This window comes from Gorilla gorilla, chromosome 16 (genome assembly GCF_029281585.2).
Source record: "Gorilla gorilla gorilla isolate KB3781 chromosome 16, NHGRI_mGorGor1-v2.1_pri, whole genome shotgun sequence".
NCBI classification, from domain to species: domain Eukaryota; kingdom Metazoa; phylum Chordata; class Mammalia; order Primates; family Hominidae; genus Gorilla; species Gorilla gorilla.
In genome coordinates this window covers 21,866,106-22,154,463 of record NC_073240.2, presented here as the reverse complement: position 1 = coordinate 22,154,463, position 288,358 = coordinate 21,866,106, and the positions used below count along the sequence as shown (strand labels likewise).

The following is a 288,358-nucleotide window of genomic DNA, read 5'->3' as shown; positions in this document are numbered from 1 at the left end:
ATGAACTCAGCCACAAGACTATTTAATAGATTGATCTAAAGAACATTACCAGCCCCTAAGTTATTCTTCCTTTTAAACTTTCTATCAGTTTTTGACTTTGTTAACTGAAGAGTAATTAGTCCCCTGACTTCTAACAAAATGGATTACATTTGCCATTTTAGAATTTATATAAAGTAATACAGTTTGTTTTAACTATTGTCTGACTTTTTGCTCAGCATACATCTATGTTTTGGTGTACAATTATAGTTCTTTTATTCTCGTTGTTACGCGGTAATCTATTTTATTAATATACCAATATTTAGTCTATTGTTGATGGGCATATGGCTTGTATTACAGTTCTGCTACTAATAGAACTGCTATGAATATTTCATACATGCCTTTTAGTATATATTGTATGTTGGACATACAACTAGGAGAAAAGTAGTAGAATTAGTGTGTGGTAGAGTAGTATATGTGTGTTCCCTTTTGGTATATTCTTCCAGCTTTCCAAAACGATTGTATAAATGCATGTTTCAGTAATAGTCTGTGAGAGTTTCTGTTGCTCCACATCCTAACTAACATCTAGGAGAGTATTACTTTTTCAGTTTAGCCATTCTGATGTATATAAATAAATATTGCATTAAAATTTCAATATGTATATGAATAATTATTAATACAGTTAAGCAAACTTTCATATGCTTATTGAGCATTTGAATATTTCCTTTTGTAAAGGGCTTATCAAGTTTTTGTCCATTTATCCATTAGTCTGCTTTTTTCTTACTGATTTATGAGCGGACTTTTAGTATTTTCAATATAAAGTTTAAAAGGAGGAATATCTTGGGGGCTGCGTATATGCTTAGTAAATTTCTTTTTCCAAATTATTAGCTGCATTTTCACTCTCATAATGTCTTTAATGATGATTGATAATGTATTTTAATGAAGTCTAGTTTGTCATTTTTTCTTCTAAGTTTAAAATAATTTGTCATATTTAAGAAATCCTTGCATATACAAAAGTCATGAAAACATTCTCCTATATCTCCTATATCATCTTCTAAAAGCTTTATTTTTATTTATATAGAGATATATATTATTCTGAATTGTTTTTGTGAATTTTGTGAATTTAGAGCCAAGCTTTTTTGTAGTTGTTTGCTCAAGGTAGGAGTATAATTGCCAAGCATCATATTTTTGTTTCTTCTCTTCATTATCCTATTCCTCATAGATCAGGTGACTATATACTTTCTTTTTGTTCCCAGAATCTCTAATGTGTTTCACTAGCATGTTTCTTTTTTCTTTACCAATACAAGATTTCAATATATAGTCTTTCGTTTAACTTTTATTTTTATTTCAGGGGTATATGTGCAGGTTTGTTTTATAGGTAAATTATATGTCACAGATGTTTGTTATACAGATTACTCTGTTACCCAGGTAATAAGCATAGTACTCAATAGGTGGTTTTTGGATTTTCCCCCTTCTGCCACCCTTCTCTCTGTAGTAGGCCCCAGTGTCTATTGTTTTCTTTTTCATGTCCATTCCTACTCAGTGTTTAGCTCCCACTTATGAGTGACTACATGTGGTATTTGGTTTTTTGTTTCTGTTTCTGTGTGTCTTTGCTTAGGATAATGGCCTTCAGCTTCATCTGTGTTGCTGCAAAGGACATGATATCATTCTTTTTTATGGCTGCATTGTATTCCATGGTGCATATGTATCTTGTTTTCTTCATCCAGTCTACTATTTATGGGCATCTAGGTTAATTCCATGTCTTTGGAAATGCAAAGAGGCAAGAATAGTCAAGAAAGTTTCAAAGGATGACATAGTCTACCATATATGAAGACTTCTTGTGTCTTCTTTCAAAATTTGAAGAAAGTCTTGATATATGTAGTGTATGCCTTCCTTCAGAATTTCTTTGGATATTCTTACCTCTTTGTACTTGCATATAAATTTTAGAATCAGCTTGTTAATTTGCTCAAATATATTATTAGAAATGTGATTGAGATTGCATTAAATCTATGGATCAATTTGGGAAAATTAACCATTATCAAACAACATTGCTAAATGCACTAGTTAACTTTAATAGCTTAAAATATTTTCTACATATATACAGATATACAGAAATGTGTATATATAAATATATATATATATATACAGAAAAAAATGTTTTTCTAAAATTATATTCAACTCTTTCGGTTATTTTTAAATACACAATGAATTATAGTTAACTATAGTCACCCTATTGTGTTACCGAATACTAGACTTTATTCCTTCTGTCTAACTGTATTTTTGTACCCATTAACCGTATCCTCTTTATATCTCCCTCCCCACTACCCTTCCTAATCTCCAGTAGCCATCATTCTACTTTCTCTCTCTATGAGTTCAATTTTTTTTAGCTGAGATATGAGTGAGAAATATGAGTGAGAACATGTGATAGTTGTCTTTTCATGCCTGATTTACTTCACTTAACATGATGTCTTCCAGTTCCATCCATGCTTTGCAAATAACAGGATTTTATCATTTGTATAGCTGAAAAATATTTCACTGTGTATGTGCACCACAGTTTAATTGTCCGTTCGTCCACTGATAGACACTTTGGTTGATTCCATATTGGGCTATTGTGAATAGTGCTGAAATAAACATGAGAGAGCAGATATCTCTTCAATATACTGATTTCCTTTCTTTTGGATATAGACCCAGGAATGAGATTACTGGATTATATAGTAGTACTATTTTTAGTTTTTTAAGGAACTTCCATAATGTTCTCCATAATGGCTGTACCAGTTTACATTCCCACCAAGAGCATACGAAGGTTCCCTTTTATCCACATCCTCACCAACATTAGTTAGGAAAAAAAAAAGAAAAAATACAATGTATGTTTCTTTAGTCAAGCTGTTCAGAAGCTGTCTATTAAGCTGACTTACACAAATATCACATGTTCTCACTCATATTTGGGAGCTAAAAAAATTGAACTGAGGGAGAGAATAGAATGGTGGCTGGGAAGGGTAGTGCGGAGGGAGAGAGAAAGACGATATGGCTGATGGGTACAAAAATACAGTTAGAAGGAATAAGGTCTAGTATTCGGTAGCACAATAGGGTGACTATAATTAACAATAATTTACTGTATATTTAAAAATAACTAAAAGAGTTGAACTGGAATGCTCCTAACACAAAGAAATGATAAATGCTTGAGGTTATAGATGCCTCAGTTACCCAGATTTGATCATTACACATTGTATGCCTGTATCAAAACATCACATGTACCCCATAATATGTACAAAAAATTTCAACTTTTACGTTATATTGAGAGGGTACATGTACAGGTTTGTTTCATGGGTATATTGCATGATGCTGAAGTTTGAGGTATAAATGATCTCATCACCCAGGTAGTGAGCATAACTGACTGCTAAAATATCACTTACATTTTCTTATTTTACCTGACAATACTTAAGGTGTTCCTATTGCCCTGTGTAGCTGAGATTATGTCATGAATGTTGTAGATCTATGGTAAAATACTTAAACATACACCTAGTTATGTGCTGCATGTCTTCCTGACTAAATTGGAAGATTCTCCAGACCACTAGATTTTGCCTTCCTTTGCATCCTCCACTACTGTTGGCACAAAGTTGGTACATTATTTTTGCTGAAATTGTCATGTTCATAATTAAAAATGTAACTGTTTAAATAAAAAAGATATTGATAAGAAATTCTATAAAGAAAGGTGTATATCAGCTTTGATAAGAAGATAAAACTGATGCATGACATAATACTAAAATAAAAATAAGGTAATATAATAAAAAAATACCAGAGTAATATCAAAATATATAAAATTGAAAGTGTGCTTTCCATCCCTGCTCTTATCTCTCCAGTTTCCCTTGCATGTATGCATACACATGCACAAACATACACGCATCTGAATCTACTTTATTAATTTTATTTAATTTTTATTACCATATCCATGGTTTCTTTAACCAAATACAAGCAGATTCAAATATAGATTAATACTTTTTGCCTCTTATCATTTAAAATGAGTATTCATTTTACATATCTGAACTTTTTTTTGTTTACTTAATAGTATGGAAGAGAGCTTTTAATATCAGTACAGAGAGTTCTAATTATTTTTACCATTTCATATTATTTCACTCTATGGATAATTTATTTAATTTTGTATCTTATTGATAGGTAATGAAGTTTTCTATTTATTTTATTATAGTGCCACGATAAGTAATAGTGAACATATACCATTTCTTGCGTATCCAGACATATTCATAGAATAAATCCTCAGTAATAAGATTTTATTTCAAAAGGTATGCACATTTGTAAATAGAAAATTGCCTTTATAAGTAGTTTAATGTTTATCTAAATGCCTAAATCTTTAGCTTCATATCTTACCAGTCTCCTAACCAGCATCTTTTTCTTCTAAACTGATGGATGAGATCCGCTTCTCAGAACACATCATGTTGTTTTACCCTCCACATTTTGCATATGCTCTTCCTTTTGCCTAGAATGCTCTCCCCTCAACCCTGCTGTCCTAAGATCCTATTTTAAGATTCTACTAGACTATTACCACATTCTGTTACATCAATTAACCTTCCTTTATACCTGTCATAATTGGCCAATCCCTCCTCTATATTCCAAAACTAACCTGCAGATACTTCTATCATTGCAGCTCATTTAATATTTCAACAAGTGCACGAGTATCTGTGTATGCCAGGCCTTCTGTTACTTGTTGGCAATAGAGAGTAAATATGATGTATTTCGCTCTACCCTCAAGGAATTCCAGTCTAGAGGGGGGATATAAAGGTATTCAATAAAGAATAGCAAAATCATTTCTAATTATAATTATGTTGTGCACTATTAGGAACATGTATAGAATAGCGAAAGAACATATAATGCCAGAACCTTCCCCAGTTGCTGTGGTCATTGGAAGACTTCTTGGAGAAATTCCATCAAGGTTTAGTCCTGAGGGTACATGTACAGGACATGGGCAGATTGAGCAAATGGATATCATTATGTAGCTATATAGCATTTGGAAAAGGCCCCAACAGCAATGGAGCCTGGCACACTAGAAGACAAGGGAAGTTAGTGTTCAAGGAAGAGAAAAATGCAAAATAGGGCTGTGGAGGTAGGCAGAATCCTACATTGTAGTAATTTGTTGCTTTCTATTTCCCAGCCTCACTGCTATTTTTTCTGTAATCCATAAAATAATGCCCATCACATTATAAACTTTCAGTAATAAATATTTGAGAATAAATAAATATATGATATTCATCAATAGTGGATGAAAATTGTCAAAATTAGTATCAAGTCAGAATGTTTCACACCTGGAAAAACAAGTGCTGAGCAGTGCCTCCCTCATGAGGGATATCTAGATCTCTTCGGCAATCCTTCCTGCTCCCCTCCAGGTGTTCTATCATCTTAAGGTCTAGGCTTCCACCAACTGCCACATCAGTGAAAATGCAAGAATTGCAATGCAGAGGAACAGATTTCCATAAACCAATAAGGTCATTTCAGAGTATGGGAGGTAGAGAGACTCTGAGAAATTGCTTCAAGACATAAGGCGTTGAGGAAAGAAGGTAGTAAGAGGGAAAAGAGAGATTTCGGTCTGGAAATTACTTAGGCTAATAGTCCACATAACTCCACATAAGCCAAGTCTCAGTATGTTGGTCAAAACAAGCAAATTCAAAGTTATACAGGAGGGGTGGAAAGAGACAAAAAGAACAAGGATAACTTTTTTTCTGTAGCTCCAATACAGTCTTCAAGTGCAGACTGTATGTTTAGCATCCTTTTATCCACTACAGGGAAAAATAAGATAAAACATCCTAAGCAAATCACCCGAGAAGTCTGTAAAAAGTTCTCACAGCAGAAACTGGATAAAAGTTAAGCAGCTGCTGATAGTCTGCCCCCACTTAATCAATGCTTCCCCATTACCTCTACAGTACGCCTAATGTCTTTATTATAGTAGCATCCAAGGCTCTGACCACCTCCTATCAGCACAGATTCTCTTTCCGCTACTACTAACTTAATATCGTGTGCTCCAGAAATAGTAAACCAAATGTAGGTCCTGAATTCATTGGGCATTTTATGCTCCTCTGCCTTTGTCCATGCTGTTCCCTTCCTGGCTTATTTTACTCCAACCTCTCATCCAGATCTCAAATTCAGCACTACATCTGATCTCCAAGCTTACTCTGACTTTGCCAGGGACATTTAGACTTGCCTTTTCCTAGGTTCCCATATCACTACATGCAAATTTACACCATGGCAATTATCTTTCCTCTTGTTAGAATATAATCTCTTCAAGGATAGGAAAGTTGTGTTATCATTTCTGTTTCCTCAGTACATCTCACAGATTCTGATACGTAAAAAGGGCCAAAAAACATTTCTTGGATTATCTTTACTGAGAGTAGCCTAAAAGGCAGAAAATCCAACTTATGACAGTCATCTCCTCCCTACTAACTAATTCTAAGATACTTCACCTAGAGAAAAATCCTATCCTCTTATAATTAGACATATCCTTGGAAGAGCTAGCATAGCTCTTCAGTGTATAATGAAATGCCAATGACTGAAAACAGATTTCTGCTAGAGTACAAACAGAAAACGAATCAGGACACAAGGAAGAGAGGTATAAAACAAGAAGAGGATAAAAGTATAACAGATTCTATGATCCTGCTTGACCTAAAGTCTCATATAGGAATAATTTGTAAAAACATTATATTCCTGGTGATTCAACAAATGCTAATGTTTGTTGAGAGTAAGGCATGAAAGGCTAGGAACAAGGGTGGATTACAGTAAAGTGAGAGTTAGAAATCCAAAAAAAGTTGTAGGCATGGTGGTAGAAAGGGCATGTTCTCTTTTGCACGAGGCTGCTTTATTCATGTAGGCAGAACTGCTGGTGTAATATACATGAATGGAGTGGCCTGGTGCAAAACAAAACAGAGAGATGAGGTCTCTGGTTATAATTCGATCTAAAAGCTGAGCTCCAACTTGGAATTCTGGCCAAATATTGTCGGGCTTATATTTGTTTGTTTCATTTTTCATGAAAATAAATAAATCTGTATTTATTTGTGAAATTTTCCACTATCTAATTTTGGTAATTAACTTGATTTCTTTATAAATCTTTGAGGGAACACGAAACATGTTGGGAATAGAGGACAGTTATGGCTTGCAGCCTGGTAACTTACAAACTCTGCTTACAAGATGATGAGAAAATTAGAATAGAGAAGCTAATTAACATTCCCCAAGCCACAAACCTGGTAAATGGTGAAAAGCTAGATTCAAATCAGGCAATCCAGTTTCATTTACGGTGCTCTTGATCCCCACTCCAGGGATTCTTAGCTCTGTGTGTGTGTGTGTTTGTGTGCGTATAGAAATACATCATATATCCCTTTGGAAGTTTGGTGAAGTCTGGACCCTTCTCAGAATAATATCTTGTACACATAAGATAAAATATACAGGGAATTACAAATGGCCAATAAATATGTGGAAAAAATGCTCAACATCACTTATCATCAGGAAAGTGCAAATCAAAACCACAATGATAGGCTGTCTCACCCCAGTTAGGATGGCTATTATCAAAAAGACAAAATAATAAATTCTGGTGAGGATGTGGAGAAAAGAGAACTTTTTTTTTTTTTTTTTTTGAGATGGAGTCTTGCTCTGTCGCCTAGGCTGGAGTACAGTGGCGCCATCTTGGCTCACTGCAAGCTCTGCCTCCAGGGTTCATGCCACTCTCCTGCCTCAGCCTCCGAGCAGCTGGGACTGCAAGCACCCGCCACCACGCCCGGCTAAGTTTTTGTATTTTTAGTAGAGACAGGGTTTCACCATGTTAGCCAGATGGTCTCAATCTCCTGACCTCGTGATCCGCCTGTCTCGGCCTCCCAGAGTGCTGGGGTTACAGGAGTGAGCCAGAAAAAAGATCTCTTATACACTATTGGTGGGAAAATAAACTAGCACAGCCACTATGAAGAACAATAGGAGTTTCCTTTAAAAACCAAAACAAAAGAAAACAAAAAAACTACAAATAGAACTACATATGATCCATCTATCCCACTACTGGGCATTTATCCAAAGGAAAGAAAATCAGTATATCAAAGAGACATTTGTAGCCTCATATTTATTGCAGCACTATTCACAATAACCAAGACATGGAATCAACCCGTGTCTGACAGCAGATGAAGAGATTTTTTTAATGCAGTACAAATATACAATGGAATATTACTCAGCTATAAAAATAACAATCATGTTATTTGCAACAACATGTATGAGACTGGGGTACATTATGTTAAGTGAAATAAAGCAGGAACAAAAAGCTGTTCATCACATGTTCTCATTCTTATGTGGAAATTTTAAAAAGTTAATCTTGGCCAGGCGCGGTGGCTCACGCCTGTAATCCCAGCACTTTGGGAGGCCGAAGCAGGCGGATCGCCTGTCAGGAGTTTGAGACCAGCCTGGCCGACATGGCGAAACTCTGTCTCTACTAAAAATACAAAAATTAGCCGGGCATGGTTGCGGGCGCCTGCGTTCCCAGCTATTCCGGGAGGGTGAGGCAGGAGAATCGCTTGAACCCTGGAGGCAGAGGTTGCAGTGAGCAGAGATCGTGCTATTGCACTCCAGCCTACGCAACAGGGCGAGATTCCGTCTCAAAAAAAAATAATAATAAACTTGATCTTACAGAAGGAAAAAGCAGAATAGAGATTACTAGAGGCTGAAAAATGTAGAGAAAAAAGGAGAAAGGAGACATTTGTTAAAGGACACAAAATCACAGCTAGATTAGAGACATAAGTTCTTATGTTTTATAGCACTGTAGGATGACTATAGCCAAAAATAATATTTTTTATATTTTTAAATAGCTAGAAGAAAAGATATCAAATATTCCCAAGAAAAAATGATAAATGTTTGAAATGATGGGTATGCTAACTACCCTGATCTGATCTCTACATATTATATGTATCACATCACTATGTACCACATAAATATGTAGAATTATTGTCAATTAAAAATAAATTAAACTTAAGAATATAAGAACACAAAGAAAATCAATTATACTAAACTGTAGTATTCAAATATTTTTTCAATGGTGATATAGTAATACAAGTGCTTTCTGAACACACTGAATAAGATCTAGTGAGAATCTAATAGCTAAACCAATTTTAAAATAGTAATGTTCCATAAACAGAACTAAAAACAAAAACCACATGATTATCTCAATAGATGCAGAAAAGGCTTTCAATAAAAGTCAGCATTCCTTCATGATAAAAACACTCAACAGACTAGACTTTGAAGGAACATACCTCAAAATATTGAGCCATATATGACAAACCCACAGCCAACATTATACTGAGTTGGCAAAAGCTGGAAGCATTCCACTTGAAAACTGGCACAAGACAAGGATGCCCTCTCTCACCACTCCTATTCAACATAATATTGGAAGTTCTGGCCAGGGCAATTAGACAAGAGAAAGAAAAATACAGGGCATTCAGATAGGAAGAGAGGAAGTCAAACTATCCCTATTTGCAGATGACATGATCCTGTATCTGGAAAACCTCATAGTCTCAGCCCAAAAGATTCTTAAGCTGATAAACGACTTTAGCAAAGTCTTGGGATACAAAACCCATGTTCAGAAATCACTAGTATTCCTATACATGAACAACAGTCAGGCTGAGAGCCAAATCAGGAATGAAATTCCATTCGCAATTGTCACAAAACAAATAAAATATCTAGGAATAAAGCTAACTAGGGAGGTGAAATATTTTTACAAGGAGAACTACAAAACACTGCTCAAAGAAACCAGAGATGACACAAACAAATGGAAAAATACTCCATGCTCATGGATAGGAAGAATCAATATCGTTAAAAGGGCCATACTGCCCAACGCAATTTATAGATACAGTGCTATTTCCATCAAACTACCATTGACATTCTTCACAGAACTAGAGAAAACTATTTTAAAATTCATATAGAACCATAAAAGAGACTGAATAATCAAGGCAATCCTAAGCAAAACTAACAAAGATGAAGGCATCATGCTCCCTGAATTCAAACTATATTACAGGGCTACTGTAACCAAAACAGTTTGGTACTGGCACAAAAATAGACACATAGACTAAGAAACAGAATAGAGAACCCAGAAATAAGACCACACACCTACAGCTATCTGATATTTGACAAACCTGACAAAAACAAGCAATGGAAAATGAATTCTCCATTCAATAAATGGTGTTGGGATAACTGGCTAGCCATTGTCTTAGTAGCCTAGACAACTGCCTTGTCTAGGGAGATGGCAGCAGAGATGAAGAGACATAAATTAAGTCAATATATATTTTTAAAATAGGAAGACTATTTAGTGGATTGTATGGAGTAGTGGATGAGAAAAAAGGGGGAATCCAAATTGTGAATTTATTAATAGCTAACTATTTATTTGACTGCATCCATTTTTCCTCTCATTCTACCTCCAATTTCTTCTCTTTGTACCTCTGACTCATCTTCCTTCTTTGATGACAAGGGCTCTAAAGTGTCACCTAAACTGCAGTCTGAGGAGGAGTCAAGGGTACTGCAAATGTGAGAGCCATATTCAGATACTGGCATGTGGAACAAGTTGAAGAATGGCTAATCTGACGTGCTGTATTTATCCAGAAATTTTAACTAGGCTCCATGAGTAAGGCTTTGAGGGCACAGTTCAGGGCTTAGCTGATTCCCCCCAAATGAGCTCTACTACCAGAAATTCCCCGGTAGAGATTATTTATTCTCCAGCTTTAGGGCTTTTATTAGATGAAATGTCTTACTTCATGCTTTAATTTTATGGTTCTATTTTTAACAATTTCCTGAACAGTACATCCTACCATGTCTCAAAATAAACAATTTGTTATATTTTTATAAATCTGGACAAAGTCTGCCTTGTTTATTAATCTGTTTTTAAAAAAATCAATAGATAACTATTAAGTCATTTACTTCTCAGTTAATTTATAGAAGACAGCATTTCCATTACTATCTTTTGAATAGGTAAGAGATGAAGGACAAAATACTTCAGACTTTTAAACTATGTTTATTTTATTTAAAATCATTGCTGTGAAAAAAAAACAAAAAACAAGACATTGACCTATTGAACATAGTGTATTTATTATTTTTCCTTTTATGCACTCTTGGCATATTCTTCAATTCAAAATAAGAAACCCCAAAAATATATAATACTTCTTTGGAAAAATATGCAAAGGCCAACACATACAAAGGACAATGCTAGCTACAGAAATGCATCAAAGACTAATAATAATTGACAAAAATCCAGTATTTTAACAATAATTAATACTAGGTAAATTGATACATCCTATTACAGTATGAAATTCTGCCATTTAATTTCAAGTAAGAACACTTATTTCCATTCTAGTACCTGCTGTCTTATGCATGTTTAACACAACAGCAACAATAATATAAGTAGTTAGTATATATTAAAGCATTAACGAACACCACGCATTGTTAAATATATTACATGTATTTTTGCTTAATTTTCACAACATTACTAATGATTAAATATTATTACCACATTTTGTAGGTAAGAAGACTGGGGCTTAGAAACATTGAAAAAAACTTGCTCAACGTTGCAAAACAAGAAATTTGTGACACTGGAATTGACATCTACAAGGGACTGATGTAACTAATTGCTGGATACATGTCCCTCAAAGACACAGAAACAGATCTTGTATTCTAGTGTATCTCCGGCACCCAGTGAGGGCCTGAAACAGAGTACATGTCCAATAAATAATTATTGAAGTAAAGATTGACATTTCAGGAGCAGAGATTAATATTCAAAAACAAAGATGAGAATTTTGGCAGAAAAGTGAAAATGAGGTAAAAGTACATTTCCACCTTAACCTTTTTTTTATTTGCTTACCTGACATAAGGAAGAGTTTATAATTTGTTTGTTTTTTTAAAATTTTATTATTATTATACTTTAAGTTTTAGGGTACATGTGCACAATGTGCAGGTTTGTTACATATGTATACATGTGCCATGCTGGTGTGCTGCACCCATTAATTCATCATTTAGCATTAGGTATATCTCCTAATGCTATCCCTCCCCCCTCCCCCCACCCCACAACAGTCCCCAGAGTGTGATATTCCCCTTCCTGTGTCCATGTGTTCTCATTGTTCAGTTCCCACCTGTGAGTGAGAATATGCAGTGTTTGGTTTTTTGTCCTTGCGATAGTTTACAGAGAATGATGATTTCCAATTTCATCCATGTCCCTACAAAGGAGATGAACTCATCATTTTTTATGGCTGCATAGTATTCCATGGTGTATATGTGCCACATTTTCTTAATCCAGTTTATCATTGTTGGACATTTGGGTTGGTTCCAAGTCTTTGCTATTGTGAATAGTGCCTCAATAAACATATGTGTGCATGTGTCTTTATAGCAGCATGATTTATAGTCCTTTGGGTATATACCCAGTAATGGGATGGCTGGGTCAAATGCTATTTCCAGTTCTAGATCCCTGAGGAATCGCCACACTGACTTCCACAATGGTTGAACTAGTTTACAGTCCCATCAACAGTGTAAAAGTGTTCCTATTTCTCCACATCCTCTCTAGCATCTGTTGTTTCCTGACTTTTTAATGATTGCCATTCTAACTGGTGTGAGATGGTATCTCATTGTGGTTTTGATTTGCATTTCTCTGATGGCCAGTGATGGTGAGCATTTTTTCATGTGTTTTTTGGCTGCATAAATGTCTTCTTTTGAGAAGTGTCTGTTCATGTCCTTCGCCCACTTTTTGATGGGGTTATCTGTTTTTTTCTTGTAAATTTGTTTGAGTTCATTGTAGATTCTGGATATTAGTCCTTTGTCAGATGAGTAGGTTGCAAAAATTTTCTCCCATTTTGTAGGTTGCGTGTTCACTCTGATGGTAGTTTCTTTTGCTTTGCAGAAGCTCTTTAGTTTAATTAGATCCCAGAAACCAGCGAGAACAGAGACACAACATACCAGAATCTCTGGGACACATTCAAAGCAGTGTGTAGAGGGAAATTTATAGTACTAAATGCCCACAAGAGAAAGCAGGAAATATCCAAAATTGACACCCTAACATCACAATTAAAAGAATTAGAAAAGCAAGAGCAAATACATTCAAAAGCTAGCAGAAGGCAAGAAATAACTAAAATCAGAGCAGAACTGAAGGAAATAGAGACACAAAAAGCCCTTCAAAAAATTAATGAATCCAGGAGCTGGTTTTTTGAAGGAGCAACAAAATTGATAGACCACTAGCAAGACTAATAAAGAAGAAAAGAGAGAAGAATCAAATAGACGCAATACAAAATGATGAAGGGGATATCACCACCGATCCCACAGAAATACAAACTACCATCAGAGAATACTACAAACACCTCTACACAAATAAACTAGAAAATCTAGAAGAAATGGATAAATTCCTCAACACATACACCCCCCCAAGACTAAACCAGGAAGACGTTGAATCTCTGAATAGACCAATAACAGGCTCTGAAATTGTGGCAATAATCAATAGCTTACCAACCAAAAAGAGTCCAGGACCAGATGGATTCACAGCCGAATTCTACCAGAGGTACAAGGAGGAACTGGTACCATTCCTTCTGAAACTATTCCAATCAATAGAAAAAGAGGGAATCCTCCCTAACTCATTTTATGAGGCCAGCATCATCCTGATACCAAAGTCTGGCAGAGACACATCCAAAAAAGGGAATTTTAGATCAATATCCTTGATGAACATTGATGCAAAAATCCTCAATAAAATACTGGCAAACCGAATCCAGCAGCACATCAAAAAGCTTATCCACCATGATCAAGTGGGCTTCATCCCTGGGATGCAAGGCTGGTTCAATATACACAAATCAATAAATGTAATCCAGGATATAAACAGAGCCAAAGACAAAAACCACATGATTATCTCAATAGATGCAGAAAAAGCCTTTGACAAAATTCAACAACCCTTCATGCTAAAAACTCTCAATAAATTAGGTATTGATGGGACATATTTCAAAATAATAAGAGCTATCTATGACAAACCCACAGCCAATATCATACTGAATGGGCAAAAACTGGAAGCATTCCCTTTGAAAACTGGCACAAGACAGGGATGCCCTCTCTCACCACTCCTATTCAACAAAGTGTTGGAAGTTCTTGCCAGGGCAATTAGGCAGGAGAAGGAAATAGAGGTATTCAACTAGGAAAAGAGGAAGTCAAATTGTCCCTGTTTGCAGATGACATGATTGGATATCTAGAAAACCCCATTGTCTCAGCCCAAAATCTCCTTAAGCTGATAAGCAACTTCAGCAAAGTCTCAGGATACAAAATCAATGTACAAAAATCACAAGCATTCTTATACACCAACAACAGACAAACAGAGAGCCAAATCATGAGTGAACTCCCATTCACAATTGCTTCAAAGAGAATAAAATACCTAGGAATCCAACTTACAAGGGATGTGAAGGAGCTCTTCAAGGAGAACTACAAACCACTGCTCAAGGAAATAAAAGAGGATACAAACAAATGGAAGAACATTCCATGCTCATGGGTAGGAAGAATCAATATCGTGAAAATGGCCATACTGCCCAAGGTAATTTATAGATTCAATGCCATCCCCATCAAGCTACCAATGACTTTCTTCACAGAATTGGAAAAAACTACTTTAAAGTTCATATGGAACCAAAAAAGAGCCCGCATCACCAAGTCAATCCTAAGCCAAAAGAACAAAGCTGGAGGCATCACACTACCTGACTTCAAACTATACTACAAGGCTACAGTAACCAAAACAGCATGGTACTGGTACCAAAACAGACATATAGATCAATGGAACAGAACAGAGCCCTCAGAAATAACGCTGCATATCTACAACTATCTGATCTTTGACAAACCTGACAAAAACAAGCAATGGGGAAAGGATTCCTTATTTAATAAATGGTGCTGGGAAAACTGGCTAGCCATATGTAGAAAGCTGAAACTGGATCCCTTCCTTACACCTTATACAAAAATCAATTCAAGATGTATTAAAGACTTAAATGTAAGACCTAAAACCATAAAAACCCTAGAAGAAAACCTAGGTATTACCATTCAGGACATAGGCATGGGCAAGGACTTCATGTCTAAAACACCAAAAGCAATGGCAACAAAAGCCAAAATTGACAAATGGGATCTAATTAAACTAAAGAGCTTCTGCACAGCAAAAGAAACTACCATCAGAGTGAACAGGCAACCTACAAAATGGGAGAAAATTTTCACAACCTACTCATCTGACAAAGGGCTAATATCCAGAATCTACAATGAACTGAAACAAATTTACAAGAAAAAAACAACCCCATCAAAAAGTGGGCGAAGGACATGACCAGACACTTCTCAAAAGAAGACATTTATGCAGCCAAAAAACACATGAAAAAATGCTCATCATCACTGGCCATCAGAGAAATGCAAATCAAAACCACAGTGAGATACCATCTCACACCAGTTAGAATGGCAATCATTAAAAAGTCAGGAAACAACAGGTGCTGGAGAGGATGTGGAGAAATAGGAACACTTTTACACTGTTGGTGGGACTGTAAACTAGTTCAACCATTGTGGAAGTCAGTGTGGCGATTCCTCAGGGATCTAGAACTGGAAATAGCATTTGACCCAGCCATCCCATTACTGGGTATATACCCAAAGGACTATAAATCATGCTGCTATAAAAACACATGCACATGTATGTTTATTGCGGCATTATTCACAATAGCAAAGACTTGGAACCAACCCAAATGTCCAACAATGATAGACTGGATTAAGAAAATGTGGCACATATACACCATGGAATACTATGCAGCCATAAAAAATGATGAGTTCATGTCCGTTGTAGGGACATGGATGAAATTGGAAATCATCATTCTCAGTAAACTATCACAAGAACAAAAAACCAAACACCGCATATTCTCACTCATAGGTGGGAATTGAACAATGAGATCACATGGACACAGGAAGGGGAATATCACACTCTGGGGACTGTTGTGGGGTGGGGGGAGGGGGGAGGGATAGCATCGGGAGATATACCTAATGCTAGATGACGAGTCAGTGGGTGCAGCGCACCAGGATGGCACATGAATACATATGTAACTAACCTGCACAATGTGCACATGTACCCTAAAACTTAAAGTATATATATAAAAAAAGATATAATCTCAGGCTGTGGACTCCCTCCCTGGGGAGCGGTGCTGCCGGCGGGCGGGCTCCGCAACTCCCCAGCTCTCTAGCCAGCCCTCCCATTCTCCTCGGTCGTTGGCGGGGGCCAGGACTGCGCTGCTCACAGCAGCGGCTCTTCTGCGCCCAGCCTCGGAGGCAGTGGCGGTGGCGGCCATGGCCTCCTGCGTTCGCCGATGTCAGCATTTCAAACTGAGGTAACCGGGTCATCTCATTGGGACTGGTTAGTGGGTGCAGCCCATGGAGGGCGAGTTGAAGCAGGGTGGGGTGTCACCTCCCCCAGGAAGTCCAGTGGGTCAGGGAACTCCCTCCCCTAGCCAAGGGAGGCCGTGAGGGACTGTGCCGGGTGAGAGACTGTGCCCTATGGAAGGGTGCACTCTGGCTCAGATACTACACTTTTCCCACGGTCTTCAAAACCCGCAGACCAGGAGATTCCCTAGGGTTCCTACACCACCAGGACCCTGGGTTTCAACCACAAAACTGGGCCATTTGGGCAGACACCAAGCTAGCTGCAAGAGTTGTTTTTTTTTTTTTTTTCATACTCCTGTGGCACCTGGAACACCAGTGAGAGAGCACCTTTCACTCCCCTGGAAAGTGGACTGAAGGCAGGGAGCCAAGTGGTCTAGCTCAATGAATCCCCCCGTACGGAGCCCAGCAAGCTAAAATCCACTGGCTTGAGATTCTTGCTGCCCGGACAGCAGTCTGAAGTTGACCTGGGATGCTCGAGCTTGGTGGGCAGCGGGGCGTTTGCCATTACTGAGGCTTCAGAAGGCGGTTTTCCCCTCACAGTGTAAACAGAGTCACCTGGAAGTTCAAACTGGCCAGAGCCCACCACAGCTCGGCAAAGCTGCTGTAGCTAGACTGCCTTTCTAGATTCCTCCTCGCTATGCAGGGCATCTTGGAAAAAAAGGCAACCGTCCCAGTCAGGGGCTTATAGATAAAACCCCCATCTCCCTGGGACAGAGCACTTGGGGGAAGGGGTGGCTGTGGACACAGCTTCAGCAGACTTAAACATTCCTGCCTGCTGGCTCTGAAGATATGAGCAGATCTCCCAACACAGCGCTCCATGCTGCTAAGGGACAGACCGCCTCTTCCAGTGGGTCCCTGGCCCCCATGCCTCCTGACTGGGAGAAACCTCCCAACAGGTGTCGACAGACTCCTCATACAGGAGTGCTCCAGCAGGCCTCTGGCAGGGGTCAGAAGAAGAAGCAGGCAGCAATCTTTGCTGTTCTGCATTCTCTGCTGGTGATTCCCAGGCAAATAGGATCTAGAGTGGATCTCCAGCAAACTCAGCAGACCTGCAGCTGAGAGGCCTGACTTTTAGAAGGAAAACTAACAAACAGAAAGGAATAGTATCAACATCAACAAAAAGGACGTCCACACAGAAACTCCACCCGAAGGTCACCAACATCAAAGACCAAAGGTAGATAAATCCACAAAGATGAGGATAAACCAGTTCAAAAGGGCTTAAAATTCCCAAAACCAGAACACCTCTTCTCCTCCAAAGGATCACAACTCCTCATCAGCAAGGGGACAAAACTGGATGGAAAATGAGTTTGATGAACTGACAGAAGGAGGCGTCAGAAGGTGGGTAATAACAAACTCCTCCGAGGCAAAGGAGCGTGTTCTAACCCAATGCAGGGAAGTTAAGAACCTTGAAAAAAGGTTAGACCAATTGCTAACTAGAATAACCAGTTTAAAGAAGAACATAAATTACCTGATGGAGCTGTAAAACACAGCACAACAACTTCGTGACGCATACACAAATATCAATAGTTGAATTGAACAAGTGGAAGAAAGGATATCAGAGATTCAAGACCAATTTAATGAAATACAGTGTGAACACAAGATTAGAGAAAAAAGAATGAAAGGAATGAACAAAGCCTCCAAGAAATATGGGAGTATGTCAAAAGACCAAACCTTCGTTTGATTGGTGTACCTGAAAGTGATGGGGAGAATGGAACCAAGTTGGAAAACACTCTTCAGGATATTATCCAGGAGAACTTTCCCAACCTAGCAAGACAGGCCAACATTGAAATTCAGGAAATACAGAGAACACCACAGAGATACTCCTCGGGAAGAGCAACTGCAAGACACATAATCTTCAGATTCACCAAGGTTGAAATGAATGAAAAAATGTTAAGGGCAGCCAGAGAGAAAGGTCGGTTTACCCGTAAAGGGAAGCCCATCAGACTATCAGCAGATCTCTCTGCAGAAACCCTACAAGCCAGAAGAGAGTGGGGGCCAATATTCAATATTCTTAAAGAAAAGAATTTTCAACCCAGAATTTCATATCCAGCCAAACTAAGCTTCATAAGCAAAGGATAAATAAAAACCTTTACAGACAAGCAAATACTGAGATTTTTTGCACAACCAGGCCTGTCTTACGAGAGCTTCTGAGGGAAGCACTAAATATGGAAAGGAAAAACCAGTACCAGCCACTGCAAAAACATACCAAATTGTAAAGATCATCAACAATATGAAGAAACTACATCAACTAATGGGCACAACAATCAGCTAACATCATAATGACAGGATCAAATTTATACATAACAATGTTAACCTTAAATGTAAACAGGCTAAATGCCCCAATTAAAACACAGAGACTGACAAATTAGATCAAGACTCAAGACCCAACGGTGTGCTGTAGTCAGGAGACGCATCTCATGTGCAAAGACTCACCAAGGTCTCAAAATAAAGGGATGCAGGAATATTTACCAATCAAATGGAAAGAAAAAAAAACAGTGGTTGCACTCCTAGTGTGTTATAAAACAGACTTTAAACCAACAAACATCAAAAAAGACAAAGAAGAGGATTACCTAATGGTAAAGGTATCAATGCAACGAGAAGAGCTAACTATCCTAAATATATATTCACCCAATACAGGAGCACCCAGATTCATAAAGCAAGTTCTTAGAGACCTACAAAGAGACTTAGACTCCCGCACAATAATAGCTGGAGACTTTAACACCTCACTGTCGATATCTGACAGATCAATGAGACAGAAAATTAACAAGGATATTCAGAACTTGGACTCAGCTCTGGACCAAGTGGATCTAATGGACATCTCCATAAATCTCCACCCCAAATCAACAGAATGTACATTCTTCTCAGCACCACATCACACTTATTCTAAAATTGACCATATTATTGGAAGTAAAACACTCCTCAGCAAATACAAAAGAATGGAAATCAGAACAAACAGTCTCCCAGACCACAGTGCAATCAAATTAGAACTCAGGATTAAGAAACTCCTCAAAACTGCACAAGTACATGAAAACTGAACAAGCTGCTCCCGAATGACTACTGGGTAAATAATGAAATTAAGGCAGAAATAAATAAGTTCTTTGAAACCAATGAGAACAAAGATACAATGTACCAGAATCTCTGGGACCCAGCTAAAGCAGTGTTTAGAGGGAAATTTATAGCACTAAATGCCCACAAGAGGAAGCATGAAAGATCTAAAATCAACACACTAACATCACAATTAAAGAACTAGAGAAGCAAGAGCAAACTAATTCAAAAGCTAGCAGAAGACAAGAAATAACTAAGATCAGAGCAGAACTGAAAGAGATAGAGACACAAAAATCCCTTCAAAAAATCAGTGAATCCAGTAGGTGATTTTTTGAAAAGATTAACAAAATAGATAGACTGCTAGCCAGACTAATAAAGAAGAAAAGAGAGAAGAATCAAATAGACAAAATAAAAAATGAGGAAAGGCATATCGTCACTCATCCCACAGAAATACAAACTACCATTAGAGAATACTATAAGCACCTTTATACAAATAAACTAGAAAATCAGAGGAAACGGATAACTTCCTGGACACATACACCCTCCCAAAACTAAACCAGGAAGAAGTCAAATCTCTGAAGAGACCAATAACAAGTTCTGAAATTGAGGCAGTAATTAATTGCCTACCAACCAAAAAAAGCCCAGGTCAAGACAGATTCACAGACGAATTCTTCCAGAGGTACAAAGAGGTGCTGGTATCATTCCTTCTGAAACTATTCCAAACAACAGAAAAAGAGGGACTCCACCCTAACTCATTTTATGAAGCCAGCATCATCCTGATACCAAAACCTGTCAGACACACAACATCAAAAAAATTTCAAGCCTATATCCCTGATAAACATTGATGCAAAAATCCTCAATAAAATACTGGCCAACCAAATCCAGCAGCACATAAAGAAGCTGATCCACCACGATCAAGTCGGCTTCATCCCTGGGATGCAAGGCTGGTTCAACATACACAAATCAATAAACATAATCCATCACATAAACATAACCAATGGAAAAAAACACACAATTATCTCAATAGAAGCAGAAAAGGCCGTCAATAAAATTCAACACCACTTCATGCTAAAAACTTTCAATAAACTAGGTATTGATGGAACATATTTCAAAATAATAAGAGCTATTCATGACAAATCCACGGCCAATATCATACTGAATGGGCATAAACTGGAAGCATTCTCTTTGAAAACCAGCAAAAGACAAAGATGCCCTCCCTTACCACTCCTATTCAACATAGTATTGGAAGCTCTGGCCAGAGCAATCAGGCCAGAGGAAGAAATAAAGGTATTCAAATAGAAAGAGAGGAAGTCAAATTATCTCTGTTTGCAGATGACATGATTGTATATTTAGAAAACCTCCTCCTCTCAGCCCAAAATCTCCTTAAGCTGATAAGCAACTTCAGCAAAGTCTCAGGATACAAAATCAATGTGCAAAAATCACAAGAATTCCTATACACCAATAATAGACAACCAGAGAACCAAATAATGAGTGAACTCCCATTCACAATTGCTACAAAGAGAATAAAATACCTAGGAATACAACTTACAAGGGATGTGAAGGATCTCTTCAAGGAGAACTACAAACCACTGCCCAAGGAAATAAGAGAGGACACAAACAAATGGAAAAATATTTCATGGACATGGAAAGGAAGAATCAATATTGTAAAAACGGCCATACTGCCCAAAGTAATGTATAGATTTAATGCTATCCCCATCAAGCTACCATTGACTTTCTTCTCAGAATTAGAAAAAAAAAACTACTTTACATTTCATATGGAACCAAAAAAGAGACTGTAAAGCGAAGACAATCCTAAGCAAAAACAAACAAAGCTGCAGGCATCATGCTACCTGATTTCAAACTATATTATAAGGCTACAGTAACCAAAACAGCATGATGCTAACACCAAAACAGATATACAGACCAATGGAACAGAACAGAGGCCTCAGAAATAATGCCACACATCTAGAACCATCTGATCTCTGACAAACCTGACAAAAACAAGCAATGGGGAAAGGATTTCCTATTTAATAAATGGTGTATGGAAAACTGGCTAGACATATGCAGAAAACTAAAACTGGACCCCTTCCTTACACTTTACACAAAAATTAACTCAAGATGGATTAAAGACTTAAATGTAAGACCTAAAACCATAAAAACCCTAGAAGAAAACCTAGGCAATACCATTCAGGACATAGGCATGGGCAAGGACTTCATGACTAAAACACCAAAAGCAATGGCGACAAAAGCCACAATTGACAAATGGGATCTAATTAAACTAAAGAGCTTCTGCACAGCAAAAGACACTGTCACTGGAGTGAACAGGCAACCTGCAGAATGGGAGAAAATTTTTGCAATCTATCCATCTGACAAAGAGCTAATATCCAGAATCTCTAAGGAACTTAGACAAATTTAAAAGAAAAAAAACAACACCATCAAAAAGTGGGTGAAGGATATGAGTAGACACTTCTCAAAAGAAAACATTTATGCGACCAACAAACATATGAAAAAAAGGTCATCATCGCTGGTCATTAGAGAAATGCAAATCAAAACCACAGTGAGATACCATCTCATGCCAGTTAGAATGGCAATCATTAAAAAGTCAGGAAACAACAGATGCTGGAGAGGATGTAGATAAATAGGAACGCTTTTACACTATTAGTGGGAGTGTAAATTAGTTCAACCATTGTGGAAGACAGTGTGGCAATTCCTCAAGGATCTAGACCTAGAGATACCATTTGTCCCAGCAATCCCATTACTGGCTGTATACCCAAAGGATGAACAATTAATCCACTATAAAGACACATGCACGTGTATGTTTATTGCAGCACCGTTGACAATAGCAAAGACTTGGAACCAACCCGAATGCCCATCAGTGATAGACTGGATAAAGAAAATATGTCACATATACATTATGGAATACTATGCAGCCATAAAAAAGAATGAGTTCATGTTCTTTGCAAGGACATGGATGAATCCGGAAACCATCATCCTCAGCGAACTAACACAGGAACAGAAAACCAAAAACTACACGTTCTCCCTCATGAGGGAGAGTTGAACAATGAGAACACATGGACACAGGGAGGGGAACATCACACAACAGGGCCTGTTGGGGGGTGAGGGGCTAGGGGAGGAATAACATTAGGAGAAACACCTAATATAGATGACGGGTTGATGGGTGCAGCAAACCACCATGGCATATGTATACCTATGTAACAAACCTGCACGTTCTGCACATGTATCCCATCACTTAAAGTATAATTAAAAAAAGGTAACTTTGCAAAATATTTAGAGAGATTTATTCTGAGCCAAATGTTTGGACCATGCCCTGTGGCACACCTTAGAAGATCTTGAGAACATGTGCCCAAAGTGGTTTGATTGCTGCTTATATCTAATGTCTTAGAGAGACATTTGACATCAATCAATACATGTGAGATATGTGTTGATTTGGTCTATAAAGACAAAACAGCAAGAAGTGAGGCAGTGTGGGGAGGGGATTACAGCCGACAGGTGGATTCAAAGTTTTTCTTATTGGCAGTTGATTAAAAGACTTAAGGTTTTATCTAAAGACCTGAAATCAGTTGAAAAAGTTTCTAGATTTAGAGAGCGGGCTTTGGAGAACAATATTCTTATTATGCAGATGAAGTCTCTTATGTGGCCACCCTTAGAGGCAATAGATGGCAAATGTTTTCTATTAAGACCTTTAAAAGATGCTAGACTCTCAGTTAATCTCCTCCATATAACAAAGACACCTGGAAAGGTAAAGCGATTCTCTACAGAATGTAAATTTCTCTCCCAAAATATAACTGTGCAGGGCAATTTAAAATATGTCAAAAATATACTTTAGGGCAAAAGACTTTGATTCCTCTCAAGGCCTGCTGTCATGTGATGCTATTCTTGAGTCAGGTTAGAATTTGGTATCTTACTGCTACAAAGAATCTGTTTTCTGAGCCTTAAGATCTGTTTGAATGAAAATGCTGGTTAGTTGTGCTTGAATTCCAAAGGCAGGAGTGCATAATGAGGCATTTCTGATCCTCTCTTTCTAACATGGCCTAAACTAGTTTTTCAAGTGTCTCTGGAACTCCTTTTTGAAGAGGAAGGGTCCATTCAGCCAGTTGGGCTGCTTAGAATTCTATTTTTAGTTTATAGGACATATATGAGACTTATCCTAATCAGGGGTATCAGAAAATATTCATTGAGGTAATCACTTTAAAGTTGAGACTTGAAAGATGGTCCCAGATTCCTCCCTGCAAACCTTCTCTCCTGATACTGGAAGAAGAAAAGTTACAAGAAACAAATGTTAACATTTCGTCTATGTTCAAAATTGCCCATTAGGAAAATAATTAAACTTGCAAGACTTATCTTTAGAAACAAGTAATCTAGTTGATTTCTAAAGTCCTTTTACAAACCCACAGATTCTGATTAGTTTACAGATTATACAGAACAATCCATCTAATGGGAATCTGCAATTAGCTGCATTCCCCTGCATTTGATTTTTAAATGTTGAATTTATACAGATACATAATAGTTCAAAACCTTTATGTGGCACATGTGATATTTTGATAAAATAATATGTGCAGTGATCAAACCTGGATAACCAGGATATCCTTCATCTCAATCATTGATTATTTCTTTGTGTTAACATTCTAAATGTTCTCTTCTAGCTATTTTCAAATATACAATAAATTATTAACTGTAGTTGTCTATGTACCATTTTAGCATTCCCAACAGCAGTAAGTGAAAGTTCCTGATTTTCAGCTTTCTCTTCACCATTTGGTATTGTCTATATTGTTTATTTTGCCCATTTTAGCAGGTTAGAAGTATTTTTTGAATATTAAATGTACATTTACCTAATAAAAATCAAACTGATCACTTTTTATCTTGACTTTTAGATGTGGTTTCTCTTCAGGTCTTTGCCCATTTTAAAAATAAATTTTGTGGTTTTGTTGTTGTTCAATTATAAGTCAATTTATATATTTGTGATAAAAGCCCTTTTCCAAATATCGGATTTGCAAGCAAATTCTCCAAATCTATGGCTGATCTCTTCAGTCTCAGTTAACGGTTTATTTTCAAATATCTAGGTTAGTTTGTCCATCTATGAAAAGAGGATAATCTTAATTCTAAATTCTTAGAATTATTAGAATAATAATGTAAGTTGAAATTATTCCAGTATCTGGCCCTTCACAAGTTTTAGTATAACACCAGTGAGAAAAATTTGCAGATTGTTCTGTGTAGACCAGAAATCCGAAGGTGATAAAGGGGCAATTAGATTTGAATAATCTGGAGATATGAAGTGTATTTGGTATTCACCTCCTTCTATTTCTCTATGAAGACAAAATGGATAGATGACCTCTCCATGTGAAATGGGACACATAAGTTTTTAAGATGATTCTGAAAGAAAGTTCCTAATAAAATCACTCAGGTGATGTTCCAACACAGGGCTGTGGAGGGGATGGTGGCCGCTGGTGGTTGCTGTCAGCCACAGGGTTGGTTTGTTTGGCCACCGTTTTGTCCACGAGAGACATTTGGCTGTGATGTACTACATGCAGGCGAGTTTCTTAATCTCAGATGAGAGAAACATGAGAACACAGAAGATGGGAAAACTGAATATGTCACTACATCAGCCACATTCCACTGAGGAGAACTTGTCACTGAGAGACCCGGGATATGCAGGAACAGAGAGGAGTTTGGGGGATATTATCCATGAAAGAACGGATCCAACCTAGTCAACCTCCCCAAGGAAGGAGGGTTTACATGTTTGTTCACAGATAATGATGGCTTATGTCAGGATCCCCACATGTTCCAGAAATAGTTTCTAATAACAAATGTCATATTTTGTTTAGAATTGATTTATTTTTTATAATTTATTTTCTTCCTCTAGGCAGCACTCAGAAGTATGTTCTCAGAATAATTCCTGATCCTCTGTGAGTTCCTGGTGCAGCTCCTGGAGGAAAAGCCTGCATGGGGGAGGGAGCCCTCCTCACATGCAGCCCTGAGGCTGTCACGTCACTTCACCCACCGTTGCCCTTCAGTCACTTCGTGAACGCTTATGAGTTAATCTTCCTGAAACATGTGGTATATGGCAGTGTCTTTCCCAGGTAAGATAATACTGCCGTTCTGTTTATCCCTGCAGGCGCCTGTCCCTTTCTGGAATATAAATTGGTTTCGACTGTGTGCTAGTGGATAAGTGGGGGGAGGAGGTTTGTGTGCATCTTGTCATCTTCCAGAGTGCACCCCTCATGGGGTTGACAGTGACAAGCACGCAGATGGGCTTGCTCATCTGGAAGATGACAGGCATTTTGGTAACCTGTGACCCCAGTGAGGCTCTCCCGCTGCAAGATCAATCAGGCTCAGGCCTCTGGCTAAAGTGCAGCCAGCAAGGGGTCCAGTGCCCAACCCTGAGAGCTCCTTCCAGGTACCAAACCACTTTCTAAGGGAAGCTTTTTTCCTGCCTGGATCCCATGCATGTGTTTGTATTTTCTTCACAAAGGGCTTTATCCAGAAACACCCCCCAAGATCCCATAGTGTTTTGAATTCAACTGAAGGGCATTATTCACGAAAGCCCTCATGGCCAAAGTCTTCACTTCTCATTAAAGGACATTGATTATGGGATTCACCAGAAGCTGCTGGCCTTTCACAGGCACAGACCTTCCTCTACACCAGTGGTCCCCAACATTTTTGGCACCAGGGAACGGTTTCGTGGCAGACAATTTTTCCATGGATGATGGCGGTGAGTGATTATGGGATGAACTTACTCCACCTGCATTCATCAGGCATTAGATTCTCATAGGGAGCACTCAAACTAGGTCCTTTGCATGCTCAGTTCACAATAGAATTTGGATCCTAGGAGAATCTAGTGCACAGCTGATCTGACAAGAGGCGGAGCTCAGGCAGTGATGCTCACCCACCGCTCACCTGCTGTGCGGCCTGGTTTCTAACAGGCTGCTGACCAGTTCTGGTTCACTGCCTAGGGGTTGGGGACCTCTGCTGTAAATGCTTGGAGACCTTACCGTCTGGAAAGGGGCATAGAAAAATAAGAGTCAGATGAGCTCCAAATCAATGTACATTTTATGGTTTCTTGAGGAAAGAGTGCAAAGAGGAACGTCCCCACCCACTTTCCCTCTACCTGGCATCATTCCCAGTAATCCGCTTGAGGAACCCGGGGTGTTTCAAGATAGTTTAGGCTTGTTATACTAGGGGACGCCAGAAAAGGAAACAATTAATGTGTCCATGCGGGTTCATCAGTTGCAAGTTATTTATTACTTCAGTGCAGGGTATTGATCATGGAGAAGTCTGTGCGTGTCTTGGGCAGGAGTACATGGGAACTCTGTTTCTTCTACTCAAATTTGCTGTGATCCTAAAAGTGTTTTAAAATAAATATAATGTAGAAAGAGTGGCAAAGACATAAAATGGAAGAAATGTTGGCCACTTCTTAGAAATTATGTTTAGTCTTACCACATGATAAAGCAATCCTGCTCCAAATGATTTATCCACTCGATTTTAAAATGTATGTCCCCACAGAGCCTCCATGGGAGTGTTTGCATCAGCCTAATTGATTGCTGCCTTTCCCACTCTGTGAATTTTACTTACAGGGTGAAAGTTGAAAAGACTATTTCCTATATAATTAGAGTGTATACATCTTTCTATTGCTTCTTTTTCTCAATTACTTAACCCATTTTCTAAACACGTTTAAACCTCATAAATCCTGTCATCTTCTCACCCCCAGCACAGCTGCCTCCTTCCTCAAGGTTTCTGACACTCTCAGGATGTGGGTTTTCACACTGTGTGTCTTGCACATTAATATACAGCCGTGTCCTCAGATCTCAGTCTGCTCAGCTCCATGTAGGCTGTGCCTGTAGACGTGTCCCAGGTCATGGTGACTCTGCCCTGGAATTCTGTGCATATATTGTTTCACCATCTTCAGGATCAACACGTCCCATCCACTCAAGCCCTTTTCCAGGGGCCTGTCGCCCCCAGTGTATGTAGTGGAAGGTGAAGGTGTATCTGGAATCCTTGCAGTAGACTTTCACTGAGGACCCAGGTTTCCTCACCTCAGCCCCAGACTGCACCTATTGGACCTGGGAATGGGCACCTGTGGAGAGGACAGAGAAGAGGCTGAGACCCCACTTAACTGGACCCAGTCCCCTCATCAGCCCTGGAACTTAGGATTCTCTTCCCAGTAGCTGCTGTCACCAAGAGGAGGATCCTCCCGGTCCAGTCCATGGTGAGGTGCCGTGCTCTGGGGGCTTCTGTAGGGGAGGGATGTGGTTGTCGTGTGATGCTGTCTGGGCAAGGACAGATCTGTATGTACCTCGGTAGACAGCAGTGTATTTGCATATTCACGAGGCAGGTATTTCATAGCTCAAGCCACCTCAACCTGAGGAAGAAGATAGGTGACACGTGGACCACACCACAGTGGGATGCAGAGCTCCCTGCCCTGAACTTTGTTTAATGATATTTGCCCTCTGTTATGCTCAGAAGTCCATGATGACAGAACTCGTTTTACAGAAAACCAGAATCTCCCAGGACATTGTCCTCAATGTCATTTCTTGTTCATATGGCACCCTGACAACCTGAACTTTTCCTGGGCCTTGACCTCTGCACATCTAACTTCTGGGATGAGTGTATCTTCCGACAGTAACACCCATTGAATTAATAAAACCACCCTTCAATTCCTAACTATAAATACATTTGAAAAGACTAGACATTTCTCCTTTTAAATGCTGCTTGCATTCAATTATTTGGTTAGGTATAGGCTACATATATAATAGAATACTTAAAGACACATCAGTACTTACTACATTCTTATTTAAATTTTAGGTCATTATTGCTTTGAAATAACATTCAATTCCTGAGAGAAAACCCCTCCCCAGCCTCATGTGCACCTGCTCCAGGGCTGGATCCTGTGCTGGGTGCGCCCTGAGCGCCCCCTGCAGCTCAGCTCCTGCCCTGCAGGAAAGTTCCTGTCTGGGCTCATAGAGAATTCTCCTCCCAGCGTCTCAAGCACAGTATGAAGTGGCCTTGCCCTGACTCAGAATGCTCTTTCGATGGCAGCAATTGCTTCTCCTACCATCTCTTACAGTAGGAAATAGGCCTTAGAAAACCCGACATAATCTACCGGGAGACCTCAGCACAGCAACAAGGAATCACTAAAGCCAGCAGGGAGCCCCTTTCCTGGAGTTCTAGGTGCACTGATAGGGTCCAGACACATGGCAAGTCTAGGAACCGATGGGAACTTTGGGGCAGCCTCTATTTTTTTTAGGATTCTGTGGTTGACGATCACATCAGATTGTAACTTTACACAAAGACCCTATGTCTCAAAGCACCCCCCCCCCACACACACACACATACACTCACAGTGGCACATTTGCACAGTAACGAGACTCAGATTTGCCCTCCTTCCAAGTGTCTTGTCAATGAAAAGTGCTTCCAACACTGGCCATAGTCCTGCTTGTGTTTGTTGTTGTTATTTTTTCCAGACAGAGCTAAAGCAAGCTCAGTATTACTGGAGATTTGGAAAGTGCCTTCATGTTCTCTTTGCCAGTTCTCACCTGGGAACCCTGCAGATGCCCCATGAGAAGTAAATCTAAGGCCATTGAGGGAGAGGCTGTGACCTTGGTCCTGAAGCTGTTGTTCTCAGAGGCTTTGAATCACTTCACTGTCCTTGACTTGTTCTCTCCCACTGCCTTTGGTTTCCCTAAGTTGTAGTGTTTGGACAGAGTCTGTGCATTACCACACTTTTCTCTTTAATCCAGATTAATCCTATTGGTGAGGAGGGGAGGTGATGTAGTGGACAGGGGAGCAGTATATGTTCTGGAAATTGACTTCCAATGTTTTCTTGCTGTGTTTTCTCTAGGCTGCACCCTTTACAAGGAGTCTCCGGTGGTACAGCGGATTTTCCTCCATCCTCCACTCCCCCTCCTGGCTGCAGCATCCACAGATTATTTTCTTGAATCTGACCCCAGTTGTTTATTAATTATACCCCTTTTCATGACGTGGGAAGGCTAAGATGAAGCTGTCTGGGATGGAAAAGAATCCCTTCCTCTCACATAGAATAAAGATCTTGAAAAATATTTTGTCTCTGTAGCATCTGTTAGGAGAAAGTTCTGGGCATATTTATCACAGAATAGTTCTCCTGATGACAGAGCTACGAGTGATTCTGTTTGGACTCTCATCTTGAGAACCCAGAATTTTCTGGAGGGAAATTCCATGATAGTGTGGGTGGGGTGTGCAGCCCCCCGGGAGTTCTTACCCCATCCCTGTCCACACCTGTCCTCCAGACATTTATGGAATTACCATCTAACTGTTTCTGCCAGCTTGTGCTGTCAACTGAAGAATCACCCAATTTATTGATTTAGAAAGAGGACTTCCTTTCTGAGAAAGGATTGAAGCTGCAGGATGGCCATCTTAACAGGCTGGGAAGCAAAGCCTCCCAGAGACGTTGAGCAGGCACTTCAAGACAGGGAAAGACGAGAAATGAATTCATGTGAATGGATTGGCCAAGTGTACACACTCAGCAGGCTATAGAAGGAGCTGTGGATATTCACATGGCAGGTATGCTCTCATGTCTAATAAGCAGACACACACGTTACATGCATTACTTGTTTGCTTTGGGGTGAGGACTTAAGAACTAACTGAATTACAGTTGGGCCCTGCACATCAAAAGGGCTTTGTGCAGGGGCAGAAAGACACACAGTGCACAGCCTCTGGAAATTGGTGAGGCCAAGTCTATGGTCAGTGGTCTCTTTTCAGGAGAAAGTTACTGAAATCTGTCCCTTGTCCAATCAAAGCTCTATTATGGCTTGTGAAACAAGGTCACAATTACTCCATGTCTGAAGTTCCATGAACTGCAAATGTTTTAATATTGCTTATCTCAGGACCAGTGCTTGTTTAGCTGTTAGAGAAAAACAAAAAGCCCTGTGGCAGTTACAACATAGTCTATTTTTTAAGTGTAGGGGTGAGTGACTTAATCCCTGCCTGGCATGGCCTTAGGTCTTGTTTATAATTGGGTATCTTATTGCCACAGAAAGTTTGTCCCGTCAGTGTTATCATCTCTATTTTAATGTCTTTCTAGTTTTTGGGTCCTGGTTTTCCCTGCAATTTCATTTCTTCAATAGATTCAAGAAATCATTGATTATCAATTTTCCAGACTTTTATTATGGTAAGAATGTGGGTGATGATTTTACATATTAAAGCAGAAATCTGAAGTAGCTTCAGAGATCACGAGTGACGTGAAACAAGTAGAAGGAATCTCATCTCATTAAGTGTGGCACCACACAGATATAGTTCAACATGCAGTGACACAGAAGAACCACAGCACATGACACATACAAAAAGTTTTTATGATTCTGAGCCTTTCCCCAGGAAGCTGCAACTCAGATGGTACTACAGGGATGGACTCAGTTCTCTCTCAGGTGATACTATGTTTTGGAAGCTTACTTCCACTCTTGCACTTGATTCAGTAGCTGCACCTGGGCCCACACACCTAAAACAAACTCTCATTAATGAAACACAAGACCCATCAATAAGAAAGTTGTCCCAGGGAAGGTGCACAGCAGGGACCTCTGCTTTTGGGAACCTGTGGCTATGCAGGGAGGGTCAGGAGTGTGACCCATTTTCTTCTGCTCCCCCTGCCTGCTGCACAGACAACTGAAACCAGGAGCTTTCCATTGCTAAGTATATAAAATACGTGATAGTTCCAGCGAAATGTAATACACACATGAAGGAATGAGGAACCTACATAAAATAAAATAAATATATTAAATATACAACACTGTAAGAGAATCATGGAAAAGACAAATATAAAAAACCTGTGTGTATATGTGTGACATAATTTGCTTATGAAGTCCTTCAAGTAGGTACAGAATCTTTGCCTTTTGATTGCCACAAAGATGAAGAATCTGGCACCAGGACTCCAGCGCCATGCTAGTGACTTTCCCTCCTATCTCCTGAGGACACGGTGCTTCCAACTCTGAGGATCAGGATACTGAAATTGTGTGAGAAGAGAAAGTGGGATTTTCTGTGGGAAAAGACTGTTTTGAGCATAATTTTCAAGTAATATATTCTACCAGGAGACACTCTGCCATCATGATGACGGTGTATGTTGCTTTTGACATTAACATTATCATCATCAACATTATTGGGGTGTTCCCTAGAAAATGACCAATTATCACAGAATTAACGAGTCATTTTCATTTTAGTTTTTTTTCACACTTCCAGCTAAATCCACTGAGTTTACTGAGTTTGAGCATGGAAATTTCAGGGCATGGGTTACAAATGATGGAGTGGAAGTTTTCCTGGGAGTTAGATATAGTTTCGCTAAAGGAGGACCAAGGATTTTGCTAGAAGCTCCCCTCCTGGTCTATCCCAGCACCTGCTCCTCAGTGTGCCCCTTCCTGTCTCCTAAGCATCTCTGTGGTCCTGGACAATGCATGTCTGGGGCATCTGTTTCCTAGATGTGCATCCACAGGGAAGGCTGCTGTCCCTAATAATATTCGGCGGTAAATTCATAGAATAATATTCAGCAATTATAAACAGGAGCTATCAAACCATAAAAATACATAGATGAATTTTAAATGCATATTGTTAAGTGAAAGAAACAAGTCTGCAAAAGCTACATAATATGTTATTTATTTGATATTCTGGAGAAGTCCAAACATACAAAGTGAATCTGTATTTGCAAGAAATTTAAGGAGATGATGAAAATGGGTAAAAAATAGGAGATTTAAAAGGGTGATGAAAGTATTATGTATAATATTGTAACGGTAAATATGTGATATGAATTTGTTGAAATCAACAGAATATACAGCATAAAGGGTTAATTCTAATTCACAAAAATATAAATAGGAGATTAGGAATTCCAAGATAGAATGCAGACAATATAGAAAATATCTAATGTCATTACAAATGTATGAAATCAGAAGAGGTGCCAAGTGACTTCAGAAATAGTGTAGTCAATAAGATAAAAGAATAAAGAAAGTGCACATCAGCACTGTACCCCAGCTGATGATGTTCCACAAAAGAGCAAAACATACACAATCTGGTTCCACTCTACAGAAATCCTGGAACTGGACTACAAAGGGAATAGACAGTGTGTGGCAGGAGGGGGTTCCTCACGGTTGGAGTGCGAGGTTAGGGACAGGAATAGAAGGCAGGTAATGAACATTCATGTGGTATTAACTTAGGGCAGATATGTCAATATATTTGCAAGTTTAGCATAATATAGGTACAAACATTAAATAAAAAATAGTTTAGATGTGTGTGTATATATGGGTTAATACACAACACATACCTCCTAGAGTCATTACCTGAGAGGTTCTACAAGAAAAGACAGCAAATTAACAAAAAATACACCCGGAATCAAGATTTGAGTTTTGCATACCATTCTGCTATGAAAGGAACCAACATTTCTTGGAGAAATGGCTAATTCTAGGGCTTGGAAAGAGAATATAGGAGTAAAGTCTACAATTTCTCATGGTACCCAGAAAATAATAAAGGGTTCCAAAATGAAAAATCCTTTTGCAAACCTTATGGTAACAAGTATAATATTTATAAAAAGTGAATTAGATAATGTTAATGGAGAAATAAACATCATTATGAAATGCTATCTTAAACAAAAAATAAGAGAAAATATTAGTTTAAAAATAGAACTTATAGTCGATTTAAAAAAGCAAGACCAAACACTTAGCTATGCACAAGAAAGTTACTTTACACATTCACATATATAAAAGGATGAGAAAGCATGGATTATGAAAATACGAACCGAAATAAAGCTATAGTAGCTGTGCAAATTTCAGACAAAATAGACATCAGAAAAGACTTTTAGGACTTAACAGGGATATTACATAGGATAAAGTTACCAGTTTTTAAAAAAGATGCTAAAAAAGAGTTAACAAATATATAATAGAATACCCCATTCATTGTGATTTACAGAACATGACAAAAGAAAGATGTCAGTGACACCATGCACGGAAGGGTGTCCTGGGTACTGTAAGGCTTCTTTGTACTCATGGAGGGCACCACCAAGAACTTCCTCTTGAATTTCTCCCTGTAGCCACCCACACCAGCCCTGGTCTTGGAGGCTGCTGAACCACGATTATGCTGCAATCAGTGAAGGAAGCTGAAATTGTGAAAATGAAACACCATGGCTGGTCATGTGCCAGATGATGTTGTGTTCTGCTAAGTATCTCCAGTCCTGGGTTGGATCCAGTAGGTGCACTTGGGCACCAAAACCGGAAACAGGGACTCTCTTGTTCCTTAAACACAAGACATTCCAATGAGAAAGCTGCTCTCAGATGAGTTGCAGATCAGGGAGGAGGAGATGGAGGTGTCCTTGGCTTCCCAGAATTGCTGAAACGACGACCAAGGCCACCTCTGCGGGGCAGAGACCCAACTATGAGTACATCACATCAGCTGTGTTCAGGAATCTTTGCCTGTGTGGGAGGATAAAGAATGTGATTTCTTTCTCTCACCCAACGTGCTTCAGAGACAATAAAATGGAAAATTAAATAAATATGTTTTCTTTCCATGTTAGGGGAGAGAACGTGTATAATTCATGGCAATACAAGTGCTCACTTCAGAGCCTGCAGGAGCAGCAAGTGCACAATTGACAGTCGCAAGTACTCTGCACCCAGGAAGCAGCTGCCCTGAGATCATCCCGAGTCCTGCCCTCTGGATGCCATGCATCTGTGGAACATGGGCTTGTGCCTGGGATCTTGTAGCTAGTGTGGAGAGCAGAGCACAGCTCCACTCCTCCACACCGTGTGACCTAGGATGTGGTCTCTTCCTCAGAGCTTTATTCTAATAACGTGTTAATATAAAATAGCAGCAGTAACTTTACCTGTAACGTTTTAGGTAGGAGCCAGTGCGGTTCAGAATTGTTAACCACCGTTGCTGCCTCCACCCTTAGAAACCGGAAAAATACCTGTGTGACCTGTCATCTCAGGCCTCAGATGACCACATTGCAGAGAGCACACCTGCTTTGTTTCTGTCACTAACATTGTATTGGATACTGGAAAACATATGTGTACCTTGCTATAGAATGTATCTTAATTAGGTTATATTGGATAAAATTAGAATTAGTAGGTGACACTTAAAACTTAGCTGAGGGGATTTCTAAGCAAAGTGTGGATGGTGTGTTTTGATTTCTCCTTGCTTAATATAATGAGAGGAGATAGATAAATTAAAGAGGAAACTGTTGAACAATGTGGAATCAGGTATTTTATAAGGAAGGAAGGCTCTCACATCTTCTGGAAACCCCATAAACTTTTAAAAAATAAAGGAACTTTAAGACACATTTCTACATCCTAGGTACACGACTAATATAAACTTGGATTTTAGTGCAAAAAGAGGTTAATTTTCACAGATGAAAATTAGACGAATATTCATACACAATCTACAATTTTGTCTTTACATATTTTTGAAATTTAAATAAATTGCATCAATATTATGTATCCTTCTGCAACTTACTTTATATTTGGTTTGTGGAAGGGGAGTTTACATCATTCATTTTCAGTTCTGAATATATCCAACTGTATGAATATATCTTATTTATCTGTTCTCCTGTTGTGTTGTTTCCAACTTTTAATTAATATTAACAATGTTATATTGAACATTGTTCATACACATGAGAGTTTCTCTATGTCAAGGAGAGAGTTCCTTAGTCATAGAGTGTTAAGTATCTTTATCATTTTTAAAAATTGTAAATTATTCTTCAATCTGATTGTACCAGTATATAATTCCACCAGTGGTTGGAGAGAATTTCCACTGATGTACATCCTTTGTCAAACACCTGATACTGTCAAGTTTTAAAATTTACCATCCTGATGAGCATTAAATGCATGTTTTATTTGCATTTTCTTGATTACTACTGAAGTTGAGTATATTACCCATATGTTTACTGCTAACTCAAGTTGCCTCTTCAGTGAGTCATCTGTTTATATTCTTCATGATCCTAACAGATGTTCTTTTTCTAATTTATTTGCACAATTTTGCATATGTTTAGGATACAAATCCATTGTATCTTAGATAAACTGCAAATATCTTCTTTCACTTTGTGCCTTGTCTTTTCACTTTTTATGGTATCTTTTAAAGTACTGTTTATTCTAATGGTCAAGTTTATCTTTTTCCTGTATGATTTATGTGTACTTATTGTTTTAGAAATCCTTCCTTAATCCAAGGTGATAATACTATTATCCTGCACTTTCAAAGAGTTTTAAATTTTGCTTTCACATTTTTACTAGCTTTACTGAGGTATACTACACATACCGCAAAATTCACACACGTTGTAAATGAACAATTGACTTTAAAGAATTACAGAGAGTCATGCCACTATCATTACAATAGACTTATAGGTCATTTTTATCATCCTAAAAAGTTCCTTGTGCCCACTGGCAGTTAATTCCCACTCCCATTGCTAGTCCCATTTAACCACTTATTTGCATTCTGGACATTTAATATAAACAGAAGCATACAGTATACAGTTTTTTGCATCTGGCTTCTTTCACTTAGCATTAATAGTTTTAGGACTCATTATGCCATAGTATGCATCGGCAGTTTGTTTCCTTTTAATTGCACAATAGTATTCCATGTATGGCCATAAAACATTTTGTTTGTCCATTCATCAGCTGATTGACTTTTGGATTGTTTCTAGTTTGGAGCTATTATTAATAATAGTACTGGCTGGGCACACTGGCTCACGCCTGTAATCCCAGCACTGTGGGAGGCTGAGGTGGGCAGATCATCTGAGGTCAGGAATTCGAGACCAGCCTGACCAACATAGTGAAACCCCGTCTCTACTAAATATACAAAAAAATTAGCTGAGTGTGATGGCGCACACCTGTAGTCCCAACTACATGGGAGACGGAGGCAGGAGAATCGCTTGAACATTGGAGGCGGAGGTTTCAGTGAGCGGAGATCATGCCACTATACTCCAGCCTGGGTAACAGAGTGAGACTCTGTCTCAAAATAATAACAACAACAACAACAACAGTACTAAGAATATTCATGCAAAGTCTGGCTATGAACATGTTATCACTTCTTTCAGATACATTCCTAAGTACTGTAATACTTTTTAAGAAAATAGGAAATCCTTTTGGAACATGGCTGCAGGATTTTGCATTCCATCAGCAATACATAAGCATTCAATAAGTAGTCTGTGCTGTGGTTTTGTTTTCATTCAGTTCTAACTAACGTCTAATGTTCTTTATGATTTCTTTTTTGACTCAAGGATTAGTTCTTTACCTCCACATACCTTGCAATTTCTCAAACCTCTTTCATTCAAATTTAATTGTGTGGTCAGGTAATATACTTTGTTTGATTTATTAGTTTTTAAATTTACTGAGACTTGTTTTATAGCCCAACTCATAATACATTTTGGAGAAAGCTGCATGTGCACTTGAAAACAATTTTGCTAGCTTTAGATGGAGTGTTTTATAAATGCCAAAATATTGCCCAATAGGATGTCGAACAGGGGTGGTGAAAGCAGGCTTTCATTAATTGTTAGTTATTCAAAGGGGATGCTTCTAACATTTCATTACTAAACCGGACTGTGGAAAGTTTTCAGTAGATGTATGTTACCAGATTTAAGAAATTATTTTCTATTTGTGGTTTGCTAAAAATTTTTATGATGAATGATACTGGATTTTATAAAATTTTTTGCACACGTCATAATTATATAGCCATTATCCTTTGTTAATAAATAGACGAAATGTTGTCCTGATGTTAAACCACCTTTACATTCTATCACTACCCTCAACTTGGTTAAGCTGTATACTTTTAAAAAGTAACTGATAGACTCATGTTCATAGGGGAGATTGACCATAAATTTCCCTTGTAATTCCCTTGTAATTGGATAATCCACATCCAATTTTGGTGAATAAAATTTCATCTAATTTTATTAGGTGAAACAGTGGCTGATTCCTTCATCCAGCTAGGCATGGAAAATTATTTTATAAGTGAAAATACAGATTTTTGGCCTTGCCATTACTCTGTTTAATAGTCTCGCTTTGTGTTTCATTCCCTTCTGCCCTTTATTTCTTTTGCCTTCTTAGGCTGACAATTAATGAGGTAAGCATAACTGAGAACCTAGAAAAATGAAAATCTAAGTGACTTTCTGCTTTTAATATAAATGTTTACAACTATGAATTTTCTCTAATATCATTTAGACCTAATCTCACAAGTTTAAATATACATATTTTTTAATATTTTTACTGCATTTTATAATTTGCATAATGAATAACTTCTTGTTATAGTTATTTAGAAGATACATATTTCTATTTTCTAACTTTAATTTTTTTCATTGATTTCTTGTTTAAGTCCACTGTTTGCAGAGAAAGTCATCTGCATGACAATTTATTTAAATTTATTAAGCCTCCTTTATGGCCTCATTTAAATAATTTCTATAGTTTTGTGTGCTTAAAAAGAATGTGTATGATACTCAAGCCAATGGATTTTTTTTTCAAATTATACTTTGAGATTTTTTGTAATTGATCTTTTAAGGAGATAAATATGTTAAAATGTGTAAAATGCTCTTCCAAATTTAGTCAATAATAGATTTCTATAACTCACCTACACTAAGTGTATATGCATTTGAAACTGTTTTACATTCCTAGTGAATTATACCTTTTTCATAATGGTGCCCCCCTTCATCCTCATTAATTTTTTTGCCTTAAAGTTTATTTTTATATATTTAAATAATGCAATACCAGCTTTTATCATTTTATTTTTAGAATAAGTAGTACATATACCTAGTTAAAAATATATGACATAAAAAGATACACAAAGAGATTTTACAACTCGTCCGTTACATTTCCACATCACTCACAGCTCCCCCATACAAGTGAACACTTTATGATTTCTCATTTCCATACCACTTTCCCCTTCTCGTTTAAACGCACTTGATTTTTAGAGCAGTTTTAGGCTCACAGTAAAACTGAGCAGAAAGCAGGGAGTCCCATATGTCCCTACCCCTACATACACACAGGTTTCCCCACTGTCAACATCCCTCACCAGAGTAGTATATTTGTTATAACTGCCTATTGACTTTTTAAATGCAAATAAAAATACATCATTTGTCCCATTTCTTTAACAGACAGCATATTTTTTTAAGTATATCATCACTCTATTCATCAGAGATGGCACCTTTATTAGCACTAAAATCCGCTAAGTATTTGGGTCACTCTGTGGACTGCACTTTGCTCTGTTTATTCACAAATATGTACTATATTGTTTTTATTAAATATTATATTTCTTTTATTATATGGCTAACTTCCCTTTGTTGTTCCCCTTGACCTTGTGTTCTGGAGTTTCACTTTGTGATAAGATTCCATGCTAATTTTCCCTGATTGATTTTACTTCCAAAATCTGAGAAATCAGCTCTTTCATCAATTTTGTAAAACTTCAGTAATTTACTTTGAATATTGCTTCTTCATTCTCTCTTCCTCTTTTCTGTAACTCCTATTATCCATATTTGAAACCTTTCCTTCTTTCTCCATCTCTCTTAATTTCATGTTTGTAATCTTGTTTATTGGCATTGAATTCTAGGTAATTTCTACAGTTCTATTTCTCAGTTCACCAATTCTTTCTGAAGCTTTATTGAATCTGTTTAATGTTTCCATACAGGTGTTCATTGTAATTACTACCTTTTCATTTCCACAAGTTACTTACGGTTTTTTAAATTACATGGTTTATTTTAAAATTACCTTGTTTTTAAAATCTTGTTTCTTTTAATATGCTTGATTTTCATTTCTGGCATATGAGAATTTCCTTTACTTTTGTGTGCCCACCTATATATTTAATAGGATTTTTGACATATTTTTATCCAACATTTGTAAGTTTTTAGTAGTTCAAAGTGTTTCAGGATATCTAGTTTTTACACCCATCAGTTTTCTCTTCTAAGAACTCTCAATAGTCACATGTGAAGTCTCTTATTTTGTAAGGCTTTATCTTTTCTCTCACTCTATTTTTCATCCATGCTTTGTGATCTTCCAATCCACTCATCAGGGTGAACTGGTTAAAAAATCATCAGCTAAAAGAGCAGAATATTATCTTTCGTGCTCTATTTGAATCTCAAAAGCTCTTTGTATAAATGAAATTCAAATGTTCCACAATAGCCTCTACCATAGTTCTACTTCATTGGGTACATAGTTTGATGATTGTCTCATCCTGCCTCTGGCTAGTAGGCCCCTTTAGATGAGTTGCTATTTTTCACTATCCGCAGAGTAAAGGTCAAATCTCATGGCTGTGAATTTTAAATGATGAGATCCCCACAGGTGGTGTCAGGCAAAGCACCCTCTAAACTTACTGACTTGTAGTATAAAACCTAGCAAGCTGTAAGTCCTGCACCATGAGCCCCTGGAGCCAGCATCGTAGCACTCCAATCTTCCTACACACCGACCCACAAGTTTCAGGACAAGATGATTTATCCCACCATTTCAGATACTTCTTGGCTTTTTGTGGACTGAAATAGGTCAATTAAAGTTTGTTTTAAAGTTTTAAACTTTAAGTGACTGTTTCTCCTGTAATTTCTCTTTTATGAATGTTTCTATTTTATCATTATAAAGAATTCTTTATTTAATGGTTATTGCTTTTTGGCTTGTATTCTAATTTGTCCAATATTAAGATCATGATTCCTACTTTCTGCTTTCTTTGTACTTACATAATAAATCTTTACTCATCCTTTTACTTTCAACCTTTCAAAACCACTTTGGTTTTTTGGTATGTTTCTTGCATATAGAACTGGGTTTTATTACTGTGATCAATTGTGATATTTTTCTTTTAACAGGTGATTTATAAAAGCTTTTACATTTATTTTTTATGACAGTATGACTGGTCTTAGGTATATCATATTTTATGTTATGCTTACTGATATTTACAGAGTTTTTAAGGCTCCATTACATATATTGTTCTTAGTTTCATCCATACAGATCTTTAATATTTTAGAAGCTCTGTAATTTTATAGAACCGCTTATCTTTTTAACTATGAAAGAATAAGCAATCCTCCGTCTGCTTAAAAAGGGTATTTCCTTACTATGAGAAATGTAAATGTCAGCAAATTTACTTTTTTCCTTTCATCTACATCATCAAATTTTAGTCAACAGGCCTGTATTTGTAATATTTCATTTGTCCGCTTACATGGAAATTCTGACTCTTTGCTCTTGCTCTACTTTCCTTCTTTTCTCAATCCCCTCCCAGTTCCTTACGGTTGAATCATTTCTACATTATTAGCATATATAAAGAGTAAATTCTGGTCTGTCACAGTAATACGAACATGTATTTTAGTCTTCTCTTATGGTTAAATTTATTCAGTGCTCACCAGCTGTCCTTAGCAATAGCTTCTCCACAGTCATTCCTAGTTGGTTGGACTTCATCCCCAGCAATTTCCTGAAGATTTAGTCACAGAAATAATTTGCTGTATGGCTAAAAAATATTTGATGGCATCTTTTTTACTTAAAGGATAGTTTGGCTTCCACTTTCTTCATTTAAGTATCTTACGATTGTTATAGTTTTTTGTATTTAAGGTTATTTTAGAGTCTAAAGCCAGACTCATTTTTCTCCTTATTTGTGCACTGTTATACAAAGTATTCTTATATTCAAGTCCAGTAATACACCTTCATGATAACCATTCCAGGTCAGTCTTCCTTAGCACAAAGTATGTCCTCTAAAGAAGAATGGCAATATCTAACATCAAGACTTCATTAAATTACAGATTTAAATATTTGTTTTGTTCCATTGTTCTGCTTTTCTTATTTGGGAACTCCATTTATGCCATTATTATATTTATTTATTTATTTATTTATTTATTTATTTATTTATTTATTTTTGAGACAGAGTCTCCCTCTGCTGCCCAGGCTCTGGAATGCAGTCGTGCAGTCTCAGTTCACTGCAACCTCTGCCTCCCGGGTTCAAGGGATTCTCTTGCCTTAGCCTCCCGAGTACCGGAGATGACAGGCGCCCGCCACCATACCTGGCTAATTTTTGTATTTTTAATAGAGACAGGGTTTCACCATGCTGGCCACGCTGGTCTCAAACTGCTGACCTCGTGATGTGCCCGCCTCAGTCCCCCAAAGTGCTGGGATTACAGGCGAGCCACCTTGCCCAGCCGATTTATGCCATTATTGTAATTTGTTCTTCTCTCATGTCACTCATTTTCTTTCTAATCCTAAACTCACATTTTCATCTATTCATATTATTTGCTTTTTTTCAGTTTTATCCTTCTGTGTATTTCACTATGATACTAGCCAGTTTTGCCTTTGAGCAATTTCCAATTTTATTTTTTTGTGTATAGTTCTTTTCCTCCAATATTTGTCCAATGTTTTATTAGCTCATAATTAAATACTTCCATGCTATCTGTGTTAGTCCGTTCTCACACTGGTATGAAGAAATACCCAAGATTGGCTAATTTATAAAGCAAAGAGGTTTAATTGACTCACAGTCCTGCATTGCTGGGGAGGCCTCAAGAAACTTACAATCATGGTGGAAGGCAAGGAGAAGCAGCCACCTTTCTTCACAGGGTGGCAAGATGGAATAAGGGAAAGCAGGGGAAATGCCAAATGCTTATAAAACCATCACATCTCATGCGACTCACTATTACAAGAACAGCAGGAGAGAAACTGCCCCCATGATCCAATTATGTTCCCCTTGTCCGTCCCTTCACACATGGGGATTACAATTCAAGACGAGATTTTAGGTGGGGGGACACAACCAAACCATTTCACTATGTTAAAATTTCTAACAACTTTTTTTTTTCCAGATGGGGATCTTGCTACATTGCCCAGGCTGGATTCAAACTCCTGGGCTCAAGCAACCTTCCTGCATAAGCCTCCTGAGTAGCAGGATTACTTCTCCAAATTATGTTTAGTGGTTCTTTCTCAGAGGCTACTTTACTTATTTATTTATTTATTTTTAACTTATGATAGTAAATTTTTAAATCAAAATGCTATATATTCCATAGCAATATTTTTCTGCTAAGTGCTATTCATCTACTGGTTATCTTATTTTTGTCCATGTTTTTTATCTGATACACATGCACTGATGATGTGCCAATTCTTTGATACAGTCTAATTTGCTTGGCCCATCAGTCTACAGGATGCTTCCACGCATATGTGTAAAAGAAGGGACAAGGGTAACCTTTTTGCTTTCATAATCCAAAAACTTTCTCTTTCTCTATAGCCACAGAGATAGACTGCTTGCCACAAATACAGCTCATCTGTGTAATTCTTTGTGATATATCTTCTCCTTTTCTGAAACCAATCTGATTAAAAAAAACTCTGCTATCAGGCATGATATATGTATACCTATTATTTCAAAGAAATGATCTATTTTTGTAATTTAAGGTGGGCCTCTCATCTTCAGAAACTGTACTTTCACTGACAGTTCCTATTTGCTATAATTGAACTCTCTTACCATGCTGTTTGTATTTTCTCTTCTCTTTAGCCTTAACAGCTTTTACACAACCTTAGCAACTTTAAAAGCAGCTGATACCCATATTCTGGAGTTCATATATTTGCATCTGTCTTCTATTTGTGATAACAATTGTGATTGTACATTTTTTACTTCTTGCTGTATCATTTATACATTTTACAGAAAGAGGGGAAAATAGGACATCTTAAACACCATGTTTACACAGGAAATTGCCTGCTTGTTATCTTTAATTTTGTATTAACTGAGTTTCCACCTTTTTGTAAATTTTTTAATGTGCTTTCTTGATATTTTGAAGAGGTTGCATCTTGGGCTACAATCCTTTAACTTTCTCCAATCAATTTATTTTAATTAACTGAAGTTAAATAAGTGATCTTTATCTCTTAAAATAAAAAGGGCATATGCTTCTTCACTACCAGTACTCTGTCACTAAGTGTACTTAGAGTTCCATATATATATATGTATACGTATATACACGTACGTATATCTATATAGATGTATCTATATAGATCTATATAGATGCATCTATATAGATGCATCTATATAGATCTATATAGATGCATCTATATAGATCTATATAGATATATACATATCCTTCTCTACAACCCTGGCTTTGAACTATTCCTTATATCCATAGTATATCTAGTCTCCCTTAATTATTGTTTGGTACCAAAATTTTAAAAGTATTTAAACTTCTAGGCTATACAGCTTGTTAGACATGTCTTGTCTGAATTTTGTGCAGTTCTCATGATTATTACAAATAAGCGCTTTGCAAATTTAAGCACCAAAAAAAGGGCAACACTGAGGTTTTCATAGGAACCCCATCTAGTAACATTTAAATTATAGTTGTACTACTTCCTTGGCTTCATTTGTAAGGAAATATACTCTTAAAACTATATTCATACACTGGATAGTGTAGTATGAACTGCAGTCATTAAGCCAGCAGTAGTTTCTTACACAAAAAGTGTTCTTAGAAAGTATTCAAATTCTGGATTTGGGGAAAGAAAGGAAGTATTCTAGCATCTTGAACTCACAAAATTAATCAATAAGCCCTACTGTTAGAAACTAATAACAAAAAACTGACTCCGCATGTAAGCATAAGATCAACTCTCAGAAAGACCTCAACATACACATGGTATTTCCTTGTCAAGAAAGCTTTCCTTGAAATCACAGTCATATGTGCATCATTATATCTTGACAAAATATTTTATTACATCTATAGATAATACTTTCTTTTCAGGAAGCATATAGAAATAAAATCTTATTACTTAAATCGCAATCTTGTTCCATAATCTACTATTAATAAAATATATTTTATAAAACACTCTTACTACTTCTACCACATAAAGCTATTATTTTCCAGTGTTAGATTATTCAAGTCAAATTTCATGTTACATTACATATAAAACTCATAAAAACATAATCTCAATAGTTATTTCTAGAATGCATTACGACAAATATCAACTTACTTCTGACCTAAATGCTTCAGAAAGTATCCCAGAACCTTCAAAGCTTGAACTCAAATACTTTCACTTTTAGAAGCCAATAAATTGTAGATCACCCTAAAAAATATATAAATAATGTTTTAAAAACTTACTAATATTAAAAACAAAAACACTATATACTTTACAAATAAATTATACATATTTGAAATATAAAAATTCTCTGAAGATTTTATTCTCAGGATTATAATTCCTTGGAAAAATTAAAAACTGGCATGCTTTAATAATTTTTCTTTAAACATGTCCTTCAACCATATACTCAAAAGGGCAATGTGACTGGTATTCATAAGTACTGCCTCCCAACACACTAAACACGATTTTCAGTTTTAAGACACATTGCTTGGTTAGGCCACATCTCTTCTCTCTAATAATTGGCCCCAACTAAAACTTGATGACCCTATTTTCTTTCTTTTTTTAAATTTTTTGTTCTTAATTTTAATATAGAGGTGAGGTTTTGCCATATTGTCCAGGCTAGTCTGGAATTCCTGAGTTCAAACGATCCGACCACCTCGGCCTCCCAAAGTGCTGGAATTACAGGCATGAGCCACTGCACCCTAACCCTCTTTTCTTGGTATGACTAATTAGATGATAGGCAGGCACCTGCCTAGTTATTGCTCTTTTTTGAGAATTTGGAATGAGGTCCAAGAAACAATATCTCCTCTTTGCTGGGCTCTTGGATTTGAAAATTGTTTAAAACAGAAACTAGAACAGCAATGTTTTGTTTCTGTTCAGAAAGGCTAGTCAACATACAGAAGGAAGGATTTAAACAGCTTACAGAAAGCAGCAGAGAAAGCAAACTTGTTTCCTAATAGCCCTACAATTCCTGGTTCCTACTCTAAGATTTTTTTTTAATGAATATATTATTCAGTTTTTACTTTAAAAGTTTGAGAGGTTTTCTGTTACTTGGAGCAAAATAGCCTCCACTAATACACAACCTAACCTATACAATCACTTCAAGTACTACATAAAAGTAGGGCGATATTCATTATAATATTCGTGTTTAGAAATTTTATTCCATATTTTTTCTATTTAAAAAAGTAATTTGTTTCCATAAAGTAGAAGAGACAATGACAACTATATACACTGGCAACTAATTCTAGAATATAAGAAGGTTCTTTAGGGGCTATAAAATTATAGTTTGCTTTATTTTATTAAATGTGTTTCTTAAAAAATGAAATGCCATGGTATATTTTGAGGTAAAGTACTCAGCTGAAGAAGAGAATCTGGTAAAAGATGCAATATAATTTTCATAATTTCAGTGATACTTACAAAGGGGCACAAATAGCTTAAACATAATGTCATTATTTTTAGTTTTACCAACAGCTTATACTATTAAAAAAGAAAAGATGTTATTGGTACTGTTTCTTTTTCTCTTTTTTTCTTTTATGCTTTGCATTTCATCTATTAAAGAATAAACTACAAGAAAAGTGATTATTTCCTTTGGAAGATTTTTTTTTTTCAAATCACACATTCATAAATATGTATGGGTTTACACTGAAATCCATTTTCAAAACTTTTAGGAACCAAGATCAGTATGAAAAAAGACAAGTTTGAGAACAGCAAAGTCAGACATGTCAAAAAAATACATTCAAGAAATCATAAGAAGCAACATTAAACAGCAAAAATAGTCTTGAGAACCAAAGTAAAACTCACAGTCTGGGCCAGGCATGGTGGCTCACGCCTGTAATCCTAACACTTTAGGAGGCCAAGGTGGGCAGATTGCCTGAGTGCAGAAGTTCAAGAGCAGCCTGGGCAACAGGGTGAAACCCCATCTCTACTAAACACAAAAAAAATTAGTCGGGTGTGGTGGCACATGGCTGTAGTGCCAGCTACTGGGGAGGCTAAGGCATGAAAATTGCTTGAACCCAGGTGGAGGTTGCCGTGAGCCGAGATGGTGCCACTGCACTCCAGCCTAGACAACAGAGCAAGACTCTTGTCTCAAAAAAACAAAGCAAAACAAAACAAAATACTCACAGCCTAAAAAATGTGGTTACACTCAAATATAGAATTGGAAGTTCTCAGAGTTTCTACTGCCTAGGAATAACTTTGAATAGGAGAAAAAAGTTATTAGACTCCACCCTGGGTCAAGAGAAATTACGATTAATGTGGAAACATGAAAATGTCTAAGGCCATCATACCTGTACATATGTAAGGATGTGATACAGTATGAATAAGAAATTTGTTAATGAATGTTTACTTGTAATATACATTGTTACTAATTAATAATAATCCTAATTAATCTGCTTAAGCTCACTATATTCAGCCAGCAAATGATCTAAGCTATGTAAGACAGGTAGCTGTCTATTCTTTTCTTTAAACATTTCAAGATATGAAAATATCAAATTTTTAGCTGCTTAGTTCAGTGTTATCACAAGGGCTTCCTTAAGCTGAATTAGCATACCATCAGAATTAAACTCAGTTCATTCTTTTTGTTCAGATGTTATACTGAATTCTATTGTACGACTTAGAACAGACAAGAATTTTCCTCCCAAAATACTTCATATACAACTGTTAGCCTTTAATGGCTGTTTTCTAGAATAAAGACATATAAATGCTTTAGCCACTTTCAATATTTTCTTAGATCTAATAAGGCTATTTTTTTCACCTTTTATACTATTCTGAACCAGCTTTCTCCCCATTTCCGAAGTAGAAAAGCTGAAGGGTCAAGGAAAGGCCATTTTTTAATCTTTGTGATTGTTTTTAAGATACTGGTAACAATCTGAAATGTTCTGCTCATGGTCAGACATGAGCACAAGGCCTTTTCATCTGTTGTGCTTAATCAATTCTTTCGTACCATACATTTAAAACGCTATGTCAATCCTAAAGATCTTACCTAATAGCACTCTCATATGTAGGATCATATTTCCAATGTGTCAAAATAATAGAATTATATTTCTGCATTTCATCATATTAGACAATCTAAGTTTGGTATCCTCCAAAAGGGTAATGTGGATATCTTCAACTGATTCACTAAATTTATCAGATAATATAATAAACAAAGCAAAATCTCAGGACAAGGACACTAATTATTGAATCTAAATATAAGTTCAGAAGAGTGAGTGTAATTGTACTACCTTATTAGATCGAACCATATGAAATTGCCATTATTTGGTAAAATCAGTTAAGTATCAACAGTTTCATATAGTTCAAACTCAGAGTAAAAAATTATAACAGTTTTTAATCACTAAATGTATAATCTTCTTCAAATAGATTGGCAGGCCTATGATTTACAAACTCAAAGGTAATAGTGATGTCACAAGGGAGATATGCATATAGAGATAGTGACTGCTTCTCTAATTTGAAAAGTTCTTCAAGTCTAGAAGGTTGTTACCCATTGATATAAATGGCCAAGTAAAAAAAGCACTTAAATAAGCCCTTGACAGTCACTGATATATTCTTTCCAAACTCTTTTTCACAATAAATCTGTAGAAATTCACTGAGTTATACATGGCATAACCTTGATATCCTGCTTATCCCACTAATTAAAACTCCAGAAAAATAAAAAGGAAGAATTCCTTAAGAAGCTAAATTATAGGGTTAAGTTCATAAAAATACTAAGAAATTATATTTCACCTGTCTACCAAGTTACTTTTCAATTGCCACAACAAAAGTTGGTTTTCAATTTCTTTCGGCTTTGGCCTCTTACTACGAAACATCTTTCATCTCTATTATTTCCATTGCACTGCTACGGTCTCAGGTCATCATCCTTAATACTGATGAATAAAATAATCTCCCTGCTGATATTGCTACCTCAGTTTGTCCTTCAACTCATGTTTCACACTGGTGATTGTAAATCTAACAAAATAGCAATCTGAGCACATTTCCCCTATTTAAAATTCTTTAATTTTCATCACCAACTGAAAAAAAAACAAAACACTAAAGTTACTACCATTCTATGAACCTTCCAAAACTGTCTGTAATCTCTCTCAGGCCTAATATCATAAAATTTCATTGTATCCTCTTTTGGTAAAACATACCTTGCTTTTTCATGTCTTCTTGAAAAAAAAATTGCTCTATTCACAATTTGTAATGTCCTTACTATAGCAAAAAACAATTTACTCTTCTTGATTCCTGAGACTACTGTTTATACACTTCACCAGTTTCCTGAGTATTGGAGGATCAACAGCAGCATGCTCCATTTATACTCTCTTATCTGTAAGATGCTATATTTATTCAAATAGTCATAGAATAGGAATTATTCTAGGAGGAACAACTGTGCTCCATTAAAGTCTAATAGTAATACTAATATTATAATCATACCTTATTCCATTTCTTTGATTAAATACTGGTATCATTGAGGCTGGGTGTTCTGACATTAAAGCCACCAGTAACTGTAGCACATCATGAATATTTTCATCCTGCATAAATCACCAATATTGATTTAAATTTTACTCTAAAGATTGGCTTAAATAATTAAAAGGTCCATAACATGTCCTACCTCATGTATTGTAAGAAGGAAATTTAATATACTCTGAAGTTCATCTTCTTTGACCCTTCGATCTTAATTTTCAAAAAATTTTATTATTTTACATCTAAAATTAAAATTTTAATTTAAAAGACACCAAAATAATCATTTTAAAAGAAAAGTTTAATGTAGTGATATTTTAATTAAAATCTCCACACATTTCACAATTTATAGACTGTATTATTTCAGGTTAAGTATTTAGAAAATTATATCAATTTTTAAGTCATTTCTATTTGATTGACATTCACTATAAAAAGTTAGCATATTTTGACCATCTAAGTATTCTTATGACTATTTTCTAATCATTCTTTCCTTAAAACAATACAAGTGCAAGACTATACAGTATCAATTTTTGTGTATTACCTCACAATTTATTTTCACTTTGTTTTCATCTTAACATTTAAAAAATCCTACTCCAATAAAATACATTATGTAAGCCTTCTTAAACTGGCACACAGACCATTTTCTAGAATAATGGTCAATTATTGTAAGAATAATGGCTCAATTCTTATTCATATGTTCCTTGTCCATTTCTGTCACATCCCTTAATAGAGAAGATTTCAGAGAGCATTTAACCACAAGTTAGTTAAGTTCAATAAAAGTTAATATTAAGATGTGCAGAATTCACGTATGTTTATTGCGGCATTATTCACAATAGCAAAGACTTGGAACCAACCCAAATGTCCAACAATGATAGACTGGATTAAGAAAATGTGGCACATATACACCATGGAATACTATGCAGCCATAAAAAATGATGAGTTCATGTCCTTTGTAGGGACATGGATGAAATTGGAAACCATCATTCTCAGTAAACTATCACAAGAACAAAAAACCAAACATCGCATATTCTCACTCATAGGTGGGAATTGAACAATGAGATCACATGGACACAGGAAGGGGAATATCACACTCTGGGGACTGTTGTGGGGTGGGGGGAGGGGGGAGGGATAGCACTGGGAGATATACCTAATGCTAGATGACGAGTTAGTGGGTGCAGCGCACCAGCATGGCACATGTATACATATGTAACTAACCTGCACATTGTGCACATGTACCCTAAAACTTAAAGTATAATAAAAAAAAAAAAAGACAAACCCCCAAATGTTTTAAATGGGCAAAAATATTTGAACAGACACTTCACAAAAGAGGATATGTAAATGGTCAAAAAGCACATGAAAAGATGTTCAACACCATTGGTCATCAGGGCAAAGAAAACTAGAACCACAATTAGATGCCTCTGTACACCACTTAAATGTCCAAATTAAAGAAAACAAGTTTTGGCAAAATTGTGGAGCAACTGAAATGCTCGTGTATTGCTGGTAGAAAAACAAAATGGCATAACCATCGCAGATAATTTGTTGGCAGTTTCTTACAAAGTTAAACATATACTTATTGATATGACAGTTCCATTCCAAGAGAAATGAAAACATAAGTCCACACAAAGACTTGTACCTGGGTGTTCATGGTAGCTCTATTCATAATTGCCAAAATCTGGAAACAAATCAAATGTCCATCAGCAATGGAATGGATATACAAATTGTGGTACACATGTACAATAGGAAACTACTCTGCAATGGAGAGAAATTAACCATTGACAAACATAAAAACATGGACAAACCTCAAAAACATTATGCTGAGCAAAAGAAGCCAGACACAAAAGACCTTTCAGCGCATGATTCCATTCATATGAAATCACAGAAAGGGTCAGTTGAAGGTGCAGAGACAAAAAGCAGATCTGCAGTTGCTTGGGGATGGGGTGGGAGGTTGACTGCAAAGACGCATAAGGAAATTTGGCGGTAGATGAGGAGTGATGGAAATATTCTATGACTTGATTTGTGTATTAGTTTCATAAGTTATATATTTGAACCCAACAGTATCTGAGATAGGTCTCAGTTAATCTAGAGAGTTTATTTTGCCAAGGTTAAGGATGCATCCGTGACCCAGCCTCAGGAGGTCCTGACAACCTGTGCTGAAGGTAGTCAACATACAGCTTGCTTTTATTCATCTTAGGGAGACATAATACATCAATCAATGCATGTAAGGTTTACATTGGTTCAATCTGCAAAGGTGGGGGAACTTGAAGCAGGGAGCTTCCAGGTTACAAGGTAGATTATTATCAACAGAAAGGAATGTCTGGGTTATGATAAGCGGTTGTGGAGACCAAGGTTTTATCTTGTAGATGAAGCCTCCAGGTAGCAAGCTTCAGAGGGAATAGATTGTCAAAGTTTCCTATCAGACATAAGGTCTGTGTTGATGTTAATGCTGGTCAGCTTTTCCTGAATTCCAAAAGGGAGAAGGGTAAACTGGGGCATGTCCAACCTTCCCTTCCATCATGACCTGAACTAGTTTTTTCAGGTTAACTTTGGAATGCTCTTGGCCAAGAAGAGGGGTCCATTCAGATGGTTGGGGGGCTTAGAATTTTATTTTTGGTTTACAGTGAAGACTTATCAAGCTATACACTTAAATGAGTATGTTGTTAAATGTAAACTATACCTAAATAAAGATTATTTTAAAAGAAATTAATGCAAAAAAAAAAGATGTGCAGAATTTTGGAAGCAATTCATTAATTAAAGGTAGCTATTACTAATTTAACAATAATAATTTCAAAACATGCCAGAAATTCCTTTCTACCTATATACTGTAATTCTAAATTATATAAAATTATTTTACTTTTAGTATGAGCTGTTTCAGAAAAAGTAGCATAAATGCCCTCAGTGATATAATTTCTTTTTGTGATGGCTGGGGACCATCTAGAACAAAACAGAAAAAAAGTAAAAATAAGAAATACAAGATATTAAATAAGCTTAATGCAGTTATGTTGGGATACTATGGCATTCTTGAATAATTATATTTATTAAAATTACAATATTTATATTAATGGTATAAAAATTTTAATAATATATGGGTATCCAAAAATTAACTTTCAAATTTTTGGCAATTTCAAATTATTTACTGAATGTCTGATTTTGTGGAAAAAAGAATTGTTTAAAAAGTTCTAACATATTAGTATGCATTTATAAATGTATAATCCCCCAGTATTTACATTAATACCTGAATACTTTTTTCTGTTTTTATTACATTAATAGGCTTCCCAATATGTTTTCCATTCTCAATTAAACTTGTCTTCATTTAAGGACTAGCTCCATTTTCACCCTGCACATTATTTAACAAAGCTCAGAAAAAGTGACACTCTTTTAATTATTTGTTTTGCAGCCTATTTCTTCTATGTCACTTGTATAAAGAAAATACATATTATGGTGGGCATTTAATAAATGCTGCATCAATAAGTGAAAATGAGCATAAAATGTTCAAATGTACATATCAGTTCTATCATAATGTAGAAATTTTAAAGTAATTTCAAAATATCTACTAATAAAAATGAAAATATAAAGTAATATATGTAATATGCATAATATACAATAAAGTATACTTTTAAGAAATGTAGCTAGATTCATAAAAATCCTTTAACATTAAGCCTTTCTTGTAGCAGCTAGTATTTATCTACTGCTTTAAAAAATTTTTTTAAATTTTACTATTATTATACTTTAAGTTTCAGGGTACATGTGCCCTTCATACACAATTTATAGCATCTGCTTATTCACTTAATATTTACATGAAGATTACATCTGCAAGCAAGTTATTATCCAAAAAATCCATCCTGCCTATTAGAATAAAAGAAATATCTTCCCTATTTCCCAGACTGCTCTCCACCTTTTATTGGCCCACTCCCATCAAGATGCACAGAGTACTCTTCCCCTTCTATTGACATTTGGTATTACTTAAAAAAAAAACTTTCCATTGTAAAATATTGCCTACGTACAGAAAACATACATGAACAACTTAATGAATTATCATAAAATGAACACCTGTATAAACAGTTCTTTGACCAAGAAATTGAACACTGACAGTAGCCTGACAGGGAAACCCGTCAACTATTGGTATGCTGGTAAAGGAATTATCTGCAGAGTGGAGGGATGAGGTCCTGATTTTGAGCATTTACTATTTCTGATTTCTATCATATTAATAATAATCTGATTTCAAGTTCAAGCTACCAATGGTTTAACAACCAGCTCATAAAATTCCTGAATATCTAACAACTGATTGTGTTCCCATCCTGCCCTGCATGCCAAAGCCCTCACCATGCTCCAGACCTCAGCTCTTTGCCACATTCCCGTTCCTGATCACATCCCCACTCTATCCAAGAAAAGACAGATTCCGTCTTAGTAATAATTTCTGTAATCTTACTTCTATTTCTGCCACCACTTAATAAAATTGGACAAGTTTTGTAACATCTCTGTACCTAAGGTTTGTTTTCTTCTTTATTGTTAGGGTAAGAATAATAATACTGCTTGTCATAGGACATCTTGTGAGGATTAAATGGATCAACATATGTAAAGGAATTAGACTAGTACCAGGTCCATTTTAATCATAAGCACTCAAATGTTAGCAATAATTACTTTTATTGTATACTGCACAATACAAACAGCATGTTGCAAAGAAATATATATATATGTGTGCTTTGTGTATGATATAAATCCATTTCTGCAAAACAAAATACAAACCGATTTATCTAACAAATATAAAACTCAATGAAAAAACAAATCCCAAAATACTATTTATGTAAAATAAAATATAGAAGCTAAACAATAAATTAATACATACATAAATAGCAAAACAGTAAAGCATAGTAAAAAATAATAAGCACCGAAGTAAAGAAAAGAAATAACGTAAAATTTGGGATGGAGTGATTTCTATGACGGGGAACAGAAAAGAGATGTGGCCACGCAATAGAATATTCAGACTCACTGGTAATGTTCTGTTTCTTAGGCTTAGTGATGTTTAAATAGGGTTCATTTTATATTTATTTCATATTTATAACATGTTTATATATTACACATTAGTGTAATTATACCACTTTGTGTATTATACCACTAGTGTAATTATACCAGTGTAATCAGTGGTAATTATACCACTTTGTGTTCGTGATGTATTCAAAATAAAGCTTTGAAACACCTATGTGTATACATGAGTAAGTTCATGTTTGCATGAGCAGACAAAAAGCAGTAGAAGGACATGCAAGACCGGCAACATTGGCTACCTAGGAGAGTAGTAACTTTTTATTCATAAACCTTTGTATTATTTCACTTGCTACCATGAATATGTATTACCTGTCCTATAATATTTTTAATATATCTCAATGTTTTTACAGCTAACTATATATAATAATAATTTAAGAGACAAAAGTGTTAAGTAAAAAAAAATCCTACTTCTCAAGGTGAGTGCCTACACATGAATAGTTCTACGAAAACTAGTGTAGTGCAAATTATCTTTAGAGTGTCCTTAAAAGAAAGCGTTTGTTTAAAATGGTATTGAAAAATGCTGTCATTTAGAAAACTACATACTTCAAGTCAGAACCTTACATTCTACTATATAACAAAATTAATTTCAAAGTATTAAAATGTTAAAGTAATAATTTAAATGATAAAAGTAAGTGTGCTCATTCCACTTTCCTGTCACTTTCACTTAAAATATAGGTACTGGTTCTCTTCCTTTCCCTCTCTTTGATGTAGCTAGAGCCAGTGAGGCCTCAGGGACACGGATTCTATGGAGGGAGCAGAGGCCCTGGTGATACCCAGGGTCTTATAGAGCCAAAGAGGCAAGTGAGTCTGGAAGGACTTTCAGGGTCAGGGCCAAGGAGCCAGTAGAGGTCAGGAGGGTGGCCAGCGCCAAAGAAACAACTGGGGCTGAGGAGACAACAAGGACCATTAAGAATCAAATCTGAGGGTATGGTTAGAGATGACTAGCAATGTTAAAGCTGAGAAGGTTATGGCATGTGTATGAAAACACTGGTTTTGTAAAGTAGAATAAGAAAATATATAAATACATTAAAGACAATAGGAGCAAGACTTCTCACTGTTGAAGAAGAAAGCTACACATTTAAGAAGTTTGAGGCTAGGTCAAGCCATGTGACTTTGGACTGGAATTGAAGGTACTGCTGTGAACTCATGGTTTTAATATAGATAAATCAGTTAAGATGTACCTATATACATAGATACAAACATCATTTCCTAGATCTGTCCACTAAGAGTACGTAGAAGCAACGACATTCAAAAACCAAGAAGCACACCTCACATCCAGATCTTGGTTTCTAAAAACCATATCCACCAAGCAAACCAGGGCTTCTTGGAAAAATGGCTGATTTCAGGGCTGGGATAAGGGAAGTGTAAGAAAAGTCAAAAACATCTTGTTTCAGAAAGTAATAAAGTATTATAATCTTAGGGGCATTTGTCCCATAATCCATGTGAAGGGTCCTACTGGCCAAATCTCAAGCATCAAAATAATGATACAACCCAGGAGACAGATAAACCACAGCCCTAGGACTAAACCCATCAGGCCACTTGTTTTTGTAAGTTTCACTGGAACAAGCCACACCTATTCATTTACATACAGTCTGTGGTTATTTCTGCAATACAATGTCAGAGCTAACTATGTGCAACAGAGACCTTATGGCTCCCTAAGCCTAAAACACTATCTGGCCCTTTGCAAAGAAAGTATGCCAACTGTTGATATAACACATTGAATACATGAGTCCATACAGATATAAAAGATGATAGACAGGTAGACAGATAGGTAGATACATAGATATAGATAGATAGATAGATAGATAGAGTGCAGTAGTAAAACAAGTTCTTCCTTCCAGTAGATATGCCAACTTAATAAATGTCTTAGAAAACATCATTTGTCAGTCATCACAATAAAGATAATTTTTAGTAAGAATCATCAGCGCACTAAAACAAGCAGGTGAAATTTTGTTGAAGAACAGGATATTTATATAGTTTCAATGTATTTATCCATCAAATACTGATTAATTACCAAAGAGAAAGGAGTGATTTTTATAATGAAGAAACCTGGAAGATAATACCTTAATCAAATGTTTAAAGTTGACATCACTTGTAAAAGCACAACTCAACATCATGCGTCTCCTTGACATGATACAAGGAGAGAGACACAATATGACCTCTGTGTTATTTCTTGTAAAAATGAAAAACCTGAATCATCATGAATAGAAAATTCAAATTTAAGGGTATTTGAAAAAATAACTGGTCTGTATTCTTCAAAAATGTCAAGGTCCTGAAAGACAAGGAAATAGTAAAAAACTACTCTACACTGAAGAACATTAAAAGTAACAAGGCAACTAAGCACAACATATGGTCCTCAACAGACTTAGGACAAAAGAAGTTTTTTCCTAGAAAGGACTTTATTAGTGTAATTAGTGAAATTTGAGTGGGGTCTTTGAATTAGACGATAGTATTGTATTAATGCTAACTTCCTGATATTAATGGGTATCCTTTGGTTATTTAACAAAGTGCCTTTACCTTTCAGGAAATACACAATAAAGTATTTAGAGGTGAGAGGGTATCATGTCCACAATTTATTATCAATTGATTCAGAAAAAAATATGGGTATGTGTTTGTAGGTGTGTTTATCTATATATAAAAAGAGCATGAGAGAATAGTAAAGCCTAAAGTGGTAAGATGTAAAATATTGAGAATCTAGTGAGGGACATATGAGAATTCTTTCTGCAGTGTTTGCAACTTTGTAACTTTTCTGTAAATTAGAAATTAATATTTTAAGGCAGAAATTATTATGTGTGAATATATGATTTGTTTAGACTAGAGAAAACTCCATCATAGAGTAGCATTTAAGAACGAGGTCTCTGAGTCAGATATGATTCAGATTTTGGCGCTCTTTGGTTTGCACCAACTTTCAGTTTCCTAATCTTTAAAATGAGGATGATATCAAAAACAAAGTTACATATAGATGCAGTCTTATGTATGGATATGAATGTCTATTTATCTATAATTATATTATATATATATATAACTAAACAAATTAACATGTAGAGTGCTTGGCAGAAAATTCCAATAAATTTTAGGCATTACCAACTTAAAAGCAATGGAAGAAGCCATAGAAGGAGAAAATAACAGATCTGAATATAAATAACTTCTAAAGCCCCATTAATAAAATAAAAAGAGATAAAAGTAAGCTTATATAAATATTAAAATAGTAAACTGGGAGGCCGAGTTGGGCAGATCACGAGGTCAGGAGATTGAGACCATCCTGGCTAATACGGTGAAACCCCTCTACTAAAAATACAAAAAATTAGCCAGGCGTGGTGGCGGGGGCCTCTAGTCCCAGCTACTCGGGAGGCTGAGGTAGCAGAATGGCATGAACCCGGGAGGCAGAGCTTGCAATGAGCCCAGATAGCACCACTGCACTCCAGCCTGGGTGACAGAGGGAGACTCCAATTCAAAAAAAAAAAAAAAAAAAAAAAAACATTGGAAACTGCTATTTTTCCTTATCAAAGGGATTATTATAAAACTATAATATTCAGTGTTATTGTGAGCACGCTAAAGGAAGTACTGTAACATTCTACTGGTAAAACTAAAATAATATGACATTCCTGAAAAAAATTTAAAATATTTGTCATTAGCCCCTTTTTCAGTAATTTTAAACAAATCAAAGATGGAGGTAAACACATATATATATGAGAGAATCCTCTAATATGTATAAAATCAAAACTTTAGAAACAATGTGAATGGTACATCCCCTTACATTACTACATTGAGCTGAGAAAAGGACAAGATAGAAAAATTGAGAAAATCTCAATTTATAATTAAAAAGTTTAAATATTTTTATATATGTATGCAATGAGAAACACTGGAAGAAAACATGCCAAAATCGTATCAGTAATTATTCTTGGGGTTTGGGCCATAAACATATATTTTCTTCTGTATTATTTATTTTCTTTTTTTTGTATAATTAGAAAAACTGGCTATATTTTCAAAACAAAAAAGAAATCACAGTGAAGAATTAAATTAGTTTCCACTACAGTCAGAACAAAGGATAAATCTGGAATAAAAATATGAAAACATGTAACAATCTGAAAATGTTGAAAGCAACTGATGTACTAGAACACACCAGTTATAACTAATATCATTTAACTGTTTTTAATATTATAAATGTGTCTTCCTGAATGAAAAAAGGCAGACAGGCTAAAATAAAGACTATTGTTGCTTTTTACCTGATTTTATTCCAAAATAATTTAATATTGAAAAGCCCTAAACTTCTTTACCACAAACAATTCTCAATATGCCAGTTTGCCACATAAGAAAACATTTCAGTGATTTCATAGTCATGTACACTGCTCACTGTAACAGTACTCAGAATACAGAATATTCATAGGCAAATGTAAATACAGTGGAAGTGTTATACATACCTAATCCTTTAGGTGTAATGCCACTACTGTCAGCAGGATTAATAACCCAGTAGTAATATTTTAAGGTGTGCATTATCTTTAATACTGTTCCTATTCTGCGTATGGTGGTGTAGATGGTAGCAGTTCCAATAAATTCAGCAGACAAATATGTATATAGGGAAAGTTGAACCTAATACAGAATATTAAGAGATCATTAAAATGAACTTAAAATGCCTCAAGTGCTTATATTATAAATATACATTGTTTTAATTTAAACGCAAATTAGTAAAGGCCAAGAAATGATCATTTATTAAGAGGTTAAAAATAACTTTCTTCTTCAATATTATTTATATTTTAAAAATATATAGCCAGGCGCGGTGGCTCAGGCCTGTAATCCCAGCACTTTGGGAGGCTGAGGCGGGTGCATCACCTGAGGTCGGGAGTTTGAAACCAGCCTGACCAACATGGAGAAACTCCATCTCTACTAAAAATACAAAAAAATTAGCCAGGCATGGTGGCACATGCCTGTAATCCCAGCTACTCGGGAGGCTGAGGGAGGAGAATGGGCTGAACCAGGGAAGCGGAGATTGCGGTGAGCCGAGATCGCACCATTGCACTCTAGCCTGGGCAATGAGAGTGAAACTCCGTCTCAAAAAAAAAAAAAAAATTATATATATATATATATATATATACACACACACACACACACATATATATATACATACATATATATACACACACACATACACCCACAAATAAAATCTGCAATTAACATTTTCTAATAAACTTATAATAAAGGTAGTCTAACAGCTGTGGCAATTAAATAATTTTAAAATGATTAAATTATTGAAATTAATCTGATAAAAAGATTAATATTTTAAAAGTCAACTAAAGCTCTTAAAGTATATTTCAGTAGCTTTCAGTGTATAAATTTCTTCATAGCAACAGAACATCAGTCAGCTAAAGCCTATCTGAAAACCTATATATTTTTGTCATATATCCTAAAAGTTCATGCAATATCAAATTCTCCTCCCCTGTGGCCATAATATATACAGTTCGCTTTCACAATCTGACCATGTGAGCACAGAGATGGCATGTCAGACATCTTGCTTAAAAGAGTTCTCAAAATTAAGATTTGGGCTTAGGCAATAATTAATAACTCAGGGAGATATTATTAAACTGTAAAAGATAGCTCAAAATCAAAATATCCCTCATTATTGACTTCCACTAAGACTAAATTCTGGTATACAAAATAATAAGAATTTTCTGTTATTACCTGGAAAAATATTTATTTCATGTATATATTTATTTTTAAGTGAGTATTATTTACATGTAATGATATAAATTCTGCCTTCAAAATGAAAGCGATTTTCCAGCAAAATGATTACAGTCATAATACAATTAGTTATCTGTTCTCTTTCCTAGTCTTTCAAAAATTGGTATAGCAAATTCTCTTCTTTGGAAAAGTACGTATCACATCTAAAGATGTTAGAATGCAGTGTTACACAAAGATTCTTTTTTACCTATAGTTTCATTTATTTTACTACTTATAAATATTTTGATCTCCTGATACTGCCTAACACAATTACTGCAGATTAACTATAAAATAAGCTAAAATGTTCAAATGTTTTCCACTGGATACTTTAGATCCAGCAACTATAATGTATAACATTACACTAAAACAAACTGAATAAGTATAAAACTCATACCTTTGCAGGTGTATGTATCCAGATGGCTGGGTTAATAAACAAAATATGATCACAAAGCTGCTTCAGCAAAGGTGCTCCATGAGATAAACCACCAAGGTATTTTGCAAAAGATAAAAATTGCTCCAAGACAGGTCTAGTTACATGAACTCTTGATGACTAAGAAAGAAAACAGAAATTCTAGCTTGAAATATCCAGAATATTAAATTGTATAATTTCTGACTTAGCATAAGCACACATGAATTTTTCATATGCTATCACTAATAAATATGAAATACACATTTATATTATTTGCTATTAAAATATAATTTTATTAAGAGATCTAAAATTTTAGCTATTTCTTTGAGTGATAGCTTGTTATTTGAAGCCTAATCTAAGACAATTACAGATAAATAATTCAAGTTAAATAATGCTACTATTAGCTAAAGCTAAAGAAATGAAATGTTATAAGAATGGCTTCATTTCATTTTTTGTAGAAATTGACATATAAGAAGAAATCTTAGACATATAAATAGAGATCGTTTAAAACATGTAAAAATATTGCTTAAAAATATGTAAAATATTGCTTAAAATATTATTTCCTTGGTCTGCTCTTCATAAATACCGTATCCCTGGATGATATATTATGCTTTCACAGCTTCATATAACACTATGTCTATGCTGAGTACTCGCTTCAACAATTTTCAACTGCTATCACCATATACCTATTACCAATGGTATTTAAACAACAGACTCTCCAAAATTGAAACCAAACCTTAAAGCTGCACCATCTCATACAGTAGCCAGAAGCCCTATGTGGCAACTGAGCTGCTGGAATGTTGCAATTGAAAGTGAGATGTGTTGTGAGTATGAAAACACTGGGTTTTTCCAGCTCAGAATATTTTTAAAAATCGTATTTTCTTATTGAATAGATGTTGAAATAATATTTCGCATATTATCAAAATAAAATACTAAAGACATTATTAAGATTAATACAACCTGTAATTTTTTACTGGAAAATATTAAATTGCACCTGAGGTTTGAATTGTATTTTAATTGGACAATGCTATCCTAGAATACAATTTCAGATAAAAATGCTGTAGTATTAAAAAATGCTCTTCACAAAAGCTGATAATTCAAACTCAAACATCAAAAAATATATCTTCCGACACAAATCTTTTCTTCCTCATCTGGTGATACAGTTTTGTAGTATCACCATCCTTTCAGTCACAGGGTAAAGAATCATCTACCACTCAACCCTAAAGCACACATCACACAACACATCTTTCCTTCCTATTCTTCACCGACTGAAGTCTGAATCAGTTTAAGACGATCAAAATTTAAAAGGGATGAAACTGTCTTACCAATTTTACCTCCCATATGATTTAGCTACATTTCTCATGATCATAAGGACAACTCAGTAAATTTGACTTAAGCACATCATGAATTTTCACACTTCTACATAAAAGGTCACAAACTAAAATGATTGCAAATAACTAACAACAACGTGTAAACCAGAGTAGGAGACAAAAAAGAGTGGTGAGGACCAAAACTAAACCTCTTTGTTGAGTCCCACAGAATATTACTGTGGGCCAGTTTCACCCACAGGACACGTTTTCTTCCCCTGCTTTCTCCGTCTTGCTCCCCCAGTTTGTAACACCCTTGCATACATTTCCTTTACCTTAAAGGTAGAGCTCAAGACTTTTATTTTAGTCATTTAGAAAATATACATGCTGATTGCTCACTGTTAGTCAAATACGCTCCCTGGCACTGTCAAAAAAGCAGCTAACAAAATTGAAGTAAAAACTCTGTCTCACAGAACATATTCTAAGAGATGATAAGGCAGGAACACACAGTAAATAAAATAAAAAGGTACAATATGTAACATGTTAGAGGTTACTAAGTTCAGTGAAAGAAACTATGGAGCAGATAAAACATTTGTAGAAGGATGGTGAACAGGTTTTACTAAGAAGGGGGCATTTAATTGGTTCAAATTATTATAAGGTTACAAATAATTTAGTATTAATATAATAGAATTCTTTGACAAAATTACCAATGGTGCTTACATAAGCAATAGCCTACAAAATTCAAAGCAAACCTTAGTACATAATTTTCACTGAAAATTTTAAGAAAGATGGTGGAAATTAATCTAAATAAATAGCTGAGTTAATAAAGGAGGGGAACCAAAACAAACATTTGAGTTTAAAAAGTAAAGATTGAGTATTCATATTTAAAGGAGTATCAGTGAAAATAATATAGTACTTTAAAAATATTTTATTTGTAAAGGAATAAAACTAAAATAAGAGATCAATAGTTATTTAAAACTTCAGCCAGCTCCTTCACTAAATATAATTTCACATAGCTTATCTTATACATTCTATTTTTATTCAGTAGTAATGATTTCAAGAACATGATCTGATAACATTCTACTCACACTTAAAACTCTAAAATAAAATACAGTCAGATCCTGTTAATAGATAAACGTACTATGTGACCAGACTGTAGCTCATAAAAATTATTCATCATGTCCTTATAAAGAACATTAACCTGTATTATAAAATCAGGCTGACCATTATAAACATATCCACTTGATGAATTCATAATATAGAAACAAGTTTGGAACTTGGACCATGATATTAAAAGGTATACTAAAAGCATCACAAGGCCTTCCACATTACTTAAAAAAAAATGGGGGGGCCTGCTGTTTCCACATACCAATTAATGCTGTTGGGTGGCAGATTTTCATTCTAAAATTATTCTTTAGAAAATATTTTACTGTGTCTTTTTATTGATCTCCTCAAAATCCTACTATTCTGGATTATAAATAGTGTATAAATGTACAAATGAATATTCTCTTCAACAGCATGTTACCTTTACCTCTTAGAAGTACTTATTCCTCCTTCCTTGTATTATTGTTAGTAAAAAAAAAATCTCTTTCGTAATATAAGAAAGAATATTATCTTATTCATCTTTTATCTTCCTGGTCCCTACCCTAATTTCTCAGGGAACATTTAACTGAATTAATGTCAAATTCAAAAATAAAGTAAGAATAGAATAGGTAGGAAAAAACACAGCCTGGGAAGAGAAGAAAGAAGACTCTAACTCTGCTTTTAAATGTATTTCGTTTGATTAACAGTTTCAAAATATTTTTATATTTTGGTATTTGTTTTCATTTTCTCAAGTAAAACTACTTTAAAAACAGATCTATACTTGGATAATTTATAGTTACAAATCTGTAACCTTTAGATGGAACAATTTAAATCTCATAGAAAATGTAAGCCCTGGAATTTGATCTATATATTAATTTTATGTGGTGACAGAATACATAATTTTTAAGAAGTACTATAATGTGACATGGCTAACCATATTTGGAAATAATACCTGAGAAGTTATAAAAATAGTTGCATTATAGCATCCACTCCAGAATTAACTAAACCAAATAGGAGCACTGGCGGTTACAAAGAGAAACTTCTGTTCAATAAAGAGAGATTGTTCCAACATTTAGATTAGCCTATAATGAAATAGGTTATCAGAAATGTTCGTTTTTATTGTAGAAAGCATTATACATACACACACATATACCCATAACATGTATGATTATATATTCAATAAATTGTGTAAAACGATTTTAATTGTAGAGGTACACCATAGTCTATTATCCATTCTGCTCCTCCCAGGACTCCAAGGTTGTGCTCCAAATAGCCTAATCCAACCAGATTAATCATTTGTTGTTGTTTTGGTGGAGTGATGGGGAGGGTGGCAGGCAATGATTAGTTCAGAGACTCAGTATCAAAGTGTTGCATAGCAACAGTTGATTCAAAAGAAGGCCAGCCAAGCTCTAAGCTAACCAATCAAATTGGAGAGAAGAATCTTGCGCAGTAATTGACAGAAAGGAGCTTGCTTTCTTCACCTGGATGTGAAGGTCTATAGCACTAATTCTCTCTGGCAGCCTTGTGACCTCAAACAGTATCAGCTTTAGCATAAAATCAACACTGTAGCTGGTACAGCAGAGACATAGATAAAACCTGGGTCTCTGATGACATTATTGAGACTCAGATAACCCAGCCCTGAAACACAATTTATGTTTGCTGCCTTTCCAACCTCCCTGTCCTGTTTTAATGCTTGGGACGCTCCCTTGCCTACTGGTTTCCAGTTGAGTTTGACTAATTGAAGACATTAGCAAGAAATTAAGGGACAGAAAGAAAATGAAGTTGGGTATACATTTTCCAGATTTTACCCCTTCAGTACACTTACACTATACTCCTTTCTCGAAGACCACAGTCCCATCAGGTACCCTTCTTCTACAGCTACAATAACTTTGTCTTTGGGTTATGCTAAACACTTATTCCCCTCATCTCTTCAAATCTTCCCAAGCTCCCTGCTTTCAACTTTTTAAATACCCTTGCATTAAACTCTTCTCAAAAACCTAGGTTGAGTACGCCCTCTGTTTCCTGCCAAGAATATAACTGATATGCCATCTAACACTAGACTTTGTTACATTAGTTAGTATATTTCCTTAATGTTTAAGATACTTTGAATCAAATTTTCTACTAACCACAATCAAAAATATCCTATTGAATATACTGGATAACCTCTAAGTTTTCCACAAGATCATATTTTGGCAGAACAAAACAAAAACACCTTAAAATTTTTTCATGGAACAGTAAAATTGTTATTAATAAAAGGCCTCGCATATACTATCTTCCTAAGATATCTTCTATGACAAGGAGATATAAAAGCTAAGTGGCAGTTAACCAGTAACCTGTTATTAAGAAATTAAAAAATCAAACTTCTATTACCAATACTATTAATACTAACCTGGCCACTGATTATTTAAAAATAACACAATATGAGCATTCCTCTGAGAAAGGTAAAAAAGTTACTGTTTCTTAGGTAATCAGACAAGCATGCAAGGACTTTTCATATACTCAATTCAACAACTATTTACTGAGCCCAGCACTGTTCTAGGTGCTGAAGATACAACAATAAGGGGAGACAAAAAAGAATAAAAAATATATAGATACATATATATACATACACATACATATATATATGTATATATTGCCCCTTCTTTCATGAAGCCTACATTCTAGCAGGAGGAGGCAGAAAATTGGTAAAAAATATAAAACACGCCAGAATGGTGCTGTAAAATTAGCAGAGTAGGTAAACACTGATGGTTATGGAAGGGATACTAATTTATTTAGAATGATCGGAGAATATTTCTGTGATAAGGCATCATACAAGCAAAATCCTGAATGAAGCATAGAATCAAATTCTGTGAGTATCTGAAGAAAAAGTGATGGAAACAATGGGGGAAGTAAATGCAAAAGTCCTTGGGTAAATTCTTATCATTTTAGTTCTTAAGGGAAAGGCAAAAAGACCTTTGCCTAAAACAGAGAAAGCAAGAGAGTGGGGAGAGATGATGTGAGGTATAAGGCTTATGACTTCATTATGAGAAGGATGAAGACTTGAATAAGATTTGGCACATTTTAGGACAACTAGTCTAACTGCAAGTGAAAAACGGACTGTAGGTAACCAATGGTGAAGGATGATCATGGTTTGAACTAAAATGGTATCAACGGACATAGTAAGGAGTTGAGAAATAAAGAGGAAGTAGTAATTGATTCTGGATATGTTTTGAGAGTAAAACAACATAATTTCCTGAGAGTCTGGATCTAGAGTGCAACAAAAGTAGAGTCAAAAACAATTAACTTTTTGGTTTCAACCACTTGTTGAATGGTAATGCCACTAAATAAGACAAACAACTCTGAAGGATGAAAAATTTGAGAGAAAAATCAGTTTGGATAATTTAGTCAAGAAGATTACTAGAAATCCAAGTGGACTAAAAATAGAAACAACTGAGGGTTATTAGTATTTACAGGATCACGGGAGCTGTAGAAGTGGATAACCTCAGAGTAAGGTACTGTGTAGATGGAAAAGTGAAACGCTTTCCAGGATTAATCACTGGGAAAGAACAGTCATCAGAATTTAGAAAGATGAAGCAGAACTAATGAGAGAGAATAAGTAAGAGAAAAAGCAAACCATGGCAAAACACAATGCAAGAAAGCATTTCAAGAAGGAAAGACTGTTCAACCGAAATATTCACAGGTCGAATAAGATAAGGACTGAGAAATAATCCCGGGACAGACTATGAAGGCCACTGGTGACAAAGACATGAGCCATCTTAAAGGACATGGAAGAACGAAAGACAGGTTGGAATAGGAGTAGATTTAGGAGTAAGCGAGTGCCCAGGAATATAAGGAAGGTTTAAAATCTGAAAAATAATCAATGTAATTCACTAAGAAAAATGAGAAACATCATACTCATCTCAAATACTGCAGGAAAGATGTTTGATAAAATCCTGTTTATAATAAAGAAAACTCTTAGAAAAATAGAAATAGATAATTCCTTAATTTAACTAAAAAATCTACAAAAACTAATTATTAAAAATATCATACTTAGTGGCTAATTATTAACAGCATTGCCCATGAGATCAGGAATAAGACAGGGATGGCCACTATCACAACTTTTATTCAACACTGTACTGGCAGTCTTTAGGTGGCATAACAAGGCAAGGAAAAAAATAAAAAAATAAATATTAGAAAGGAAAAAAAAACTATCATTCTCTGATGTTATTATTGTCTACAAAATTTTTTTTGAAAAAATCTACAAATGACTAGATTTAATAGAGGAATAGAAAGATTGGTATATAAATATCAATTATAATTCTATGTACCAGTAACAAATTAAAAATCAAAACTTTTAATTGCTTCTTGGCCTTTTGGGTAAAATCAAGTGCAAAGAATTAAAATTTTAAGGGCATCAAATAATATCAAATATCTGGAAATAAATCCATCAAAAAGACAGAAACTGTTCTATACAGAAAACTACAAAAGAAAATCTAAATTAATAAAAGAATATACCAAGTATATGACTTGAAAGATTCAGTATGGGAAAGATGTCAATATAATACAATAAAAATCCTCATGTTTTTTGGTGGAAGTTGATAAGCTGACATATATGGAAATGCAAAGACCCAGAAATGGGCAAGGCAATCGTCAAGAACAACAGTAAAGCTAGATGACATACTCTTCAATATCAGGCCGCACTAAAAAGCTATACAAATTAAAATACTGTTGGAATATTACTTAGCAATAAAAAGGAATGAAAAAAATATGCTATAACATGGATGCACACTGAAAACATTCTGCTAAGCAAATGGACCAAATACAAAAAGACAAATATTGTATGATCCCACTTACATGAAATATTTAGAATAAGCAATTCATAAAGCCAAAAAGTGAATTATGGATTGACTAGGGGTGGGAATCATGAAGAGATATAGGGAAAATTGGTAAAGGAAATGAATAACAAAGAAGATAAAATATTCATTTTCCATAATTATATATGAAAATCTTATTCAAAATCTAGGAAAAGTGCAAATTAAAACCACAGTGAAATAATATTTTGCATCCACTAAATTGACATTATAATATGAAATATTAACATACATTTTTATTTGAAGGCTTTTACAAATATTTCTAATTATAAGCTAAGTTTTAAGTAAAAGAATGTTTAATTTAGGATTTTCTGATACATTCTCAGTAAACAAATGAAAGCACATTTAAAGGGGTAAGTCCTCACAGAAATCCTGTCACACACAGTAATCTTACAAAGGCATTTCATATGTTATCAAATTCATGTTAAATGTAGCTTATCGTACATCTTCTGAACAATTCTTAATACTCTAGATACAGAAAGAGTATTCCCTTATTTTAAAAAATAAACCAAAGAGCCTTAAGTTCTTAATAATCTTATGAAAAAATCATCTCAATAAAGAAATGCTACCAATGATCAATCTTAACAATCTACCACTCTTCAATGCTTAATCCTTAAGGAAAGGTCAGCACTAGTTTCAAAGACATATTATATATATATATATATATATATATATATATATATAAAACATATATATATGTATAAAGACACGTAATATATAAAATATGGCATATTTTAGAACTTGACTCTTTTTGTGACTAAATAATATTCAATTGCATGTATATACTACATTTTGTTTGTCCATTAATCAACTGATAACATTTCAAATGTAAAACAATTGGAGGTAAAATTAAAACTGCTTCAAAGTATCTTCTCTTTTTCCAAAGGAAATATATGTTTATCCCTTAGTTGAGATCTCACTTCTAATACTTTTCAAATAGTTTCATTTTCAGAGCAGCTGAATATTATAGAGTTAACTAACTGATAAGAGGGTTGAGAGTGCTAATAAAGGGCACAGGTATTTGTTATTAAAAAAAAAAAAACATGCTGGCTGGACGCAGTGGCTCACGCTTGTAATCCCAGCACTTTGGGAGGCTGAGGCGGGCGGATCACGAGGTCCGGAGATCGAGACCATCCTGGCTAACACGGTGAAATCCTGTGTCTACTAAAAACACAAAAAAATTAGCTGGGCGTGGTGGCAGGCGCCTGTAGTCCCAGCTACTCGGGAGGCTGAGGCAGGAGAATGGCGTGAACCCGGAAGGCGGAGGTTGCAGCGAGCCGAGATCGCGCCACTGCACTCCAGCCCAGGCGACAGCGAGAGTGTCTCAAAAAAATAAAAAAACAAAAAACAAAAAAAAAAAAACGCTTATTCATGAAATCTCACTAATTTTTAAAGGAAATCACATGATACAACTAAACTCTTGTGAGATCATAATCAGAAATTCAGCACTCATAAAAGCACAGATGTGACTGAAGCAAAAGAGGTCATAAAACAACATAAATGACACAAAATATTAAAATGTAAACCCATCTAATTTTTATTGTTTATACTATGTATAGATGAGAAAAACTAAATAGTCATATATATTAAGAGTAGGGAAAAAGAGCACAAAATAATGTTTCTATTACTACAAAATAAAAATTTTGACCGCATAATTAAAAAATAACAAAACCTAACAGGTAAATCCATGTATACTAAAGATTTTTATCTTAATAAAAAAGACTTTCAAGAAACAGTCTAAGGCCAGGCGCAGTGGTTCATGCTTGTAATCCCAGCATTTTGGGAGGCCAAGGTGGGCAGATCACTTGAGATCAGGAGTTCAAGACCAGCCTGGCCAACGTGGGGAAAACCCTGTTTCTACTAAAAATACAAAACTTTAGCTAGGCATGGTGGTACGCACCTGTGATCCCAGATACTAGGGAGGCTTAGGCAGGAGAACTGCTTGGTTGAACTCGGGAGGTGGGGGTTGCAGTGAGCCAAGATCGCACCACTGCACTCTAGTGTGGGAGACAGAGTGAGACACTGTCTCAAAAATAAATAAATAAAATAAAAAGTCTAAGTGAAAAGATACCAAAGAAACAACTACAGTACTCCTTATCCAGAGGCGATACTTCCAAGACCCCTAGTGGATGATATATACGATTTTCAGTCTGAGAACTGAGATAGCTACTAAATGACTAATAGGAAGACAGTGTATACGGCATGAAAAAGCTGAGCAAAAGGAGGATGCATGTCCAGGACTTGATGAAGAGGGACAGTACGAGATTTCATCACTCTACTCAGAACAGCACACAATTTAAAAGTTATAAATTGTTTACTCCATTTAATATTTTTGAACTGCAGTTGTCCATGGGTAAGTGACACCTTAGAAAGAGAGAGTAGAAATAAGGGGTACTACTATAGAAAAACTTAAGAGAAATGATACTTATTGCTTGAATAGATATAGATGAAATTTTTTTCTTTAGTTTTTTAATTCAAAATTTAATTATGCTTCCAATACCCAGTTAATTCCATGTCTACACTTAAATCTGAGATGTTTGTGAATTAGCAAATAGTATAATCTCTACACAGTCAATGGAAAGTGAAATTATAGAAAAAATATAATTAGTGATTGTCAGCTGTCCAACTGTGAGGCTACACAATAAAACCATCAACACATCACTTACCTTTTCAAGTAATTAGCCAATAACTAAAAAGCCTTTTCCACCCAGCACCTGTTCTTGCATGGCGACTGAACTTTTAAGTAGTTCAACCAGGAATGTCGAAAGAGTAGCACTGCATGTAAAGTACAGATATCATTATGTAATCATCACGTTTATTCTAAACACAGTGTTCCATTTCAGTATTTTATTACGCCAAAAGATAACCATATTCAAATCTAATCTCTATTTTACTGACAATGACTATTATGCCTTATATTATGAAAGAATATATTTCCTCATAAGCATGAAAAACCAGTGTTGTCCTTTACAAATTAAATATAATAAACCGAATCATAACTGTGTAGTTTTTTTACATTCCAAAGTAAAACATCAAAGTTTATCTCTACATATATTTATAGGTCTGGCTTCAAGTAAACCTAAGAAACATACACATATCATTTTGCATAATAAAGACTGTATCATACTATTCTTTTGAATAACAAGCTATTGTAGAGAATTTTAAATATAGATGCAATACTGCTTTGTAAGAACAAGCCCTATTTTTAAATAAACTTTTCATTTAGAAATATTCTTCAAAAACACTTTGTTAAAAAAAATCCAGAGGAATATGTAACATGTCACTTATGTCCAGGTATGCCCTAAGAAAAGCTCATGAGAGCAAAGAAATGATTTATGTAATATTGAAATGAAAAGTGACAATTGCACAGTATATAAACAAATACATAAAGGCAGACAAAGAGGTGTCAAAGATTTAGCACTTGATATGTCTTTGGAATGAATGAATGAACAAAATAAAAAATGATTGCATTGAATTAAGCTTTGATACTGTATTGCTTCATAGACATATGATTTTAACCAGCAACACTGATATATGAATATAGTATTCTGAATAATGGAAATACATATTCCTTCATTGTATATGCTTAATGTAGCTCATAATAAATTGTTATATACCAGATTTTATCAACAATTAAAATAGTATCAATTTACAATGTTTTATAATATACCCTAAATTATCTATTTATATTCATAAGAAAGGGTAAAACCACAAATTTCTAAACATATTTTAAATGCAGAAGTACTCATTCTTACAAGTAATTCAGACAATTTGGTAATAAGGAAAACTTGAAAATTATTAAAGCCCAAAAGGAATCTGAAGTTATTCTAATTTTTGAATTATTCTAGCTCTTCCAGTTTCAATAGGGATAATATATTTTTCTCATAATGTGGCTACTTTTGTTCAAATCAGAAATGTTCTCATAACAAGAACCAACAGCAAAATTATCATTGTCATTATTATAAAAATTGATAGTTTAATGAATTACATACCAGCTAGACAAAATATAGTATCTAGAAATAAAGTACTTCATTATAGGAAATTAAAATTCAATTATATTAACTGACCCTATATCCTTAAACCACAAAAAACGTAAACTATCACATATCAATGATTTTTTTCACTTTGTCCTTAAGCCAAAGATAGACACTTACAAGAAAACTACAACTACCAATGAGTCTCTTGGGATTTTAAAAAACGTTGCTGTAAAGAAGCACAGCTATTAAGCAATCTAGTCCATTTTAAATGAATTGAACAGTCAAGGCCACTTCACGAATAATTGCTAAGTACTATATTACACATAACACATCTGCCTAGATGTGTAAAAAGAATAAAGAAAACCATGCATAGAGATTACACAATTTCCTAATCTGTTCATAGAATTCTTACATACACCAAAGTTAGTGATTGAGGGAAAATGGATTCCTAAACATGAGCACTGCCAAAAAGAAAGACTAGAAATGCCTCACAGTGGTCCTTATGATCCATGAAAAAAGGCAAAAAAGTATTTTACAGTAAATCACCCTACTATATAGAACCATATACAATTGCAAGGATGACACAGATTTTCTCATTCTTTTATGTCAGAATAACTACTCATTCTCAAATATCTAATGAGTTAACTCAGACCTCTAAACACAGTGGAGCTCTATTACAAAACCTGAAATATTATTACTCCAAAATCTTAACAAGACTCTGCTATCCATGAAGTATTAATTTCACTTCAACATTAACTAGGACACCAATTGAAATGTCAAATGCATTCACTAACAAAGGTAGTTTCAATTTATACCTAAAACCCAATGCAATAGCAATACCGCATCTTTGCAAAAAAAAAAATCTTTACAATAAGGTATAATTGACATGGTGGACGTAATAGTAAATAGATGGCCATCTTCGAAGAGGTACATTTTCAAACATAATTCAACAAACTTACCAGTAACTAAACTGCATCGGATTGTTGCAGGGCTCACAAAAAACTTGCAAAATTCTGTGTACTGCCATTCAAAATTTCTCTCCATTCTTGCCTATTTCCAACTTCCCTAGATACAAAGGCAAATACAAAAGATACTTCAGCCCATTCCTATATCTCCTACATACAACTTCCTGTCTAGAACGCATCAGTTCATCTGCAGAGGATCTAAATATGTACTCTAGGATAAACCAAAAAGCAAGTATCGGTGTCAGCCAAGACTAATACAACATAGAACACTCTCTTGAAAACTATATCAATACCTAGGAACAGATTTTCAGAGGAGTATTTTATTTTATAGACCAAAAGTATGCTGATTATTATGTCATGATATATAATTGCTCAACTTTTCAACAGACAGTACTATAACACATGTTCTATAAGTAGCAATTCTACTTCAGGAATGGATGAGAGTTTGTAATCCTGTATCTTTTTAAGGAAAATGATGCTAATAATCTAGTGGGTGTTTTTTCTTAAAAATAATTACCATCTTGTAATTCTTAATAAGCTTAATTTAAGTTAGAAAATAATGTTTATTTCAAGTATCAGATCGTAAAGGGCTAGACCATGGGAAAACAATGAAAGAAATAGTATAATAATACCTCTTATAAATTAGCATATTTATTATTTCTCCAGAGCTTTTTGGCCTTTATTGATAAAGAATGCCACAACAGTCTTGGCCCACAAATACCTGAGAATATTTATTAACTATGTATAAAAACATAACTAACCTGTTTATAATATACATATATTTATATGCAATTAAAATTTAAATATAGATTTTGACTTATTTTACTATAACTTTATCCATTTCAATTTGTATTTAATTTTTTTAAATAACTAATGTAGATAACTCATGTAATGTGATCCATGAAGTTTTATTATCTTTGAGGTACTTTTATTATTTAGAATTCAATATATCATAAAGATACACCTAATTCATAACTAAAATGATTAAGAGTGAATATATAAACCTAAGTTCTGTTCAAAGGTAGCTCTCTGAAGACATAAACTGGCTATTCAATTTGGTTTTTACTGAAAAAGCAAAGTACCACAGCTAGATTGGCTTTTTAAATAAAGATCTTTTTATTAAGAAGACTGGAAATAACTTACGTAAAAAGTAAAGATTCCCCCTAAAATCCAATACCTCCTCCACTTTTAAAAGAATGTTGCAAAGTAATCAAGTAGATTAAGTTTCAAATCGGATTTACGGTATCAGTAAGGGGGAAAAAAATCTTTTGACATTTTCAAAAGGTTTCATCTCTTAAGCCTAATTTAGGACTGAATTACAGTGAAATATTTTAAAAGATGATTAAAATTACATAAAATATTTAATATCATAGTTTCTATAGTATTTCTCTCACTACAAAACTCTTCCTAAATAAGAGTGATCATAGCAGAAATTGACTTCACTGTACGTTAATCAATTCAATTCCACACCCAAAACAATTTTGCATCCAAGAATAATTTTCAGTGACACAAAAACTCACAGTAAGTTCTAAGAGTTAATTTCCTTCACAGTTCAACATTAGAAAGGGCTAAACCATATATGCTACAATAGACCTCATGTGATATTTCCAACATGTGGGTTATCTTAGAGTTGGTCTATGATGATTTTCTCTTCCCTTGAGAATAAGTCACATTTTCCTGACCATTTTTAGAATAAGTACTTTTGGATTATATGCTAAATAGTGTGACTATTACTCTGTACAATACTGTAGGAGAAACTTTCTGGCCAGAAAGTTTCCTATAAAAGCAAAAAATGGCGATATCAGTCCATGCAGACTGACTGTTCCATATTTTGACTACCCTCCAAAGCTCGCCTGCTTTTACTCAATCTCCACAATCCTCAGATAGATGTTATCTATATTATGTGCAGAGTTTACAAATGGTTATTTTTGAGAAGATCAGTTTGTTAGGAGCTCACCCCTCTATACAAGTATCGGAAATCCTCTGAAGTGATTTTTAATTTTGGAGGTTGTGTTATACTTTTTCTCTTATCAGTTAGAACTTTTTTATGATATAGCAAATTATAAAAACTATTATACTATCATATTCATAAATGAAGGAGAGAACTCAAAGCTAAATTTTCAAATATCTGGCCATGAAGACTAACTGCTTGCCACACGGGATTAACAGAACAATGAGAAAATGTCTAGTAATAATTATAAAATATAAAAACTTTGTTAAAATCTGATTTGCAAGCTTATGTCAAAGGGCCACCTCACACACAATCTTGAAGACATTAAATAACCCCAAATAGAGAGCCACTGTAAACTTATCTGGCAGTAAATTTTACTATACTAGACAAATCTACAGTGAGATTTTCTGTTGTTTTAAATATTTTCTGTATTTCTGTATTTTCCAAAATGAATGGTTTATTAGTTAATAAGTGATACCCTAACTTATTTACTGTTTCCAGAAAATAACCAAGTACAGAATATATACTGATAAGCTGCAATGCAAAACCAAATATCAACAGAAAAAAATTTACCTAGCACTACAGTGACCAACAAGTCAAAATCATTTGTGACAGGCTCCATTGAATATATAGTTTGATGGCATTATTTGAAGGTAGAATTAACTTATTTTATTAATTTTGAAGCCCATATGTTGACATGCTATCTACACTAAGCTCAGAATCATAAATATTGTCTGACCATTACAATGAAAAGTTCCATATAACTGAAGGCAATAAATATAAATACTAAGTTATTATACAACACTAAGTAATTTAAACTCCATTTCTGATTTATCCAAATGTCCATTACTTATTATATTCTCTATACCTTAAAAGTTCCGCTGTAGCCCTCTACCCCCCTTCACTCAGAGAGTGACTTTAGCAAGATAATTTTGACTACGTGTGAACTACTCAGCTTTTCTTCTGTCAAAACACAATCTGATCATTTGCATTCCTCCTTCTCTATGTTCTCTGAATTTCTAAAAAAAAAAAGGTTTTTAATATAAAAAATTTTTGCTGATGCCTGTTATGGTGCAATTGTACTTATAGAATTTACAAATTGAGAAAATGCATGTACCTGTGGATTTATCATCAACCCCCACTAACAACAAGGGGTGCAGTAAGCTGAGAACTTTCAAAACTTAAAAAAATACTATCTGATGTAATGCCCAGATTTACAGGTATATCTCTTAAAAGTTCTGACTTTAGGTACTCTACACTGTGGTTATTAAGGATACACTACGTCACATGAGCTGTGCACATATAATGACGGGGTTACTGCTCATTATCACTGTTGTTAAAAAGAATGACGAGAAAGACGTGTGAAAAGAATACTACCAACTACAGAGATTGCAAAGCTGTTCAGGACAAAGTTTGCTTCTCTGTGAATAGAAGAATTACAAAATTGCTTATATTCAGCCCTTTTCCTTGATGTTGCCAGGAAGCTCCCATCAATTCTGAAATTTCACATTAGCAATCATATTGGATTTGTATTTTCTTCATACTCTACCTTTTTATATTTCATTTGTTTGCTTGTCACTCTGTTTAATGTCATTCTATTAGAGCTTAAAAAGACACTGCAAGCATTTTATGAAACAACTCAAAGAAGTAGAAAAGAAAAGCAGGCAGCATATTAATAAAAAATGTGAATTACAAAAATATTCCTATGCAAGATCAGCAATGGCAGAACCAGGATGCAAACTCAACAAAAAGACCCATGAAAGAAAAAGTAGCTGGACAAGCACAAATTCATTTCTAGAGCTAGTAAGACAAAAACAAAAATGATATGGAAAATATATGATAGCAAATATTGTTACCTTGACATAAAAATAATAGCATTATTATCCTTCAATTTTATCATGGTTATTAAAGTCACTGAGAAAAAAAGATCTTTTAATATGAGTAAATTCAAACTTTCCTCTCTCGCTCTATATATATATACATCCGTGTGTGTGTGTATGTGTGTGTGTGTGTGTGTGTGTATATATATATGACAAAAAAACAGAAATACCAATGCAAAAATACAAAGGCCAAAGAGGGAATTTTTTAAATGTTTTTCCTTTCCATTACACAATCTTCACATTAATTAAATTGAGTTCAATAAAAAAATCCCACTTCCATACAAGACAAGTACTCCTTCAGAATTATAAACACTTTGACTATAATGTGTAATTCTTTCAGCTCCAGGTAGTTTGAGACTTCACAATTCCCAGTGTGATTTAAACAGAACCCTTATATGTTCCCCTAGCCAGGTGTACCGCGCATTTAAAACTAACTCATATATGTGCATGCTATATCTTACCTAGTCTTTGTTCTTAAAGTTTAAAAAACAGAAAGAATGATAAATTACATTACATAATTGGTTTTGCTAAATTAGTTTACTCACTACTGTACCTACTTCCTCACTGCAATTAAATCAAAAATATAAACTAAAATTAAATAATTTCAGGCCCATGAAATATATTATCTTAGATTCCTTCTAAATCTTTAACTCTTCTTTCCGAGTTACCAGTAATATTAACAAGTTCTTTATTATGTTCATTATGTAATATATATTTCAAATTTTTGTATTTTAAATACTACATTAAGCAAAACAGTTTTATAAGATTATTTCAGAATTGTTAAAAGGCATGCTATCAATATTAGAAAATATTCTGAAGAATAAAACAGTTTATAGAGAAAAGAGTTGAGAAAAACGCACCTTTGAACCGAAAAGAAACATATAATAAAAAGTGACTACATTCCAAAAAAGTAGAAATGACTCTTAAACTGTATTAAAGATTTTCACTAAAAATTATATTACATCACATTTTACATCTAAAACGCTCCCTAGAATTTATAAAATTACAGTTATTATTACCTTATATCTAGGTCCTAACTGATGAATTGCAAGTATCTGTGCTGGGCTGAGTGCTTCACTGAACGGCAACAGGTTGAGCACAGAATACGCTATTTGCATCAGCAGTTTCTGATGATCCACGAAAGCACTTGTCATAGCTCTATTTCTAAAAGTCATTAAAAATGCATTATTTTTAATGATGAAAAGGTTTGAATCCTTAAATCGGCCTTTATGAATATTTTAAAATATAACAATAATAATAGAAGAAAGCATCAATTAAGACTTTATTATTTAAATAATAAATGCCAGTCAAGTTTTTTGGGAAAAATTACCAATTACATGTTTTACACTTACGTTTAAGCAAACAAAACAATAGCCACCTACTCAATCTTCCGACTTACTTTTCAAATATTATAAAGGCAAAAGAGCTTATAATTATTTATTTACAAACGTTAAAATAATTTAAAACTGTCATGATGTATAATGATCCATATATAGAGACATTGATCTGAATCAAGGGAATGACTATTCCAAAATGTAATCATGAAAACATAGGGTCTAATTTTTTTATTCAACTTTATTTTTGAAATTATGAATCTATTCCTCTATTCCTCCATATTTAGTGAAACACACAAAGAAAATAAATCCCCGCTCGTGTGTGAGTAGGAACTACACAGAATGAAACACACAATAAGACTATAATCTGCTGCTTAAAGCAGATGGTACAGTGCTCTCCACACTGAGGAATTCAGCACTGAAGAAGCCAAAAGCTTAAGATCTTTCCAGCCTCTGCATCTTACACCCCACCCACCCAAACCAGGGAAAGCAGTCATGGCTCAGTTCCCTTCCCCTGTCCTCAAAGGCTATTTCACACCTTAGAATGAATAAGCAAGAATTACACATGTAAGAAGTACTTTTGGTCCTTCAATAAAGTAATAAAAAGAATTGTGAATGCATACAAAGGCAAAAAGAACTGTCGTCATTAAATACCGAATCTTTAATTAGAAGTATAGGAACTTAAACTTTAACTGCATAAAGTATGTGTCATTATCTAGAATTCTCCACTTCTTAGGGCACTATTACAAATAACCAAAACACGAAGTCTTTTCTTTCCAAGATACTGTCTTATCACTGAATGAGTCAAGAAGACCACTGGGATTTCTTCCACTCTATAATAAAAAGACTCTGCAGAGAAGATCTCCTCTGGAGAGAAGATAAAAAGCAGAATTTCATCTGTGTATTCTAATTCTGAAAACAACATTCTATTAAATATTTATTGGTTGTGGCACAACCATGAGTTCTACGGCAGGGAAAAGCAACTTTTTCTATAAAGGGACAGACAGAAAATATTTTAAACTTTGCTTGCCACACCTGGTTTCTGTCCCATTCTTCTTTGATTTTGTTTGTGCCTCAAGAAACAAACAAACAAAAAACCTTTAAAAATTAAAAGCCAAGATTCTTAGGCCCCAGCTTACACAAAACCAGAAACAGGGGGAGGCTCAGATTTGGCTCATAGGGTGTAGTCTGCCAAGCCCCGATCTAGGGGACAAACTATGGACCATACACACAGTGCTAGTTAAAAGAATACAAGACACGATAAGCAAATCCCCGCCCTTTGGGAAATTAAAGCCTAGAGAGATGCAAACAAAACTGAGAAATGAATTGTGTTTAAGAGGTAAGTTCTTATAAAACCAGGTATGCTTGAAGGGTTGTATATTATTGAGCTTGGAAGTACTTTCAACATTAAAACAAACCTTTTACTTTGACTCTGACAGGCCAGAATGTAGACAATGGAAACCCCAAGTAGAGAAACCGTAAGGACCCTTGAGGTTTTAATTCAAGTTGTTCTCTACCTAGAATCCAACTGTGTCACTTCTTCCACTGCTAACATACTGGTAGAAACTCATATAATCTCTTTGTTTTATTGCAATAAGCCATTTAAGTCATCTTCCTGCTTCTGTAATTTCCCTTCAAAATATTCTCAATACTGCAGGCAGACTGATGTTTTTAAAATATAAGCACACATCACTTGTCTGCTGAAAACCTTCCAAGGATTTTTAAGCTGAGTAAGATGCGAAAGCCCAGGACTTATGTTTGCTTATGAAGGTCAAAATGATTTCTGCCTAACCTCATCTCTTAAAATTATTCTGCCTCTACCTCCCTCTGCTTCAGACAAACTGCCTTTTCCTTGAACTTTCCTATTCCGCCTCAAAGCCTTTGCACTCACTGTTCCCACCGAATAGAAGAAGTTCCCCACATATCTCGCTTGCTCAACTCTTCGTACTAAAATCATCTCTGGACCATCCGGCTCCTCCCTTCCCTACAACTACACTTTCTGTATCCCCAATTTATTTTCTCCATAGCATTTATCACGATGTAATTAATAGTGACTACATGTTATACTTCTGTTTAGGGTCTTCTTTCTGTATCTAAATAAGGGGTAAACCACATTTTGTAGTGCTTGATGCTGGAATACATAGAATACAGGATTCATGGTTTTTTTAATCTAAAAAACTTAAAACTTTGGCCAAATGTTCCTGTTTTTGTATCACTAATCATGTCTTTTAACAATTTTCTTACACTAAATTTAACAATGAAAGATTCGTTTAATAAAGAAAACTTTCAAAGTTTTAAGTTTCTACCAAACTATTTCATTATTAAATTCATATTGTAATGATAGATCATACTCTCAAATTAAAACAGACAGAAAAATAGACTTACATCATTTGTGTTAACATGCCAAGCCATATCACCATAAGATACCAGTTGTCCATTAACGTAACACTGAATTTCATTGTTCCTCCATCGATTGTAAATGTGGACAATGCTGATCATGTACCACTTAAATAAAAAATTAAATATGTCAATATGTAATGTTTGGTTATTACGGTCTAAAATGCAATTATAACATTCATAAAACCCTAGAAGAATATGCTGACAGAACCTATTAATGATCATCTAATACCACTTCCTCAAGCTCCCCCTCCCATCCCTCATTTCACAGATGGTACAAGCGGCACATAAAGAATATTCATGGAGAAGACAAGAACTACAGCCCCTTGACCTCCAGAGTGATATTCTTTCCACTATACCAAGATTCAGAATTGTGGAAATACAATTTATTTGTGTTCATTCGTTTAAAATTTACATTGTGCCAGGCACCGCAGATACCCAAGGCTGACTAGTTCTCCTAGAAATTATGAGCTATAAAAGAAATACATATGACACAATTAAACAAGTGTAGAACTATAAATCATGGTGATTACAGTGAGGAGAAAGAAAACAAAAACAGGAGAAGAAACAAGAATACAAACATGAAATAGAAGCAGTAGCAAAAGAAAATGAAGAGGAACAAGAAAATGAGAAGAAAATACACAGTGGAAGAAAAAAAAAAAGAACAGGTATGGGAATTAGAAGGCCTATAATACCTTTTATCCCCTTCTCGATTCATAAAATTTGAGTAACTCAAAGAGTATCACAACAAACAAGCAAAAGGATACACAAATAGTCATCCCCTAAATTTTGTTAAGAATGAGACAATGCTGCCACTCACACCTAGCTCAGGCACCAGCAGGAGGGCACCCTCCAGAGATTGCAGGAGAAGAGGGAGGACTCTTCTTTGCCCTAGGTGTACCACCACCACTGCCACCGAAGCCTGTGTTACAGCACCCACAGCTTCCTCCCCACCCCAGAGTGGGATGGGCCCTGCAGTGCTCCTATTTCCCCTTCCCGGCCCCCAGACTTCCTACTGCTACCACCACTAGCGCCAATGCCAATACAACCACTGTCGCCCTCAATGTACCAGTCCACCCTACCAGCTCCTACCACCTGGCCCCCGTGGGTGCCCTCCTCCCGCTCCGGTGGATCTGTGGTTTCCATCACCACCACCAACCGCATGAGACAAGCTGCAGAACCACGTCATCTGCAGGCTCGACCCTACCACAGGCGACTCCTCGCCTTCTCCTCCTTCAGCCTGGCTTGGAGCAGCTGGGCAGGCAAAGCCAGAAAAGCCCAAAACAGGATTCAGACAGTGGAACCGTTAGAGCCTCACCTTGTCACGCTGGTGACTGGGTGGCAGAAATGAGTTTCATTGAAGGCACTCACATCCACCTTCCAAAGTCCAGCCTCTCCTTCTGGCAAAAGCTGGCCAGGAACTGGGGTCTGGGGTGGGAGTGAATGCCTTCACTCAAACCAGCCCCTGGCCAACTCCAGCTGACCAGGAATTGCTGAGCCCACGAGGGCTGCCCTCCTCAGGGAGCCCGAGTAGGAGAAACTCAGCACCAGCCAGCCCTCCCCACCCAAGGGCTGGTTCCCATTCCTGACGCCTCCATCCGTAGTGCCCTGTCCCCTACTTCCCCCGTGGGTGCGTACTACTCCCTGCCCGGTAGTCCCAGGTGGTCTCCGCAACACAGAGCATGAGGGCGTGCCGGGAAACCACAGTGGGTGTGGGGGCCCTGCCGTGCAATCTAGCACGAGCAGGAGAAGATTGCCTTCTAGAGTCTGGAGTCCGGGAAGAGAAGAACGATCCCTTACCTGGAGGCCACCAGAAGGAAAGAGGCGGCCACTACTGTCGCTGCTGCCACCTCAGCTCGCCAACACCGCTGGCAGTGTAGCCCCCGGATAGCACATCCAACACACCCTAGTTTCAGGCAATGTAATCCCAATACCTCCCCCAAAGCACTCCCCCACACACTGCAGGGAGTGTACCAGCCAACAGCGCCCAAAATCTGACCCAGCCACGGGAGTTGCTGCACTAGACAGCATCCCAAACCCACCTCCTCCCACCCCGCCACGGACAGTTCAGCTCTTGATGGCGCACCACCCCGAGTCAGCACCCAACAAACAACGCCCCAGGCAGTGCAGCACCCAACAACGTCCCTAAACCACCCCCCACTGCCAGCATTGTAGCCCTGGATAACTCCACCCAACCCACCCCCTGCCGCTGGCAGTGCAGCAGAAGATAGCACCCCTAATCCTTCCCCAGCCACCGGCAGTACACGCTAGTGTACACAATCTGCTTTCCCCGACCACCCCTGCCACCGCAGGCAGTATAGCCCCAGATAGCCAGCCAACCTGCCCCACCACCAGCAATGCCACCCCAGAGAGTGCCCCCAACGAGACCACTGCCACAGGCAGGGTAGTCTCTAGCAGTGAGCCCCAATAGAACACCCAACCCTTTCCCCCAGAGGCGTGCAGGGCAGCCCCGGGAAACTTACCTACCCCATCACATTTCTACCACTGTGGCCGAGCTGCAGTCTCCGACGTCACCACCAACCACAGCGAGGCGAGCCAACCACAGCGAGGCGAGCCAACCACAGCGAGGCCAGCCACGGTGGCACAGGCTCCAGCCTCCAGCATGTGGCAGTGCCTCTTCCTTCTCCTAGTCCTCCAGCCTAGCAGGAGAAGCTCCCGCTGCCGGCCGCTCTCCTACTGCTCTGTCGCCACCACCAACCACAGCGAAACAGTGTCCCACGCTCCAGGGCTCCAGGCTCCATCCATCCTCCAACCTCAAGCAGAAGGAAGGTTGCGGTCTCTTCCAGTTCTCTAAGCCGGTCACAGGGTAGCTCCTTCCCTCCATACAGAAGAGCTTGAAATGACGTGATGCGACCTCAGCATGCTTTATATACTGAGGTTATGCAAATGCGTTTCCTGGACTACATGTTCTGATTGGACGAGAGAAAAACCTGTAGGCCTACTCTGATTGGACTTTATTTTCATGCTGTGATTGGCTGTGTTAAGACTTGCTCTCAACCAATCAGAACATGATAATAAAGTCCAATCAGAGTAAGCCTGGAGGTTTTTTCTCATCCAATCAAAACATGCAGTCCAGGAACCTCCGTGGGCATAACCGCAGTATATAAACGATGCTGAAGACGGGTCAGGTTTATTCAGGTTCCTGTATTTTCCTGTCAAGTTGCTAGCTGCCGGTCGTAGAGGACTAAAAAAAATTAATGAAAATTGCTAAATCAGTGTCGCTTTCAGAAGTTCCCTGTTTTTGACATCAGAGTCATATTACAATGCTCTATTTTCTGTTTCCTCACCTAAATAGAATTTTGCTTGAGGTAATTTTTTATCTGAACTTCTGTTTGTAGAAACCAGGGACATTTATGGAATTGTTTCTGGCTGGCTATTTGATCGTAACAAAGCATTTAAATGGTACTGATCCCCTGGCTTGAGCAACGGAGCATCCCAGACTTTCAGTTAGTTGCACACAGCACACATACAACTCATTTGAGTTACAGCTAAATGCAATTACAGGCCTCAGAGCTAATATATAGATCACTTCTTATTTAAGGCAATTCACCTTTGAATTGGTTAACCTTTAATTGTTTATAAAATAATAAGATGGGAAACAAAGTTGCTACCCAATATGTTAGTTTCCCCAAATAAACACTTATTTAAAGGTTCATTTGTTAATCAAATATCTGGAAGTTGAAATACATTTTTATGAAAGGAAATAAATTTTAGGTGATGATTAGGTTTTTATCAAGAGCTGAAGTTTTTAATAATGGACAGGGAGAGATACTATGGCAAAACAGTAATTGAATAAAACATAAATTCCATAAAATGATATGAAAAATCAATGTTTGACATTTATTGTGCAGTGCTGGCTGGGTGCAGTGGTATGAGCTATACCACTGTGTACATCCTCATCTGTTTACCAAATATGGCCCCCAGGCAGTTTGCTCAAGGTCACATACTGGTGGAACAATGATTAGAAACATTTTATCATCCTCAATTTAATTCTCTTTATATTTGACTCAGGATAAATGTCAAACATTGATTTTTCATATCATTTTATTGAATTTATGTTTTATTCAATTACTGTTTTGCCATAGTATCTCTCCCTGTTCATTATTGGTGTGAGCCATACCACTGCACCCAGCCAGCACTGCACATTTTAAGTGTATGTTCTATGAGTTTTGAGAAAGGTATACATGCATGTAACCACCTTGCTAATCAGGATATAGACTATTTCCATCACCCTCAAGGAGTTCCCTTTTGCATTTTGCAGTCCATCAATCTTCCTCTACCCTTAGCTCAGACAACCACGAATCTACTTTTTGCCATTATAGATTAGATTTTCCTGTTATAAATTTTTATGCAAATAAAATAATATACAAAGTACTTATTTGTGTCTGGCTTCATTAACATAGGATAATGATTTTGAGATTATTGATGTCAATCAGTGTTATCATTCATTATTTATTTCATTGTTGGATGGTATCCCATTAAATTGATATACCACGATTTGCTCATCAATTTACTTTTCTGTTTTTGAGTTGTTTCCAGTTTTTAGCTATGATGAATAAAGCTACTGTGAACATTCATGTACAAGTCTTTGTGTAGACAATTGTTTTCTCTTCGTAAATACTTAGTGGTATTATTGGGTAGTATAGTAAATATATGTTTAGCTTTACAAAGTGCTGCACCATTTTAATCTCCCACTGGCAATGTATGAGTGTTCCAGCTGCTCCACATTTTTCCCAATATTTAATACTGACAACTTTAAAATATTAGACAATCCAGTGGATATATAGTGATATCTCATTTAGATTTTAATTTGCAATTCACTGATGATATACTATTGAGCATCACATCTTTCATAATGTACTTTATTTTGCGAAGACACATACCCAGCATATGGAAGACCCTCAATAAATATTTGTTGAACTTACACAAATTGAATACAGAAAATGCAGCTCATCAAAGGATTTGAGTTAATTTCCTGGCATTTATGAAATACCGAGCAAGTTATCAAATGATAGCACTCAAGCTAATTCTCAAGTATTTAAAAGAAAGTGTACATCCTCATCTGTCTACCAAATATGGCCCCCAGGCAGTTTGCTCAAGGTCAAATACTGGTGGAACAATGATTAGAAACATTTTATCATCCTCAATTTAATTCTCTTTATATTTGACTCAGGATAAATGTCATTGATTTTTCATATCATTTTATGGAATTTATGTTTTATTCAATTACTGTTTTGCCATAGTATCTCTCCTTGTCCATTATTAAAAACTTCAGCTCTTGATAAAAACCTAATCATCACCTAAAATTTATTTCCTTTCATAAAAATGTATTTCAACTTCCAGATACTTGATTAACAAATGAACCTTTAAATAAGTGTTTATTTGGGGAAACTGACATATTGGGTAGCAACTTTGTTTCCCATCTTAGTATTTTGTAAACAATTAAAGGTTAACCAATTCAAAGGTGAATTGCCTTAAATAAGAAGTGATCTATATATTAGCTCTGAGGCCTGTAATTGCATTTAGCTGTAACTCAAATGAGTTGTATGTGTGCTGTGTGCAACTAACTGAAAGTCTGGGATGCTCCGTTGCTCAAGCCGGGGGATCAGTACCATTTAAATGCTTTGTTACGATCAAATAGCCAGCCAGAAACAATTCGATAAATATCCCTGGTTTCTACAAACAGAAGTTCAGATAAAAAATTACCTCAAGCAAAATTCTATTTAGGTGAGGAAACAGAAAATAGAGCATTATAATATGACTCTGATGTCAAAAACAGGGAACTTCTGAAAGCGTCATTGACTTAGCAATTTTCATTAATTCTTTTAACCAAAAAAACTGCTCTTTTGTAGTACTTTTTAAAAGAGAAAAAAAGGGAAAAATGCCTTACTTAGCCCTTGGCACACATTTTATTATTCATTTCTAACATGGCATGTCACATTGACAACTCGTTTTAAGTTTGAATTTTTCTTACTAAGTAATCATTTTGTATATGCTATTTTTTTCATTGAATTACAGTGTATGAGAAGCAGTCTCTCAAATCACCACATAGAATATGTGACAATCAGTTTAGTTTGTAGTCAATGTTCATTATTCCTCTATGTTTCTTTATTTTGGTAGTTTAGTCATAGTTCTTAACAACTGCCTTGAAATTTACAGATAAAAGTAATGTCTAATTTTAGTATCTTTAGTCACAAAAATAGCTGTGGAACAAACTATAGACTAGGAAGACAGAAGGGTGAGTCTTCAGATATCCTATTTCATATTAGTTGAAGAAGATTTCTTAAAACATTCCTGTTTCTCCCTCCATTTATTCAGGAATTGGTTGAGGGAAAAGGAGAGTAGAGAGAAATTCAACAGATACTTAATTTCTGGTTGGTGCTTTGCCTATATATTACCGTGCTGTTGCATTACTGACACTTATCACAGTGTGGGTTGCTAGTTATTAAATGTAATGGAATAACCTGATTTATTGTTTATAACACGCATAATTTAGAAATGTTGAAGATAAAGCTCTTCAGTTTAAATTGATAAATTATCCAAGGTTATATATTAATAATATGTGCTTGATTAAGTCGGTGAACTCAGATTTGGGCAATTCTGAGGTTCATGCTCTGTCCAATACCATAGTAAAAATTTACAAAATATTTCATGAAAGGAGACATGTGACAATTGGGAAAGCCACAAGAATTTATGAGTTAATATTTATGAAGACCTCTGAAAATCCATAAGTATAGTAGATTTTTATTTAGTATGTGTTTTTCAGAAGAAATAATTTTCAGGTATTTGCTTAGTTTTTGAATAGTTAAAATTAGGCTCTTAAAATTTATTTGGAACCTGGACAACATAGTGAGATTTTGTCCTTACTTAAAAAAAAAAAATTATCTGGGTGTGGTGGTGTGTATCTGTGATCTCAGCTGCCTGTGAGGCTGAGATGGGAGGAGAGTTTGAGCCCAGGAGGTCAATGCTGCAGTGAGCTGTGTTTGCACTACTGCTTACCACCTCTGGTGACACAGACCTTGTCTCAATTTTTTTTTTAAATTTGGCTTAAGTCAGTCACCTTTTATATTTAATTATAATGCAAAGTCAGTGATGTTTTGATATTTTAGATTACATATCATGAAAGATTAAAATCATCACATTTTGAATTTTTTTCTACTAGTTGATGAAAAAGATATTTTTTATGCATGCTCTAAATCTAAAATATGTATAATCAAGTCATAATCCTTAATTTACAGAAACTTGAGTATTTTATTTGGGGTATATACTATTATTTTAATATCTAGAATGGGAAACTCATTGTGGCAGAAACTCAAACACGAGCTTCCTCTAAATTTGATCTTCCTCTTTCTCTGAACGTGTTACTGTGCTTTCTAAGCACTATGAGGTTCCAGAGAAGAGATTTTCACTTTAGTTTGTATCAAATTCATGAGTGAATAAATTCTACAGTGTGCTTAAAACACTCTGAGAAGTAGGATAGGGAAAAACTCTATAATCCTCTTATGGGTTTTTTTTTTAACGTGTTAATAAAATAATAATATGCCATCTACTTAAAATCCTTTTTGCAACAAGGTGCAGGGATAAATAAATAATCCAAGTAACATGATATTTTCAATTTTAGGCAAAAGCTCTGACAAGACTTTGATCCTTCTTCAAGGCCTGGTAGGTCTGAAATAATCTTATCCGTGCATGAAAAACATTCAAAGCATTTAAAGGACCTGGCACAGTTCATGGTGGCAACTCATAGAATAAAGTTCAACTAATTCATTCCTTAGTCACATGTCATCCATTAGTTTAGCAATCTTGGATTCCTTAAGATTAAAGTATAATGAATAGTCTCTCTTCATTTGACTAGCAAAGGGGACTAATGCCTTCCGCAAAACAGAACTTTTTCTTTCCCTTTCATGATACTGTATTTATGTGTTCTCATAACAAATCTTTCCTCTTTCAGTCGCTCAGAACAGATAAAGATAAATGAAGAATAATCTATCGATATTAGCATAATTCTGTGAAGAACTATAGCAATGTCTTGTTTACAAAAGCCAGTTATACAAATGTTATGCATAATGCACTCAGGAATTCATTTAAACCAGGGGTTTTGAGTTACATGTTATAAGTACTAGACAACAGCTGTTTCCCTGGTGTATGATGGAGCCAACACCAGTCAGAGGTATATTATTACATCTGATTATCAGTCAGGATAAGGTAGGCAATTCTCTGGTAACAAACCATCCTCAAATCTCAGTGCTTATATAGGCACTATTTCTTGCTCCACTAGACGGCTCATACTTGCTCACACTACCCATCATGGGTCGTTAGGAGATCTCTGCTTATGGTCACTCAGGAATTCATCTGACAAAGCAGCCACCACCTTGAATATCATGGGTCACTGTGCTGGAAGCAAAAGAGAGAAATGTGGTGGGTTTACCATCAACATTCAAGTACTCTGGCCCAGAAGTGGATTGTCACTTCTACTCATCACTTATGGGTGACAAGTGCTAGAACTGGTCACCTAACCCCACCGCAAGGGGACCAGCATGTACAATCTTACCATATGGATGTAAGGAGACAGAACAGGAAATATCTGTGAAACAATGGTATTGTCAAAACCAATGTGTAAGATTAACTTCTGCTTAAACAAGTATATGTATGATTGCAGCAGTGCTGGTCAAAAATAACTGCTGGATGGAGTAGTAGGTTATAGAAATTATGTAGACTGGGTACAACTTGCTGCAAGTAAGAGATGAGCTGCCTAGTGCTAAATAAAGATGGCATACTTTCTGGAACATATGAGAAATTTGTCCTTTTAAGTATAAAGGAATGAGGTCAAGACAATAATCATTTCCACTGAAGCAGTTAGTTACATGAAGCTGACCGGTTGTTATGGATACTTTTCAGACACTCTGGGACAGAATTTTACGGTGCAAGTATGCACTGTAATGATTCAGGACTTGATTGGTGATATTTTGGGTATCTTAACCTCCTCCTTAAATAGGCTACCAAAAATTTGAAACCAAAAGGGCTGAGAATCACTGCTTTAAAAAGTGAGTTATGATTGGAGGGAATAGGGTCCATCCTCTAATAAACAGTAAAGAAATCAGAAGTCCTGGCTGGATGCAGCGGCTCACACCTATAATCCCAGCACTTTGTAAGGCCCAGGTGGATGGATGGCTTGAGCCCAGGAGTTCGAGACTAGATTCGGCAACCTGGCAAAACCCTGTCTCTACACAAAATACAAAAATTAACCAGGTTGGGTGGCGCACCTGTGGTCCCAGCTACTTGGAGGCTGAAATGAGAGGATCACTTGAGCTCCAGAGGTCAAGGCTGCAGTGAGCCAAGATCGCGCCAGTGCACTCCAGCATGGGCTGCAGAAAGAGACACTGTCTCAAAATAAATAAATAAATAAATAAATAAATAAGTCCTGTTGTTGTCAAGAAGTCAGTAGACAATTTTTCCTAATACAATGATCTTAAGGACTTTATTTTTCCCATTTTTATTTCATTTTATTTACACCAAATTTCTTACTGGGTTTTCAATGCAGCTTAATGCAATATGCAATGATTTTATGTTTTTATCCACTGAGATTTGTGGATGGTTTGTTACCAGAGTATTGCCTGCCCTATCTCAAAAAAATAAATAAATAGCTATATAAGAGTTTATATAAGCAATTTACTTATTGCTTATATAAGAACACTTATAAAAGCATTGAGGCTGGAGTGCAGTGGCATGACCATGGCTCACTGCAGCCTCGACCTCTCAGGCTCAAGTGACCCTCCCACCTCAGCCTCCTGTGTAGCTGGGACTACAGCTTACCATGCCAAGCTAATTTTTAAATTTTCTGTAGCAACAGTTTTCACTATGTTATCAGGGCTGGTCTCAAATTCCTGGGGTCAAGTAATCCTCCTGTCTTGGCCTCCCAAAGTACTGGGATTACAGGCATGAACCACCGCACCTGGTTTGATCTTAAACACAACTTTTCTTGAAAAAAAGTTACCATGACAAGTGCTAATTTGTTTCTCCTACTATTTGTTTTGAAAAATTTTAAACTTACAGGTTAAAATAATAGTATAATAAATATCTATATATCTTTTTACTTAGAGTCACCATTTGTTTACATTTTTCCATATTTTCCTCTATTTTAATCTGTCTACAAACATGTATACATAAACATACTAAATGTATATGTATACATGTATGTGTGTATATACATTCATATACTCACACATACACATCAATATTACTTTTCTTTTGTGAGGCTATTAGAGAATAAGTTTAGACACAGCATTTTTGTCCTAAATACTTCAGTATGTATCTTATAAGTACATGGATATTCTTCCACATAAGCGTGACATAATTATCACATTCAAAATTTAACAACAATAAAATTAAATATTTAATGTACAGCTCATTTAAAAATTGTCCCTGTGGTCCAAGTAATAACCTTCATAGCCACCTGCCCTTGCCCCATCCTTAATCCAACCATGAATGAAGCCTTCTGTTTAGTTACAGCAGAGACTCTGCTGTGGGAACCTAGATCTGCTTCTCTCATAGGGAATAACCTCAGGCAGCTAGGACCTGCTCTGCCTGTGGGGCTCACAGACTGCATGAAGTGCAAGGATGAGCTGAAAGTGTGGCTCTGAAGCAGCAACTGATGGGACAACTCTGAGGTCATCTACTTACCCTCGAGGGACTGAGGCAGTTCTCTCTGTGAGATTGCTGATATGCAACTGGGCTTGGCCTCTTTATTCTTCTTGGACCGACTTGACTTCTCACTTTCCTGTTTCTCCTGGGAACATTCGTAAGGAATGGCTCAGTGAATTTCCTTCTCAAGGTCGGCTTTGGGGATATATATTTACATATGTGTATACATGTAACAAAACAAAGACCATTCCTTTTACAGATTGTTCTCAATTTGGATTTTTCTGATTGTTTCATCATGATTAGATTTAGACAAAATATTGTTGACAAGAATACTACATACCACATAAGTGATGTGTCTTCCTAATACAGGTTTTTGAAATTTTAAATTCTGATAACTGCTTTTCATCCAAGAAATTTCATTATCTTTTGGCCAGCACTCAAATGAAATACCGACATTCTTTTAAAATCGAATGTATTCTATTTTATTATGTTTTGCATTTCCCCTCGAGTTTCTCCTAGTTTACTCACCTCTCTACAGAGTAATAAAATTATATTTTTATTCATAAGAAAAAGAAAAAAAACCTCATGCAACTAAAATTGCCTTAAATTATTCATCTCTCACACTATTCTTACTTTGATGTTTAATATTATTATTTTATCTGCTGAATCCCATAACATATATTCTGACATAAATCTGCAAATTGTTGAAAACAATTTACTTAACATTTCAACTACTTAAAATTTTATTTTATTTCAGCCACCTAGAAAAATAGTTCTAAATTCTACAAAACCAAAAAAAAAAAAGGGGGATTTTTCTTGGACTCTGTTCAAAGTTTCAAGCCTACCATCAGATCTGTCCCAGACATAACTTCTCAGAAAGCTCTAATGGGATTTTGCCCTGTATAGTTTCACTGAAACAAAAAAGTGACAGCTGCTTCCCCTTCTTTCCCTTCCTCTTCCCTCTCCCCCACCCTCCTCCTCCTTCTCCTCTTCCTTCTTCTTCTTCCTTCTTGCACATGTCTGATCTCTTTTTTCTGGCCTCTAATTTAGCAGCCAGTGATTGGGTGACGAATGACTAATCTGAGGGTCAGAGCTTCTTTCCTGAAGCTTCCTGAAAAAAATCTCCCAGTAATTATAGGTTGCAAAAAACCTCTTCTACTTATTTAGCCATTTGCTCTTTTAGGTTCTCTTCATTTATTTCAAATTAAATGATACTTTCTTTTCTCCCAAAATTCAAACTGGAGTTTCTTTGACTTCCTTCAGGTGCTGCTACATTAATTCAATGCATGTTGCATTTTTAATGAATAATTTTAGGTAGTGAATTTCAAGTTCTGTATCAATTTCATTAATTCTACTTAAGTTGGGTTCCCACCAAAATGAACTTTCAAACATGTGTATTATTGTTTGGCCAAAAGCACCAAATGGGTGTTCAGCTTACATTCTAATGACTTCCCTTCCTTCCTTCCTCGCTCCCTCTCTCCCTCTTTTCCTTCCTTCTTTCCTTCCTTCCTCCTTTCCAGCATCAGCTTTAGCAAGGAGCCCTAGCAGAAGACACCAGAAGGTTTCCAGCTGACTTGTCTCTTTTGTTCCTAAACCACTACTAACAGCAATATTAGTCATCACTTCCCCCACTGCCCACTGTGCTATTTAAATCTCCCTCTTTGGGTATATTTTTTCCTAAGTTTCCTTTTTCACTCCATAGTCAGGGATGTGGGGGAAACACTCCAGGCAACGCCTCCCACACACGGCCACATAAATATTTATTCGTTTTTTATTTGTATCAATCTGTTCTGTACAGCCTGTACAGCTTTTCACTGCTGACATCCTTTTTATTATTTCAAATAATAGTTTAGTATGAGAGTTAAAAGAAACATATCTTTGTTCTTGTTCTGAATCATAGAAAATTTAAACCGTCACAGGCCAGTGAGAATGTATGATTCCCTTTTGAAACATTTAAGAGGCATAATTTTGACAGTCTTTGTTTGACAAAGACTTTGCTTTGTTTTGACAGTCTTTGCTCAGTAACTCTTATATGACTGGAAATTTTCTAAAGCTACCTTAGATCAGTTGATAGGCTATGTTTTCTCTTTCAATCTGTATGAATTCAGTAAATGTTTTATTGAGAGTTTTCTAAGCACCAGATGCTGTATCAGGTACTAGGGATGACTATGAAATGACTCAGCTCCCAAGAACTTTATAATAGGGCTTAAGCAGTGTCATAACTAATACAATCCTAATAAAAGCATGCTGTGTGTTCAGACCTAAAAGTTTGCTGTGTGTGTGCATTTAGGTAAACAGTTTCATCTCTCTGGACCCTAGCTCCTCTCTGTAAAATGAAGCAGTTGAATTCAATGATGTATTCTATTATATAACACCATAAAAACACTTGACCATACGGTGTGCTGGTCCTGGACCTGTTTGCACTCAGATCCATCCTTCTGCTCTGCCTTGTTCTGGGGGGAAGAAGTTGATCCTCGGCAGGGTGACTTTTTCAGGCTCTAGAGAATTTCTGAAAGGATTGAGTCAATAGGCAGCAGGAATGTATCAACCATGGAAAATTAGAGAGCAGGGTGAGGAGTGGTTTTTGGGGGAGGGAGCTATCAAGACACTCCCTCCTGTTTTCAGCCTAAGGTGGCCTCTCCAGTGGCTTTATCTTCTCTGTGACTCCAGCCCCCATTGTATCGAGGCCACCAGAGATCCAGTCTCCCAGAGTGGTCCTCTTGGTGCCAGTAATTGCATGTTTTCCTTTTGTCTCTCCAGCCCGAGAATGATAAAGACTTCCTGCTATCGTCAATCTCCCAGGATTATTTTAGAGCCCGCTGTTTAATTCTCAGCCTCTCCACTCTTCATGGACCCACCTCTGCTTTCCTTCCGCTGTGAACATTTGAGATGATTTCTGCTTTCTTGGTTAATCTATGGCTAACCACAGTGTTCACCTCTAATTTATTTTATAATCGAGAAAGGAAAATATGAGCATAGATACATTAAAGGAGCAGACCCAAACTAGCTCCTTGTATCCAAACAAAACGAAAGAAGGTTGTATCCAAACCTTCTTTTGATGCTGGTATCTATTGTTTGGTGCTTAGATACCAGCATCAAAGGAAGGTTTGTTTTATGCTTATTCTCATGGCCCAATAACGAGATGCAGATGAACTGGATAGGAGGGAGTTTATTTCTACAACTAGGTACAGAGAGAAGGCTGGGAAATATTGCCAGACCAACTGAAAATTATAAAGTTTTCCAGAGCTTATACACCTTCTAAGCTATATGTCTACGTGTAAGTATGTAAGTGTGCATTCATCTAAAGACATAAGTAATCAACTTCTTTTTTTTTTTTTTTTTCTTGAGACGGAGTTTTGCTCTTGTTGCCCAGGCTGGAGTGCAATGGCGCGATCTCGGCTCACTGCAACCTCTGCCTCCCGGGTTCAAGTGATTCTCTTGCCTCAGCCTTCCAAGTAGCTGGGATTACAGGTGTGCACCACCATGCCAGGCTAATTTTGTATTTTTAGTAGAGATGGGGTTTCTCCATGTTGGTCAGGCTGGTCTCAAACTCCCGACCTCAGGTGATCCGCCTGCCTCGGCCTTCCAGAGTGTTGGGATTATAGGCGTGAGCCACCCCATCCGGCCAAGTAATCAACTTCTAACCTATAACTAAAATCTGAGTACCGAAGACCTTCCTCTGGAGCCTTAGTAAATTTTCTTAATCTAAATGGGTCCGGGTGCCAGGGTGATTACCCTTATCTTGTCTCCTGCTAAATCATGGAGGTTCCTTTAGTCCCTAATAAAGCTTGTTTGTGGAGGTCTAGGGAGTTCCTTTAGACCCCCAATAAAACGTGCTTAATCCTAAACGGGCCCTGTTAGGAATTCCTTCGTTATCTCGTCATGCTTCAAGGCCCAGGGAAGACCTAGGCAAAACTCTTGGTGGGCTTTGTTACATTCCAGCCTTTGTATGAGGACATCGGCCCCATCAGTCTTTAATATTTATCTTAACCACTCAGTCAGTGCTGAAACAGTTGTCATGGAGGCCTGCCTATTCAGCTGTTAGTGAGACCTGGCCTGCCACACTTTCAGTCAACTATTGAAGGACACACAAGATTCTCTTTTATTATTATTATTATTATTATTAAAGCTGCCATGTTGAATCTCTTGAAAGTTAAGGCCCACGTAAATCGAGGTGGGGGAAACCTTTAGTGAACTACATCACTCTGTGTGCTTCCTGGTTCTTAGGACAGATGACTTTATTACAGCCTCTGAATCTATCAAATGTGTCCATTTTTCACCAGGAATGTTAATTAAAAATAAAATTATAGTGATAAATGTATTAGCAACCTAAAGTTTGGTAAGAGAAAGATATGTAAAAAACCTCTTTTTTAAAGACGAGGCTTAGGCATCCTGCTTCTTCTCCAACTCTTTTATCTCCATTTCCTTTAGGTTGGTAAGATACTTTATTTCTAGCAATTTCACCAGAGAGGTTAACAATCAAACTTACGGTGGTTTTACTTTAAAATGATAGGTAGGCAAACTTGTGGAGATACTCTTTTATTTAATTTATTCATTAAAAAAGAGGTGGGATGAAAATCCACCCATTCCCACTACCCCTTACTTTGGGTATGGGTGTGAGAGGGGAGAAGTTCATGGTGATTGGGTGACAAGGAAAGTGATAGTACCATTGCTGATACAGGGAGAGTCCCAGAGAGAGAAACTAGCTGGAGGTTAGAGTATCACTTTCCTGTGGTAGGTGGCTTAAAACAGACATTTAGTGGATAAAACAACACACATTTATTTACTCACAGTTCCAGAGGCCAGAGTCTGAAATCAACATCACTGGCCTAAAATCAAGGTGACAGCAGGGCTGTCTCCCCTCTGGAGGTTCCGGGGGAGAATCTGTTCCTGACCTCTTCCGGTGTCTGGTGGCTGCCAGCATTCCTTGCCTTGTGACCACATCACTTCAATCTCTGCTTCTATGGTCACACTGATTTTTTCCTGTTCTTTGGTGAAGTTTCCTTCTCAATCCCTCTTATAAAGAGACTTGAAATTGCATTTAGGGCCCACCTGGATAATCCCCAGGAAAATCTCCCTGTCTCAAGATTCTTAGTCACATCTGCATAGTCCCTTTTGCTATGTAAAGTAACATTCACAGGTTCCAGGGCTTAGAATGGGGACATCTTTGGAGGCCTTTATTCAGCCTACTACAGTCAGATAAAGCACACAGAAAGGCTGGTGTGGGTTTTATTTGTATGTTGTCTCTGAGTGTTTTCAAGGTTAAGATCTTTCAAGGACTAAAGAATATTGGTTAATTCCTAACATCCTGGGCTATACAATTAGTGTAGAAAGAATACGCCCTTTTGGGGTGGATGAGTCAAAATACTCACACTTTATTAAAACCATTATAGTGAATTTTACTGTTTGTTCTGTGGATGTTACAGAAAAAGGCATATTCTCTGTATAGTGTAAAGCTCAGTCATGCCTATTAAAGATATTTTGTCATTCCAGAAATTCTGTTTTATCTCCTAGATGTATGTTACAGTTATGTTAAAGTTTTATGTAAAGTTTCCTTTCCTTCCTAACAGTTTTTATTTTATGTATTTCCTCAGTGTATGGATTGTTTGTGATGCTTATGTTTACACTGCGCATTGTAACTTTTACAGGTGTATAATAATCATTTTATCCATTTCATATTTTTTGCCATGATACATGATGCTGTGTCTGATTCTAATATTTCTACCTGTCTATTCCTCTAACTTTTCTATGTTCCTTTTGACCAGGGAAACTTTTGAATCCCTTTATTTTCAACATTTCTTTGTCAACTTGTTTATACATGTGCTTCTTATAATCAGTAAATTTAAATTTTTACCTTTTGATATAATCTGATTTTATTTGCCTTTTATTGTTATCTTTTAAGCCATTTATATTCACTATGCTAAGTCAGGTATAGTCTTATTTTGCCATTTTATTTTATTCTTTGTGGTTTATACTTACTGTTTTCTTCTTCCCTATACATTATATGTCATTGTAGCTCTTCTTTCTTCCTATTAGTTATTTTTTCTACAAATTTTATTCTATATTCCCATTTGTAGAGTGCACATTTTTGTTCTACAGTTATATATACATATATTCACATATGCACATTATATGTATATAAAAATATACATATACACAGAGATTAGCATATATATGTAATTTTCAACCCATTGTAAGAATGGAAGACTATTACTGGTTCTCCTATATAAAAGACTTATCACACTTTTACTTTCCTCTTCTCTACTCCTCCTCAACATGTATTAATTAATTAGTTTTTTAGGTCAAATTCCTGGTATTAAAAATATTACTTTTTATTTTGTTCATTTTCTTTCCCAAGAAATATATTTGATACAAGAATTACATAACACATTGATGTTAAAAACTAGTAATTATTTATTAATGTGAATTTTAATGGGTGCAGTACACATAATCAATTTTTAATATCATATTACCTCTTGAGATGTAACACTTTTATTTATTCTTTTAGTCAGCTGTGGTATTTTCTCAAGTATCAAAGAATTATTTCCCCCATGAATGGTAAATGGATACTTGCATTTTCTCATTTCCTCTCACTTGAATAAAAGTTTGGTTGCCTGCAGAATTTTTAAATCTGAATTCACTGATGGATACCTGGGTTGCTTCTACTTTCTAATTATTCTGAATAATGCTGCTGTGACAGTCATTTAAAAATATAAAAAAAAGTAAGCATTTTTTTGGGGACTGGGATATGCTTAAGATAAATTAACCATCATAGGAGAACATAAAACATAAATATCTAAGGGTGAACTAGAACCCAAAGGCCTAGTCTGGGTCATAGGATATTATGGAATGAAAGAATAACCCATACTGATGAAAATGTCACTTACCAAGATGATGACCTTACAGTGTAGGAACAACAATTGTTTAGCTAAAAAATGTGTGGTAATCATGACTTGCAGAAATAAGACTGGTAAAGTCTCCCAGAAACTTTCAGGATTCCTAAAACCAGTCCTTTGTCCAAAAGTCATCTTCATAGTAGTGGCCATATCCTGAATGAAGTTACTCAGTTCTTAAGAGCATACTGTCTAGGTCTGAAGAAGAATATGGAGAGTGAAGGCAGATTCATGGACCAAGGAAGGTATTCACAAATAGAACATACAATGGGGGATGAAATGAGTTTAAGGGGAAATGACAATGACAATGACAGTGGTATGTAGTATGTAGGGGGACCATTGCTTTCAATCTTGGAAGATGAGTTCAAATTTTGATTGCATTAAAATGGAGTCACACTGAAGTTCTCAGGTAGAATTAGCCATACATCCTTTGCTTCTGGGTTTCTGAGATATTGGTGACAAAACTGAAACTAAGAACAGATCTATTGTCAACTATGATTGTCTTGCCTCCTTTTTTTCTCTGATCTTGTTTACTGCCTGAGTTTCCCTTCACATTTTACCACCACAACTAAGCAGGGACCTTATTTATTAAGAGTACATTCTTGCATATTTCTGCTTTAACATAGCATTAGTTCAGTATCGTATGAGTGAATTTGGGGGAGAAGTAACCAGTGTCTGTATCTGCTACAGATAATGAGAAGATTGTCTTACTGCAATATTTTAGGCATCTGCCTTGACTTCGAATGAACGTTCCTGTCCATACCCTAAAGGAGAAAAGAGTTGCACTCATATTATTAAATATCCTCTAGATTTTAGCGAATATATGGACTACTTTTTTAAAGCAAATCTGTAAGGGCAGTTGTCATTGTGGAGAACTGTGGGTTTAGTTAGTCTCCCTTAATAATACAAATGGAGAAAATTTAGTTGAGAACATTGTTGAATTTTTAGTGGTCCAGCGATATCTCTTTGTGGAGAGAGCATTTGCTTTATTAAATCTCCATTAGATAAACTCACATTTTTATAGGAGTGTTAAGAGAAAATCTCTCCAAGTGTTTAAGCCTGGGAAAATGAGAGAGAGGAAATACAGAACGAGGTCATGTGAACCATCAATTGTGAATAAGAGGAAAAGTCAGAACCAAAGAAAAGCCCTTAGTGTGCAGAAGAGGTAGAGATTGAAAACGAGCCATCAGAAAGAAATGTGGGGGATAAGCTAGAATAAAACACCTAAAGAATAAATTTCCATGAAAAAGAGGAACATTAATAGGGCCAAATTTGATTAAACTTGACTGAGATAAAGGGAGAGAGAAAGGTGGTTTGATTTGGGGATTAGGTTATTAGTGACAATCTTCATAAGCAGGTTTCAAATGACTTGTAGTAGTAGAAACTGGGATGAAGGGAACTGTAGTAATTTAGGAAGGACAGGTAGAGTATCAGTATCTTTGAAAAGTTTGCAGGTGATGAGATCAATGAGGATAAATGATAACTTAATGGGGTGTCACAAAATCACCTTAAGTTGGCTGGTGAAGACTTGAGCAGTTTTTAGGAACAGATTATATTAATATTAAAAATAGGAAAGAAGAGCAAAGAAAAATATATTAGGACTTCTAGCTACATGGTAAACAATAAACTCTGGTTTCACTAAATATATTTGACACATATTATAGAATTTTCCTTGCAAATGTTATTAACAAATTATATGATATTTCCTCTTTTCCAATTTTCCTCTTACAAGGTAAATTCACCTAATCTTTATTATGATATATTTGTAAGGGGAATTGAATTATAAGCTTTCTCAGGTTAAAATAAGGACAAAACAAAAATTTTCTGATAAAATTTTCTTGCAGTATGCCACTATTTGCCAAAGGAAGTCAGCCATTGTAGCCTTTTCTGTAATCTTAAGTTTTTTGGACAGATATCTATTGTGCAAACTAAAATTTAGTTCTAATTCCATTCATATTAGATATATTTATTTAATACAGTATTCTGCTTAATACAGACTTTATAAATAGAATCACATTTTATTTTTAAATGTCATATCCTAGAGGAATGTTTGTACAAATCATTTAAAAATGAATAGTTTACAAATAACTTAGCTTTAGTCTTTAAGTATTTACATACATTTATTTATGATTTGTCATACATAAAAGGACATTCTTCTTCTTAATTATATCTTGCTGATACTTAATTTTAAGGTTTTTTTTGTTTTAATTACACAACTGGTGGTGACAATATAACCCTAGATGGCTATGGTATATTTGTTCAGATGCCTTGAGAAATACCAAAATTTTTGACAATTTTTTTTTCCTTTGGGTCAGATCTTTTTTATTACAATGAAAGATAAACTTCAGTAAACTAAGAGACAGAGACTCTACACAGAGTTTCAGTTTCCCCTTAGCTCTGATAAAATGGAATGTCATGCTACTGAGATATCTCATGCACTGCTCTTGCCTTCTGTCTGAAGATGGGATTCATGAATTACCTGAATCATCTGGATCCCTAGAATTGGATTAGTGGCTCAGACAACTCCATCTTTTGGGACAGATGATAGAAGGTATCTATTTCCTACAGCTAGGTTTTTGCAGTAAGATTACATAACTCTTATTTGATCTTTCTCATTATTTTTTTCAGGACATAAATTGTGTTCCAATTCTGATATCCAATGATCTTACCTCATTTGGGGTAGGTTAAAGTAGATACTCATTAGGACTCTAAGGAGCATATTTTTCTACTTAGTGCAAACGTCAGAAAGTAAGTAATCATGTTTAAACTGACAAGAGCTTTAACCAGGAAGTTGCCTACATCACAAGATCGCCTTCCTGTGGTAATGTGCATGGAGTCTTCCACAAAGAGACAGACAGATGCCTGCAATAACCGGCTTAAGAAAAGATAACCATCAATACCACTGGTTGATTTCATCTGCTCCTATGAGAAGGACAGATTGTACATGGTGCTGTCGGATGATCTCAGAACATAAAGAGATTTCCTGAGAGATCGTTATAATATTGGGATAAAACTTTACTACAAAAATCTCATAGAGTGAATGAATGATAGAGGTAAACAAAAGTTTATTCTATTAAAACTTACATTTTGCAGCTTATTACAACATATGTTATGATTTGAATGTGTCCCCTCCAAAGTTCAATCATTGCCAATATGATGGTATTAAGAAGTGATTAAGATAGGTATTAAGATGGTCTTTAAGAGGTGATTAGGCCTTACAGTCTCTTCCTGGCTAATGGAGTTAAAAAGCCCTTACAAAAGAGGTGTCCCGCAGTGCTTGGCTAGTTGCCCTTCCACCTTATGCCATGTGAGGATGCAGCAAGAAGGCCCTCACTAGATCAAATGCCTAGAGCCTTGACCTTGTATTTTCCAGCCACTGAAACTGTGAGAAAGTAAATTTTTTTCTTTATAAGATAGTCTGTGGTATTTTGTTATAGGAGCACAAATGGACTAAGACAACATGCATGTAATTAACAAACGGGTCTTGGGTATAGGCATGAAGGAGATAGCTTTCCAGTTTGCTAAGAGATGTCTAAACTGGACATCCTTAACAGCTGCCCCTCCACCCATAACCATTGCACCAGTTTCTATATAAAAGGTCAGAACTCTGCCTTTTACTTCGAGAACTTCTTTTCTGGGAAGGTCTAACAGCTTACTATCCAACCCATTATAACTAGTTATAGTATTCTGTCAAATTCCTTCAAATTGATTTCTCTGTCTCAGACCACCATACCCATCACAATTCTGAAAGCTGAAATAGGATGAGCACCCTCTTCTCTACAGATAGCCCTATATGGAACCCTTGGCTTCTGCTGAGATAAGATTTGAGATAGGAGAAAGAGAAAAGCTAGTTTGCCAACCAGAGGGAGGATGATGTGTTCAGTTTGCAAATGGTAAGATTTAGATGTTCTGTAGACAACTAGAAGTATTGGAATCCAGGCTTGGATGAGAGGTTTGGTTTGGTACATTAATTGAGTAGTCATTAATATAAAAATTACAACTGGGCCGGGCGCGGTGCCTCATGCCTGTAATCCTAGCACTTTGGGAGGCCAAGGCAGGTGGATCACCTGAGGTCAGGAGTTCGAGACCAGCCTGGCCAACATGATGAAACCCCATCTCTACTAAAAATACAAAAAATTAGCTGGGCTTGGTGGTGGGTGCCTGTAATCCCAGCTAATCGGGGGAATGAGGCAGGAGAATTGCTTGAACCCGGGGGGTGGAGGTTGCAGTGAGCTGAGATCGCACCACTTCACTTCAGCCTGGGCAAAAGAGTGAAACACCATCTCAAAAAAAAAAAAAAAAAAAAAAGACAACTGGAGCTAGAAGGCAGGATTGGTAGGCAAAGGGGAAGTAAGTGGAGAAAGATTGGGATTGAGGACCCAGTCTTGCAGCAAGAAGAGGAAGAGAGTTACTGAAGGAGATGTGAAAGCCAGGTAGAGAGGTAAGAGAAACCTATTACAACGGCCCCATCACAGGGGGCCTTCACAGTCACACAGGCTTCACATTTGGATCTCTAAATGAGATCATGTCTCTATATTTTGTGACTATGTATTAAACTTTTAATTTAGAAGCAATAAATATTTAAAACATACTGAAATGTTGGGACACTGTAAAAGAAATGGGCTGTGTGTAGTGCTCACACCTGTAATCCCAGTGCTTTGGGAGACTGAGGTGGGAGGACTGATTGAGCCCAGGAGTTTGAGACCAGCCTAGGCAACATATTAAGACCCTGCCTTTACAAAAAAAAAAAAAGTTGGGTATAGTGGCACATACCCATAGTCCCAGCTACTTGGGAGGCCGAGATGGGAGGATTGCTGGAGCCCAGGGATTTGGGGCTGCAGTGAGTCATGATCACACCACTGCACTGCAGCCTGAGCAACAGAGCAAGACTCTGCCTCAAAAAATAAATAAATGAATGAAAGAAATGAAAGTTGCTTGGATTCTTACTAACTTGTGATTAGTCTTGGGAGGAAAATTAGAAGACTGTTCCAGGAACAGGCAATTGAGGTTGTCAGAAAAGTGAGATGTTGGCAAGGTGTCAAAGAGAATAAGAACTGAGAGAAGACCATGACGTTCAGCAAGGGGGCCACTAGAGCTCCATAAGAGAGAGGCCTGGGTATTGTGGTCAGAGGAAGTCAAGGAATCAGTAAATGCTAAAGAAAGTGGGACAGGTCTCAAGCATCCTTTAGAGAAGTTTGGCAATTAGAAGTGTGTGTGTGTGTGTGTGTGTGTGTGTGTGTGTGTGTGTGTGTGTGTGTGCGCGCGCCAGTGTTCATTTTTACCTCTCATCTCCTATCTCGTCCAATACCTAATATTCTCTAGGGAAATGGAATCCTGGCTGAAAGGCAGGCTTGTCCTTCAGCTGTCACAGTGCCCAAGAAGCGCACAGCAGGGAGTCTTTTTTTTATTTTTTTTTTTTAATTTACGCTGTGGTGCTGGGAGCCAGAGACAGAGACAAAAAAAGTTGTCCTGGAGTCTGTTGCATTGTGACTGAATCAAGTTATCCATAAAAGGACTCAAAATAGGAGTCTGGGTTCACAGCTTAAAGGAATGAGGCTAAACAGCAGAAAGGCTCAAGCAACCACTGGTGGAGGGGAACAAGTAAGAACTTGTCTGGAGAAGTCTGGAGCCAAGTATAAATACCTACTGCTGACATTCACACATTCCCAGCTTGCTTGTCCAAGGAAGGGCAAGCAGGAGTCATTTACAGCCTGAACCTAATAGGCATCTAATATTGTTATGTGTTGTCATATCTCAACCACCACCATCACCACCACTCCCAGCTAGCACTCACAGGGCACCTGACCTGGGATCAGCGCCTGAATCAGAAACAGAAACTTCTAGACTGATGTGGTTCAGTGGTGCTTACATAGGCTATTGTTTACTACATCTGCACCCACCTTTCAGGAAGCATTTGGCTTGTACATTTAGCTCTGTGGCCCACTGAAGAGAATTTCCTGTGGGCAGTGGGGTGAGGAACCCTGCCTTAATCTGTTTCTCAGGTATTCTTCTCCCCTGCTTTTATGTGTCAGAACCTGTATAATCCTTGTAGGGCCTATCCAGGAGTAGGCAGAGCCAGAGTGCCCATTCCTGATGTCCACAAAGTACAGCAATGCACCCAGGCTTGATTTGGAGCCACTCTTGCCTTCCTGTTTTCAAAGATATGTCGCAGGGCCTCTGAGCCAGTGCAACAAGCCTTGCAGGCATTGGTATTTGCACAAAATAGTATTTTTTTTTTTTTTGCTTAAATAAGGGAAATACGGAATATTTATCACAGCTATACATTTATTCATCATTTAATTCCCATTTATTCATTCATTTATTCAAACACTTCTTAAGCATGCACGATGTGTCATGCCCATCTTAGAGGCCACAAAGGTTCTAAAACTATTACTTGTGGACAGAAAAAGAGACCCATATACATGTAGCATTATGTCTTATTGGAATTCAGAGCAGGAAGAGAACACATCTGGCTGGGGGCAGGATGAGGAAGGACCTGATAAATTTTCTATTGAACAATTACTCTAAATAAGTGTGCTTTCTTTAGATGGTAAGGATTAGACCAGGATTCAAGATTACTGGATTTTGAGTCAAAGTTTGAGCTCCTTGGGGGAAAATCTGCATATATGCAGAGTCATGATGGTAATTACAGTATTAAGCCCCATTTTGGAACACTTTGATCTGATCTGATTCAAAATTTTATTTCCTGAAAGGTTTACTCATGTCATATTAAGGTACTCTCGTCTTTTTATTTGCAAACTCATTTAAAATCTAAATACTGCTGCTCTCTGCTTTGGACTTGGCTGCTTTTCAATAACAGGAAGGAACAATACTGTTTTCATCAGTTTTGTACATGGGCTACGAGAGGGCAGCATTTTACTTCTTTTAAGATTTAATGCTGGTCTACAAAATGCTGAGCTGTGTCTGGAGGGCTTTGTGGTGTGGAAAATCTTCAGAAATGTTCAGTGAAACCCAGCATCCTCTGATTTATCTTTAAAGAGGAGAAAAAATTATTCTATGTGACTCTATTACCAATCTTTGGGCAGAGAACCAAATAATTCGGCCAGGCTCTCAGTCTTCATGGTTGAAAAGTTATCAGGAAATTTAAAATTTAAATTCATAGTTACAGAGCCACTAGTGAAAATTTTCTTTTTAATGAACTTTTTTTTTTGGTCTACATTTTCACCCTCTGCGGTGGGGGCTCTTTTAAATGCCCCTGTTTAACCATACTGCATCCAGAAATGTATACATATCACAAACCTGTTGGTAATGACACCAAGGCAAGCTCCATTTCCTTTCCCATCATCGGTGGACCACACCTACACCAGTGCTTCCTTCTGCGCATCCTATGGCACCCGTCTACTTTCTGCTTTGGGAATCCCCACAGAGGCTAGCACAGTGCTGAACTTGTAAAACGTACACAATAAATGTTCTACTTCTTGAACGACATTGGATGATAATGCAATCTCTCTCTTGTGAGAGAGAGGAGAAAGAGAGAGAGAGAGAGAAGTGAGAGGAGAGAGAGACAGAAGAGAGAGGTGAGGGGGGAGGGGAGAGAGACACAGAGACAGAGTCAGAGACAGAGAGAGACAGAGAGAGACCAAAAGGGAACAGCTGGCAGCAGCAGGGAGGCAGGCTTCAGGAGGTGGTGTCTGATTTACGTGGGGGCCATAGATTGGTTTGATCAGGTGTGAAGTTTACAGGGCGCTGGGAAGGCTGGTTGCCCCACCCTAATCTTATGCAAATGGGCTTTCCACTTGCTCAGCGCCATCTCGTCTACTCTTTACTGTACACGTGGCTGGCAAAGAGAAGGGAAGATAGAGCTCTCGTTTTGAACATGTAGTTCCAGGTAGTATTTTCCTATTGGCACAACTTCACGCATTTGCCTGTGCAGGCTTCCACCTCGCTTGCCTATGTCTGCAACTTCATTTTATAGTCTGCTCTTTGTTAGGAAAATAAATGATTTGAGGGCTGCTTTTAATTAAAAGGTAAACCTTACCAAGGACTCCTGTACCCTCACTATCTGCCTAACTAATTTCTTCTTAACTCCTATATCAACAAAACCCCACGATAATTTTTTTCCTATGAAAAAATGTTTTATTTGAAGAAATTAATGTAAGCTGTGTGTGGTGGCTCACACCTGTAATCCCAGTGCTTTGGGAGGCCAAGATGGGAGGACCCCTCGAGGCGAGAAGTTTGAGACCAGCCTGGGCAACATAGGAAGACCCTGTCTCTATAAAAAGTTAAAAAATTAGCCGGGCATGGTAGTGTGCACCTGTAGTCCCAACTCCTTGGGAGGCTGAGATGGGAGGAACCTTTTTTGGCCCCAGGAGTTTGAGGTTACAGTGAGCTGTGATTGTACCACTGCACTCCAGACTGGGTGACAAAACAAGACCCTGTCTCTAAAAAAAAAAATTAATATAAAATGTGGAACTTTTCGCTAGTGGAGATGAATGAATATACTGTGCAGATTTATGGAAGTATGACATCTAAAACGACCAGAATAATTCCTAAGTGAAAAGTGGAAGGATATGCCCTAGAAGAGGGCATAACTGAATGTCTGGGGAAGGTTTTCAAACTTTACTCCTTCTAATGCAAACCTCTGTGACCCCTTACAACCCCTTCCTCTGGATGGGTATCATTCCATATCATTACAGGCAGTACTGAGAGGGAGATTACAAATTGTAAACATTTTCAGAGGTGGGGGGAGAAAAGATGGAAACCACAAAGACACAGCTATATAAAAGGTTAATTGCATATATATTTGGTTATGGTAATTTCTGTATATATGCTTCATATCTTTTACAGTTAGTGTGTTAGTGGCAAATAAATACGTAGAACTTACTTCAAAATATTTTGTTTCTTAAAGTGCCTAATTGTACCATAGTCCAACACGAAGCCCTTTTATAAGAGAGATGGAAGAGCATGCAGAATCTAATCATTAGATTCAATAAGTAAACATGTATTGAGTACTGATGAAGTACCAATTAAACATTATGATTCATTTTGATAAAACAAGCCAGTCACATTAGTAAGAAACAGCTCACTCTGGCTGGAGAACTTGTTCCCTACTTTCACAAGGTTGACTTCTTAATCTGATCAAATGAAAATGTCATGTTCACCAGAAAGGCCATTTCTGACCATCTAATTTATAGACTGAACACCCTGTTAACTGTATGTCTGTTAACTGTATGTCTTCTATGTCTGAAAGTATTTTTTTTGTTCAATTCCTATGCTAAGTGCTCTATTTACTTCCTTATCTCATGTGAACCTTACAAACCATACGAACGTATTTTTTAGAAATTTTCCTTGAAACTTTAATAAAGCAAATGGCAATGTGGTGTGTGCTTTCTTAAACTTCCTTAAAACTTTATTCAGTGTATCCTCTTCCCAGCCTCACTTTTTGTGACTCTTGGCAATGACTGCATCTTTCACACCATAGAAAATAACCTGCTCTGAAACATCAACGCTCACAAGCTGGTCTTACCAGAACCTCCATGAACCAAACGCTGCAAAGAAGCCTCAGAATCACAGATGCATAACATCTAGCTAGCCTGATAACATTACACAGCTGTTTATTTTTTATTTTTATGTCTATTACTTTTAGTGTAGCAGTTTTCTTATACTCAAATGTCTAAACATTGAAAACTCGGCCAATGCAAAGCTATACAACAAACCCTTTGACTGCCTTCACACATTTGAACAGTATTTTTCTTAAATGAGCCAATTCTGAGACACAAATTTCATAATTCTTGAAAGATTTTCTTCCACAATAGAAATTTTGGTTAAAATGATTTATTTGACCTGAATCAAATTATGGAATGATGTTCTAAAACTAACTGTATTCCATTTATTACATCTATTGGCCCTTAAGCCAAAATTCTGCCAGCCATTTCTCGTCTTCGTGCTGTGCTCACAAGGACCAGCAGCATGTACTAATACGGACTGTCTGCCCAGTAACATGCTAGAGTACGAGGAAGGCACCTCAGGCACATGGAGGCAATAGCTGCAACTGGGTCAAGGCACATGCCCTATTTCTTCATCACTCACACACTCAGAAATCCACAATGGCGAATATGCATTTTGCATGGAAGAAGAAAAAAATGACTCAATCTCAGCTAGGGGGATTCCCACCTCACTCCCTCACAGCACTCTCTACCCAACCACCTTCCCTCGCCACACTCAGACATGCTCACACCTACACACAAGGATGATCTGGCCACTTCTCCCATCAATTCACCACTCCTAGAAAAACTGTATTTGGCTGAACTTTATCAAGCTGTCTGGCTGCCTGAAGATTTATAGATGTCAAAATAAAAAACTAATTACAACTCGGAATACTGCAGTAGCACCTGATTTAATGTCTAAGGCAGCAGGCCAGTGAACATACTGAGAAAGGAGAACCCTCACACACTCTCCATAAAGGAGCCGTGATGGGGATCAGCATGGAGGATCCTCAGAAAACTAAAACTAGAGTTACTATATGCCCACAATCCCACTGATGGGTATACATCCAAAAGAAACAAAAAACAATATATCAAAAAGATATCTGCACTCCCATGTTTATCTCAGCCCTATTCACAACAGCCAATATATGGAGTCAACCTAAGTGCCCATAACAGATGAATGCATAAAGGAATGTGGTATGTATACACAATGGAATACTATTCAGCCATAAAAAAGAATGGGATCCTGTCATTTGCAGCTACAAGGCATAACTGGGGATCATTGTGTTAAGTGAAATAATCCAGGCACAGAAAGAAAAATATTACATGTTGTTAGTCATATGTGAGAGCTGAAAAAGTGGATCTTATGAAGACAGAGAATAAACTGATGATTACCAGAAGCTGGGAAGGATTTGGCAGGGGAGGGCTCAGGAGGCTGAGGCAGGAGAATTGCTGGAACCCGGGAGGTGGAGGTTGCAGTGAGCCAAGATCGTGCCATTGCACTCCAGCCTGGGGGACAAGAGCGAGACTTCATCTCAAAAATAAAATCATAAAATAAAATAAAATTTAAAAAAGTTCCCGGTTATCATGTTGTTGAGTACTACTTAATCAGAATATACTTGAAAACAAAAGATTCTTTGTGGTTTTTTAACTCTTGGTAATTAATCCATTGTAGGCAGTCTTAAAAAAATGATGTAGGACAGGGAAACCAATATGAAATGGGTAGTCTGAAAAGCAGTTACTAGATATTGACCATCATTTTAGGAAAGGCAGGCTATTTACCCCACTATATGCTCCCAGGTAAACTTGTCTTCAATTCCTGTTAAGTCAAACGGGAAAAACCAAACTTGCCATCTCTCTATATTTACTATCATTTAAAAAATTCTGTTAAGAGACACCAAAACATAGCATTTCTTACCTCCTTGCAACATAAAAAATTGGCTTCCCAGCTCTGGAATTCCCAGCTTGGTAAAAAAATACTTAATGTTTTCAAAGCCTTGATCTCTTCTTTTTCACATACCTGATGCCTAAAAGAAAAAGAACAGGGTAACTCTGAGGCTTTATGTTGTCTACTGAGTAGGTGAAACAGTCCATAATTGGATAAACAATAAAATACTAAAATGAAAAATTATTTTAAAAGCAATAGGCATTCTAAAGGGTAATTTGACAACATGAACAAAAAATCTCAAGATATTACTCTTTGAACCACAAAAGCACTTTTAGGACTATTCTAAGAGAACTACTGGATGAGGATATTAACCATAGGATTGTTTTTACTCATGACTTCTTTGTGCCAGACAGAAGTTTATGATTTTTAAATGAATTCATTTTATTAATCTTTTCCTTTCTAGTTTATGGATTTTGAATGGATGAAAAAGGCCTTGCTTTGCCCATGTTTTTTTTTTCTTTTTGATTTATGGGAGTTTATCCTCACGAATGGTATGAAAATATTTTTTACGTCATTACTCAGTTTTATCAACACCATTTATTGAAAGGCCATCCTAATCTTGATTTCGAATACCACTTTTATCATATGTATTAAATTTTATCATATGTATTATCATATGTATTAAATTTTATCATATGTATCCCATATGTATTAAAGCCTGGTTTAATTTTTATACAGTCTGCTCAAGACTCAGTGTGCTTCTTTAACTTCAAGATTCATGTCATTCATCAACTCTAGAAAACATTCATCCTTTACCCTTTCAAATATTACTTCTTCCCATTCTCACTGAGCTCAATTTCTAGGGAACACCTACTAGACATATTTTGGAACTTCTCATTCTATCTTCTGCATCTCTTAATCTCTTTCATATTTTACATTTCTTTGTCTGTAATGACTGTATGCTAGGTGATTTGCTTAGAAACTACCTTCAGCTATAAACTTAATTAATTAATTAATTTATAGATGGAATTTTCCTCTTGTTGCCCAGGCTGGAGTGCAGTGGCACGATCTCAGCTCACTGCAACCTCTGCCTCCCAGGTTCAAATGATTCTCCTGCCTCAGCCTCCAAAGTAGCTGGGATTACAAGCACCCATCACCATGCCTGGCTAATTTTTATTTTTATTTTTTTTTTTAGTAGAGATGGGGTTTCGCCATGTTGGCCAGGCTTGTCTTGAACTCCAAACCTCATGTGATCCACCTGCCTCAGCCTCCCAAAGTGCTGGGATTACAGGCGTGAGCCACCGCACTCTTCCTAATTTTTTTTAAGTATACATATTTTCTTTTACACCTAGTGTATCTATGAGTATTGTGATTTCGGAAGGAGACTGTATTAACTCACCCCATCATGCTGCTGGTACCAGGTCAGCATTTTAAAAATATTAATGGAAACAACCTAGATATCATTTGATAGGAGAAAAACATGCACATGTGCATAGATAAATGACTGGGAGACTATACACCATACGTTAACTGAATTATTTCTGAGGAGGATAAACAATTTTTAATTTTTTTGCTTTCTTTACATTTCTATATTGAGTAATTCAATAATTTTTTTTTAATAACAGAATATTGGCTGGGCATGGTGGCTCATGCCTGTAATCCCAGCACTTTGAGAGGCTGAGGCGGGTGGATCACCTGAGGTCAGGAGATCGAGTCCATACTGGCTAAAACAGTGAAACTCTGTCTCTACAAAAAATTAGCCAGGCGTGGTGGCGGGTGCCTGTAGTACCAGCTACTCGGGAGGCTGAGGCAGGAGAATGGTGTGAACCCAGGAGGCAGAGCTTGCAGTGAGCCGAGATCATGCCACTGCACTCCAGCCTGGGCAACAGAGTGAGATTCCATCTCAAAGAAACAAACAAACAAACAAAAAACTGAGACTATTATAAAGCTACCTTCATTTTTTTAAAACAGAAAATGGGTCTCCAAAAGCATCAGTGGGAATTTAGAACAAAAATAAGATCTAACATTTATTAAATACTTTACAAGTACCAGATACTGTCCCAAGTATACTATATATATTAGACCACATAATCTTCAAAAGCAGAAAAGGCTGCTTTGTAAGGAAAGGTAGGATCTTAGAAAAAAAGGAGTAATAAAAACATTTTCCTAGAAAAATAGAAAAATGGCCAGGATGCCCTCAGTGATGTTAAATTTAAAAATTGTTTGTTTCCATGTACTCATTTTTATATGTATTTCTATTTCTATTTATTTTTTTTACTTCTTTTAATTTATATTTTTACTTATTTCTTTATTTATAGACAAGTCTCATTCTGTGGCCTAGGCTGGAATGCAGTGGTGCATTCACAGTTCACTGCAGCCTTGAGCAAACCTCCCACCTCAGCCTCCCAGGTAGCTGGGACCACAGGTGCGCACACCACACCTGGTTAATATTTTATTATTTGTAGAGATGGAGTCTTGCTATGTTGCCCAGGCTGGTCTCAAACTCCTGGCTCAAGCAGTCCTCCTGCCTTGGCATCCCAAAATGCTGGGATTACAGACATGAGCCACAGTGCCCAACCTATTTATTTATTTATTTATTTATTTATTTATTTATTTAAGACAAGGTCTCACCATGTTGCCCAGGCTGGTCTTGAACTCCTGGTCTCAAGTGATTCTCCAACTCTGGCCTCTCAAAATGTTGGGATTACAGGTATGACCACCATGCCTGGCCTAAAAATAGTATTATATTTTTGTATTATATAATTTTCAATCAGGTAATATGAATATTCTGTACAGAAAATATGCCCTTAATTACATAGGAATAAACATTTGCTACACTGAGAAAAATCTAACAGAGCTAAAAATAAAAATTAATTTGGAAAGGACATTATATACCCATACATTCTTATGTTTATACATTCTTTCATATATTCATATATTCTTTTAACAGTATCAATGGTTTGGAGTTATGTGTACAAAACCATGACCTATATGTAATACAACTAACAACAGGCACTTACAATTCAAGGCATACGATATACAAAGCTTTAACTCCTCATCATCAGATTTTGTTTTTTTCTTTCTGTTTTGGCAGATACTATGAACATAACATTCAACTCACAGACACTATGGAGACCTTACTAAGCATAAAGTACTGTGAAATGTACTTTAAAAGATTCAGCAAACTACTCTCACTGTATCATCATAGAGTCAGTGTCTAACCATGAAGATCTTTTTGTTCACAAACTAAATCCCACGAAATGGGATTCAAAACAAATGTCCACAGAAATTTTATAGCAATACTGAAGTAGACTGTATTTTCTGAGCCTTAATCTAAAAGAAGTTAAAACCATTCATCTTTATGAGGGTTCTGAAAAGTGTTATGGTGCAGTAGAAAAGGTTGCACTTAAAACCAAAAGACCTATGAATCAGGTGTGGGATCTTACACAAGCCAGTTATTCACACTGAGTTGCATTTTCCTTAACTATCATGTGAAAATAATGTTTTCTTCACTCCCTGGTAGGTATTAAATGTGAAAACTTTTGAAAGCGAGATGATAAAATATGATTTGTTACTACTATTATGGCAATCAACATATAAAACATACTCTTTCTATATATATATATATATATAAATAAATAATATATAGAATAGGAGAAAAGTTGGATCCCCAAACATGGCAATGTGATTATTAGATGCATCTTTCCTCATAGTCTTCTATCATATCTAACAAGTGGCCTAGTGGTAAACTCTGCTTCTCAACCAAAAAGAAAGCAATCTACATTTCAAGGTTGTACTTTACCTCATCATAAATTCCTCAAACTTTTAACTGGTAAGGTTAAGGCTGGACCGGTATGTATCTGCCACAGGTTTGTGCTCTGGAGGACCGAGGTATACAAGAAGTGTTGCCATTTATCAAAAGGTCATCTTCCAACAGCTTTATGATCCCTAGATATAGCAAACTACTTAGAAAAAAGTAGCAGTTCACATTTAGCAGTACACATTTCTTTAACTTGTAACTGTTGCTTTTCCTTTAACTGTCAGCTGGTGGTCCCTGTTGATTTGTAAACAGCACCCAAAAGACCTCAGGCCCATGTCTACTTCAATCCATTAATAATGCATAAAAGATTAAAATGCTCTGTGGTTTAAACTCCCATCTCCCAATTGCTTATCCTTAGCTTCATAGTCCACTACTTTTCCCGTGAATGTGCTAACCACTTTTATTGGCATTTAAAAATAATTTGGACTCATTTTTCCTTTGTAAGGAACTCCTCATACTTAGGAATTTTGTCCCTTTACAAGTTTATATAACTAGATGGGACAGCAAGTAATTTAGGTTAACACAAGAGACTAATAAGAGCTAATGAAACAATGCCCAAATTAATAATTTCAATCTTTAAGTATTTTTTCTTTTTTTTTTCCCCCTGAGATGGAGTTTTGCTCTTATGGCCCAGGCTGGAGTGCAATGGCACAACCTCGGCTCACTGCAACCTCCGCCTCCCAGGTTCAAGTAATTCTCCTGCCTCAGCCTCCCAAGTAGCCGGGATTACAGGCGCCTGACACCATGCACAGCTAATTTTTGAATTTTTAGTAGAGGTGGGGTTTCACCATGTTGGCTAGGCTGATCTCGAACTCCTGACCTCAGGTGATCCACCCACCTCGGCCACCCAAAGTGCTGAGATTACAGGCATCAGCCACAGTGCCAGGCCAGTATTTTCTATATAAAGCTTTATTTGCATATACTTAGAGTATCACAAATGAGTTTATCATAAAATTGAAACACTGACAATATTTTAATTACTGAATTCCTATGAATTAGCTGTTCTTCAGATTCAAATGCCAACACTAATTTGAACTTCTTTGGGTCTATGACAGTTTGCAAGCCATACAAACCCAAAGAGCTAATCTGTGATTTCTTAACTTGAGAAAATAATAATAATAACCACCACTGGAACCTACATAGGTTTGTTGATTATTTAATATGACTTAACCTTTTGTTTGTATTTTTTTGAAAAAAAAAAGACTTTCTCTTTCTAAACCATAATTCTTAGTCCAAGAAGATGCAAAGTAAAAAGCACTATTCATGACCAATAATTCTATTGATCTAAATTGAAATGGAGAATGTTCACTATCCTCATGACTGGGAAATCTTACCTGTTGCTAGAAAGACACTGGCCAATTTTCTCCTGATTGTTCCAGAGTAGATGATGTAAAGCGAGCACACTGCCGTCACTGCTGAAGGAAAGGCTATGATTTACTGCATCACTTGTAGGACAATCAGATGCCATATCAAGAAAAAACATTAGAAAATGCAAAGTCACTAGAATTTTCAACACCAGAGACACACCACACTTATGTTTGAATTAAATTTATACGAAGTAACTTTGTGAAGCAACTGAGATGACAATTACAAATATGGAGGGCTTGTTCCCACAACGTGATTTGTCATTAGACAAAGTAAAAAGGACAAGGAGAAAGTTGGCTTTCCATTTCTGATACCTGGCTTCAGCTTCTGTAGTTAAAGAACAACAAAATTGAGATGGATGAAACTTTGGAAAGAGGCTGGTATTTTACAGATAAGGAAATGAAGGTCCAGACAAAAGACCTCCCCAAAAATATACAGCCTGTTAGGTCAAAGCCAGTATTAAAACTTTGTTCCTTTTAACTTTCTTTGGGCCCTCAGTCTGCCAGAATATGAATCCTGTGCTGACATTCACTCTCTTTCCAACATGGCTTGTCATTCAGCAATATACCTTTTAAACTCCAATTTTCCTAACAGAATAAAAGTCAGTAACAATTACAATGATGATAAACTGGAAGAGAGAGTTGTACAAGGCTAGCTTAGATGATAAGGATCAATTAGATTCACACTGCATGAAAAGCAGAATTCCAGACATAAATTTACAAAGCACTTTCTTATGAATTATCTCATTTTTTCTCTCTAAAAACAACTCAGGCAAAGAGTTTATCCCCACTTTACAGATAAACCAATAACTCAGAGAAATAAACTGAAATAACTGGTTATGGAAATCCAGCAGAAAAGTTTTCTAAAATCATAAAGTTCATTTACTCATGAACAAAATCTTACGTGTTTGCATTACTTGGTTTAAAGCATAACATTTTAGTTTAGATACACTTCCAAATTTAAGTATCACAAATATTCTGATACCAATAAAAACCTTAGTAAACATTCTTATGCATTATCAATACCAATTTGGTTTTAGTTTTAAATAAAAGGAATCCTATTTCTTCCTTATCCCCATATTGTACCATCCTCAAATCCTTTATTTAACTAGACATGTCCAAAATGCCTCTTGGTTTTCAAATATGAAAATCACTACCAAATTATAAAAAATATTAATTTATTTCAAGACTGTCTTTTATGGTAAAATAAAATAAGGCAAGCTATGTCTTGACCTAGAGCAGGAAGAGAAAAAAACCTACACGGAACTTCATGTAAAACAGGTACATGGATTTATGTGAAACTGAAAATATTTGATTCAAACACAGCAAGTGAATAAGTGGCAAGTAGCTTACCTTCAAGCTGCATCAAAGCTGCTTTTCACAAAATCATTGAAAGGCCACATATGCTCTTCTTTTGTGAAGAGAACATGATTGGCAATACTCTGAAGTATTTACACAATAAAACAGGGTTATAAATAATCAGATTATTTATTGTATGAAGTTTATACATTAATATATTCTTTAAAAATATGAATTTTCTCGATATAATTTCTGCTAGTAGTTAAAATCAATCATTTCTCATTCTATAAATTATTTTAGGTAGTGTTTCTATTCTTCCTAATTATAATTATATTTACATGTACGAATACATATTAAAAATGTTTAATGTCTTTTAAAATAAAAAATCTTACAGCCTTCATTCTAGTCTGTTTCAGAATGTCTAGAATGATTACGCAAAAAATGATCCTCATGACACAAGACATCTGCTATAATAAAATGTATTCTCATGAAAATAAGATCCATCAGGTACCTAACTAATGAATTCCTTTGTAATATAAACAAAATAAAAACACATAACTGAAAACCGTAGGGTATTTCCAATATAAATGTAAGAGGAAGTACTGTAAGAAAAGCTGAAAATTTAGTTGGAAGGGGAATTTAAGATAGCTAGATTATCAAAATAATTCACCTTTGACATTAACTTCAAGCCCCTTCCGATTCTAGGTGGTGGCTTTTTATCTAAAATCCCTGCTTCACACAGTGAGACAATGTCAGGATTCATAAATCTGAGGAACATGGCACTTCCTACTGCACTGATACTGTTCTGAGGGAAACGTTGGCTAACCACCTAAAAACAAGTTGAGAATTGAGTATAAGGTTTGAATTAAAACAGGGGCATGGGAACAAAGAGTTCAAAGGTCAAAATTTGCACAAAAACTCTGAGTCAATCAGTCCTCATGAATGACACATTTCTATTTTTTCTTCTCCCAAAACATGAGAAAATAAAGTTTCCTCTCAATTCTAGTCTTGTATCATATTAAAGTACAATTTAGGTATCTCAGAGGAAAGAAAAACCTCATGGATGAGATGGGTAGAAGAAACCTGAAAACAGATCTTCACAGTATCATCACCTATACTGCAAGTTTGAGGAGTCATGAAAACAGACCAAATTTTCACACAAAGATGATCATAATTTATTAAGATTAACAGACATGAAAGTGTGGTCAACATTATAAGGTGAAACTAAATTTTCAACAGCACACCCCCAAAACATCCTATACCTGATAGTACATATTTATGTTTTGTTGTGTACCAGTTACAACTGAATTGAAGAAAAAAATGCTTGCTATAAAAAAACAAAATCTTAGATTCCTATTGAGGAAAAAAAACTTACTTACAAGTAATGTTATTGCCTGTTGCCAGCTTCCTTTATAACAACCTACCTATTATTTAAACCATGGAGGGATGGGAATTCTTGGGGACCTAAAAGAAAAAAGGATCTCAGCAGAACAGCGAACCCCTATGTCTACCTCAATGTATAATTCTGTCAAATAAAAATCATTTAAGAATTCAAGAAATGGTTGTCCAGCCTGAAAAGTAATGTGAACCCAATATTTAAAGTGGATTGATTTTCTCTTTATAAAACATTCTACATTAAGATAAAGTAAAAGGTACCTTAGACTGGGAAGAGTGCCATAAAATGGGTTCAGCCCCCATCCCTTCCCAGTGTCCCCTGCTTTAAATCATGTTATAGATGAAAATTATATTATTTTGGAATTTACATTTTTATATATACCATATATATTCATTTTTAAAGAACACTTAATGTAACATTTTAATCTCTACAGCTATTCTTGCTTAGTGTGGCTAACTGCTGTTTAAAGTAGCAGTGATTACAAAACTGTAGCATTCCACTCAATATTTTGTGATTCCAAGGATAAACCTTCCTTTCAAAGGATATCGGTGTGGGGGACCCAGATTTACATGCAGAATATCACGTAACTATTTTTTGCACAATGCCTCCATAAATTAATATTTCCTGTCCTAAATTCACATGGCTGACTCCAGATTAACTCTGGAATCGGGATTATTTCACTTCATCCTGTTCAACGCAGTGCTTCATGAAGTCCACATTTTAAATGCATTCTTATCACTGCTTATAATCTCAAAATAGCTTTCCGTGATCTCTAATAGGAAGTTAGTAAAAATTAGATTTTTGAGAATAAAGTATTTGTAAGCAGTGAGGTGTAACAATATAGTCCCACCTTCAGTTACACTACACACAGTTCAGGAAGCTTTCTTTATGTTACAGTGTTTATTGCATGAAGAACAACCTTAACCCTTCAATAAGGGGAAACTGGTGAAGGTGGCTAAATATAGCTGCTTTATTAGAATGGCTTTAAAACCTAAATACCATTTATTTTTAGCTGAAATATATAAATTTAGAATTAGATATCGAAGTTTTAGCTAAAACTATAAAAAGATAAAGAATTAAGAAAAAATTTGAGCGCTTCGACTATTCCAGTATAGTGTTCAACCTTCTGGGGATGAGGAACCTCTTTGAAATCTGATCAAGGTTAGAAAAATGGATGTATGCTTTCACACAAATTTCTTCACATAATTTTAGAATATTCATAGACCATCACTGCTACTGAGTGGTTCTCTTAAAACTCCCAAATTTTAATCTCAAAACAGACAATTCTCTGGTTGGGCATGGTGGCTCACGCCTGTAATCCCAGCATTCTGGGAGACTGAGGCTGGTGGATCAATTGAGGTTAGGAGTTCCAGACCAGCCTGGCAAACATGGTGAAACTCCATCTCTACTAAAAATAGAAAAATTAGCTGGACGTGGTGGTGCACGCCTGTAATCTCAGCTACTTGGGAGGCTGAGGCACGAGAATCGCTTGAACCCAGGAGGTGGAGGTTGCGGTGAGCCATCGTGCCACTGCACTCCAGCCTGGGTGACAGAGCATGCAAGTGACTGTGTAAAGTGATATGTAAAGTCGTGGAAAAAGGAAAGAGCCTTAACTAGTAACGGTCTGTGGAGGCAGAAGCCAAAGACATCCTTCTCCTGTCTGTCCCTGGATCTAAGGCAGATAAAAAGGATAACTTAAAAAAAATTACAGATATCATTAAAGAAAAGCATATTTGTATATAACTTTTATAATTAAAAACAAATTTTAATGATCAAGAGGAGAAGTTATGAGGGCCTTGCTTCATGCAGTGTTAGCCAAAAAAAAAAAAGAGCACTTTTATGTGAAAAGATGATAAAACTGGTAGGATCCACTTCAAAGCTAACATGTTGCCCATCAGAGGATGTGATCACAATTCGTAATAAAGGATCCAGGAGTTTTTATAGATAAGTAGCACCATATACCTATAGAAATGCATGAGTAGGACTTTATTATGCCTGCTCCACACATTTTACCTTAAAAGAAGACAATCAGCTCTGCACATTCTGTACACAATCATTACTTGACATACCTCAGCACACACACACACAAAATGAATGATACAAACCTTGAAACAGAGTGTCATTATTTTACTGGCCAAACTGTTGCCTCAGAGGAGAGTCTGAATGGAGTCAGTCTGCCAATTCTACTTCTTTACAAAACATGTTCCAGAGCAGTTGGTAGAGTAAATGCCGAGGACCAAATAGAGTAACCAGAACTCAAGCCAGTTCATCCTGAGAACAAAACAAAATCAGGTTAGTGCATTTTTGTTCTCAGGTAGATAGCTGAAGAGTGGCAAAAACGTAAACCCAAAGTTGACAACTACTTGCTAAATTAAGGCAAAGGTGACTGATAAATATTTCTCCTGAGATTTATCTGCGTATATTGTTTATGATAGATGACTATATACGGTGTCTATGATAGCTGTTAATTCCAAGGATTAACTGGTGAAAGCTATTAAGAGAGGCCTAGGCTTTACCAGGAGACAAAATCTCCAAGATTCAGTTCAAATTACATCACAAAACGAAAGAGAACAGAAACAGAAGATGACAGCGAATACTTTAGTTTGATTTGTACAAGCATTTGCACAGAGCAGAAATAAGACTGATGATCAGAAGAGTTCTACTCTTCTCATACAGTCAGGGGAACTCAGTGAATGCTGAACATAGACTAGGTAGAGACATGACAAAAAGAGAAAGACTATAGGATTTTGGAGAAATCAGGAAGAAAAGGAACTGGGCGTTCAGAACCCGGAGATCAGCCAGATTTACATACAAAGCAAGGGGGACAGGGATGAGGGCTGAAATTCCAATTACCTAAATGACATCCTTATAACTCCCTCTAGTAAAGCAGTTTGGGGTACACTCAAGAAAAATGATCTACTGGTAAATCACTGTTTAATCACAAGAAGAAATTTATAGAGAATAGGGGTAGCCATAAAAAGATGCCTCAATCCTCAAGCAGTAACAACAAGGGCCAGGATCATGGCCCATAGCTCTCTAATTCTTGCCTGGTCCCAGGATTACAATAATGTGATAGGTGAGATCTGGCCTAATAGAAAATTCCTTCTCAAAGTAATTTAATATAAAACTCAACAACAATTAAAGCTACTTGAACTTAACTGATTCTTTATTTAAAAAATTACTGAGTATTTTCAGTGCTAATCATAGGTAGATCCTAATAAGATAATTCACAATAGTCATTTTCAAAACATTTGAACGTTTGTGAAGTAATTTTAGGCTTTAGGAAGATTTCAATGATTTGGGGCTGTTGCTAATCAATCAGTATAAAATTTCAGTTATACAAGGTAAGTTCTAGAGATCTGTGGTGCAGCATTGTGCCTACAGATAGCAATACTGTATTCTACACTTAAAAATATGTTAGAGGGTAGATCTCATGCTAGGCGTTCTCACCAAAATGAAATGCCAGAGGAGAAGCATTTCAGGTGGTGGCAGCAGCAAGGGTGCTTAAGGCAGAAACAAGTCTAACAAGGAGGGACAGAAAGGTAGCTGGTGTGGCTTTGGTGAACAAGAAGGAAAATGGCATAAGATGATGTTAGAGATGAGGCAGGGCCCAAATCAGGTGGAGCCTTGTAGGACAGGTTAAGGAGTTTGAATTTTACTTTAAGTACAGGTATAACAAATATCCTACAGCTTTAAGCAGAAACAAATCTACAATGACAGATTACCTTATTAGTTATACTTTACTGTAAGTGAAACCATTTTTGGTACACTAAAAAGGAAATAGCCTTTTAACACTGGAAAGGAACCACCACCCTTCTCAACGTTTTCACATGTATTAGGAACGATGTGATTTGAAGAAAATTTTTCATTAAATTAAGCGAGAGACCTAATAGCCATATGATGTTTTCAGTGTTTAAAACAAACAATATCATAATATCAAATGCAAATACAGTGCTTACATTTTTAAAAATTGTGTAAGATATTATGGGGAAAAGAACAGCAAACTGGAGGTAGTAAACAGGCACAAATCGTGGATTCCAATTCCAGCGTTGCAACAACTGACTGAAATTAGGTTTAACTTAATTACCTTCTCAAATATATGAAGACAGCGGAGTAGATCAGTGATTTTTAATCAGTGTTTAAATGGAATTTTTCAGTGGGATGAAATGATACAGGACACTAGTCAGGTCTAGCAGTGCCAACCACTTCCCTACAGCTGAAAAGTCACCTAACTAAACATCTAAGATTTCTTCTGGCTCTAAAATTTTATCAATTCATTCAACAAACATTTATTGAACAAATATGTTCTGAAGGATTTGCTATGTGCCAGGCACTTTTCTTCCCCACTTACTCTATGCACTTACCCACTGAGAACAAGGAACCACACTGGCCAGAGCCATCGCTATAGGGAGCTCTCCTTGATCACCCATCACTGTGACCAGTTCCACCAATTGCTCAAACCCATCAGCCAATACCGTTTCTGAAGTGTGTCAAATTCTGTGCCTTGTTGAGGGATTTTCATCAGAACTTCCATAAATGTAGCTGTCTGGAGATCCTTGTAGTACCCTAAACCTGATGTGGACAAATGGATGCAAATTTACTAACATGGCCTTGCTGAAGTAATTTTTGCTTATCTTACAAGCCAGTTCTCTAGGCTGTGTATTTCTATATGAAACTTTCATTTGATCTCACCTATGGAGTGCATGAGAGCACCGTCTATGCTGGCACTGAGTAAGTTTGACATTGCAAGGACTGCACAGTGCCTCCGTGATGCCAACCTCCGAGACATGCCACGTTTCCTGCCACCTGTTTGTGCAGTTTCATCTTCAGCTTCACTGCAGTCACTCAAAAGGTTCATAAATAGTGTGAAGTATCTGAGAAATAAAAAAACTGACCTTTACATAGCAAAGGCCGTATCAACTAGAAAGCTCACCAGACATTCCAAAACAATCACATGTGCACGGTGTGACTGGCCCTGGATTAACTGCTTCTCTCCTCTCTCAGGATAATCAGCCGGGGTGACTCATTATAAAGCATGCTGTGTTGGGCATGATTATACCTGATATAGCCTAGCATACCTTTCATAACATAAGCATCAAATAGATGCAATGTTTCCTGGTAAATGTGTCATTTTTAATGTTTAGTATATAAAATTAGTGGTCCAAACAGCTTACACAATGTCACTTTTGTAAATGACTTAGTGAGGCAATCTGGGTTTTATTATAAGCAAAATTTCAGGGATCATATTATTTTCTTTAAAAATCATAAAACACAGTTATTTTCCTAATCCTAGTCCTGCATGGGGAACATTTCTTTGTTTTCTTTGTTTTTTTTTGTTTTTGTTTTGTTTTGTCTTTGTGTGTGTGTGTGTGTGTGTGTGTGTGTGTGTGTGTGGCGGCGGGGGGCTTTATTTGCTTTTGCTTTGTGTTTTTTGGTGACTGAAATTTACTTAAGAAATAACTGTGTCCCCTTTGGCTTCCATCAATTCCACACCATCTCCTTCCTCAGGCTGCACAGGGAGACCAGCTAGAAGTGAAACTACTGCTTCCATGCTTGCCTGGTCCAAATCTCTGAAAAAAAAAAAAAATTAGAGACCATAAATCTTTCAGGTTATTTCACTTCCTCTCAAATAAAGCTCTTATTAACAGATATAAACTTTAGGAACTACCTGTTTTATTAAACAAATTATTAGCACAACCCAAATAATTTGAATTAATATGCAGATCCCAGAATACAAAATCATCTCAAATGAGGAGAAGGCAATACTAACTTTCTGCAAAGTAATCTTGGCAAAATGACTATCTTCAATCAGAAGCATGTACAATTGGCCCTCTGTCTCAGCGAGTTCTGTATCCACGGATTCAACCAACCATGGATTGAAACTATTTGTGGGAAAAAAAAGTAGGGTTTCATCTGTACTCAACATGTACAGATTTTTCTTTGTCGCTATTCCCTAAACAATATGGTATAACAACTTGTATTTATATAACATTTATATTTATTAGATATTATAAGTAATCTAATGATAATTTAAAATATATGGGAGGATGTGCGTAGTTTATATGCAAATACTATGACATTTTGTATCAGGGACTTCAGTCGGTGGATTTTAGTGTTCATGGAAGTGAGATGTGGGCAGGAGTTTGGGGGGTGGTTCCTGGAACCAATTCCTGACAGATACTGAGAGTCGACCATATTATAAAGGTAGGCTTGGTCAAAGAAACATATGTAAAGGCTTATTATACAGTCCATAGTGTTTAATCACTTTCTGATATGTGTCAATAAGTATTTATCATTAAAGCAGACTTAATTACACTTAATTACTTCCTTTTGTTTCTGTCTCTGGTGCCTGAATCAGGAAATCAATTATTTTTTAGAAAGACCAACACAATGAGTTCCTCAAATAATACCTTTTTCTATCTAATCATAACATAAATGCAATCTGAGGCTTTATGTACCTTATTTCCCAATAACGGTAGACTATTCTTCATAAACTGACAACACTAACTTCCCAAACATACCGCTCTCGCACATTTATTTTTACAGAAAGTCTTATCAGTCAAAAAAAAGTAGTAATAAAGATTAGTATCTTTACATATTTCAACCACAAAAGTTTGACATCTAAAAAATTTAAATACACATAAAATACAAGTATAAAGCTGTAATGAAGTAATTATAATTCTTACAGGAAAACCCACTAATACTTGAAGGTCATTCTCTTTTTTACCTTGTAAGACATTTTACATCATCATCTGCTGCTTGGTTTGATGTTCCCATAACCCAGACTGTCAGGTATTCTACAATCTTATTCCTATAGAATGGCAGAGAAAAGAGAAACAGCAAACAATTTTTTTGAAGCCACACACACACACACCTTTAACTGTGTAAGATTTCTTACAGTGCAAATAATTTGGCAGATAACCCAGGTGACATGACGATTTTATAAAAGAGATACTGATGTCACAGACGTAAAAGCCAGAAGGGAACAAGCAACGTGGATATTTAACCTCCAACATGGCCCTTATTTATGGTATCAAATTGGAAACAGAATCAAATTCTTAGCTCAAGTACAGCACAGTTTTAGAAAAAGGGAGGCTTGCCACAGGCACAAAGCTTACGGAAATTTGAGGAGAGACGTAGAGGAACACAAACATGTAAATTGCTCTCTTTTTATGTCTTCCTTCCTACCAATAACGAGATATCTACTCTATTTCTGTACTTCATTCAACAAATTAAGATTTACAAGACCCTACATTGCTCTTTTGAGAACTCACCTAAATTTCATCTCTTGGCAAAATAAGAGGTCATCTCTCCTTGCCATCGTTACTTCAACCAACTGATACAGTTTCGTTTTTATTTGAATTGCATGGACCATATCCCCAAGCACACGAACATACCTATACAGACACAGAGACAATAAAAAAATTATCAGATATAGACAAAAGAGAAAGCATTCAAAATACTTTAGTCATCAAATAAAATGAACTAAATGTAAGTCTGAAAACAGTATTTATTTTTATGAGAACGTACACACCTTCTGGTTACCTTATTGTCACACCCTAGTTTGTGTGCAGTAAAGAATGGCAAATTATTTTATCAATTACTACCAATATCAATGTGTAAGAGGTTTTTCTGATCTCTTAAAGTATGCTTCTGCTACATTTCAGTAGAACGCTTACCTGACCAGATGTAACATCATTGGTTCAATGCTAGCTTGCCCTAGATGTTCAGAGCTGCCTTCAGTATGATTATCTAGCAAGTTCTTCATTATAGCTATGGTTTGCTCTACAAATTGAGTGTTGGTATCCATCAATAAAACCTATAGAAAGAACAAATATATTAATCATTTGCCATCAATGCCCAGAAGACAGACCTCTAGAGAGATGCAACCGACTGATCTAAAGACACAAACACAGAAGTGCACCCACAGGCACACAGCCAAACAAGCATACAGATACATGCAGACACTCATACCCATACACGAGGCAGGTATACCCTCAGGCACACATACACACCAGAGTTCCTAAGAAGCAAGCTGACCCGTACATTGAGATGACTCTTCTTTCTGCAATTTTTGACAATTTTTAAAAACTGTGAGCACCTCATTTAAATAATTGGAAAGAAAAAGCCTTCCTTATTTCAAACAAGGTGAAAAATAAAAAAGAGCACACTTTACCTGTCCTTGGGAGTCAAAAAACTTGCTGATGGCATTCTTCAGTTTGTTAAATAGCATCAGATAAAGAGCAGGACTCAATTCTAGACCCACCAGGTCCTTAACATTGGCCCGTATTTGAAGTCCCACTTTCTCATGGTTACACAGCATTAAGGACAACAGCTGATCCATACATTTGCTGACAGGTGTACCTGCGTTTCCCTCTGACGACATCACTGAAATCACGGAACCCTGACATTCACTGACTGGACCCATGGGTGGGCTATAGGTTGCCAGGCCAGAATTACTTCTCTGCTGGAGGCACACTCCCCCAAGGGCACAAAGGAAGCCAGTCATGTTGATCCATTCCTGTAGGGAGTCTGTGTCAGACAAATCTGCGCGTCCTCCTCCACTCAGATGGGACATTCGACTCCTAACAATGGTCATGTGAAACTTTCAGCAGCCTAAACACGAAATTTTTGGGCAAAGCATGAATTAAACCTAAATTAATTGAGACTTGACAAATTACTCTTTATCCAACATTTCTTCCATGACAAAAGTACAAAAAATGTAAAAAACACATTAAAATCAACCCCCAAAATTACCATATACATTTTTAAAGAGCCACTGATTTATTTTTGTCATACACTAATATAATCGCCCAAGTATCAAATTTCTTTTAAAAAGCTTTGATTTCACATGGATGAACCTTGGAAACGTTATGCTAAGTGAAAGAAGCTAATCACAAAAGCCCACATATTCTAAAATTCCATTTACAGAAAAGATCCAGCAGAGACAAATCTGCAGAGACAGAAAGTAGATTCATGGTTGCCTAGGGCTGGAGAAGCCAGGGGAAGAGAGACAAGAAAGTCCCGGGGAGGTGGGGTAGGGTGTTAGAGGCAGAAATAGCTAAAGGATACAGGGTTTTTTTTCCTTAATTGATGAAACTGTTCTAAAACGGACTGTGGTAATGGTTGCACAACTCTGGGAATATACTAAAAACAGCCACTGAATTGGACACTTTAAATGGGTGAATTGTATGGTATGTAATTATATATTAAACAGTTATCCCCCCAAAAGCTTTCATTCTAAAGCTACATGTCCCCTCCAAATAAAGCTATTAGGTACACAATTTTGCTTCATAAAAACATAACATTTTTCTTATTAAGTATGACAGAAAAAAAACATGGGGGAATAACCAGTTTTTATAAATTGCCTAATAATGAGAGGAATATGAACATTACAAATCAATTACACATAAACACCAACTCATCAATTTCCAGAGTAACAGATAATATAGTCAATAGTAATAGTTGAATGAACTGTCCACATTTTAAAATTTCATTTAATCTATGGGTTCAATCTTTTGCCCAAGACATTCCTTAATTAGAATACTTAACAAAATAGCAAAATGAATTGTTTCCATGTTTTTTTCTCTACCTCTGTTGCTCCTTTTCTGAAAATTCTGTGAAACACCCTGATGAAGGGATAAAGAGCAAGAAAAGATAAAGAAATGGTCTCTGCAACAGTCTCTAGCAGTGCTGCCCAGTATTTCTGTGATGATGGAAACATTTTCTCTCTCTGCTGTCCAGACTGTCATATGTGGCTACTGGGTACTTGCAATGTGGCTACTATATGATTGAGGAACTAAATTGTATTTAATTTTCATTATGGTAAAATTTAAATAGTCACACGTAGCTAGTGGCTACCATATTACAAAGTACAGGTCTAGATAAACCACAACTAAATATCAGTCTTCAGACAACTATATGCTTACTTTACTGAGTGACTCGTGAAAGATTACCAAAGAGAAGGACATATATTTAGCAGATCAGTTAATAGACAAAAGTCAACTTTACAGACTTACCTGGCTATCATCCATTTTGGCTTTTGGATAGTTAAAGATTCGTTTTGTTGCTTGTTCCCATTTTGCATGTGTATCTTCCCAAGCCTAAAATGAAGGCAATTATCACTTGAAAGCAACTTTAAGTCTAGAGGTAAACGTCAATCAGCAATGGCCAAGTTTCAAACTTGATGTATAATAAGTACTCAGATATTACACTTCTAACACTCACATATCTTGGATTTACTTCAAAAGCTATTCCTGATTACACATATGTAACAATAGGTTTCCAAAATTGAGGGTGGGCGCCTAGGAGGGGTGTTTCTCTTGCTAAGAGCACACCTCAGTGTTTCCTGCAGTGGGATGCTAAGTGCGCCTCAGCAGTGCCATCACTCTTTCTGAAGTGCTGCTGTTCCTAAGCAAATACAACAGCCAATCAAGTCACTGCACTTAGAGCCCTGCCTGCCAATGGAGAACCTCGTAAGCCCTACCCAAAAACCTCGTAAGCAGAGTAGGAGGAGCAGAGCAAATGCCTCAAATGATAAAGCCAAAAACTTCCTTTCACTAACCTCACAGGAAAGGTACTTATCTTAGACTCTACAATGTCCACAGCACAAAATAGCTATTCCCACCTATAATTTACTCAAAACATACGCCAATGTGCGTAAAACTTCACTATCTACAACTTAGGTGGAGTAAATTATATGATCACAACTGATAGTAACATATACTGCCAGTTATTTTTAAAATGTATAGCATATTAAAAACTCAGTGGGAGACTATTTCAAATGCTTTTTCTTTTCATCTTTGTTTCATTTCTTTGTTCAGAAAAGGATTTCAAGTAAGCTACTTGAATTTCCCCTGTAAACTTACAAAGTAGTAACCTTAAATACATTCTCACAATCAGATGCCACGTGCTTCAGGCAGGTTGAGTAAAAAAACCACTATTCACATTTACCTGTTGACATCACATTGCTGACAGAGGCAAACTCCATGAATGTGCTACAGTTGGGCAAGAGGTTATGCACTGACACTTCATCCATCCCACACCAGGTATCTGCTTCCTCACAGAGGTGGCGGAAACAGGACATGGCACCCAGAACAGCTTCACTGTCAGGGTTCCACAGAAACATGTACAGCGCCACACTTCTAGTTTGGTCTGCCCTTGTTGGCAAATCGGGGAAGGGGGGGCGGGGGCGGTTGCGCTTCATCCTGCTGCACTATCCTGAGAGTCAAAGTTGTAAGACATATATTTGCAACTTGACTAATTTTATGTATAAAATCCAACAATGCAATAAACTGCGTGTGCGTGTGTGTGTGTGTGTGTGTGTGTCTCAGCATACAATAACTCACAAGAGTTTTCTCCTTTAATCATCACAGGAATCTTTCAAACCCTCAAATATCTTGTCCAAATGAGAAATCAGATTATCTGGACCAACATAAAGCTACTATCTTTCCAATTTCAAATCAAATAGGTATTATCCTATTCCAGATTCCAGAAACATAAACTGATTCTAACATAAACAGGTAAAACACTGTAACATAAATCTGCTGCAGTAATGATATAATGTACTTACCAGTCAATTAGAAATGACAAAAAAAAGAAGTAGGCTGGGCATGGTGGCTCATGCCTGTAATCCCAGCACTTTGGGAGGCCGAGGTGGGCGGATCACGAGGTTGGGAGATCGAGACCATCCTGGGCTAACATGGTGAAACCCCGTCTCTACTAAAAACATAAAAAAACAATTAGCCGGCCGTGGTGGTGGGCACCTGTAGTCCCAGTTACTCAGGAGAGGCTGAGTCAGGAGAATGGTGTGAACGTGGGAGGCGGAACTTGGCAGTGAGCGGAGATCACGCCACTGCACTCCAGCCTGGGCGACAGAGTAAGACGCTGTCTCAGAAAAAAAAAAAAAAAGAAAGCAAGCCTAGGTTTTAAAGACCAATAAAATAGTAAACATGAACGAGGAAAAAAAGAAATGAGGAAACAGTTACAAACATAGATACTGAAGGTAATTATATGATAATATAGAAATAAAATATAGCCTTTAATTGTACAAGTAAAATATATAAATATTATTTACAACTCTGCACTGATAAAATTGAAAAACATGTTTTCTAGGAAACAACAAACCATCAAAAGTGACTACAAATAACAGAAATTCTTCAAAAAAATAAAAATAGAATAACCATGTGATCCAGCAATTCCGCTTCTGGATATATATTCGGAAGAACGAAAGCAGGGCCTTGAAGTTATGTGCACACCCATGTTCACAGTAGCATTATTTATAATAGTCAAAAGGTGGAAACAACGGAAAAATCCATTGGCAGATACATTTAGATCAATAAAATGTTGGTATATACATACAATGGAATATCATTCAGCTTTCAAGAGGAAGGAAATCCTGACATGCTACAACAAGATGAATACTACTTCAGCCATAAAGAATGAAATCCTGCCTTTCAAGGCAGCATGAATGGAACTGGAGGACATTATGCTAAGTAAAATAAGCCCATGTCAAGAAGACAAATGCTGTATGATTCCACTTATGTGACATAGTGAAATTCAGACAGAAAGTGGAAGGATGGTTGCAGGAGTTGCAGGTAGGGAAGAATGGAGAGCAGCTGAATAGACACAGAATTTGTTTTGCACGATGAAAAGGTTTTGGAGATTGGTTGCACAACACTGTGAAAGATGGCGCCACTAAACTGTGTACTTAAAAATGGCTAAGATGGTAAATTTTATGTTATGTGTATTCTACCGCATACAAAATTTTAAAGAGAGACAGAAAAACTACATAGATCCATAAGGCAGCTCAAATAGAAGGTGATTAAAGAGTTATTTTAAATAGACAATAGATAGGCTAGTTCTAGAAACAGCATAAGAAACCAGTAGCAGTACTTGACTTAGGAAGAAAAGTATAAACTGAAGGTCAAGAGGGAGCAGGAAGCTTACTTTTCCACTGAATTCCCTTCCTGATGTATAGTGAACATTTCCATTATGTCAATTTATTTTTTCTTTAAAACTAATAAGTAAAAGTCAAAGGAAATCTTAAGAGCTTCTAAACTTGATGATTTTACAAGGAATTTCTATCTAATCAGATAATTTCTATTACTTAAATTATTCCAGACCATAGAAAAGAGTAATAGTTCCCAAATTCATATTCTAATTTAGCACAAATAAGTGTTAGAATAACTACTTTCAAAAGTGATAATGCATATTATGTTAAATATACACATGTTCTAAGAATCAGAAAGCTGAAACACTGGAAGGAAATGTTTTACTAAGTAGCTACCCAGTACATTTGCCAATAGCCAACCAAGTTTACCTCACACACACACACAAATCAACATACTAAAAGTAAGGATTTCCAAACATATTTCCGCTCCAAATTTAAAGTGAAAGTTTAAATAACATATAAACCATCTGACTGGATACAATTCAGCCCTAAAGCTAGAGTTCAGGGCCCCTTATCTTTTGTTCATTATTAATTTTAAAATTTTTGATGTATTTATTAGTATTTATGAAGAACATAGTAACATTCCCATAGATATGCAGAGATCAAATCGAGGTAATTAGCATATCCATAATCTCATTTATCATTTCTTTGTGCTGGGAATATTCAACATCCTCCTCCTAACTCTTTGAAACTGTGTGACATATTGTTGTTAATTACAGTCATCTTACAGTGCTATACAACACTAGAACTTGCTCTTCCTATCTAGCTGTAATTTTGAAAACTTTAACAAATTGCTTTCTACCGTCCCTGCACCCTGTGCTTCCCAGCCTGTAGTATTCTGTTCTACTTTTTACCTCTATGAGATCAACGTTTTTTTAGCTTCCACAAATGAATGAGAACACACAGTACTTAATGTTCTGTCCCTGGCTTACTTCACTTAATATAATCTTCTCCAGTTCAATCCATGTGCCTCAAACTACAGGATTTCATTCTTGCTTATGGCTGAATAGTATTCCATTGTGTATGTATACCATATTTTCTTTATGCATTCATCTGTTGTTAGATACTTAGGATGATTCCATATCTTGGCTATTGTGAATAGTGCTGCAATAAACACGGGGGTACAGATGTCTCGTCAATATACTGATTTCCTTTTCTTTGGATAAATGTCCAATAATATATTGTTGGGCCATATAATAGTTCTATTTGCAGTTTTTTGAGGAACCTCCACACTCTTCTCCATAGTGGCTGTACTAGTTTACATTTCCACTAGCCACATTTAAGTGTTCACTTTTCTCCACATCTTTGCCAGCATTTGCTATTTTTTGTCTTTTTGATAGTAGCCATTCTAAGTGGGGTGAGATGACACCTCATTGTGGTTTTGATTTGCATTTCCCTGATGACTAGTGATGTTGAGCTTTTTTGGAAAACATATTTGTTGGTCATGTGTCTGTCGTCTTTTAAGAAATATCTATTCAGGTCATTTGCCCATTTTTTCAGTTGGATTCTTTTTTTTTTTTTTTTGCTATTGAGATGTCAAGAGTTCCTTGTATATTCTGGATATTAATCCTCATATGGATACATACTTTGCAAATATTTTCTCCCATTCTGTAGGTTGTGTTTTCACTCTGCCAATTTCTTCCTTTGAATTAATATTAATTTTTTAAAGAAAAGTAACTTAAATGCTTGACAATATGGAATTAAAAATACAGTATCTTCAAGCTGGGTGCAGTGGTGCATACTTATAGCTGCAGCTATCTGAAGGCTGAGGCAAAAGAGGATCGCGTAAGTCCAGAAGTTTGAGACCAGCCTGGGCAACATAACAGCAAGACTCAGTCTCTTTTTAAAAAATGGTATATTCAATTTGGGGAACATGCTACAAACCCTCAAAAAACGGGTACAGAAGAAACATACTGCAACACAATAAAAACCACGTGAGAGACACCCACAGCTAGAATCATATGGAATGGGGGAAAATGGAAAGCTTTTCCTCTAAGATCTGGAGCGTGATAAGGATGCCCACTGTCACCACCGTTATTTAACACAGTACTGGAAACCCTAGCTAAAGCAATCAGTGCAGCCCCTGATATGGCCTCCAACCCACCCTGCCCCCTGCCACCAGCAGTGTAGCCCCCCCCGCAATAGCGCACCCAACACACCCAAACCGCCCCGCCTCCCCGAACCACGGGCATTGCAGCACCCCATAGCACCCTCAACCCGAAACCGCCACCCCTCCCAACAGCCGTGCAGTGCAGCCCTGGATAGGACACTTAGCCCACCTCACTGTTGCCAGCAATACAGTCTGGGATAGTTTCCCCAACCGGCTCCCCGCCGAGGGCAGTGCAGCCCTGGTTAGGGCCCCCAAACCACCCCCCGGTGCAGGCAGCACAGCCCAGATAGCACACCTAACCAGCCACCCTAGGCGGGTAGTGACGCCTGAGATAGGGCCCCCAACCCGTCCCAGGCCACGGGCAGTGCAGTCCTGGATAGCGCACTTACCCTGACGCCTTTCTACACTCTGGCCGGTTGCAGTGTCCATCGCTGCCACCAACCGCAGCAGGCGAGGCAAGCCGGCGAGGTAAGCCAGCCAGGCAAGGTGAGGCAAGCCGGCGAGGTGGTGAGCCAGGGAGGCCAGCCACAGCCCGGTAGGCTGCAGCCTCCAGCGTGCAGTCGGTAGCGCCTCCTACTCCAAGCTGGGAACGCAGCAGCTATGAAGTCAGACGCCGACGAGGCTGGAATAGTGCAACTCTCCCTCTTAACATGCTTTATATACCGAGATTATAAACTACATGTTCTGATTGGATGAGAGGAAAACACTAGGCCTACTCTGATTGGACTTTATTGTCACGTTCTGATTGGTTAGCCTAAGACTTGTGCTCATCCAATCAGAACATGAAAATAACGTCCAATCAGAGTAGGCGTAGATGTTTTTCTCATCCAATCAGAACGTGAAGTCCGAGAATCAGGCCTGCACAACCCCCAGTATATAAGGTATGCTAAGGGCGCCTCGCGCTATTGCAGGCTGTGGTGTGTTATCGTGTAGTTCTCCTGCAGAGTTTGGAGAAGGCGGCAGCAGACTCTGCTGCCGCAGGCTGGAGCCTGTGGTGCCAGGGCTCGCCTTGAGTGGTGTGTGGCGGCAATGGAGAGAGGCAGCTGGCAGTGACCGCTGCTCCGTGCCTGGCTACAAGAAGGAAAGGAGAAAGCACCTACCATAGGCTGGAGGTTGGAGCCTGCAGGACTGTGGCTGGCCTCGCTGGCTCGCCTCCCTGGCTGGCCTCGCTGGCTCGCCTCCCTGGCTGGTCTCGCTGCGGTTGGTGGCAGCGACGGACACTGCAGCTGGCCAGAGCGTAGAAAGGCAATGGGGTGGTAAGTACGCTATCCAGGGCTGCCCGCGGCGGGGGCTGGTTGGGGTATTATTCCGGGTGTCACTACTTTGGGTGTACTAGAGTGTTATTTTGGGCGTCACTGCTTTTAGGTGTGCTATGCGGGGCTGCACTGCCCTCAGCAGCAGGGGGGTGGTGGGGCGCGGGTTGGGGGCACTATCCTGGGCTGTATTGCTGGCAGCAGTAGGGCTGGTTGGGAGCGCTATTGGGTGCTGCACTGCCCGCGACAGGGGCCGGGTTGGGGCTGCTATTGTGGTTGCACTGCCGGCGGCGTGGTGGTGGGAGGACTGGTTAGGGCGCGGACTGGTGGGGGCGCTTACTGGTCGGGCTTCATTGCCGACAGCGGGGTGGGGATGCTATCTGGGGCTGCACTGCCCATGGTGGGGGCTTGTTGGGGGTGCTATGTGGGGCCGCAATGTCCATGGCAGGGGATAGGTTAGAGGCAGTATCAGGTGCTACGCTGCTGGTGGTGGGGCGGGGCAGCGGGGGGTGCCGGTAGGTGCTTGGAGGGTGTGGTTTCGGGCGCTATCGGGCCAGACTGCCCATGATAGAGGGCAGGTTTGGGTGCGCTATTGGGGGATACGTTCCTCACAGCAAGGGGCAGTTTGGGGGTGATACCCGGCCGGTGGCAGGCGGGGTGGTGGGGTGGGTTGTGGGCACCATTCGGGGGCTGCACTGCGGTCAGTGGCGGGGGGGCGAGTTAGGTGCTCTATCAGCTGCTGCACTGTTTGTGGTGGGGGCTGGGTTTGGTGCGCTATCGGGGACCATATTTCTGGCAGCGGCATACAGGTTAGGGGTGCTGTTGGAGGCTGCACTGCCCATGGGGGGGTGCGGGTGGGGTGCACTATCCAGGACATCATTCCCCTTGGGTGGGGGATAGTTGGGGGTGCTATCTGCTATGTAGGGCTGCACTGCTCGTCGTGGGGAGGGGGTTGGGGACCTTAAGGATCCATGGCTGCACTATTGACGGCAGGGAGCAGGTGGCCGTGCTCTCCGGGGCATCACTGCCTGCAGTCGGGAGTTGGTTGGAGGTCCTGTCTGTGGCTGCATGGCCCACGGCAGGCAGTAGGATGGGGGAGTTATCTGGTGCTGCGACGTTCGAGGCAGGGACGGGTTGGGGCCGCTATTGGGTTTTACACTGCAGCGGCGAGGGGCGGTGTTGGGGGCGCTATCCCAGAGCCAACATCAGGCAGCGGATTAGGGGCGCCATCGGGGGCTGCCTTGCTGGTGGCGGCAGAGCTTGCAGCAACAGGGTGTCCAAGGAAGGAGCCTTCTTCCTCTTCCTGGATTTCAGACTCTAGAAGGCGATCTCCTCCTGCTCCTGCTAGAGCGCAGCGAGCGCACGGCGTTTCCGCAGGAATCCTGAGCACGGCAAGGACCCCTTACCCGCCGTGGTTCCCGGGGCCATGCCCTTTTAACGCTCTGTGTTGCGGAGACCACCTGGCACCCCTAGGCACGCTGGACACCGAGTGGCGGGGACACCACGGGGAGACAGGGCTCTGTGGGTGGAGGCATCAGGATGGGGAACCGTCATTTGGGTGGGAGGGCTGGCTGGGTCTGAGTTTCTGCTGATTTTGTTCCCCAAGGAGCGCAGTCCTGGTGGGCCCAGCGGTTCCTGTGGATTGGAGCCGGGCAGTGTGATGTTACCAGTCACCACTCCAGGTCCCAGTTCCTGGCCCGCTTGAGCCAAAAGGAGAGGCTGGACTTTGGAGGGTGGGTACGAGTGCCTTTACTGAGACTGGCCCCTGCCACTCAGTGGCCAGGATGACAAGGTGAGGCTCTAACGCTATCACTCTCTGCATTCTCCTCTAGGCTTTTTTGGCTTTGTCTGCCCAGCTGTTCCATGCCAGGAGGAGGAGGAGTTACATGCTGGAAGCTTGCAGATGGCCTGGGGCTGCTGCTTGCCTTGCTGCGGTTGGTGGCAGCTACCGAGACTGCCTCGCGCCAGAGCGGTAGGAGGATGGCCACCTGCGGCCATGGCAGGGGCAGGGCTGTGGCAGTGGCCAGGTAGTAGGAGCTTTGTAGGGTGGGCCAGTGCATTGAGGGCAACAGCAGCGATGGTTATAGTGACATCTGCGCTAGTTGTGGCAGCAGCCGCAAGTCTGGGGGCCGGGAAGAGGGAGTAGGAGCGCTGTGGGGCCTGCCCGGCCAGGCCTAGGGTGGGTAGGAAGCTTCAGGTGCTGTACCACAGGCCTCGGTGGAAGTGGTGGAGGAACAGCCACGGCAAGGAGGAGTTCTCCCTCTTCTCCTGCAGTCTCTGGAGGGCGACCTCCTCCTACTGGCGCATGAGCCCGGTGTGAGTGTCAGCATATTATCTCACTCTTTCTTCCAATATAATACAGTCATACACTGCATAACAACGTTTCGCCAGTGATGGCCTGCATGTATCAGGGTAGTTCTACAAAATTATAATGAAACTGAAAAATCCTCATTGCCTACTGACAGTGTAGCCGTCTTAACCTTGTAATACAACGCAATACTCACGTGTTTGTAGTGATGATGGCGTAAACAAACCTACTGAGCTCCTGGTTCTATGAAAGTATAGCGCATATAGGCCAGGCGTGGTGATTCACACCTGTAATCCCAGCACTTTGGAGGGCCAAGGCGGGCAGATCACGAGGTCAGGAGATCGACACCATCCCGGCTAACACGGTGAAACCCCGTCTCTACTAAAAATTAGCTAGGGGTGGTGGCAGGACCCTGTAGTCCCAGCTACTCGGGAGGCTGAGGCAGGAGAATGGGGTGAACCCGGAAGGTGGAGCTTGCAGTGAGCCGAGATGGCGCCACTGCACTCTAGACTTGGCGACAGAGCGAGACTCCGTCTCAAAAAAAAAAAAAAAAAGTATAGCACATATAAGTATATATAGTACATAAAAGTTGATAATGAACAACTATGTTACTGGTTTGTGTGTTTAGTATGCTGTGATTTTTGACATTATTTTAGAATGCATTCCTTCTACTTACAAACAAAAAAGTTAACTGTAAAATAGCCTGAGGCAGGTCCTTCAGGAGCTATTTCAGAAGAAGGCATTGTTACCATGGGAGATGACAGCTCCATGTGTGGTATTGCTTCAGAAGACCTTCCAGTGGGACGAGATGTGGAGATGGAAGACTGATGTTGATGATCCTGACCCAGTGTAGGCCTAGGCTAGTGTGTTTGTATTTGTGTGTTAGCTTTTACCAAAACGAAGTAAATTTAAGACATTTGTATGCTTATTTTTTGTTCTGAATACTTACCAAGATACAACTTACAGAGAGGAAGCATCGAGGCACCTCAGTGTGTCTTTTTAACGCTGACATTATCATTGAGAAAAAAATTAAAACACAGAAAAAGCTATTTTTCTTAAGAAAAAGTTTGAGTGTTTTTAACAAATCTATGAATTGATCTGCAATTTCATGGTATCTTTATTGGTAATGGACCTTCAACAATGCAATCGTGCACAGACTTTACTGAGGAGGCACTTAACACAGGCTGAATCACCTATAGATCTATTCAACTGATTACCTGTGCCTGTGAGAATATACGAGGTAAACTCTAATGATGTATCAATAAGTAGAAAGCTATGAAGCAAATTGAGACAATTATCTAAATCATCCTGTCAGAAATTCCCTTTTTATCTGGACTACTAGGCCAATAAAATATCATTAATTTCTGGAACCTGTGAAGTTTGCCTCTGTTCAGTTAATTAGGGAAATGAGTCTCTAAACAAATAAATAATGTAAACCAGCAGATTGTGGTCTCCACAAGAGTCAAAGGCAAATAACTGCTGTCAACTATTTGTAAATCCAGTCAAGGAAAAATAGTTTTGTCATAACGAAGAATATTTTATTATAAAATTTGTTACATGATATTGATTATATAAAATATATTAATATCACATTAAATTAATATGTTAAGGGAAATTAGATTTCAAAATGTTTTATTCTCATTGCTCTATCTTAACTATTTATTTGAATGTTCTATTAGCATGTAGAATCTAATAAAATATCAACTATATAGGGACCTGAAAATACATTGTAGCTATTACTTATCTTTGCGTTTTCAATGTCAGAAAGTTCATTGTCATAGGTAATCTAGTAAGCAAAAGTTAATAATTTTTCTGAATTTAATTAATTTAAATAGTTGTATCATGTGCATTAACCAGTTCATGTAATCCAAGTTAAATTTTACATGCCTATGGCAAGAAGTTCTAAATCCCTAGTGTACGTCTCTAAAAGACCTGATTTCTTTCCCCAGACTTATCTCATCTTTTTATCTATCCATCTCTTTCTTCCACTAACAAAAAATTCTATCTCAATCGTTGTAAATCAGTTGTATCACTAGTCCCATTCCATCTATGAGAAAACTCCAGTTCAGGGATGTTAAGTGACTTCATTAATGCCCCACAGCTAATCAGTAGGAAATAACCAGGAGTGGAGGCTAGAAACAACTCCAGATCTATAGCCTTAACATTGCGCTGTGTTTGCTGCGTACTCGCTGACATACAAGTAATAAAAGTATTTCTCAATTCTCTGGGAAATTTCTACACTCCACTCTTGCTCAGCCTGTTCATATACCCAGAGCCCATCACTTATGTCAGCCTTTTGAATTTTACAAATTTTGTTAAAGTAAGATACCATTCCTGGTGCTTTTTCCAATTCTAAATATAGAGTGATTTTTATTTTTGTGCAATTCTTAACCATTGGACCTATTCCCTTATTATGCCATCTTAACCATTGGACCTATTCCCTTATTATGCCATTTGTCATTATTTACCAGCATTGCTTTTACATTTTTATAGGTATTCTCTTCTCTACTAATTTAGGGGCTCTTTGAAGATAATAATTACCTTGCTGTACTTTAAATACACCAAAATTTGTTATGATTGCTGAAGAAGTAAAAACAAAGTGAAAGCTACCAATTTTATTCAGTTCAAATAGTGGTATACCTCAGATATTGTGGATTCAGTTTCAGGCCACTGCAATAAAGCAAGTCAGATGAAGTGTTTGGTTTCCCAGTGCGTCTAAAGTTTATGTTTATACTACACTGTAGTCTAGTAAGGGTGCAATAGTATTATGTCCATCTTACCATTTCTGTGTATTGAATATATTGGCTATGGGTTTGTCATAAATAGCTCTTATTATTTTGAGGTGTTTCACCAATACCTAGTTTGAGCGTTTTTAACATAAAGGGACGTTGAATTTTATCAAAGGCCTTTTCTGCATCTATTGAGATAATCATGTGGTTTTTGTCTTTGGTTTTGGTGATGTGATGTATTGTGTTTATTGATTTGCACATGTTGAACCAGCCTTGCGTCCTAGGGATGAAGCTGACTTGATGGTGGTGGGTAAGCTTTTTGATGTACTGCTGGAATCAGTTTGCCAGTATTTTATTGAGGATTTTTGCACTGATGTTCCTCAGGGATGTTGGTCTGGAGTTTCCTTTTTTTGTTGTGTCTCTTCCCAGTTTTTGGTATCAGGATGATGCTGGCTTCATAAAATGACTTAGGGAGGAATTTCTCCTTTTCATTTGTTTGGAATAGTTTAAGAAGGAATGTTACCAGCTCCTCTTTGTACATCTGGTAGAATTCAGCTGTGAATCCACCTGATCTTGGGCTTTTTTTGATCAGTAGGCTATTAATTACTGCCTCAATTTCAGAACTTGGTATTGGTCTATTCTGGAATTCAACTTCTTCCTGAATTAGTCTTGGGAAGGTGTGTGTGTCCAGGAATTTGTTCATTTCTTCTAGATTTTCTAGTTTATGTGCATAGAGGTGTTTATAGTATTCTCTGATGGTAGTTTGTATTTCGGTGGAGCTAATCATTTTTTTGTGTGTCTATTTGATTCTTCCCTCATTTCTTCTTTATTAGTCTAGCTAGTGGTCTATTGATTGTGTATTTTTTTCAAAACACGAGCTCCTGGATTCATTGATTTTTTGGAGAGTTTTTATTTCTGCGTCTCCTTCAGTTCTGCTCTGATCTTAGTTCTTTTTTTCTGCTAGCTTTTGAATTTGTTTGCTCTTGCCTTTCCAGCTCTTTTAATTGTGATGTTAGAATGTCAATTTTAGATCTTTCCCACTTTCTGATGTGGGCATTTAGTGCTATAAATTTCACTCTTAACACTGCTGTAGTTATGTCCCAGAGATTCTGGTACATTGTCTCTTTGTTCTCATTGGTTTCAAAGAATTTCTTGACTTCTGCCTTAATTTCGTTATTTTTCCAGGAGTCATTCAGGAGCAGGTTGTTCAATTTCCATTTGATGGTGTGGCTTTGAGTGAATTTCTCAAACTTGAGTTCTAATTTGGTTGTGCTGCCGTCTAAGAGACTGTTTGTTATGATTTTAGTTCTTTTGCATTTGCTGAGGAGTGTTTTACTTCTGATTACATGATCAATTTTAAGGTGCCACGTGGTGATGAAAAGAATGTATACTCTGTTGTTTTGAGCTGGAGAGCTCTGTAGGTATCTATCAGGTCTGCTTGATCCAGAGCTGAGTTCAGGTCCTGAATATCTTTGTTAGTATTCTGTCTCAATGGTCTGTCTAATATTGTCAGTGAGGTATTAAAGTCTTCCACTATTATTGTGTGGGAGTCTAAGTCTCTTTGTGACTCTTTGCTTTATGAATCTGGGTGCTCCTATATTGGGTGCATATGTGTATATTAATAGAGTTAGCTCTTTTTGCTTTAATTGAACCCTTCACCATTATGTAATGCCCTTGTCTTTTCTGATCTTTTTGGTTTAAAGTCTGTTTTGTCAGAAACTAGGATTGCAACCCCTTCTTTGATTTCTATTTGCTTGGTAAATTTTCCTCCTTCCCTTTATTTTGAGCCTATGTGTGTATTTGCACGTCAGATGGCTCTTTTCAAGACAGCATAGTGATGGGTCTTGGCCCTTTATCCAGCTTGCCTTTCTGTGTCTTTTAATTGAGGCATTAAGCCCACTTACATTTAAAGTTAGTATTGTTATGTGTGAATTTGATCCTGTCATCATGATGCTAGCTGGTCATTTTGCAGAATTGTTCATGTGGTTGCTTCATAGTGTCCCTGGTCTGTGTATTTCAGTGTGTTTTTGTAGTGGCTGGTAACAATTTTTTCTTTCAATTTTCAGTGCTTCTTTCAGGAGCTCTTACAAGGCAGGCCTGAGGGTGACAAATTCCCTCAGGATTTGCTTGTTGGTAAAGGATCTTATTTCTCTTTTGCTTATGAAGCTTAGTTTGACCAGATATGAAGCTCTAGGCTGGAAATTATTTTCTTGAAGAATGTTGAATATTGGCCTCCAATCTCTTCTGGCTTGGAGGGTTTCCACTGAGAGGTCCACTGCTACTCTTATGGCTTTCCCTTTGTAGGTGACCTGGACTTTCTCTCTGGCTGCCCTTAACATTCTTTCTTTCATTTCAACCTTGGAGAATCTGATCATTATGTGTCCTGGGATTGATTTTCTCATGGAGTGTCCTACTGGAGTTCTCTGAATTTCTTGAATTTAAATGTTGGCCTGTCTTGCTAGGTTGGGGAAGTTCTCCTGGATGATATCCTAAAGTATGTTTGCCAACTTGATTCCATTCTCCCCATCTCTTTGAGGTACCCCAATCAGTAGTAGGTTCTGTCTCTTTACATAATCCCATATTTCTTGGAGATTTTGTTTAGTCTTTTTTATTCTTTTATCTCTATTCTTTCCTGCCTGTTTTATTTCAGAAAGATAGTCTTCAATCTCTGAGATTCTCTCCCCTACTTGTCTCCATTTTTCTCGGGAGGTATTTTAACAAAATTTAAAGAAATTACCACACCGTTTACAATTACTGTGTATATTTGTGTTTATGTGTGCACGTGTGTGTATGATGAACCCAAGGAAAGAATATTCTAAAAGGAGGACCAGTAATGTTATTTTCTATAGTTTTTTCTTAGTACGGAACCCAAAAAAGGAATATCGAGAATGTTTCAGACAGTAGAGTAAGATAGAGATAAATCCTACAATTGCTACTTATAATCTGGGTAACTTTGGGGAAATTACCTTTCTTTTGAACTTATTTTATTAACTTTGAGAATGAGAATAATAAAAATACCCTCCTCATAGGACTGTGGTGAAGATTAAGAGAATTAATTAATATAAAACACAGCATGGGGCCAAGCATATGGTAAGACCTTAAGGAATTTTATTTCGTTAATTATAAAACACACATTTCTCCCTACATTTTAACATCTCAGTAGAGAAAATGTCTTAGAATTTATGTTCTTATAGTTTATGAAGCAAGGATTCTTACCTAAATACATGATTTATAATTGAAACATAGTTTTTTGTTTAAAAATGTTAGAAATCAACACTATGAAATCAGATATCAATTCTGTCAGTGGGGATAGTTTGCAGTGAGGGAAATAAAATGGAGAATTTTGCAAATTAGGACAAAATTAATATATGTTCTCTTTATTTTGAGTTTATTCATATTTATTCCACAAACATTTGAATGGATAACCATGTGCCAAATTCTGTGTAGGACAAATTTCATAAGATGAATAACATATATTTGTCTTCAAAGATCTAACACATCTTCATGGAAGACAACAGAACCATATAAGTACAGCATCAGTTATAAATATCTAAGCTAATTGTTTACATAGAAGCAAGGCTTAATTTATAGGAGAGGAGAGGGTGGGGAAAGACAAAATGAAAGATGTGATTTCTGAACTAAGTCTCAACAGACTGGTAACATGAGTCAGGTGAAAGGTGAGAGGAAGTACGCTCTAAAAGGAGGAAATAAAAAAGGACTTGGGAGAAGAAGAGAAGAATCTTTCTTTCTCAGGAAACTACATGATATTTAATTTGGATGAAATATTTGCAGAAGGAGTAAAAATTCTAAGCTAGAAGTTAAGAAGGGTCAGCTTACGGAGGACCTTGCCTGGTTATGCTGATGGGCTTAAACTGTGGCAGGAGTTAAATGAAAATACTCTGAAACAGTTTAAAATGGAGGGGTGATACACTCACAATTTTATTTGCAAACTGTTGTTTAGGATGAATTAAAGTGGATAGGATTGAAGACAAAGAGGATGGTTAGGAGCTTATTGAGATCATCAACAGTGGTATTGCACATGTAGTAAAATGGGCAGATTTGAAAGATTATGAAGGTGATAGAATCTATAGTACTTGATGATTAATGGAATGTGAAATAGAGATAGAAGTTAAGTTGTAATAACCACATCTCAGTTCAAATGATAAACAAATGCCATGCAGATCTAGAGCAGGGGCCATGTTCCCAAACCATTTGCCTGAGCCATTGTGCCTAACACAGTGCTGAGTCCACAATAAACCAATGCCAAACAGTTGTGCATTGATATATCATCCATTCTTCTGGAAATTCTTTGAGGATTTCACATACAGATGTCCATATTGAATTAATACATAATTATCAAGAGAAAAATATCCCTGAGTCAACATTCTAGAAATGTTCAATTGTCTAGAGTGGATTTTCTCATTGTCCTTTTACATAACAACATAGTGACTTGGAATATAACGTCGCACTAAAAAATAGAAGAATAAAAAGGGTCTTTGAAGCAATTCCTTTTTATCTTGCTTTATTCTTAACAGCAGTTCTCTGGTCTTAGTTCTTTTATGGTTCCAGGAGAATTACATTTCAAATTCCATAATTGCACAGGAGAATTGGAGTCTTGTAAAAATTTACAATACTTCGTTCAAAGGCAACTTTTATTATCAACTGAACCTATGCTGTGATGCAGCCAAAGAAATTGTTGAGAGCATCATTAAAATAACCTTTTTAATAAGACCGCTTTCTCTTGAAAAAGTGTATACCCTCTTATTTAATATTACCATATTACAATTGACTGTATGTTTGCTGAAAGTCTTATAGTATGGTATTTAGTTTATTGAACTAGCACAAAATATAGATGAACTTTATCAGTTTTCATTTTCCCTTTACAAACCAAGAACAATATTAAATGACATTTTATGACATTTGATAGGTATTTAAAATTTGTTATTGTGGCTCTTCAGTGAACCATAAAATAACAAGTGTCACAATATGGCTGTGCTTTCATTATGAGAAATGCAAGCAGGAAACATTTAAATCAACATCATTTTCCATCAGTGTTTTGCTCCTGATTCTCTGCCAAGTTCATTATCTCCTCTGTGCCTAAATTTGTCCATATGAGAAATTAGGAGAAAAAAGAATCAATTAATACTTGCCTCTAAAATGATCTGAAACCCAGGTATGGAAAATCTTACACAAGTTTAAAAGACTGGTTTATTCACTGCTGTCCTCATTCGTTTGAACAGACTGCAATGTTCTGTGGGAGAGTAGCTGAGAGACTGATGCAATAATAGTCCTTTTCACACCTTCCATCCAGAAAGACAGTTTTTTTATTTGCAGCTGAAGCTATTATATCCAGAGCCTATGGCTGTTTGCCTCTTTTAACGATGGAAATTTTAAAAGAGAAACAGCAAGTAAAATGTGAAAATGTCCTCTGGGATATTATTTTATTACTACATGTCCCTTGTTTAGCAAACTAGATGCAATATAAAAAATTAAGTCTGGTGCCTTGGTTGGCAAAAAATCAAATAACAGGTACTAAAGAAATAATGATGAGCTAACCTAAGCTCTCTGTGTTTGTGTGTGTGTGTATGTGTGTGAGTGCGCGCACGCCATAAAGCCAAGGTGGAGAGGTGAATGAAAAAGTCAGAGGAGAGGGAAAAGCCATATCGCTTGAAAAAAGCACCGTGGTATCATGGTGGAAGAATGGGCTTTAGAAGCTGGCAAGCTTGGGTTTCAATTATGGCATTTTGTAGTGCGCTATTTATTTCTGAGCATTAATTTCTACAATGAAAAAATACATAATACCATAGGGTTTGAAGGATCAAGTGAGATGATTGAAATAAAGTATGAATCAAGATGTTTGTCATATTAATTCTCTCTCTTAATCATGGGAGCTATTGACAATGCAAAAGGCGTACCCAGTATAGCAGTAGAATGATAGTGTATCTCTTGAAATAATGTGTCAGGTTGTTCGCTAATGCCTTTTTCATAGAAATATTGTTGAGCTGCCTTCACATAGATAGAACATCTGGGTTACAACCACTTTGCAGAAAAGCTACCAGGTACAGCTTTTTGAAATTGCTTGCCTGGGTTTAAATTACAGTCTTGTAGTAACTCTTTGGTGCATTTTAGTAACTGCTGAACCGTGTGGTGTTGAGTCAATCACATTGATTGGAAAGGAAATTTAACGCATCAGACAAGGGAAAGTTACTAAGGTTAGTTGACATAGAGTGCTCTGAAGTTAGTAAGTTCATGGTAAGTTATGCAAGTAGAGGAGATCATAGATAACTAAATAGCAGGCAAACTGCAAAAAGACTAGCAGAAGTTGGCCAGGCATAGTGGCTCACGCCTGTAATCCCAGTGCTTTGGGAGGCCAAGGCAGGTGGATCACGAGGTCAGGAGTTCAAGACCAGCCTGTCCCACTTGATGAAGCCCCGTCTCTACAAAACTATAAATTAACCAGGCATGGTGGCTGGCACCTGTAATCCCAGCTACTCAGGAGGCTGAGGCAGGAGAATTGCTTGAACCCAGCAGGCAGAGGTTGCAGTGAGCCCGAGATCGTGCCACTCCAGTCTAGGCAACAGAGTGAGACTCTGTCTCAAAAAAAAAAAAAAAAGATTAGCAGAAGCACATCAGTTGTTACTATTCTGTAGCAAGTTCAACCAGAATGTATCTCTTTGCTGTTCTCACAGCAAAAATTATAAATGTTTGAGGTGATGGATATGCTAATTACCTTGATTTGATCATTACACAATGTATACATGTATTGAAGCATCATATTCTATCCCATAAATATGTATAATTAGTATGTCAATTAAAATTAAAAAATAATGATAGCAACAACTATTACTCCCTTATATTACACTACTACAAGGGCTTTGTTTATAGCTTATATCCTTGGGAACCTTTTTTCTATTGCATATAGAATGTATGATACAGTCTGTGCTAAATGTCATAGAGCTTTTACAAGCCAGATAAAATTTGAGTGTACAGTTAAGAGGTCAAAAAGCCATCTGCCACAATGTAGAGCCCATCTCAGGAAATTAGGATATAAAAATTCTCCAGCAAATGATTTGTAAGAAGTCATGAGTTTTATGGGGAATAACTGGTTAGCCTGGTAACAGATCTAGTGAGTTCTGAAGAATCATATATCCATCTATGCCCATATTGAAATAGTGGCAGTGCTAGGTTTGTTCTATAATGAATTGTGGGTAGCTGTTGCAGCCTTCTACTCCATATCTTTATTTCATGTGGTCATGGACCTTATATTATTAAGTGTGTACAATATAGATTTAAAGGGTAGACATTGGGTCACCTTTGATGAAAGAGTCTTACTTCAAGAATATGTACCGTATTCTCTCAACTGACAGTAATTAATGTCACTGATATGGACAGTGTTCATATCACCATAATGAAGCCATAAAACATTGTGGCTAAAATAATTTGTGAAGCTCATTTTGAAGAACTTGTGAAAAGCTAGGCCTTGGTGCCAAGGAGAGAGAGAAAAGCAACAGTAATGAGGAAAGCACTGACACCTCTTTGGAGGGAAATGTGGCCATATTGACCAAAATTTAAAGTGTGCACACTTAGGCCAGATTATAGATCATGCCTATAATCCCTGCACTTGGGAGGCCGAGGTGGGTGGATCACTTCAGGTCAGGAGTTTGAGGCCCGCCTGGCCAACATGGTGGAATCCCATCTCTACTAAAAACGCAAAAATGAGCCGGGTGTGATGGCAGGTGCCTGTAGTCCCAGCTATTCAGGAGGATGAGGCAGGAGAATCGCCTGAACCCGGGAGGTGGAGGTTGCAGTGAGCTGAAATCGTGCCACTGTATTCCAGCCTGGGCGGCAGAGAGAGACTCCATCTCAAAAAAAAAAAAAAAAGTGCACAGTTTATGACTCAGCATTTTCACTTTCAGAATATTTCTTTCAGATATTGTATATTTGGCAAATTTCTACATATATTAATAAGCTTTCAGCATTATTTGTCGTAGCTGAATCTGGGAAACAAATACGTGTCTATTAATAGGTGACTGAATCAATAAATCATGTTATATTTACAGAATGAAAAACTACACAGCCATTAAGAATTTAGATGTATACATTTTGATGAGAAGCAATATGTGCAAGAAGTAGTTCTAAGTGAAATAATTAAAGTACAGAAATGTGTGATTAGTACGCTATAATTTATTTAAAAACGTGCTTACAAAGTAATGATAAATGATTGAGGTGACAGATATCCCAATTACCTTGATTTGGTGACTACATAGTATATACCTGTATCAAAATAACACGTGTACCTTGTAAATATGTAAAACTATTACGTGTTAACATTATGCATGATGTAAATTAAAAATTAAATGCCCAAAGCCATGTGTTTATACATATATTTGTAAATGCACTGATTATCTATATGTGACTTAGGAACAGCAGTTTTCTTTCAGAAGAACTGAGGGTCTTGGGTGGGAGAGCTATCTTATTGTCTAAAAATACTATTCAATATTTATTTATTTATTTTTTCTGTGTGGCTGGATTACTTAAGTAAAAGAAAGCTTTGAAGGCAAAGCTAGTGTACTGTGTGTTTCACTTAGGACATCACTTAAGACAAACCAATAGTTTGACACAGGAAGATTGTTATTGATGATTGGAACATACTAAAGTAAAAGAATCTGTCCTCACATTCTTTTCATTTCTTCCTATAACAATAAAAGAGATTCTTAACCTTCTGTTCAAATTGAAATCTCCCCCTTCACATTCTGTATTCCATCCTCTACCACAGTTACAGGGAGCGAGTACCTTTGCTTACCACTTTTCTCTCCTTTCCCTGCTCAACCTTACCTTACAAAAACAAAAACATAATTCTTCCTTGATCTAACATCCCCCTTCAGTTTTCATCTCTCTCCTCTCCTTTAGCCAAGCCCCATGTTTATACCGGTTAGCTGTATCTCTCATTGTCACTTCACTCCTCAGCCTACAGCAATCTGGTTTCCTTCTCCACAATGTCTCTGAAATTTTGCCAAAGTCATCAGTGATTTCTATGTACCTAAATCAAATGGTTACTTGTAAGTTCGTGAATCGTTTGACTTTTTAGCAGTATTTGACCAGACTGACAACTCTTTAAAGGAAAATTCAAAGAAAATCCCATTTTCTTTGCTTATTTTCTTCTCTTTTTTTATTCCCCTCTCTATTTACTTTTCCTGTTTCTTTTTTGGTATTTTGTTTCTCCACCTATCCACTATGTATTTATTTGTGCTTATTGTGGCATTGCTGGTGGCTTGGTTAGACTCTCTGCTCTTCTCTCATACATATTTCTTAGGCAGTATTTCTTAGGAAGTATATACCCACTTCAGGTCCAAATGCCCTTTCTGTGCTAACAGCTTCTAATATCTAATATATCTATTGCCCTCTCCTGAGCTTGAGACTTTTCTGTCCAATCGCTGACTGGTTGTCTTTACTTGGATATCTCAGTGACACATAGTTGACCATGTGTACAAGTGAACTCATCGTGTTACCTCAAATTTTCCCTTCTGGGGTTTGCTATGTCACAAATTAATTACTTTTTGGAGGGAGATTTCCTTATGAGTGAAAAAAGTGTCTGGTGAATAGTAGTTATTTCACAAATATTTATTGACTCAAGGATTGAATCAATTAATGATACCATGTATGATAAATATCATCAAATGTATAGTACAGAACATTTTGAAACATTTAAGATATTGAAAGACAAGATACCGAAAGTGCAGATTATCCTAATGTGGTAAAATTATGCTACCTCTCTAAGGATGACTATGAGTAACAAGGAAAAAGAGTTAATCAAGCATTAATTCCCTGTTAAATTTCTTTCTGCTTAAAATATTTGGAGTTGTTTTTCTATCCTGTACTGAACTCTTGATATGTATAGCAATGTATGTGTGAAATGCTGTGATTCAAGGGTAGAAACTAAATAAAAAAAAGGGAAGAATCAAAATTTAACAAAGTAGATAATAAATCTTTCTGAGGGCAAGTTGTCAAAATTTTGGCAATGGTGTTGAGTGTATGCACTGTATGCATGACCAATATCCAGAAAGGGGTATCCTGGAAGAGGTTGTATATAGTACTTATCTTCACTCAGTGAATTTTTGACTGAAGGAAAATTCTTAAAAAATTTATTAGATACAAAGTAAGAACCCATGGTCCTGAGGGCTTTCTAAGGTAAAAAGACAAAAGGCAAGAAAAGACCTTTGCATCAAAGAGCTTAAAGTATTATAGTTAATTTAAACATATAGTTGTTTTACATTCTTTTAATAAAGGTTTAATCATATGCTTACATGAAGAACAAAGGAAGCTTAAATGTTGTACCTGTTACTCTGTTCACCAATATTTTGTTTTTCCTCCTGAGTGCATGATAGAATTGTACCTCCCTGACACTTGGAAATTAGGTGTGACCAAAAGACTACCCTGATTTGCCTATCGATTTCTGAATAGATGTAAAATGGCATGCAATTTTCAGATGGAAGTTTTAAGAGCTAGTGTGTGATTTGCCTAAGAAGGATGGTGACATTTTACTGCAGAGATAGAAAGTGAGGGCATGTGGGCAGAAAGACCTGCATTAGCAACCATGGAAGACAGGGATTGAATTTATAGACATAGAGATACCTGAAACAGGGCAGCAAAATAATATTTTCAAGAACATGTTTTCTATCAATATTTCTAATTTAATTTTATAGCATCTAAGAAAGCGATATACCACTCACATAAAGTCTTAAACGCTCTACATTTTAATTAAACTTTAATTATATCTTCTAATTTTCATGGCTGGCTTTAAATAAAATTTAATTCTACTTACCAGGATTTTTAAGAGCTTCTGAATTTCTCCTATCCTCAACTTTCTGCAACTGGGTTTACAGCTGTATTTTCTCACTACTGTTAATTGAATGCTGATGGTATGGATAGTTCTTACTGTTTTTTTCCCCCTGTAACTATGTTCACTTAATTCAAGGTCCTCAGGTCTCTGTAAACCTTTGCATTCAAAAAACTAAAAAACTGCACACTGCTTCCTACTGCTTAAGGTTTTTCTTATTTCTGCACCACAGGTTTTGGCTCAAGGTAAAGGAAGGATTGTGCTTGCCGTGAATGTAGATAGGCACAAGATCATATATTTCAAAGGAAATCATATTCAAATTCAAATACAACCTAATGGTGATCTTGTGGTAGATGTATCCACTAACACTCACTTTCTATTCCTTCCTAGTAATTGTTCAGTCTCCAGAAATTATTTCCATAATTTATTCCTGTTATTTATATAATTGAATCTTTGAAGGGAATAAGCCACTGAAGTATTTAATTCCTAATAAATAATGTAATTCCTCTGGTAAATTTGGGCTTAATTTGTTCCTTTTTACTTCCTTGAAGTTTAAAGTAAGGTGGGTTTGTTTTTGGACATTTTTCTTATGTTTAGAGTAGATGTTTATTGCTGTACTGCCTCAATACCACTTTAGCTGCATCCATAAGTTTTGTTATTTTGCGTTTTTGGTCTTTTTTTATATGTAGATACATTCTAATTTCCCTCGATATCTTTTTGACATAATGGGTTTTCAAGAGTGTATTGATTTCCACATATTTGTGAATTTTCCAGTTTTGCTTGTTATTGATTTTAGTTTTATATCATTATAGATAGAAAAGATACTTTTCCTACTTACATAATTTCTATATTCTTAAATTTACTTGTGCTTGTTATGTGGCCTAACAGATGACCTATCCTGAAAAATGTTATATAGTCAACTTGAGAAGAATGTGTATTCTGCTGTCACTGGATAGTTCTGTACATGTCAATGAGGTCCTTTTGTTTTATAGGATGTTTAAGATTGCTATTTCCCTACTGATTTTCTGCTAGAGATTCATTCCCATTATTGAAGGTGGCGTAATGTTGTGTCTCACTGTTATTTTATTGCTATTTCTCCCTTCAAATCTGTCAGTGTTTGCCTTATATATAGTTAGGTACTCTGATCTTCGGTGCCTATACATTTATAGTTGTTCTAACATCCTGATAATTGACCTTTTTATCATTATATAATGACCTTTTTTATTTCATGTGACAGTTTTTAACCTAAAGTCTATTTGGCCTGGTATAAATTTAGCCACTCCTGCTGTCTTTTCGTTATAATTTGCATGGAATATTTTTTTCCCTCCCTTCACTTTCAGCCTTTGGGCATCCTTGAATCTATAGTCTCTTGTTGACAGCCTATAGTTTGATTTTATTTTTTAATGCATTTGGACGTTCTTTGTCTTTTGGCTGGGGAATTTAATCCATTTACAGTCAGCTGGATGTAGGTTCCACATCCACAGAGTCAACCAACCATGCATAAAAAAAAATCACACACCCCCATAAACATAACAATGATAAAAATGGAATAATAAAAGTAATGCAAACTAGATGGTGTAACAGGTATTTATATACTGTTTACATTCTATTAGATATGATAAGTAATCTGGAGATGATTTAAAGTATAGGGGATGGTGTGCATGGGTTATATGCAAATACTATATCACTTCTATATCACTTAATATAAGGGACTTTAGCATCCATACATTTTGGTATCCACAGGCGATCTTGAAACCTATCTTTCATGGATACTGTGGGACAACTGTATTTACAAAGTTGTATTAATAAGTAAGGACTTGCTGTGGCACTTCATTTTATTTTTTCTGTCTGTGTTATAATTCTTCTGTCTTTTTTCTCTTGCTGTTTTTTGTGTTCATTGATATTTTTGTATTGATAGGTATTTATTTCCTTTTTCTTTTGTATATTTTCTGTAGTATTTTATTTTTTTGGTTACCTTGGGGCTTATGTAAAACATCATATATATGGAGGCAAAGTTTATTCTAAGCTAATAACAACTCAACTTTAATCACATAAAAAATTCTACCCTTCTCCCACTTTGTTATTGATATCACAATTACATCTTTTATATGTGTATATCTACTATTATACTTCTGTAGTTATAGTAATTTCTACTTTGTTGTCTTCTGACTTTCATATTAGAAAAAGGTGCATCACCATTACGATGTTGCACAATTTTGTATTTGTTTAAATAATTAGCTTTTCCAGTAAGTTTTATATTTTAATATGCTTAGTTTTGCTATTTAGTATTATTTTGTTTGAGTTAAAGAGCTCACCTGTCATTTATTTTATGACAAATCTAGTGATGAAGTTGTCTCTCTCAGCTTTTGCTTGGGAAAGTCTTTATCTATTCTTCATTTTTGAAGAAAATTTTTTTCCAGAAATTGCATTCTTGGTTGAGAATTTTTCTCTTTCAGCATTGTCTTGCTTCTTCAAAATTCACTCTTTTTGACTTTTGACATATAATATGTCTTTGTGTGGACTTCCCTTGAATTTGTTTTATTTCAGTTCCATTTGGCCTCATGTATCTGTATGTCCTTTTTCTTCTACAGATTTGGCAAGCTTTTAGCCAGCACTGTACTTTCCTTCTTATTTTTCTCTTCTCCATCTGGAACTTTTGTGATCAGTATATTATTTCACTTTATGATGTCCCTTAAGTCCGTAGGTTCATTTGCTCTTTTTTATTCTTTTTTCTTTTGCTCCTTTGTCTATATAATTTGAAATGACTGGTGTCTGGATTAGCTGATTCCTTCTTCTGTTTGATCAAGTCTACTTTTGAACACCCCCTAGTGATTTTTTTATTTCAGTCATAGAATTCTTAGCTCCAGAATTTCTAATTGTTTCTTCTTGTAAAATTTGTATATCTTTACTTCAATATTTTTATCTTGCTCATCTATCATTGTTGTGATTTCATTTAATTGTGTCTCAGTGTTCTCTTATGGCATGCTGAATTATCATGGAGCCCCAGAGCTCTCCTTTCCTCATGTGTGCTTCTTCTTTCATATGTGATAACTATAATGAACTTTAACAAATCTCAAATTCGAGTACATTCCCAATCACCTTCTAAAAGTAACCTCCTAACCTCCATTTATTCCTCAGATGTGGTAGTTTGAAAGTTGTTCCGATAGATTACAACTGCAGGCCAACCAGAGGGGACCCATGGTCACTAGAATGGTCCAGTGACCTTTATACTTCCGTGTGTGTAAGAATCACCTGGGATCCTATTTAACATTCAAGTTTCTGAGCCTTCCCCTATCCAGGCTCTGTGCCAGTAGATTTTATACACAAAATGTGAGGGAACCATTACCCTTTTCAAGTGATTAAAAAAAATCAGAGGTGAAGCAATTAGATTTGACTACATTTAATTTGATGTTTTATCTTTCAAGAGATTGGGATGGTCCTAGTGAAAATTATAGCTAATCTGAATACGGCTTCTAACTGTTACTGGGTGTTTATGTCTTTTCTTTACTCTAGTCAACAATATTGGGCAGGTGTAGTGGCTCACGCCCATAATCTCAGCACTTTGAGAAGCCAAGGCGGGAGGTTCACTTGAGCCCAGGAGTTTGAGACCAGCCTGGAAAACCTAGGGAGAACTCCATCTCTGCAAAATAAAACAAACAAACAGACAGACATAAAAACACCTAGCTGGGCATGTTGGTATACACCTTTGGTCCCAGCTACTTGGGAAGCTGAGGTAGGTAGGAGGTTTGCTTGAGCCACAAGGTCAATCTTCCAGTGAGCCGTGATTGTGTCACTGCACTCTAGCCTGGATAACAGAGCAAGACCCTGTCTCAAAAAACAAACAGCATACGTCTTATTGTTTTGTTCGCTTATTTCTGAAATAATCTCGTTAGTAAAGCACTATACTTGATAAACAGTCTGATTTAATAAATAAGGATTTAAACTTTAGATTTTGGAGAGACAGGATTAACTAACCGTTGATCACAAGGAGCACACTGTGCAACAAGCTACTCTGATAGGACAAAAGTCCTAGGAGGGCTATATAAGCAAAATCTCACTCAAGGACTGAACTTTAAGCCCTATTCACTTTTAGCTAATCAAGTGATGGGCAAATTGACTTCTATAGGGAAGAGAGAAGAGGATGTGTTTCTGAGCTTTCGTTCTTCAGTCAGGCAACTCTGTGATTCATTAATTTCCTCCCTTCCTTCTCCACACCCTGGCATATGTTGGCCCGTAGCCACAAGGTGGCAGGATAACCAATAACATTTTATTCAAGCCAACTGAAGCCCTGCGGGGCTTTGAGGTTCACACACACTGTCCACCTTCCACATACTGATGCTGGGAGCAATTTAGAGCAAACATCATCCAGAGTCATATTACTAGATGACTGGATTGCTTTTTTTGTCCCTCAATCCTGCTCTCCTTTCAGTGCTAACTCAAGGAAACGCTACGTTTACACTTTGCAGGAGCCCCTGGAATAGTTAAAGCTTTAAACCATTTCACATCCAACTCAATGATCTGTTACAAAAAATACCTGTTGATTCTCTGTCATTTTAATGGATACCTAGCTTCCTTTTATAAATTGGCATTACAATAGTCTGGTATTAGTATTGATCTGGAATCTATGTGCTTCCAGATCAGTCCCATTCCTTTTACTTTTAGAATAAGACAAAATGTAGCTGAGACACCATTCTTCCATGAAACCACATCTCTCTAAGAAGATGCTGGAAAGTCAGTCTTTCTCAAAAAGTAGTTTTCCTCTCAGGTTTCAACACATTACTTCACTGTAAGTTTAGACAGTATAAATATGTATAAAATATATATATTATATATATATTTTAGTATATTATGCTTCAGTTTTTTCTGCATGTTTTTCTTTCTTTTACACCCTTCTCTGTGATCTCATCTGACAATCACTACCATGGCAACCAAGCCTCTGTGACATTCCAGCAAGCTCATTGTCTTCTCTTCACTAAACTTTAGTTAGTAGCTCGTCCCAGTCAGTAACACTCTGGGAGGGCTCAGGCCACATCACCAAATGTGACAGGATAGCCTTGAACTCATCAATTGCTGGGTAAGAAAGAATTTTAATGCCATGGCAAACAGCCAATCAAACAAGCAAACAAAAACAACAAACCCTTCCTTGAGGACCAAGAAGCCATTAATTAGCTAACCTAAGAGCTCCAGGTGGAGACCTAGGGTCCTGATTGGGTTTCTGAATTTGACCACTAGGCAGAAAACTAGCACCCAAAACCAGATGGAATAAAATTGCCCACCTACAGTGGAGCCAAGGCCCCCAGATCCTTTTTGTCAGGTAAGAATAGGTTGAAATAACCTGGTTGGTTGTGGGACAGGCCCCCTCTGTGAGTGGTGCAGTTAAGGACACCCAGACTGCCCTTTCACTCTGCTTTCCCTGGGGTAATGTGTATGGCTCCTAGTCTTTCACGTTCTCTTCTGTAATTTGGGAGGAGGAAGAGAAGATACTCACTGTACATATTGTGTCAGTTAATACTAATCTGAGAGCAATAATTTATGATCTTTTGAAGTGAGGTTTGATTTTTACCACTGTGCTGTTCCTGTCTCCTAATATGTTGTATCAGATTGTAACTAAGTTGAGGTGAGAATTAATTGAGGACTATATATTTGAGCCTCCTTAGAATCTCACCCACCTTTGAGATAACTTCGTATTTTAGGTTTTCTCAAGTCAGAGTGTTGAGTCCTTAAATCAGTATATGCTGGGCAGTGAAAAAACACTAGTACACTTTGATTGCCTAAGCTTAGTGAACAGCAGGGGCGGTGGGAGGCAGGCCTTTTTAACAACTGTCTTTGCTGAGTTTCATGCTGAAAAAGCCTTGAGGCTCAGACTCAGCCCACAGGTCTCTGCACTCCCTCCACCTCCCTTCTGCCCTTTCCATGCATAGCCTTCACAGCAATTATTTGTGAATTATTTATTTTTTTGAGCTCTCTCTTAAGGTTAATTTTTCTTAAGAAATATTTACTCTCAGTATTATAAAGGTGTAGAAGTTTATTGTAGAGAAATGTGGGAAAACATATTGGCAAAAAGAATATAAGGATAAAACCATTTAAGGTTTCCCCTTCCATCTATCCATACTTAATATTTATAGTTGGTCTCTAATGGCATTTAAATGCAAAATGTAATATACTTGTTTATATTATTTATATTTGTAAAATATTAATAATTGATTAGTTAATTCAACAATAATAATTGTTAACATTCCAGACACTACTCTAAATACTCATGAATACAGCAGTTAACAAAATGGATAAAAATTCCTGACTTGTGGAAGTTATATTGTAATGGGGGAAGACGGGGGGTAAATAAACTATGTGGCATGCTGGGGGTGGGTGATGAGTAAAGACGGAGAAAAATTAGAAGGATCAGGTCAATAGGAAGTGTGTGTTGGAGGTGACAGGTGGCAGGTGTACATTTTTCCCTCAGCTTAAGGTTTAATTTGAAAACATTGTATATATTTATGGTATACAAGGTGATATTTTGATATATGTGTACATTGCAAAATGATTAAATCAAACTAATTAACATATCTGTCACTTCACATGCTTGCCGTTTTATTGTTGTGAGAACATTTAAGATCAACTCTCTTAGCAATTTTCAAGTATTCTTTTGGCCCTTAGTATCTGTGGTTCTGCATCTGCAGATTCAATCAATCACAGATGGAAAATATTTAGAAAAAAATAAAAATAACAATACGACAAAAAGTAATTCAAATGTACTATAGTATAACAACTATTTACGTAGCATTTACGTTGTCTTAGCTACTATAAGAAATGTAGAGATTATTTAAACTACATGGAAGGATGTGTGTAAGTTATATGCAAATACTGCAACATTTTATATGAGGCGGTTGAGCATCTGCTGATTTTGTTGTCTCCAGGGTGAGCTGGAACTAGTCTCCCCTAGATATAAAGAGACAACTGAACAATACGTTATTATTAATTACAGTCACCGTGCTATACAGTACATCTCCAGATCTTATTGATCTTGTTTAGCTGAGACTTTGAACTCTTTAACCAATATCTCCCCATCCCCACTGGGTGTAATTTTCAATAGCTAGTCAGGGAAGGCCTCACTGAAAAGGTGATATTTGAGAAAAGACTTGAAGGAAGTGTTGGGACAAGAAATATAAATATCTACCAAGAAAGCGTTACAGGCAGAGGAGATGGTATTGTATAGATGCCACAAGGCAGGGGGATGGCTGGCACGCTTAACACGCAGCAAGAAAGCCTCATCTCTTCCTCATGCCTGCCTCACATTCAATATATTTAAATATGGTTCCCTCCCCATCATAACCCTGCAATGGCCATTGCAGAAATCACCAATAACATTCATGTCTCTAAGTCTTATGGACATTGTTTTTTTCAAGATATATCTCTTCTCAGCAGAATTCAGCACTGCTGTTCCAACACATTTTTTCCTTTGGCTTCAGTGTCAACTCTATTCTACTTTGCCTCCTGATTGCCCAGAAAACTCCCACATTTCTGTCTACAACTCCTCTATTTAATTTGTGCGCTTCTTTTCCTTTATTTGGCCATTAAATTCTGAAGCTCTGTGAGTCTGACTTCCAGGCCTTCACATCTTTCAATGCTATACTATTGTCTAGGTCATTTTCTTCTCCAAAGCTTTGGTTATTACTTATTTGCCAATGAGTATATCAGATTGTTAATACCAATTGCATCCTCAGAGTTCCAGATGACAACTGCTACATGGTATTAATATTTGACTGCTGGATGATAGTTTTACTTGAATGTTTCAGGGGCACCTCAAACTCAACTCCAAAATTGATCTAATGAACTTTCCCAAACCACATTCCCTTCTTGCATTTCTGAGAGAATGGATTCCCATTCATCTGACTACAGTGCTATCCTGAAAGCAGATCCAGAGACTTAAGATTCACCTGCAGGTGATTCATTTGGTAGGTATCAGAATCTCTGTAGGAGAACTGGGAAGTGGGGCAAAGACCCTTATAAAGAGTGAACTATGAAGCAGTTACCAGAATGGATAACTGTGGATTAAACTTGGAATAACTCTGAGATCCAGTGTAGAAAACTCATCTCAGAAACATGCTGAGAGATAAAGGGTATTCGTACAACAGTTTCTGATAGTCATTAATTATGGACTGTCTCCTAGTGGCATTGATTCCTCAGCATGCCCAACCTGCAGCAGGGACAGCAAAAGCGGCTTCTGTGATCAGAGAAAGCCCTGAGGTAAGGAAATGCAAGAGTGAATGCTGGAGGTCAGGCTGGCATGCACTGAAGTATTAGGGTGAGGCGCCATGGCAAGGTATCTGACCATCTTCCTAACCTTTCACCTCCATTTCCAATCTTTAAATACATTTTACTTCCCAAATATGTAATAATATGCATTTCCTTCCTTTTCTACCACCACCTCTACCTGCAGAGGTTGACTGCCTCCATCTTTTTCAAATATACTTGCGTCATTCATCACATTCACATTGCGCAACCACCACCTCTTTTGAGCTCCAAAACACTGTCATCACCTCATAGAAAACCCCAGTCCTCTTCCCCTCCACCCATGGCCGCCACCTGGAGTGTGTTTGGCCCTTGGAGGACACTGCACATTGTTGGTGGGCATGATTAAATAGTTGCTGCTTTTCTGCAGTTAATCACTGTATTTTGAGTGAATGTTTCATAATTTTCAGTGTTTTACCTGGGTTGATAGGATCCAATTTTAGTTTTTGAGTTTCTTTTTTGAGCAACTATAACAATTTTAAGGATTAATATGTCATGACTTTTATTCTTTACTAGAGGTCTTCCAAAGAACAAAGATAAATTTACTTATTTTAAAAATAGAATAAAATTCATCCTGTCTTGCAAAAATACACAAAAAACAAAAACAAATATACTTGCCTCATAATTAGTTTCACATTTACCCTTGTCCTTCTCTAAACTCTTCACTACCGTGGCCACAGTTACTGTTTCAAAAAGGGAGATGAAATCATGTCATATTCTATTTTCTGTGCCTGAAATCCACTTTTCACCCTCATCTCCCTTTATTTAAAGTATGTTATTCATTTTTCTAGGGTCTCAACTCAAGCATTCCTTTCTCAAGAAGCCTTATATGGTATGAGGAGTGAGACAGAGTTCCCTGCGCCACCTCCATTGAATCATGTTAGGCCTTAATGTACCTTTCCTTTATAACACTTACTGAATGATTAATTTGGCATTTATTTACCTGGCTATTTTATTCAGGGTTTAGGATTTATACTAGATCGTAAGCTCCACAAGAGGTTCCTGGTCTAGTTTAGGTCACCATGTATCCCTGATTAGTACCACACATCCCAGTGCACCATGGTTCTCAACAAATAACATGTTATATAAATCAATAAATGACAGGAATAAAGATGTTTTTCAGTTTGTATTACAATGTTTTCTACTATCTGGCAGAATCTTAGTAGGATTTAATAGCAATCAGGCAATGTCTACTCCTTAACCTGACTTTGAGAGAGAAACATTGATTTTTAAGAATCACTCCCAATTCTGACTTTTTCTCATCATTATGTGGGTGAGGTAGAGATATTTCTGAGGCTTTTTTGTTCAGGAACTTGTCTCCTTGGACATTTTAACTAGGTCATCACTAGATCATTGCTACATGAAGTATGGTCTATTGACCAGCAACATCAGTGTCACCTGGAGACTTTTAGAAATGCAGAATCTCCATTCTAACTGGTGTGAGATGATATCTCATTGTGGTTTTGATTTGCATTTCTCTAATGACCAGTGATGATGAGCTTTTTTTTCATGTTTGTTGGCTGCATAAATGTCTTCTTTGAGAAGTGTCCGTTCGCATCCTTTGCCCGCTTTTTGATGGGGTTGTTTTTTTCTTGTAAATCTGTTTAAGTTCTTTGTAGATTCTGGATATTAGCCCTTTGTCAGATGGATAGATTGCAAAAATTTTCTCCCATTCTGTAGGTTGCCTGTTCACTCTGATGATAGTTTCTTTTGCTGTGCAGAAGCTCATTAGTTTAATAAGATCCCATTTGTCTATTTTGACTTCTGTTGCCATTGCTTTTGGTGTTTTAGTCATGAAGTCTTTGCCCATGCCAATGTCCTGAATGGCATCGCCTAGGTTTTCTTCTAGGGTTTGTATGGGCTTAGGTCTTACACTTAAGTTTTTAATCTATCTTGAGTTAATTTTTGTGTCAGATGTAAGGAAGGGATCCAGTTTCAGCTTTCTGCATATGTGATCACTAAAAAGTCAGAAAACAACAGATGCTGGAGAGGATGTGGAGAAATAGGAATGCTTTTACACTGTTGGTGGGAATGTAAATTAGTTCCACCATTGTGGAAGATAGTGTGGTGATTCCTCAAGGATCTAGAGCTAGAAATACCATTTGACCCAGTGATCCCATTACTGGGTATACACCCAAAGGATTATACATCATTCTACTATAAAGACACATTCACAAGTATGTTTATTGCAGCACTGTTCAAAATAGCAAAGACTTGGAACTAAACCAAATGCCCATCAATGATAGACTGAATAAAGAAAATGTGGCACATATATACCATGGAATACTATGCAGCCATAAAAAAGGATGAGTTCATGTCCTTTTCAGGGACATAGATGAGGGTGGAAACCATCATTCTCAGCAAACTAACACAAGAACAGAAAACCAAACACCGCATGTTGGCTCACTCATCAGTGGGAGTTGAACAATGAGAACACATGGACACAGGGAGGGCAACATTGCACACTGGGGGCTTTTCAGGGGTGGGGGGCTAGGGGAGGGATAGCATTGGGAGAAATACCTAATGTAGATGATGGGTTGATGGGTGCAGCAAATCACCATGGCACGTGTATACCTATGTAACAAACCTGCACGTTCTGCACATGTATGCCAGAACTTAAAGTATATATATCTATAAAAAGAAATGCAGAATCTCATGCTCCTCTGACTCAATAAGCATTTTAAAAAGTCTATCAGTATTTTGCATCACTGTTTTCTCCAAGCCTTGGCCCAACACCTAGCACATAAGATGAAGGTTTGGGTGATGAATGAATATGCTAAAAAATAAGAGTGAAGGAATATATGAAAGGAGGGAAAGAACACCATGGGAAAGTGAAAATATATCATACTATGATATTTGAGTATTAGATCCTGACAATGTAGTTTCAGCACTTTTGGTTTTGTATGATATGAGGAAATAGTGTTCACTTTGTCAGTATTAAGCTCATAGGTGTTAAAGCAAATTAAATATGGCCTTGAGAAGGACTTGTACTTCCATATTTGAATCCTTGTGGATGAACTGTAACCTAGCTTAATAGGCAGACAAAATTGAAAACCCAACTTAGGAGTATGCACCTGCAACAAATAGCTAAGTCTTAGCCAATCTCAGCGGCCTTACTTCAATCATTAATTCACTGATGAGGCAAATGCCAATCTGTAACCATTGCAGCTGTTCCTGTAACTCACTGCTGATTTCTGTATGTCATTCCCCTTTTTTTTTTTGTCTATAAATTTACCACCACATGGCTGTGCTGGAGCCTCTGTGAATGCTGTGATTCTGGGGGCTGCCTGATTTGTGAATCATTCATTGCTCAATTCAACTCCTTTAAATTTAATTCAGCTGAAGTTTTTTCTTTTATCATATGTCTGGAAAAATCCTACAAGAATAATGTAAACAGCATTTGGTTTCCAGGGTGGGATGCAGTTCCAGGAGAAAGGATACCATTCATTTCTTCTGAACGTCTTCAAGAGACATGTGAATGATAAATGTGCCTGATAACATCTCAGGCACGTTTGTGTTATGAGAGGAAACTAAGGAAAATCTGAAAGTTTCTTGGGTGTATAAATAGAGATGGCTGGAAGAAGATGGGGGAAAGTGAAAGCCATAACTGTTGAGAAAATTAAGCTTGTTGAAATATGCAAATTGGGTCTCGGCTCCATACATGGTGCTGATAGTTAGGACACTGAGACTGTCTCAAGAAGACAACCTTAAAGGCCTGAGAATCCAGTCTGTTTCCCTCTTCTAGGGCACCTCCTTCCCAGAAATGACACCATTAACACTTTTTAGCACTTATGTAAAGGTCTGAATCATTTGAAGTTACATGCCACTGTAGGACATTTTCTCTCTGAGTTGTTGCTAGACATTTATACTGTAGAGAAAATTTTGCACAATTTAACTATTTAGAAAACGAAACAAAAAATGGACAAATATGAAAAATATAGAAAAATTATTAATGGCACAGTTCATTTACATCAAACAAAAATGGACAAATGTGAAAAATACAGAAAAATTATTAATGGCACAGTTCATTTACATCAAATTGTTACTAATACTTTGCTGCATTACTCCTATTTTTTCTACTTCGAATCATATTATGACTAATTTAGAATTCTACTTTTTATTCTATTTTTATCACTTTAATAGCCTATCTTAAGTCTTTACCCATATTTTGGGATAATCTTTAAAAATATTTACTTTAATACGGGGAAGCATTCTATCATGTACACATACTACAGTTCTTAACAATAATCTACTGGTGGATGTTTCATTTATTTACATATTCCATTCATTCTCCAGGGCTTATTTTTCAATGAGGAAGCTTGAAGAATTGAGATAGATAAGAGGAAATGTAAACGTACACAGTAGAGTATGTCTGAGGGAGGAGTACGAAACCAAGAAGGTGAAACTCTTGTCACACTTTATGTGATGATTTTAGAGCATTGGTCCTATTGGAAGGACACTGGCAGGGTCCCTAAGACAGCACGTGCTGCACTGAAGAGAACCTTGTTTCTTAAATGAGCTCTAGGCAACAAGTACATTTTCTTAGAACATTTATAGAAAATATGAGATGCAACGAATGTCTTCGTGTACCTATGTATTATATTTATCTTTAAGGATTAGGTATGCCTATCACGCAATGTTTTTTACAGATTTTGCTGTCAAAGGCTCCTCAGTGGCTGCTTCAGCCAGCAGCTAGGACTTCAGGTCAAAGTCCTGTTATGCGGATGCAGCTTCATTTCCTGAAGCAAGATCCCTCCCACTTCACTCTGATGGGAGAGTCTTCTTTCCTTACAACTATTAAGCTAAGATTTTTGAGTTTACATTTTATAAATATGTTTTTCCTTTTATTTTTAGTTGACATGTAATAATTATATTTATGAGATATAGAGTACTAGTCCAATACACATAGACAATATGGGATGATCAAATCAAGGTAATTAGCACATCGTCTCATGCATTTAGCACTTCTTTGTCTTGTGAACATTCAAAATCCTCTCTTCTAGCTTTGTAAAAATACACAATTAATTATAGTTAACTATATTCACCTTACAGTACTACAGAAACATTTAAAACATTATTTCTTGAGATCTTGGTTCTTTAGGTGACTGTTGTGGTGGTGATTAATCAGTATCATGAAAATACTTACGTTGTCTATCATGGTATTTCAGAAGACTACAGTTATAGAGCTGGGTGCATACAATTACCAACCACAATGATATGCATTTACATATTTCACCTTTTGACCTATTTCTTCATGAATATAGTTCATCTGTTTATAACTCTTATACTTGTGTGACTGTTGATAGAAGGCCTGAATGTTTATGCTTGCAAAAATACATGTTATCTCTTATTTTATTGTGTAAGGTGATCTTTGAAGTGTTCTGTTGTGTTTTTATTTTTGTGTTTTTATATGTTACTCAAATAAATACCTTTTAAAAATGTAAATATATCTTAAAGAATTTTTAAAATTATTTTTTCCTTGAATTTTCAGGATTTCAGTCTTTTGGGATGGTGATTTTTGGAATTTTAGACTTTAAGGATTTTGTTCTTTTGATCTTCAACATTCGATTATGGTGTTTGGAACTGTGTCTTTCAAGATTGTGATTCATTCCAAATGCAACACAGGGTTAAAGGAAAGTGGAAAAGACATGAAAAAAATCTGAGCTGTGCCTTACCTGAAGCTGTTGTGTGAGAATTATAGAAACATGTAGAGGGTAGACATCTAAAGTTAGGTTTCTGTCTGCTGGAATACATGAGTCAAACTCATCCTCCTTGGTCTCCCATTTGAGAAAGTGTTCAGCAAAGAGGAACACAGTGGCGCTCACATCCAAAATTTCTTAGAAGGCCTTTAAAAGGGTCAGTGTTGGAAGGTAACATTATCAAGTATAGCAGTTATTTGGAGCCCACCCAATAACCATATTGTGGTTACAAGCAGATGTAAAGGGCACTGCAGTCTTTCCTGATTTAGGAAGCACCGATTACACCTGACTCTTTAGGAGAGTATGTAGCAGACACATTTTGAGCCATGGCTATCGTACCCTGGACAGCTCCTCTTGGAGGAGTGGTGACTAAGAGCACGCCGTGTGTACACTCAGTCTTCACTGCTGACCTCCAGTCTCCACCTGCTTCATTTTTAAATAAATGTGCCAAGGTTTATTTTTGAGCCTTCTGGATCATCCAACATTTCCAAGTGGACTCATCTAGGGATAACAGCGAGAAAGTTTTGGGAAGATCTCAAAAAGTGTTTCTTTAACTGAGATCTTAATTGGTTCAGCCTTTAGGGAAAAAGGGAAAGATGATGAGGCCTGAGTCTGATCTGAATAATCAGTTGACCTTAAGCCTGAATCAGAATACCAAATATAATTGGAAGCCTTGATATATGTTTGTATACTAACATAGCTATGTTTTCCCACAAAATAGATGATACTGGATTTAGGACTGAAAATGTAAGAGCAAGGGGTTCTATGAAGTCCAAGGATATAAAGACAGAAGTTAGTTATTGCAAAGAATTTACAAAACGCTTCAAAGGCTTATCCGTCTCTTCCTTTCTTTCTACAATTCTGCACATGTGCCAGCCCCAAGAGTTCTGTACTTACGTTGAGATTTTTGGATCAATATCTGTTTTAGTGGTACTTAACTATAAACTATTTGCCCACTTGTTTCGTGAATTTGTCATTTTAGTTTCACTTAAGAAGTACATTGTCAAACTATAGTGAATTTGGTGAGGAACAACTAGAGGGGACTTAGAAGTACGGAAAATGAGTAACAGTAGAAGGAATTGGGATATTTAAATTGGAGAACAAAAAGCTTTATTGAAACAAATGAAGGGTAATTATTTAATAAAGCAATTGAATTTGTCCCATTTAATCTCTAAAGTACAGAATTACTATAATTCTATAGGGTGACATTTTAATTCATCATGGAGACTTACTTTGTAACAGAAATATATGCAATGATGGAACGAGCTGAAGAACAATACTTTCTATCAATTGCTTTTGTCAGATGTAGGTTGGGAAAGTGGGAGAGGGTATGTAAGCATCAGATGCAAATTTCTTTCAATCTTCAAATTCCATGATACGATCTAAGATATTTCAAGAAAACCATTCAGGTTGATTTCAACAACATAAAAAACTGTAATGGAAAATATTAAGGCTACTGAGAACGTGAAGTTTTATTAACATTGATAACAATAATAATATTTTCTAAGGAACACTAGACAGCAGACAAAGCGCAGGGGGGAAAGAAATACTGGACTTGCGGTCAGCAAAGTCCCAGGGTTTTGCCACAGGACTACAAGTACTCCAACTCTATTAAGGAAGAAATTGCTATTTTTTTTCCCTGAAGCAATGTGTGTGGAAGTCTTTCACTTTCTGAGCCAAAACTTGAGGAGCTGACCCTGAGGTGGCAGTTTCCCTGGGGGAGCTGCTTAGGTAGCTTTTCATGCAGGGATAGTCCCTCAGTGCATTACCTTTCAGAGGCTATGGCATCAGGCCTCTATCCAGAAGGGGAGGAGGACTAGAGAGCACTCAGGGGAGAGGGTGATAAGAGAGAGGTTTGCTTGTCTACGTGATGTTGCTGAGTAGCCCAGTGTGGACTCTGTGTCAGAGAGCTCCAAAGTACAGCAGCAACTTGGGGTCTTTACAGCCCCAGAATTTATCTTATCTATGGCATTTGAGTTAACAGGATTCAGCTTACTGTAAAGAATTAAACACCCTAGGGGCTATATAAAGAAGCCCTCTTTGGCCCATTTGTCTAACAGATGGTCTCTGAAATTGTTTGCAGTGACTTTTTACCTTTTTTTTTTTTTGCTGTGTTTTTCCAGATTTAGACATTTATACTTTCTCTCAAGCTCATGTCATGCCAACAAAAAGTAGAGAATTAAACTAATTAGCCTACACTAAGGTTTCCATTTACAAAAGAGAATTTACTTTAATATTATGAAAACATCACGTGCTTATTTTAGAAAAAAATAATAACACAGGAAAGTATAGGAAGTTTAAATCATCCACAATCCCATTTCTAAGACCAATTCTAGCCTCCTCCATTTCTCTGTATTTCGTATATTAGATATCTATGTAATTATTTTTAAAATTGGAATCGTAGTGCATGCAGTTTTGTTAATACTTTTGTTTAATATATCATGTGTCTTTCCCCATAGCACTACGTATTCTTTGAAACATGATTCTTAATGAGAACATTATAGTCCATTTTTATCAATGTACTTTATCCTTCTGTTTGGGGGCACTTATAATTTTATGCAAAATCTCTGTAAATTTGTGAAAATATTCTCAGAAATAGATAACGTGTGTGTATTTTTAAGATGTTTACCTCGTTTTTGCCCATTTATCTCCGTAGCAAGGTAAGCTGTCATCAGTTGGAGGTAAGCGGAAGACAGTAGAGAGTACAGAGCCCTGGATTGTGACTCAGAGGATGAGCACCAGATCCAGTTTGCTGTGCCACAGTGGTAAGTCACCTAACCTTTATGTGCTTGGATTCCTCATATGTGATACAGGATCACGACTATTGTTCTCACTCATGCAATACTACTATTGTGAGAACCTCATGAATTAGAGAAACTCTGAATTTGCAATTTAGCTTTAGAACACTGACAAGTAGCTCATTGATTCTTGCCTCATTCCTCTGGAATAAAGTAGTTTTTTATCAAACAAGTGTACACAATGCTTTCAGTGGAGGCAGAAGGAATTCATTTTGAAAAATGCACATAGCATTCTCCAACCCATTTTTGCATATTCTTTTTTAAGGGAATGCCTTGTGTGAGAGGACTAGCAGGGTATCAGAACTGTTTTTTGAAAGAACTTTGTTTCCAGGTGCTTTCAAATATGTTGTCTTCAACTATCATTTTCAGTGTAAAAAGTGGGCTTGGAGTAAGCACTGCCTGCAGACCACTTTTGTGAGCCCTCCCTTCAGTGATGTGATGGCAATCCAGGCCCCTGCTGGGAGAGATTTCTGCCTGATTAAACCTCTCACAGCCTCTAATCCTCTCTTTCTCATCTGGCTTTCCTTAGCCTTCTCCAAAGTCACTCACAGAAGGCATCCCACTCAACCTCACCTTGGGGCAAATCAAAATAGTCCTCCTTCTGAAGCTACCGGGTAAAGCGGTGGTAGCTGTGCAGCTGCTGCTGATCAACAGGCTCCAGAAACAGCAGCAGGAGGTGAGCAGTCCCTGCGTTGGCCACCAAGTGGTAGGTGGCCAGCCCTACCTCCAAGTTGCACTGTTTACTTATTCATCTTTCATGGTAAAGCCTCCAGTTGCCTATTATGAAGTCAGCAATAATCATATGTCCCCTATCTGGGTCCCTGAAAAGATGGAAAGAGGCAGATCAGGCTGGTGCTCTGAGAATGACAGACATCAAACAAGAATGAAAAGTGTCACCCTCCTTGGACTTATTCAGTAACTCATGCCCTTGAGCAAAGGAGGATTTTCTATCAAAGGACATGGATTTCTGTGTCTTTCTCTTGAGATAACATTCCTGGGTGACCACAGAAAGCTGGCTCTGGAAGCACAGAAGCTGCCTTTCCTTGAGTAATAATGTCTCTTCAAAGGGAGCTGGAGCATGAGTAGTGTACATGCCTCAGATTTCAGTGAAAAGTTCAGAGGAGGCCTGAGAAGAAGGTCCTGGGAATGAATCATCTAGATGACTCAACCTTGCAAAGCCATCCACCTCATTGTGGATATCATTCAACACATTTGGTGCTCCATCATCCTATTTCCATGGCTATTTCCTCACATTTTTCAAAGTCTGTTTCTTGAGCCCTGACAGTGTCAAATAGCATGCCCTTTTATTCCTGGGCTTCCCTCTCTATTCTAGTATTCAGGGAGATTTCAGAGGCTGGGGTAAATCTCAGACCAAGGAGATGCAATGGTTTTGAGGTAGAGATCCTAGGAATATAGAATTCTGAGCTATGCAGTGGTCCTTTGCTTTCAGGAAATCAAGTTTGATAGTATCACCTGAAGCATACTTACATTATCCACAAATGACAGCTCCTTACTTGAGCAGTTAAATTGTGGCAAGTCTTAACACACAGATTCCTCTTAAATGCCACGTAATCCCTGCCTGGCTTCAAGCCTCTGGCTTCCCTTGGAGAGGGGTAGAGTCTCTCTGTGTGAGAGATTCTTCATTTCTGCTTTCTACCCTGTCAGTTTCTACTTACTTGCTCTTCCACCTTGTCCACAAGGCTTATCTAGCAGCTGTTTACCTCTGAGCAGAGAAAATGGAAGTCAGCGGAGACAAGGCTGAAATTTCTCAGGAAGGATTTTTTTTTTCCACCTTATCGTGCAGCAAGAGTAAAGCCTTTTTTTCAGTGATTCTTTCCTCCACAATGGCCATTGGCAGCCCTCTGTCACACACAGGTGTGACTCCCTTGTTATTAACTGTCAGGTGGGAATTTCTAGGGAAGAAGGAGAGTGCTTTGTTAACCTCTTAACATCTCCCCAAATTGCATCATATTCTCTCCCTTTCCCCTCCCAGCTACCTTTTCTATTTTTGATTTCCCCTTTTTCAGTCTGATTTGGGGATTTCAGTTCCCACTAACTTTGTATAATATCCTCCTATCTCTGAAAGAACAAGTTCCATCTCCATTTTCCAGGAGAGTTTTTTTCCTCACAGTAAGAGCACCCCATCATCTCTCCATTTCTACCTCCCCATCCCAGTGCTCCCTTTATGGCAGTACAATTGAAGAGGGACCCACAGTCTTGCTGAAGGAACATGACCTTCCCACTGAAGTTGGGATTATGGAATAGAGGGAGAAGAGGAAAGATGGATGTTTATCTGAATGGTCGGATCTTGTTTTCCAGAGGACACAGGCCAATGGGAAACTTTTGGGAAGGAAGTCAAACAATCAAAGCCAGAACTGGGTTTTGGTAATTTAATCTCCCAAAGAGAGAAAAGTCCCCATACTCTAACTCATATTTTGCTTGACTTGACTGAAGCCCTTTTGAATATTTTTTCTGCTTCTGTTCTGTTCTTGCAATAACAATGACATAAGTTTGCCTTTGGAGACATTAAAATAGTTTTCTCATGTCTTGTTCCAAGCATTTATTTTATTTTATTTTATTTTTTTGGCATATTTATTTATTATTATTACTGTACTTTAAGTTTTAGGGTACATGTGCACAATGTGCAGGTTAGTTACATATGTATACATGTGCCATGCTGGTGCACTGCACCCACTAACTTGTCATCTAGCATTAGGTATATCTCCCAATGCTATCTCTCCCCACTCCCCCAACCCACAACAGTCCCCAGAGTGTGATGTTCCCCTTCCTGTGTCCATGTGTTCTCATTGTTCAATTCCCACCTATGAGTGAGAATATGCGGTGTTTGGTTTTTTGTTCTTGCGATAGTTTACTGAGAATGATGATTTCCAATGTCATCCATGTCCCTACAAAGGAGATGAACTCATCATTTTTTATGGCTGCATAGTATTCCATGGTGTATATGTGCCACATTTTCTTAATCCAGTCTATCATTGTTGGACATTTGGGTTGGTTCCAAGTCTTTGCTATTGTGAATAATGCCGCAATAAACAGACGTGTGCGTGTGTCTTTATAGCAGCATGATTTATACTCCTTTGGGTATATACCCAGTAATGGGATGGCTGGGTCAAATGGTATTTCTAGTTCCAGATCCCTGAGGAATCGCCACACTGACTTCCACAATGGTTGAGCTAGTTACAGTCCCACCAACAGTGTAAAAGTGTTCCTATTTCTCCATATCCTCTCCAGCACCTGTTGTTTCCTGACTTTTTAATGATTGCCATTCTAACTAGTGTGAGATGGTATCTCATTGTGGTTTTGATTTGCATTTCTCTGATGGCCAGTGATGGTGAGCATTTTTTCATGTGTTTTTTGGCTGCATAAATGTCTTCTTTTGAGAAGTGTCTGTTCATGTCCTTCGCCCACTTTTCAATGGGGTTGTTTGTTTTTTTCTTGTAGATTGGTTTGAGTTCATTGTAGATTCTGGATATCAGCCCTTTGTCAGATGAGTAGATTGCGAAAATTTTCTCCCATTTTGTAGGTTGCCTGTTCACTCTGATGGTAGTTTCTTTTGCTGTGCAGAAGCTCTTTAGTTTAATTAGATCCCATTTGTCAATTTTGTCTTTTGTTGCCATTGCTTTTGGTGTTTTAGACATGAAGTCCTTGCCCATGCCTATGTCCTGAATGGTAATGCCTAGATTTTCTTCTAGGGTTTTTATGGTTTTAGGTCTAACGTTTAAGTCTTTAATCCATCTTGAATTGATTTTTGTATAAGGTGTAAGGAAGGGATCCAGTTTCAGCTTTCTACATATGGCTAGCCAGTTTTCCCAGCACCATTCCAAGCATTTATTTTACAAGCACCATATGTGGGCCTTTTGTTCTGTGTAGAATAGGGGAAATAAATTTAAATTTATTTTTTTCCATACACATTTGCAAGAGTTTTTGTAGTGTCTTTTTTTTTTTTTTTTTGCTTATCAACATTTTTGTTTTTTAAAAACTTTTCTATCCACCAACTCTGTCTCTTTTGCAGTTCATTTGGGTATAAAGTTTTGCTTAAGAGGAGTATCAACCTCCTAGAGTGAGGCTTTTGAGAAGAGGGGCTACTTCTAAACTTCTATCACTTATGTCCATTTTCTTAATTTTATACCCAATACATTGTGTGGCAAAGTTCGTTAGCTACATATTTAACACCCAATTTTATTATCTTCCTAACTAATACAACTTCAATTTTATTCAATTTGAGAATGTGCCCAGTTTAATAAATTAGATGTTGCAGTCTCTTCTGTTTATGGTGATTATCACTTGACATGCTTATGTTCCGATATATAAACGGAATATAGTTTGGCTCTTTCTTGCTGTCTGACACTTCAGCAGCCATCTTCGGGTAATAAGGTGAACTTAAGGACAGAAACACATACTACAAAAGATTTGTCAAAAAGGCAGGGAAGCCTAGGTCCCTGATGATATCTTGGCACTGCCCACCTCTGGACTGCAGTGGACTGATTATCTTTAGAAGCTTGCATGAGAGAAGAAAACTAAACCTTTATGTTGCATAAATTACTGTAGCTTGAGTTTCTATTATATGCAGCTGAATCTAAGTCTACTATGTCCAGCAAATTTGAGTCCCTGGATAGATCTTGAGTTTCCAACACTTAAGTAAAATGTGGAGTAATTGAATTACTTAATAAAAAGTAATAATTATTTATTCCAACCATAGATACTTTGCTTCTTTGGCCATAGTTGAATTATTATTTTTTTAAAAATGGTTCTGTTTTTATTAAGATGTCTAGTAGTATATACTTTTGATAGATAAATGGCTTATGTTCTTTAAAAGAGATGAGTGCCCAGTTTGACTGCTTATAAAAAAAGCTCAGAAGAGATAAACGTTTAAAATATGTTCTTCTAATAAACAGATAAAGAAAAGGTAGGTATCCATGGTGTACATGTGCCACATTTTCTTAATCCAGTCTATCATTATTGGCCATTTGGGTTGGTTCCAAGTCTTTGCTATTGTGAATAGTGCTGCAATAAACAGACATGTGCATGTGTCTTTATAGCAGCATGATTTATACTCCTTTCTGTATATACCCAGTAATGCGATGGCTGGGTCAAATGGTAATTCTAGTTCTAGATCCCTGAGGAATCTCCACACTGACTTCCACAATGATTCAACTAGTTTACAGTCCCACCAACAGTGTAAAAGTGTTCCCATTTCTCCACATCCTCTCCAGCACCTGTTGTTTCCTGACTTTTTAATGATCGCCATTCTAACTGGTGTGAGATGGTATCTCATTGTGGTTTTGATTTGCATTTCTCTGATGGCCAGTGATGATGAGCATTTTTTCATGTGTCTTTTGGCTGCATAAATGTCTTCTTTTGAGAAGTGTCTGTTCATATCCTTTGCCCACTTTTTGATGGGGTTGTTTGTTTTTTTCTTGTAAATTTGTTTGAGTTCATGTGGCACATATACACCATGGAATACTATGCAGCCATAAAAATGATGAGTTCATGTGCTTTGTAGGGACATGGATGAAGCTGGAAACCATCATTCTCAGCAAACTATCGCAAGGACAAAAAACCAAACACCGCATGTTCTCACTCATAGGTGGGAATTGAACAATGAGAACACATGGACACAGGAAGGGGAACATCACACACTGGGGCCTGTTGTGGGGTGGGGGGAGGGGGGAGGGATAGCATTAGGAGATATACCTAATGCTAAATGACAAGTTAATGGGTGCAGCACACCAACATGGCACATGTATACACATGGAACACACCTGCAGGTTGTGCACATTTACCCTAAAACAAAGTATAATAAAAAAAAAAGGTAGGTATCAAAAACATAACAATTCAAACCCTCTTTTAATTAAAGTTGGTTCTTGTATTAGTAGTAAGCAGGGAGCTTGGGGGGAGAGATGTGTACAAGTGTAGATGGGAGGTTGCCGGGTAAAGTTCTTGATTGGGAAGGTTCATTTGATGGTATGACATGTTCCTCCATTCTCTCTCTCTCTGTCTCTGTCTTTTGTTGTTGTTGTTCTAAGCATCTAGAATGAAAACCACAAGGCCAGGGTTTGCTATCAAGGACCACTCTTTCCTTTGCAGAAAAAGCTGGTTCTGAGTGAAATAGAAGGACTAGGGTGCCAAATTAACTCCTCTCCACGAAGTGACCCCACGTGGAAAAGTACTTGAGAAGCTCTGTAAAGACATGGTAAAAGCTTACCAAAGACAGTAGCATTATCCTTTCCTTACATACAAAGTGGAGGGGAAGTGTGGGTAAGTGGTGTGTCTAAAAGCATTGCTTTAAATTATGCATCCATTTGTAAACACTAATTTTTTCTTAACTCCATGTTGTTTGTAAATTGAACAAAAAATGCATATTTGTCATGGAAAAATTAGGAAATAAAGATATTAGCATAAAAGAGGAAAGAACAAATCTTAATTACCCATAATCCCATGACTTCATGTTTGTGTAAGATTATATAATACTATTGTTTCATGATCTGCCATTTTCACTCAGTGACATATTTTGCACATGAAATACGTTTTACATACATATTTGTATAATTTGAGTAGTTATTACCTTAAAACTACTGGAAAGAAATCCCTTAGTTCTTCTACTTCACTCATTTATTCTCTACAGTATTCATTTCTGGGGTAAATCCAGCCCTTTGGCTTGCATGGCCATGTAGTTCTGAAGTTAGCTACACAGGACTTAGCCACATTTCCCAGAATAGGATATGTGGTACAGCAGAATTCTTACTGAACTTGAAGTCAGAAGAACTGGTTCCTTCACTTACTATGGGTGACCTTGGACAGTATACTTGATTTCTTTGAATCTCATCAGTGAAATGAGTATGGGAATGTCTACCTTAACTGTGTGATGAGAGAATTTGTGAGGATGAACTGAACAACTATATAAAAGTGTTTGGGAAATGCCGAAGAGCCCTACAAATGAAAGACATTAATAATATTAACTGAAATAGATTCCATAAATACTATGTGTAAGATCCTACCTTGAGTTACCTCATTTAATCATCAAATCCACTGTCTGACCAAAGTATTATCATTAGTTCTATTTTATAATCTAAACAAATCTAGGCAGAAAGGTCAAATAATTTGCATAAGCTCACAATCAGTGACTTAGATTTGATCCAATCTATTTCATTCGATGGTGTTGATCTTTTCCCCTAATAGTAGTAAAAACTGTGGGCTCCATTGTTTGCCTGCCTGAGATCAGATGCCATCTCCAACTAGGCAAGTTAACTTTTCTGCCTGTTTCACTCTTCAAAAATTAGAGATACAATAATACCAACCCAATTTCTTTGGGTTTCATAAGTAGGAAATAAAATAATACATAGAAAAGACTTGGAACATTGCCTGACACAAAATAGGTGCCTTAAAATGTTAATTATTTTCAATGTTGCGAAGACAGTGAACCCTGTGGTGGTGAATTTGCATATGAAAACCTGTTAAACTGATACACACTCTTTCTTTTCTCCTAATATTGTCGCACTTGCACCTTATGTCCTAAGTTTTCTAGTAATCTTGAATGTACATAATGTTTGGTTGTACAAATAAATTTTGCTTTGTGAGGGAATTAGTTGTAATTGAGGGTGGAATCAAAGTTTGTTCAGCGAATTCCATCTATTCAGTTGTAAAGGCAGCGAATAAACACCATGACTTGTATTTGAAAGTAGAAAATACCAACTTTCAATTGTCATTTCCCCCGAGGAAACCATTAACCAGCACAATTATTTTTAAATATCAACCTGAAGTAACACTGTATTTTTACTGCTATTCTTTCTCTCTCCTTCTCTCTCTTTGGGATACAGTTTGGCTTTGAAAAAATATGGTATATATGCAGTGTTTGGTCAAATAATTTAGCACTATGGAAAAGGTTGTGAACCAGTCATAGTATTTGAGGTTGTAAGAAGAAACCTTTGAAAAGGTAGTGGCTGCACAAATGTATTAACTTAGTACCACAAAGTAGGGAGTTCTGAAACTGTGGTGGAAATATTGCCTGCCTTGACTACCTGTTCTTCTTGAGTCCATTTGCTGATCAGAACTCAGGTAACTTAAAAGTCATATACCCTGGAAAGGAGTATAGAAACAGGAAAGATCCTCAGCGGCTATACAAGTGAGAGATATGGCAGAGTTCTAATAAGATTGACTAAAAGCTTGATACTGTCTTACATCAAAGGAGCAAATAATTGTTCTACCTGGAATGTCCAGGCCCCAATTCACAAATGCATTCCTACCTTTTGAACTGAATAATGATCTCTTTCCCAATAAACTGTTATAAGACAAAAAATCTGAAAGGAAAATTGTTGCACATACATCATATTCTTATATTCTGTATTTTCTGGGACAGTCTGTTTCAGATTAGATGATGAGTCCTAATTCAGGTTTGCAAAATATTATCAAGGCAAATCTTTATGGAGATTCTATTGAGATATTATTTTATTACAAAAAGTGGGATAACTGCAATGTTCATCAAAAAAATTGGTGGTAGAAGGAAGGAAGGTGTTGGAGTGTTCAGTAACCTTACCCCAGAATGCCACAGTACAAATTCTGTGAGAAGTCATTCTTGTGTAGTAGAGGCATTCATTTTTCTCCTAATATCCCTTCTGAAAATTCCCTTTTACTAGTCAGCTCTTAGCTTCTTGGAAGGAAGGCCCTTCGTCTAGGACAATGTTCATCTCCCCACAGAAAAATTCACAATTCATGGCATGTTAGTTCAATAAAATATTATGCTTTCTAAGAATGATAATTATGAAAATTTGCTATTAATGGGAGCAAGTTCAACATTAAATCACATGAAACAGACATATTAACAAAAATAGATACATAAGAGCAATTGAACTATAAATGCTTTTTTCCTTTAAAAATTTTCCTTCATATTATTTTTACATTCTTTTAGCAACAAATGACAATGAACTGCCATTGATTTTATTTTTTGAACTTAAGCAGTGTATCCACAAGTACACCATTGCCCTGTCCAATTTTTAGTGGAAGATATTCTATTATCTAAATCTCAATAAATTGACCCATCATGTTTTTGGTGTGGTACCTTATTTAGGTAAAAATATTAGGCATTTAGAAGAATGCATTTGTGAATATTTTGACTGATGTTACTATAGATGGAATTAGAATCTGCCCTTTAGGGGCTCAGAAGGAAGTAATGTTTGGATATCATTAGGCTAGAATATTTTACTGTCCCACAAAAATGTTGATAAATTGCTTATAAGGGCTTATTTATTAGAAATGACCATGTCACCAAATAAAGCCAAATATGATAGGAATCACAATCAGAAAATATATTTTTTCTTCTTTTATTTACAACCAACCAAACAAAATAACATAGCTGTAATTTTGTCAATGTCAGAACAATAAATTTAAGTCAAATAGAACTTAAAGAATTTTTCTCACAGACGAATCAGATGGAAACTATCCAGAAAACACCCAAATATGTACATTCCTCAGTTAATACTCAGTCTAGGTGCCAAAGGGAAACCACACGCTTCCATTTATCTATATAATTTGGCAACTTTAATTTGTAAGGGTCCCAACAGGTATTTAATTTCATAGGCTGATATAGTCAATATCACTAGATCCATATTTTTTAGATTTAAATAACTATATAATTCTGATTTCTCTTTGTTACACTGTACTGATCTGATCATGGAGGAATAATCTAATATGGCTTAGATTATGTTGGAACTCCCCAGAACTTTCCTCAGGGCTGCCTTTATCTGCTTATTCTGGAGGCTATAAATAAGGGGATTGAAGAGTGGGGTCACCATAGCATAGAACAAAGTTTTGATTTTCTGCATCCCTGTAGAATGTTAGAGTCCTGGACTCACACACATGACCATAAGAGCCATAGAACAGTGATACCACAGCCAAATGAGACCCACAGGTAGAGAAGGCTTTATGTTTCCCAGTGCTCAAAGGCATACCCAACACAGCTTTCAGGACAAGAGTATAGGATCCAATAATAAAGAGGAAGTTACCAAAAATAACTAATGAGCTTAGAGTGTAGCAAAACAGTTGGATTCTTGGGGCAGAGACACAAGCCAATGCAAATAGTGGCCCTGGGTCACACACAACATGGCCATTAATATTTGGACCACAGAAGGGCATCTGAGAGATGAGAACAGTGGGGATCAGGAAACACAGAAATCCACAAACCCAGCACAGTATGACCAGTTTGGCACAGAGATGCCCAGTCATGATATTAGGATAGTGCAAGGGATGGCAGGTAACAAGGTACTGATCAAACGCCATCACAGTCAAAATCAAGCATTCAGATGTACCCAAAGAGAAGAAGAAATAAAATTGGAGAAAACATCCAGCAAAGGAGATGGTTTTTTTCTCTGAAAGGAAGTTGACCAACATCTTGGGAACTGTGGAAGAGACATACCATATCTCTAAAAAGGAGAAATTTCCCAGGAACATGTACATGGGAGTGTGAAGTCGCCGGCCACACCACAGGGCGCAAGCAATGGCTCCATTTCCTGTTATGGTCAGTGCATATGTTGTAGTGAAGAGTGAGAAGAGGAAGATCTGAATTGTCCACTCACAAGATAAATCTTGGAGTATAAATTCATTTACAAAAGCAAAGCTGGAATTTGGCTCAGAGACATTCATTGGGCCAGTGACCTGCAAGGTCAAGAGATACATTATCAGTCAGGAATCTTTTACAAAATGAGTTCGTTTTTTAAGAATGAAGAGAAGACAATGAACATGAAGTCATTTTTCAAAAGAATAATTAGGAAGAGAATGTAGTTTACTTTTTCTTGGCTATACGGTATATGAGTTTTGGGCTTAGTAGGTAGCTGATTGAACAAAAACTTCTGCCAGCTTCTAAATCTCTCTTTAATATGCAATCGTGATAGAACTAGGTAAAGATAAATTCCTTTTGTAAGGTCATTATTTCAGGACAGAAATGATTTAATATAGTTTCTGGATAGCATACAACCCAAAGTTAGTACTTTGAGAGGGCACAAATGTGTTAGTTTCTTACTGCAAACCCAACTTATAGTGCAATAGACTGAGCAAGGAAAGTTTTGACCATTTACATTTCAGCTAAACATACTACTTAACATTATTTACATATGCAAAAGAAATGCACATATTTTAAAATAAATTGGTAGCTATCACGTTAAAGCCATTATCTCTGAATTTCTATTGCTGCTGTTGTTAGCTTAAGTGATTATCTAATGTTGCTTACCAATATTGACTTTTAATATTAATATTGTAAAGCTGCAATGTTTTCTGTAGAAAGGGAAGGCTTTAAGTTCCTGATTAATCTTTTACCTTAATTTCATAAACTGATACAGTGATTATTATATTGATAAAATCAATATAATATTGATTTAGTCATTATGTACAAAAGTTTGCAAAGATCTAGACATTAAACTTTATTTTTGAAGGTATTTCATAAAATTTGGAGATTGATTTTCCTTATATGCTTTTTGTAAAATTGAAAAATTTTACTAAATGACAGAAATCAAACACTTTTTTTTGTTATAGGTAAACTTCTTTCTACATTCTTATAAAAATATATTAGGGATTTGAGTTACCTGAAAAAACTTTTTTTCCCTCAGAAATATGAAGGGATGTGAGTTCTAGATGTCAAGAGGGCTTGCATTTTGAGAAGAAACACAAATTTTCAGAAGTTTTTCTTCCAATTTGATCTCTACACCAGTGCTCTGGGAAGTCTTTTGGTATGACTAGTTAGAAGTTATGTTTGTGCCTCTTTTAGTAATAGATGCCTCTTTAATAGGCTTCCAACCAGAAACATTAATAAACCAACATTAGGAAATTATGGAAATGGATTGACATGGGAGTGTCATGATTCTCAGCAGTGCTCAAAAGGTGAAGCCATCATCGTTTTGACATGAACCAAATCTCTAAATGATTTATTTTATAAACCATATTCTGCCTCCAGCTAGACAGTTTTATTGTGGCCCCAAAATTAAAAATGCGCTTTATAAAACTCACTTTCTCCTGGGATGTAGCCTCTATAGCATTAGGAAAGTTATCTTCCAAGCCAATGAATCTTTAAAAAGTTAATGATGACATACTCTCTGAAGAATCAGTAAAGAGTAATGACAACTATTCTAAGACATCATTATTTACAAAGAGCTTGCCCACCAGATGGATTCCAAAAAATCTTCTGGAAGACACAGTCTGAGGAGAAATAAGATACAAAATGTTACCAAAAGTTCTAACATAATGTTTAGGAACATTTCAAGTGTTACTGTGCATATGTTGGAGGATATACAGCCCAGTGAGGAAAGTACTGATGTTCCAACATTGTCACATATTGAACAAAAACTTACAGAATTTAGAAATAACTTTTAGAAGGATGGCACTTTTTTGGCAGAATCCTTTAGATATGAGAAAAAAGTATAAGAAGTAGCAACGTTTAAGTTAATTGACAAGTACTTGAGAGGAACATGTGACTTCCCAATTAACATGAGAGAAGTATTGACTTTTATTTGTGTCCCTTCTATTTTTACTTTATGGCATTTAGGGGCCAATATAGTGTAACTAAACACTCGTGTGAGTGAATGCTCCTACCAAGTGCTGTGAAGTAGTTGAGGACATCAGAGATGTATGCCCTAGGACTACAGACATCTGTCTAAAAGCAAACTTCCACTTTGAAAGACTATGGAGGAAAATGTTTATTCAGACCTTTATTATCACTTAGTCATAATACTTAGAAACTCCTAAAACATAGCTTTGATCTTGTCGTCTGCTCCAAAAGCCATCAATGATTTCAAGGTCCCAAGTTCTCCACAAATTGACTTCAAATTACTTTCCTGGTGTTATCTTTCTCTACTCTCTTTTACAGATAAATTAGACAGTAGACAGCATTTCATTCTCTGAATAGGTTCAGTTTCCTATGTTCTCTTTTTTGTGGTCATTTTCTGTGTTTGGAATTCTATTTATCTCTGCCTACACCTGTAAAAACCCTCCTTCAAGGTCCAGTTCAAAGGACATTTTTTTTTCCCCCAGAATGTTTTCCCCTCTTCCCCTAAGCAAAGCACCTTTTCCATCCTTGCATTTTTTTTTTTTTTGAGACATAGTCTCGTTCTGTCCCCAGGCTGGAATGCAGTGGTGTGATCTCAGCTCACTGCAACCTCCGCCTCCTGGGTTCAAATAATTCTCCTGCTTCAGCCTCCTGAGTAGCTGGGACTACAGGTGCACGCCACCACGCCCAGCTAATTTTTGTATTTTTAGTAGAGACAGGGTTTCACAATGTTGGCCAGGATGGTCTCTATCTCTTGACCTTGTGATCCAGTTGCCTCGGCCTCCCAAAGTGCTGGGATTACAGGTGTGAGCCACCATGCCTGGCCCCATCCTTGAATTTTTATTTTACCATCTTTGTGTCTTTGTCATGATACTAATCATAAGCTGCCCTATATCAATGTTCATCCATGATATTGGCTTGAAGTTTTTTGTTGTTGTTGTGTCTCTACCAGGTTTTGGTATCAGGATGATGCTGGCCTCATAGAATGAGTTGGACAGGGGTCCCTCCTCAGTTTTTTGGAATCATTTCAGCAAAAACAGTACTGGCTCTTCTTTGCATATCTGGTAGAATTTGGCTGTGAATCCATCTAGTCCTGAGCTTTTTAAAATATATATATATTTTGGCTGGTAGGCTGTTTATTACTGATGCAATTTTGGAGCAGGTTATTGGTGTGTCCAGGAATTTACCCATCTCTTACAGGTTTTCCAGTTTGTGTGCATAGAGGTGTTTGTAGTCATTTCTGATGGTTATTTTTTATTTCTGTGGGGTCAGTGGTAACATGACCTTTTTCATTTCTAGTTGTGATGTTTCTTTCAAAAGATTAGAATTACTAGTAAAAATTATATCTATTCTGATTAGGGCTTCTAGGCATTATTAAATGTTTACACCTTTAATTTACTCAGGTCAACAGTATATCTCTGGGGATTTTTTCTTAAATAATCTTGTCACTAAACCACTATACTTTATAAACAGCTGATTAAATGAACATACGTTCGAACATTAGACTCTGGATAGACAAGATTAATTAACCTTTGACACAAGAAGCTCACAGTACAACAGGCCACTCTGATAGGACAAAAGTCCTAGGAAGTCTGTGTCGGCAAAATCCCACCTAAGGGCTAAACTTTAAGCTCTATTCACTTTTAAAATATACTGCCATCTCATGCTGATAGTGATGAGCAGTCTCGGGGGAGTTTGACTTCTATAGGGAAGAGGAAGGGGATGTGTTTCTGCACTTTGTTTCTTCAGTCAGGCACTCTGTGACTTCTTCATTTCCTTCCTCTCCTCTTCAAGCCCTAGCATGTTGGCTCAGAAGCACAAGAGGGCAGGATAATCCTCACTGTCTCATTCACACTGACTGAAACCCTGGGCTTTGAAATACAGACTCACTCCTCCCAAGCTCTACTCTGATGCTGGGAGCAATTTAGAGCAAATGTTATCCAAAGTGACATTACCTAGATCACTAGGTTCTTTCTTTCACCCACCTCCAATCCTGCTGTTCTTTCACTTCTAAGTCAAGAAAACTCCAAGTTTACACTTTCCAGGAGCCCCTGGAATATTTGGGGTTTCATATTGCACATCAAAACTATTTCTCACTGACCCAATCATCTATTAAAAATCTTGTTGAATTTCTGCCATTTTAATGGCCATCTATCTGCCTTCATATGAAGTTCTTGGTGTTATAATAGTCAGTGTGCTTCCAAATTAATCCCAATTAGTTTACTTTTACTTTAAGATGAAATGTAGGCAGAGCACAGTGGCTCACACCTGTAATCCCAGCACTTTGGGAGGCCAAGGCGGGTGGATCATGAGGTCAGGAGTTCAAGACCAGCCTGGCCAACATAGTGAAACCCTGTCTCTACTAAAAATAGAAAACAAAATAGCCAGGCATCGTGGCAGGCACCTGTAATCCCAGCTACTTGGGATTCTGAGGCAAGGAGAATCGTTTGAACCTGGGAGGTGGAGGTTGCAATGAGCCGAAGTCACGCCACTGCACTCCAGCCTGGGTGACAGTGCAAGACTCCGTCTCAAAAAAAAAAAAAAGAAGAAGAAATGTAGCTTAGAAACCATTCTTCCATAAAACCAAAACCATATCTCCTTAAGAGGATGCTGGAAAATCAGCCTTTCTCATAAAGTAGTTTTCCCCACAAGTTTAAACACATTACTCCACTGTAAGGTTAGAGACTATTTTAAAAAACTATTATGCTTAGGTAGGCTTTAAAGAAAATAGATCCCATATGTCTCTTTTTAAAAGACTGTATCTAGGCCCTGGCCCCGGACCCTACATCCATCAAGATGTTGATGCCTAAGAAGAACCAGATTGCCATTTATGACTCCTTTTTAAGGAGGGAGTCATGGTGGCCATTTGCTATAGAGAAGTGAAATATAATAATTAAGATTTTAATTTACTGTTACTGAAAGTGATTTCCTTTTAAAATCATAACTGTATTATTAATTTGCTAAGTTTTCCTAAAACTTCGTATTACTTCTTTATTTCTATTATGTTAGGATAACAAATGAAGGAAACAAAACTCTGCAAGATACCTTTATTTTCTTTCAGATATTTAATTCAAAAATGTCATCTTTTGCAATAAACATTATATTAGTCCATTAAAAAAAAAAAACTATTATGCTTCAGCTTTTCCTGCAGTTCTCTCTTTCTTGTCTCTTACATACTTCTCTATGATCTGGTCCAACAATTATTGCCATGGCAACAAAGGCTGTGTGACATCTCTAGCAAGCTCATTGTCTTCTGCTGTATTAAACTTTAATGGGTAACTAGTAGACAGTAACACTCTGGGAGGGCTCAAACCACATAACCAAGTGTGCCAAGATAATCCTGAGCTCACTATTGTCAGGTAAGACAAAGTATTTTAGTGCAATAGCAAACAATTAATTAAACAAACAAAAACAAGAAACCTTTCTTGGGACAGGAAGCCATTAATTAGCTAAGCTCAGAGCCAGTCATTGAAACTAGGTCCTGATTGGGTTTCTGGATTTGACCACTGGGCAGAAACTAGGACCCAAAACCAATTGGAATGAAATGGTCCGCAGATATTGTTTTCATGTAAGGATAGATTTGGAACTATTCAGACTTAGTGGTGGGCCAGGCCTCCCCTGCGAACAGTACAGTTCAGGACACCTGGACTGCCCTTGCCCTCTGCCTTCCCTGGGGTAATGTGAATGGCTTAGTCTTTCGTGTTCTCATCTGTAACATGGAGGAGGAAGAGAAGAGCCTCACTGCACATATTGATTGGGTCATTAAGAATTATCTTAGAGCCATAATTTACAGTATTTTGAAGTTAGGTTTGATTTTTACTATTCCACTACTCCTCTCTCCCAATATGTTGTGCCAAACTGTAAGTAATTTGCAATTAGAACACATTGAAGACATGTATTTGAGCTCCTTAGAGAGTCTCACCCACCTTTGTGGTAACTTTTTGTACTTTAGGTTTTCTCAAGTCAGAGTGTTGAGTCCTTAAATCAGTGTTGGGTAGTGATAAAATTTTGATACATTAGGTAGTGATAAACTTTTAATTGCCTAAGCTTAGTAAATGGGAGACAGGCTTGCTTATCAACAGTCATTGTGGCATTTTATGCTGAAAAAGCCTTGAGGCTCAGACTCAGCCCACAGTTCTCTGCACTCACCTCCACTTCCCTTCTGCACCTTTCATGTGTATCCTTTACAGCAATTTTTTTTGTGAGTTCTTTTCCTTTTTGAGATCTCTCTTAAGGTTAATGGTGTACAGTAGATATCCAGAACTTATTCATCCCTTTTAGCTGAAACATTGTACCCTTTGACAAATGTCTCCCCATATCCCCTGGGCGCAATTTTCAATAGGTAGTTAGGGAAAGCCTCAATGAAAAGGTTGGGATTTTGGGATGCTGATAACATTCAGTTTCTTGAACTAGGTACCTTTGCACAGGAGTATCAGTTGATAACAATTCATTGAGCAATATACTTAGGATTTGTGCACTGTACTTTTTGTATGTTATAGAGGAATAAAAAATTTAGAAATCTCATAAAGGTGATATTTGGATAAAGACTTGAAGGAAGTGTGGAGGCAACAAATATAAACATCTGGGGAAAGAGGGTTCCAGGCAGAGGAGACGGCATGTGTAGGTGCCACGAAGCAGGAGCACGCCTGGCATGATTGAGACGGCAGGGAGTCCTCTTCTCTTCTTCACCTCCACTACACCTCTGAAATGGCCATTTCAGAAAGCATGAAATTTATTTTAACGAATGCTCACTTTTGATATTTTACAAGTGTAACTACAAGTTTATTATAGAAAAATTTGAGAAAACATATGCACAAGAATACAACATAACCATTTAACACTTAAAATTTTTCCTTTCATCACACTTATATTCATAATGTTTGTATTTAAGTGTAAAATTTACTATACATGTTTATATTATTTATATTTATATTTTAATATTAAGAACTGATTAGTTAATTCAACAATAATAGTTGACTGTGAATGTTCCAGGGACTACTCTAAATGCTCATGCACATAGCAGTGAACAAAATGTACAAAAATTCCTATGTGGAACTTATATTCCAAAGGGAGAAAACAGGTGTTAAATAAATAAGTAAACTATATAGTATATTAGGGAGTGATGAGGAAACGTAGAGAAAAATTAGAAATGTCAGGTCAATAGGGAGTGTGTGTGGGAGCTGGCAGAGGTGCATTTTACCGCCAGCCTTACTAAGATGTAATTGACAAAAACAGTATATAGATTCACATGAGAGGAAAAAACAATTCACAGAACTAGCATTGTTCTACTTCTTTCTTTACAGAGATGTATTTGACTGGTGAGACATTCTGGAGTTTAAGCTGTCATTTAAACCAGTTACGATTTTCCATAGGGAGCTACTCTGTCACTTGGGTCTTTTCCCAGTTAAGCAAGGCTACTTTCCATGGAATCATTATCCAGTATATGAGGCTCACTTGGCACTTGTTCAATATGCGCTTGCCTTATAATAGGTGATGGGATATTTTTTATTTTATATTAAAAAACTATGCATTTGTGGCATACAAGATGATTTTTTGATATGTATACATGGTGAAATGATTAATTCAAACTAATTAACATATTTATCACTTCCACATACTTTCATTTTATTGTGTGAGAACATTTAAAATCTCTTCTAAAAATTTCAAGTATACTTTTGGCCCTATGTTTCCATGAGTTCCACATTCAGGCATTCAACCAACTGGATAGAAAGTATTAGTACAAAAAACCCAGAAAAAATACAGTAAAAGCAATAAAAATAAAAAAAGCAGTATAACAACTATTTATAAACATTTATATTTTATTAGTATTATAAGTAATCTATGGGTGATTTAAAGTGTATGGAAAAATATGCGTAGGTTACATGCAAATATAAAATGATATCATTTTATATAAGGGACTTGAACATCCCAGGATTTTGGTGTCCTTGGGGAGTCCTGGAACGAATCACCCCCCAGATATTGCAGATATTTAGGGACAATGGTATAACACATGACTGTTAACTACAGTCACTATGCTGTACAGTAGATCTCCAAAACTTATTCATTCTGTTTAGCTGAAACATTGTACCTTTTGACCAATATCTCTCAATTCCCCTGAGTGGAATTTTCAATAGCTAGTCAGGAAAGGCCTCACCGAAAAGGTGATATTTGGTCAAAGATTTGAAGGGAGTGTTGGGGAAAGAAATATAAATATCTGGGAAAAGAGCATTCCAGGCAAAGGAGATGACATGTATAGGGACCACAAGGCAGGAGCATGCCTGCCATACTTGAGAGACAGTAAGGAATCTTCATCTTTTCCTCATGTCTTTCTCAACTCCAGTATATTTAAATATGGCTTCTCCCCACCACACCCTTAAAATGGCCATTGCATAAATCACCAATAACATTTGTGTTAGTCCATTTTACTTTGCTATAAAGGAATACCTGAGACCGAGTAATTTATAAAGGAAAGAGGTTTATTTGGCTCATGGTCCTGCAGTCAGTACAAGCATGGCATCAGCATCTGCTTAGCTTCTGAAGCCTAAGGAAACTTCTACTCATTGAAGAAAGCAAAGAGGGAGCAGTTGTGTCACATGGCAAGAAAGGGAGCTAGGTGGGGAGGGGGTTGTCCCATACTCTTTTTAACCATCAGATCTGATGGTAACTCTACTATGGGTAAAATGCAAACCCATTCCTGAGGGTTGGATTGGATACCATCACCATCCCATGAGGGATTCACCTCCATAACACAGACACCTCCCACCAGGCACCCCCTCTGACATTGGGGATCACGATTCAGCCTGAGATTTGGAGGGTGCGTTGAATATAATGTGAGCTGTAGGCTTGTAATACATGGTCTTTATTATGTTGAAGTATATTTCTTCTAAACCAACTCTGTTGAGAATCTTTTCATGAAACAATGTTGAATTTTTCAAATGCTATTTCTGCATCTAATTAGATGATTATATAATTTTGGGCTTCATTTTGTTAATGTATATCACATTTATAGATGTATGTATGTTGATCCACCTTGTATCCTTGGGGTAAATCCACTTGAGCATGGTAAGTTATCTTTTTAACGTGCTGTTGAATTCAGTGTGCTAGTATTTGATTGAGGATTCTTTCATCTATGTTCATCAGGGATATTGGCCTGTAATTTTTCTTTTCTTTTCTTTTCTTTTTCTTGTTCTTGTCTGGCTTTGGTGTCAGAGTAATGTTGGCCACGTAAAAAAAGTTTGGAAGTGAAGTATTCCTTCCTCTTAGATTTTTTTTGGGTTGCTAATTATTTCAGTGTTTGGTAGAATACAACAGTAAAGCTATTCTGGGCTTCTCTTTGATGGGAGACTTTATTACAATTCAATCTTCTTACTCATTTTTGGTCTGTTCGTACTTACTTTTTCTTCATGATTCAGTCTTGGTATCTTGCATGTATCTTGGAATTTATTTATTTCTTCTACTTTATTCAATTTGTTACTGTACAATTTTTCATAGTACTCTCATGAGCTTTTTTTCTTAAGAGCTTTTATATTTCTATGGTATCAGTTGTAATGTCTCCCTTTTCACTTTTGATTGTATTAATATTTGAGTCCTTTCTCTTTCTTCCTTGGTCTGGCTAAATTTTGTTGATTTGTTTATCCTTCTGAAAAAAACACTCTATTACATTGAGTTCTTTTCTATTGTAGTTTTAGTCTCTATTTTGTTTATTTCTATTCAGATCCTTGTTATTTCTTCTGCTGACTTTGGGTTTAGTTTGTTCTTTTTTTATTAGTTACTAGAGTTGTAATATCAGGTTGTTTATTTTATATTTTCCTTTTTAAATTTTTATGGGTACACAGTGACTGTATATGTTTATGGGGTACATGAGATATTTTTCTACAGGCAGACGGTGTATAATAATTACATCGCGGTAAATGGGATATCCATCACTTCAAACATTTACCCTTTCTTTGTGTTACAAACAATGCAATTATGCTCTTTTAGTTATTTTTAAATGTACTATAAATTGTTTGGCTATAGTCACCTTGTTGTTCTATCAAATACTAGATCTTACTTATTCTATCTAACTGTATTTTTATGCCGATTATCCATTCCTCCCCTTAACCCTACTATTCTTCCTAGTCTCTGGTAACCATTACTGTATTCTCTATTTCCATAAATCCAGTTATTTTAAGTTTTAGCTCCCACAAATAAGTGAGAACATGGAAAATTTGTCTTGCTGTCCCTGGCTTATTTTATTTAACATAATAACCTCCAGTTCTATCCATGTTGCTGCAAATAACAGGATCTCATTCTTTTTCATGGCTGTATATTACTTGATTGTGTACATTAACCACATTTTCTTTATTTATTCATCTGTTCATGGACAAACAGGTTGCTTCCAAATCATGACTATTGTGAATAGTGCTGCAATATGCATGGGAGTGCAGGTATCTCTCAGGTATCCTGATTTCCTTTCTTTTGTGTATATACCTACCAATGGCATTGCTGGGTCATATGGTAGCTCTATTTTTGTTTTTTTTTTGAGAAACCTCCAAACTGTTCTCCATAGTGATTGTACTAATTTACATTCCCACCAATAGTGGGTTCCCTTTTCTCCATATCCTAGCCAGTATTTCTTACTGCCTGTCTTTTGGATATAAGCCATTTTAACTAGGGTTAGATGATTCGTCTTGTAGTTTTGGTTTGCATTTGCCTGATGAGCAGTGATGCTGAGCACTTTTTCACATGCCTGTTTGCCATTTATGTGTCTTCTTCTGAGCAAGATCTTTTGCCCATTTTTAAACTGGATGATCAGAATTTTCCTATAGAGTTGTTTGAGCTCCTTATATATTCTGGTTATTAATCCCTTGCAAGATGGATAGTTTACAAATATTTTCTCCTATTTTATGATTGTCTTTTCAACATCAATTGAAATGATCCTATGGTTTTTGTTTTTAACTTTATGTGATGAATCACATTTATTGATTTGCGTATGTTGAATCATCCTAGCATTTCTAGAATAAAACTCAATTGATCATGGTGAATTAAATTTTTAATGTGCTGTTGGATTTAGTTAGTATTTTGTTGAGGATTTTTGCATCAGTGTTCATCAGGGATGTTGGTCTGTAGTTTTCTTTTGTTGATATGTCTCTTTCTGGTTTTGTATCAGAGTAATACTGGCCTAATAGAATGAATTTGGATGTATTCTGTGTTCCTATAATTTTTGGAATAGTTTGAGTAGTGTTGGTATTAATTCCTCTATAATATTTGGTAAAATTCAGCAGAGAAGCCATCATGTCCTGGGATTTTCTTTGCTGGGAGACTTTTTATTAGGGCTTTGATCTCATTACTTGTTATTGGTTTGTTCAGGTTTTGGATTTCTTCATGGCTCAAACCTCGTAGATTGTATGTATCTAAGAATTTATCTATTTTATCTGGATTTTCCGGTTTATTGGCATATGGTTGCAAGTCATCCTTTTAATTTCCGCAGTATTGGTTTTATGTCTTAATTTTATTTATTTGGGTCTTTTCCCTTTTTCTCTTAGGTAAAGTTTTGTTGATTTTGTTCATCTTTTCAAAAAACAGACTTTTCACTTTGTTGATCTTCTGTATTGTATGCTTTGTTTCCATTTCATTTATTACCACTCTGATCTTTATTATTTATTTTCTTCTAATAATTTGGGTTTGTTTGCTTTTGCTTTTTTAGTTTTTAAAGATACATCACTAGGTTATTTGAAATTTTCCTACTTTTTTGGTGTAGGCACTTGTAGCTATAAACTTTCACTTGCCAGGTTTTGGTATCAAAAGAGATTCTGGCTTCATAGAATGAGTTAGGGGGGAGTCCATTCTCATTTTTGGGAATAGTTTCAGTAGAGTTGATACTAGATCTTCTTTGTATGCATGGTAGAATTTGACTGTGAAATCATCTGGTCTAGGACTTTTTTGGTTGGTAGATTTTTATTGCTGCTTCTATTTTGGACCTTAATATTGGTCTTTTAGGGTTTTAATTTCTCCCAGATTCAATCTTGGGAGGTTGTTTCCAGAAATTTATCAGTTTCCTCTAGATTTAGTGGTTTGTGTTCATAGAGGTGTTCCTAATAGTCTTGGAGGATATTCTGTATTTATTGGATCATCTGTAATGTCACCTTTGTCATTTCTTGTTGTGATTATTTGAATCTTCTCTCTCTCTCCTTCTTGCTCTCGCTCTCTCTCTGTTACTGTAGCTGGCAGCCGATCAATCTTGTTTATCCTTTTAAGGAATCAACTTTTGGTTTCATTGATTCTTGGTATTAATTTTATGGTGTATTTCAGTCAGGTCTGCTCTGGTTTTAGTTATTTTTTTTCTGCTAGCTTTGTTTTAGTTTTTCTAGCTATTCTGTTGGATGCTAGGTCATTAATTTGAGATATATCTAACTTTCTGCGGTAATTGTTTAGTGCTATAAACTTTTCTCTTAACACTGCTTTTGCTGCATCCCAGAGATCTTGGCATATTGTGTCTCTGTTTTCAGTTGTTTCAAAGACTTTTTTGATTTCTGCCTTAATTTCATTGTTCACCCAGAAGTCATTCAGGAGCAAGTCACTTAATTTCCATGTAGTTGTGTAGTGTTGGGTGATGTTTTTTGTCTTTATTTTTATATGATATACTATTCTAAGCTGACAACAATCACAACTGTACGCTTTATTTGCCAACAACAACCGTACACTTTATTTCTCCTCTCCCACATTTTACGATTTTGATGTCAAAATTTACATCATTTTCTTATGTGTATCCATTGACTATTTTTGCTCTATGTGTTTTAATAGATTTGTCTTTTAACCATTGTACTATAGGAAAAAATTGCTTTACACATCATCATTACAGTCTTAGAATATTCTGGATATGACTTTGTATTTCTTATCCCATTGCATTTGTGTTCTCATATGTTTTATGTTTTTAATTAGCAGCCTTTTAATTCAGCTCAAAGAACTTCCTTTAGTAATTCTCTTAAGACATATTTAGTGGTGATGAACTCTCATAGCTTTTGTTTGTCTGGAAAAGATTTTGCTTTTCTCTCATTTGCCAAGGACAACTTTCCTGGGTTAAGTAGACTTGTTGGCCTTGTTTTTTCCCTTCAGCACTTTGAATACATTATCCTACTCTCTCCTGGTCTCCTGAGATTTTGTTGAGAAATCCAGTGACAGCTATTTTGATATTCCCTTCTATGTGATACGCTTCTAATTATTTGCTGTTTTCAAAATGTTTTCTTTTTCTTTAATTTTTGGTATTTGAATTACTGTACATCTTGGATAACTCCTATTTGGCTTAAACTTGTTTGGATAACTCTGCATTTGCTGTGTTTACATGTTAGCAACTTTCTCCAGATTTGGTAGTTTTTTGGAATTTCTTCTTCAGATATGCTTTCTGCTCTGTTTTCTCTTTCTTTTCTTTCTGAAAACTCCTATTAGATGAATATTAGGTCTTAATAGTTTCCCTTCATGTCCAGAGTCTTTCTTTATTCTTTTTCAATCTTCTTAATTTTTTCTCTTCTGACTGAATTATTTTAAATGTTTTGTCTCTAGCTTACTGATCGTTTCCCTTCTGCTTGATTGAGCCTGTTGTTAGAGCTTTCTATTGCATTTTCATTTCAGTCACTTTATTCTTTAAGATTTCTATATTTTTATTATTCCTATTTCTTTGTCAAACATCTTATATTGTTTATTATTTTTCAATTTTTATTTAATTATCTATCCTTATTGTAGTTCACTAAATTTTTTTTATTATACTTTAAGTTTTAGGGTACATGTGCACAATGTGCAGGTTAGTTACATATGTATACATGTGCCATGCTGGTGCACTGCACCCACTAACTCGTCATCTAGCATTAGGTATATCTCCCAATGCTATCCCTCCCCCCTCCCCCCACCCCACAACAGTCCCTAGAGTGTGATGTTCCTCTTCCTGTGTCCATATGTTCTCATTGTTCAATTCCCACCTGTGAGTGAGAATATGCGGTGTTTGGTTTTTTGTTCTTGCGATAGTTTACTGAGAATGATGATTTCCAATTTCATCCATGTCCCTACAAAGGACATGAACTCATCATTTTTTATGGCTGCATAGTATTCCATGGTGTATATGTGCCACATTTTCTTAATCCAGTCTATCATTGTTGGACATTTGGGTTGGTTCCAAGTCTTTGCTATTGTGAATAGTGCCACAATAAACATACTTGTGCATGTGTCTTTATAGTAACATGATTTATAGTCCTTTGGGTATGTACCCAGTAATGGGATGGCTGGGTCAAATGGTATTTCTAGTTCTAGATCCCTGAGGAATCACCACACTGACTTCCACAATGGTTGAACTAGTTACAGTCCCACCAACAGTGTAAAAGTGTTAGTTTCTCCACATCCTCTCCAGCACCTGTTGTTTCCTGACTTTTTAATGATTGCCATTCTAACTGGTGTGAGATGATATCTCATTGTGGTTTTGATTTGCATTTCTCTGATGGCCAGTGATGGTGAGCATTTTTTCATGTGTTTTTTGGCTGCATAAATGTCTTCTTTCGAGAAGTGTCTGTTCATATCCTTTGCCCACTTTTTGATGGGGTTGTTTGTTTTTTTCTTGTAAATTTGTTTGAGTTCATTGTAGATTCTGGACATTAGCCCTTTGTCAGATGAGTAGGTTGCGAAAATTTTCTCCCATTTTGTGGGTAGCCTGTTCACTCTGATGGTAGTTTCTTTTGCTGTGCAGAAGCTCTTGAGTTTAATTAGATCCCATTTGTCAATTTTGGCTTTTGTTGCCATTGCTTTTGGTGTTTTGGACATGAAGTCCTTGCCCATGCCTATGTCCTGAATGGTAATGCCTAGGTTTTCTTCTAGGGTTTTTATGGTTTTAGGTCTAACATGTAAGTCTTTAATACATCTTGAATTGATTTTTGTATAAGGTGTAAGGAAGGGATCCAGTTTCAGCTTTCTACATATGGCTAGCCAGTTTTCCCAGCACCATTTATTAAATAGGGAATCCTTTCCCCATTGCTTGTTTTTCTCAGGTTTGTCAAAGATCAGATAGTTGTAGGTATGCGGCGTTATTTCTGGGGGCTCTGTTCTGTTCCATTGATCTATATCTCTGTTTTGGTACCAGTACCATGCTGTTTTTGTTACTGTAGCCTTGTAGTATAGTTTAAAGTCAGGTAGTGTGATGCTTCCAGCTTTGTTCTTTTGGCTTAGGATTGACTTGGCGATGCGGGCTCTTTTTTGGTTCCATATAAACTTTAAAGTAGTTTTTTCCACTTCTGTGAAGAAAGTCATTGGTAGCTTGATGGGGATGGCATTGAATCTGTAAATTACCTTGGGCAGTATGGCCATTTTCACGATATTGATTCTTCCTACCCATGAGCATGGAATGTTCTTCCATTTGTTTGTATCCTCTTTTATTTCATTGAGCAGTGGTTTGTAGTTCTCCTTGAAGAAATCTTACTTTTTTGCCAATAAAAACACAGACTAGATGAAAGCAACTAAAATGAGTTGGTATTTGTACCATTGAAATGACTAAGGAGATGTAATTCTATTATAAATTTTTAGTTGAACTTGTCTTCAGTTCCTTAAAACAACAAAATGGAATAAGCACATTTTCTTTTTGTGGTATTCTTAGTAAAGTTGAAAAATAGATAAGTATTCTCAGTATTCTGGAAAAGGCATTTTTCTTCTAAGAAATTGTCTTAGATCTTGTCTCATGACTGATATTGTTCAAGAATTCTGCCCTGATTATTTTTATTCAACATTTATTTTCTATATGCTTTAAGCAATCCTGTATGCAATTTATAAAATATCACTTACCTTTTTCTCTTTTTTAGTGGCTTTTTATCTGAGATCTACAACTTATGAAGAATACAAATGACGTATATTCTTTTCTTCTCTTTGTGTATGGAATAGAGGGGCTTGCACAGTAGGTACTTGTCAAAATCTGTTGATTGTAACTCCGATTTCTATTTTTTTCCTTAGTAATGGGGACCTGACATTATTTATGGTGGCCCAACTAAAATATTGCATTGACTTGCCTCAGGCTCATTTAAACTTCAATTCAATAATTTAGAATGACCTTGTAAGAAAAAGATATTCCTTTTGAAGCCCAGTGGACAATCTGATGTTAATAGTAGTTGGTTGGTGGGACTTTTGAAAAGTCTTTAAAATGGTTTGTCTACTCCAGCCCTCTCATACATGATCACCATTTAACATTTTGATTATTAAAATTTCTTTATAGTTATTGCATGTCCTTATAGTTATTCTCATATTACTTTCCCTTTGCAAAAGGGTCATTCTATCCTTTTTTTTAAACTCCTGATTTTTTAAGATAGACAACAAACCCACAAATTATATTAAAAATGATAGAATACATTAGGTTTCCTTTTCCCTCCTAAGAGCAAAGTATTAACAATAAAAATAACACTTGCAGTAAGAAAAAAATGGCTGAGACCCACAGGAACAAAGAAACAGGACAGGAGTTAGATGCAGAGAAGAGATTTCAACAAAAGTTTGGAAAAGGTAAGACAAAAAAGTAGTAGCTGATTTGGCAGGGTCGGGAAGGCTAAGTCTAAATTACCAACAAGAGGAATAGTGAGGAAAAGGGGAGAGATTCGCTTCCTGGAATCCCTACGATGATTGGGATGCAGGATGCCAGGTCAGGGGGAGGTGAGGTTCAGGGCTGCTAATGAAGATTAAGAGAAAGGAACAGTTCAATTTTCTATCCTCTCTTTCTGCTCCCAGATGCTAACGGTAGCATATGAGTCACAGACAGAATATTGGCACCTTTGTTTAAGCAACTGAATGTTAATGTCACATCTGCCTTTGGAGATTACAAATGAAATGGCTACCTTTCTACTGGAACCCTGACCAGAAGCCTGCCAGTTAGTAAGCTGGCTTAAGAGATCAATCTAAAATTTACATAAGGCTTTTGAAAAAAAGAAAAAAGTAAGCCTTTAAAAAGGCCAAAAGGAAACTGTGGTGGAATTAAAGGTAATTCGGGGAGGGGGGGGGGAACTGTAAAAAACTGTATCTTCTCATCAATGAAAGAAAATATTTGTAATCTTGAAATAAGAATATGATGTACTGAACAAATATAGAAAAATTATTTTTGGAAGGTAAAATCGAAAAGAACAATAAACAAAATTAAGACAAATTAATATGGCATTAAAAGAAAAAAACAAGTAGTCAAAGAAGTCATAAAAGTACAGTCTCTCTGAAAGAATGAAAATGTCAAAGAAATAGAAAACATGAAAGATAAAAACAAGAAACACAAGGAATCAAGTTAGGGGCAAACCATTCAGCTCACACATATTCCAGGAGGACAAATTAAACAGAAGGATGGATTTAAAAGAAACAATGAAAATAAATTTCTTAGAACACAAAAGCTTAATTTTCTTGATATGAAAGATTTGCTGAATGCCCACCACAAGATTTAAAAAAAATCCCAAGGCATGTCATTACGAAATTTTATCACCTTAACGATTGAAAATATTTTAAAATTATTAAGAAAAAACCATATAGCTCACAAATGAACAGAAATGCAAATGGCATGAGTACACTCTGTAGCAAACTGATCCTTAGAATACAGTGGAAAAGTTTCTCACACTGATTTTGAGCCTAGAATTCTATACAGAACAAATCTATCAGGAAGATAGAATAAAGCATGTTTAATCATGCAAAAATTTATAAAGTTTACTTCATAAGTACTCTTTTTTTTTGAAAGTGTGGGATAATATATCCCAGCAAAACAAGAGGAAGAAATGAGATCAATAAATTAATATATGCAATGCAGGGTGGCTAAAGCCACTTAAAAAAAAAAATCCCAATCTGTTTTTTTCTTTCTTTATTGAGTCAGGTAATGTATATATGTCATAAGGTTTGAGGGAGGTACATTTCACACAGGAGTGCAAAAACTCAGTTATCACGCTTATGAACCACAAAGGGATGAAAAGGCACTTTTAAGATGACAGATGTACAGTAGGCATAGGAGACAACAGAAATGGATGGAAGCCCTCCAGGTTCATAAAACAGAAAGGAGAGGGTGAAAATTTATATTATCTAATATATTGAAGCATCTTAGTTGTAAAGGTACAGTCAATAAGATGAAACAAGTTGATACACTCAAGGAAGGATACATTTATAGAAAATTACATCATTTAGAGTTCCAACAGGAAGTTAATGACACACTTAATATAGGATAATTTGATAAACATTTATTTAAAGAGATGCTGTCTATGAATTTATAGGTATAGAGTACCACACAGGCCAGGGGTAAGATGCAGTGGAGCTGTTTACACCATTGTGCCTGTAGGGACTGAGAGAGGGAGGAAATACAGAAACCCCAAAAAGAGATATTTATGATAGCCATTTGAAAGGAGGAATGACCTTCAGTGGCAGGTCAACCAGCATGTGGCCACATGGTCTAGCTTATTCTAGCTTATTCTCCTTCATTCCCCTTTTCCAGTTTTATTGAAGTATATTTGACAAATAAGAATCATACATATTTAAATGTGCAACTTGATGTTTTGAACTATGTGTACACTGTGAAATGGTCATCACACTTAAGATAATTAACATATCCATTACCTCACAGGGTTATGTTTTTCTGTGTGTGGTGTGAACCCTTAAGATCTGCTCCCTTGGTACATTTCAGTTGTCCAGTACAGTATTGCAATGTAATACAGACACCATGTTGTGCATTAACTCTCCAGAACTCATTCATTTTTGCATAACTGAAACTTTGTAACCTTTAGTCCATATCTCCTCATTTCTCCCTTTCCTTTCCACTCTTGGCAACCACCATCCTACCTTCAGTTTGAGTATTTTAGATTCCACACATAAGTGAGATCATGCAGTGTTTGTCCTTCTGTATCTTGCTTTTTAAAGGCTGAATAATGCTCCATTGCATATATATACTACAATTTTTTCAGGCTTTATTGAGGTATGATTTACAAATAAAATTTGCATATATTTAGGGTATATGCATACTTATGAAATGATTACCACAACCGAGCTAATTAGTATATTCATGTTACATCATTACCATTTGCGTATAATGTGTGTATGTGTGTGTGTTAACACTTGAGATCTACTTTCTTAGCAAATTTGAAGCTACTGTACATTTGGTCTCCAGTACTTACTCATCTTGTAGCTGAAAGTTTGTACCCTTTGACCAACATCTTTTTCCTGGCATTTCCCAGCCCCTGCTAACCACCACTCTACTGTCCATTGCTATGAGTTTGATTTTTTTAAATATTGCAGCTGTATGGGATATCATGTAGTATTTGTTGTTATGTATCTGGCTTATTGCACTTAGCATAATATCCTCCAGGTTTATCCATGTGGCAAATGGCAGGATTTCCTTCTTTTTAAGGCTGAATAATCCATTGTGTGTGTTTGTACCACATTAAAAAAATCTATGCATCTGTAGATGAACACTTAGGTTGTTTCTATATCTTGGCTAGTGTTACAATGCTGCAGTGAATTTGAGAGTGCAGATATCTCTTTAAGATAGTGGTTTTATTTCTTTTGCATACATACCTAGAAGTGGGATTGCTGTTATTATATGAGAAGTTTATTTATTTTTTTTTGAGGAGCCTACACACTGTCTTCAATAATGGTTGCACTAATTTATATCTCTACCAAAAGTTTACAAGGGTTTTGTATTAGTCCGTTCTCACACTGCTAATAAAGACATATCTGAGACTGGGTAATTTATATAGAAAAGAGGTTTAACTGACCCACATTTCAGCATGGCTGGGAAGGCCTCAGGAAACTTACAGTCACAGTCATGGTGGAAGAGGAAGCAAACATGTCTTTCTTCACATGGTGGCAGGAGAGAGAAGACTGAGAACTGAGTAAAGGATAAAGCCCCAGGTAAAGTCATCAGATCTTGTGAGAACTTACTCACTATCACAAGAATAGCATGAGAAAACTGCCCCCATGATTCAATTACCTTTCACTGGGTCTCTCCCATGACATGTGAGGACTACAGGAACTATAATTCAAGATGGGATTTGGGTGGGGACACAGCCAAACCATATCAGGTTTCCTTTACATTCTTGCCAACACATGTTATCACTGGACTTTTTGATAAAAGGCAATCTAACAGGTGGTTGGTGATATCTCAGTGAGGTTTTGATTTGCCTTGATTTCTGATCTTGAGCATTTTTTCCATATACCTGTTGGCCATTTGTGTGTCTTCTTTGGAAAAATATCTATTCAGATCCTTTGCCCATTTTATGAAATCATTTTAAAAATATCTTTTGCCCATTTAGAAGCTTGTTTGTTTGCTATTTGGTAGTATAAGTTCTGTATATATTTTGGATATTAACTCTTTATTGGATGTATGGTATACAAATATTTTCTCCCTTTCTGTAGATTTCTCTTTCATCAAACAAAGATGAGACCAATGTCCAGGAACTTTTCCCCATGTTTCCTCCTAGGAGTTCATGGGGCCAGTTCTTATGTTAAGTCTATAATCCACTTTGAATTAACTTTTGTGATTGGAATAAGAGAAACATGGATTCTTTGCATGTGGATATCCAATTTCCCAACATCATTTATAGACGAGTCTGTCCTTTACATTGTATATTCTTGGTACCTTAGTTGAAAAAATTAGCTGACTGTATGTATGTGAGTTTAGTTCTGAGCTTTCTATTCTATTTTATTGGTATACATGTTTTTATGCCAGCAACATCTGTTTTGATTATTACAGTTTTGTAATGGAGTTGAAATCAAGAAGTTTAATACCTCTAGCTTTGTACTTATACTCAAGATTGCTTAAGCTTTCCATGCTCTTTTATGGTTGCATATGAATTTCAGAATTATTTTTTCCATTGCTGTGAAAAATGTTCCTTGCCATTTTGATAGGGATTGCATTGAATATACAGATCATTTTCAGTAGTATGGACTTTTTAACAATATTAATTCTTCCAGTTCATGAATGTGGGATATGTTTCACTTATTTTTGTCTTCCACAATTTATTTCATTAATCTTTTATACTTTTCAGTGTACAGATATTCTACCTCTTCAGTTAAATTTACTTGTAAGTATTTTATTCTTTTTGATGTGCCCATAATAACTTTTTCTTGACTTTTTCTTTCTATAGATCATTATTGGTGTAAAGAAATGCAACTGAATTTTTCTGTTGATTTTGTAGTCTGCAAAATTACTGAATTTGCTTATTAGTTCTAACAGTTTTTTAGTGGAGTATTCAGGATTCTTTCTACATAGGATCATGCCATCTTCTAACAGAGACACTAACTTTTTTATTTGGATGCACTTTATTTCTTTTTCCTAATTACTTTGGTTATGACGTCCAGTACTATGTTGAATGGAAGTGGGGAGAGTGATCTTGTTCTTGATCTTAGAGGGAAACATTTCAATTTCTCATCATTGAGTATAATGTTTATCATAGGCTTGTGATATACAGGCTTTATTGTGTTGAGGTACATTCCTATAATTTGTTGAAAATTTTGTATTGTGAAAGAATGTTGAATTTTGTCAAATGATTTTTCTGCATTTGTTTAGATTATCTCATGGTTTTTATTTCTTATTCTGTTAATGTGGTGTAGCACATTTGTTGATTGTGTATGTTGGATAATTCTTACATCCCAGGAATAAATCCTACTTTGGCGTGATGCAAAATCTTTTTAATGTCCGGGTATATTTGGTTTGCCAGTAGTTTGTTGAGGATTGTTGGACCTTTGTTCACAAGGGACATTGGCCTATAATCTATTTTTCTTGTTGGTGTCCTTATCTGGGTTTGGTATGAAGGCAGTGTTGGCATTGTAAAATGAGTTTTAAAATATCCCCTCCTCTTCAACTTTTTGGAAGGATTTTAGAAGGATAGGTATTAGTTCTTTTCAAAATATTTGGTAGAATTCAACTATGAAGCCATCAGGTCCTAGGATTTTCTTTGATAGGAGATTTTATTATTGATTCAATCTCCTTACTCATTACTGTTAAGATTTTCTAGCTCTTCATGATTCAGTCTTGTAGGCTGTATGTGTCTAGGAATTTATCCATTTCTTCTAGGCTATCCAATCTTTTGACTTGTAATGGTTCATAGTATTATCTTATGATTCTTTATATTTTTTGTAGCATCAGTTGTAATGTTTCCTTTTTCATTTTGGCTTTTATTTATTTAAGTCTATTTTTTCTCAGTGTAGATCAAGTATTGTTGATTTTATTTATATTTCCAAAAATCAATCTTAGTTTCATGATCTTTTCTACTGTTTCTCTAGTCTCGCTTTCATTGATTTCTTTTCTAATCTTTGTTATGTCCTTTTTTTCTAACTTTGGGCTTAGTTTGTTCTTTTTTTAGTTCATTGAGCTGTAATGTTAGGTTGTTAATTTGAGACCTTTCGCCTTTTTTTCGTAAACATTTATTACTATACATGTCTCCCTTAAAACTACTTTTGCTGCATCCCATACCTTTTTGTATGTCATGTCCATTTTCATGTGTCTCAAGATATTTTTACATTTACCTTTTGACTTCTTTTTTGGCCCATTGGTTGTTGTTGAATTTCCATATGTACATGAATTTTCCAGTTTTCCTGTTATTATTGATTTTAGTTTCATACCACTATGGTCAGAAAATATATTTGATATGATTTCAGTCTTCTGAAATTTGTTAAGACTTGTTTGTGGCTTAACATACAATCTGTCCAGGAGAATATTCCGTGTAAGCTTGAGAAGAATGTTCTGCTGTTGGATCAAATATTCTGTGTATGTCTATTAGATTCATTTAGTCTGAAGTAGTTCAAGACAATGTTTTCTTAATAATATTCTTTCTGGATGATTTATCCGTTGTTGAAAATCGGATATTAAAGTGCTCTATTAATATTGCTTTGCAGTCTATCTCTTGCTTTAGATTTGTTAATATTTGCTTTATATATTTAGGTGCTCTGATGTTGGGTGTATTCATATTTATAACTGTTGTATTATCTCGATGAATTGACTTTCTTACCAATATCTAATGACCACCTTTGTCTCTTGTGACAGTATTTAAAGTCTATTTTGTCTGATACACATGTAACCGCTACTGCTCTTTTTTGGTTTTCATTTTCATGGAATATTTTAGTTTTTTATCCCTTTACTTTTAGTCTATGTGTGTTATTAAAGGTGAAGTGAGTTTCTTGTAGGCAGCATTTAGTTGGATCTTATTTTTATAAATCTATTCAGCCACTCTTTGTCTTTTGATTGACAAAATTTGCTTATTTATAGTTGGTAAGTAAAGATTTATTATTGTCAATTTATTAATTGTTTTCTGGTTGCTTTGTAGATCCTTTATTCCTTTATTACTCCTTTGTTGTTTTCCTTGGTGATTTGATCGTTTTCTTCGGTGGCATGCTTTGATTCTTTTCTGTTTATCTTTTGTGTATTTACTATAGGTTTTTAATTTGTGGTTGCCATGAGGCTTACATAAATATTCTTTTTGTTTAACCAATTCACTTAAAGACAATAACATCTTCACTTTGATTGCTAAAGAAGCTCTGTACTTTTACTTCCCTTCTCTTACATTGTGCTTTTGATGTTACAGTTTACATTTTTTATATGTCTTAAGAATTTATTATAGCTATAGTCATTTTTCATACATTCATCTTATAACTTTATAATGATGGTGTGATTTACACCACCACCATTATGGTGTTTGAATATTCTAAATTTAACCATATATGTACTTTACCAGTTAGTTTTATATTTTCATATGTTTTAATGTTACTAATTAGCTGCCTTTTGTTTAATCTTAAAAATCCCCCTTTAGCATTTCTTGTAAGGCAAGCAATAGTGAAGACTCACTCAACTTTTCTTTTTTTTTCTAAAAAAGTCTTTATCTTCTTCATTTCTGAAGGACAGCTTTGCTGGCAAAGTATTGCTGGTTGGCAGTTTTATTTTTCTTCCATTGCTTTGAATATATTATTTCATTCTCTCCTGATCCTCAAGGTTCCTGCTGAGAAATCCACTGATAGCTTTATTTGGGTCCTTTTTTATATGACATGATTCTTTTCTCTTGCTGCTTACAAGCTTCTCTCTTTGTTTTTGATTTTTGCCAGGTTGATGATAATGTATGTTTGTGGATTCTTTTTTTGGTTGAATTGACTGGAGAACTTTAGGCTTCATGCATCTGGATGCTCATTTCTTTCCTGACATTTGCTAAGTTTCCTATGATTATTTCCTTAAATAAGCTTTCTATCTAATGCTCTCTCTATTTTTCTTCTGAACCTACTATAATTCTAATGTTAGCTCTCTTGATAGTATTCCATGGCTTCTGTAGGTTTTATTTTTTTTTTCTTTTATCTCCACTTACTGGATGATTTAAAATGCTTGGTCTTTGAGTTCACTTATTTTTTTATTCTGCTTCATTTAGTCTGATGTTCAAGCCTCTATTACATTTTTTTAGTTTAGCTGTTGTATTTTTCAGCTCCAACATTTCTGTTTGGTTCTTTTTAAAATATTTTCTGTCTCTTTATTGAGCTTCTCATTTTGTTCTTGGATTGTCTTCCTGATTTCACTAAACTATTTATTTGTGTTCTCTTGTAGTTCCCCAAGATTCCTTAGGCAATTATTTTGATTTTTTCCAGGCAATTTATAGATCTCCAATTCTTTTGGGTTGGTTACTAGAAATTAATTTTGTTCCTTTGGTGGTGTCATGTTTTCCTGCTTCTTTGTGATCTTTGGGTGTTGATTTTGTCAGTGACTAAACCTGCTGGAGTCCTCTGTGGAGTTAAGTACTATAGTTTGTGCAGTGATAATTGTGGGTTCCTTGGTAGTGAAAGCAGTGTGGTATGTGCAGCTGATAATGACAGGAGACAGACAGATTCCTAGGCAGACAGGGATAAGTCCCTGGTGAATCCCAACCTTCAAGCCAAAGACAACCTGAGGCCTGAAAACCAAGCCGCCAGTTCCAGGTGGAGTCCATGACCCAACTGAGAACTTCCTCAGTGCCTTTTACTCAATTAAATGGTGCTTTTTCCAGGCCTGCCCATGAACCAATCAGCACAGATTCCTCCATTCTGAGCCCATAAAAACCCCAGACTCAGCCTCACAGATGGCTCTCTGCTTTCAGCCCCACTCTTACACAGAGGGCTACCCACTTTGGCTACTCTCTTGTTGTCAAGAGCTTTTCTGCCGCTCAATAAAAATCTCATCAGCCTTGCTCACTCTGTGGTGTCTGCATGCATCATTCCTGTTGGTTGCAGGACAAGAATCCAGAATCCGCTGAACAGTGGGTGCGAAAAGAGCTGTAAGACATGCTCCTGTTCACCAAGCTACAGAAGTGAAAAAAAAAATGCTGGGTGCCACAAGTCCCGAATTGCTCAGCTGTGGGCAGCAGGACTGAATGAGCTGTGACACATCCCCATTTGCTGAAGCTGCTGGCAGTGAGAACGAACAAGAGCTGTAACACTTCCTGGGGGCTCAGACCTTGACTCCCAGAGCAAAAGCTGTAACACCTCTTCGGGCTCCACAGTTGGTGGCATCTCTGAGTTTTTGGGCACTGCTGCATCCGCCTTACCCAGATGCCAACACTCAAGGCAGAAGTCAGTCATAGCATGCCCAAACCAACCGTGGACTGAGCACTGAGCTACGGTGGGTGTCATGGCATCTGGGTGAGTGAGCATGAGTGGAGCACAGCCTGCCAGGCCAAATGAGCAGAATGAGCTCAGAGGGTCTGAGTGAAGCCTCAGCAAAGGCTCTGCTGGCCATCGAGATTTCCACTTGGCAAAGTGGCCCTCAAAGAATCCTGTGTCACATCCATGAGGGCTGTTGAGGTCCTTGGTATAGAAGGCTACCAGAATTCTGCTCAGATCAGGCTACTGGGGACTGCATTGATTCCTACCACAGGACTGATACTGATAGACCTCATCATTTCTCTTTCTTACCAGCAGTTTACAGATTTCTCTGCTATGTTGGTCTCCCTAGCAATCTGGGATGGGTGAAACCTAAGCTGGTTGTTTGGGCAATGCTCCAGTAGGCTGGGTAAGATGGTTCACTCCACTCTCCTTTTCTCTGCAAGGGGAACTTGCAAGCTGAGCAGTGACCTCTCCATACTGAGCACTGCCAGACTGAGGAAGATGATGCAGGCAAAATGAAACTGTTTTTTCTACCATTTTTTGTGGTTTTTTTTTTGAGGTTTTTCTGTCTGCTCTATTGTTTTAACTTCTGAAGTAGATTCCTGATCTCTGCTAGTTATTTTCATTTGTGGATATTTGCCCAATTGTTGTTCCTTTAGGAGGAATAAAGACTTGAGATCACCTACTCTGCCATTCTAGCTGATGTCTAACACATTTTCTTTGTTCATCTGTCTATGGACTTTTAGGCTGTTTCCATATCTTGGCTTTTGTGAATAATGCTGTAGTAAACATGGGTGTGAAGGTATCTCTTTGAGGTTCTGATTTCAATTCTTTTGGACATATTCCTAAAAGTGGGATTGCTGAATCATATAATTTTGTTTTTAATGTTTTGAGGAACTGACACATTATTTTTCATAGTGACTGCACTATTTTCTATTTCCACCAACAGTGTATAGGAGTTTCAATTCCCTAAATTCTAGCCAAAACTTTTTTTGTTTTTTGATAATAGCCATGCTAATAGGCATGAGGCAATATCTCATTGGTGTTTGGATATGCATTTCCTTAACAACTAGTGATGCTGAATACATTTTCTTATACCTGTTGGCCATTTGTATATTTCCTCTGAGAAATGTCTTCAAGTTTTTCACCCACTTTGAAATTGCATTATTATCATTATTATTTTTGCCATAGTGTGACTGATTTTTAAGTGCTTCTTATATAATGGAGTTATTTAAATTTATTTTTTTCTGTTCATTATTTGCCTGTTAAATTTGTCTTTATTTTCTACTAATTTTAAATTGTTTTAATTTCTAACATTTTCCCCTATATTTGTGTTTGCCATTGATAAGTTTTAAATTTCATTATCAAATATGCTATAACTCTTTTCTTATTGTTTTTCCTTCATAGGGGCAGGATATACTTAAAAGTTTTTATTTATTCCAAAATAATGTAAATAGTCTCTCTATATTTCTAGTAATTAAAAAAATTACTCCTTTGCAATTTAAGTATAAGTTATAAAATATAACTCTTTTAAAAAATCTGGTTAACCAGTTGTTCCAGCACAACTTATTGTGTCCTCTGGGACAATAGAATTGAAAATGCACGTCATACTCTAGAGAGCACATATTGTACATTGTAGCATTTTCCACCCCTAATCCTGGGAAATTCGCCATTTTTCTTACTTCTTCTGTGAAACTCAAAAGTTGTGCTCTTTGGATGAAGTGCAAATCAACTTTTAAATTATTCCCTCAGGGCTTATGTTCCTACCTGGCTTCTCCTGGCCTCCAGAGGATTGATTTTTGTAGTTACAGCCCATGCTGCTAGTTAGTTTACTGTTACATCAGGGCAGAAACTGATACATACCAACATGTAGAGGATAAAGTCCTCCACTGCGGGTGGTGGAAAAGGCTTCTTCTACGTCCTCCCCATAGTTCCTGAAAGCACCAAGACTGTCACAGTAATTGGTAGGTGGAATGTTGTTATAACATTTACATAAACCATCCTATTTTTGAGACAGTAGGACAGATAATAATGATGGGAATAACTATGTAAAATGCTCAGAGATCAGTGGTAAGAAACAGAAAGCAGCATGTAAGGAAATGTCTTAGGGAACTGTCATGATAGTGTAGAGCAGGTCTTAGCTGTGGAGTGAGTGGACAAATTGTTTCTTTTCAGCCTTGGTCTCAATAATTAAAGCATTTTAAAGTCAGGGTTGAACAGGGCATTGAAGAGACAGCTTCATCATTTTATACTCAGGATGAATCATTTCTAAACAAGCTCAGAGAAGGCGTTTTGATTTATGGGTCTTCAGAGCGTGACAGATTATTAAAATAAACTTCCAAAATTTTGAATCCTTTTACTCCTGGAAGAAAGTCAGGAAAACCCCAAGATCTTTAGTTACTTCTGATAGTTCTTCGGGATGATCTCTGTGAAGAGGATGGGAAAGGTGTGGCTTGAAATATTTCATTTCAAAGGGATTAGTGTTAGTAGTAGCAAAAACTTTGAAAATAAATAGAAAAGCAAAAAAGAAACTTAAAAGCAAAGAGACTCTTACTTGAAATAAATGTGGGTGAAATATGTATTTTAACAAAAAGGATTCCACAAAGCAAGATTAGGAATTATGAAGCAAAGTAGGGAAAGAATAAATGAATTAATAAAAACAATTAGATGTTGAGGTGTTTAATTTTTGTCAAAGTCTACTGATTTATTTATTCAATAAAAAATCCATGTAATCATCCCATCCATCCATCCATTTAACAAACACATATTGAAGACCATAGCATGCTAGGAACTACTTTAGGCAGTAGATGTATAAATGAGACATACTCCATGACCTCAAGGAGCTCAGAGTTTCTGTTATATTTTGCAAAATACAAACTGAAAAATTACAATGTAATGAGTTAAAATTTGTACTGGAGGTGTAAACAGAGTACTATTATGGGAGCCATAAAAATATGACATTTTTATGGAACTTATATATACAAAATTCATACAAAATTTCAGGCATTTTAGAAAACAAGCTTCTGAGAATAGCTGAAGGATTTAAAAATAGTGATACATCAACAATGTAACAGGACTGTGGGTCTGGGAAAAATGTGGGGAGCATTATATGCATTAATCACTATAATACCTGTGAAGTAGGTACTGTTATTATTTCCATTGCACTGATGAGGCACACTGAGGCAGAGGTAAGTGAGTTGCCCAGGATTACACAGCTAGTAAGTGCTTAGCTGTGGTTAGAAGGAAGGCACTGAGAAATAAAAATGAAACCCTTAGCTCCCCAACCTACTGAATGGACCCTCTCTTGGCCAAGGGCACCCCAGAGTAACCTTAAAAGCTGAGTTTTCATCCATGACAAGATGGGCAGTCAGAGGTGCCTTCTTACATCCCCGCCCTCACTTAACTGCCATTAGACTTTCCTACCTAAGTGCTAAGTAGAAACCAGCTCTTTTGAAAGACTCCACTGCTCATATCCTTCGCCCACTTTTTGATGGGGTTGTTTGTTTTTTTCTTGTAAATTTGTTTGAGCTCATTGTAGATTCTGGATATTAGCCCTTTGTCAGATGAGTAGGTTGCGAAAATTTTCTCCCATGATGTAGGTTGCCTGTTCACTCTGATGGTAGTTTCTTTTGCTGTGCAGAAGCTCTTGAGTTTAATTAGATCCCGTTTGTCAATTTTGTCTTTTGTTGCCATTGCTTTTGGTGTTTTGGACATGAAGTCCTTGCCCACGCCTATGTCCTGAATGGTAATGCCTAGGTTTTCTTCTAGGGTTTTTATGGTTTTAGGTCTAATGTTTAAATCTTTAATCCATCTTGAATTGATTTTTGTATAAGGTGTAAGGAAGGGATCCAGTTTCAGCTTTCTACATATGGCTAGCCAGTTTTCCCAGCACCATTTATTAAATAGGGAATCCTTTCCCCATTGCTTGTTTTTCTCAGGTTTGTCAAAGATCAGATAGTTGTAGGTATGCGGCATTATTTCTGAGGGCTCTGTTCTGTTCCATTGATCTATATCTCTGTTTTGGTACCAGTACCATGCTGTTTTTGTTACTGTAGCCTTGTAGTATAGTTTGAAGTCAGGTAGTGTGATGCTTCCAGCTTTGTTCTTTTGGCTTAGGATTGACTTGGCGATGCGGGCTCTTTTTTGGTTCCATATGAACTTTAAAGTAGTTTTTTCCACTTCTGTGAAGAAAGTCATTGGTAGCTTGATGGGGATGGCATTGAATCTGTAAATTACCTTGGGCAGTATGGCCATTTTCACGATATTGATTCTTCCTACCCATGAGCATGGAATGTTCTTCCATTTGTTTGTATCCTCTTTTATGTCCTTGAGCAGTGGTTTGTAGTTCTCCTTGAAGAGGTCCTTCACATCCCTTGTAAGTTGGATGCCTAGGTATTTTACTCTCTTTGAAGCAATTGTAAATGGGAGTTCACTCATGATTTGGCTCTCTGTTTGTCTGTTGTTGGTGTATAAGAATGCTTGTTATTTTTGTACATTGATTTTGTATCCTGAGACTTTGCTGAAGTTGCTTATCAGCTTAAGGAGATTTTTGGCTGAGACAATGGGGTTTTCTAGATAAACAATCATGTCGTCTGCAAACAGGGACAATTTGGCTTCCTCTTTTCCTAATTGAATACCCTTTATTTCCTTCTCCTGCTTGATTGCCCTGGCCAGAACTTCCAACACTATGTTGAATAGGAGCGGTGAGAGAGGATATGAACAGACACTTCTCAAAAGAAGACATTTATGCAGCCAAAAAACACATGAAAAAATGCTCATCATCACTGGCCATCAGAGAAATGCAAATCAAAACCACTATGAGATATCATCTCACACCAGTTAGAATGGCGATCATTAAAAAGTCAGGAAACAACAGGTGCTGGAGAGGATGTGGAGAAATAGGAACACTTTTACACTGTTGGTGGGACTGTAAACTAGTTCAACCATTGTGGAAGTCAGTGTGGCAATTCCTCAGGGATCTAGAACTAGAAATACCATTTGACCCAGCCATCCCATTACTGGGTATATACCCAAAGGACTATAAATCATGCTGCTATAAAGACACATGCACACGTATGTTTATTGCGGCATTATTCACAATAGCAAAGACTTGGAACCAACCCAAATGTCCAACAATGATAGACTGGATTAAGAAAATGTGGCACATATACACCATGGAATACTATGCAGCCATAAAAAATGATGAGTTCATGTCCTTTGTAGGGACATGGATGAAATTGGAAACCATCATTCTCAGTAAACTATCGTAAGAACAAAAAACCAAACACCGCATATTCTCACTCATAGGTGGGAATTGAACAATGAGATCACATGGACACAGGAAGGGGAATATCACACTCTGGGGACTGTTGTGGGGTGGGGGGAGGGGGGAGGGATAGCACTGGGAGATATACCTAATGCTAGATGACGAGTTAGTGGGTGCAGCGCACCAGCATGGCACATGTATACATATGTAACTAACCTGCACAATGTGCACATGTACCCTAAAACTTAAAGTATAAAAAAAAAAAAACTCACCCCAAGACTTGGAAACTTGTCAACAAAAAAAAAAAAAAAAAAGAAAGACTCCACTGCTGATATCAACAAACCACTGAAGCTGTCCCTCTTTTTTTGTGGTTTTAACACGGCAATTAACCAGCATTCCTTCCTGATAAGAGACCAACTATATGCTACTCATGAAGGGGCATGAAGCGCAATTGTGCATGTGCCTGGTTGTCCTTTCATAAATATTCAAGATTCCTCCTATAGCTTATTGAGCATATGTATTTGGCCACCTCACTCAGTACATATTCCTTTTGACACTCTCGAAACATTTGTTTCTGGCTCCTGGCCAGAGGCTATATTTCCCAGCCCGTCATAATAGCCACCCTGCAGGCTACAACTCTATGAGAAATAAAGGTCCTCCTTTTCAAATTTATGAACCTCATCATTCTTCAGTTGATAGCACTAACACCCCATATCTAAGTATATTAAAAGAGAAATAAGCTGCAAATATATATATAATATATAAATATGTGTATATATACATATTTATATATAATTTATATTATATAAAATATATTAATATACTTTAATATATTCAAGTAAATTAAAAGAATATATTAATAGTTGTATATAAAATAAATATTTTAATATACTTTAATGTTAATGTATATTACTATATATTAATTTTAATATACTTTAATAACAGCAAAGTGTATTATTAAATATAATATATTAAAGTATATTAAAAGAAATAAGCAGCAAATCATCTTCAAAAAAGTCTCATATTGAGATCTGCCCTTCTCTTATCCTAATGGTTTCTTCTTGCCTAGTTTACTGTGGGCAACAATGCATACAGAAAATCAATGTAATAACTACATCTTGATATTTTCTGCTACTGGTTTATTTATGACACTCGAGGTCCCTTGGCTATCTATACCCATCTATATGGTGAAGATGCTCCTGTATACTCCTTCCTCACCATCCCACAGAATAAGTGAGCTCTATATCCTAAAAATAGGAAAATTAATCTGCATTCTTTCTAAGTGTTGTATATATTCACAATGGTGATGACATCACTGTTTCTCCCTATTGCTACCCAAATCATTGTTAATTTACCTTTCTGAGAATTTTACTCTCAATCTACTTTTACTTTATTGGGATCATAGGATTTTAGAGGTAGAACATTTCTTAAAATTCTAGTTAAAATCCCTCCTTCTGCTATGAAGAAACTGTCATAGAGGAAGATCTCACGACCTCAACATCACGCAGATTCTTGTTTTCCCCCAAAGCATTGCTTCTCTTGAGAAGATTTCACAGTTCACTCACCTACAGGGAATGCACCTGTACTCCTGGGTATTTCCATAGTCATCCTCTAGGTACTACATCCCTGTAGATTAAGAATGGGAATTTTCTAGATGTTGTTAAAAGAGGAGCAGAAGCTTAGGAGGAGTAGATGGGTGGATGTAAGATGAAGTAAATCTTCTTAAGCAACGTATCCAACCACTGCTCTAAGAGTAAGGACTGATTTGGAATAGTCATCCCCTCCTCAATGGCAACCTTAGAAAAAAATGCCCTAAGTCAATCTTCATGAGTGGCTTATCTCCCCCAAGAATTTCCCATAAACATAATTGCTTGCTTTGGGTTTTTTTGGCACAATTCCCAGCTTTTCTTGGGGTGTTACAGTGCATACCCAAATATGTATAGTTTATTTAGCCCAATTTTATTAAGGACGTGGTATGGGCTGGATGAACCTCATTTTAGACACAGAAGATAGGAAAACAATATTTTTAAATTGCCATTGTGGAGTTCAAATTCCAGCTGCCTTTGGTAGTATGACAATAGCAACATATGATCCATTGATAAATCCTGGAGTTGCATCCCCTAAATATTTTCTAAACAAATTATTATTCTCTTCAAATAGTTATTGTTGTGTTGTTAGGCTAAGCCATATATATATATATTCCTGTAATGTTGTCTTACTCTGCTTACTCTGATTTATTCACATAGCAGCCAGGGTGATATTTCTAAATTGCAAATTGTATTAAGCTATTCTCCCGAGTTTTATTGTAAAACATATTGAAAGAAAATTGGAAATCCAATTTTATTATTGTGGGCTACATTACTTGGTCTTTGACTAACTCTTTATTTTGTTCTTATGCTTCTACCAGTTGTGGGTCTTCTACAATTCTTAGAAAGTCTTTCATGACACACGGCCTTTTCATTTACTATTCTCTATTCCTAAAATGCTTTTCTTCAAACTTTCAAAGTTAGAAAAATGTCACCAACTCAGAACCTTTTCTAAAATACTCCATCAAACACATACCACCCCCATCATCATTTACTCTACCATTGCCTTCTTTTTATTTCCTGCTTGTCTTTTAGCACTAGTAGCAATTATTTTATTTTACTTATTTATATTTTATTTTATTTTCATTTGTTTGTTTACTTATTTATTGTCTGTCTATATTTTCAGAATGGAAGTTTGATGAGGCAGATATTGAGTATTCCTTGTTCATTGTTGTGTCTCAGCAGGTAGCATATAGTAGATACTCTCTAAATGTTTGCAGGATAAACGAATAGTTTACAGAAGTGACACAGAAGCTATATAGGAATAGAGTTTTTAATATCACATGTAGATAGCTTTGTTTTGACATGCGTTAAATGACAAGTGCTGGACAGAATAAGAATTTTTGCATCATTTATGGTATTTTAGGTAATGGTTATGTTAATGTAGGGAAACTAGGTGCTTGTTCTTGAGGAAGTGACGTGTGTGTGTGTGTGTGTGTGTGTGTGTGTGTGTGTGTGTGAGATGAGTAGTGGCTGAACATTACTAGCTTTGGGAGTAGGGGGTTTGATTGGCTGCCTGACTATTGGATTGAGATGCTCCAGCAAAATATTTCTTTTCCACTTGACACTTGTGAAGGGTAGAGGACAGAAACACTCGTCAAGGAGTGTGGAGGGATGAATCCTTTGTATTTTTGTCCTAAGGAATAAATGTGGTTGATTTTGGTTCTTAATGCAAAGTATATACATCATTAGTTTCTAATTTTATGTCATATCTTGAACATTGAGGTACAAAAGAAAATCTCTTTGACACTTTTTTCTGGTAAAATCACCCTTTCTATTCCCTAATACCTGATGTATGTCTGTCTTTTCAAGACATCAACACTCATTCACCTAAATTCTTTCTAGATTAGTGCCATTTTCTACTTCTGTTTTGGTGGAATGGGTATGGAGTAGAGCAGAGGAAGAAGGGGTGATTTGTGTGACGACACTCAGAATCATTGCATCATGTCCCCATAATAATAAAAAAAAATATGGTCTTGTAATGGTATTTACTGCTTTAAAATATTCATCTCCTTTCAATAATAAAGGGACAATTATTTACTTAGGAACAAATAATCGCTTCCATCTGGTCAAAAACTACATAGCATAATAGCAAAATATGTAAATGAGCTGAGTAATCATAATATTTCAGATGCTTTTGTTAGAAATTTATTTGATTGTTGGAACCTCATAGTTGACTTATCAGTGAATGTAAATGAGTTAGTATATAACTAGCTCATAGCCCTCATAACTAATAACAAGTATATAATTATAAGCTATACCTATTGTGTTATTAGTTATGGGGGCTATGAGCTGCCTCCTCCAGGTAAGTATAATAAGATCATTGTTTCTTGGAATCTTAGGAAATATGTCATTCTGGATAACCTTATTATCTTTCTTTTGATTAAAATCTTCCTAAACCAAATTTTAAATTTTTCAATCTTATTAAATATGCTTCATTAACTCACTGAGGTCCACACTGGGCAATTTATGGACATGGGGAAATTGATCCCTTTTCTAAATAGTCCCACACTATTCAATTTCTGAGTATTTTTACCTTTCTTCCGCTTGCTACCAGATTCCTGGAAAACACTGGTTTTATGTGTGTGTGTCTGCTTGTAGTAAGCCATCCCTTTTTCAAAATACAATGCTTCTATAAGATACTGAAAGTCATTTATCTATGTTTGTTAAAATTATGTATAAATTGAGTCAGTAGGTTCCAAAAATGGCGCATTTAATTTCTTTTCTCGGTAGTATACATAGTGCCCATAAGTGTTTGGACACAGCCACATCTATTTGGTTTTACAGAACCTTAACTTTTTAAAAATTCCTTTTCATATTTAATTTTTTTAAGTAATAGGAGAGGCAATATCATAAAATATCACATCAACAGAAAAGAAACAACTCTCTTGTATTTGCTGTTGGTTACAACAAAACTTACTTTGGTGTGGCAGTTTTTAACCTTACTTAAAGAAAAGCATATTTGGTAATGGGAACTGTTATTTCATTTTTATTTGACAAGTTTTGTGCTACTTAGTGGTGTCAGATTCAATACAGGGCAGTAAGCAAAATTTTAAAAATAATATTATTCCCATTGTCACCTTGAAACAGCAGAGCAGATCAGCTCAGAATCAAATTGGGTAGCAAGCATACTCATTTCTCAGATCAGTACACCTACTTACGTTCCTGCAGTGGTGAGCAAATTTTATACTCAATGTAGTATCAGGTATTGATGAATCTGGTCACAGCTAGAAGAATTGTTTATATAGGGCCTTGCATAGCTGTATGTTGTGGCTGGTTACCTGTTACCAAGGATTAAGCTGTACAGGTTTTGGTTACAGTTATGGAAAAATATGTCCATTCACTACTTATGAAGCCTTGGGATCTCTTTTCTGTATCACAACTAAAGTACTACTAGATCTGTATGTGTGCTATTAGAATGCAAGCCTAAGTTTCCAGGTTGGCAAGATTTTGCAACAAAAAAAAAAAAGATCTAGAAAAAAGAGGCCACATCTCTGATTGCCAGTCTAAAATTCGGCTACACTCAGAAGTAGCTTCACATATTGCTTACTAATGTAGATGTTTGGGGGAAGAAGTAGTGCATTGCCAAATTTCAGAAAAAGTAAGATTTTTAACATTAACAAGCTGAGATTTGAGTTTCAAATATATGCCACACTTCATATAGTTTTAATGATTCCAATTTATAAGTTCATCACATACTCTCTCCCTCTTGGTTTATCAAATATAAAATGGGCAACCAAATGTATCCTCGTGTAATCTGTTAGTGACAGGGAACGTATGACAATTTTGAAAGCAGTGATATAACTCTAGGTAAATGCTATGCCGACTAATTATAGTTTCTTTAATTTTCATAGCTATATTATGAAAAGAGTAAATTGAAGAAATGGAAACTGCAAATTACACCAAGGTGACAGAATTTGTTCTCACTGGCCTATCCCAGACTCGAGAGGTCCAACTAGTCCTATTTGTTATATTTCTATCCTTCTATTTGTTCATCCTACCAGGAAATATCCTTATCATTTGCACCATCAGGCTAGACCCTCATCTGACTTCTCCTATGTATTTCCTGTTGGCTAATCTGGCCTTCCTTGATATTTGGTACTCTTCCATTACAGCCCCTGAAATGCTCATAGACTTCTTTGTGGAGAGGAAGACAATTTCCTTTGATGGATGCATTGCACAGCTCTTCTTCTTACACTTTGCTGGGGCTTCGGAGATGTTCTTGCTCACAGCGATGGCCTTTGACCGCTATGCTGCTATCTGCCGACCCCTCCACTATGCTACCATCATGAATCAACATCTCTGCTGTATCCTGGTGGCTCTCTCCTGGAGGGGGAGCTTCATTCATTCTATAATACAGGTGGCTCTCATTGTTCGACTTCCTTTCTGTGGGCCCAATGAGTTAGACAGTTACTTCTGTGACATCACACAGGTTGTCTGGATTGCCTGTGCCAACACCTTCCCAGAGGAGTTAGTGATGATCTGTAGTAGTGGTCTGATCTCTGTGGTGTGTTTCATTGCTCTGTTAATGTCCTATGCCTTCCTTCTGACCTTGCTCAAGAAACATTCAGGCTCAGGTGAGAATACCAACAGGGCCATGTCCACCTGCTATTCCCACATTACCATTGTGGTGCTAATGTTTGGGCCATCCATCTACATTTATGCTCGCCCATTTGACTCATTTTCCCTAGATAAAGTGGTGTCTGTGTTCAATACTTTAATATTCCCTTTACTTAATCCCATTATTTACACATTGAGAAACAAGGAAGTAAACGCAGCCGTGAGGAAGTTGGTCACCAAATATATTTTGTGTAAAGAGAAGTGAAAGATAAATTATACATTTTATAGTCCCCCTGAGGATCATTGTCCTAAAGCAGGAAGTATTTGCAGTAATAATGCTGCATTGACTTCCTCCTTTCATTTGTGTTATTAAAATTTTACTATAATTTTTCTCTATTCATTCCTCTTTATATTGAAAAAATAGTGGCATTAAGATGAAAATAAATTTACTCACACCTACCCTGAAATTCCCGACAGATCATTATTAGAATTTGAGATATAATAATAATCTGCTAAAGTACATTTTAACTAATTGTTTTATCGAGTACTCTGCAGAAGCTCTGGCTTTGACGGGAACATGTTGAGAAAAATAAATAAGACATGGAGACATGTCCATTACAAATATGAAGTAAATGGCAAGCATATGGATGCAGCTAGCTTCAAGTTAGCAAATAAATATTGTTGTCATCTTTCAGTGTTGGCTCAGTGGAATGGTATCTGGTAAACATCTTGCTGGGTCTGGAAAAACAGATTATTTGTCCTTTATCTCCTCTTATTTCCAGAGTTGATGGAAAACGAGGGTTTTCCATCAACTTATAAACTGAAATACCTTTATAAGGTATTTCAGTTTATATTTCAGGTGGTGTGTCTTCAACAGTTTGGAGACAGAACTCAAAATTTTATCACATTATGAAAACAATTTTTATGAATTCAAAGCAGAGTATAATTTGGCTGATACACGAGATTCATGTCATTCCAGATGAAGGCTCCGGGCAACTAGCAATTTTTATAGCCAGTCCCTACTTACATCCTTCAGAGTGAAAGCAGCCTTGGGGAGAAAGCTTCTAGGTTGACTGGGATTGGTATACATCTAGCCGTGTAATATTTTTCTAAACTGTCATCTCCTTTGCCACTTTTGTATGTTTTACGTAATTGCTAATTCTGCCTCTCATGTTAAACTTAGATTGGTAGGGTGCTGTTTTTGTTAGTGCTTAATTCAGAGTTCTTTCCCATTGAGAGACCTAGACGTATTGGTTCCCATGATCCCTTAGAGAATTATTAGGGACTGATTTCCTACTCTCAAGCACTAAAAACTCACTCTCCAAGCTTCAGAATGTAAGAGGTAGATTAGAACATTTGATTTTATAGGTTATGTTTTTTACTTAAATTTATTAGTTTTTAATTTCAAAACTAGGGAATCTTTTCATTGAAGGGCAAGAATGCATTGGGTGTATTAAGCTTTAGTCTTCTTTTTTAAATTTGATAATGTAATACAGACTAAATTTTAAGTGAATTAGATCCTTGTCAACATTGGGAATGAATATATAGAAACAAATGGTATAACTATTCCTAGAGTTACTATTTATTTACAGAGATATTATTTATTAATTGAGGAGGTAATTTGTGCCAGACCCAGTGTATCTCAGATGCACAGGATGGAATGGTGGTACACAAAGCTTGTTTTTTGCTTTGGGAATTTTTCCTTATGGTGACCTTCTTCGATCTTCAATGCTATGTTGCTTCTCTTCTAGGAACCCAAAGGCACGGATTGACGTTATGAGTCCTGATTTTTGAGTTGACTTCTCATCACCTGGAAGTGAATAAAGCAGTAGACTTCTCTAACATTTGGTAACACAGCATGAAAAAATATAAAGTACAAAAGATATATATATATAATATGATAAAATGATGAGTTACATTTCTAAATCTTTTATCATCTTACTGTCATTTCTCTATATTTGGTCTAGCCAGACTTCTATTCATTTTGTCACTTATCTTTCATCAAACTAGGGCTGATGTTCTTGGGAAAGGGACCACTGATTTGACATCTCTTCAAACACCAGCACACTGTACTATATAGAAAGATATTTACTGAAAATACTGAAGCTAGTAATACAAAGGAAAAAGGCATAAAAATAGTGTGATAACTAATTGCTTACTTAAGAATATTATCTGAAATTAGAAACTAATATCAATGAAGAAAAGGGGAACTTTTGGCAAACTCTAGTAAGTAATAACTGAGCCTGATTCATGGAGGCCATAATTGGAATAAGGACTGAGAGCAATTTCACCCCTTGGAGGACATTTGGAAGTGCCCAGAGACATTTTTGGTGGTCACAACTGAGGACATATTGGCATCTTGTACTGTTTAGACATCTTACAATGCACAGGACAGCCCCCAGCCCCTGACTCCCACATGGATTATCTGGCCCAAAATGTCAATAGTGCCAAGAATAAAGAACTCCATCAGGTTGAGAAACTCTAACTTAAATAATGGGCAGGGATAAGGCAGGTTAGTGTAGAAGAAATAGGTGTTAACCTCATATGCAATCTTGCCTCATTGAATGTTGTTTCCAAATAGGTCAGTATCCTCAGCAGTCAAATACAAAGTATGCCTCAGGACTCCTATATCTTCTTTCAGTTACTTTTAAATGTCTTTTAATCTCTTTTTTTTCTTTCTGTCTCTCCTACTCCTCTTTCTTTCAAAACTGCTGCTGAGCTACTATGTTTAAAATCAGCAATATCTCGATTGAGTATATTATCTTTAGCTCAGTATTGTGATTATACTTTCAATTATACACTGACTTGTGTGAGACTTTAGAACCCAAGTCCCATTCATCTTCTGGCTTTTTGCTAATCTCAATATTAACCAGAATTTTATTATTACATCTGGTTAAAAGAGAGCTTTATTGCTCAAACAAAATTAAAGTTCTTCTGTTTTTTTAATTACTAAAATAATATATATTCATTAAAAGTTAAAAACATACGAATATATAAAGAACAAAACAAGTATCACTGGCAATCTCTTTTCTCAGGGATTTTCTTTAATAAGGTTTATAAAGTCTCACCCCTTCAACTCCATTGGAAGCATACCAGTTGGCCTATCGTGCATTGTTCCAAAATATAATTACCATTAAATAGAGGTCCAGGTGAAGACAAGCTACAACATGCTTACATAAATAAGTATAAACCTCAGATTTTATATCCCACAAAACTGGCATTTAAATAAAAAGGCCACAAAGTTTTAAATATGCAACAAAAATCTGTGAATATTGTTTTTAAGACCTCTTTGATGAAATTATCAGAGAACAAATTACAGTCAAACTTGTGACTAGGACAAAAGGCTGGGTTTCTGACACACACACACATATATATATATATACAGTAGTCCTCTTTTATCCGTAGGAGATATGTTCCAAGACACCTGTGGATGCCTGAAACCATGGATAGTACCAAACCCTATATATACCATGTTTTTCTTATACATATATGCCTATGATAAAGTTTAATTTATAAATTAGGCACAGTAACAGATTTATAACAACCAATAATAGAATAGAACAATTATAACAATATGCCAACATTACTACTCTTGCACTTTGGGGCCATTATTAAATAGAATAAGGATTACTTGAACACAAGCACTGTGATGCTGTGTCTAACTGATAACCAAGGTGGCTACTAAGTGATAACGTGCAGGTGGCATGTATAACATGGATACACTGGACAAAGGGATGACTCATGTCTCTGGAAGGATAGAGAAGGACAGCTTGAGATTTCATCATGCTACTTAGAATGGGTCATAATTTAAAACTTACCAATTGTTTGCTGCTGGAATGTTCCATTTAACATTTTTTGGACTGAAGGTGACCATGGACAACAGAAACTACAGAAAGCAACACTGTGGGTAAGAGGGGGCTACTGTATTTAATCTAATATTAGGCTTATTAAACTATAAACCTAAGACTAAAACTAAGGTAAGCAAGGTAGAACTATACAAAATGCTATCTGCTGTAACAAATGCAGAAACCATAGAGCTGTACTCCATTTCCATCCTGTGGATCTCTCACTAAAAAAAGAAGAAAAAAATACACGATTTGGATAAACATCTTTAAAAATATAAAATTTGGAAGCCAGAGAAATAAATGAACAGAAATCAGCTTTTACTGTGAAGACATACATTCTGTTTTCAAGACTGGTTGTGGGGCTGCAGATGGATAGCAGACGGAGCCCAGGATTCACACCATGGTATATTCACCCAATATATTCCCAAACTACCTAAGGTCCCAAAGGATATATTCTTAGGGTAGTATAAAATAACTTTTTAAAAAATCCCACCACCTCAAAAATGCAAAAAAGATAAAAGAAAAATTAATGAAACACAAGTGGGATCACATATTTTTTGAGTTTGAAATTCTTTGCAAGCTGATAATTTTGTTCACTGCATGCTAATAATTTTGTTCAAAGTTTCTGGTTCCAGACTTGTAATGCCTCTTTACAGAAGGAAACACCAATATTTTCGGGAGGTTCTTATGTTTATTCCAGGACTCAAAATAGTCTGTAGATAGACTTTCAAGAAGTAAGAGCTGGCCGGGCGCAGTGGCTCACGCCTGTAATCCCAGCACTTTGGGAGGCCGAGGCCGGCGGATCACGAAGTCAGGAGATAGAGACCATCCTGGCTAACACGGTGAAACCCCATCTCCACTAAAAAATACAAAAAATTAGCCGGGAGTGGTGGCAGGCGCCTGTAGTCCCAGCTACTCGGGAGGTTGAGGCAGGAGAAGGGCATGAACCCGGGCGGCGGAGGTTGGAGTGAGCCGAGATCGCGCCACTGCCCTCCAGCCTGGGCGACAGCGAGACTGTCTCAAAAAAAAAGTAAGAGCTTACAGTCAGACATGAGTGAATATGCAATAAAGCAAGGCTCTGTGAGGGAGAATCAGAACAACAACACAGAGAAAGACCAAAACCACGAAAGAGATTTAGAATGTAAATTAAGTAGATTTGGTATGTTTGAAAAAACAAAAAAAAAAAGGAAAATATGAAGAAGGATAAAGACGCTGTAAAAACAGAAAATCTTAAAAAGAGAAATTCAGATTCAGATTAAGAATTCAAAAGTATTTAGTTGTAAATTAGAATCAGTAACTTAGCATATACAGCTAAGGAACTGAATTATGCAGGGAAGAGACATACTGGTATGAAGAGACTAAGAGACATTGAAAATAGAACAAAACAATCTATATCTCATCAAATTCAAAGGAAATGGTGGATAAAATGTAGTGGAGGCTACATTGAAGAAATATTGCTGACATTTTTCCAAACCTAATAAAAGACACCAAACTTCATAATCAGGAATCCCACCAAAATATTAATAGAATAAATGTTTTAAAATACACATTTAGGGGGCAGGTGTGGTGACTCATACCTGTAATCCCAACACTTTGGGAGGCCAAGGCGGGCAGATAGCTTGAACCCAGGAGTTTGAGAGCAACTGAACAACATGGCGAAACCCAGTCTCTAAAAAATGAAAAAAATTAGCTGGGGTGGTGATGCCTAATTGTAGTCCCAGCTACTCTGGAGGCTGAGGTGAAAGATCAATGGAGCCTGGGAATTTGAGGCTGCAGTGAGTTATGATCCCAACAGTGCACTGTGTGTCAGCCTAAGCAACAAAACCAGACTCTGCGACAAGAAAAAAACAAAAAATAATACAAAACAAAACCAAAAAAAACAGAAAAAACACAAAAAGAAGGACAGCTTGAGATTTCATCATGCTACTTAGAATGAGGCATAATTTAAAGCTTATGAATTGTTTGCTGCTGGAATGTTCCATTTAACATTCTTTGGACTGAAGTTGACCATGGACAACAGAAACTACAGAAAGCAACACTGTGGGTAAGAGGGGGCTACTGTATTTAATCTAGTATTAGGCTTATTAAACTATAAAGACAACTAAGCAGACGTTGAAAACAGAGATCGTCTTCAAGGGAAAGGCAGTCAGGATAATATCTCACTGGTTTCCTTCCTTCCTTTCCTTTTTTTTTCCTTTTCTTTTTTTTTTTTTTTTTTAAAGCAGAGTCTCACTCTGTATACCAGGCTCCAGGGCAGTGGCTCGATCTCGGTTCACTAAAGCCTTCGCCTCCCGGGTTCAAGCAGTTCTCCTGCTTCAGCTTCCTGAGTAGCTGGGATTACAGGTCCATGCCACCATGCTTGAGTAATTTTTGTATATTTAGTAGAGAAGGGGTTTCGCTATGTTGGCCAGGATGGTCTTGAACTCCTGGCCTCAAATGATCCACCTGCCTCGGCCTCCCAAAGTGCTGGGACAGGCATGAGCCACGGGACCTGGCTGATCTCTTTTCTTTAACAACAAAGAAGTAAACCAGTGAAGAGTTATATTATGACAAGAGAAAGGAGTTTTTATCTCAGTGAAAATGTAATCAAATAAAAGCATCTTCAGAGCTGGATTATAATCCTAAATGTAGTAACTGGAAATATAAAGTATCTAGAAGAAAACACAGAATAATATATTTGCTTACACAATTGGAATAAGCAATGATTTCTTAAGCAGCACAAAAGCAGCTGTAATAATAAAAAGTGATCAAATGAACCTCGAAAAATTAAAAATTACTGCTCCTCAAGATACAGTATCGTCAAATTATTAAGGAAATCATACACTGGGAGGAAAATTTGGTCTCTCTTAATCTCCCTGTTTCTGTCTTCAAGTAAAGAAAAATCAGCAAAAAATTTGAACAGACACTCCAGAAAAGAAGATACAGAAGTGATCAGCAAGTTCACGAAAAGATGCACGTGATTACTCAGCAGGGAATGGTCCACAACACACGATCAAGTGTTCAGGCAGAGCGCTCTCCCACTACTCTGAGGAACAGGACAAAATAGCAGAGAAGTAAAAGAGGAAGGGGTTTATCAAGTGCCCCAGGAACATATAACATATTGGAGACTAGACACGTCCATAAAAATGACTCAGTTTCCCCATTGCTTGTTAGTGCTGCCTGGTCAGTGGGCCAGATTCATCCATGGCACTAGGAAGGCAGTCAGTTCTCATCCCCTTCGGACGAATCTTTCTAGAAACTGATATAGCCAATTACCAATACATCCTCACCCTCACGTGCTCTCTCCTGGACTCCGGATGCTCTACCAACATGGAGAAATATATTGAGTGCCTCTAGGTGCTCAGTCCCAGGCACTTGACACTCTAGACTATGCAGCAGCGCTGGGAGGACTCAGCTTTCCGAGCTCCACAATTTTATGTTGGGAGCCTGTGGCAACTACTGACAAAAACAATGTAGCTGCCATCAAGATGTAGTTATTGTCTGCTGCTCTGTTTTAAAGGTGCCCGGTATTTATTTTAATCAGGAATGGTAAGACACACTGTCATGGAAATGACTGTCATGAAGGAAGAAGTTTTTAGACTCACAAATCCCTAGAAATAAGAGGTTGGTTAGGTGAGTGGGGAAATGAGAAAAATGTGGGTAAGAGCCTTTATCATGGTTTCTGTGGAAATAAATGGATGGGGCAGGATAAGCAGGTTTAGGATTGGCTAGATTGAATAATTCCAGTGGGCTCTGGAGGATAGGGGCTGTCTCTAAGTGTCTGGCACTTGGCCCTGGGGTGATTAGGGAAGGCAAATAGTGGCCTGGAGTGTAATAGCGCTATAGGTGCCTGATAAAAGAAGTGGCTGGAGTATGGGTTCTAGATTGGTTGCAAGTGAGGCTTTTACCATCTCTAGGAATTGGCTAGCCATAAGAGGGATAGTTCCTTCAGTGTTAGGAAGGCACAAGACATCAAAGCATTAGAAATGCAGAAAATATAATGGCATAAGTAAAACACAACACCAAATGTTGGTGAATTAATTGTTGGAGTAACTTGAACTCTCATACATTGATGTTGGGAATTTACAATGGCTAACCACTCTGAAAAACTTAATAGAAACTTCAGGTAATTTCAGGTAGATGTAAACAAACAGCTACCTTATGACCTGATAATCCCATTCGTGTTTAGCCAAGACATGTCTATGAAATGATTTAAATTCGCATGCTAATGAAAACTTTATTCGTGGCCTAAGATTTGAAACAACCCAAATGTCCATAAAAGAATAAAATGATAATAAACAAACTTAGGGTTAAGCATATAATGAAACATTAGTCCGCAGTAAAAAGAAACAACTACAGAAAATGCAACAGTACACATGAATCTCTAAATGATAATGCTGAGTTTAAAAGCCAGATACAAAATAACACGTCATATGCTTCTGTTTTTATAAAATCCAAGAAAAGGCAAAACTAATTTATGCTATTAGGAATTAAAAGATGAAAGCTCATTCTGATGATAGATGGGGGGGGTGGATGGCAAAGATCACAAGAAACCTTTCTGGAGTGACGGAAATATTCTTTATCTTGTTTGGAATACTAGTTTCTAAAGTGCATATATTTAACAGAAGTTACTACGTTGAACACTTAAATATGTGTATTTTAATGTATATACATTGTATTCTAAGAAATACAACCAAGAATTTATTTTCATGCTTGCTTGTAAATACAGATAAATTTCTTGAAGGATACAAAAATTAATATTAGCTTCCAATTTTGAGGTATGGGGTGAAATGGACATATAGGGGACAGATATAAGAAGGAAATTTCTCACTGTATGAATTATTTTTTATTTAAAAATGTAAATATATTACCTATTCAAAAATTAAATACATTTTTAAAGTCAAGTATATTTAAAGTACACTGCCTAATTTCCAACCTTATGGTAATGCCATTAAAAATTCTGAGTTATTCTTGCTTCCATACCTCTCATATGCAGTCCTTCAATAAGTCCCATTGATTATCTCTCCAAAGTTTATCTTTGGTATAAATTCTTCTCTCTTCTTTTTTACCTCTTATCCTAACCTACCAACATCTCTTATTTATATTAATAGTTCTTCAAATGCTCCCTACTGTTCCTCTTGCCTCCACTTCTTGCATTTTATAGCCCGTTTTTCACTTAGTACCTGGCACAACATTTTAAACATGTAAATCAGGTAGGAACACTCCTCTGCCTGTTACATCTCACATATAGTATGTTGACCGATTGCCATTTGGCCTATATCGGCTCTACCTCTCTATCTTCCCTTACAATTTTTTCCATTTGCTCACTACTGTCTTGCCACACTAGCCTCCTTTCTGCTTCTCAATGCACCAGTCTCTCCCTTAATGAGCTTTCAACAAGTCTATCTTCAGATCTTCCCAGAGACGGTGTAGTTCTGTCATTCAGATCTTAGTTGAAATGTTGCCACCTTGTCAGAAAGGCCCTCCCTGGCCAGCTCACTTGGAATAGTAGTCTCTTCCGCTATCTCTTATATTTTTATCATAGTGCTCATTAAAATCAGTTGTTTTCTCTCTGGTAGGTTTGTTTGTTGTCTGTTTCCATGCTTTAGGATGTAAAATCCCCAGGAACAGGGATATTTTCTGTCTTGTTCGGTGCTGCATTGCAGACACTACGATACAGCCTGGTACATGGTTTTAGTTTCTAAGATAGTCTAGGGAGACAAATCTTTCCTAGCAGGAATAACAAGCCTTCATTCTAAGGATTAATTTAGATCATTAGACTATCTTCACTTTAAGTATTGTGGAAAACATTAGGAAGCAAAGTCCCTAATTATGTCTACAATTATGAAAAAATCATATTTTAAAAAATCTTTGGTAGCAAGAAAGACGGTAATATACTCAAAAATGGGAATGTGTTTCTTTACTTATATCACTTCTTTTCTGTTTCTTTTAAGAAAGTAAACACTGCACTTTTTAGTTTATTTGGTGTATATAGTTTTACAAAATATGCATTTTTGTGCCTGTCTTTTTCTTTCCTATTATTCCATTACTGTCTTTGCATTTGTTCCTGTTCTTGCATTTCTCCCCCCCGTTTTTTTTACCTTTATGATTTTGTGTATCTCTTTCTCCCTTTTTCTCTTTTCCCCATGTTCCATTTTTCCCACTTATTATTTTCTGAATTGGACATAAATTAGAACAAAATATTTTTGATTATGCGTTATATTTCTTGAAAAACTGTTTAGTATTTTAATTTTTTAAATAAAAAATCTTTTTAAAATAAAAATAAATCTACTGAAATTTAATTGTGTTCTACTATGTGATTCTTAATTACTTTTCTTCTGTCTAGTAATATTTACTTAAAAAAATAGTTGTCTTTGCTTCAGTGGAACATGGGAGACACTTATTCCTAAAATGAAAACAACAAAGGCCAAGACCACAATAGGGTGTATTTAAGAATACATCTCTTTGTGAGGAATTAGTCCTTCAATATGCAGTTCTCGTCTCCAAGAAGGATTATGCCAAAGAGTCTTTGTGAACATCATGTATTTTTCTTTGCCTATTTCTTTGTCATCAGAAATATGTTGAATTTAACATACTACCTACCTGACCACATTACTTCTTTTCTTGATCTATCAATGATTTCCTATTATACGCTTTTTAAAAAAAAATAGTAACGTAAGAAATAAAATAACCTCTTTTGGCTTTCTGCCCACATGGACCTAATAAACATGCTGGCTATTCTGTAATATGTGTCACTGATAGAATGTTGATTTTAAAACTTAGAAGTGACATAGTGACTTTTAAATCATATATACTTCACTATTTATATATAACATGTTTCTAGTCTCATTCTTTGACTATATTTTGTTGGCATTTTAACAATTCCCTTTGAAAGTGTTTGCAGCTTTGTTAGCCTTCAAATTCCCAAAGTACATTCTCCATTGCATCACAAATTGGTTGCATAAGAGATTCCTCTGTGAGAAGAGATATTTAAGAATGAAGTCAGGAAAAATTAGTTATTGTTCCTTCTATTAGAAGGAGGTGATATCTGCTGTTTGACAGGAGCATTAGATTACTAGAGAGGTAAATGTTTTTGCCATTCTCCATATTTATAAGGAACATAAGGAAGAAATGGAAACATATTGTAACACCTCAGGTGGGACATCTGCTGCCTTGAAATGCAAAGATCAGAATTATAGTGATTATATAGGTTATTGGTTTCAAACTAGAAATAGATTAATATGTTTAATCTGAATTCAGTAATACAGTAGCACCTTTTACCTGGTCTTAATAATATAGCCCCAGTTTCTCCTAATATTTAGAATTAATTTATTGGGAATATATAAAGCCTTTATTAACATTGCCTTGGGAATGTTTATACTTGGTCCTAAACCTATAGCTATTAACTGAAAGACGTGAGGGAACAGAAGTCATATCCAATGCAGAAATGCTAGACTGCAGAAGAAATCTTCACCAACTTCACGATTTTGCAGGAGACTAGCTCTGTCTAGTTCCCACACCTGCTGGGATGAGAGGTTCTTTTACAAAGAGTCTTACCATATACCAATCTGGGGCTTTGACAGCTGGGTGAAATGAAGCCTTCATAAATTCTTTTCTAGTAATTTCTTACATTAACATAGCTACCTTTACCCCAGCGACTCATTTCAAAGGCAGGGACAGAGGATCTATATTATATATTTACTTCTTAGAAACTGAAGCCCCTCTTAAATTAATATCTATATTTTTTCCTTGTTTAGTTTTGGTTTGGTCAGACTTCAATATGCTACTTATTGCTATCATTCTCATATTATATTCATAAATCAACACAGTGAGATAAAATAACTCAGGCTAAGGAAGATGACCTTCCCAAGATCTCACGGTTAAAAAAATTGCACAATGAAGAACTTAAACCCAGATAGATGCCCAAACGAGGGCTTTTTAAATGACATCCACTACTTTGCCTAGAAATCATGGCATTATAAACATTGGTATCAGTTAATGATTTGATGATACTCTAACTTTATCCACATCTCTCAGAACACACAAAAAATTAGTGATTATATAGGTTATGGGTTACAAACTAGATAGCACATATTAATAGACATCACATTCTTATTCTTATTTTGGGAACATTTCTAAAATGTGTTTTTGCTGGTAGGGTGGATTAATGAGAAATTTCTTTCAAGCATAAAGGTGAATAGTGCCACTTTTATTAAGATCAGTTATAAACAGACAAAATATTTAAGGTAATGGGAAATAATTTAAAAGTATTTACACAGTATATTTTAAGTAGGATACTATTCAAGGAAAGTAATTTAGTACTGAAAGATGGGTTAGATATTTTTAACCCTTACAAAAATTGGAGTGAAGAAAGTTCATGTGCTGTCCTTACTATTGTTTCAAAAGAAAACAATAGTGATGCTTCTCAGAATTAATGGGAAGGCAAACATGAGATCTAATAGAGGAGAAATGAATAGAGAAGACAAGAAGAGAGAGTGGAAAAATATTGGAAACTGCAAGAACATTGAGAAGTAAAAGCAACAAAGGAGAAAAAATTGAAGAGATAAGAGAAAAGCAAGGGGAATCATTAGAGAACAAATATGAGAGAAAGAGGAGATAAAATAGAGAAACTCTGAGAAACCAACTTAAGTAAAAGTATAACTTAAAAAATGAAGTGTAGAAATATTTAGTGAGATGGGAGGGGAAGATAATAAATATTTTAAAAGGAGGCATGAGGAAATATAAAAAAAAAAAATGAGTGAATTAGTGCCTGTGGATGGGATTCAAGTCTCCAAATACCTGCTCCATGAACTTTCTAATAAGAGCCTGGACTCTAAACGTGAACAGTGCATAGCGCAGCCTTTATCTGGAACGTGTGTGTGCCCCCACCCATCACTCTTTCCTCTTCTGTGCTGCTCCAGCATTGTCAGGAACAGATGAAATTTTGTTTCTGTTGAAATTGAAATATAGGATAGAGGGAGTGGCAGTCATTCAGATTTCTATTTCAGCTTCCACTGACAGTGATCCTTCTAACATTGTTATGTTTTTCTAATATAGTTAGACAAGACCAAGCTTGTCTTTGCAGGAATTTCTGTGCTTTTATTTTGCTAGGACTTACTTCATTTTACCTAGAGGAATGTCCACCTTATGAATATATGTATTTGGTCTCTGGATCCATAATGAGCATGATGTGAGCACTATCCGTATAACAAAAGAGCTTAGAGGGAAGCACACAAAGGGAACACAGTGAATCAAAGATATTTGATGGTAGAGGGTTCCAGATGTTACAGAGTCAATAGGAGAACAGAAGTGGATAATAGGGAATAAAATGCAAGGTACAGTGCAAGAACCTGAAACTCCCAATCTCAGAGATACTTGAAAGTTTCTTCTATGACCAAAGTACATCCTCAATTTTTGAAAGAGTATGAAATAACCAACTGCATAATAACATGCAAGATGTACACAACTTAAGAGTAAGCAGAGAGGGATTCCTGACTTTTCTATTAGCAGGTTTTATATGCACAGAAAGACTGATAAATATTAAGGTCAATAAATGGCCAAGTGCCAAAAAAAAAAAAGAAGAAGAAGGGTATCATATGTAAAATTTTATGCTTCTGTTTTGGTTAGGATACGTGTGTTTGCGTGTATTTATTCGTGTCTGTGTGATGTACATACATGTGATGTAAGATACTTTTCTTTGTTTGAGACAGAGTCTTGCTCTGTCACCCAGGCTGGAGTGCAGTGGTGCAATATGGACTCGCTGCAACCTCCACCTCCCAGGTTCAAGCGACTCTCATGCTTCAGCCTCTGAAGTAGCTGGGACTACAGGCTCCTGCCACCACGCCCAGCTAATTTTTATATTTTTAGTAGAGTCAGGGTTTTGCCAGGCTGGTCTCCAACTCTTGGCCTCAAGTGATCCACCTGCCTTGGCCTCCCAAAAGGGTGGGATTACAGGTGTGGGCCACAGTGCCTGGCCTAGGTACTCCTTTCATAATTCCCAATTCTGACCATACCTGAAAACCTCTGCTATTAATTAATATATTAGGGTTAGATATATTTTGAAAAGCATATCTTTTGATGTTTTAAATAGATGTGCCATTATAAATATTTTCTTTGTTTTCTTAATTCGGGACTTTATTGTTTTTGTTTCCCTCTCTTCTTACACACCGACTCCTCATTCAGTTAGTTAATGAACCTCTTTCCCTCTACTCTACGCTTCATAGTCCACATTATTTTAAAACAAATGTGCTGTGTAACAGAAGCATATGAAATATTTTTCTGTATCACATTGTACTATTTTGTTCTAGCTCAAGATCTTTAGCTTTCAAATTTTTTTATTTCAACCACAAACCATTTTTTGAACATGCACCAAAAACATACGTATCTTCTTTATGCATTTCATATCCAATTATATCATGATTCTATATAAATGTAAAATGTTCAAAAATAAAACTTCAAACAATAGGATACAATAATGTAAGTGTAGAAATTCTCCTATTATTGCTTCCATACCAATAAATTATCATGCACATCCCCAAGCATGAGCACAGTCTCAATTTGGAAGCCACTGTACAGAGAAGCCTCAGATCTTGTTTTCTCCAGAGTGACTGAGAGCTTTTTATTTAGACCAGTTCATTTGGTTGATGTTCTATAGAGAAAAGGGAATTATTTCTGGTAAGTACAGTTGCCTTTATAAAAGTTTTTAGATAAACATTCCTAAGGTAGCATTTATATAAAATAAATTGTACTAATTGCTGTATAGTTCAATACTCAATAAGTTTTGACAAAAATAGATACATATAACCATAATAATTAAAAACGGAACATTTCTGTCCCCTTGAAAAGCTCTGTCATTCTTTGCTGTCAATCCCAGCTCATCTTCCATTCAAAGCAAAACATGAAGACCTCAATAACTGGGGTTAAGTTTTTTCTCAGTCAGAAAAATTTTCATATGCCTCATACAAATCAGGAACAAATTCAGAGCAGTAGCATCCAAGTCTCACATGAGTGAACACTTAAACAGAAGCACAGGACTGAAGCAGAAGGAAGAGTGTGGCTTCAGGACCAGGGTGCTGGCTATCATGAAATGAGGAAGCATAAACAGTAGAAGTGATTTCTTAGGTTGTTGAGATACATAGAATAATATAAATGTGGCATACCTTGTGTTTAGTTCAAGAACTATAATCTAGATGTAACAACTGAAAATAAACTCTTTTATTGATATTCTACAGGCAGAAGAAATGAAGATAGCAAACAACACAGTAGTGACAGAATTTATCCTCCTTGGTCTGACTCAGTCTCAAGATATTCAGCTCTTGGTCTTTGTGCTGATCTGAATTTTCTACCTTATCATCCTCCCTGGAAATTTCCTCATCATTTTCACCATAAAGTCAGATCCTGACCTCACAGCCCCCCTCTATTTCTTTCTGGGCAACTTGGCCTTCCTGGATGCATCCTACTCCTTCATTGTGGCTCCCCGGATGTTGGTGGACTTCCTCTCTGCGAAGAAGGTGATCTCCTATAGAGGCTGCATCACTCAGCTCTTTTTGTTGCACTTCCTTGGAGGAGGGGAGGGATTACTCCTTGTTGTGATGGCCTTTGACCGCTACATCGCCATCTGCCAGCCTCTGCACTATTCAACTGTCATGAACCCTTAGAGCCTGCTATGCAATGATGTTGGCTCTGTGGCTTGGGGGTTTTGTCCACTCCATTATCCAGGTGGTCCTCATCCTCCGCTTGACTTTTTGTGACCCAAACCAGCTGGACAACTACTTCTGTGATGTTCGATAGGTCATCAAGCTGGCTTGCACCGACAAGTTTGTGGTGGAGCTTCTGATGGTCTTCAATAGTGGCCTGATGACACTCATGTGCTTTCTGGGACTTCTGGCCTCCTATGCAGTCATTTTTTGTCGCATGCGAGGGTCTTCTTCTGAGGCAAAAAACAAGGCCATGTCCACATGCACCACCCATATCATTGTTATATTCTTCATGTTTGGACCTGGCATCTTCACCTATACGTGCCCCTTCAGGGCTTTCCCAGCTGACAAGGTGGTTTCTCTCTTCCACACAGTGATTCTTCCTTTGTTGAATCCTGTCATTTATACCCTTCACAACCAGGAAGTGAAAGCTTCCATGAAAAAGGTGTTTAATAAACACATAGCCTGAAAAAGGGCAAAAAAAAGAACAAAAATAGACTGTAGAATTTTATCTGAAATTGGTTTGTTTATTTCCAAGTGATGCAATCATTGAATACCTCCCATTTGTCAGGACTATTCTAGGAACTGAAGAAAGAAAGTATTGAGGTAGATAAGGTCTATCTGCTCTCCAAGAGATACAACCTAGTAAAAATAGACCGCCATTAAGGTAGAAAATAGCATAGTTTCAGGAAGAGATACTGCTCTGTAAAAACTAAAACGAAAAGTGAAATGATGAACTGTGACTCTGGATTGGGAGTAACCAATTTGTGTTTAATAATCAAAAAAGGCCTTGAAGAGCTGACATTTTGGATCATATCTGGATAAACTGAAGAAGCCAAACATGCAAACATTTGTGGCTATAGTATGGTAGACAGAGGGCACAGGCAGTGCAAAAACTCAAAGATGATGATGAACTTGGTATATTTGAAGAATACAATAAAGTCCATGTTACCAAGAATATAGTAATTTAATGTGAAAATGATTAAACTTAAAGTTGGAGATACTGGTAGTGTCAAAAACATATGGTCTACATAGTAAATGTGAGTTTTCATTTTATTACAATTACAATAAGAAGCCATTCTGTGGCTTTAAGCAAAAGAGTGATTCCGTCTACTGAAGGGTCATAAATGACTTAGGGCTGTAAACTCAAGATTCTATGCAGATATCAAAGAGTTGAATATCATTAAGAGGAAAATATTATATTTGTAAGTGCACTTTGAAAGATATTAAACTACCAATTTTTCTTACATAAATAAGCAGAGAGTGGCAAAAGAAAGCTGGTTACTTTTACTGAAAAAGATCACAAAAACATTTTACTTTTTTTTTCTGGAGCTTCATTATTAATCCTAGCAAATTTTTATGACTTTTAGCTGTATGTTTGACCTTATTGCCAATTGATTTCACTCTAAGTTTAATAATGACAGTCTTTTCATCGACCAATCAGGATTTTGTGTCAGAGAGAAGAAACCATTCTAGCTATTTTAAACAAAACATCATTTAATATCAAGAGAGGTGTTCACAAAATCGCTGCAAAGTCTAAAAGAGCAGACTATAGGCTGGACACCCAGAGATGACTTACAGACTAACACAGGTGACCTATGTAGTCAGGGAAGTTGTTCTTGCTACAATCTTAGCCATCTGTTGTCTGAAAAAAACACTACAATTTTAGCCATGTGCCTGAGATCAAGTTGATGATCCGGAATCACTTTGGACCTAACAGATCGCCCCTAGTATAACAGAAGCCTATCCTACTGCCTCTCTTTAACTAGCTTACTACATAGTCAAATCTCAAATGAGCACATTAAATGGGCAGCATCCAAAACATCTGGAACCCCAAATGCAAGGGGGTCAAAAATTGAGTTTTAAAATATTTTATTTTTGATAAAAACCAAAGTTTATACTTAGGAATATAAATTTTGTACATGGTAAAAATATTCAGACTATAGAAAAAGTGGTCTGAATCTTCAAATAATCCTTCTCTATTATCACTCTGTTTATTGTGTTGCTTCCTGTTTTACTGAGAAAGGTAACAGGTGAGAATTCCTTAATCTCCCATCACTACCACTATACAACCTGCATCTGTGATTAAGTTTCCTTTAACTTCTCCTGAAACTGGGTGACCTGATCCTGCTCCTACAGAAGTAAACCCTTCCACCTGTGCACCAGATTCCATCCCCTCCTCTCTACTAAAGGCAATTACTCTGGTAACTCTCCTTTCTCTCACCTATAACATGAACTTTGTCCTCCCTATTGGGTGTAACCTTTAGCATGTAACCGCATTTATTCCCTCCTAAATAAAACCTTCTTGCCACCTTTTCCCCTGTCCATGTCACTTCATGAGTCTTTGTGTCTCCACATGAATTTTAGGATTTTTAAAAATTTCTTTAAAAAATGAAGTTGGGATTTTCACAGAGATTGTATTGAATCTATAGATTGCTTCAGGTAGTGTGGATATTTTAACAATATTCATTGTTCTATTCCATTAACACAGAAAGTCTTTCCATTTATTTCCATCTGCTTTAATTTCTTTCATCAATGTTTTACAGTTTAAGTGTACAAGTCTTTCACTTCTTTGTTTAAGTTTACTCCTAAATATTTTATTTTTTGGTTCTAATGGAAATGAGATTAATTTCTTAATTTCCCTTTTAGATAGTTCTTTTTTATTGTATAGAATTGAAATGATTTGTTTCTTTTGTAGATTTTTAAATTTATAAATATTGACACATAAAGATCAAATATATTCAAGGTATATGAAATGATAATTTGATATGCATATACATTGTATAATGATTACCACAATCAAATTAACACATTAATCACCATCCATGTTGTACATTAGTTACCAAGAATGTGTTTATCTTATGGCTGAAAGTTTGTACCATTTGACTAACATATTCCCCTTTTCTCTGACTTCAAAACCCTCTGACAACCACTGTTCTACTCTCTCCTTCGATGAGCTTTTTCTTTTTTTTCAGATTCTACATGTAAGTGAGATCATATAGTGTCTGTCTTTCTGTGTCTGGCTTATTTCACCTACCGTAATGTCTATTAGGTTTATCTATGTTGCTGCAAATGGCAAAACTTCCTTCTTTCTTTGGCTGAATGATAGTCTATCACATATATGTACCACAATTTTTATACTCATTCATCAATTGGTGTACACTTGGGTTGTTTCCATATTTTGGTTATAGTGAATGATGCTGCAGTGAACATAGCAGTATAGTTATCTTTTAGAGATACTGATTTCATTTCCTTTGGGTATATATCTAGAAGTGAGATTGCTGGAACATATGGAAGTTTTATTTTTTATTTTTTGAAGAATATCTATATTGTTTTCCGTAACGCCTGTGCCAATTTACATTCCCATCAATAGTGTGAAAGGGTTCCCTTTTCTCCACATCCTTACCAACACTTGTTATCATGTGTCTTCTCATAATAGCCATTACAGTAGGTACGAGGTGATGTTTCATTGCGGTTTTAATTTCATTTTCCCAATGGTTGATGATGTTGAGCACCTTTTCATATGCATGTTGGCTATTTCTATGTCTGTTTTGGGAATATGTCTGTTAAAATCTTTGCCAATTGTAAAAATCAGGTTGTTTGTTGTTTTACTGTTGACTTGCGTACTTCATAATATATTATGAGTATTAACCCCTTATCATACATATGGTTTACTAATATTTTTCTCCCATTCGATAGGTTACCTTTTAATTTGGTCCATTGTTTCTTTTGTGGCACAGTGGAATTTTTAGTTGATATAGTCCCACTTGTTTATTTTTTGTTGCCTGTGCTTTTGTGGTCATATCCAAAAAATGATTGCCAAGACTGTTGTCAAGGTGGTTTTTCCTTCTGTTTTCTTCTGGTAGTTTTACAGTTTCAGGTTTTACATTTAAATCTTTAATTCATTTCCAGTTAGTTTTAGTATATGTCATAAGACAAGACTTCAGTTTCTTTCTTTTGCATGTGGATATTTAGCTTTTCCAACAGCATTTATTAAATAGACTTTTCTTTTCCCATTGTGTATTATTGGCACCCTTGTCAAATCTTAGTTGGCCATATATGTGTGAATTTATTTTTGGGCTCCCTACTGTGTTCCATTGTTATGTGTCATGTTTTTATAGTACCATACTGTTTTAATTAATATGGCTTTGTAGTAGAGTTTGAAGCAGTGAGTGTGATGCTTCCAGCTTTGTTCCTTTTTCTCAAAATTACTTTGGCTATTTGGAGTCTTTTACAAGTACATACAAATTTGGTTTTGTTTTTTTCCATTTCTATGATGAATGCCATCAGAATTTTAATAGGGACTTGATAGAATCTGTAGGTAATTTAATTATTTTAGATATTTTAACAATATTAATTTTTTAAAATTAATGTACATAGGCATATTTACTTTTAATTCTCTTTTTCCATTTATTTCATCAATGTATTATAGTTTTCGGTGTACAGAGATTAAACCTCCTGGTTGAATTTATTCCTAAGTATTTTGTTTTAATTTTTTTATAGCTATAAATGGGATTGTTTTCTTGACTTCCTTTTCAGATAATTCATTGTTACTGTTCAGAGATACCACTAGTTTTTGTATGTTCATTTTTTAATCTGCAGCTTTATGAACTCACTTATTCTAGAAGGTTTTTTGAGGACATCTTTAGGATTTTCTCGATATAAGATCACGTCATCTGCAAACAGACAATTTTACTTCTTCTTTTACAATTTGGTTGCCTTTTATTTCTTACCTACTTACTCTAGCTAGTACTTTCAGTAATATATTGAGTAGACTCGGTGAGAGTGGGCATCCTTATTTTCTTTCTGATCTTAGAAGGAAAGCTTTCAATTTGTCACCATTGAATATGATGTTAGCTGTGCACCTGTAATATGTGGCATTTATCACTGTGGTAGGTTCCTTCTAAGCATAATTTGTTGGAAGTTTTTATGATGAAGGATGTCGAATTTTGTCAATGCCTTTTCTGCATCTATTGAGGTAACCATATGGTTTTTGCCTTTCATTCTGCCAATGTGGTATATCACATTTATTGATTTGCATATGTTCAAATATCACTGTGCTTGCTAACCATGAATTATCCTTTTAATGTGCTGCCAGATTTAATGTGTTAGTATTCTGGCATTTATGTTCATCAGAGACACTGGATTGAACTTTTCTTTTAGTATCCACCTGTGGCTTAGGTATCAGAGTAATGCAGGCCTTCTAAAATGAGTATGGAAATGTTCCTGCCTCTTCAATTTTTGGAAGAGTTTGGAATAAATTGGTATTAGTTCTTTTTCAAATGTTTGGTAAAATTTAAAACAGAATCCATTAGGTCCTGGGCTTTTCTTTGCTGTGAGATTTTTGAAACTATTGATTCAATTTTATTCCTTACTGATCGGTTAAGATTTTTTATTTCCTCTTAATTTAATTTTGACAAATTGTGTCCAGAAATTTATCTATTTCTTCAAGGTTATTCAATTTGCTGTAGTATAGTTGTTAAAACTTACACAAATTAAGTTTTTTCTGTAATTTTTGACATATTTATAATGTCATGTATTCATTTCTACAGCATTAGAAAGAATAATTTCTTCACCCTAAATTGTTCTTCAACTTTAATTATTCGACTCTTCTTTCTTCTCCTTGTACTCTTGGTAACCACCAGTCTTTTACTGTCTCTATAGTTTTAATTTTTCTAGAATGTCATATAATTGGAGTCATACAGTATATAACCTTTCAAAACTGGCTTCTTTCAGCTAGCATTATGCATTTAAGATTCATTCATGCTTTTTTATGGCTTGGTAGTTAATGACCTTTTTATTGCTGAATAACATTCTATTGTAAATATAGCACAGTTTGTTTATTCATACACTCGTTGAAGAACATTGTGCTTGTCTCCAATTTTTGGCTGTTAGGGAATGAAGTTGCTGTAAACATTCATGACTGGGTTTTTGTGTACACATGTTTCACATCAGTTGGGTAACTGCCTGGGAGTGTGATCATATGGTAAGGCTATGCTCAGCTTTGTAAGAAACTTCCAATTTGGTCAAGATGTCTGACTAGTTGCAGACAGATAGAACAGCTGTCACTGTGGGACTGGGATGACTGGCACAGTCCTAACAGGTCCTCAAGACACAAAAGCTGGGCAAAAGCTGGGTGGGGCTACCGTGCAATGGGACTCGTTCCTCATCCCCAAGAACTTTGGGGGAATCGGTGAGTTGAACTGGCAAGAAGCAACCTACTCTTGCCACAAGCCTCTGGAATCCCACCGGGAGGAGACCCCTCAACCACTACAGACACAGAGTTGGCAGGGGAGGTGCTTAGAGGAGTGGTAGGAGCAGCATGGTAGCCGATATGGAGCCCAGAGGGTTTGTTGCAGGAACATCTATAGCAGAGCACGGCCAGGGATACCCATCCCTCCAGACTTGACTTGCCTCCATAGGAGACTTTAGCCCTAGGGGAACTGTCAGATATGAATTCTACAGGGCAGTCTTCCCATCAGATGGGGCAGATCCAACCTTAGTACCCCCTGGTCTGCTGACCTCTCCCAGTGCTCCAGCCTGGTTTTTTTCTGCTTGCGGTACAGACTCAGGTTCCCTGGGGACCCGCATCTTAGCTTCTGCAATGGCAGACCATATCTAATTGGTGGAGAGCTCCAGCGGGGTGGCCCCTAGGGCCATGCACCAACCTGCCTGCTCCCTCCCTCTGCTGCAGCTTCTTCCAAGCCCATGGCCAACCACCCCTGCCCCCTGACATCATTTGGCTGGCTTGTATGTGTGCAGGTGGATTTTCCCTTCCCTTCACCACCAGCTTGTGTGAGCACGTGCACCCTGCCCTGCCTCTGCTGCCAGCAGGAGTGCACTCTGCTCCTCTTCCTCGGCCATACTACCATTGCAGTCAGAGCTGTAGTGGGCACAGAGCCCACCAGTCCTGCCTCTGTCAGTGACCTGCCTCTGTCAGTGACCTGCCCCTGTGCCAACACTGCCACCAGAATGAAACTAGGCACTGAAAACAATGAACCCTCCCCTGCCCTGAGTAGCCACAGAGGGTGCACACACACCTGAACCCACCAGTCCCCTGCCCCCATACTAACACCACCATCAGTGCACCAATGCACACAGTCACCAATGGGGGCCTGCTGACCCCCCAAGTTATGCTGACTCTACCCCTGCTGTCAATGCGTTCATGGAGGCAGGCATCTCAGCACCTGCTAGCAGTCTGCTGCAGCTGACAAGCATGCATCCTGATTTAATACTGCTGGTGCTGGTGCTGCTGAGGGCACCTGTGAATGAGGACAGACCCCCCCCCCCTACTGCCACCACACTACAAAACCCTTTGACTAGCACCATTCCATCAACATGTAGTGACCAGCAGTCCAGGAGCACCTTAGCACCCCATCACAGTCTGTTCATAATCTTGAGAAGTCAGAGAACAAAGCAGGGTAGGATATAAGTCCCCCAGAATTAAAACATGCAGCTGGGGAGATGACAGCTGAACCTTGGTCCCCAAAATCTTCCAGAAATAAAGCCAGTTGACTGAACCCACTTTATAACACAATCAAACTCTCAAAGTCATCTAATAAGATAAAAAAAAATCCAAAGGACAAGAACTTCAAAGATTGAAAAAACACTAGCCCACAAAAATGAGAAAAAACCAGTGCAAGAACTCGACAAGTCAAAAAGCCAGCATGCCTTCTTTCCTCTGAATGCCTCCACCAGCTCTCCACGAAAAGTTTTTAACTGAACTGGGTTGGCTGAAGTGACACAAATAGAATTTGGAGTATGGATAGAAATGAAGAGCAACAAGGTATAGGAGTATGTTGAAACCCAATCCAAGGAAGCTAAGAATCACAATAAAACAATGCAGGAGCTGACAGACAAAATAGACAGTATAGAAAAGAACATAACTGACCTGATAGAACTGAAAAACACACTGCAAAAATTTCATAATGCAATCACAACTATTAACAGCAGAATAGACCAAGCAGAAGAAATGATATTAGTGCTTTAAGACTGGCATTCTGAAACAAGACAGGCAGACAAGAATAGAGAAAAAAGAATGAAAAGGAACAAACAAAACCTCTGAGAAATATAAGTTTATGTAAAGAGAACAAATCTATGATTCACTGGTGTCCCTGAAGGAGATGGGGAGAATGGCAGCAACTTGGAAAACATTCCAGGATATCATTCATGAGAACTTCCTCAACCTAGCTAGAGAGGCTAACATTCAAATTCAGAAAATACAAAAACCCATGTAAGGTACTTCACAGGAAGGTCACCTCCAGGACACATAATTATCAGATTTTCCAAGGTTGAAATGAAAGAAAAAAATGCAAAAGGCAGCTAGAGAGAAAGGTCAGGTCACCTACAAAGGGAAGCCCATCAGACTAAGCAGACCTCTCAACAAAAACTCTACAAACCAGAAGAGGTTGGGGGCCAATATTCAAGATTCTTAAAGAAAAGAAATTCCAAACTAGAATTTTACATCTAGCCAAACTATGCTTCATAAGTGAAGGAGAAATAAGATCCTTTTCAGACAAGCAAATGCTGAGGGAATTTGTTACTACCAGACTGACCTGCCTTACAAGAGCTCCTGAAGGAAGCACTAAATAAGAAAAGGAAATATCATTACCAACCACTTCAAAAATACACTGAAGTATACAGACCAATGACACTATAAAGCAACCACACAAACAAGTATGTGTGGTAACCAACTAACAGCATGATGACAGGATCAAATCTACACATATCAATACTAACTTTGAATGTGAAAGGGGTAAATGCCCCAATTAAAAGGCACAGAGTGATAAGCTGGATAAAAAAGCAAGACCCAATGGTATGCTGTCTCAAGAGACATGCAATGACACGCATAGGCTCACATGCAATGACACCCATAGGCTCACATGCAATGACACGCATAGGCTCACATGCAATGACACCCGTAGCCTCAAAATAAAGGGATGGAGGAAAATCTACTAAGTAAATAGAAAACATAAAAAATACAGAGATTGTAATCCGAATTTCAGACAAAACAGACTTTAAACCAACAAAGATAAAAAAAGACAGAAAAAGGTAATGACATAATGGCAAAGGGTTCAATTCAACAAGTAGTGCTAACTATCCTAAATATACGTGCACTTAACACAGGAGCCCCCTGATTCAAACAAATTCTTAGAAACCTACAAAGAGACTTAGACTCACACACAATAATAATGAGAGACTTCAACACCCTACTGACAGTATTAGACACATCACTGAGGCAGAAAATTAGCAAAGATATTCAGGACCTTAACTCAGCACTGGATCAAATGGACCTGATAGATGTGTACAGAACTCTCCACCAAAAAGCAACAGAATATACATTCTTCTCATCACCCCCATGGCACATATTCTGAAACTGTTTCATGGAGGAAACTGTTTCATGGAGAGGAAGCCACAGGGCTGACAGGAAACCAGACCTTAACCTCCCTCTGCACCTGCACTGAGGCTGGCTTTTGTGCTCAGTGGGTCCTGAGTGCCCCCAGGTGGTCCTGTTCCCTCTTCAGGGAGGCTTGTTTCTGGGCTCCTACTGACATTTTTTCTAATTGTGTTCCCCAAAATGGAGACAGAGTAAACCGTGAATCCATGCATCTCAGAGAACACAGAACAGCAGAATTACACCCCCTGATCCCCCCCACACACACATTTAGGTAAATCTTATTAAAACTGCTGAAAAGGAAAGACAAATAGAAATATATGCAGGCAAGTGGAGGTGAGCAGAGGGGGCATTCCTTCCAAAAGAACAGAAAAGATGATGACAGCATTCTTCTGGTTAAAACCTTACAAGCAAGAGGAAAGTTGATGGTATCTGTAAAGTGTTGGATGAAAAGTCAACCCATTATTTTATAACGCATGAGTGTTCTCTAAAAAGTGAAAAAAATTTCTATTTCTCTTTGACAGCATGAGGGCTTCAGTGAATCCAGGCCCTCATGAGACCAGTGAAAATTATTTTGAAAAATTACAGGGTTTGGAAAGGCTCTAACAGCATAAAGCAAGTGAAGAAATATTTATTCAAGAAAATCTGGAAAACTCAGTAAGGCCAGTCATCATGCTTGATCTAAGATGCTCTTCCTTCCTTCCACATCCCAGCTCAGCATGATGTAAACTCCACTGCGGACAGATGCAGCCAAGAAGACAGGACACCTTCTACCAACTCCCACCAGAGGAAACTCTTCCCCAGGGCCCACTACGTTGGCCCTCTGACCCTGCACACAGCACATGATGCTGAGGTTCAGTGCTGAACAAGAGCTACTGAGAGCCAGAGACTCACTTCTTCCATGGAGCCCCACTCATGGATGGAGGCTCTGCCCCGGGTCCAGTGCCACTGGGAGCACTGGGTCTCTGGTTTCTAGCTCTGTCCTATGGCAGAGGTTCCACACCACAATAACCGAAGTGCTGAGAAGGTGGGAAGCTCCTGCCCGACCCTCCACTGAGAACTCAGCTCCTAGGCTGAGGAATAAAACAGCTCAACTTTGTCTACACCTGCAGAACCTTGTTTAGGAGCTCTGTCCCAGGAGAGAGGGGGCAATGGAATTCAGTCATAAAATATGATCCTTAATTAGTCCTAAAAATCCTAACTTCAGTAACAACAGAATGTGGACAAATTGAAAGCCTGCCAGTGCTCTCAAAAACAGTGGATGGTGTGGTGGAAGGCCCTTGGAAGGAGATGGGTGGATGCATGGGAGATGCAGGCTACACTGCAGGGCTGCTGGCTTGCAGGAGAGAACCGAGAACGAGGGAGAGCTGGGGAAAGTTCTCTTGTGGTTGAAACAAATGCCAGACACTCTTCAATGGAGCCCATGTTTGTTTGGTTCAGTCTGTGAAGTAATTCAAACCTCAGTGCATGATTGAAAATAGTACAATTTTCCATCTGCAAGTGGCAGCCCTGGATGCCTGGATGGTCTGTAATTGGGACACGTATCTAGACTCAACGATGCCTGGATGGAAAATGTGCAGGCTGCTCCACTGATTTCACCTGTTTCATCACAGTTTTATGATTTAATAAAAGTCATATTTTTTTTCATTTTTGCACATCAAATTTTTTTCTGTGATCCATATTCCTAAGCCCATCTTTGAGCTCACAGCCCTTTCCCAAGAAATCAACAACTAGACCTCCCTCTTCTAAGGGCTCCGAGGTGATTCCTGAGTGGCATCCTCTCCACCTCCCTGCTGAGAACAGAGCCAGTCGCAGGGCTCACGGGCAGCCTTAGAATGCCTGCTGCTCCGGGGTGTCCCCCTGCTTCTCACTGGAGAAGAGGCCTCTGGGGTGGTCACAGCCTCTTTCTCCACATGAACCCTGAGAGTTCTTCCTGAGCTACACAGCTGGGGGAAGACTGCCCTAAGAGATGTGAAAAGAGAGACGTGGGAAGTGAGGTGTCTCAGCTCTTGTCTCCCCTGGGTGGTGTGGCCTGACCTCACCAGAGCCCCAGCCTAACCCACCTGACCTGTCCCCAGAAGCTGTACTGAGCAATGGCTGCACCTGCTCAGTTATCTGTGGGGCCCAGTGCCTCTGAGAGAGGTGCCCAGTGAGGGCTCTGCAGGGCTCCCCCTGAGCAGGAGCTGGGCTGAGGGAAATCAGCAGGAGGTAGGGGCTGCCCAGGCCCCGGGGAGGCAGGCAGCGTGGAGAGGACACAGAGGCGCACTGGGAGGGAGCAGGCCAGTCAGGACCACCCTCTCAGCTCTGAGAAATGAGCTATGCTGACGGAATGCTCACAGTCAAATCCTGCTGGGAGGGCCATCCTCTGCTTGGGTTCTCTACTGTCCAGGGCAGGAATGACTCATGTGGCCATTCAGAGGTGAGGCCCCACCAGGAAGCATCCACTGACTGCCCAAGGCTGTGCATCCCCATAGTGCTGAGCTCATGTCCCTGACCTGTGGCCTCTGGGCCCACACTCTGCTCAAAGTTCCCTCAGGGGGATGAAGGGAGAGGCGGGCCCTAGGGCAAGGGTGCCCAGGAGGAGAGAAGGAAAAGGCAAGCATGTCTTCATCAGTGGGGTTTTCTCCTGAGAGCAGAATTCATTTCCACACCCTCCAAGTTCCCTCTTGTGGCTGGCACTTCTCTGACCTGGAGCCCCAGATGGCGGGGCACTCAGAAGAGGGAGGGTCATTCCTGGGAGCAGATAAGGCCTCCTCCTTCTCCAGCTCCTGAATCAGAAACTGAGGCCTCCCCTGGACCTTCCCTGCTTATGACTGGGGCCTCCCACGTGCAAAGCACACCTTCATCTTGCACTGAAGTCTCAGGACCTGGAGAGGACCTCCACACGGGGGGCTGGATCCTCCTGGAACTGTAAGCCTTGCCCAGAAAGCCCTGAAGGGGAGCAGGGAGGCGGCAGCAGCACAGCCTTCTTCAGCTTCCAGGGGAAGGGATGAGGGAGGCGGGTGGATGAGCTTCCAACCGGCATGGCATGGGATGCTGAAAAACGCGATGCGCTCTGGCCTATTGGAGCCATCTCTCCTTGTCCTGTACCTGCCCCTTGGGGGGTTTAGGGCAGAGGAAATGTTGGCTTGTTGTGTGAGTCAGATAAACAGGTGGGGAGAATGGGCCCGTATGCACTGGTTTGCACAGGAAAGATGTGCTCACCAGCAACTGTTTCTTCTAGAAATTAAGTAATCCTGGGACAGGCTTTTCCTCCCCAGTTCCACAAGACTCCAAGATGTCAGAGTATCATAAACACGGAGAATAAGGACACAGGATTAACCCAACCCAACCTCTGATGGTTTCATGTCATGTGAAGGAATTTTTGGAGGGTTGATGCTGAAGAGTTTACAGAGTGTGGCTACATCAGTTGCCCTAAAGGATATAGAAAACATTTTACTGTGAGAGTAGAGAGGAGGAACACAAGTAGAAGTATCAAGAGTCGCTGCCAGCCAGCCCATAAATAGGTTTCCCATTTGTATGACAGCCAGGAAACCTGGTCTGAGACAGCTGGGGTCACAAACAATGTCTTGGTGCAGTTATAAATTTCTTTATGCATGTATTTTTCTAACAATAATATTTTGGTGTCTTTCTCGGGTCAAGGTGGCAGGTCCTCTAGTCACGTTGTTGGAGTGCATGGACGGATGGGTTAGTAAATTATTTCTCAAGATTAGTGGTAATCAAAAGGTGGGAGTGTTGGTGGTGGTCGTAGTTCAGAGATGCAGGTTGGGAGTGGGAAAAGTTACTGGGGAGTGGGTGGTTCTCTCCTCATGGTGTCAAAGAGTTGATGGATATGAGGCAGGTTCCTTTGTGTGCAGCAATGACCTCTGCTGATTTTCAGACTGACAGAGATGGTAGTAACCACTATCAGATTTCTCTGTATGAAGAGAAATGTAGTGTAGCATGTTGTGGCAAACAGCAAGGAGTGCACTGGGATCCTGGGCCAAATGGACAGCAAGCTCAGGGAGCACAATAGGATCCCTAGTATCCAAGGGACAAAAGCAAGGCATGTCCAATGCCTTATTGTTTCACTGAGAGACTTCCCAGGCCATGACTGGTATTAAGGTTTAGGGCACAACTGTCTCCAGCTTGCCGGGGAAAAGCCAAAGCCACCTCCAGCTTTGAGCCCTGGGCCAGGCCAATGTGCTCTAGGATGGGGTACTGGGGTGTCCTTTCCAGGTGGGCGTGCGCTCAAGTGGACTGACTGGCTATCAGCACTTGCCCTGTTTGGTTGAAGTGGTGGCCTATTTGGAGGTTTCTGCCCTTTGGATTATAACAAATAAGTCCACAATACAAGCAGCCACATGGACAGTGGTGAGACCAGCAGTCAACAGAGGGGTGCTTGGCTGCAGTTGGCAGGTGTTGATGTTGTTTTCATTTGTTTTTTGAGTTTGTTTTTGTGGAACTTTATGTTCAAATGGGCTCATATCAGATGAGCAGCCGACTGACCCACGGGACCCTCTATGGCTAATCATCCGAGGAGAGTTTTTACCCTCAACTGGTTCTCCAGCCCTTATAAGAGCAACATCAAACATTTGTAAAGATATGGAAATAATATTTTAAATAGCCTCAATAATGCAATGAATATAAGCCTATAAATATCTCAAAGGGTGATGGAGAAATCCTGAAAGCTGGGATGAGGGCGACTCAGCTAAGAGCCTTGAATTTAGGGAGAGTTAGTTCTACAGAAAATGGAGATCCATTGGGTGTCCATTTACTGGACTGGAATTTGAAGGAATTGTTTGAGGAGATCAGTTTGTCTCTGAGTTAAACCAGCCCATAATTAAGTTCTAGTGAATGGGGCCTAAGAGGCATGAAGTTCTATCAAGTGGCTTTTTCTGGATCCAGCATTGTGTGTTTTGAAAAGTAAAATGTGTGACTTGGTTACTATCAGCAAAGTATGCAATTCTGAAGGACATTAGTGTCCCGTCGAAGCCTTGTATTGTTAACTTATTATGTGCAGAGATATGAGCCACTTGATTTATATTTTCAGTATCTGGGAGGCAAGACACTTTCAGATTTCCTTACCCTGAAGACAGCTCTTAAACAACGTCTGAGCTGTTTATAATAAATGTGGAAATAGGGCACCCAATGCTGGTGTGACTGCCTGACATCTGCCTAATTTTGGGGATCCCCAGCCCCATCCTTTGTTGGGACATATGGCCAAGAGAGGGAGAGCAGAAGCATGCCCCAAGCCCCATCACTTGTCATCCTTGCAGCCCGCAAATGCCAGTCACTGTCCACTCAGTGAGTCCCAGCGTTCTTCCCATGTGGCCGAGAGGTGGCCTCCTCCAGCATTTGGGCACCTGCCAAGTGACTGTGGATATGGGAAGCCAGTCCTGCTGCAAGCAGAAATGACAGAGGGCCTGGGTGTGGCTTTATCCTGTCTTAAGAAGGCCTCTGGAGCCATGCTAAGTGTGTGGGGTGCTGTTCCCGTGACCCCAAACACAATAGTTAGCTGGATGTGTCCAGAATAGTCCAGGTTGTAGACAGCAATGTTCAGTTGAATGATTTATAGTCCAAGGCCAAAGGGAGCAGTTACTTGCCTTGGAAACTGTCGAGCATCTTAAGGCCACATTGATCGCCCAGAGACACCAGGAGGCATGAGAAGGGGTTGCCAAGTTTCTTTAGTGAAGGAGTTTCTGAGGATACTAACAGAAGAGCCTGTTGATTTTAAATTAGGCACATTGTAGAGCCTTTTGTTGAAGGAAATTTCATTTAGAGGAGGTGATTTATAAGTAGCAACAACAGCGAGGCTAGTTGAAATTTATGGGTGAGGAATATGTTGCACCAGAACCCACAAGGAACAGCAGGATGTGGCATTTGTATGTCCTTAATGAAAGTATGGGGAGCATCTCCTCAGAGGAGGTGTCAGCAGTGCTGCGGAGGAAGGCAGATGCAGTGAGGAGCCGGCCTGCGAAGCTCTCATGTGGTGGCCAAGCGGCTGAGGTGCCCGCGTATCCTGAGAAGGGTGTCCTTCCCAGGCGAAGACAATCTGCAGCTAAGGGGCTGCTGAGATGGGCGCTGAGTACAACCAATTAGACACATCTGGAAGAGCAAAGTCCGCACTGGCTGTTGATTAAAGCCAGTCGTTTTGAGAACATTGGGAGTATGGGGCCCTAATGGGTGGGGCCACGGCATGAAGGTTGTGACAATCCAGCATAGGGCAACCTTCATGCTATTGTCTTTTCTTCTTCACCGGTTTAAGAACAGGCAAGATTTGGCTGTGAAATAGAGAAGCAATGGGAAAAATCACCTCTTTATTGATTAGATTTGTATAATAGTTTTTAATCTTCGAAGGTCCATTTTCACTTCTGTTGGAATATATTAACTACATAAACTGGAACTCTTTGAGTTCCATTTTATCAAGCCAATGCACAAGTGCCAAACACCTCATTCCATTTTAATTTAATTCATTGTGTCAGAGTGTATGCCCAATATGAGATATTTTAGGACAAAGGACATTATGATCATGTGAAATCTAGGCAAGGCAACCGCTAAAGTGCAGTGTGTCTATTTCTTCTTCCAAATATATTGATTTCTATTTAATTATCTTAAGGTCACATGGGATACATGTTTAAATCTTGAAATCTAATGAATTTCCTAGGTATAGCTATTACTGGAGCCCTGGTATTGATCACAAAGTTTGCCAATTGGTGCAATCCCAAAAATGCTAAAGTGAAATTACAATGGACCAGTATACAGTTCCAAGGTCAGAGTCTGGAAGGTGTTTCACAGAACTAAAGACTTGAGTGCCAACCATGCTGCTTCCTTCTAGAATTATCTGGGAGAATCTATCTCTTGCCTTTGCCAGCTCCTAGGGGCGCCTGCGTTCCCCGGCTGGTGGCTGTGTGACTGACCTCCGCTTCCATCCCACACCTCCCCGGTCTTGGACTCTGCTGCTCCTCTTTCTCCTCATCAGGACCCCAGGGCATATGGTGTGCACAGGCCAGGGTGACTGTAACATCCAAGGGCCTCCATCACATCAGCCCAGTCCCTTTGGCCCTGCAGGTGATGTCTTTGTAGAGCCCCAGGACTACGGCATGGGCATCTTTGGGGGGCATTCTTCTGCCTGCTGCAGGATCTAGATTCCCCTCTCTAGAACCTGTAGTGTAGAGGGGCACGAAGCCAACCAGCTTCATTTTCAATTTTTGTCTTAGAAGTTATTTCAGTACAGAATTTTGTATATAAACTTTGGATTTCTAGTTGGTCAAATGATGGACATTTATTTAAATTTAGTTATATATATACATTATATATACCAAAGTGATATATAATTATATAAATAATTATAATACTGTCATAATTATATTAGAAATATACTATTATAATTTTATAATAATTACATTTATATAAAATATCTATATGTAGTTTCATGATTATTTAGTTCCTTTTCATTTTTGGAACCTATGCTAATATTTCCCCTCTATTGCTCCTCTTTCCCTAAGGTCTCGAGTTCCTCTGAGCCTGATGATGAGCCAGGACAGGAAGGGGCCTGGGCCTCCAGGCAGCAGCATCTCTCCAGGATGCCCCCAGCCACAGCATAAGGAATTCCTACACTTTTGTTATCTTAAACAAAACCTTCTAGAATTCCTTCTAACTCTAGGAGACTGAAATGTATTTTTCTTTCTTTCAACTGTCTCCTGTCTGTCCCTGACTCCCTCACTCCGTTTTTTAATGTTTGGCCATTTATCTCATGAGCTTACTAAAAATAAATTGTATACTCAGCAATGGATAACATAGAAGAAATGGATAAATTCCTAGATATGTACAATCTTCCAAGATTGAATCTTGAAAAAGTAGAAACAGAACTATTACTAGTAAAAGACTGAATCGGTAATCGAAAGCGAGCTTGGAACCACTTCCAAAAGTTTTTTTGTTTGTTTGTTTGTTTGTTTGTTTTTTGAGATGGAGTCTCACTCTGTTGCCCAGGCTGGAGTGCATGACATGATCTCTGCTCACTGCAAGCTCCACCTCTCAGGTTCACGCCATTCTCCTGCCTCAGCCTCCTGAGTAGCTGGGATGACAGGTGCCCACCACCACGCCCGGCTAATTTTTTGTATTTTTAGTAGAGATGGGGTTTCACCTTGTTAGCCAGGATGGTCTCGATCTCCAGACCTCGTGATCCACCCATCTCGGCCTCCCAAAAGTTTTAAGATGAAGAAATACTTCTAAACTTATTTTATAAAGTCAGCGTTGCCCTGAAATCAAAACCAGGCAAACACCAAAAGAACATAAATTACAGACCACTCTTACTGAAACACAAAGATGCAAAAGTACTCAACAAAATATTGGCAAATCAAACTGAACAGCACATTACAAGGATCATTTGCCATGATCCAGTGGAATGTCTCTCTGGAATATTAGGATGGTGCAACATCTAAACATCACTGAATCTGATGGACCACATTAACATAATGAAAGACTAAAATATTATCTCATCAGATGCATAAAAATCATTTGACAAATTTCAACATCTTTCCATGATAAAACCTCTTAACAAACTACAAATAAAGGGAAATTATCTGGACATATTGAAAGCCATATTTAAAAGCCCACAGTTAGCATCATAGCCAATGCTGAAAAACTGAACAAGCTTCCACTTAGATGATGGAGAAGACAAGGATGCCCTATCTCACCAATTCTATTCTACATAGTATTGTAAGTCCTAGTCAGAGAACTTAGGCAAGAAAAAGTTACTAAATTAGAAAGAGAGGAGTAAAGGTGTCACTGTTTACAGATGACATGTCTTGTATATAGAAAATCCTAAAAATTGCCCCCCAAAATCAAAACAAAACCAAAACAAAACAGCTGTAAGTTGCTAATTTGTGTGTATAAAATTGGTGTTCTGCAAGATGTATAAGTCCTGGAGACTGGATGCACAGAATCCTGAGTCTAGATAACTTGACTGCACAGTACACTTAAAAATTTGCTGAGAGAGCATATCTCATGGTAGGTATTCTTATCACAACACAAACTTTAAAAGTTGTATATGAGGACATTGGTACTGCTTTCATATTATTTATTATGAATGAGTTTCCAAAAAAAGTGTTATCAGTAATGAGTTGAGGAATTCATATACAGGAATAGCCTCAAGAGAACAAGAGGAAGAGATGCATTTAGAGTAGAAATCCTCACACTTTAGATGCATTTTAAATGTCTGGATAATGGAGTACTTAAAAAGGGGTGTGTCTGTCTCTTCCCCCAACTATTGAGAATGAGTTCCTGAGTAAATCAAAGAACATTATTTTATCCAGTCCCGGTAGGTCCTGAGGTCTTTGTCTCTGGCATCACAGAATGGGTTAGAGTGCAGGGCTGGCGTAGAGCTCCTGAGACAGTAATGTGATGATGTCCAAAGCTCCATGGGTGAGGAGAGCCACACCACAGGTGGGACCCACGGAAAGAGCCCAGGAGCTGTGCTGGGCTCAGCACTGAGGAAGAAAGACCTGGGCTTGTGGATAGGGGGAGCTGCGCTAGAAACAAGGAAGGACAGGAGGGAAGAGGGGTTGGAAGGAAAGTAGCCCTGGGATCAGAATGGCAGGGCTGTCCTTTGCCTGTTCCCATTTGTCTCGCAGACCAAGTGTCCTCCAACCTCCAAATGTCAAGTGACATGCGTGCCACATGAGTTTAGGAAGAAAGGCACCCTACACAACCCTCAACTACCAGGAGGTAGGGGCCATATCTTAACTTTTCTACTTATAAAAAGAGTCAGCTAGGCTGGGCACGGTGGCTCATGCCTATAATCCCAGCACTTTGGGAGGCCGAGGCAGACAGATCACATGAGATCAGGAGTTTGAGACCAGCCTGGCTAAGTGACAAAACCCTGTCTCTACTAAAATTACAAAAATTAGTCAGGCATGCTGCTGGGCACCTGTAATCCCAGCTACTAGGGAGGCTGAGGCAGGAGAATCGCTTCAACCCGGGAGAAAGAGGTTGTAGTGAGCCGAGATTGCACCACTGCACTCCAGCCTGGGCGACAGAGCGAGACTCTGTCTCAAAATAAATAAATAAAATAAATAAATAAATAAAGAGTCATCCACCCCGTGTAATTTTTTGTTTTAGCTCTGGGGTAAAATCCACCCCTGGGCTGTGGAAACATCCAGTCACTTCTCAGACTGGGACGGTGTCTCTGGGGAAGACAGAGGTGGGTTCAGAAGAAGATGAGATTGCTGGGCCTTCTCCTGTGCCTGGTGACACCTCCCGAAGGTGAGCATCTCAGAGGCCAGACACGGGCTGTGGCAATAACTGTGATGTCCCATGACTGACAGGGACTGATTGTTCTTGTTCCCAGCTGTCCTGTCCCACGTGCAGCAGCAGGAGTGAGGCCCAAGACTGGAGAAGCCCTGGCTGCCCCCTCCCTCACCTGGCACGACTCCGGATTCTCCATCACAGCCAGTGGTTACTGCGGAGGCAGGGTCCACCGGCCCCTAGATAAGGGGTTGCACTGGCTGAGGAGCATCGATTATAAGAGAAACATGAACAACCGCCGCCTCTCAAGAGCCTCATCTCCATCCAGAGACTCATCCAACAAGCAGCGCTCCCTGCGGCCGAGCTCCAGGAACCCACAGGACAGCCGGGTATTCCTGTGGGAGACACAGTGAGGGGATGCCGTGTGAACCAGACAGGACCCTCCCTCCTGGGGGCCTGAGAAGTGCAGGATGCACTCAACACTTGGATCCACTGAAGAGCAGGCTCAGATGGGAAGTGGCGAGGACTTCTCCTTAGAATCGGAGGCTTTCTTTTCTCTAATCCTCAGATGTCCTCAGGGACAGTTCATTCTCTTCTCCGTGGCTCTGATTTCCCCCTTTCTCACTGCAGGCAAAAAAGGATGAAATAACTTTCTCCACTGGCAGATAGGCTGTTTCAATTTCATAGAAACCTTCCCTTCATCCGGCTCCCATGTGGTCTGCTTTTTCCTTCATCTGCTGCCATGTGGTCTGCTTTCCTTCCTGAAAAACAGGTCATGTTCAGGATTCACACTTGCTCGAGAAATTCTTCCCTCAAACTCCAGTTCAGACCAGGCACACCCTCTCCCATATCTGTCCCCACGTGGACCCTTCCATGAGATGACCCCATCTGTCCCCAGGTGGACCCTTCCCTCAGACGAGCACACCTGTCCCCACGTGGACCCTTCCCTCAAACAAGCACACCTGTCCCCACGTGGACCCTTCTCTGAGAGGAGCACACCTGTCCCCACGTGGACCCTTCCTTCAGACGAGCACACCTGTCCCCACGTGCACCCTTCCCTGAGACAAGGACACCTGTCCCCACATGGACCCTTCACTCAGACGAGCCCACCTGTCCCCACGTGGACCCTTCCCTCAAATGAGCACACTTGTCCCCACACAGACCCTTCTCTGAGAGAAGCACACATGTCCCCAAGTGGACCCTTCCCTGAGTCAAGCACACTTGTCCCCAGGTAGAACCTTCCTCCACATGAGCTCACCTGTCCCCACGTGGACCCTTCCCTGAGACAAGCACACCTGTCCCCACATGGACATTTCCCTCAGAGGGGCACACCTGTCCCCATGTGGACCCTTCCCTGAGACAAGAACACCTGTCCCCACGTGGACCCTTCCCTCGGAGGAGCACACCTGTCCCCACGTGGACCCTTCCTTCAGACAAGCACACCTGTCTCCCTGTGGACTCTTTGCTCAGAGGAGCACAGGTGTACCCATGTGGACCCTTCCCTCAGATGAGCACACCTGTCCCCATGTGGATCCTTCCTTCAGATGAGCACACCTGTCCCCATGTGGACTCTACACTGAGACAAACACACCTGTCCCCACGTGGCCCCTTCCCTGAAATGAGCTCATCTGTCCTCTTCCCCAAGGCGAGCACACCCGTCCCCACGTGGACCTTTCCCTGAGACAAGCACACCTGTCCCCCCATGGACCCTTCCCTCAAAGGAGCATAACTGTCCCCATGTGGACCCTTCCTTCAGACAAACTCACCTGTCACCACGTGGACCCTTCCCTCAGAGGAGCACACCAGTCTCCATGTGGACCCATCCTTCAGACAAGCTCACCTGTCCCCATGAACCCTTCCCTGAGACAAGCACACCTGTCACTACATGGACCCTTCTCTCGGATGAGCACGCCTGTCCCCATGTGGGCCCTTCCCTGAGACTAGCACACCTGTCCCCATGTGGACCCTTCCTTGAGACAAGCACACCTGTCCCCACTTCGATGTTTCTCTCAGATGAGCACAACTCGCCCCACCTGGACCCTTCCTTGAGATGAGCTCACCTGTCCCTACGTGGATTCTTGCCTTAGACAAGCACCTCTGTCCCCACGTGGACCCTTCCCTGAGGGAATCACACCTGTCCCCAGGTGGACCCTTACCTCAGACAAGCATGCCTGTCCCCAGGTCGACCCTTCCCTCAAAAGAGCACACCTGTCCACTTGAGGACACTTCCTTGAGACAAGCACTTCTGTCCCCACATGGACCATTCCCTCAGACGAGCTCACCTGTCCCCATGTGGACCCTTCCCTGAGACAAGCACACCTGTCTGCATGTGGAACCTTCCTTCAGACAAGCACACCTGTCCCCACATGGACCCTTCCCTCAGATGAGCTCACCTCTCCCCATGTGGACCCTTCCCTGAGACAAGCACACCTGTCCCCATGTAGACCCTTCCTTCAGAGGAGCTCACCTGTGCTCAGACACCACCAGGGTCCTCACACACTAATAGGGTGGCTCAGACACTAATAGGGTGGCTCAGACACTAAGAGGGGGGCTCAGAAACCACCAGAAGGGCTCAGACACCACCAGAGGGCACCCAGCAACCACGGAATGCTCAGAACCTACCAGAGGCGCTCAGGACCTACAGGGGTCGCTCAGGACCTGGCTCAGGAGCAGATGCAAAGTGAAGCTGAGGTTTCCATTTTCTCTTTGGGGATTCCTTGTCCTGCCCTGCAAAAGCCTTGCTCAGCAGCTATTATTGTTTCTTCCCTGGAATTCCCTAGTTCCTCTCATCTGAAAAGGACTTAGAGCAGAAATCCCATTTAACTTTTCACATTTCATTTTCAGTCTCCTTCTAGCGATATTTCAGTAAAATATTAATAAGAAATAATGAAGCCACAGTCCAAATGTTAGCACCATGCAAAGATTCGTGTGTCTTCTCCACTGTGTCAGTTACGCCTTAGGAAACTCTTCTCTCAATCCACTGCTCAGTGTACACTACGGCATTGTGTTTTCTTCTTGGCTTTCATCTGCTTTGCAGGGAAATGAAGCACCATTTATTGGGATGTGTCCTCCATTTCTGATGGGCTCCCCATGGTCTCCACCTCGGATGGTTTTGCCACCATCTTTAATCCGTTAATGCCTTCAATCGCCCTCACCATCCACGTAATGAAGCAATGAATGCCTTTACTTCATCTATTTGTGTCTCCATCAGTCAGTTCACTTCTCTCCATTCTCACAAAGGACAGCCACCCTCAGGACACTACTTCAGAGCCTCCTGCAGCCTTGGGTGGTAAACCTATTAAAAAGCCCCTGCTGTTTAGAAGGGGTGTGTATTGGAAACTTAATCCCAAATTCCATAGTGTCCAGAGGTGAGAATGTTAAGAAATGACTAGGCCAAGAGGGCTCTGCCCTCATGAAGCAATTAATGCCATTATCGTCAGAGTAGGTTACTTATTGTGGTAGCAGATTAGTTACTACAGGCCTGGGTTCCTCATTAAAAAATGAGTTTAGCCCCCTTTCCATCCTTTGCACATGCTCTCCTGCCTTCCACATGGGCATCACAGCAAGAAGGCTCTTGCCAGATGCTAGCACCTTGATATTGATTTTGCAGCCTCTAGAGCTGTGAGAAAATAAATTTCTTTTCCTTATACATTAGCCAGTGTGTGGTATTCACTCATTGCACCACAAAGTGGACTAAGACAAAAAATCAGTATCAAGAGGTGGGGCTGTTGTGATAACAAATATCCCAAAATGTAGAAGTGGAAGTTGTAATGCACAGAGACTGGAATAATTTGGAGGATCAGGTTATAAAAAGTCTAGATTGCCATGACTAGAACACTAGAGGTATTCTTTTGAGGACTCAGAAGAAGAGAGTTGTGAGGAAATTCTGAAACTTCTTAGAGATTATTTATTTAGGTGATGATCATTAGAATGTTGGTAGAACCGTGGACAATAAAGGCCGTTCTGATGAAGTCTCATGAGAAAAAGAAGAATAGCTCATTGAAAAATGGAGCAAAGGCCATCCTTGCCTTAAAGTGGCAAGGAATGTGGCTGAATTGTGCTCATCCCTAGGTCTTTCTGTAAAGTGGAAGTTCAGAGCCATGAGCGAGGATATATGGTGGGAGAAATTTGAAGCAAATCTATGGCCTCACTTCTAGCAGGCATTTTAGGACTCTGTTCCCTGTGTCCAGGCACAGCACTCCTTGGTTGCCCATGCTGTGGCTCAGGAGGACCTAGGTGTGGCTCAAGCCATCACTTTAATGGTACAAGTCATCAACTTCCATGGCATCCATGTATTGCTAATTCTGCTGGTGTGCAGAATACCACGAGGGCATGGCTTTCTCCACCTAGATTTCAAAGGATGCTGTGGACAGCCTAAGGTCTCGGGCAGTGAGTTGTTGCAGAGACAGAGTCACCACACTGGACCCTTAGCACAATGCCAAGCAGAAATATGGGTTTGGAGGCACCACAAAGAGTTTCCAGTCAGCCTAGGAGAGCTAGAGGCCTGAGAGTCCCACCTGTGAGAGGGGCTGAGTGGACTGAACCCAGAAAATCCATAGAGGCAAGACTGCCGGAGGCCTTGGGGGCCCTTCCCCCTCCCCAGTGTGCACAAGATGCCATCAAAGAGGATGATTTTCCAGCTATAAGACTTTTTTTTTATTATACTTTAAGTTTTAGGGTGCATGTGCACCATGTGCAGGTTAGTTACATATGTATACATGTGCCATGCTGGTGTGTGCACCCATTAACTCATCATTTAGCATTAGGTATATCTCCTAAAGCTATCCCTCCCCCCTCACCCCACCCCACAACAGTCCCCCGAGTGTGATGTCCCCTTTCCTGAGTCCATGTGTTCTCATTGCTCAATTCCCACCTATGAGTGAGAATATGCGGTGTTTGGTTTTTTGTTCTTGTGATAGTTTGCTGAGAATGATGGTTTCCAATTTCATCCATGTCCCTACAAAGCACATGAACTCATCATTTCTTATGGCTGCATAGTATTCCATGGTGTATATGTGCCACATTTTCTTAATCCAGTCTATCATTGTTGGACATTTGGGTTGGTTCCAAGTCTTTGCTATTGTGAATAGCGCTGCGATAAACATATGTGTGCATGTGTCTTTATAGCAGCATGATTTATAGTCCTTTGGATATATACCCAGTAATGGGATGGCTGGGTCAAATGGTATTTCTAGTTCTAGATCCCTGAGGAATCACCACACGGACTTCTACAATGGTTGAACTAGTTCAAAACCCAACAGGAAAAAAAACATTAAGTCTCAGCTATAAGACTTAATGTTTTTTTCCCCTGTTGGGTTTTGAACTAGGCACCGCTTTCTCCTTCCCTGTCTCTGAGCTTTGGAATGGGAATTTCTATCCCATACCTGCCCCATTGTTCACTGTATTTGAAAGTAGATAACTTGTTTTGACTTTATAGGCTCACAGATGGAAAAAATTTATATCAGGCTAAATTGTGCCTTGAGTCACACTCATATCTGATTTAGATGAGACTTTGGACTTCAGACTTTTGCACTGATGCTGGATAAGACTTTGGAGACAATTGGGATGGAATGAATGTAGTTTGCATTGTGATAAGGACATAAATTTTGATATTAGGAATGGAATGCTATGGCTTAAATGTGTCTCCCAATGTTTAGGATTTGGAAAAAATCTTTAATGCAACAGTGTTGAGAGGTGGGACCTTTATTATGTGATTAGGTCATGAAGGCTCTGTCCTCATGAATGGATTAATGTCACTATCATTGGAGTGGGTTAGTTATTACAGGAGTGAATTTCTAATAAAAGATGGTCTCTTTTCTCTCGTGGACAAATGATCTCTTGCTCACCCACCTCTGCTGTGAGACGACACAGTGAGAAGGCCCTTGTGAGATGTCAGTGCCTTGATATTAGACTTCTCTGACTCAAGCACCATAAAGTATAAATTCCTTTTCTTTAGAAATTGCCCAGTCTCTGGTATTCGGTTATAGTAACACAAAGACAGACTGAGATTAAGCCATTGTAACATGTGTGAGGTGATATCTCATTGTGGTTATAATTTGCATTTCCCTGATGATTAGTGATGTTGAGCATTTGACTCTTTACGTTAAGTGAAATAAGCCAGGTATAAAAAATTACTCCATGATCTCACTTACACATGCAATCTAAAAATGTTGAACTCAGAGAAGTAGAGAGAAGGATGGTGCCAACCAGGGGCTGGCGTCAGGGGCATGTGAAAGCTTAGGCGTTCGTGAAAGGGTACAGAGTTTTGGTTTGACAGAAGGAATTCGTTTGAAGATCTATTGCACAGCATGGTGACTTCCATGATACTAATGTACTATATACTTGAAAACTGATAATAGAGTAGATTTTACATGTTTACACCATAAAAAATAAGTATGTAAGGTGATGGGCATGTTTATTTACTTGATTTAATAATTTCACAATGCCTGCATATGTCAAAACATCACATCATACCCCCATAATATATGAAATAGAATATGTTTTTCTAGTAAGTGTGATGTCTCTGTTTCTTTTCTTTTTTTTTTTTTTTTGGAACAAAACAATAAACACCTTTATTACATGGGTGAAGACAAAACAAGGATTTATTTGCCTTTCCGGGCCTTGATTTTCCTAAGATAGAACTCCAACTCTTTGCCCTCTAGCACATACCCATCTGCTCGGCCACACTGTCCTGGCCTTGAAGCGATGCATGCAAGAAGCTTGCCCTGCTGGAACTGCTCCCCCAGGAGACTGCTGATTTTGGCATTCTTTTTCCTTTCATGATATTTCTTCTGAATTTTTTTAGATCGTTTTTTGTTTAAAATCTCTTCTTCCTCAGGAGTCAGCTTGGCTCCCTTCTTGCAGCCCAGGGGCGGCGCATAGTGGGACTTGTACCACTGTCAGTACGGTGTGCTGTCAATGAGCACAATGCAATTCTTCACCAGGATCTTGGGACGAACCAGCTCGTTATTAGATGCATTGTAGACAACACCAATGATCCTTGTTTTAGGAGCACAACATTCTGAGCCCCAAGAGAAATTCCTCATGTCCAGCCTCAGGGCACAGTATTTCTTGTTACCTCTCCACACACAGACTGTGTGGATAAGGCGGGGGCCAGTCTTGGTGTTGGCAGCTGGGTGCCCCAACTCATACTTCCGCTTCTTGTGGTAGGGCTTTCTCTTGTCCCTGGTTTTGCGGCGCCTGTGCCATTTGTCCCAAGGGATGTCCATCGCTCGGCACTGGCTGGAAAGAGGGCCTCTGTTTCTTTAACAACAGTTTCTGGAGATTGTTTTTCCCTTGAGCAATGTTTCCTCTCTGCTGTCTTTACACAGTTTTCCTTTCCCAAGGGTTGATTTAAGACAGTGACAATTTATCTATTCTGTATCTGGTAGTTTCATGGAGAAATTTAATGAATAGCCACTTGAAACCATGTGGTGCTACTGAGACACCATCTGAAGGAGACAGATTTTCTGAGTGTAGGCCACAACCATATGTTAACACTTTTTAAATTCAAAATCAGGGTTTAAATTTTGATATTTTACAATGGCTTCTTTGATTCCATCCCAAGATCTAACCATTGAGCGTGTGAAAAGGGCTGGGACTCAGTTTACTGCTGTGCTTGGCATGATGATGTCCTGCAGAAATTCCTTTGGCTTTCTACATGGAGCTCAGCCTCCGTATCAGCCAGCTCGCTTGGAGGTCAGAGTACTTCTCAAAGATCCTCAGTGTGTTGTTTCATTTTGAGAGGTTTCCAGCCCTTGTGAGACACCCCTTGGTTTTACAATCATCACGAAATTGTTTACGATTCCAAAAACATACCTGCCATCTGTCCATATGTTTGTTCTGCAGCTTTTGATTTCCTAAAATGCTGTAGTAACTGCAATAAGTTCTACCATCTGGATTAATTTTCACCTCAGATGGAAGAGTATATTTTAAGATAAAGATAAAGTAGTAACAGTATACTCTCCTTGGTAATATCCAGTTCTATATTTTGAGCTATGGTCTGTCAATAAATAATGTTATGTCAGGGTCCTCAATGGAGTGCCTGAACATCTAAGGAAGGTACAGAAGTTTCTCTAATTAAGGTACAAACCATGGTGAGCACAAGCTTGCTATGCACCCACGTCTCCTGTCTGTCTTACTGTGCACCTGACACTCATTTTAACCTCACCAGGAAGTCAGTTAACTCTCAATCAGTTTATTGTAATGCCTCTAGGTAATTATATGTGGCAATTTCAGCAGAAATGAAGAAACAACTTCACCAGATAATCTAATACTGAAGAATGCAAGTGGCCCTGGGCTTGTTTTCATAAAAGCAGCATGCACCAGGCAGTTGATTATCTTGGCTGTCGGCACTGGACACTCAGCATGCCGGCTTCGTCCCCTAAATAAGCTTCATCATGCATGGATAGGCTGGCAGCAATCCCGAGGCCATATGCAGATACACAGCCAACTGGGAAATGGGACACGATTCTTCTCCACTCCTCCTCTGAAGAATGGTCTGACAATGCCCTCTTCAGTTCCTTCCCTCTGCCACCCTGACCAGGACTATGCCACATGGGCACAGAGACACAAAATTCCTGACGGGAAGAATGAGGCTGGATCAACCGGACTAGCGGTTTCTCACTGAGGAAATGTGAGGTCAACTTCTAGGGTGGACAATTCAGGAAATTATCCAGCAGTTTTGTAATTGATGGCTATGGGAAAATGAACCACTGAGATGAGTAATTACTTATATTCCATTATTCCATGTGAGAAACAGACATCACAGTTCACCATAACTAAATTTTCATAACCTAAATTGATTACTTTAAATTTCTTCCTACATCTTCACTTAAGAATTTTTAACCATGAATGTGTCTTACCTATATTCCCAATATTTAAAATTGGGCGGTCAAGAGAGTCTAGAGAATTCGAGAACTAAGAACAGTGAAACTCCTGTATGTTCAGCAGCTCCCAAAGCAACACAATATTCCCCAGGAACACTGTTCTGTGCTTCAGCATAATTCATGCTTGTGTATTTCCTAATGGCTCCAATAGTGACCCTCCATTCCCACCAAACATTTGGCCTCCCCTTTCTCCATGTCCCCTCCATTCATACATTATACTCTCAGCTCTGTCTAGGGTATCATAAAAGCCAGCAGACGGACCCTCCTGATCTCCTGAACATGAAACCTAACACCATCATGTGATCGGCTCCTCTTGGCATGGTGACCTTCAAAGGCATCTCATTTAAATAATTACCTTTTTTTCCCTTCTGTAACAAAGTGTTTCTTTCCATTGTGCCTTCCCATAAGCATTTTAACATAATTTACTGTCCGACTACAGTTATTAATACACACAAATGCCACAACCTCTTTCTATCCCAAGAGACCTGATTAATTCTTCTTTGGGGATGAGCACACCCTAGAAACACATCCCATTCACATAAACTCGGGCACACCGATGATGTGTTCTTGAGTCTACACCATTCTCCGTCCAACTCCACGAGCCCCTGAAGACCAAGACAGGCTCTTTCATGCCTGTGCAAGCTCCGGCCCAGGGACAGCCTGCTGAGGAATGGGCTCAGCTGGGTCTAGGTGCTGGGTTCATCTCGTCCCCTCTCCTGTCCCAAAGCAGGTCCATCACCCTGCTCAGGTCTGAACAGGAGTGTCTAGGTTTGTCTGGCCATCCGACTTTTTCAATGTATAGTAGCTCTCCTATTACCTACTGTATTCATTTTATAGGGCTTTTATGGTGAAATACCACAGATCGGATGGCTTACAATACAAAACCAATTTCCTCACACTTATGGAGGATGAAAGCCTAAGATCAAGCTGCCAGCTGGGTGGGTTTCCTCTGAGGTCTCGCTCCCTGGCGTGCAGACGGTGCCTTCTCGCTGTTCTGTGGTAACATGGCCGTCCCTCGGGGCGTGTGCACCCTCCCTCCTGCTTCCCCTTCTTATAACAACGGTCAGATTGCATTAGGGCCCCACTCCAGGAATCTCACTTTAACTTATTTACCTCTTTAAAAGACACTAATCCAAGTATGATTTCATTCTGAAGGACCAAGGGTTGGGAGTTCAGCACATGAATTTAGGAGGGACACAGTCTCCCCTAGCAGCCTCCTTCAGGGATGTCAAATAAAAGGAATAAAAGGACACTGATGCTCCAGAGGGCCTTGAAAGCTTGCAGCTGCTTTGTTGTGGTGGGATGTGGGTAAGCCCGCACCTTATCTATGATGGCAGATGGAATGACTTTAGTTTTACCAAACCAGATGACACCAACTATTTGACTGATAAGCCTGGACCCTGGATTTTGTCTGTATTAACCTCCCATCCTCTGTTCAGGAAGTGAGACAGCAAGACAGGGGCTGCAATTTATAAGCTGAAAAAAGACTCAGAAGTTATCATGATAACACCAATGTAGTGGAAAACATGTATCCCCTTTGGGTCAGCCCATCGACTGAGGTTGGAGGTCACTAGGCTGTGAGAGTTGGGCTGTGTAAATATCCCTGGAACAAGACAGTAAAAGTCCATTGTTCTTTTTAGGTTAATGCAAATTGATCTTGACTCTGGGGCAACAGAAATGCTGAAGAAGGTATTGACTAAATTGATAACGAAATGCTATGTGGCTAACACCTCTCCTATTCTCGTCAGACTGGAGGAGATATTAGGAACAGCTGCATTCACTCAGGAGACCACCTTATTTAACTCCCAGGAACCTACTGTCATTCTCCATGTCCCAACTGGCCTCTGCATGGGCCATGCAGGTCTGTTGTGGGAACTGTGCAGTGGCCTCCTAATGCCTACCTGGGCTAACTCCTTAACAATCTTCATGATTGGATCATCTTCCCCTCCCCAGGGCAGGTGGTGTTGCTCCAGCTGTGGGACTCCCCATGGGTTGGCAGCTCTACCGGCATCCAGTTTGCCTTCTGCTTGGTCACATGCGTCACCACTTTAACTCTCAGTTGGAATTCCCTGGCAGTTGTTTGGAGGGTCACGCCTAAGAAAATATCCATTCTCATGTGTTCTAGGATGGAAGCTATGTATACTAAACAGGGTCTGGGTGGCAGTCCCCCAGGTCCTATCACTAGTTCAACCTGACTTCCGTGGCCCTTCCATAACCACCTATTGCTGCTATTGGCCCAGAGAACTGGTAGGTGTTGCCAGTTAGAGCACATTTGTTGTCTGGCCACCCTGACTGGCTCCTTGGCTGTCTCTTCCTTTGGTGCCATTGTTTTTCATCACAGTAGGGTGCATCCCTTGCTTACTCAGTTTCTTCTTTTCTCCTAAGTCAGCAACTACCTGGGGCACATGAAATGTTGGCTGCCCTCCCAGGGGGCTTAACATGGAAATCAGTGCACCATGCCATTCGGTAGGCACTGAATACATAATTGTAGCTTTTATTTCGCAGTAAACAATTCATTGTTGGGACTTCAATAATTCTCAGCATAATTAGCATGCCTCATTTCAACTCCCAGAAGATGTCCTGCAACTCTTCTATAGTCTGCCATTGAGAGGGAGCTGTGTGGGCATCTTCCTCATTGGACCTGGCCCTGTTGGAGCCTGCAACCACTTACCATAAAGGTGCCATCGTAGGGCTGGATGGTTTGTGATGGGTGCCATTTTACTCATCTTGAGTCCAGAGAGTATAATACTCTCGACCCTCTGTTCCATACAGAAGCCACCCTGTGATCCACTCTCTCCCCTTGTGTCTGAATCCAAGTCTAAGCTCCCCCAGTTCCACAGTGGTGGCATCCCACATCGTGGTGCACTCTTTCCCCCTCTTAGGTGGGGGAAAGTTCTGTGGGGCTAACTTCTGCTGGCACAGTTGGCCCACTTTTATGTTGGTGGTGACCACCACAAGTACCATTTGGCTACAGACTGTGTCCTGGCATTCCAAGGCTTTTGTGTCTGGAAGGCATCCTTTAGCCAGCCTGCTAAAGGTTGTTCTGGATGTGGAGTGGCCCTCTGTCACATCCTCCACTTGTAAGGCATGACATGTAGTGCAGTTGTTACTCCTAAACAGTATATCTCACTTCAGCTTCCTTCTGTCTTTGAGACTAGGGTCTTAGGGACACACACTTATGTCCTTGCCTTTAACACAGTCCCCACCTAAACTCCTCAGGGTAACTGACTACATCCAATTCACAGGGCTGTCCCTGCACTAGAACTCCCAAGGTTTGTGTTCATTTCATTGTGACTTTGGCTTCTTCAAAGCCCTCATCTTCCCTTTTGGAACAGTCGCAGTGGGGCACCTTCTTGACTAAGTGCCATGGGGGCCTAAGGAGTTTGCTGAAATGGGGAATAAAGGATCGCCAATGTCCCAGGAGGCCTTGGAAGGTTTCCAACTGCTTTGGTGTGTTGGGACATGAGTAGACCTGCATCTTATCTTATCTATAATGAAATATGGAATAACTATAGTCTTATGTAACCAGATGACACCGAGTATTTGACTGATAAGCCTAGACCCTGGACTTTGTCTGCATTGATCACCCCCCCATCCTCTGTTCATCAAGTGAGACAGCAAAGCAGGGGCTGCAGGGCAAAAACCTTTATGGAGTCATCCTAACCTTCATCTCCTTCCCACTGGAGCTCTACATCGGACACCAGGACTTAGGCTTCCAGGACGACGTAGTCATAATAGTCCTAATGCATTGGTGTGGCAGTCAGCAACACTTTAAATGGCCTACCAAATAAACAATGGTCTCCAATTTGCTATCCTATCCCTACAGGCGGCATCTCATTATAGTTACAGCTGTTCTTGTGGCTGACACACCCTAGCCTGTGCAGTGAGCTCTGCCTCAGTGGTTGCTCAGAGCGCAGTAAGGAGTGGCCAACAGCTGCGACAGCTCAGGCATTTGACTGTCACTTTGTCACACTGTCACATCCACCTTAGGCAACAGGTCCTCCAGAACTTTTGGCATTTTGGACGCATCCCTGTACACTTGCAGCAGGCCCTATCCATCAAGGATTGCAGCTGTTGGGCCCACAGAGGTGTGCGTGGCCTGCCTGGGATTTCCCCACAGGTCTCCCCTTCCTTGACACCATTGTCTAAGAACTTGTGGGATTTTCTTTGACCTTGTTCTGGGCCTCCCAATTGTCATGCTAGACCCCTATTGACTGTAATAGGCGTGGCACCATGTCCAAAAGGCTAAAGAGGAGACCTGGAGCCCATGAACAAGATCTAGGGTGTGTTGAGGACTTCCATACAATGTGGCCCACGAAGAGTGTGTTGGACAGGAAAACCACTACCATTTGTAAAACACGTGTAGTTTATATTATGATTTTCACTTAGCACCCTCTACCTAGCAACCTCCAGATTTAACAAAGAGCCTCAATCACCTGGACATCCTGTGTTCCAAGGGATAGGCCAGTGCTTCAGACGTCCTTCACAGACAAGGAATAAACTTCTGGGTTGACAGCTCCTGGATTTCTTAGCTCAGAGCTCTGAACATACATTCTTCTTAAACTATAGGGTCATTCTCACAGTGTGCTTAAATTAACACTGCCAGGCATTTCTGGCATACAGAGATCTGAACGAGCACCTCATAAAACAATGTATAAAAAAGTGTTCATCAAGACTTTGTATTAGGAATATGTATACTTAAACAACCATTAAATACTACTACTCATTTACTATAATATTACAATGGCTGCACAGCAAAGCATTGGTGAATACTGACAAGGCTCCAGAAAAGAAAGTCTTATTCACTGTTGGTAGGAACATAAAATGTCACTTCCTTTTTGGAAAATATTTTCATTATTTCTTTGGAGTTAAACATGTTAATTGAACAGATGACTCTAAGGTACTTTATTCAACTGATTTTTTGGTTTTGTTTTGTTTTGTTTTGTTTTGTTTTGTTTTGTTTTGTTTTGAGATGGAGTTTCGCTCTGTCACCCAGGCTGGAGTGCAGTGGCGCGATCTCGGCTCACTGCAACCTTCGCCTCCCTGGTTCAAGCAATTCTCTGCCTCAGCCTCCCAAGTAGCTGTGATTACAGGCACCCACCACCACGCCCAGCTAATTCTTTATATTTTTAGTAGAGAAGGGGTTTTGCCATCTTGGCCAGGCTGATCTTGAACTCCTTACCTTGTGATCCACCTGCCTTGGTCTCCCAAAGTGCTGGGATTATAGGTGTGAGCCACCGTGCCTCGCCTATTCAACTGATTTTAATACTTACTTCTACACAGATACTTTCATGGGAATGCCAGTATCAGCTTTCTTCAGTAGAGCTTTTCCTCCTCCATGAATTTTGCTTATAGGGTGATAATTATATAAACAATTCCCATATAATTGGGCCAGGCGCAGTGGCTCATGCCTGTAATCCCAGGACTTTGGGAGGCTGAGGAGGGTAGATCACCTGAGATCAGCAGTTCGACACCAGCCTAGCTAACATGGTGAAACCCCGTCTCTACTAAAAATACAAAAATTCGCCAGGCATGGTGGCGGGTGCCTGTAATCCCAACTACTCTGGAGGCCGAGGCGGGAGAATTGCTTGAACCTGGGAGGTGGAGGTTGCAGTGAGCTGAGATTTTGCCGTGTCACTCCAGCCTGGGTGGCAGAGTGAGGCTCTGTCACAAACAAACAAACCAAAAAAAAAAAAAAAACCAAAAAACTGAAAAAACAAAGTTCCCATATAATTAGAGTATATACTTCTATTGTTACTTTTTTCAATTTATTAATGACATACTATAAACAACATTAAAAATAATAATCCCTTTCATTTCTCAGTCCCAGCACAGCTGCCTCCTCCCTGGGGTTTCTGACACTCTCAGGATGTGGGTTTTCACACTGTGTCTCTCGCACAGTAATACGTGGCCGTGTCCTCAGATCTCAGCCTGCTCAGCTCCATGTAGGCTGTGCTGATGGACGTGTCCCTGGTCATGGTGACTCTGCCCTGAAACTTCTGTGTGTAGTTTGTGCCACCACTGTTAGGGTTGATCCGTCCCATCCACTCAAGCCCTTGTCCAGGGGCCTGTCGCACCCAGTGCATATAGTAGTCGGTGAAGGTGTATCCAGAAGCCTTGCAGGAGACCTTCACTGAGGCCCCAGGCTTCTTCACCTCAGCCCCAGACTGCACCAGCTGCACCTGGGAGTGGGCACCTGTGGAGAGGACACAGGAGTGGATGAGATCTCCCTGGACTGGACTCAATCTCTTTCTCATCACTGGGACTAGGGAGCCTCCTACCTGTAGCTGCTGCCACCAAGAAGAGGATCCTCCAGGTCCAGTCCATGGTGAGGAGCTGAGCTCTCAGGGGATTCTCTAGAGGACGGATGTGGTTGTTGGGTGATGCTCTCAGGGCAAGGACAGATCTGTATTTACTTCAGTAAATCTCAGGTTATTTGCATATTCATAAGGGATACTATTTCATAGCTTCATAGCTCTAGACTTGATCCAAGATGAGAAAGAGAACACACATTATTTATGGGCCATGCAAGAGTGGGACGCTGAAGCCCTGTCCTAATCCTTGTTTAATGATGTGTGTCCCCTTGTATGCCCAGAACTCTGCTAAAATAGATTGTCTCTGCTGAAAACAAGCTCCTACAAAACATGGTCCTCCAGGTGAACCCATACTTAAATGGCACTTTGACACCTTCATACTTTTCTGGGCTTTGCTTTCTGCCTGTCTTACTACTGTCTCTGCTAAGATTGGCAAGCACTGAATTAATAAAACCATCCCTTTTCTCCATCTCCTAACTATTAAGATATCTGAAAATCCTAGAAATTTCTCCTTTTAAATGTGATTCTCATTGACTTGTTAGGTTAGATAAATCCTACAAATAGTCTTTACTAAATTCTTGTTTAACTTATTAAAGCATGTTTGTTCAAGAAAAGGAAGACATCAACCCCTGGGAGGAACCCCTCCCCAGCCTCCTGTGCACCAGCTCCTGGGCTGCAGTCTGTGCTGGGGGAGGCCCGAGCGCTCCCTGCCACCCACACCTTGCACTGCAGGGAGCTTCCTGTTGGGTCTCACAGAGCATTTTTCTCTCAGCCTCTGTAGCTCACTAGGAAGTGACTGTGCCCTGGCTCAGAATGCTCCTTCAGTGACAACATGAACGGATGACACCACCTCTTGAAATAGTGAATGGGCCTTTGGAAACCCAATGTCCTCTTCAGGGAGGCTCCAAGAGAAGAATCACTAAAATCACCAGGGAGTCCCTTTCCTGGAGGTCTAGATGCACTGGATCACTGGAAACAAAGGGAGGCTAAAACTCTGGGGGGGTTGGAGGTGGCTCTTTTCTCATTTTGGCTCTTGCAGATGAATACTGCATCTGAGAATACCTGAAGCTGCAGATGGGTGTGGATTAAAGCTCACTCCACATCCACTGTTTCAATAACTCCTACTCAGACACACAGAAACACAAACACAAACATACTCACACACACTGTGGCTGATTCTCACAGTTATGGGCCCCTAATTTTTCCTTCTTCATAGTATCTTACTCACGGGAAGTGCCGCCGACCCTGACCCTAGGCCTCAGTATGTGACTTTCTTTCTCAAACAGATCTAAAGCAATCACACTGACCTCTTTAATCCACATTAATGATGCTGTTGAGGAGGTAATGTGTGGGGCAGGGGAGCATGGTATGCTCTTACAGTTGACTTTCCCTGGTTTGGTTGCCCTCTTCACCTGAGCAGTGACCTTTACAAGGAATCTCCAGTGATACAGCTGATTTTCTCTCTTTCCTCCCTTCTGCAGATGCTGCACCCAGGGCTGCCACCTTGAGTCTGACTCCTCTTGGCTAATTTTATCATTTGCATGATAGAGGAAGGCTGAGGAGGAGGGGTCTGTAATATGGAAGTATTTCTTTCCCCCACATAAACTAAGATTTTAGAGAACACCTTCCCTCAGATGAGCTTTCTAGAAAAGTCTTTTTGTGCATTTTTTCTCAGTGATTACTCCTCCCCAGTTCGTGGCTATAAGGAATCTATTTTAATCGCTTCCATGAGAACCTGAAGGCCCTGGAGGGCAAGTCCACACAAGTGTGGGGTGTACATCCTCTAGGAGCGCTCACCCTCCCCCTAGTCCACACTTGTCCTTCAGACATTCAACGTAATCACCAGGTAAATGTTCTCACCAGTGTGTTTCCAGGAGCTTCTCTTCCAAGTCAGCAAGTCTCTGCTGTAATTGTGGATGTGCCTGTCTCTACAGCCTTTGGAGGGAGTAGTTTTTTCAGCAATTTCAGTTCTTAGATGGATTAAAAAATACTTGATATTTAGATGGTTTGGAGATATATATATATGGTTTGGATATGGTTGGATAATCACCGTATTTGGGGAAATAAGAATGCAGATATATATATATGCTTTGGATACTTAGATGGTTTGAAGATCTCATATATATACACACATATATATACACACATATATATATACACACATATATATACACACACATATATATACACACATATATATACACACACATATATATACACACACACATATATATATATATATATACATAATTTTTTTTTTTTGAGATGGAGCCTCATCTCACTCTGTCGCCCAGGCTGGAGTGAAGTGGTGCGATCTCAGCTCACTTCAATCTCCACCTCCTGGGTTCAAGCAATTCTCCTACCTCAGCCTTTCAAGTAGCTGGGATTACAGGCTAATGCCACCACACCAGGCTAATTTTTGTATATATTTTTTAGTAGAGACAGGGTTTCACCATGTTCACCAGGCTGGTCTCAAATTCCTGACCTCAAGTGATTCTTCTGCCTTGGCTTCCCAAAGTGCTGTGATTACAGGCGTGAGCCTCTGTGCCCCTCTGGTTCAGATGTTTTTTGATGTAGAAATGGAGCTAATGACTTTTAAGATCATCACATATGTGAGCAAAACCCTGAAGTCTCCTAAGAGGTCATGTGTGTTCTGGTACTGGAAGCAGAACCCTAATCTCCCTACATAAAAGTGGCATCTGGACAGACACAACTGAACATGTGGGGACAAAGGGAATGGCACAGCAGGACGCTTATGAGGAAGTTTCAACAGTTTCCTTTTTATTCAGAGGAAGCTGAAGCAGGTGAAAGCTGGTTATACCTCAGGTGATGTCATTTTCTGGAAGGCTGTTCTTGCTCTCGTGCTGAATCAAGTGGATGCACCTGGGCCCTCACACCTGGGACAGGAACTCTCATTCCTTAACACAAGGTGTTCAGTGAGAAAGTTTTTTCCAGTTGAAGTGCAGAGAAAGGGGAGAGAAGGAGTTGTCTTTGGTGTCCCAGGATGTGTGTCAACTCTAGGATAAAGTCACCTTTGAGGGGCACTGGTCTACCTGAGGGGATTACATCAGTTCTGCCTTCAATAACCTGTGGCTGTGGTCAGGAGAGTGACTCGTCCCCTTCTGCTCTTCCTACCTGGCTTTCATTAAATGTGCAATGAATGAGTGATCCCTCACCAGAGAGTGTCATGGTCTAAACATCATGATCTCACACAATAACATCCCCACGCCCAATCTCATATACATTATTGACCCCACTCAATCAGCAATTGGCAAATAATTTGCTCTTGTAGACTTGGTGAATACATTTACTCAGCGTTCATTTCAACAGCCTCTCAGCCACGTTTAGCAAAGTGATTGACAAAAATGAACATGTCTCTATCAGCAAATAGAAAATATAAAATCACCAAGTTGGTTGAAACATACACTATTAACTCAACAAATATAATAATTAATTAGGCATATCACAATGGCACACAGTTTGTTTTACCCTAGAAGTATCCCCTGAGCTTTGCCAAGTCATTCTCTTGTCTTTCCCCAAAAGCCCTGCCTATCACAAACCTGTTTTTTTAATCCTTTTAATTTTACTGTATTTAGCAGGTCTCATGAATGGAATTGTACAATACTTAGTCTCTTTTGTCCATCTTCCTTCACTTAGAGAAAATGTTAAAATGTTGTTTTCTGAATTAATAACCCATAAGTTTTTATGACTGAATAGTATTCCACTGTGTGAATATACAAATATTTGAGAATCAATTCTGTTGAAATACATCACGTTTACTTTTGTGTTTGGTAATTATGAGTATCGGTTTATGACAATCGATACTGAACAATTGTCTATATTCTTATTTTCAGATAACATTTTTTCTTGGTGAGGTGTTTGTTCAGATTTTCAGTCATTTTACAATTCTGTTTATATTATGCTTTCTGTTGAGTTTTACAAATTCTTTTTATAGCCTAGAGACAAGACCTTACAAATAGTAAAAAGAAATAGTTTCTGATTTTGAATAGATTCAATATACATACATAATTTTTAATTGTTATAAGCACATAATAGTATATATATTTCTATTTGTTGGGTATATGTGATGTTTTGGTACAGGCATACAATGTGTAATGAACAAAGTAAAAAAAACTACAATAAATCTATAAAACATTGATGAAAGAAATTAAAGCGGACACAAGATGGAACAATATTCCATGTTTATGAATTCAAAGAGTCAATATTGTTAAAATGTCCATTATACTTAAAGCAATCTACAGACTCAATACAATCCCTATGAAAACAACGATATTCTTCACAGAAATTTAAAAAAAAATCCTAAAATATATGTGGAAAAACAAAAGATGCAGAATAGCCCAAGCCGTTCTGAGCAAAGAGAACACAACTAGAGAAATCACATTACCCGACTTCAAAATTTATATTTTTATTATTGTTAATTTATTTGATCTAAAAGTTATGTTTCAAACAATGAGAATAACAATACGTTAAATGAGTCTGATGTATGTATACTTGAAATTAATGGCATCAATTATATGAATGTTGGAGGTAATTGAGAATGTTCTGTGTAAGGCACCTGCACTAGATTTGATGTGGAATAATGTCATGTTGAAGATGGAGACAGATTAGTTACACACGCATATTGTAGGCCATGGTGCAAAGCAGGCTCACCACGCAAAAGTGACCAAAACAAGGCCACCTGGGTTGTACACCTCAGCAGCTGTGTTACCCACTGGGACAAAGCTCTGAAGGGCATCCTGCCTCCAGGGAAGAGAAGAACAAAGCCCAGGGTGTCCCTGGCTGTTTTTCCCTAACTCAAGATTTTATATCCTCTAGGAGAAACAGGAACAAACCTGAGCTGTTCCAGACAGACAGGATGTCCTTGGCTCTGTGCACGTTCGGGAACAAGATCAACTCATTCTGAGTCTCTATTTAGTGATTTAGGTTTGGGGAAATAAGAATGCAGATCTGAAATTATGGAGCTTTCAGAAGGTTTTCATGTGTCTCAATGTAATTTCTTCACGTGTTATTTTGGCTTATGGTATTTATAGGCCCACAAAAACTAGATTTAATTCAATAATTCAAGTGATAGAGCAAAATTGAAAGAACTGAGGGGTTTCTAGCAGGATTTAGAAAGTTTAAAATACTTCATCTTAGAAAATGTATTTGCTGGACATTGATGGGACTGGAGTACAGAAGGATGTGGGGATGTCCAAGGATTGTGCTTTCACACACACCACAATGACTTCTGCTGTCCCTTCCTTCCCTCCCTCCCTCTCTCTCTCTCTCTTTCTTTCTTTCATTTCTTTCTTTCTTTCTTTCTTTCTTTCTTTCTTTCTTTCTTTCTTTCTTTCTTTCTTTCTTTGTCTCTTTCTTTCTTTTCTTCTTTTCTTTCTGCTGAGTGAGCACAGAAGTACACACAGATATAAAACTCACTGAATCACCATTAGCTGTTCTTCCTTGTGCCTCCCACCCAGTTCAGAAGGAATTGCAGGTCCTACAGAATTATAGTTCTAAGAGAGTGAGAATCTTTATATGGCTGATTATTCCAGAATTTTCTATAATGATACAGCTGTTGTTTCTTTTAGCGAGTTTTTATTGAATTCTATTCTTTTCTATTGAGTCGTAAAACTTATTTCTATATTCTGTTGCGTTTGTTTTAAGATATATTTTATATATATAATATTCTTGAAATCTGAAAGGTTCTGTTCATTTTCTTAATGTAATTATTTAAATATGAAACTTATAAATTACAAATAATTTTTGCATATATTTATGACATATGTTGTTTAGTTATGATACATGTATACATTATGAACTGGGTAACTCAAGCCGCTTTTATTCATCACCTCACAAATTTATCATTTCTTAGTGGGGAAATTTTAATTTTTTTTTTAGTAATTTTGAGATATATACCACCTGATCAGCTATAGTTGACATGCTGTGCATTAGAAAAGCATAACTTATACCTCCTGTCTAACTGGAACATTGTGCACTTTAACCCACAGCCCCTGGTAACCAACATTCTACTCTATCTCTGCAAGTCTACTGCTTTAATATACTACAGTGAAGTCATGAATTACTCTTCCTCTGTTCCTGGCTTGTTTCACTTAGCATAAGGTCCTCTAGATTCATGCATGCTGTCACAGAGGCAGGGTTTCCTTCTTATTTAAGGATGAACATTACTCTGTTGTGTCTGTATGCATTTTCTTTATTTGTTCATCCATTCATGGGAATTTAGGATGTTTCCATATCTTTACTATTTTAAAAGATACTGCAATGAACATGAACATGGAGTGCAGATATCTCTTTGACATGTTGATTTCATTTCCTTTGGATACATAGCCAGTAGTGAGACCGCTGGATTCTACAGTAGATTTTGTTTCTTTATTTTTTGAGGAACATTTATAGTATTCTCCATAAATAGCTGTATTCATCTACATTTTCACTCTCCATATTCTGAGTTCTGTTTCTGTCATTTCAGCCATCTCAGCCCCATTCAGAACCCCTGCTGAAGAGGTGCTGTGGTTGTTTGGAGGAAAGAGGGTGCCCTTTTTGTTTTCAGGACTTTTGCACTGGTTCTTTCTCATCTTTGTGGGCTTATCCACCTTCAGTCTTTGAGGTTGCTGACCTTTGGACACATTTTTATTTTCTTTTATCCTATTGGATGATCTTGAGGGTTTGATTGTGGTATAAGGTGGATTCAGCCAACTGGCTTCTTTTCTGGAAAAATTTAGGTGGTCAGTGCTCAGCTCCCAACACCTGGACTGTGTGCTCTAACTCTGGGGGAACTTATACAAGTCCCTGACTTGGTTCTCCGGCTCCTTAAGGTTTGGAATCCACTGTCCTTGGGGGGCTGGAGGTGTGGCAGCTGTGACAGAGTGCTAGTGGGTGTCTGGGGGCCTGCCTCCCTGCAGGTGTTCACCACAGTGGCAGAGGCACTGCATCTGTGGGTGTGTGGGGCCCTGCTGGTGACTGTGTTCAAAGTCATGCTGGAGGTGGTGTTGGTTCAGGGGTGGGACACTTGTGGGCACAGGTCCGGGTGCCGTATTCATGCCCCACAAGCAGGAGCAATTTCTGAATGTGTAAGATGATCTGCTATTCTCTGTGCAGAATTAGTGCAAGTGCGGGACGCTGACAGGAGCGGGCCTGGCTTTTTCCCCACCAAAGCTCCCTCTGCCATGGTGGTTGGGGTGGGGGGAGGGGACTGCACTCCACGCAATGGTGGGACAAGAAAAGCAAAACCCACCTATACAGACATGTGCCTGCAAAGTGATGTGGGGAGTTATGTGGGCCTGGGGGAACCTACAGTATTCAGAGGAAGTGTGTAAGCTGGTGTGTGCACATGAGAGCTGCCCGATTGGAGCTCTCCACCAGTCAGGCATGGTCTACCAGGGCAGAAATTTTGGTGCAGGATCCCAGGGTGCCCAAGACTGCCCTGCAAGCAGGTATGGCCAGGCTAGGGCCCCAGGAGAGGCCAGTAGATGGAGGGGCACTCAGGTCCGTACATTATTTGGGAATGTGGCCAAGTTTTATGTGAATGAGTGATGACTTGATTGTAATGCAGCATTTTATTCCAGTACGCAAACATATCTCAAATTGTTTAACATTCACCTGTAATGGATATTTGATGTGTTCTCTCAGTTTCTGGCTTTTATACAGAAAGCCGCTCGCTATTCAGTGAGGGAATGTGAAAAAAATGAGAAAACTGTGATTTTATTCTGACCTCATTAACAACAAAGCTGAACAGCTACAAATAAAAGAGAGAAAAAGCATTCAACATATCTGAGTTGATTTCACCGAGCAAACAAGAAAACTGAAATCTGACAAGATAGGAGCCTGCAAAGAGAACCAGGATCTACCTGCTAGTGTACATAGGGCAGGTGCCACTGGATGGCATTTGAGATAGAAACAGACTAACCTAGAAATACTTAATGACTTTTTTTTAGTATGCATGTACTAATGGTGTTAGATTGGCCTAGTGCTTGCAAGCTTTTCCTAGAGAACTTGAAAAATCCACAGACAACTTCCTCATCTGGTGTCTTGTGGTGTTGACTGGGGAAAAGAACAGCAGCTCCTGTGGAATGCCTGGATGCACCTCCACTACCTCCAGGGGAAATCCACCAAAGCATGTGTCATGTGAGCTGTGGTGAAGTCAACAGAAACAAAAGGAAACAGAGGACACCAAGGAAACTTGATCCAGAAACACCTCCCATCTCTTTCCTCAGGAAAGAAATCCTTACTCTTTAGGGTAAGGATAGTGGGTAAAAAGCTGGGGACACTGGTGAAAAACAATTCTGTCTGGGAAAATACATTCCATCCCTGGGGAAAGAGTTAAGGACAGGACAATCTGCAAGGCCACTCCCCAGAACTATGCTTACTACTCCTGCATAAGAAGGAGACTCAGTCAGAAGGTTGGAGGACGTCCCGCTTCGTCCAAGCTCCTTCACCACACAGTCATCAATTTAAACTGTCAGTAGGGTGCACTTTCCACAGCTGAAACAGACAGACTCCCTGGGGAAAACTAAATATAAAGACCCAGGATCAAACAGGGACACAAAAGCAAGTATCATGGGAGGAACTTGAAATCTCTGTGGACAGCAGAAGCTGACTTCAACTCTGATCATTGTGGCATCCATAAATTGCAAATATAGCCCTGAATAGATACACACAAATGTCTATAATGAAGGCCCAGCAGAATGGAATGTGTGACCATCTTCAGGAAGAAAATAATGAATACATGAGTACAAGAAAATAAATTACAAATAAAAGTCAAACTGGAATTCTATATATATTAAAAATTTCATTTAAAGTGAAAGTCAAATGAATACCCTGTAAGACAATTCGATTCTGAGAAAATTTATTGCCAGTGCATTCATCCTTCAGTAGGTGCTTTGGCAAATTTTCTGCCAGGGTGAGTAGCCATATGATATACATCCGAAACATGAATCTATCCAAATAAAAAAGGTGGTCAAGAATGAAAAAATGAAGTTGAAATGTAGTTTTTATATTTTTAATTGTTCTAATATATGTCTATGTTAAGTAATGATAAAAATGCACATATTATATTTTATAGCACATATAAGTGCAAACAGAATAAACTAAGACAACAGATGAGAAACAGGGTTTGGAAGAATACAGTTATAATAGCTCTAGAACCTATGAAGAGGTTTTACATTATTTGAATTAGAATCTGATTATATACAATTCTTATATATATAAGAATATATATATAAGAATATATATATTCTTATATATATAAGAATATAAGTATATCTTATGGCCAATACAATATTCATAAAAGATGAACTAAACAATAAGTTAATAGAGAAATAAACATGATCATAAAATGCTAAATTAAAACAGAAATTAACAGGAAAATAGCAATACCAGTTTTAAAACAGAATTTATTATAGTTGATTTAAAAAGCAAGACCCAACTATTAGCTCTGTACAGAAATTTGCTCTACATAGGAAAGTTAAATACAGGAAAACATGGACCATGAAAATATGAATGAAAAGAAAGCGTGCTTAGCTATGTTAAATTCAGACAAGGTAGACATAAGACTTTCAGGAATCAAGGGGCATATTACATAGGGTAAAGGGATCAGTTTTCTAAAAGGCATCACCAAAGATTTAACCAATGGATCTGCAATAGAAAATAGGCTAACATCTATAACAGATAGAGACTTCGACACTTATTGTGATTGACAAAACAAACGTGATAAAATAGGTAAATATATAAATGACCAGAATCAACTTATTTGACTAGTTTCATTTATAGAATATTCAATGGGAAGACAGCAGGAACCCAAACTGTGATTAACCAGAAGAAGTTAGAGGAACATGGTGATTGAATTTGATGTGGTTACCTGAGTTGAACAAAGAAACAAACAAAAAGCAATAGGAAAGTGAGACTTTATCTCAAAAAGAAAAGAAAAAGGAAAAAAGGAAACTGTTAAAAATTGGCAAAATTCAAATAAATCCCAGAGCTGAATAAACAGAAAATTATCAATGTAAATATATTAGTCCCATGTCCCATTTTTTTAACATATTAACTTTAGTGAAAACTTGGAGATGGATGTGAACACACTGTATTTTCCTTACAATTGTTCTGATAATCTATAATTATTCCAAATAAAAAGTGTGTAAAATATAAAGTAACAGTCATAAAAATAATAGTTCAAAGAACTTATAAAATAGGCTTCTGAAAATAATATTGTTACTAACATTATTATGGATAATTATTTTAGAGGATAATACTGAAATGATCATCAAAGTAGTGGACAGATGTTTATTTCAGAAAAAGATGTGAGGCATCTCATATTAAATGCTAGTGATGGAAGTGTTTATAGAGTTATTTTATCATCTATAATATGATGGATGAAAAGCATTATCATAAGCATTTGATGGATGAAAAGCATTACTCATAAGCATTTATTTAGCCAATATCATGAATGTATTATAATTTCCTCAATTGTGCACCACTTTTGTGTTAATACCATGTGAACATTTTCTACTGCGTGTGTCATATCTAAAAATTTGAACTAGTTTGTATTTTATTAACGTGACTCTTGTAAATGCTGTAGGCATTGCTAATGTTCTCTGTAATTTCTCTCCTGGTGACTTTTTCCTAATATTTTAACATGATAAATTTGGATTAATACAGCTATGTAATTTAATAATATATTTTAAACTTCATAGTCGTACACACACAGACACACACACACACACACACACACACACAACAGCCAAGCAATGACACATATATGCGTCCATGCAAAAATGAATGTATATTAAACACCAAAACAACACACCCATTTTTTCTGTATTATTTTAATTATTTAATTGAATGTAACTTGTATTTGCAGTTTCATTTTTGAATGAATGTAAATGCCATTCTTGTCAAATATATTACTTAAGTGTACAGTGGTATTTACTTTTTTTTTTGAGACAGAGTTTTGCTCTTGTCACCCAGGCTGGAGTGCAATGGCGTGTTCTCGGCTCACCACAACCTCCGCCTCCCGGGTTCAAGCGATTCTCCTGTCTCAGCTTCCCCACCATGCCCAGCTAATTTTGTATTTTTAGTAGAGAGCGGGTTTCTCCATATTGGTCAGGCTGGTCTCGAATTCCCGACATCAGGTGATCCACCCACCTTACCCTCCCAATTTGCTGAGATTACAGGCATGAGCCACTGTGCCCAGCCAGTATTTACTTTATAAATATCAGTCAGTTATTAATAAATTGAATAACTAATAAGACAAACATCACTTAAATTTTTATTAAATCATTGATTAAAGTAACATTGTATTTTTTTAAACTAGGCAGGATATAACTTTTCTATTTGAAAATTTTTTTAAAAAACTTTTTGGTGTTAATTTTCAATACAAACTCTAGTCTTTATTTGCCAATATGCCTTTATAATAAAGAACATCCAGCGATAGGAAGCTGAAAGCAGCCCATGCTTTGCAGGATTCAATCACAATGGCAGCTTGCTGGAGAGTGGTCTGAGAGTGCGCAAACACATTAGGGATTTGGACTTCATGAAAGCACTAGTGAGCCCCTGGGCTGAGCACACAGAGGGTAGCATGAGTTGCAGAGCCCAATCTGTGGTACTTAGGGAAAAAGAGGAATGGGTGGGGGTTATGTCTGCAGGACCCTAGAAAAGTGTGATGAGGGCAGAGAGTCTGCAGATAGAGCATATTCTAAGGAGAACTGTTACTCTCCTAAACTTGGTTGGCTTCACTGATCATGAAAAGAAGTGAACTGATTTACCAGACATGGGGGACAGGAAGTAAAAGGACTTCCTGTTTCCTGCATGGAGAGTGAGGAAGATAAAATATTTTGACAGAAAAAGAGAAGATGGAGAAAGTTTGAGAAGCAAAACACCAGGGGCCAAAGTGGAGGACAGGAGCCCTTAAAGCGGTGTTTCATCTGCACAAACAGCCAATGAAAGGAAAAGAAACTGGACCCCATGCATATGCTGAGTTGTTAGAAAAGCATTTACAATAGTGTGTCTGACAGTACAGAAAACAAAAAAATTGTGCATAGAGCCAGACTTCGGATTGAATATACACAATTAAAAAAAATTATACTGAGATATATCATTGCTACTATAACTCTGAAAATAGGCAGAGTTAAAAGTTGAATTGAACCCCTGTTCTAAGTTAATGTTTTATAGGTGAAAGAAACCATGAGTTACAAGGAAGACATGGTAAGAGATCCTGGGGAAGACTTTTGCTTGACCAGGTCAGGAATCACCAAGGTGGAAAAGGAAACCTCACCCTCCCCAGGTACCTGATATGGAGCTGCCTCTAAAGAGCCCCTTGGAGGTCCTGAGTGCCCCCTCGTGTCCTGAGCCATCCTTGCTGTCCTGAACACCTGCTGGTGGTTCTGAGCGCCCTCTGGTGGATCTGAGCGACCCCTGGAGGTTCTGAGCGTCCCCTGGTGTCCTGAGTGCCCCCTGGTGGTTCTGAGCACCCCCTGGTTTTCTGAGCGACCTCTGGTGTCCTGAGCGCCCCCTGGTGGTTCCTCAGTGCCTACTAGTGTCCTGAGCGTCCCCTTGTGGTTCCTGAGCGCCCCCTGGTGGTTCTGAGCACCCCTTGGTGTCCTCAGTGCCCCCTAGTGGTTCCTGAACCTCCCCTGGTTTCCTGGGCACCGTCTGGTTTCCTGAGCGGCCCCTGGTGTCCTGGGTGACCCCTGGTGGTTCCTGAGCGCCCCCTAGTGTCCTGAGCATCCCCTGGTGTCCTGAGCGCCCCCTGGTGGTTCTGAGCATGCCCCGGTGGTTCTGACTGCCCGCTGGTGTCGTGAGCGCCCCCTGGTGGTTCCTGAGCTTCCCCTGGTTTTCTGAGTGTCCTCTGGTCATTCTGAGCACCCACTGGTTTCCTTAGCATCCCCTGGTGTCCTGAGCACTCCCTGGTGGTTCTGAGAATCCTCTGGTGTCCTGAGCACCCCCTGGCAGTTCTGAGTACCCCTTGGTGTCTTGGTCACATCCTGTGGTTCTCAGCACCCCCTCGCCACAGTCTCATGAGCGCCCCCTGGTGTCCTGAGCGCCCCCTGGTGCTTCTGAGCACCCTCTGGTGTTCTGAGCACCCCCTGCTTCTTCTGAGCGCTCCCTGGCAGTTCTGAGCGTCCCCTGGTGTCCTGAGCACCTCCTGGTGTTTCCTAAGCGCCCCCTGGTGTCCTGAGCTCCCCCTGGTGATTCTGCCTGCCCCCTGGTGTCCTCAACACCCCTTAGTGGTTCTGAGCAGCTCCTAGGTTCCTTAGGGCCCCCTGGTGGTTCTGAGTGCCTCCTGGTGTCCTGAGCACCCCCTGGTGGTTCTGAGCGCCCCCTAGTGTCCTGAGCACCCCCTGGCGGTTCCGAGTGCCCCCTGGTGTCCTGAGCTATCCCTGATGGTTCTGAGTGCTCCCTTGTGTCCTGAGCGCCCCCTAGTGATTCATAGCACCTCCTAGTGTTCTGAGCGCCCCCTGGTGTCCTGAGCGCCTCCTGGTGGTTCTGAGCACCCTCTGGTGTCCTGAGGGCCCCCTTGTGGTCCTGAGCGCCCCCTGGTGTCCTCAGCACCAGCTAGTGGTTCTGAGCGCACCCTGGTGGTTCATAGCACCTCCAATTGTCCTGAGTGCCCCCTGGTGGTTCTGAGCGTCCCCTGGTGTCCTGAGCCCCTCCTGGTGGTTCTGTGCACCCTCCCTGATGGTTCTGAGTGCCCCCTGGTGGTTCTGAGCAGTATCTACCACATAGTCCCCTCCTGTCTCCCTGCAGTGAGCTTTGTGTCTGGGCTCACACAGGGTTTCCCTCACTGTGTCACTCACAGTAATACATGGCCTTGTCCTTGGCTTTCAGATTGGTCATTGTAAGGCAGACTGCACTTGAAAGGGTGTTGCTTGAGATTGTTAATTTATTTGTATTCATGGAGAGTAACCCTGAGAATTCATACTTGATCGCTCACTGTTGGCATCCACACCTATCCCTGTTGTGAAGTGTGCTGGACCAAGCTCATGCTGTAGCCAGTAAAGGTGAAACCAGAGGCTTTGCAGGAGAGTCTCAACCGCTGGGCTGTAAAATTTTTCCCCCTCTGACTCCATCAGTAAACTTCACACAGGACTTCCATGAACACAGAAAACAGACAGAGAACAGCCCCATGAGGAGCAGCCACAGCTGGACCTGATTTACAAAGGCCGCTAATGTTGACGGGGATGAGAAGGGAATCCAGATCAGTGCAGACCCCATGGTGTGGACATTGAGGAAGGGCACAGACATGGGGTGGCTCCTCGCCAGGGCCTGAGGGAACAGGGGATGAGCTGCCTTTCATGAGAAGGGGAGGGGACACATTTCCATGTCTTTCTTTTTGTGGTCATGGGTGCACTGCTCAGCATTGCTCATCCATCCTCTGTGTCTACATTTCAGGGAAGTCAAGGTCAAAGGATTTCTGGGTCTGGATGCACAGAGTTAATCTTCCCATTACTCTTTTTTATTCTCTAATGTGGACACTGTTCGGGTATCTTCATAATAGCAAACATTATCAACAAATATGTCCAGTAAGAACATAAAAATATGTTTCTGGAGAAAATGGACACCTGTCTCTAATTGGTACATTTAGAGCTGCAAACTACTGTTCTTGACAATAAGGCAAAGTTAGGTTACAATGAAAAAAATACAGATGTACGCCTTGTCAGGGAGGGGGTTTATAATTATCATTATCTTGAGATCATTTTGCCACAGAACAATTCAACATTAGATATATGTGTTTGTGTAAGGAAACAGTCAATGTGGACATATGTGTACTTATCTGAATTGAGTTCACATGGAGACATGTTTGCTTGTCTGAGACGAGTCCACATGAGGAAATGTCTGTTTTCTGAGGAAAGAGTAAATGTAAGAACATATGTGGTAGTCTGAGGAAAGAGTCCACGTGGGGACATGTGTGTTTGTCTGAGGAAAGAATCCACATGAGTAACAGTGCGTTTATCTGACAGAAGAGTCCACATGTTGACAGGTGTGTGTACCCATCTGAGGGTAAATGCCCATTCAGGGACAGTGTATGCCTGAACTGAGCTGAAGTTTGGGGAAATATTTCTCAACCAAGGAAAGAAAATAATCCTGTGGGTTATTTGCTTGTCAAGAGGAAAAAACCTGGGTCACGTAGAAAACTGATTTTAAAAAAAAATTTAAAAATTAAAGGTCTTTAGTGAATGGCAACATCTTATATGCTGTGTCATATCTGAACCATTGCATATCACTATAAATAATTTTAATCTTCTTAAACAGTGTCTTTTTAACTTATTTTATACCCAGTCTCTAAGCTCCTGGAATATCCTCTATATGTTTACTTGACTACAGTTTTGGCTTTTATAGAATTTCAAATAAATCAAATTATACAGTGTCATTGAAATGACTTCACTGAAGAAACTGGAAAATGAAGTTGCTGACCTAAGGAACTTTGAAAATGAGGAAACTCTATAAGTTTAAAGTGTAAAGAAACTGAATATAAGCACTCTATTCTAGTAGATAAACATGTTTCCAACAAGGGTACAGCTTTACATTTCTGATACTGCTATGCATGTGTCCTGAAATTGTGCAGCTAAGTAATCAAATGGCATATGGTTGGATGGGGTTCCTCACTTTGCAGTGAGTGGTTATAGACAGTCAAGGAAGGAAGGCTAGAAAGGTCCATGTGGTAGCATAATTGGGTAGAGAGACCAGTGTGTTCTCACTTTTAATGTAATCAAATTACAGAAGGTTAGATACATAGTTTACTAGGTCAGTCAGTTGAGAGGTCCTACAAGTACTTATACCACATTAACAATGCACATACCCAGTATTACAATTTTTTAAATACTATTCTTTAACATCAGAAACAAGCAGTCTTTAGAAAAATGGCTGATTCTATGTACGAAAAAGATAATATAGAAAATGAGTTCAGAATTTATTATAATAGCAGGAAACAGGGAAGTGTTCAAAAACAAAAGCATGAGGTGAGCTGTAAGGATACAGGATCCAAACTAAATGAGCTCCCAGCACATAATAAAGCTGTGGTGGTTTGAAAAATAAAATGAATAATGTAGCATGGATCTTCTTCAGAGTATGAAATAGACATCCATAAACCAATACACATATTAATAAGTGATCAAATAAAGAAATAATAGGAAGAGGAGCACATCTTTTTACAGAAGTATTCCAAATATGTTAGGTTGATAGTCCTCCAATCAAGTAGGTGAAGCTTAAACACTCATGAGTTGATTGTAGCCTGAGATTAGAGACATGGAAAAAGTAATCATATTAGTGTATTTTATAATGAGATTTCAGATATAATACCAAAGACATGATCTGTAGATGAATAAAATTTTATTTTTTAAATCTAAATTTGTATAAACACACACACACACACACACACACTTTTCTGCAATACACACTGGTAGGGGAGTAAAAGACAGCCACAGACTTGGAGAAAATACTTCCAAGTCACATATTTGTTAAATGAATTCTTTTAATTTGTTAAATGACTTTTATAATCAATATGCAAGTAAACTTACAACTAATCAAAAGAAAACAATGCAGTTAAAAATGAACCAAATATGAGAAGAGGCATCTCAGCAAAAACTATATGAAAATTGTTAAATGTAAATTTTTATTAGGGAAATGTGCATTTAACTAAAAATTAGATACCATTACTCACCTATTAGAATGGTTAAAACACACAATTCTCATAATTCTAAATGGCAATATGAATGTGGAAAACCAAGAACTATCATGCATTGATGGTGGAAATCCAAAATGCTACATGCACAAAATGAGTTTTTTTGGCATTTTTAAAAATAGAGATAAAATGTGATTTGTGTATGCGTTCCAAAATATTTACAACACTGATTCAGAAATTGATGTTTACACAGATACCTACAGAGGAAGTTCTGTATCAGTTTTATTAATTCAATCCCTGAAATTTGCTTGCAGAATAAATATTGTATGAAAAATCTCTCAAGTAATTAAAATTTCTCAAATACACGTTTATATTGTTTCTTTTCCTTAGTGACGTAATGTCATTTTCTGAGAAAGTCTTCAATCTAATAATCTTGGTCATCTCCTCCACGCCAGCACAGCTGCTTCCTCCCTGGGGTTTCTGACACTCTCAGGATGTGGGTTTTCACACTGTGTCTCTCGCACAGTAATACACGGCCGTGTCCTCAGATCTCAGGCTGCTCAGCTCCATGTAGGCTGTGCTGGCAGATGTGTCCCTGGTAATGGTGACTCTGCCCTGGAACTTCTGTGAATATTTTGTATTACCATTGCCAGCGTTGATCCATCCCATCCACTCAAGCCTTTGTCCAGGGGCCTGGCGCATCCAGTTCATAAAGTAGTCGGTGAAGGTGTATCCAGAAGCCTTGCAGGAGACCTTCACTGAGGCCCCAGGATTCTCCACCTCAGCTCCAGACTACACCAGTTGGACCTGGGAGTGGGCACCTGTAGAGAAGACACAGGAGTGGATGGAAGCCCCCTTGACTGGCCTCAATCCCTTCCTCCTCACTGGGATTTGGCAGCCCCTCACCTGTGGCTGCTGCCACCAAAAAGAGGATCCTCCAGGTCCAGTCCATGGTGAGAAGCTGTGCTCTGGGGGCTTCTTCTGAGGAGGGATGTGGTTGTTGGGTGATGCTCTCAGGGCACAAAGATATCTATAGTCATCTCAGTTATTTGCATATTCATGAGCGATGCTATTTCATACCTAACACAGCATGAGAAAGAATGGAGAGATGACACATGGATTACCCAACAGGAGGATGCTAAGGGTTCAAGCTATAATCCCCTTAGAGGCCATGTGTGCCCTGCCACATCCCTAAGCTGTATGTTGACAGAGCTTCTCCCACTGGAGAACAATTTTCCCTAGAACAGGACTTCACTGGGAACCCACACTTTAATAGCTCAGAGGCAATTTAAAGCATTTCTAGGCTTTAATACATGAATGTGTTATTTGGGGGATGAGTGTGTTTCTCCAAAAGTTGCACTTATTTATATAAAATAAAAGCTTAATTGATCTCCAGATGCTTACTATTAAGATATGTAGCAGGGTTAGAAATCTCCAGTGTAAATTGATAAATTCTTGCAATTGAATAGGATATTTATGGAATCTTCAGCAGTCTTTGTCAAATCCTTATTTTAGATTTTTTTTAGAAGAATGACACAGATCTTGAGAGGAATCCCTCCCCAGCCTGCTGTGCACCTGCTCTGGGGCTGGGGCCTGTGCTGGGTGGGCCTTGAGCGCCCCCTGCAGCCCAGCCCTTGCACTGCAGAGAGGCTCCTGTCTGGGCTCCCAGAGCATTTTCCTCCCTGTATGAAGTGGCTGTGTCCTGGCTCAGAATGCTTCTTTAGTGACACGTGACACCATGTCCTGCTGACGCCATCGCTTGCAATAGTAAATTGGTTGTAGGAAAGCCAGTGAACTCTGCAGAAACATCCCAAACAAGGATTCTATGAAACCACCAGGGAGCCCCTTCTCTGGAGCTCCGGAAGCACTGGATCAGTCCACACTCACAGTGAGTCCAGGAGCTCCCAGGGGCTTTGGGAGAACACCTAATCTCTTGTCGGTTCCTTTGGATGAACATCTCATCAGATAATTTCTAAACCTACAAAATCATGGGTCTCAGAGCCCACTGTGAAACTCCTAATACACACACACACACACACACACACACACACACAGTGGTTAGAGTCCCCACAGTAATGGACACACACACACACACACACACACACTGTGTCTAGAGTCCTCACAGTAATGAGAGGGAACTGTGTCTTACTCCCTGTGTCTAGCGCATTGGCTGTGTGCCCATAGTGCCTCTAGGCCTGGGGATATGCCCTTGTCAAGCAGAAAAACAGCAAACACTTTACTGGAGATGGGGCCCTGCACACACTGTGGCTTCCCTGTTCTCCCAGAACCTGGGATCCTGCAGATACCCCTAAGAAGAGTCCAGGCTCCCCTGGGAGGGTCAGCCACAGCCCAGCCCCACTGAGTTGGTGCAGCCTGCACTGAGCCGCTGACCTGTGGAGAGGGTCACAGCAGACCCACAGCCCAGCCAGCCCCACTCCCAGAGGCACATCAAGGAAGGGGGCAGAACCCTTGGGACTCTTGATGGGCATCTTTTCAGGAGCAGACACAGGAACTGTTCCAGGAACAGGGGACCTGGGAAGGTCAGTAGCTGGTCAGGGTTTCTGAGGACGAGCGTCAAGTGATGGGACCAGCCTGTCCCTTCTCATATGGGATGTCTCTCCTGGGGATCCTGTACTGTCTTATTTGTGCAGGTCCACTCTGTGGGACTTGTCTTTATAAATCTCAAATCTCAGGAACAGGAGAGCTGTGCCTCAAAAGCTCCCATAGAGAAGACACATTCCCATCCTGCTGTGATTGAAACAGCTCCCTCCTGGGCATGGGGAGGGCTCATGAGTCCCACCTGGGATAAGAAGCAGCAGTCACACGTGAGCTGAGGAGGATCCAAGGCTGCTTCCCAGCACTTCCCCACAGAGTGAAATTTGTCTGTCTGCCCCAAATCCAAGCTGGTCCTGTGACTTGCTTCTTTCAGATTTCTTGGCCTGGAAAGTGCAGGCACCAGCTGTCAATGTCACCACTATTGTGACACTGTACACAGCACCAGGGAAGGATCCCAGGGATGGGACTGAGGACAGACACTAGCTAAGTGGATCCATTGAAAACATGCGGATCTGCTGGGGTTCACACTCCTGGAAGGACAGATCTTGGAGGGTTTGGAGGAGGAAGCAGCCACTGTCAGTGACTCGGCAGCTGCTGCTCTGCGGGTCACCTCGTTGGCAAGTAACAGTGGGTAGGTGAGTGTGGTTCATCCCCTACAGGGACACAGGCTTCCAAATGCCCCTCTTCACCAGGAAAGAAAGTGGCTTTGTTCATACTGGTTTCCCCGGCCGTCTGGTCATCCTCTCTTCCTGACCTTCTTCCCGTGGCCCTCAGGGCTGTGAAACGTGGACAAAGACACTTTCTATTCCAACCGTTGATTACCCAGGTCAGCTCCCTCTAGAAAAGCCACGATGCCTTCCTGGTTCTGTGTGCCTGGCTGAACCAGAATGGACACACATGGATATACCAAAGTGTCAAAGTGGAGGAGAGGAATCTTGGCAAATATCACACAGGAAAGAGAAGGGAATTCGTTTGTGCGCAATGAGAGGGTGCAGGGCATATCTGGAGGCGGCAGGAGCCAGAAGCTTCATATTTTTTTAGTGACCTCGGCTTTGTCTCCCCTGTTGTTGTGAGGCTTCCCTGAGTTCTCCTCCTCACATAGACTCTGTGCCTTTTCACACAATGACCTGTAGGAGATGTTTACACCAAACAAGAAGCGTCAAACATGGTTTATATTCTGATCTAAATTTTCGAAAGATAAACTCAAGACAGATTCAAAGAAGTGATTATAAAGTATCAATATGTAGCACTTGGTTGAGAAAACCTTAAACTCATATTATTTTTATGAACCACATGCATAACAAAACTTTGTCCAATTCCTCCACTTTATCGGAGACTGCCTGCAGGATGAATTTCAATGCCATCTAATTTAGAGTAGGAGCAAAACTTAAAATCCTCTATAGGTCTGAGTGCCACTAGCAACCAAAAAAAAAAATTCGACCATTATGAAGTTTTAAGAGATGCCACAATGACAGCCTGGGTTGATAGGTGATGGCATTTTCCCTGAGCATATTCTGTGAAGAGTGATTATGGTAGCTTTTCCTTCTAATGAGGAGAAAGCAACAGAGAAAGTAAAAAAATAATAATAATAATCACGAAACAGAAAAAAAGTGGCCCAAATTGTTTAACAAAAAAAAAGCACTAGAAACTGACACAAATTAAAAGGAGATATATTGATTACCTAGCAGAAAATTCAAAGTAAACCTTATAAATACGTTCACTGAGCTCGGGGAAGAATGCACGAACAACATGAAAATATTAACAGGGACAAAAAAGGGAGAGAGATGAGATACAATGATTTGTGGCTTAACAGTAGGGATACATTGGCCAGGCGCAGTGGCTCATGCTTGTAATCCCAGCACTTTGGGAGGCCAAAGAGGGTGGATCACCTAGGTCACGAGTTCAAGACTAGCCAGGGCAACATGGTGAAACCCCATCTCTACTAAAAATAGAAAAAAAAAGAATTAGCTGGGTGTGGTGGTACATGCCTGTAATCCCACCTACTCGGAAGGCTGAGGCAGGAGAATCGCTTGAGCCTCGGAGGTGGAGGTTGCAGTGAGCTAAGATTGTGCCACTGCCCTCCAGCCTGGGTGACAGAGTGAGACTCCATCTAAAAAAAAATGAAAAACAGTAGGGATACATCTGAGCAATGTGTCCTCAGGCAATTTGTCATTGTGCAAGGATCATAGAGTGTGTTTACACAAACCTACATGAAATACCCTGCTACACCCAGGCTGTGTGGGATAGCATAGTGCTCCTAGGTAACAAATCTGTATGTCATGTAAGTGTACTAAATACTGTGGGCAGCTGAATCACCATAGTAGATGTTTATACAGATGAACATATCTAAGCATGGAAAAAATGCAGTGAAAATACAGTATTATAATCTAATGAGACCTTTGTCATGTATGTGGCCTGTTGTTCACCCAAATATCAAGATGTGCATGATTCTATTCAAGTTGCTGAAAATAAAAACAAAGCCAAAAAACTTCCAAATAAATATCTTACACGGATTAAAGCTTTTCTTCAGTAATGCAGGATGTTTGAGAACTTTCCCAAAAAAGTAAAAAGTGGACAAGTTCATCACCACTAGGCCGGCCTTACAGGAATGCCAAGTGTCTCTGGCAGGTTTCCTGAACAAGGAAGTAGCTGCATCAGCTCCACTCTGTTATCTGCCAATTGATAGATTTGCATAGTTTTTTATTTTAATTTCTCTTCTGTTTTTTCCCTCCATAAACTCCTTCTCCCTTCCTTTCATAATTCTGTCTATTAATGCAACTCATATTTAGCTGACAATGCTGGGGTCATTGGAATAAATTTCTATCTTTCCTCCACCAAATCTAATAAGCTGTCTCCAGGGGTGTCCATCTCCATTTTCTTTTCTGCCATTCCCATGGGATAATTTCCTTGTTCCTATGTGAGTCCAGCCCTCATCACCACGGGTCATCCAACCATCATGCACCCAGGAACAGCTTCAGGAAATGTACCCTGCCAGCTGCCTATCAGCCTCCACCTGCACAGTGATCATTCCTTCAGCTTTCACTCATGCCGGAGCACTTTCCACCCAAATGGGCCTTTCACACCCACTCCCAGCACAGTTCTAGGACCCTGTATACCTCCCAGATACAGGTACATATCCTTCCCCTTTGTTGTTAATTTTGTTTAATTTATTTAAAATTCACTGGGAAATCACTGATGATGTGAGTGACCAGCCTGTCCATTCCATTTTCTGTCCACCATCTGACAGCACCACCTGTGAGGTTGGCCACCCTAGTGTGCTGTGCTCATGGGGCCATCTGGACATACACAAACACCAGGTGTGTGAGTTATTAGAGGAGGCCCGGGGTCAGCAGGTGGCTGTGCCCCACAGGACACAGGTCTGTCCTGCAGTAGAGCCCGCATGACCTGGAATCATACGTGTGCATGACCCGTGGTCTCAGCACATCAGCTGAGGCCAGCTTCAGGCAATTCCTGTGTAACCTGCCCTGGGCACCCACAGAGGACAGATGCATGACAAGGATGTAAGAGAATGATGCGGATTAGGGGAACTGAAGCTCAGTCTTTACTGAGGCTTTACTCGGCACCTGGACCTTATGGAAGACTAAGAAGAAGAGAACAAGAGTCCAGCCCCAAATAGCTCCTGGTTTAGGGTCAGCTTTAGTGGGATTTTAAAGAGTAGAAGACACAGGGGTGATGCTGGAGTGGTTTTCTTTGGGATACTTGGGGGCAGCAGAAGGTGGGCCGGGATCAGGACTCCATCTGGCTGGTTCTCATTATCTACATGGATTCTCATAGTGGAAAGTGAGAGACATGACCTAGGACACAGCCCCCAGGGCTGATCTCAGAGACGCCTGCTAAGTGAATGACTCAGCAGAAATGTGGTGGGGTTTTCATCTTGGATCTATTTTTCTTTATAAAAATAATCTGAGAGATGTGTCCAGCCTCGGTGGGCTGTTTCTCCCTCCAGGAGACGGAGCTAACACAATTGTATCTGTGAATCCGCTTGGCTTTCCATCAGAAGATACCACAGACTAGGTTGTTTCAAATAACAAATACTAATTTTCTTATTGTTCTGGAGTCTTGATGTCCAAGATCTGGGTGCAGAAAGGGTTAGTTTTTTGTTTTTTGAGAGGCCTCTTCCAGGCTTGCAAAGGGCCACCTTCTCATGCAGTGCGTCCCCACATGGCCTCTCCTCTGTGTGCATGTGGAGAGAGAGGTCTCTGATGTCTTCCACTTCCCATAAGGACAAGAGTCCTACTGGATTAGGGTCCCACATTTAGGGCCACAGTTAACTTATTTGCCCTCTTAAAATCCCTCACTCCAAATACAGAGCCACTGGGATTGGGGTTTCAGCATATGAATTTAAGAGAAGGACACGATGCAGCCAATGACGTCAATCAAGGGATAGTGAGAAGCCTTGAAATATTTTATTTGTCAAGAAGGTAAAATGGGCCTTGTGGGAATTTGTTGAAAAAAAGGTGCCAGCGATTGTTAAAACCTTAATGGTAAACAGAGAAATTTCTCCCTTCTTTCTTGTCTGCAGTGAGGATGTGAGGAAGCAGAACCACAGACAATAAAGAAAGAGGAGCCCTGGGGACAGCTGAGGTGCTGGCGAGGAGGGAGACCACTGAGCAGATGAGGAAGCCCCGCCCTCCCTGCCCCTGCTCCTGACCCGGCCTCATGCTCTGTGGGGCCCCGCGCCCCCTGCTGGTCGTGAGCAGCACCTGCGTCCGCGCCCTCCGCCTCCTGGCAGGGAGGTTTGTGTCTGGGCTCACACTCACCTCCCCTCACTGTGTCTCTCGCACAGTAATACACGGCCGTGTCCGTGGCGGTCACAGAGCTCAGCTTCAGGGAGAACTGGTTCTTGGACTTGTCTGCTGATATGGTGACTCGACTCTTGAGGGACGGGTTGTAGTTGGGGCTCCCACTATGATAGATTTCCCCAATCCACTCCAGCCCCTTCCCTGGGGGCTGGCGGACCCAGCTCCACCAGTTACTACTGCTGATGGAGCCACCAGAGACAACGCAGGTGAGGGACAGGGTCTCCGAAGGCTTCACCAGTCCTGGGCCCGACTCCTGCAGCTGCACCTGGGACAGGACCCCTGTGAACAGAGAGACCCACAGTGAGCCCTGGGATCAGAGGCAGCCTCCCATATCTTCATGTCTGGATCCCTGAGACACTCACATCTGGGAGCTGCCACCAGGAGGAGGAAGAACCACAGGTGTTTCATGTTCTTGTGCAGGAGGTCCATGAGTCTCAGAAAGTATTTCCCATGTGAGCTGGACCCTGAATTTAAGCAAATGTGTGGTGGTTTCCTGTGGGTGCCTAAGCGAGGATTTGCATGTAGGTAGTGCCTTTGTATAAAGAGGTGAAAAGGGATGAGGGAGGCCCCAGTCTTTTAGGCTCACCCTGGGATGAGGATGCTTGCTTTGCCCTTTGAGAACTCAGTTCTCTTCCTGGGGCCTCAACTAGCCATGTCCTGGCTCCTCTTTTCCCAGGTGAGGAAGTAGATTGGAACAGCAGCTTAACGTAATAATCATGTGAGTTCAGACACACCAGGATTCACTTAATGTAATTTATAGTTCAGGACATCCATCATGTTTAGAGGGAATCTCTCTGTTCTAGGGAGTGGGCCACTTTTTAAAAATGTTTAAATTAAAATAAATTTTTTAGATGAACTTTTGCTCCTTTGTGCAGGCTAGAGTGCAGTGGCCCGATCTCAGCTCACCACAACCTCCACCTCCTGGGTTCAAGTGATTCTCCTGCCTCAGCCTCCCGAGTAGCTGGGAGTACAGGCACGCACAACCACCCCATCTAATTTTTATATTTTTAGTAGAGTTAAGGTTTCACCATGTTGCCCAAGCTAGTCTCAACATCCCGACCTCAGGTGATCCACCCACCTTGGCCTCCCAAAGTGCTGGGATTACAGGCCTGAGCCACCATTTTAACTAAGGCACTGGGAGCTGCCCCCTGAGACCTTTTGAGTCCTGGAATTCTTTCTGAGACCTTAGG

General features: G+C 38.1%; 2 protein-coding genes, 1 long non-coding RNA gene, 1 other non-coding gene, 4 pseudogenes and 2 gene segments (V, D, J or C); 2 read left to right on the top strand and 8 right to left on the bottom strand.

The window, feature by feature from the left end:
- Window positions 1-32,052: 32,052 nt before the first annotated feature.
- LOC129527049 (neurobeachin-like) lies at window positions 32,053-82,504 on the bottom strand. Of its 9 annotated transcripts, none has more exons than XR_008671890.2 (11): window positions 82,042-82,498; window positions 79,547-79,666; window positions 76,847-76,991; window positions 71,991-72,096; window positions 69,721-69,829; window positions 59,800-59,955; window positions 58,112-58,280; window positions 50,284-50,322; window positions 48,624-48,721; window positions 44,331-44,423; window positions 32,059-33,875 (listed from the first exon to the last, which is right to left on the bottom strand). XR_008671890.2 is itself a non-coding variant. In XM_063698905.1 (8 exons), exons 2-6 carry the CDS (start codon window positions 79,618-79,620, stop codon window positions 50,303-50,305), a joined length of 558 nt encoding a protein of 185 aa, XP_063554975.1. In that variant the 5' UTR covers window positions 79,621-79,666; window positions 82,042-82,397; the 3' UTR covers window positions 44,208-44,423; window positions 48,624-48,721; window positions 50,284-50,302. The 9 variants fall into 9 exon arrangements, 1 of the variants encoding a protein (XP_063554975.1); XR_010131114.1 differs by having other exon boundaries at window positions 82,046-82,420; XR_010131110.1 differs by lacking the exon at window positions 50,284-50,322 and having other exon boundaries at window positions 32,053-33,875; window positions 44,338-44,423.
- A 25,408-nt stretch (window positions 82,505-107,912) lies between these two features.
- On the bottom strand, window positions 107,913-112,390 carry LOC129527050 (uncharacterized). The gene is made up of 4 exons (XR_008671892.2): window positions 112,250-112,390; window positions 111,079-111,177; window positions 108,478-108,586; window positions 107,913-108,068 (listed from the first exon to the last, which is right to left on the bottom strand). It is a non-coding gene; the product is annotated as an uncharacterized lncRNA (long non-coding RNA).
- A 5,545-nt stretch (window positions 112,391-117,935) lies between these two features.
- On the bottom strand, window positions 117,936-124,139 carry LOC115932693 (neurofibromin-like; annotated as a pseudogene).
- Window positions 124,140-132,236: 8,097 nt separating this feature from the next.
- LOC101143448 (olfactory receptor 4M2) lies at window positions 132,237-213,081 on the top strand. Of its 8 annotated transcripts, none has more exons than XM_063698898.1 (8): window positions 132,237-132,644; window positions 134,474-134,613; window positions 165,160-165,268; window positions 165,831-165,977; window positions 191,657-191,752; window positions 192,256-192,344; window positions 192,567-192,815; window positions 212,111-213,081. In XM_063698898.1, the coding sequence occupies exon 8, from the start codon at window positions 212,140-212,142 to the stop codon at window positions 213,079-213,081; it is 942 nt and encodes a 313-aa protein (XP_063554968.1). In that variant the 5' UTR covers window positions 132,237-132,644; window positions 134,474-134,613; window positions 165,160-165,268; window positions 165,831-165,977; window positions 191,657-191,752; window positions 192,256-192,344; window positions 192,567-192,815; window positions 212,111-212,139. The 8 variants fall into 8 exon arrangements, with proteins under 8 accessions (XP_063554968.1, XP_063554971.1, XP_063554972.1 ...); XM_063698901.1 differs by lacking the exon at window positions 165,831-165,977 and adding an exon at window positions 171,407-171,577 and having other exon boundaries at window positions 132,293-132,644; XM_063698902.1 differs by lacking the exons at window positions 132,237-132,644; window positions 134,474-134,613; window positions 165,831-165,977 and adding exons at window positions 153,576-153,589; window positions 171,407-171,577.
- On the top strand, window positions 165,158-230,642 carry LOC101152484 (olfactory receptor 4N2-like; annotated as a pseudogene).
- On the bottom strand, window positions 175,009-175,987 carry LOC129527264 (olfactory receptor 11H12-like; annotated as a pseudogene).
- Window positions 193,671-193,771, bottom strand: LOC115934885 (small nucleolar RNA U13). Its single transcript, XR_004070622.1, has one exon. It is a non-coding gene; the product is annotated as a small nucleolar RNA U13 (small nucleolar RNA).
- A 23,841-nt stretch (window positions 230,643-254,483) lies between the features above and the next one.
- On the bottom strand, window positions 254,484-255,186 carry LOC129527216 (small ribosomal subunit protein eS8-like; annotated as a pseudogene).
- Window positions 255,187-262,592: 7,406 nt separating this feature from the next.
- Window positions 262,593-263,235, bottom strand: LOC101144925 (immunoglobulin heavy variable 1-2-like). The segment is given in 2 exon segments: window positions 262,593-263,041; window positions 263,127-263,235. Coding segments are annotated over 2 exon segments (363 nt in total).
- Window positions 263,236-283,798: 20,563 nt separating this feature from the next.
- LOC129527215 (immunoglobulin heavy variable 4-4-like) lies at window positions 283,799-287,597 on the bottom strand. The segment is given in 4 exon segments: window positions 283,799-283,940; window positions 286,821-286,843; window positions 287,137-287,447; window positions 287,531-287,597. Coding segments are annotated over 4 exon segments (543 nt in total).
- Between the last annotated feature and the right edge of the window lie 761 nt (window positions 287,598-288,358).

Coding starts and splice junctions, on each gene's coding strand:
- LOC101143448 (XM_063698898.1), top strand. CDS start 212,140: ATGGAAACTGCAAATTACACCAAGGTGACAGAATTTGTTCTCACTGGC.
- LOC129527049 (XM_063698905.1), bottom strand. CDS start 79,620: ATGAAATTCAGTGTTACGTTAATGGACAACTGGTATCTTATGGTGATA. Junction 59,956..76,846: donor AGTTAGGACCTAGATATAAG/GTAATAATAACT, acceptor TTTCTTTCTTAG/TCATCAAGAGTTCATGTAAC. Junction 50,323..58,111: donor CATTACACCTAAAGGATTAG/GTATGTATAACA, acceptor ATTTGTTTCCAG/ATTTTGGCAATTATGAATAG.